Here is a 244779-nt window from a genome sequence, read left to right on the forward strand (position 1 = left end):
TCACTACTAGTATTATAGAGAGGTAATTAGTTATGGAGATTAAAAATTGAATATATTTCAGAGTCAAAGAATTGACCAATAATAATCTTCCGATAACTGTGCTAGTTTTAAATGGGTTGACTTTCGAATGCAAATTATTCAATGAATTTGCATAATTTCTTACAAACCTAATTTTCTAAGTACTCCATAAAGTCTAATATTATAGGTGATTAACTTTACATCAAGTGTCTCACAGTTCCTATCAGCATTTATACTGCCAATAAATCAACATAATTGTGATTAATTTGAAATCCCACTCGAACTACAAAAATTAGTAAACTTGGGGATCTAATTTGCTAAATTTATAAACATTAGTATTTTATTTTAGGAAGATACTTAGCAAACGTAGGCGACATTAGTTTTGTTTTAACGGGAAATGGACAGGTGACAATTTTACAATCTTACGATAAAAAAATATAGTATTATTTTCTGCCTGATGGATACATTGAGATTATGAAATTTTAGATCTAATTATTAGAAAATAGTGATGCTTGTAGTGATTAAGACATAGCTTCAAAATATAGCTAATGATGAGCCAAATTTATGTAATATGAAACTAAAAGTGCTCACTAGTCACTACTAATTTATTTAGATAGGAAAAATAGTTAAATTACTAAGTAAGTAAAATAATACTAGTACAATTTTCTCCAATGTCGACCGCGCTGCAAAATAAATGCTCCGACCTTAGGAATATCAATAATACTTGAATATGACAGAAATTAGTTATAACAATATGTATATTATATGGATTGTAATTTTATTTATTTATTGAAGTATATAAATAAGTTTATATACTTCTTAATTATACCAGTCATCGAGTGTTTATCTTATAGTAGTACTCCTATTATAATTTATCTTATAGTATTATTATTAATTTCCAATAATCCATTATTAAATATGAGTATTGTAATTCTATAGTAAATCATAAATACATTAACAACAATTGATTGCTAGAGTACTATTCATGTCAGAATTAATATTATATGTAGAAAAAAATATCCTGGTTGAGACATGCAAAAGAAAAAAACATTAGTATAAAACGACAAACATGCACAAATTAACAGGTAGTCATCTCTGATTAAATCCAGACCATAATATAATTAAGAAAACATGTTTATCTGTAATTTTTGAAATTACATAGGAGTATGGAGTAGTATAATACAGTAATTAATTAACCTTTTTCTCTGAGCTGAATTATTGGTCGGTTTGGATTGTGTCAGAATTATTTCAGAATGAACTCATTTGTTGGATTAGCTAGCTCCTTTTTCGAAATATACTATTACTATATTTATTTCCTCAGATAATTTTAAAATTAATTTATACTAGTATAATTTTATGTACGTATCTGTACTGTACATCTCTAATTTTGAAATGTATGTGATGATAATAAGACAATAATTGTACCTTGATATAGATAACTTAGAAAAAAAACTTCGCACATGGACATATGCCATCGATTTCGCTGGCAATATAGTTAGCAAAAATGTAAGATAATGTACATTATTTAATTTCTCATAAAATGAAATTAATATATATACTACTCATGTAGTAGAATTTATTATCAAATACCATTGATTTTTCGGCCGGGTAACTGGATTTGTCAAATTGACAAATTACATCAAAATCAGAGCTTTTCTTATTTTTATTTCCTTCAATTTCAAATAGATGATTAAAATAAACTAATTTAAACGATCGTTTCAAAATACATACTGACCCTTTGGCTTCATTTAATATTTCATCAATGTTATTGGTACTAGTTTACATCATACAGTAGATATATATACTTATAAATGATCTAATAATAGGTCTTTCACAAAGTGACTCGTTTATACAAGAACAATATGCAATTATAAATTTTATGGTAACTGACCCTCAATTTTCATTCTTGACCAAGCGAGAACTTTATTTTTTTTAATTTCAATAGGATTTTTCCAAATGATATGCAGAGAAATCATAAATTTTCTACGCAATAGAAGAATAGATATGTGCTTGTTTTTGGATAGTGAATGAAGTCCCTTCTTCCATTATATTCTATATTTAGTAAATTTGATGATCCTCATCACAATTAATATGTTATAAGGTAAAAAAAAGTTAATATATGAACTACATGTAGCAGTGAATTTAATTTATTTTTCTAAGAGAAATGTTATATATCGTGTTATTGTAATCATCATTCATATTGCTGAAAATGAAACCCTAGCTATCATCTTCATCATTATCGTAAATAAATAAATTACAATCAAATTGATAGATCAACAACACCAATATTAATTTGGAATATAAGGCACATATTCGCAATAATCTTATCGTATACTATGTTATTCGAGATAAATGGTGCCATATCTAGATTTAGAAAACAAAAATCGTGAAGTTGGCACAAAGAAAAAGTTTTCGTCTGACAAAAAAAAATAGAGGCGATATAGAGATCATCTGAATAATAGACAAAGAATAAAAGTGAATGAGATTGGGGCAAAGCTGTGTATCATATAATTAAAATCAATAGCAACTATGAAGATTGAATTTAATGAATCTTGATTCATGAGTGTTATCATTCCTCTTATAACAAAATTAATTACATGACAATTCAATAGCAATCACATAACAAATTAATATTGGGAAAACCTTCCTTTATTCACAATGAACACCAAAGCTTTTTCAACAATCTTCCAACTTAGTTGAAAAGAAAAAGGGAGTTGAACAAAAGCTCACACTTTATTGAGCCAGAATTTCACATGATTCTTTCCACCTTTATCCAACCTTCAATTTAAGGGTTTCTGAAAAGTGTAAATTGGATTTTTTTTTAAAGATATTTTTGTTCTGGTGGTACAATTTTGGGACCAATTTGTTCCTGCATATATCTAAATTTAATCAAGCCAGTATTAAAACTTGATTGTGTTGTTTAATTATATATTCTGAAATGCTTGTTCATCAACTGTTTTTCAGACACAGTTATTTTTTGCTTATGTTTTAAACGACGCTTATACCTAAGTATTATAGTATTTCCTTTGTACCATAAAAAATCAACTATTTCTTGAGTATTATTTGGCTTGATAAGACATATAACACTCGTTTCGAAAATGATTCACTATTTAAAATCTAAACAAAACATTGATTCATATTCTCACATCTTGTATCACTACTTTAACTTTTTATTAATTGGTTATATTTAAAAGAAATAAATTTTTTCAATATCTTAAAAAAGAAAATCTTGATACAATATTCATTATGTATCATACCTAACATAAAATAGAAAAAACAAAATCAATATGTAACAGTGTACATCAAAATGATCGAGTGCCACAAGAGATGGGCATATAGGGTCATTTATTTACTAGTACTAATACATAATGAATCACAAACTTAGATCTATACCATGAATTCATGTCGGTGCTATCAACAACTATTGATCAAATTATCAAGAATCATGTGATTAAAGTATGGTGGTTTAGATCACCATTTTTTGTGGACCATTGACCTAAGATCATGTGATGCAGCAGCAAAGATGGGTGACACCTACAAGCAAACAAAAATTGATTTAAAACATAATTTCATTTTTGGTATACTTTTTTAGTCAGCCAATCATGTAATTGTTCAAAGAAAAATAATACTAGTGGTTAAATCAAAACTATTCTAAAAGTCAGCTCTTTTATTAAAACTTTTTTTCATTTTAATTTGCTATTCAGAAAGGAATTCCTCATTTCGAATAAAAACACTCAATCACAAAATAAGTACATATTCAATTTATTCGGTTACTTCCCTAATGAAGGAGATAACTTAAAAAATGTCGACAAAGATAACATAAAAGTACAATAACTTACTCTGGTGGGAACTTTCATGGAGATTACAATATCATGGAAACTATATTTGGGATAAATAAAATCAATTTCAATCCTACGACTTGAAATGAGTAAATGGAATAATAAAATTAACAATTTATTTTGTGCTAAAATCTCTTTGCATTTTACCCATTTTTACTTATTTGACTTCAGTGACATTTATAATAATTAGGAAAAATAATTTTTTGATAAATTAAATATTTTACTAAATTATTAACAAATGAATCGAATTACCTTTATATAAAAAACTATGGGAAGTCACGTTGTGGCTCAATGCGCATCACATTATGGCCCATAGTATCACTGTAATAAATATTGCAAATCTATTTTATTTTGTTTTCCCAAAAAATTGAATGCTATGGGGACAAGATAACACCTACTACCAGAGAGTTAGCTAAAATTAAAAATAATATATAATCAAATGCTAAATAATTCACATTCATCGACAAAAAAAAGTTACATATAGGAAGCTGTTGGAAAGAAATCACACCATCAATGTGATTGATTCCAAATTGATTACATTCCTTAACTAGAATAGAATCACCAATGATCTAGTTACCATATGTAGCATTTGTATATTCTATAAACATGTAACCCTAGCACATATTGGATCAATCAATGAGAATTACCTCCTCTAGATTCCCTTAAACGTTTCTTCATGGCATCAAGAGCAGGATGATCCTTTGGCTCAGAAAAAAAATTCATCATAGCCGTGTAATACCCTTCTCGGCCTTTACCTAAAACCAAAACCAAAACCAAAACCAAAACCCAAATCTCATCGAAAATGTCAGACACAGACGAGGAAAAACCAACAATCGAATCCTCAAAATTGAGGACAAGCAAGAGCGTCACAGTGGCGTTCAAATTAAACGGGAAGAACTACCCGTTGTGGTCGCGATTGATGAAGGTCGCGATAGGAAGCAGGAGGGGATATTCGCATATCCAAGACGCACCCCCCGAACCAGGCAGTAAAGGATACCGAGAATGGGAGGAGACTGATCTCGTCGTCTTTTCGTGGATAATAGACAATATCGAGCACGATATTCTCTCCGACTTCGCTCACCATCAAACGTCCAAGGCATTGTGGGACAACCTTGCGATCACTTTCGAAGGAAAAGCCGATCCATACCTGATTTATGACCTGGAAGACAAAATAATGTACATGAAACAGGGAAGTCTCGACCTTGAAACATATTACCGTTGTCTCCACGGATTGTGGGTGAATATCGATCGAACTCAGAAGCAACCGGTCACGTGTTGTGACAAGGGAGTCGGGCAGTACCGACAGCACGCGAGTGACAAGCGGCTTATCAAGTTTCTCACGGGTCTGAACCAGGAGTACGACCACATCCGACGGGAAATCCTTAAAGAACAGCCATACCCCTCAGTCGAAGAAGCCTACGGATGGGTGAAGAAGGAGGCGGCTCGACAGAAGATCATGCCACCGGCATCCTCTCCACCCACCGGAGACTCATCTGGCGTAGGAAGCGCCGATGCATCATCGGGGGAGATAGGCTACGGATTTGGAGCACAGAGGGACAGACTGAACCATCGGGAAAGCCAACAACCCCCGCCACCAGCCAGAAACACATACCAGACCGCCGGAACTGGAGGGAGAACGGACAAAAGCAAGTTGTGGTGCTCCCACTGCGGGAAGAACAAGCATACAAGGGAGACGTGTTTCCTCCGAGTAGGGTTCCCGGAATGGTGGGACGAGAAACAAAAGGCACGAGCGCAGGGAAAGCTCGCCGCGGTCGGAATTGCGAAGAACAATCCGCGACAGAACCCATCGAACCAGAACAGAGACGGGGCAATTGGAGGAGGGAATCACACCAACAACCCTCCCCAGCCAGAAATCAACGGCGGTAGTGGTGGCGGCGGCGGAGGGGGCATCCGAATCGGGAATTTCGTGGAGCGGACTGGAGCGACGACGGAGGGTCAACCATGGAACAGCGTCGCCATTACAGGAGGTAATGGGTTTGGTCGATTTCGATCAAACCCTAACAAACCCTTCACCTTGCATTTTAACCCTCCAACTTTCCCGAAATATCGTAAAATACCCCATGCTATTAAAAAAGGAACCCCAGACTCCTCATATTTTAAAATGCCGCCCATACCTGTTAGAAATTGCAGTTTGACCCCAAAAGTTGACCCAATTGATACTAAAAACCGTTTTGCACCTCTGATAAATATTTCCGCTGCATTAAACGTGCAAAATAGTGATAGAATTGATAAAAGGGGGGGTGGATTTTTTATTGTGGAGCCACAGATACCATGACTCCCGAACGGACAGATTTTAGTGATTTTAGTGAAGTCACCAAAACCTATATTAGAACTGCAAATGGGGAATTAATTAAAGTAGCAGGGGCGGGAACCATAGAAATTTCTCCAACCCTTCGATTATCAAACTGTTTATTTGTACCAAGCCTGTCTCAAAGATTGATGTCAGTTAGCCATGTCACACGAGAACTAAATTGTACTCTCCTGATGCACCAAAATTGTTGTGTTCTACAGGATATTCGGACAAGGAAGATCGTTGGGCGTGGCACTGAGAACCAAGGACTCTACTACGTGGATGGGGTAGCTCAACATAGCAGTGCAATGCTAGCTCATGGATCTGCGAGAGAAGAGGCTTGGCTGTGGCACAGAAGATTAGGGCATCCTTCCTATGGTTATTTTCAACTTTTGTTTCCAAACTTTAAAATTCCTAAAGATTTTTCTTGTGAGACATGCGTTTTGGCCAAGAGCCACAGACAATCTTTTAAACCTTCCAATACCCGTGTGAAATTTATGTTTGAACTTGTGCATGCTGATGTGTGGGGTCCTGCGCCCGTTATTGGGGGAAAGAGATTTAGATATTTTGTTACTTTCATTGATGACTGCACTAGGATGACTTGGGTTTATTTTTTGAAACACAAATCTGAAGTTGCCGATAAATTTGCCCTTTTCTTCCAAATGATTCAAACCCAGTTTCACACCACCATAAAAGTCCTTCGGTCAGATAATGGGAGGGAATTTGTCAATAGTGATATGTCGGTATTTTTTAAGAAAAATGGTCTAATTCACCAAACCTCGTGTGCCTATACACCGGAACAAAATGGGGTCGCTGAGAGAAAGAATAGAACAATCCTAGAAGTAACCCGAGCCATTATGATTGACTCCAAGATCCCAACCTTCCTTTGGCCAGAAGCCGTGGCAACCTCCATCTATCTCATAAACCGATTGCCCACAAAAATCCTCAACAAAAGAACACCCCTTGATATCCTCTCCCAACAAGCCAAAATACCCGAATCTCATAGCATGTTACCTAAAGTGTTCGGATGTACAGTCTATGTCCATATTCCCAAGCATGAAAGAACAAAATTTTCTCCGTGTGCTACTAAATGTGTTTTTGTGGGATATGGGATAAACCAGAAAGGTTACCGATGCTTTGACCCAAGCACCAAAAAGATTATCACCACTATAAACTGTACCTTCTCTGAAAATGAGTTCTTCTACCCTCACCACCTTGGCAGCCATGGGGAGCAAAATCCTAAAACTAATCATGGGGACTGCCTAAGTTGGTTTGTGTCACCTCCAAGTCCTTCAATTGCAGAACCTCCAGAGACTATAGCGGTCGCTGCCGCCGAGCACGCCTCTCCACCAGGGTCTCCTCAACCACCTCAAGATCAACCTCAACCGATATCCCAGGTATCTCCTATACCAATGTCTGAAGGAAAAACTGTAGTTGATACTAACACCGCAGAAGAATAAGAGGAGGAGGAAGAAGATAATACTATTGATAGTGACACTGGGAAGTATGTCCTTCCCAATCGGAGTACTCGTGGCATACCTCCAAAACGATACTCTCCCGAGAAGATCGGTACAAAAAGCAGATATGGAGTTGCAAATTTTGTTCAAGGAAATTTGAGCAAGATGGCACGTGCATTTGAAGCGGCGCTATATGAGGAAGAGGAAATTCTCCAAACTGCCGAAGAGGCAATGAAACACAGGCACTATAGAGAGGCCATGTTGATAGGCTAGTTTTCGTCACTCGAAAACGATCACTTTTCGCACTTATTAGTTGAATATTTGCATGAAAAAAGATGTTTTTTGGCAGGGTATGGATCATTAAGTTCGGAAGCTGCTTAATGAAGGCGTGAAAAGGAAAACATGCAAGAAAGAGGGGAAAATGTGAAAAAATGGAAGAAAGTGTAGGAAGAAGGCAAAGAGACTCAAACTGCCCAAGCTGTTGGACTGGCCAGTTTGAACCTGACGGGAAAATGACTAAAGCCACTTCCACACACTTATGAAGGATGTATCCCACTTGCTACACACGCCCATTTCTTCCCTTGGAAAGTAAAAAAGAAAGGAAATATCTTTTATTGGATATATGTATTAAAAATACTTAACTTTCCAAGGACAAGAAACACTTAACCACTTGACCACTTAGCTTTAGTTTAGATTTAGTTTATTCTCTCTCTAGGAAACTTTCCTCTCTTCCTTAAGAAGAGAGATTTCAACTTCAAGGCTGCCAAGATCTTTGTTCACCATGGGTTGAAGTAGTAGTAATTTAGTTGTAGTGTTTATTTTCTCTAGTTGCTTGTTCTTAACTTTTGGAGTTCTTTTGCATCAATCTCACTCTTAGTTATTGTTGTTGTTCTTGTTTTAAAAGCTCATTTCAAGTAGTAATTTCTTTAAGTGTTTGTGTTTAATGTGCTTTAAGTTTAGCTCTTGTTTGAATTTCGGTTTTAGCTTGTTGTTTAGTTTTAGTGTTGGTTATGCTCTTGTTTAGTTAAAACTTCTTTCAAGCTTTTAAAATCAGTTTCTCAAGCATTTTCTTTTCACCATGTTTAAGTGTTCTTGAAGCTTCTTTCATCATGTTTAAGTGCTTTAGTTTTCAGCTTTTCATTTGATGTTTTCAATGCATGTTTAGGTAGTTTAATTGATGATTTGGTGTTTCTCTTGCTTGGTTAGTTGTGTAGCAGCCATTTAGTCTTTTATTTACTCTTATTTTCGTGCCTTTAGTGTAGGATTAGTAGTTAAAATCAGCTTTTAGAAGTCAAGTGAAAGAACCATTAGTTGTAGGCTTTTATCCAATGGTTTTACACTTTTGGGTAATAGGAGTTAGGAGACAAGATGTACACCTTTTCCATCACTTAGCTTTCACTTTAGAAAGCCTTTTAGCTTAGTTTATCACTGCACTCAACCACCATTTAAATCTAATTTAGTTTAGCTTGCTTTAGACAACATTTTGCATGTCACTATCTTAGTTTCTAGATTTCTTTAGTAGTTAACACTTAGTTTATTTTCCTTAGCCTTTTAACTTAGTTTCTTTTGCTTTCTAATCTTAGGAATGTTCATGCATGTAGCTGCTCTGTTTTTATTTCCGAATGGTCTTATTTTCGCTAAGTGTTGTAATTTTCTAGCTACTGCTTTTATTTTCTCTGCCAAACTGCCCAGTTTATCAACTTGCCCAGTCCGCGTTCCAGTTTAAATGCTTTCTTTTACTTGCATGTTATTTTCACTTTTAGTTCCCAATCTTTGCTTAAGTTTTATTTACATTTCGTAGTTTAGTTCCCACCCCCAATTTAGAGCGTGGCGGCATCGCCAAAACCTTTCTAAGTGTGGAAATACATAATGGATGCTACCGTTCCTCGTGGGTTCGACACCCTAACTTACCATATGCTAATTAATAGTATTTTGGAAAGTGGGAACTTATAAATCTTGTTGAATAGGAAGGGACACGTGCCTACGACACGCGTGCAAAATCCCGTCCTCTCAAATGGCGCCGTTGCCGGGGAACGGTGTTGTTATCTTGTTATGTTTTTCTATACTTATTGTATATAGTTTTTGACATGTTTTCTTTTTGTTTGTTGTTTTTGTTTTCTTTCTTTTTATTTTTAGTTTATGAGTAGGTCCTCTTCACCAAGGCTGCTGTTCGATATTGAGATCGAGAAGAGGGCGAAGAGGCTGCGCAAGGAAACACGTTTGAGAAAACAAGCTGAAGGTAGTCTTTCTGGCCTGGGCAGTCCATGTACTTGCCCAGTTCACCAGACTGTCCAGTTTGAAGAGTCAGAAGGTTCGGAGTGAACCGAAGAGGAAACCAATTCAAGCGGCAATGACAAGAGCGGTGCGCCATTAAAGGGAAATCATGGATCATTTCACAGATCCTTACGATCATGGATGGGATGATTACTCCTATTTTGAATGGACCAACCCGAACCAACAATATCAAGGTCCACCACCACAAGGATATCATCAAGCTCTCCAAGAGTCAAATGAAAATCATGTTTATTGGCCTCCCGATCAAGAAGAATTCCCTCCGTGTTTCCAGCCACAAGAATTCGGCCAATATCAATCAAATCATTCGTCAATGCCGCCCATGTGCTTAGAAGATATGATGGAGGATCTAATCACTTCCCAACAACTCATGCAAAACAATTTGCAAGCCAATTACAATGTGGTGCATGAGATGCATGACGAACAATATGAGCAAATGATTAGTCTTGATCATCTTGCACGCCAAATGACACAATTGGCGACTTGCATCAATGATATGCGTGGGAATGGTGGAGGAATTCCGGCTCAAGTGCAACCACCAAGAGAGGAGAATCTTGGTCAGATTACCCTTAGGTCCGGGAAAGAGTTGAAAGCTTCATTCGACAATAACTCAAACAACGGACAGGGGGAAACATTGGATCATTGGCCTAGACTGCCCAGTGCAACACACTGCCCAAGTCAGGTGATTGCTTGGTTTGAAGATGAAGAGGATAGCGATGAAGAGATTGAAGAGAATGTCATCATTCAACCTGATGGGCCTACACCCATACCTTTGAGACCAGAAGATGTGGCCATCATGAAGGGGTGCAACAAATTGGAGCATGCAAAGTCTGCCAGCAAGCTGCCCAATCTAGGCGAACTGCCCAGTCTGAGGGCAGAGGAGAAATTGGTGCCATCGGAAGTCCAACTACTAAAATTGGAGTTGAAGCCACACGACAACCTCAAGTATGTCTACTTAGGAGAAAATGACACTCTTCCAATCATCATTAATAGTGATATGGAAGATGGCCAAGGTGAAAAGTTGATCAAAGAGTTGAAAGGTCCCGACTTTCTTGATGCCGAGTTTTTGCAAGATATGTATCCATTGCCTTCCATTGAAGAAAAAGTTGAGCTCAAAGAATTTAGTGAATGCAAGTTGTTCAATACTCAAGGGCTTGGTGATGAGGAGATAGAGGCTGAAATAATGACTTGGTGCAAAATGAGGGATCACACAAACCCACCCGAGAGATGTAAACTCTTCGATCCTAAGGAACTGCCTAGTCAGAATGAACTGCCCAGTCCAAGAGTGGAAGAAGAGTTGCTAACGTTGGAGATGCATCCACCTAAATTGGAGCCAAACGTATTTCCTTCCAAACTCACATATTTGGATGAAAATGAAACCATTACCACGATCAGTAGCCTAGACAAGAGTCGAGAAGGCAAGACAATCAAAGCTTTGAAGAGGTATAAGGAGGTGATCGGTTGGACTTCGGCCGACGACATCGTGAGTATAATCCCCGATGTTTGCATGTTTTACATGAGTTCAGAGAAGGGTTCCAAACTCTACAGGGATCCTAAAAGGAAGTTGAATGCTTCTACTTGGAAGGATTGGAAAGCAAGATTTGATGACAATTTTTTGGAAGAACACATGTATCCTGCCCAGTTTGTTGAACAGGGCAGTCTGAATGCCCTAGTGGATAAAGTGGCCAAAACTGGAGGAGCCGTGAAGCCGACACATGAGCTTGGAATCGAAACCCAAGGAGGCAGTTGCGACACCTCCACCACCACCTGCCACATCAGCCCATACCCCCCACTTTGTGCGGGGGAGGTGATTTCTATCCCCTCTCTTTTAGTTGTTGTATATATGTGTGATGTATGTGTTTGCTTTGCAATTTTTGTAATTGTGGCCTTGCCGGCCTTTGTGAATGTTTTGTGTTGTTAGTAATCTCTCTCTAAACACTTGGTCTACTTGCTCTCGAGCAAACAATGCCCAAGTGTGAGGAGGCGGGATTCTTGTGTGTTGTTCTTGGTTTTCTAAGTTTTATGTGATGTTTCCTTTTCCAACATTTTAACCAAACTTGCTTGAGGGCAAGCAAGGTCTAAGTGTGAGGAGGGGGTTTATTTTGTTGTTCGGTCGTGTTGGTGTTGTGTCGTTTTTGTAAAGAGTTGTGTTTTATCTTTTTTCCAAGCCTTGATGCATGATTTGGTAATGATCCCCCTATTGAATCGTAGCAAAAAAAATCATGACTTGCTTTGTTTTGAAAAATCTATTCAAGAACTTGTGGTTTTGATTGAATGAAGTTGAGTACGATGGAAATGTGAAGCACTATCACTTGCATAAAAACCCATAAATGGTAAGGTTCAAAGCCTCAAAGTAGAACACTTTCTACTTGTTTTCGAGCGTGGAATGACATTGCATTGCATGATAGTTGATATCGCTTGGTCACTATGGCATAGATAGAGGGCACTAGGAAAAGCCAATTTGAGCCTTATTCTTTGTGATTACATCAACCAAAAAGAGCTACCCCTAGTTGCCACTTTGAAACTTTGAGCATATATTTCTTTTCAAGTTAGAAAATGGTTTCCCTCTTGTGCAAAATAAATGTGCTTAGTTGCTCCTACATGATCACCACATTTTGGTAAAGAGATGTTGATTGTAAAAATTCAAAAAAAAAATCTACCGCCTCCCACCAAGAAAAAAAAAGAAAAAGATACAGTGGCTACCAAAAAAAAAGAAGAAAAAGGAAAAAAAAGAGAAGAAAAAGAAAAAAAAAAAAAGAACAGAAAACAGAAAAAGAAGGAAAAAGATGAAGGAAGCCAAAACAAAGATAAAATGACAAGGAATGTGTGGGAAGGTAGATGTTGATCGAAGAAGAAAAAGAAAAAATAAGAAAAAGAAGAAGAAGAAGAAGAAGAAGAAGAAAGTGAAGTGCATCTCTAGTTTTGGTTTGATTGTAGGTGATTGTGTTTTGGTGTTTCTAAGTATCCCTTTGGAGAAAAAGCACATGTTTTTTGTTGTACTACACTCACTAGCTTAGGACCCCTAGGATCTAACCGACAATATTTAAATGGTCCCAAGCCCCATTACATCCCGTGCAAGACCCTCTTGAGCTACATGTGATAAAGTGATATCTCCTTGATTGCATCTTCGTCATTATTATTGAGAGAATGGTCCTTACATTTTGAGAGGGATAGGGAGTGAATCTTTTTCTTGTGATATATGCTTAACTATCTTGATGAGACCGACGGTTGGAACCACATTGTTCGATGAAAAAAATTATGTTTTAAAAATCTGTTTTGAGCTTGGTCCTTGGGGGATCATTACGCTTTTCATACAACTTGCTTGTTTTGTCTATCATGTGTTTCTCGAGTCGTAGTGTTTGTTTGTGTTTAGTAAATGTCTTTGTGTTATATTTTGTTTTAGTTAGTGTGTGTGTGTGTTTGTCTAGAAAGTAGAGGGAAGTGACTTAAACTAGCAATTGAGTAAAATGTCCAACTACATACTTGGGACAAGTATGATCCAAGTGTGAGGAGGTTTGATAGGCTAGTTTTCGTCACTCGAAAACGATCACTTTTCGCACTTATTAGTTGAATATTTGCATGAAAAAAGATGTTTTTTGGCAGGGTATGGATCATTAAGTTCGGAAGCTGCTTAATGAAGGCGTGAAAAGGAAAACATGCAAGAAAGAGGGAAAAATGTGAAAAAATGGAAGAAAGTGTAGGAAGAAGGCAAAGAGACTCAAACTGCCCAAGCTGTTGGACTGGCCAGTTTGAACCTGACGGGAAAATGACTAAAGCCACTTCCACACACTTATGAAGGATGTATCCCACTTGCTACACACGCCCATTTCTTCCCTTGGAAAGTAAAAAAGAAAGGAAATATCTTTTATTGGATATATGTATTAAAAATACTTAACTTTCCAAGGACAAGAAACACTTAACCACTTGACCACTTAGCTTTAGTTTAGATTTAGTTTATTCTCTCTCTAGGAAACTTTCCTCTCTTCCTTAAGAAGAGAGATTTCAACTTCAAGGCTGCCAAGATCTTTGTTCACCATGGGTTGAAGTAGTAGTAATTTAGTTGTAGTGTTTATTTTCTCTAGTTGCTTGTTCTTAACTTTTGGAGTTCTTTTGCATCAATCTCACTCTTAGTTATTGTTGTTGTTCTTGTTTTAAAAGCTCATTTCAAGTAGTAATTTCTTTAAGTGTTTGTGTTTAATGTGCTTTAAGTTTAGCTCTTGTTTGAATTTCGGTTTTAGCTTGTTGTTTAGTTTTAGTGTTGGTTATGCTCTTGTTTAGTTAAAACTTCTTTCAAGCTTTTAAAATCAGTTTCTCAAGCATTTTCTTTTCACCATGTTTAAGTGTTCTTGAAGCTTCTTTCATCATGTTTAAGTGCTTTAGTTTTCAGCTTTTCATTTGATGTTTTCAATGCATGTTTAGGTAGTTTAATTGATGATTTGGTGTTTCTCTTGCTTGGTTAGTTGTGTAGCAGCCATTTAGTCTTTTATTTACTCTTATTTTCATGCCTTTAGTGTAGGATTAGTAGTTAAAATCAGCTTTTAGAAGTCAAGTGAAAGAACCATTAGTTGTAGGCTTTTATCCAATGGTTTTACACTTTTGGGTAATAGGAGTTAGGAGACAAGATGTACACCTTTTCCATCACTTAGCTTTCACTTTAGAAAGCCTTTTAGCTTAGTTTATCACTGCACTCAACCACCATTTAAATCTAATTTAGTTTAGCTTGCTTTAGACAACATTTTGCATGTCACTATCTTAGTTTCTAGATTTCTTTAGTAGTTAACACTTAGTTTATTTTCCTTAGCCTTTTAACTTAGTTTCTTTTGCTTTCTAATCTTAGGAATGTTCATGCATGTAGCTGCTCTGTTTTTATTTCCGAATGGTCTTATTTTCGCTAAGTGTTGTAATTTTCTAGCTACTGCTTTTATTTTCTCTGCCAAACTGCCCAGTTTATCAACTTGCCCAGTCCGCGTTCCAGTTTAAATGCTTTCTTTTACTTGCATGTTATTTTCACTTTTAGTTCCCAATCTTTGCTTAAGTTTTATTTACATTTCGTAGTTTAGTTCCCACCCCCAATTTAGAGCGTGGCGGCATCGCCAAAACCTTTCTAAGTGTGGAAATACATAATGGATGCTACCGTTCCTCGTGGGTTCGACACCCTAACTTACCATATGCTAATTAATAGTATTTTGGAAAGTGAGAACTTATAAATCTTGTTGAATAGGAAGGGACACGTGCCTACGACACGCGTGCAAAATCCCATCCTTTCACATGTTTACAAAGATGAAGGCATTGACGAAAAACAACACATGGGTGAAAGGAAAACTGCCAGAAGGAGTCAAGACTGTAGGGTGCAGATGGGTGTTCACTATCAAGCGAAGACCAGATGGTTCAGTCGAGAGGTATAAGGCACGACTGGTAGCAAAGGGATACACTCAAACATACGGAGTTGATTACGCCGAGACTTTCTCCCCAGTAGCAAAGATCAACACAGTCAGGGTACTATTCTCAATCGCGGTAAACAGAGACTGGCCACTCCACCAGTTCGACGTGACGAACGCTTTTCTACATGGTGAACTGCCTAAACCAATCTTCATGATTCCTCCCCCAGGATTCGGAAATGAATTTCAGCCTGGAGAAGTGTGCAAGCTCCAGAAGACGTTGTATGGACTCAAGCAATCTCCAAGGGCTTGGTTTAGTCGATTCACCGAGGTGATGAAGAAATATGACTACAAGCAGAGCAACTCAGATCACACATTATTCATCAAGAAGAAGAACGGGAAAATCACGTGTCTCATCGTATATGTTGACGACATGATCATCACAGGAGACGATGAAGAGGAGATCGGTGAATTGAGGAAGAACTTGTTCAAAGAATTTGAGATGAAGGATTTAGGTCCTCTTAAGTATTTTTTGGGGATTGAAGTTCTGAGGTCAAAAAGGGGGATCTTCATTAATCAGAGAAATTATATCCTCGATCTTTTAGCAGAAATAGGAATGGTAGACTGTAGACCGGCAGACACTCCAATGGTACAGAATCACGGACTACAGATAGTGGAAGGAGCAAAGCTCACAGACATGGGGAGATATCAGAGGCTGGTAGGGAAGCTTATTTACCTGTCTCACACTAGACCTGACATAGCATATGCTGTGGGAGTAGTAAGCCAGTTCATGCACTCACCACAAGAAGATCATTGGGAGTCAGCTATCCGAATTGTGCGATACTTGAAGGGTACTGCGGAGCATGGAGTGTTATTCGAGAAACATGGGCACTTGGAAATCAACGGCTTCACTGATGCAGATTGGGCAGGAAACCCAAATGACAGAAAATCCACGGCAGGGTACTTTACGTTGGTAGGAGGAAATCTGGTCACTTGGAAGAGCAAGAAGCAAAAAGTGGTCGCACTCTCAAGTGCAGAAGCTGAATTCCGTGGAATCAAAAGTGGCCTCACTGAGATACTGTGGCTAAGGAAACTCATGATAGAACTTGACCTATATGTACCAAGACCGTGTAGACTGTTCTGCGACAACAAGGCTACGATTAGCATCTCCGAAAATCCAGTTCAGCACGATAGAACTAAACATGTGAAAGTAGATAGACACTTCATCAAATAGAAGATTGAAGCCCAGATTGTTGAATTTCAATATGTGAAGTCGTAAGATCAGTTGGCCGACATTCTGACCAAGGCAGTAAGTTCCAGATCATTCAAGGAAGTATTAAGCAAGTTGAGTATCGGAAACCCCGTTACTTAACTTGAGGGGGAGTGTTGGAAAGAAATCACACAATCAATGTGATTGATTCCAAATTGATTACATTCCTTAACTAGAATAGAATCACCAATGATCTAGTTACCATATGTAGCATTTGTATATTCTATAAACATGTAACCCTAGCACATATCGGATCAATCAATGAGAATTACCTCCTCTAGATTCCCTTAAACGTTTCTTCAGAAGCAAATTTTTAATCTTATTATAAACATACTCCGTATTCTATCATGTATCATCAAACTTGATCACAAATATTTACCTCTCCTCGGAAGTCAACCTTAGGAGGTGGCGTTGACCAACACAATACTTCCAAAAAATTACTCAGAAATCCTTTATCATATGGATTTTGTGACGACGCATAATACTGATGAAAATTCTCATACGCTGTCTGTATAAAATAATAAAACATATCAGAAATTAAAATCATGTGATTTATAAGAATATCGAAAATTAAAACGTGATTTTAATGAATTGTTAGTACTATTAGTTACCTGATTTAATGCAACAAAGTACAAATTGTAGCAGGTAAGGACACCAAGTAACAAAGCAGCGGCAAACGTGAATGATGCCAACGCCAAAGTCTCGGGGCAATTTCTCAATAAGTCGATCAAAACGACGTTGTTTTGAGACATTCTGTGTCGAATGGTTTGGAAGGAGAATGCAAATATGTACGCAAAGAGAGCTAACGCGACGAAGAGAAAGATGATATAGAGTCTGTAGTTTCTCTACAAAATCAAATTAAAGTCATCAATCAGTTATACATATTAAAATTTCGAAGAAATTATATAGTCCACATATATGTGGTCGATAAATGCAAGTCTAATAGTATAATGCAATCCTTAAATGATTTTAATTGATTTACGTACTAAGAGAAACTATATTGAAAAACAGGTGCAATCAATTCATTTAACTTAATCAAATTTGTACAACTGAGAATCCAAATATATAGGCCTAGCAACATTAGATGCATTCAGTTGAAGAGTCATGAAACATTTAACTTCTAAAGAGTTACGAATTAAATGTTGAACACTTCATTATCCTTTGGAGACTCTTTGGTATCCTCAACTCCTTGAATGCTCAAGCATGGAATGCTAACACGTACCAAACCAATACATTGGCCTATCCAAGGGCAATGGTGATCAAATTTCTCAACACAATTGTCGCAAACATCACAATGCCGACTTCGCGGTGGTCCATATATATTGCAAATCGCACAATACTTAACCCTCGCTTCATCTCCTTCTACTCCTCTTTCGACTAGGAGCGATAATCGCTCCGGGAAAGAATCCCCGGGTCGGTCGTACTAACCATTCCCAAATTGACAATAGCCTATACAAACACTTTCCTTAGAAAAAGTAATTCCATTTTCAACAAATCGTATTTCATATTCTATTTCAATTATGATGTCGAATTAATTTGACCTCGCATAATTTATTTTATAAAAAATTCCAAATAAGTTGTACTTACAATAGAGGTCAAGATTAAAGAACCTATGACCTTAGGAGCATAGGCGAACGAAACAACGTCGTTCGCAGCATAAGCAGCGAAACTCCAACTCGACATAGCAATCGCCATTGTTGTCAGCACCAGTCCTCTCGGTCCGGGCAACAGAGGAGGCGGCGCCGCAGAAAAACACCTGCATTGAGTATAAGTGAATAAACACAATTTAATCTTAAAATTTAACCAAAAATATGATCCATTTTTTAAAAACTAGGGATAGTAAGGGCATGTGCATTATTGAGTTGTACGTTGTTTCCGGGCCAAACATGGTACAATCTTGTGGTCCGATCGCCATGAAAGGACTTGGGCAACCGACGGCTGAGAATCCTTTTAGCAGAAGCTAGTTTTTGTCGTAAAACGATGAGATTTGGTTTCGTTTCTGCGTTTTCAACCGTTGCTTCTGCTTTGGCGGAGGATTCGGATAGGGTTATCTCCGGCTGATCAAAGTGTGCTGATTCTGCTGTCTCCGGCAATGTGTTTGAAACGGTGTCGTTTGGTTTGTTTTTACCGTCTGTTGAAGCCATTTTTTTGTTGATGTATTGGTTTTGAGAGTTCAAAATGCAGATAAAGGCGCCATGAAAATTATTCAACTGACTTGCAGTTATGGATTTAAAATATTACTCCACTATGAATTAATAAGAATCATTTGATTTGTTTTTATTTGAGTTTATTTTATAACACATTATATTGTATTATACTTAAACACGTGTAAGTATATTTTGTAAGTTGATCAAGCTAGTTGGGCTGAGCAAAATATTCCTTTTCATGCATGTTTTTTAGTTTCTCATATATTTTTAATCTGTTTAAGTATTCCAAATTGAAATAGTAACAAAGGATGGCTAAAGTTATAATCATGTGAGCTAAGTTTATTCTATTGCAGTTATTTTTGTAATCATATAGTAATGTTTAGTTTAATGAAATTGTTATTTTTTTTGTTTAATAGTAGATCAATTTAATTGAAATTGATATATAAGTAAGAATTTACAAAGAAATGGGAAAATTAAGTGTACGATATACGAATACCAAGTGAAGTGCTTCTTAGTGATAATGGGTTGTAAATGTTAAGTGAAGTGCTTAAAAATAATTGCCAAATCTATGAATAATATGAGTGAAGTGAGCATGGTTATAGGTTGTTGATGCCCTCATAGATAACAATGATGGCAGCCTCTATCTATTCACGAGCTCGTGGACGACTCAAGCGCCAAAAAATCGCACCTCGGATCTACCAGTAGTCTTCGTCTCTAAGATACTTCTGTAGCTCCAACTGAACCGTCGAATTGAACTCCTCCTCAATCTTGCTTTATCTGCATACCTGAATAAACACGAACAGGCGGAGGGAAACTCAGTAATTCGGAACACGGTGTTGAAGAGCCAGTGACAAATGCATGGGTACAGAGGTACATATATTGAGGTGAAAGGTATTCGAAGTAGCAATAAAGTTTTCAAGCACAAACCTTAAGCTTCCTAGCATTTTTGCAAAAACATTTTATGGCTGCTTTCGAGATGCTTTCTGGATCTAAACCGAGCTTCATCAGTATTTTTCTTGACGAGCTTCTCCATGACAAGAAAATCAGCCTCGGCCTTAGCCTGATAGATCTTCTGCAGGGAGACACACAGATAGATCTTCTGCAGGGAGACACACAACCTACAAGAAAATCAGTATAAAGACTTGTATGGTTGTGTGTGCTGTTTTGCTCGACAAAGCAGTAGTCACTAACTCAGTTGAAGATGTCATATCCGGAATAGCTCCCTCCAGAGGCTCCTCTCCGCCTCCTTCATTAGCTATGAATTCCTGAATAGTGAAGCAAAACATGAAATAATACAAAAGCAGACTTTTTATCTGGAAAAGTATATCTTTCAACAACCATTCAGTTTGTAATATTTGTACTTAAAGCTAAATAGTGGAACATCAAGATGATTTATTCAGATTCATCAATTTCAGTACTACAAAGTGCATTTCAAGACTATACTCGTTTAGGCTGTCGGCTAATAACATACATATCTGTCATGAATCGAAACAAACTAATTCCTTGAGGAGTGGACTTTGAAAGAAGCTTTCATGGCTTCTTTGTAATTGTCTTCATCAGATGCAATCTTCATTGCCTTGATTAAATCCTTTAGCATTGATCGAGAGACCAACCAAGAGCAATTATAACTAAACAACATGCAGCTTACATGAATCACACCTATCCATCTTGCACAAATTACAACAAATACTACTCCGGCTTCAATCTACACAATTACAAGGAGCATCAGATATTTCGCTGCGAAAACATGAATCAGACACATCTAACCATCTCAAAAAAAACTAGTACTATTATTCAAAAGCCACAATAACACCAAAAGGGCAATGAATGAACAATGCACATAGCAAAGTAACATGAAGAGTGATCATGATCCACACCTGTGTGGCAACAACCAAGGTAAATTGTGAAAAGAAGGATGGATTGGATAATCAACTTCTCAGGATACTCTTCAATAAACTTAGCCTTCACTGCACCATTCAACTCCTGCAGAAATGAGCAAACGGTTTTCGCCTTTGACTGCCCAAAATTCATGTGAACAAAGAAGAGACTCACATAAAAGTTATAAAAGCAATGAAAATTAGGGCTAGCAAAGAAAAAGAGTATTAAAATTTGTACCCATTAAGTTATTTCCGAGGTGCCCGGGCTCAACTTTGGAGCCATCAACAACAGTAATGCTTCCAACTCCACCAAGAACTAAATTTTTAAGGTCTCTGAACCGGTGGGCCCACATTTCAGCAAACATATGCTTGATTTCTCGAGGGATTCTTGTCCTTGCTCGCCCCCAAATTCTTTAAACAAAAGAAAAGGAGTTATAAAGAACGAAATTGTGCAGTGGGAAAATAGTGGGAATTGAAGAGAGGGAAATATGTTAAAGCTGACGATCGTATTTGGTTTTGGGTTCCACCATTGATGATCAGCTTGGTTAATGCGCAGAGAGATTTTAGCAGAGGTTTTTCTTAGAGATGGAGTGTCACTGTGAAAGGCCTGTTTGGTTTAGCGCATATAGGAAACAAATGTTAAAAGTTCTCATAGAATTACTATATAAATAATTCTTTTTTCTGAGCAAATTGAATAAGAATATCCTAAATTATAAGAAATTTATTTTAATGCATCCACAAAATTAATATTTTTATATTTATAAAAACTGTCACATTATATACGTTTCTTAATATATAAATTCATTTATATTTTTGATACTGTATTAAATTACCTAATAATTTCTTTACTCACACTATATTTATTAATTATTCTTAAAACTACATAAATACATTTCTTAATTATTATTACACATTAAAATACGTGTTGCACATTATGGTTATTTGGGGAAGAGGGAGTAATACATTTTTTTTAAGCTAGTACTATGATTTAAACTAACTATGATCCAATCATATGGTTTGATTGAATCTTAATTAAATCTATAGGATTTAGTGGTGTCCAAATTTATTTGGTGCCTTTTTTTTAGGTTTTATGTGGTCCAATTGATTGAATCGTAATTAGGTCTATAGGATCTAGGGCAAGTCTATTTTTATTTAGGGGCGTTTTCCTAAGTGGTCCAATCCATTACACAATACTACTACTATGATTTAACCATTAATTTTCCAAAGTTGTTAATTCTTATCATATTCTAATTAAACCAAACTACTTTATTGCTAATTTAGATTTGTATTTTATTAAAACAAAATTATTGTCATAAATGCAATACTTTTCATTAAGTAGCAGGAGTACTCCTTTTCATTAAGCCAAGTGGCATACAATTGAATCAACTCCAAACAAATCATTGCTCTATGTGCCAAATTTCAATTTTAATAACTGTGTGGCTAATTTCTAAATTTGAGGGAATTACATGGAGTAATCTGTAATAAACAGTGCCCACCGAATTGGATTCGATTTATGATGAACTTGAATACACTGATTCACAGTTCACACTCGCACATCACGTAGTGGAGTTAGATTGATTTCGAAGCGCATGTAGCTTTGCTGAATCCCATTTAGAGAGATAAATATATATAGCGAGGAGGAGGAGGAGGAGGAGGAGGAAAAGGAGAAAAAATGGCGGTGAGAACTGGGGTTGTGAAGGCAGTTATCGGTTTAATGGCGATTTGCTTGGCAGCATATATAGTAGGGCCGCCTCTGTATTGGCACTTGATGGAGGGATTGGCATCTGCTTCAGCTACTTGCCCTTCTTGTAACTGCGATTGTGATGATTTGCCCGTTCTCTCAATACCTCAAGGTATGTCTACTTGGTTCGATTTTTGTGCTAGATCTATCGCGATCTCTGTGTTTGAATAGTAAATTGTGAATTAAAGTTGTCTAGGGTCTGATTTCTTAGAATTGGAGCTCGAATTTGGATGCATTGATCTGTGATTGTTTGATTGCTGCTCGAGCTTTTTTTTTTTGTTTAGGTTTGTTGAAATTGGTCGGATTTTTAGGGTTTAGATTATTGTATGTTGGTGTGAGTTTTATAAAGATGAGGACTTGGCTCTGTTAGATAGCTTGTTTCAGCTATCGAGTGTTGGCTTTTGCCCATAAGTGGCTAAAATCTTGATCTGAGATTGGGCCATTTTGTGGGAGTTGTAATTGAAATCATCGTGTGATTTTGATGACTTGATGTTCTTGTGTGTGGAGTGGAGACGGTTCTGTTTGCTACGATATGAGCTGGAAGGTTCTGTTGGATGATCGGATCCTTAAAAGACTATGGCTTCTGTCACCTGACTATGTAGTTGACAGGATGTTGAAATCTAGGGCTGTTGTCATACTGATAGACCATCATTTAGTGGCTTAATCGCTTAGATATTATGGTGCTGATTCAGGGTTATAATGGGTGGTATAGTATGGGAGGATTATACATTTAGGAGATGGCTGAGTTCTTAATTGAATTCCTGTCAGACACTCGAGAAGATTAGAATATACGATAGGTGTCATAAATATTGATATTAGAGCAATGTAGATCTCAGTAAGATGATAGCCACTGATAGTGATCTGGGATTGAGTCATTTTGTGGGTGTTGTAAATAAAATCATTGTTTGATTTGATGAATTGATGTTCATTTGTGTTGAGACGGCCTCTGTTTGCTACGAATTGAGTTTGGAGTATATGTTGGATGATTGGATGCTTGAAAGACTATTGCTGCTGTCACCTGAATATGTAATTGATAGGATATAGGAATCTAGGCCTATTGTTGTGCTGATAGACCATTGTCGTGTAAGAATCTTGGGCTGGCAGTTTCTGTTGGATTATTTAGTGGCTTGATCATGCTGATCCAGATCTATAATGGGTAGTGAGGACTGTACGTTCAGGAGATGACCGAGTTCTTGATTGAACACCAGTCGACACACCAGAACACCGAAAAATACAATAGGTTTTAGAAATGCTGATATTAGAGTAATGCGGCTCTCAGTAAAATGCTAGTCGCTGATATTTTTTTCGTACTTGAGTATGTTGCAACTTGCAAGGCTCGTATGTGTGTTATGTCATTTTGTCATATGGCATAGATAGTGATTTTCTAAGTGTCACTTTCTTTACTTGAATCTGTTGTTATAATTTTCTTGTTTGGATTTTGTGTTATTTTTTGCTCAAAAATAACATTTGCTCATTACTTTGGCTCTTGCAGGACTTCATAATGCTTCCTTTGCAGGTAACCACAGTATTCTTTGTTTTAATTACCTTACAATAACATGTTTACTATTCCTTTGGTTCCGGTATCTTGATTTTTTCATTGGTTGGATTCATAAAGAATCAAGATACAAGCGTCACAGAATAATATCCTTATTTTTCTCGATCCGTCCTTACACGACTTTCTCTTGCTAGAGTATTTTCACCCTTTTACCCTTAGCTCAGTGTATTCACATAGTGCTATTTTTGGACCTTAATTTTTATGTGGATGCAGCTGAAAACATTAAATAACGTGTATTTTCAGCAGCTACCTACTTGTTTTTACTGTCTCTATAGAGTATGTCTATAGATCATCTTTACATCACATTAATTACATTTGGAATTATGATGCCGGTACTCATTGATTTATGTTCTACACTTTGAGGTGGTCCCCAATTCCCTATTAATTAGTATTCAGTTTTCGGGATCATTAATTTATGTTTTACATTGACCATCTTTTGTACGTGGAAGAATATTTTTGCATTTATTCATGTCACATTATTAATGGAAAACTGATAGCAACCTAATTTAGATTTGAAGTGTCCATCTTTTATATTCCTTCTGTGTAATTTAGTTTGTTTTCGAGCACATATGATTGATGCTCTCAAACTATCTGCTGCCTTTACTTTCCCTTCACATCTCGCAGATTGCGCGAAGCACGATCCAGATGTGAGTGAGGACACACAGAAGAATTTTGCAGAGCTACTATCGGAGGAGTTAAAGTTGCGAGAAACAGAAGCTCAGGAGAATCAGCAGCATGCTGACATGGCACTGCTTGAAGCGAAGAAGATGACGTCCCAGTACCAGAAAGAGGCCGACAAGTGCAACTCTGGAATGGAGACGTGCGAGGAGGCAAGGGAAAAGGCTGAAGCAGCTTTATTAGCGCAGAAACAGGTGACAGCAATGTGGGAGCAAAGGGCACGCCAAAAAGGTTGGAAGGAAGGAAACGGCAGGGCTCAGTCCTAGCTGTATTATCTCACGCAGTCTGTAAGAAATACCCAAACATTGTCATATATAGTTTCTTCCAGTCAGTTAAGCGGGCATGGTTCTCTGCTTGAAGGGCATCACAAGCTCCGAATACCTGGTGTTTTTTGCTGAAAGCAAGCATCAGCTCTTTCAAGTCTGAAAAATATTATATCTTCTTCATGTAGAGGTAACATTGTCACCATTATTGTTGTTACTATTATTTATCAAACTTCCTTCTTCGCAATATTTCATAATGTTACATACATAGTTCTGTCGAGGGGAACAGTTTGCTTTAGGTTGAAGCAGATATGGTTCTTATATTGTTTATTGATTGATCTTAGAAATCCAAGAAATGTTTCAGAGCTTAGTGATTGTGTACTGTTAATACTTTATATTGAGTATTGAGAATATTAATCATTGTGTTCTTTTAAGGTTTAGAAGTTCAATTTTTGTGTTATATTCTTGATTTGAACTGGTAAACATATTATTTTGCCGTGTCTCTTTCATACATTGACAAAAGTTGACGTAAATAGACGTCGTACTGTGTGACGATACATCATCATATACAGCGTAGCCGCTGTCACTTTGCCTTTTTGAGAGCAGTGACTGAACCAGAAGAAATGGAGATCTCATCATATCTCTGAAACAGGTAAGCAAGAAACACAGCCGCAGTTTGAGGCACGGCGTCCTTGGCCGCACACTGCTTGTTGGAGGCCGATGGGCCCGGAGTCCCCATCTGCGGCCCGTTCGACCAGAACAGGTATTCAAGTAACTCCTCTCCGCCTCTTTTCTTTGAGAATCTGTTGTACACAAATTCCTCTGGGTTCTCAAATATTTTAGGATCCCTCATCACTAGTGGCTGGAAGCCACACAGCAGCTCGCCTTTCTTGATCTCGTACACTGTGGTGTGCGAGCTGAGGTCGAAGTTCTTTCGAGCTCGGCCGAACTGCTGTGGGACAGGTGGATTCAAACGCAGTGTCTCGTACACGAACGAATTCACCAGGTCCATCTCCCTCACTGTCTCGAAGCTAAGGATGTTGTTCGAGAGCTTCTCCCGCACCTCCTTCCTCAGCTCCTCCTGCACGCCCGGCTTCTGCTCGCTGAGGCTGCTGAGGAGCGAAAGGAAGAAGAGGGAGAACCCTCCGAACGCGTTGAACCCGAGCATGAAGATGAGGTTGTGGATGGCTTCCTCCTTGGTGAGCTTGAACTCGGTTTGCGCCCTCGCCAGTGTTTCCCCGGCTCCGTTTTCGACAAAATTCGCGAGCTTTTGGTAATCGGATTTGACGAGCCAGAAAGGGTAGGAGAATGAGTGGAGGAAGATCTCCTCGAGGGGTTGCACGACATTGATGCTTATTGTGGGGAGGAGCTGCACGGCTAGCCATTTGTCGATCATTATGTGGCCGGATTTCTTGATCTCCGGGAAGGCGGATGTGTCGGCACCGAGGAGGGTGAGGCTGAGGAAGGAGAATAGGAATTCTTGGAGAGGGAAGATGTAGCTGGCGGAGCCTCCGTCTCCGGCAGCGGCGAGTTGGGATTCGAGGGAATCCCACATCGCGTCGAGGGTGGTGGTCATGGACGAAACCCATGTGCTCGCGCTTCGTCTTAAGATGTCTTTGGCAAAATCTTTGATCTGCAATTAATTTAAAAGATGAGATAAAGGAATATACTATTATACTAAGTAGTTCCGAACTATCAATTTTTATTAGTTATGATAACAATTGTTAAAAAATTTATAAGTAATGCAACAAACTAATAATTTATGCTTCCTTGCCTAAGAAATAGTAGTCCATCCAAAACAAATTTCGTGGTTATGAAAGTATGGGTATTGGGTAAGATAAGAAGATAGGATAATTCAGATTATAGAAAAAATATAATTCATTTTTTAAGCATGGACCACAATGAGCTAGATGCACATGCACAAATCAGTCGAGATTATTTGCATCCATTACGTGGAAATGATTAATAAAAATTACGTTAAATTTTAACTCATAAAATACTCAAAGCTTACCAACAAAATTATAGAACATGCTATCTATTACTACTACTATGAATTTAATCTGGATATAAATACTGCAAGGTAAAACAAGCTTAATATTTTTAGATATTAGTATAGAAATAAAGTCATGAGAGAAATATTTAAATTTCTATGTTAAATTATTGAATTATCGGGAATTCCATAAAATAAAGGATATGGGTTGATATCTAACAAATACTCTCTCCATTTCATTATATACGAAACATTATATGACGCGGATATTTAAGAGATCTGAAATTATATGTGTTATAAATAATAGAAACATGAATAGTTGTAAATAAGTGTGGTGTTCGTCTTTTTCAGTGAATGTTTTATGTTCCACTTTACCCACTCTGGTTAAATTAAACAAGTCAAACTATCTAATGCATGTTTCAAATCTGATCTCTTCAACATTCATGTTATTTGTATTTGATATATATACATAATTTAAAATAACAAACTAAGTAGGAGTATAATTCAATGAAAGCACTACACATTTTGATACATGATGCTTGAAAAAGAGTAAAATCGCAGGAACTAAGCAGATGTATCTGGTTTGGACAATAGGGTGATATATCAAGAAAGTACTTATGAGATGCGAACCTATAACACATTATATAAATACTCCATGTATGTAATTGTGGAAATATTAACGGAAATGCATCAGGATTCTATATTATTGTCTCACTTTTTGGAGTCTCGTTATATTTCAATTTCATTTTCCTATAAGTTTGAAATTTATAAGTATTAGTAATTGTGATTTTAATAAATATATCATTTTAAAAAGGGTAATTGTAGAAATATCATAAAACGTGGTCAAATTCTATTTTGTACTGCAATTTTAAAAATTAATCAAAAAAATAATGAAGTTTTGATTTGTTCGTCGTTATCTTATGGCGATTTTTTTTCATAAAATTATATCTAATGTCGTAGCTGAACAATATTATACGGACATCAACACCGATGAGTCCAAGGATGTCATTTATTCTTACAAAATACACATCGTTTAGTTAAAAACGACATCAATATATTATATGCAAACGGCTTTTGCCTAGAAATAATTACGAAAAACATTCAAATTTGAAGATATTTTTAGCTGATTATGAAAATTCAACGAACCATAATTTGACTAAACTCCATGATTTTCCGAAGATGTAACCCTTAAAATAAATACTAGGACTAGGAGTAGTATACAAATTAAACTGGTGACAGATCTGCAAAAAATCTTAAGATTCTCTCTTCTTCATAAAATAAAGTTTTACCTCATTAAATGTCTATCTTCTTAAACAATGGCAATGCTTATCTGTGTGCAGTGTGTGTGAGAGAGAGATGAACGTACTTGTCCATGCTTGGTTTCTGCAGTATCCAGATAAGCACAAACCCTGATTCCGCCGGTGTAATTGACGCTAGGCATGAAATCGCCGACGAGGACGTTCGATTTATCGACGAGCTCCGCGTCGAACAGGTGGCTGAACGACTTCACGTCGAGCAGCGCCACCACGTTCGGATTCACGCCGGCGAAGAACGGGAACGCCGGCGGCACGTTCGTGCGGAACACCGTGCTCTCGTACTTCTCCATCCTCTTCGCGAAGAAATTCTGCGGTCCTTGCAGCCAGAAATACTGCAGCCGGTCCGACAGCGGCCCGATCACCGGCCACCCGTAGCTGCCGGGGATCGCCGCCCTCTGAGGCGCGGCAGACGGCGACAGCGGCGCCACTGAGAGGGATGCATTCAGCATTTCTGCGGGAGAGAGATGGCCCTAATTTGGGGGGGAAATTGAGGGTTTTTAGAATGTGGAATTTGAGTTTGGAGTGAAATTGAACTTCAATTTTGGATGAAGAGATTTTTTTTAGAGGAGAAAAAAGGTTATGCTATAATACAAGTGTTTGAGCTACATTATTGAGGACGCTGTAGATTTTTTTCTTTCTAGCTTGTTGAACACATTATTTAATATATGATGAGTAAATAAATATGTCGTGTATTGAGATAAATAATTAAATAAAATATCTTTTGATGTGGATCGAAAATCAGAATAGGGTTCGGATTCTAATGTAGAAAATATAATGTCGATAAGCTTGGTTCACGTGAAATATATTGCTTGTTCCCATTATTTTTCCTTTTTTGATTACATCTCAATTATTATTGTACTTGGCAAATAAAATCTGTTTGTTCTTACCAATGATAAAAATGGACAAAAATAAACCAATTAGTGACCATATTAATTAGTTTCGTAAACTAAAATTAAAGATATATGCTGCTATTACTCCAATAATAACACTAATATATTAGTCTAGTTGACTGTTTGGGCAGATTAACATTAGTAATTAAGACTACAATAAAATAATGTAATATGCGTAATCATGCTTAAGTAAATAAACATTTGAGTTCAGCAGTTGCTTTCTTAGACAGATCAGTTTATTTCCGAAATCTCGTGATATATTGGGTATCTAATTTTGATTGAACTTACATTATAATCCCATTTTTGGATGTTATAGTTCAATATTAAAATAATAATCAATACTTTGATAACTGCAATGAAGTCCACAAATTGTTAATATCATCATGATTGGAGAGTTACATCTAGAAAAAAAATTCCCAAAAGTTGTCATGAAAATAAGTTAATTTGACGACAGGCCAATAATTGTAGGTGAGTGACGACAGATGTAGCGAAACAGATATATTGTACTCCCCCGTCCTGCACTACTTGCACTTATTTCCTTTCTGGGCGTCCCAAGTTATTTACACCCTTTCCATTTTTAGTAACAATTTATACTTACAGTCGTAATTGTTGACTTTGTCTATCACTCATTCTTTAATCTCCGTGCCCAAAAGGAAATGTGCGAGTATGCGGGACGGAAGGAGTATTGAATTTTGATGCTTGGCTGTCACATTTTTCAGGTTTGGGGACTTGAGCTACAGCATGTATCTTGTCAATATTTGACGTATGCATTAAAATTAAAAATAGGAGTATGCATTTTCCTTGTCCATAAGAATAAGCTACTCAAATTTTAATACTCGGTCAGCTTGTTTGAGGGAACATTGGGCCTCTAAGAATAAGGGGATGGGATCCCCTGCTCAGGAGAGCACAGTAGGGGCTGTTGTCCTCTCACATACAAATTTTTTAATAATAAATTTGAATTATTAAAAATAATTAATATAAAATTTTTGTTGTGAGGGGCAGCAGCCCCTGCTGTGCTCCCACCACAGCAGGGGATCTCATCCCAAGAATAAGCTACTCAAATTTACCATTTTGAGAATTGAAAATCGTCAATGTGTGTGTGTTTTGCAAGCTAAGAATTTGGAACACATTCTCTTCAGTTAGTGGTATTATTATTGCGATCGATGGAATATCTCTATGTTCTTATCCAAGAAAATAATGACATGTTTTTTAGTACACTGGTTGGGCATCCTACACGCCATTCGGCAAGTTTGACATAATGTTGTAGATCTCTTTGTTTTATTTTTATCTCATGATCGATTTGAAATACTTTAAAATAGAATGATCTTTTAGTAATTTGGATTAAATTGGAACTGAAGGAGAAAAAAAATTAATTTCACATGTTTGTTCGTGGATTAGAAGTCAGTGCCCTAATTTTCAACTCTCGGTTACTTCATCGATAGAGGAATTAACTACTACTCTCTCTGTCTCAAGTTACTTGAGTCGTATTCCATTTTGGGCTGTTCCAAGTTACTTGAGTCATTTCTCTTTTTCGCTAAAAACAAAACATCTAATCACATCTACTTTATTCCTTATTTTACTTTACTCTCTCTTCTCTCTCTTACTTTATTATCTCATCTATTTTATTCAACCCACTAAACACAATTTTCTTAAATCTCGTGCTAAAAAGAAGCTCCTCAAGTGACGTGGGGACTGAGGGAGTATTAGAGATGAAATCGACACAATCACCATGAGTTGGGGATCGAACTTCCCCCTCCAACAGATCTGATGATGAATAACTTGACGGAAGGAATGGTAGAGACTAGATTTTTTCTTCTATCTTACTTTTTGTGTTGCTTATTATGTCATTTTTTACTAGATAGTACTTCCTCGGTCCCAACTAAATTGAGTTATATTCTTTTTTGGAATGTCCCAACTAAGTTGAGGCATTTTCTCTTTCGACAAAAAACAAAATATCCAGTCACTCTTACTTTATTCCAATACCTATTTTATTCTCTCTTTATCTTTCTTATTTTATTCTTCTCTTCTACTTTTTAATACTCCCTCCGTCCCACTAAAGATAACTCACTTTCCATTTTTAGTTTGTCCCAACCAAAATGACTCATTACTATAAATGGAAACACTTTATCTCTACTTCATTCCCTCTCTGTTACTTTACTTTCTTCACTTAACACACAAAATAGAACTGCATAAAACTCTGTGCCACCTAAGGAATGGGTCATCTTACTTGGGACGGAGGGAGAACAATTTTTTAATCTTTGTGCCCAAAATTTTTGACTCAACTTAGTTGGGACAGAGAGAGTACTGGGCGAACCTTATGTGCAAGTCTAGCTGTTTTGAAGGTGCTATGTTTTTTTTTGGGCTTATGTAATACTCCATGTTATTAATGTGGTGTTTGGTAGTACTAGCTTTTTGGGCTTAGGCTTTTGTCCAAAGCTTTGGTTCAAGCATTTTATTTATTTCAAATAAATTAATAGTATACTAAGAAAACCATCATATATAACCTGAAATGGTGCTAAATAAGAGCCTCCACAATGGTGGCGAGCGGACCGGCTAGCAGATTTCTGGCGCTGGCCGGTTCGCTCGCCGAACCATTGCAGGCGGCGAGCGGCAATTCGGCGAGAAAATCGGCGAGCGCACGCCGATTTTCGGGCGCTGGCCTATCCGCTCGCCGGTAGGCTGGCCGCCATTGCAGGCTCCCGATCGGCGAGCGATCGGCCAGTCCATTTTTTTATTTAATTTTCGAAACACTATATATACGCGATTTGCACGTCATTTTCATTCGCACCACTTGTTTTAACGAGTTTTCTCTCTATCTTAATTTCTGTACAAGATCAATAACGCAAAATGAGTAACGCGGGTGGTAGTAGTGGTGGGGATGTTGAGGAGTAAGAACGGCAAATGAATGAAGAGTTGGAGGCCTATACGACCAGTGAGATGAACCGACTGATACAAAGGGCCTTGCAGCCGGCGGTACCTCGACCTCGACCCTTTGTCCACCGCCGAGCAGTGATTGAACGGGATCACGTAGCTACACATCAGCGGCTATATGAAGACTACTTCGCACAGGAGCCGCGGTTTAACGCCAACCTTTTCAGGCGGCGTTTTAGGATGAGCAGGACCCTGTTAATGCGTATTGTTGACGCTTTGGAGCATCGATATCTGTGTTTCCGCTTCAGGCACGATGCGGTTGGCAGACCCGACCACACACCTATTCAAAAGTGCACTGCGGCAATCAGGCAGTTGGCCTACGGAGGCGCGGCATACATGTGGGACGAGTACCTCCACACCGGTGAGACGACTGCCCTTGAATGTATGAAGTATTTCTGTCAGGGCGTGGTTGAAATATTCCGTGATCAGTACCTTCGAAGCCCTACCCCCAAAGACTGCCAGGAGCTGATGCAGATGCACGGGGAGAAGCATGGGTTCCCGGGTATGTTAGGCAGCATAGATTGTATGCATTGGGAGTGGAAGAACTGTCCCGCTGCCTGGAAGGGGTTCTACACGACCGGCTACAAGGGAAATAATCCCATGATGATCCTCGAGGCCGTAGCTGATTACCGACTGTGGATTTGGCATGCGTATTTTGGGGTAGCCGGGTCGAACAACGACCTCAACTCGTCGTCCCTTTTCAACGAGCAGTGCCAGGGCGTCGGTCCGACCATCAGTTTTGTCGCCAACGACAACCGGGATGATATGGGTTACTACTTGGCGGGTGAGATATACCCTAGGTCGCTTGTCTTTGTAGAGACGATCAGATGCGCATCAGATGAGATGAAGACCTACTTTGCGGAACGGCAGGAGTCGGCGAGCAAGGACGTGGAACGCGCATTTGGTGTGCTCCAGTCTCGATGGGCGGCATCGCAATTAGGGGTCCAACGCGTTTGTGGCATGTCGACTGCATTGTTGATATAATGTACGCATGTATTATCATGCACAACATGATTGTCTAATATGAAGGTGTACAACTGACTAGTTGGGCCAACGACGATAATGAAGCCGGTCCAAGCCACGGCGTGGCCGCCCCCAACGTACGAAGCGGAGTACCTCACGATAAAGCCGGCCGCCTCCAAGCACATGCCGACATGCGCCAAGTGGATGCTCATATTCGACTCCAAATGGATTTAATCGAAGAGTTGTGGCGCAAAGGACTGCACGGCGTTAGTTTTTTTTAATTATGTAATTTTTTTAATCTACTTTTTTTAATTATGTAATTTTTTTAAATTAATGTAATTTTTTTTAAATTAAATATTATTATTGAATTTTCTCGTATTTGTGTCGTAAATTTAATTCCGTATTTTGTGTGAGTGTTAATTATTTGTTTTTTATAATTTTGTTTATTGTGGCTTATAGCTAGCCTATTGCTTGCCCAGTTGTTTGTCCTGATGATGTGGCAGGAGGAGTTTTTAGTGATAATGAGAGTTTTTAGTGATAATGATATGGCAGAAGGAGTTTGTGGATAGACTATGACTGACCTATTGCTATTGTAGATGCTCTAAATAATTCATTTATTCGAAAGAATCTTGTTCACAGCACGCCACCGGACGCGCCTCGACTGGCACACGCTAATCGCAGCCGTCCGTGTCTAGACGCGCCGCCTAAAAAAAGAACATAAAAATGTTTAAACTTTGTAGTATCCACCAACACTAAAGCAGCTACACAGATACTCCACTGCCGCCGCTCCACGCCTTCACCTCCACCTCCACCTCCACCTCCGGTGAGAATCTATCACTCTCTCACTTCATTTAACTATGAATTTCTTCTCCGTATTCGTTTTTTCTTATGTTTAATCGTAAGCGCTTCTGCTAGAATTGATAGGATTTTATCTGTTAAGCTCGTTTTGTTTAGGCGATAAGGTTCTTTGTAATACCAGGTTTATAATCGTTAGTTAGGAAAGCGCTGATTTGATTTCTGTTGTTCTGGCATGTTGAATTAGTTGTGAAGTCAATTCTTCACTGGATTCTGATTATGTTTTTTGTTTTATTTTTGTCTAGTAAATCTGAGCTTCCTTCAACTGGAATTAGATATTAGTGTAGAGAAAATTTCTGGTTTGGTGATTTTATGGTATTGAGTTGAACTATGGTGATGATGATTTATTGATTTATGTTGATGGATTCGAATTTTAGCATGTAACAAGAGGTGTTCACCTCTTTCCTGACTGTTGAAGATAATTTTGCACTTAGGAACTAGAATGAAATATTCTTTAGGAGTGGAAATGTATAACATGAATCAATCGAGATAGTCCAATCTGTGCGAGGGTATAAGGATTTTTGTGCTGTAATTGTGGTACGGACAGCACGAGGTCTGCTGCCTTTGCAAAATGTATAATTGAAGGCCTTTTTCCGTCTATTCCCTTCATTGTGGATGCACTGGTTTGGTAGAATTTATTGGTAGTGAGCTGAAGAACGTTTGCAGAAGAATGTGAATTTAGATGTTTCGTCGCGAAGGATTGGCTTGATGAAAGGATGTGTATCTTGCTTTTTTACTGTAAAAATTGTTGTCAGTGCTATTTGCTATGATATGTGTGAGGTGATGTTAATAAAAATGTTTTTTGTAGCATATGTGCATCCTGCTGCATTATGATCTTTAATTATTCAATTGATAATTATGTTCAGGTGAATGAAAATATTAGGGGAAGTACTGATGTTTCGATATTTTGTCATTTTCAGTTTTGAGACAGTTGAGAAGATGATTGGAGCAAGTCACCACTGCCAATCCCTTCATTATTTAGCCTTTCTAGTGGCAGGGTTGTTGATATCGTTACCTACTGGGACAATAACTGCGAAAGCTGAAGATTCTTCATCAATCATATCGAGATTTCAGGAATACCTCAGAATTAATACTGCCCAACCCAACCCTAGCTACTATGAAGCGGCTGATTTCATCAGCTCGCAAGCCAAGTCTCTGTCCTTGGATCTCCAAATCTTGGAGTTTGTAAAGGGAAAGCCGCTGTTGCTCCTCAAATGGGCTGGCACGAACCCTGCTCTCTCGTCCATCCTGCTCAATTCCCACACAGATGTGGTACCTGCAGAGCACCACAAGTGGAATCATCCACCCTTTGACGCACACCTTGACCCCTCCACTGGCCACATCTATGCTCGGGGTTCCCAAGATATGAAGTGCGTGGGAATCCAATATTTGGAAGCCATCCGCAAACTCCAGGCGTCAGGCTTCCAGCCACTGCGCACTGTGTACCTCACCTTTGTGCCCGATGAAGAAATTGGTGGGCATGACGGTGTTGAGAAGCTTGCGGATTCTGACACGTTCAAGAAGATGAATGTAGGAATTGTGCTGGATGAGGGGTTGGCATCTCCTACTGAGAGTTACCGGATTTTTTATGGGGAGAGGTCCCCCTGGTGGCTGGTGATTAAGGCTACAGGTGCACCTGGTCATGGGGCTAAACTCTATGATAACACTGCTATGGAGAATTTATTGAAGAGCATAGAGAGCATAAGGAGATTCAGAGCCTCTCAGTTTGATTTGATCAAGTCTGGGCATTTTGCTGAAGGAGAGGTCACTTCTGTCAATATGGTCTTCTTGAAAGCTGGAACGCCGTCTCCTACTGTGAGTATCTTTTTGTTGCAAAAGCTACTTGAGTTATTAGTGATGGCAATTTTCCACCCTTCTATGCTTGGTTCTATTTTCTTGATGAAGCTGCATATAATAGCTGGAAATAAGATCTCAGCCTTACTTCCAAATTTGACAAGTACTATACAAAATAAAGAAACTGAAAAGATAAAAAAGCATTTTATGTTATTCCATTATTCTCTGCTATTTTGTGCATATGAAACAAGCTAAGAACTAAAGCAATATTAAAGTTTGTTGTCTTTAATCTTTTCACAATGACAGGGCTTTGTCATGAATTTGCAACCATCTGAAGCTTCAGCCGGTTTTGATATCCGAGTCCCGCCAACTGCTGATGAAGCAGCCCTGGAGCGGCGAATTCTAGAGGAATGGGCACCTGCTTCGCGTAATATGACGTTTGAGGTCGGAAAAAAAACTTATATTGCTGTCTCATATTATCGGACATGACATGATACAATCCTTTTTGTTGAGTTTCGATGATTAGTCATCGTTCTAACGTATTCTGTAGCTGGGTCAGTTCAAGCAGAGGGCAACTATGCACGACAAGTACGGGAAGCCACTGATCACCTCTTCCGAGAGTTCAAACCCATGGTGGCGACTCTTGGAAAAGGCTGTCAGTGATGCCAACGGGAAACTCGCAAAGCCGGAGATCTTTCCTGCCGCAACAGATTCCCGCTACTTCAGGGAGCTTGGCTTGCCTGCGATTGGCTTCTCTCCCATGGCCAACACACCCATTCTCCTTCACGACCACAATGAGGTTACCTTTTTCCTTCTCATACGTTCTTTTCCTTCGAGTTTGCTTGATAAAACGTGCAACAAATTTGGTCTCTTCCTTTATCTTGTGCAGTTCTTGAACAAGGACGAATATCTGCAAGGAATCTCCATTTACGAATCGATCATCAAAGCATACGCGTCTTATGATGAAGCCTCGAGAGATGAGCTGTAACGATGCATCCAGCCGGTGGTAGCATTCCTCTCCCTCGACGAGCCTGCAGTCTTCTGCACGCCGTCGTGAAGAACTCCCGTCTGTATCGAACAAAGGTAGAGTTTAATAAAATGAATCGACTTTCAGCACTTTGGATATGAATAGTATGGTTGGAACAGATTTGATCAAACTCTCTTTATTATACGGGAAAATATTAAATAAATTTGTCTCATCTTATTTTATTTCAGGCTGGAACTATTCACTCGATGTGTTACGAATAATTAACCTAAAAAACGAGAACGATCAAATATATCCCAAAAAATGGGTAGAAAATAAAATTCATGATTGGAATAATTACTAGTTTATGAAATCATTAGGCGTGATAATTGGGCTCCACACGTTCAATTTACCTAATGTTCAAAACCCTAGACACGTAAGAGCAACAATTATTCAAAATTAGTTAGTTGAACTTTAACCAATAATAAGATGAAGCATGACTCCCTGATAATAATTTTCCTCTTCAATCAACAAGATTCAAGTTTCTTATAAATGAAGAATTATTTATTATTATCTTTATTATTATTGAAATTCATATTTATCCTTATTTTACTGCTGTGCTAATACTTATCATCAAATTATTGGCTTTTATTTTCAACTCGATTAAAACCTATAATTGGCGATTGCATATCTAAATAGGTTTTTTTTGCTGATAGTGGGCTCAATATGTATATAATATATATAATCGATTTTCAAGATCAAAATGAAAATCCCTTAATTAACCATTCATAAATTATGACGCGCGTAAGATATTATAGGAGCTTAAATACAATTATTGGTTAATCATTACGCACTTTATATTTACATACACAAAATACATAGATCTAAAAAGAAGGAATCTTAAATTATTCTAAAAATGTTTACTAAGATGCAATGATAAATCTAGCTGGAAAAATTCCATTAAATTGATTTTTGGGTTATCATCAACATCGTCAATTTAAAGTCTTTTTATTCATGCCAGCTACGTCCCGGCAATTACGACCTTCTTCACTGTTTACTTATGTCCGACAACTACGACCTTCTTCACTGTTTACTTATGTTTCTTGTCTCCACCTTAATGGAAGTATACAAAATTAATTTGAAATGATCCATCTTATCAATTTCCTTTTCCAAAAAATTTCTTTTCTAAAAATTTTAGTAGTATATGCTAAAAAAGGGTATATACACATATAAATACATTTTGTGTGTGAGAGAGAGGGGGGGAGAGAGAAGGGTGGTAACTGTATCAGCGCCTACAAATCATGTAAGTAGTTACTCTTCAAATTTGCTTGCAGAAACAGAGCGTTGACCGCATTGATGGCGGCGCCTACATGCAAATCAATTTGACGGCGATCGACTCTTTGATTCGATTACGATCCTACAGAATCCAACTGAAAGCGGAATTGAACGACCGCGAGGTTGCGGCGAGAGGATCACCACAGCGTGGCGGCGGTGTTCTGTTGGCTGGCATTTTTCCGCTGAATTTCTCCAGCTCGCCTCCAAATATTTGCGGAGAAACCACTTCTATATGATCGATTGCAGAGAATTGAATTGGTCAGATTTTGGCGGGACGGCGGGTTTCCTGTTTGGCAGATTTTCTTCATCATTTTACGAGATTGCAGGTACTGTTAAATTAGGAAATTCAGCTTACTTGATGATATGCGATTGTTTGATTGAAGTAATCCGATGCGAAATCTATGTTGTTATTTCATTAGGATTTTTTTACTTTCTTTCTTTTCGTTGGGAAGCTGAGAGTTGATTACATCTTGATTTTATGTGATCACTGTGTGAGTGTGCTGGTTTTTGGTAGGGTTCTAATTTTAGGCTAATTGACTAAAGCAGATTATATAGAACTAGATGAAGGATTACCAAGAGAGATGGAAATCAGGCTGCAGAAACAGTGTGATTGCTTCGCTAATGGGTTTTGATGAGCACCCTCATCCGCCCTTCCATGAAAACCGGAGAGGTTTATCTGAAAGATATGTCCGAGCCTCTGCTTCCATAGGCCTACGGCCGTGTAGGTTAGTTTCTGTTGGTCGTTTGTGTAGGCAAGATAATGAGAGTGAAAGTGATAATGCTTCTGATAGATTTGTGCACTCGGGAGGTAGCAGTATAAGGAAGGGTATAAGATATTCAGGAAATGCTGGTGCTCCAGTCCCAAGTTCATTAGTTGGAGCTGGTCATGGAAGCAGGAAATCAATCGATGAGCATTGTGCGAAAAATGTCCTGAGATGTGAGCAGAAACTTGAGTTTAGTATTGATTCCACAGGGATCAAACCAATCTCCAAGAATGTAGTGTATGATCTCAAAGATGATGAGTTAGATGTGCATAGCAGTCGAGGCTATAGAAAACAGCGGGAGTCTTTAAAGCCTGTAATTAGAAATCTTCCCAATGAGTTGATACATGAAGAGCTACCTGTGAACAGTAATGTGTCTCCAGGACGTAGGTGCAATGCTTGTTCCCGAGCTATGAACAGAATCTCTCAACAAGAAAGGTTCAGAAGCAGATTTGAAGCAGTACTTAGATATGGAAGTGACAGCCATCATCCACATAGTTTACTTCATCGGCCATCTTTGGTCAATGGATCCAAGAAGCAAAATCTTCGAAGGTGGAAGATGGCAAATAAGTTTCAAGAATTTGGAGATTCTCAGAGGAATGGAACTCTTAATCAAATTCTAGCTTTGGCTGATCGGATATCAAAGACAAGAAATTTGGACGGGGAATGTGGTAAAACTGGTTTGTGCAATCCAACCAGTAGCAGTTCTTCACTTCCTAGCAGCACAGATGTTGGGGATGATGAGACTTTGAAAAGCCTACCAGTTTCTGAATTTGAAGAAGTGAAAGATATCCTTTCAACTGGATGGAGCTCGACAGAAAATGAACTTATTGCAACAGAGAACATGTCTGAGGAGCAAACAACTTCTCGGAATGATGATTTAGAATCTAAAAATGGGAAGGGCAAGGATCAGTTTCAGATTTACCTTGGTGTGGATGAAACCATATCACCGGGTTCTAAAGTCTCAGAGCTGTCTAGCTGCTCCTTTTCTTGCTTTGCCTCAGCATTCAACAACCCAGAAGCATACATCCTAGGTATGCGTGACGAAATGGATAACAATCTGGAAAACAAGTTCGGTAAAGAACTGAGTGCAACTGTTGGGGTTTCTTCTCAAACCAATGGTGACCTTGAGTCAGAATCAAATCTGTGTAGCAAATTGGAGGAATGTGGGAAATCTTCTGCTGTTGAAGAAGTTTTGAGCAGAGAGGTTTGCTCTCTCTCTTTCCTGCACTGCTTACCTACACGAAACTGTTCTAGTTCTGTAATTCTGTTTCCATTAAATGTTATGCATCTGGAGTAAACTGATTTAAGTAATTTGATGGCACTGAAACCTACTCTAAATGGCATAATATATACGAAGTAATGGCACTAGTTGAAAAGCCAATAGGATCTGTCAATTGAAGTTTATGTAATTATTAGCTTGATATATCCGTAAGCAAATGCCTCACTAATGGAATTGGATGACCATATGCACTTATTATTCAATCTCTAATTTTACTTACCATTACTGGAAAGAGTAGTAAATGTGCCTAGAATCTTTAATTAAAGTAATGAGTTTTGGATTTGTTATCATGAGTCTACTTACTCTACTTTTATGCGTAATTTGACAAACTTCTTCAGATAAATAATTAGTAATGTCAAATCTTTCCATCACCACTCCAATTAGTATCTGATTCAGGCTGAACGCATTATTTCATAAACTTTTGTTATTAAAGCAAAGCCCACCAATAGCCATAACTAGCTCATCCTTTACTGTTTGACGGTGCGCTAATACTTCTTCCGCGTTCTTGTTTTAACAATGACATATGAAATGCAGGGATCGTTAAACGAATATTTCAAGGAAGAATCAGCTTATTCAAACTTCTCTGCAATAGTTCCTCTAGAGTCCCTGGAGAACTTGAAGAGAATCAATCAGCATAGTCCTGACTCGGTTTTGGAATCACTTGATGTAAAGAGTTCCTCTTTCGAATGGCTCGACAGTGCAGGTACTGATATCTGATGCAACTTAACTTATACTTCTCCCAGAGATATGTGATTTTTGTATTAGTATTGATTTATTTAAATATTTGCAATTGGTATTTCCAGGACTGCGGTTGCAGCTCGAATCTCTAAACTTTGATTCTGGAGAAACTTACTCTGACGGATCTGTCATGGTTGTCTCTGGTGAAGATGACTTCGAGGAGGAGTTTGGTATTCTCCACCATGATAGCAGAAAGGTTAAGTGGTGGCTTGGAGATGGCGATAGCAGGAACTTCTCTTACATGGTTGACGTTCTGGACGAAGCTGGGTTTTTTGGGAAGAACTCTTTCATGGATTTCAAGATGTGGTATTGCCTTGAATGCCCAATAAACCCCTTGGTGTTTGAGACATTAGAGAAAAAATATGGCAAACAGGCATATTGGAAAAGCTCTGAAAGGCAGCTTCTGTTTGACCGTATAAATTCAGGGGTTTTAGAAATCTTCAATCCCATAATAAACTTTCATTCTGTCACAACATCTATACGGAAAAAACTCTGTGCCTCGCTCAGACTTGATGAGGTTGTAGATGAGTTATGGACAAAGCTCATTAGCCAGGAAAAGGAGGTGAGCAAAGAGTTGTCGGAAAAGGCTATGGCCGAATGGTTGGAGTTGGAGGAAGGTATTGATATTATCTGTAGAGAACTGGAGGGCTCATTATTTGATGAACTGGCCATGGAGTGCACTAGTTTGTGGGATTGATAAACCGAGCTTTTCTCTCTCGCCTCACGTTTCCTTTTCCATGCCTAGTTCTGGATGCTTGTACCTCTTTTGTTTACAGTACGGCGCACTTAGGCAAAATCCATGAGAAACACAGAGATGGCCAGATGGGTGTTTCTATCTTGGACAAAGTTTTGGGTATGATATGTAATGCATTCGTGTTCAGTAGATGCGCTCTCCAACGGAACTTGGACTATTGGGAGTGCGGATTTCTTCTCAATTTGCATGTCGATAGATTGTTCTTCCATTCAACAAAGGATCATCTCCTACAGAGTGTTGAAGGTATATAGCTACAAAGGTTTTGTCATACGATTGTTGTATTTGTTGCATCAATGCATTTGTGTGAAAGTTTTCGGCTTTCGACTGAAGTACTGATGGTCAGAGCAGCTAAGATGCTAAGATGTGCTGCTTTATCAATTTTGTGTCTTCTTTGATTCATTGATTGTATTAGAATTTTTTTGCATATAGTTGAGATCTTTTCTTCTTTTTTTGGTTGGAATTCAATATTTTGTCACACATCAACCCGACCTATAATTCATTTACTGGAATTTATTGATGACTACTCTTATAAAACTTCCAAAATATTTTGCTCAGAGGCTGTTCGTACTTGTAGGTTGTAATATCGAATAGTTGGGTTCTCTTTCGATTTAGAAAATATGTAGTGTTTTGATTTAGAAGATATTGGTGAAATTCGAATGATAACGAAATTAATTTTGTAAATACTTTATATGTACCGGCAACTATTAGATAAGATGTGGGCATTATGGGATTTTAGGTTAATGCCTGTATCACTCACCCTACTAACTATCATTGTTTTTCTCAAATATATGTGGATACAATTATATGTCAAACACAAAAATTCTTATGGGCTAAGAACATCTCCAATGGCGGACGTCCGGTCGGACATCCGCGACGGGCAACCGGGACGTCCGCCATTGTGGCGTTTCAACTCGGATACGGACGTCCCGTAAGGACGTCGGATGTCCTCGGACGTGGGGGCGACGGGCGGGCGGATGCCCGGGTCGGACGCCGGTATTTAATTTTTTTTAAGCTCTATATATACGGCTCGTTGAACTTCATTTCATTCGCAGCGTGCAAGGATGTGGAGCAGGCATTTGGTGTAGGGCTGGCAAATCGTGCGGATTGGGTCGTTATCGGGTCAACCTGATAATGACCCAACCCAATAAGGCCTAACCTGAACCCGACCTGTTAAGGAAACTGTAAATCCGAACACGAACCCGACCTGCTACCTTCAAATCCGAACACGACCCGCACCCGACACGAACCCGTTATCGACACGATATAATATGGGTTGACACGACACGATAACAACCTGAACCTGATATTACACGATTAAAGCTTAATTTTTAACCTAATTTACACAATTAAAATTCATTTTATACTATTTAAACCTAATTTATAAGAAATTAAAAAATTAAAGTAATATTTTTTTTAAATAATAATAAAAATAATAATATTATTTCTTAATGGGTTACCCGTATCCGACCCGCATCCGACCCGAACCCAACCCGAAATTATCGGGTTCTTAATGGGTCAACCCGATAAGGACACAGATCCAATAAGACTTGACCCCAACCCAATAATTTCGTGCGGATTCGTATCAGATTATCATGTCGTGTCGAAAATTGCCAGCCCTAATTTGGTGTGTTCCAGAGTCGATGGGCGGTAGTAAAGGGTCCTGCACAGCAGTGGTATATTCCCAACATCGGCGATGTCATGTACGCATGTATAGGGCTGACAATTTTTGACACGACACGAACCGGCACGAAAATAATGGGTTTGGGTCAGAGCTTATTGGGTTCGTGTCCTTATCGGGTCGACCCGTTAAGGACACGAAAATTTCGTGTCGTGTTCGTGTCGTGTTCGTGTCGGGTTCGTGTTATCCGTTAACAATACGTGTCCGTGTCGTGTTCGTGTCGTGTTCGTGTTATCCGTTAACAAATAATATTTTAATATTATTAATTCTTATTATTTTCATTTTTAATAGGTTTAACCGTTATCAGGTCGTGTTGTTATCGAGTCGTTATCGTGTCATCTCATGTACGTGTTGTTATCGTGTCGTGTTGACCCGAATTGGTTCGTGTCGTTAATGGGTTCGTGTCGTGTTCGTGTCGTGTTCGTGTCTGAGGGTTTCGTGTCGTGTTCGTGTTCGTGTTTGAGGTTTTCTTAACGGGTCGTGTTCGTGTTTGTTGTTATCGTGTTCGTGTCGTTATCGTGTCGACACGATAACGACCCGACACGCACGATTTGCCACCCCTACGCATGTATCATAATGCACAACATGATTGTCGAAAATGAAGCTGCGGAACTGACTCAGTGGACCAATGAAGATGATACGGGTGCAGGTCCAAGTCACGGCGTGGCCACCGCGAATGTGAATATGAGGGTACCTCATGGAGAGGTCGAGCGGATGCGTGCATTTGCCGACATGCGGCAAACAGATGCCCATGTTCGACTTCAGCACGATATTATCGAAGAGGTTTGGACGCGGAGGGGTTGACGTTGATGTTATTACTTTTTTTGTTTTATTACTATGTAATTTTTTTTTTCAAATCATGTATGTTTTTTTTAATGAAGTTGATAATTTTTTCCGTTCGTATTCGTGTTGAAATTTTATTTCCGTAAACGTAAATTGCTTTATTTGTGAATTTGTGATTTTTTTTTATTGCGAGAAGTCCTAGTGGGAAGGGCGATGGGAAGGGCAGATTGTGAAGGGGATGTCCTAGTGACGTGGCAGTGGGATGAGAAGTCCTAGTAACGTGGCAGGAGGTGTTTTTGGGAAGTCCTAGTGGATGTCCGAGTGGGAAATCCGCCCACTGGAGATGCTTCGTCTCAAAATTCATGTTTCAGTTACACATTTAATTTATTTTATTTGATTTGTAACTTGCAAGTACAAATAGTCAAATATGAGCTTGGGTTCAAAATTGGATCTGTATATATAAAATTCTCAGAATATAATTAAATAAAAATGATTAGAGAAGGTAGAATTTTAAAACTGGAAAAAGTAGTGTTACACTTTAGAAAAGTTCAATAGTGGTGGAATACATCATTTAAAATCTACCATATATTGACTTGATAGCATAGCAACATAGTTAAAAATAATCAACCAAGCAATAATTTGTTGCCCATATTTCAACTCTTATTTGCCCACAAAGCCAAGAAAACCAAAGTGGAGTTGTAATAACTCCACAAGCACTTAAACACTGTTCCTAGTATTATGTATGTTCTTTAAATAAATAAAATCTATAATCTCTCTATTATTATTATTATTATTATTATTATTATTATTATTATTTCTATATAAGACTCGTTATATACACACACACATGTAAAGACTACTTATTTCAACGGTCATGAATTTAAACAAATGAACATAATTCCAGAAGAATCGAAAATGTAATGTCTCTAAACTTTAAATTAATATTCGAGAATGAAATGAGTAATGAGTCTTTAAATTATATTTATTTATTTACCACTCAGCCTAAGGCATTTTCCATTATTTAATTGTGTGTGAATGCAATTATAAGGAAATGAATCATGGAACAACATGTATCCATTATGAAAGTGCTTGGTGGTTGTATGAAATATTGCCTATTTACTCTCCACATTAAAATTTTGGGTCCCCATGGTATGATTTTTCTAGTAATATGTCAATTAGTACATTTAATATCTTGTTTAGTTTTTGGACCTAAATTCAATGCAGAATTTCAAAGCAAATATTTTAGTTAGGTAGGTAACTATATATATAAGTTAATCAAGCTTTTTTTTTCGTTTAATTAAACTCCTTTTTGTTCTTGGTACACATATAACTATATACTACTAGAAAATCATGAACTACATCCACATGTAGTATATATTGGTAGACTACCTGAAAATTCATTAAATTTGGTCAAATTTTGGTCCATACTGAGACTGATACGAGTATTAGGATTAGTATTAATTAGTTTAGATATATTAGGATTTGCATATCTTTGTCGAACGATGTTGATCGATGATTCATATTTGGATCATCACCGACATTCAAATCCACATTGACACAAGCAATTACGGGCAAATCGGTATAAGCACTATCTCCTTTCTTGCCCCAACAATTTCCAACGACATTTTTGGATGACACTTGAACAACATTGAGTGAGGCGATTATCTTCTCCACTTCACCAATAGAACCATCATCCTCTTTATCTTCTAGCAATGTCTCCTCCTTTTCACCAATCTTCTCATCATATACCCCAACGAGCACTTGTGGTGGCTCATTGTCGTTCTTGACAATCCCTTTGTTCTTGATGAACTCTCCAGGGGACTCGTTGTTTGGAACATCAGGAGGAGCGCCATCATTGTGAACATCGGTAATGTCATTGGGAACCTCAACACCGAATACTATCGTGGGAGTATTATCAGTTTTCTCTTCGGCTAAATTCTCATCTTGAATGTTCTTCTCAAACGACCCGTTCAAACTGGCGAGCAAAGCGGCTTGCTCTAACCTATAAATACGTAATTTCTCATTGTAATCGTCTAAGGCCGCTTGTTGGACAGGAGTGAGTGATTGAACCATGAGATTGGGAGTATTGGGTAGACCACACTGCTTCCCCGAATCAATAAACTTGCTGGACTGTTGTGGCCGATGCGTGACGCCGGACCGTGGCGGGGCAACGACAGTCAACGGAGCTGTGCCGTGACTCAGAAATCGGTCGGACCGCGGTGACCGGTATGTAGGCTGCTCGGCGCGGCCATTATGAAGATGTTGGTGTCGCCTCGGATACTCCTCAAGATTCTCGAAGCGGTGATCTGTATCGTCGCTCCAAGCCTCGAATTTGTCCAATATGTCCAAAACGCGATCTAGTTTACTGGAAACGGGTTCCTGCCTGTACTTGGGTGGCGGCTGATCATACACCGAGACCTCGTTGAAGGGGCGTTGCCTTGGTGTCTCTCGATAGACAGGTGTGTCCCAACAGGTAGGTCGGCGCTTGGGCGGTGATGGCGAGTACATATCTAGCTCGTAGGATGAAGAATGTTGATATGCAGTGGTCCGACGGGTGCATGGTGGGTCCCAGCAAGTGGGCTGTCTCCGACGGGTGCATGGTGGGTCCCAGCAAGTGGGCTGTCGGGTGTGGCAGGGGTAAAACGGCTGCACGGGTTGAGGGAAATTGTATTTACGATGGCAATAGCCGGCGTAGTCGTATGACATGTCGACGGACTGAATCGTGGTTGTGGTAGAAATGGTGGTGATGATCGTCTGACTTCGACGCGGCACGCGGGAATCCTTCACGTCGGGCGTTGCAGAAGTAGAGTTGTCCGGCGGCTAGAGCTCGGCGGACAGGCGGGACTCGACAACCAAAGCAGTTACTGTCGCGGAATGTTTTCCGTCGGGCAGCGGTGTAGCTTCGGTTCGAGATGGTGGGAGGGTGAGATCACGATGAAAGCACCAGTTGTTAAGGACCGTCCTCCTTAACGTCGATTTCCACACAAAATCAAGAAACGAGATGTCGTCGTTGTCGAGCGCCCAACGTTGGGTCGTGACTTGGACGGCAAAAAGGGGCGGTTGAGCGCGAGATCAGCCTCGTCGGCAACCTTAGGAGATGTTTCTTGTTTGCTACTCAATTGAGCCAAAAGAATGATAATTTCATATATTGATGGAATGAATAAAACGATAACAACCTAGCCATATTTATAATACTAGAATACTAGCTTAGGGAACAAGAAACAAATATAAGAAAAGATATGCAAATCCTAATATATCTAAACTAATTAATACTAATCCTAATACTCGTATCAGAGACTTTAAAATTTAGACACAATTAATAACCATGAAGTGATGATTTGCTCGCAAATGACAATTTTTTTGTGAAATTATATTCGATATAGCAGCCGTAAATTCATACATTGATGTCAGTACCATTGGTTGGTTTAAAAGTATCAACAATATATTGCACATCGACAAAGGTTATTTCACCATGAGATAATTGGGAACAAATAAAAACTTCATTGTTTTTTCAACCGATTCTAAAGTTGTAGGAACAGGACGAAACTGAATTAGACTAAATTTCAATGATTCCGGCAACTCACCCTAATGTTTTTACGAACTCATCATAAAATTTAAAAATAGTCAAGCAAATAAAAATGGCTATTTAACCTATTTTATATCTCAAACCCTACTATTCTTCCTAATTTATTTCATAAAAATAATGCAAGAACAACAATAATAGCTCCAATTAATCTACAAAAAGTTAGCTTTACATGTAGCCATTTCCACACAATGAATATTCTTCATAATTATATACCTCTAACCATCAATTTTGTTTTAACTATTCTAACATAAAATTACAACAAAACATGAAAAACTTGTATTACAAAAATTAAGGTTGAATGAAACACCTTAATATTCGCAAACACTAACTAACCTTTACTTTCTGTAAAACATCGATCATCTGAGAAATGTGAACTAATGTACCTTAGAGCTCAATTAGAAGAAAAAATGGCAGTTGAAGATTTTCAAGCTCTATCGCTTGTTATGAAGAGGGTTAGATCCTGTGGGAACTCGCCTCTTCGACTCGAGTTCCTTGCCTACTGGAGCATGGTTTCTGTGATTTCTAGGGTGGAATTCGAACTCGTGACCTTTGTTTCTCGTGGAAGGGCGGCCGTGGAGGAGGTGGCCGGAGACGGGCGCCACGGTGGCGGAGAGGAGGAGGAGGGTGGTGGAGAGGATCAAGACAAGGTGGAAGAGAATTGACATCATGGGAAGGTTGTATTAAAATGTGGTCACACAAGAATTGGTTTGGTACTATATTTGAGAATGATTATATATATAGGGTGTGTAATGTGTTTGTGTGTGAAAAAGTAGTAGTACTACTACTAGTCTTTCATATGAAAAAGTTTATGTGTTTTGTGGTGTGTGTAGTTGTGTTGGTTGACTTTGTTGCCTCTTTTTGGATCTCATGATGGGGAGTGATATTGAGACCATTTTTGGTCTTTCTATGTTTTATTTTGAGGCATTATGTGAGCTAGTTAATTTATAGTAGTACTAATAATCATCTATTATGATACTGTATATAATATTATTATCCATTAGAACCCTCTTTGAATCTTTCTTTGTTCGGTATGTTGGTTGTGTCTTTTGTTAAAATTTTGTCCAGCTTTGACATTTTACTTTTTGAGGAATTGATCTTTTATTTAGGTTTTATGAATAATCTTTTATTGTGTCATATGCTACTTGGATTTTGCTCATGTTTTGGACTCAACTCACCTCACCTCATGTGGGTTTAACGTTTAAGTTTTTCATTCTAATAAAGAAAATACAGAACAACGAGATTTTTAAGTATGCTAGGTAGGGTGTATTGTTGGAACAAGATAAAACAAAATGTAGAATGATGGTATTTTATTTCATAGTACTTATTTAGTAAAATTATGAAATAAAACTATGCATCACAATATATCATTAATGTATCAACTCTATAGTACTTACAATTCACACAGATATACTTTAAGGGATTATGTACATAGAAGGAAATTTATGTTATCAACTAAGTTACGATATAAGAATATTAACTTTTAATTTGACAAATACCATGATTTAAAATTTGAAATATTGGGGCGTGAAATGAGAACCGCTATTTATAAGTAATTAAATGATGATGGGCTAAATGGGCACACTTTATTCTAACTAGAGCCCATTTCTTTATTGCCGAGACCCAACCCAACATGAAGCTCCAATGACATTCTACAATCTAACATACATCATTTGTATTTAAGGAGTATATTTTGTGTTCTACTTATTACTTATTCCTTTTTATTTTGTTTTAGATAATCCACAACTCACCCTAAAATTTTGGCATGAAATCTATTACTCACCTTTTACGTTCGCATTTAACCTATTTTGTTAATTGTGAATCAACTAATAATTACATTTATTCATCTATTTTTTATTAATCTCCAATTAGATGCATATATTTAAATGATGATATTCTAAATTAATAAATAAATAAAATAATAATAATAAAAAAGGAAAAGCATGGCCGTCGCTCGCCACCTAGGCCTCAACCCAACTGCAACGATGCGACTTAAGCGAGCAGAACGCAGCGTCCCACCCGATCATGCAACGCAGCGGTTTGCAGAGCCTGGAGTGGAGTAGATAATAATAATAATAATAATAATAATAATAATAATAATAATAATAATAATAATAATAATAATAATAATAATATATAGATGTGGTGTACAATAATAGATTAATAGTAGTAGTTGTTTATATCAAAGCATATGAAAATAGAGAGGTTGCATATGTCATTATCCTCTTTGGGGTATTTAGTACGTGGGAAATGAGTAAAATGTGACAATGGCCATAGAATTGTTCTCATCTTAGGTAATCTGTACACCATGCAACATCTTGTGGCTTAGCTAGGATTTTCGATAAAAATTCTTATTTTTACAGTATGGGACTATAGGCTAGCTAGTCCCTATAAAATCTAGCTATGTTGAAATTCACTTTTACAATTTGAGACTATTCAATTAATTTGGTCATTAACTTATGAGTCTTGTCGTGCATTTTGAGTTTAGGTACGGAACTCTCTGAGAGGATTTGCGTGATGGGGATATCGATGAACATAGTGACATCTCTCGACCGCGAAATCAGCAAACATCGTGACGAATTTCATGGGAACTCTCAATCTACTACGCCTTGTTGGTGGCTTCGTCGCTGACGCCAAACTCGGCTTGGTAAGAAAAATCGAACGTCCCAAACTACTATATGTCCTAATTTGTTGCTTACTAGTACAATTTATAACTTCATTAATGTGACATTAAATTGTTTTATTTAAATCATGTATTGTTAGGGAGTGACATTGTTGACACTAGCCACCACCATTCCCAGCATGAGGCCTCCTCCCTGCACGGATCCGAGGAGGCATCCGTGCGTGGAGGCCAACGGGCGGCAGCTGGCCATGCTCTACACGGCCCTCTACACAATCGCGTTGGGGGGAGGAGGCATCAAGTCTAATGTCTCCGGCTTCGGATCGGACCAGTTCGACTCGTCTGATCCGAAGGAGGAGAAGGCGATGATATACTTTTTCAATAGATTCTATTTTTGCATTAGCCTCGGGTCCCTTTTTGCAGTCACGGTTTTGGTCTACATTCAAGACAATGTGGGGAGGGGTTGGGGATACGGGATTTCAGCGGGCACGATGATCATCGCGGTTGGGGTGTTGCTGGCAGGGACGGCTTTGTACCGGTTAAAGCGGCCCCAGGGAAGCCCCCTGACCGTGATATGGCGCGTTGCCTCCTCTGCGTGGAGCCGTCTCCTCCTCAACCTGACATGTTGAATGAGTACTACAATGCCACGGTTCCTCATTCGAATAAACTTAGGTAAATAATTTACTATGTTATTGTTTGATTCCCCTGTTTTACCAAACCCTGACATCACTGAACTGCTTAATAAAAATGTTCAGTGGTGTCAGTACTTAGTAAAACAGGGGTATAGAAATGGAAGTGGAATTCAATTTGTGAAAAGTGTGATTTGTTATGTAAATTGTTGCAATTTTAGGTGCTTGGACAAGGCGTTGAGGGCGACACACCGGCAGACGTGGCCAAAGGCATCGCTACAGCGAAACCGGCCTGTAATTGAGGGCGACACACCGGCAGACGTGGCCAAAGGCGTCGCTATAGCGAAACCGGCAACCGTTACTCAAGTTGAGGAAGTGAAGATGGTGTTAATGCTTCTACCAATATGGTCCACTTGCATACTCTTTTGGACAGTCTACTCCCAAATGAACATATTCACCATTGAGCAAGCCACATTCATGAACCGGAATCTCGGCGGATTCGAGATCCCAGCCGGAAGCTTCTCCTTCTTCCTCTTCATCACGATCCTCCTCTTCAGGGTCCTCGTCCCCCTAGCCCGACGCATGACCCACACAAAACAAGGCCTATCCTCCCTCCAGAGGGTCGGGATAGGCCTTGTCTTCTCCATATTCGGCATGGAGATGAGGAGGAGGGACGCCTTCATCAGCGACGGCACCAGAATCCGTGCCTTCTGGCTCGTGCCCCAGTTCTTCCTAGTGGGGGCTGGCGAGGCCTTCGCCTACGTGGGCCAGCTCGAATTCTTCATTCGAGAGGTCCCAGAGAGGATGAAGTCCATGAGCACGGGGCTAGCTACTTCGTCAGTAGCGTGCTCGTCACGCTGGTTGACAGCGCGACGAACAAGAAGTGGCTGATGAGTGACCTCAATAGAGGGAAGTTGGATAGCTTCTATTGGATGCTCGGGGTCTTGAATTTTATGGTGTTTCTTGTGTTTGCAACGAGGCATAGGTACAAGGTGCAGAACTATGTTGTACCTCAGCAGGAGAGTACAAGCACTGATGCAGGCAATATTGCTGCTGAGGTTGCATCACAAGGAGTTTTGTTTGATCTTTCATTTTGAAGATTGAGTTGGTAAAGATATACACATCATGGAAAATAATTGTTTTTTCTTATGTAATACGCACACTTCTATTTTGGGATGTGTTTGTGTATTGTAGTGCAAATGTTGCATTTGGATCTTGATTTTACTAATAGTATCTGATTTGAGTATGGTTTTTTTAGTTTCTTTTGTTTTTTCGTTTGCCATATCAATCACATTTTTTTTATTTTCACCTATATCCAACTTCACAAAACAATTACGAAAATAATAATGACTAACTCTTTAAATTTGCATTTGTTATAATTTATCAATAGTGCCACAAAATATTTGAGCAAATATTGTTTTACTCAAAAGAGGGTGAAAACTTGAGTACTTGCGTAACGTGGCACCACACCAAGGTCGTAGCTCTTAGCTCTACTCATTTTATTGATGACATTAATTATGAAATTAAGTATGAATTTGATGGATTAAGCATTAGTTATAAGCTTATTTTCGTGCTGCGCGTATTATTGTTGGCGCGCATAAAAAAATGTTTCACTTATTGTGTATGTAATTACCAATGTGCCCTTCTAACTTAGAGCATCCACAATGCGGACCGGCTACTAGCCGATTCCCGGGGCTGGCCGGTCCGCTCGCCGAACCATTGCAGCCGGCGAGCGGCAAATCGGCGTGAAAAATGGCGAGCGCACGCCGATTTTTCGGGCGCTGGCCGATGCCCTCGCCGATTGGCTGGCCGCCATTGCAGGCTCTCGATCGGCCAGCTGATTTTTTTTTTATATTTAAAATTAATGTAATTTTTTTAATTAATGTACTTTTTTTAAAATTTAAATGTTATTATTGAATTTTCTCGTATCTGTGTCGTAAATTTAATTCCGTATTTTGTGTGATTGATAATTATTTATTTTTTATAATTTTGTTTATTGTGGCTAGCCTATTGCTTGTCCAGTTGTTTGTCCTCATGATGTGGCAGGAGGAGTTTTTAAGTATTGATGATGTGGCAGGAAGAGTTGTGGCTAGCTTATGGCTTGTCTAGAACCACCGGAGATGCTCCAAATCCCAAAATTCGAAATTGGAGTTCGGAGGGAAAAAAGAGAATTTCGAAAACCACTTGCAATTGCAAACACTCTATCTCCCAAATCTCTGGGAATTCTGGCAGCCGTCTGCAACCTCAGATGGGGGAAACCTTAAGCCCAATTTCGAAACAAAGAGCTCCATTTTCTCCGATTAAGAGCCCTCTCTTCTCCAACGACGACAAGCTGGAGCGAGCTCAGGCGCGTGCAGCACGCGCCGCCGCCATCCGCCGCAAGCCCACCGTCGTTTCCTCCTCCATCTCTCCTGACAACGACTCCTGCCTCGGGAAAGACCAGATCCTCGACTTGTTCCATAACTGCATCAAACTCGCCAGCGAAAATGTTCGCTCTTTCTATTTTTTATTTTTCTTCCCTTTTTAGACCATTTTATCATTTATGTGTCCGTGGCGTGCAGAAAATCAATCAGAAGAATACGTGGGAGCTTAAATTGATAGATCATCTCTGCGAGATTATTACGGTCGAAGACGATGATGGTGATACTGAAACCAATTTTCAGAAGGTATTTCGTATCCCCCTTTCTGCCCTAGGTAGTAATCTAGTTAGAAGTTTGTATTTTGTCTTAAATTTGAATTAATCACTTTTTTGAGCTGATTATGTAGGAATATATCTTGATAGTGCATTTCATTTTGGGTAATTCATTACACAAGCCTTCAATAACCGGCAGAAGTGAAACGTTTTTTGAACATTTTGAGAGCTGAAATTTTGTTTAACCAGGTGTTCTGGATTAAAACTTCACCTAATTAACTTTGTAAACAGGAATAAAAGAGGCATTATTAAGAAAAAGCAAGTCTTTGTCTTGATGGTAGAATGTGCATCACTTTTCATTGTAACAAGATTATGCTTACTAAATTGAACTGGTGAAAAGCACGGAATATGCATCATTTTGGAATTGATTTGGTATCACCTATGTCATGCATATGACGAATTAGCCTTGGAGTAATTGCATGATTGTTGGTTGCGGGTGGATATTCCTCATCCATATTATTTAGGAAGCGAAAACCACTTTTTCATGAATGTGGGAATGATGGGCGTTTGGATTCTTTTTCTTAAGATTATTTGTAAATTTACATGTAGTAACCCTGCTGTAGGCTAGTTGTACACTTGAAGCTGGGGTTAAGATTTATTCAATGAGAGTAGATTCTGTACATTCTGAGGCATATAAAGTTCTTGGAGGAATTAATCGAGTTGGGCTAGAAGATGAAAAAGGTCAGGTTTCACATACCTTCATGATTGGTTTGTTATTTATCTATGAATTTTTGTCCTCTTTCAGGTTTTACTACAGTTTATGGGTGACATGTAGTAGAAAACAACATTTGATACCAAATTTGCATCATTTGGTATATTCTGATTGTGTATGTTTCCTAATATTTATTCATACAGATGGTGCTGTTGAGGATGGCAATGTCACTGCTGGAAAAGGGGAAGATGATGAGAAGAAAGAGCAAGGGAGAAAGGTTAAGTGTCTGTCTTGTATTTTATACTCCTGCAAAGACAGTCCATTTTCCTTTCCTCACCTATTAAGAAATGTATTTAAAGTATTTTTGAAAGGTTTAAGTGGCAAAAACTTTCCAGACTACACAATTACCTACTAATCGAAAAGAAAATTTTCAACTTCAATTATCATTAAGTAGGGCTATATTTAAAGACTATTTAATGTACCATTAATAAGAAATGGACTATGATTCTGTAATACAGATGAAAAAGGGAATATAAGTATTTAGTACTACCTCCGTCCCGCATTAACTGTCTCATTTACTTTTCTACACTTGTTTTGTAAAAATGATAATAAATAGTTACAGTGAAAAAATAGTAAAGTAAGAGAAAGAATATTGTAAAGAAGACTCTTCCCTACCTTATTCTCTCTCTTATATTACTATTTCTCGATTTTAACTATTTATTATCATTTTTATAAAAAGAGTGCAGAAAAACAAATGTGACAGTTAATGCGGGACGGAGTTAGTATTTGATCAAATATGTTGTAAATTTAGTAACCTGTGTAGTTGATATTTAAATGTCAATGCAGTTGTCACCTTTGTCAACACTGGAGCCATCTTTTGCCTCCATAAATGTAAAGAAATTTGATGGTAAGTTGTATCTCGTGGCATGGTATCTAATAAACTATCAAATATTAATATCTGGTGCTATTACTATCTCTTTTTTGAATGGTATTTGGCGTGTGTTAGTTGCATTTGCGGTGGATCCTCTCTACCACCAAACATCAGCACAATTCGATGAAGGTGGAGCAAAGGGTCTGTTGCTGAACAATCTTGGAGTTTATGGTAACTGCCAGGTCCTTTTTGATTCATTGGAAGTACCTGGAAAGTGTTCATCTCCCGTGGCTCGAGATGCGGGTGCTGAGATAATTGATTTGTCTTTTGCTAGTGGTAGGTAATACTGCAGTCTGGTCATTCCTGCAAGGATATATTTGACCTTTTGTGTTTCTTTGAATGCAAATGATTGGTTTGAACTTGATGCTTGTTGATTATGTTATTTTGAATTTGTTCAGAATGCATTGAGCAGATGGTGTCGGATATGCTCAAGAGTTCTGAAATATCTCCCAGCCTTGGGGCTATAGTAAATCAATTGGAAACAGATGACCCAAGACATTCTCAATCATTTTCTCCTGGGCAAGTTAATGAAAGTCCCGACAGGGATGATGATGTACCTGCCGACACATTTGGGGACTACGGAGCTTGGGATGATGATCATGATGATCAATCAAGTGTGATAGATGAGGAGGCTATTCATAATCACGATACAACGTTCCCAAGCCAGCATGAAGTTCCTTATGTGGTAGATATTTCATTGCTTCAATCTCATCATCGGACTTTTTCATGTTTCAACATGTCAGAATGAAAGTTATGTGACAGCATGAATCACTTTGCAGGGTGACAAACAGTCATATGTTTATGACCCCGATGAGGATGACAGAACTGAGGAAGTTGATAGCTATTTGTTTTTAAGTTTGGGGTTTTCAACCAAGCAAAATGCTTGGGCAGGTCCAAATCATTGGAAATTCCGGAAATCAAAAGGTCAAATTTAGGCTTCACCATGCACATGAACTGGTTTCTCTTTTTGGCTCGTCTCTTTCTTTGAAACGAAATGGTGACTTCTTCTGCAGAACCTGAGGTTCCAGCTGAGGAAAGTGGATCACCAAAGGCGAAGAAAACGAAAACCAAGAAAGCAGATCTGGATATTGATTTTTCAAACAGTATTGACACTGATATTTCGCAATTAATTGCTCCTCCAAAGAATCCAAAATCCCTATTACTTCCAGCAAATAGAGCACCTTGCAACACCAGACTTCCTGAAGACTGTCACTACCAACCAGAGGATCTCGTGAAGCTGTTTTTGCTACCCCATGTTTTGGTAAACTTACAACATCTCTCATAGTGCGCTTACCTTTTCCATTAGTAGGGAAGATACAGTAATATCTGTTTTGTTGTATTTGGCTGCAGTGCCTTGGAAAGAATAGAAAGAAGAAAACTGGTAAGTTTACAGTTATGCTTTGTTGTGTATTGTTATTTAATGCCTTGTTTACTTATTTCTAACAAGGATACAAAAGTATTGATACAGATAAGAATGAGATAGACCGTTGGACTATGTATATCAACCATAAAACGAATTATCTGCTTGTTTGTTTCTCTCATCACATGCGGAGGTAGTAAGATACTAATTCTTGTGGTCAGATAATGAAAATCAACAAAGAGATGGGTTTGGAGCAATGCCATCTTGGGATGATGGAGATGATTTTGGTGGTGGCATGGATGATGGACATGGTTATAGTGATGCTGAAGAGCCAACAAGCACCCTTGTTTCTCAACCTCGACAGGTTTGTTGGTCTATCAACATGTCTTAGTCTGTCTTACCTCTCTCTCATATACTTGAATCAAGGTGACTTGATTGTACTCAGGTGAGCAAGGTTGAGGTCCAGTATGATAAGACTTCGAAACAAGTAGATGTTCATGCGCTAAAGGAAACGCTATGGGGCCATATACAACTGAATCAAAGCCCAGTTGAGGTAACTAATTTAGACTTTATAGACTCTTATTCCACCACAGCTGCAGTAACACAAACTTGTATAACAAACTTGCCTTTTCAGGAAGAGGCACGGAGTGAAGAGTCTATCTCCTTCAAGCGAGTCTTGGCCGATTTCCCAGATAGCTGCAGAGCAGCAGCATCTGTTAATGACATCTCAACACATTTGTGCTTCATATGCCTTTTACATCTAGCAAACGAGCATGAGCTGCAGATCCTCGGCTCCCCCACCTTGGACGACCTCAGCATACACCTCAAACCCCAAAACTAGCCAACACGATTTGACTTTTAAGGTAACCTCGAAGCTCCACCTAGTTAGCATTGCTGCATTTTTTGTGCGGGTTGTGTAGAGTTCTCGTCGTGGGAAATCGACGTAACCTCCCGCATAACAAGACAAGGGTAGTTTTAGTCTTGTATTATTGTCCATCGAAGGCATTATAATTGATCAGGAGCAAGAGTGTTTGCCTCTGATGTTTATTGTGTTTTGTTGTGTTATCTTAAAAAAAACTTTTTTATGTAAGTATAATTTGTGAATTATGCTTCGTTTCAAATTTAAATTATCTTTCCACTTTTCTTGATTATTTTAAATAAAGTTATACAATAAATACGTAGTAATATCAACTCATTTAAATCCTAATCCTTTCTTAAAAAAGGATTTTGTTAATTAATTCACTACATAGAAAATCCAATCGAACACAAAATCAAATATTTACCTTATTTATCATTATCCAAACAAACTAAGTACTTTATCTAATCTATTAACAAGGGTGCGCAAGTCCTAAATTCTATTCCAAATAGAATAAGAAATACATTTAATTTCGCATGTATATATTAATTAGTGATGATAACATGAAACATAAGTCCAAGTTAGCGATGGATCCACTCCTTTCCCAAGCTCTCCGACTGGTCCGTGAAGTAAAGTCTGCCTCCGCCGCAGACGGCCGCGACACCTACGGCGAATTCCTCCGTATCCTGGAACAATACCGCGGAAGAACCATCGATCCTTCCATGGTTGTTTACTCCGTCCAAACCCTCCTCTCCGACCACCCAGACCTACTCGCCGGCTTCAGCCATTTCACGCCGCGCCTCCATTCCCCCCCGGCCGGGATCACATGCTCGGAGTTCCTGAACCGGGTTAATCTCCGGGCCAGCGTGGATTTCATAAACCGGGTCAAAAACCGGTTCGACGGCGGGCAGCGCTACCTCGAGTTCCTCGACTGCATGCAAGCATGCTCACGCGGCGAAATCGACGCGGAGGCCGTCCGCGAGAAGACAGCCGGGATGTTCGGGAGGAAAAGCAGCGACCTCCACCGCGAGCTCGAGAGATTCCTCCTGCGGCCCCGCCTAGCCGGTTGGTCGAGGAAGAGGAAGGCCGAGCAAATCCAACGAGCGGAGGAGGAGGAGGAGAGGGAGGATTTAGAGATTGAAAAGAGGATGGAGAGTTTGGAGGGGGCGCGGAGGAATGCGGGGAAGCTGTACGTGGCCGTGTGTGTGGGGAGGGTGGCGGCAGGGAGGGTTCAGGTGAAGAAGCATTTTACGGAGGGGGATTTGATGTGCCTGGGGAGAGAGGGAATGGGGGAGGACTTTCTAGATGGTCTTAGCCGTGGTCGTCATCTTTTGGGGAAGTTGTCGGAGATGGAGAATCGTCTGATTCAGAGGAAGGAGGCGTTGGAGAAGTGTTTGATTCAGAAGAAGGCGTTGGAGAAAGTGGATATACAAGGTGTTGGTGATATCCAATAAATTTATTTCGACATTTCTAAGAATTCTTTGTTTGTGATTAGTATGATGTATGTAGTTTGATTCCATTTGTTACCATTGTAGTTAGTATGTTATGCTATGTAAGTTTTTATTTTCTTTATTAAGATTTCCTATGTTGTTTATATTTGGTTTGGTTTTAAGGTTTTAATTTTATAAATTATATATAAAAAAAATAGTGCTCAATTGGATTACTTATTTATTTCTTAGAAGTAGCAATAGATAAAATAGTAAATTTGGGTGTTAGTATTATGTAATTTTAAATAACATCCAAATTTACTATTTTATCAATAATAAGGAAATTTGATACTGCTAAAAACTGTAATGCACAAACAACTAGATTTTGCAATTATCAACAACAAACTAAGATAACTCAAGTAAATTAAGGGTTCAAAATCTAACATCTGCAGCAAAATAACACGGGACCCCAAACAGACATCATCTCGACACATTTTCCATTTGGTAATGAATAAACACCCTCTGCATCCTAATACATACAATGATGTGTGTGTTCTCCGCGCTACATTCATGGTCGTGCACGACACAAGGAGGCGGATAGTTAAGTATCTTAGTCAGTGCAGACGCGGGAAACAATTAACAGAAGTAGCCATAGATAGTGAAAGAAAGCCTCTGGCTTTTTTTTCATGGTTCAGCATCTCTCTGCACTGTACATTTCCATGGTACAACAATAATGCTAGAGCTACTATGTGCTGCTATGCAAGAAAAGCGAACAACCTCGTGATGATGCATCCCCACCAATGTGTCACCTCTTCCTGCGCTTTGGCTCCACCTAGTAATGAAAATCGAAAAAACAAGTGTGGTTAAACTTCAGAAACAAGAATTTTAAAGGCTAATTTGAATTGTGCACAAATTGCAAACGAGCTGTTTTTGTCGTTGACAGCGAATGGCACAATCGAGATGGGGTAACCGTAAGCAGAAAGATTCATATTTTGCTATGTAAGGAGGCACGGGATCAACTTCATTTGCTAAGAATAACGGAATATTTATGAAAAAACGTTACAGGCTCTTATCATGCGAGCCAATAGTAAAAGTGGTTTAACTTTTCATGTAAGGAACATTCCAAGAGGCCCGTGTTAAGTATCGTACTAGCAAGTCTGATCTCTGAAAGTAGTCAAAATGGTTTTCGAAACATACTATCACTTCTTCAACTGTTGCCTTTTTCAACCTTTCTAGTTAAATACAGTACCCCACTAGTCTATTTTTCAGCAATATTCAGCATTGAGAAATGAATCCGGGTTATCACATGACCATTGTTATATTATAAACGTGTTCGAAAGCCACAATTACATAACTTAAACAGAGAAGCATCTGTTACCTTTCCCTCATCATCAGATGAGACCAGGGAAGAGTTCAATGACCTTTTGGCGTCATTATCTGATGAACAATCAGAGCATAAGAAATGGTCCAATTTCTTCGCTTCTTCAATGGCCATGCCCATACATGAAGGATGAAACCTTCAAAAGAAGATTCGTTAAAAACTTTAAATTGTCTTCGGTTACAATATTACAAAAGGCAAACTCATAGTTCACCACCCAACACTCAGTAACCGTTTATAGCTCATGTCCTCGACATAGGAAGTGTAAACAGCTAAACCAAACAATTACACATCTATATCATCTCCAAATTTAAGTGCTATAAGTTAAATCTAACTGCAAAACTTGGATAGCTGCCGAAAAGAAACCTTCTAGCTCTTCTACTAGGCACCCTGAAAATCTTTAAAGATAATAAAGGATCAAATATATGATTAAAAAAATACTATGAATTACAGTGCTCTAACAAATGGCTTTTTTCTACAGAAATGTGTGATTCATTTTAATTACTGCATATGCAGAAGTGCAATGATCACTTTCATCCACACATCTATTGTTATGATAAAATGCAATAATTTTGCTTCATTCTGCAACTCACATTTTAGAACTTTCACTTCCTATTACAATAGCTTGTCTTTGTATTTATCTAGTGTGGTTCAATTTTAATTAATTTTTGGATTACAAGTTTAAATTTTGAATTATGAACACATAAAAAGCCCTTTAAATAACAAAATTTTCAGATCTCGAGACACAATGCTATTCTAATAATTAATATAATATTTGTAAACATTTGATTTATAAAAGGTGTATTTCTAATCAAACAATATACTATCAACAATCAACATTATACATCTAAGTTCCTCCTAATAACCAATAGAAAACGAGAAACAAAGTACGATTAACATGAATGAGTTAATTCTTTTAGTTTCAGTAATTCCTAAATCCTAATATACATTCCCTATAATTTTCTCTTTCAAAATTTCAGACATTGTTTCATTCGCTTTAGAATTTTAGTTTTATTTGCTTTTAGTCATGATGTCTTATTTGAACTTTGTAGATGGTAAAGGGAACATTTTTAATCTTTCTAAAGCGATTAAAACTAAAAGCATCAACTATTAGAATTAAGGAAGAAACTAAAGCGATTAAAACTAAAAGCATCTACAAAGTCCAACATAAAATAAGTTATAAAAACTAAAACAAAAATAAGACATCATGACTAAAAGCAAGTAAACTAAAATTCTAAACTCTAAAGCGACTTGAACGTTCTAAAACGTGAGTTGCAGAAACCAAGGAAATTTATGCATTATTTATCATTACTATAAAGGTGTGGATGAGAATGATCATTGCACTTTCTGCATATGCATTAAATAAAATGAATCATGCATTTCTGTAAGGTGTATCCAAACACACATTTAATTAACGCGTTTTTAAACACACACCATATTTTTAAGTCCAAAAAGAAGTTTCCCCTTCCAAGAATCTATATCCTATTTTTACCTTAAAGTAGAAAAAAACCCTAAGAAATCCAAAATTCTTAATTCACACAATCCAGGCACCGAGAATGTTGTCAACAGTAAAACAACTATTTACACAATGCTATTTTAGTGAACTATTAGAATTTTCATAAGAATTGTAGAAAGAAGCAAACATCTAGCACTTCACTTGCTCATAGAATATAGAAGGAAGCTTGCTCATAGAATACAGAAGTATCGTACCAGTCCTTGCATCCCTCACACTGCACCATGAGATCATCGGGGTTATAAGGCATCTCACATTTGCAATACCTACAAATATGACACAAGCTAATAAGTTGCTTGAATTATTAGAAAAGCTAACATTCACTTCTTTATTTTAATACTGATCCACTGAATCTTCAAATTTTTATCACTCACACAGCCACACGGTCGGGAGTAAACCCTCCAGTTGCAGCCTTGTACTCAAACCTACAAAAGTAATCCTCTGTGCCAACATTCTCAAGCTTCGTGTAGTTCTTGAAGGTATGTACAATGCACTTTCCTTCGATCGTGTGAGCACTCTGCACATCGAAGTGGTCGGACAAGAAGAGCTCCTTCGCACCATGGAACTGCCTGCGACCCCCGATGGATTCCTCAGGGCGGTAGTACCACCTGACTCGTACTTTCACATTGTTCCGATGATCAGCTTCGATGTTCTCCACTTTGGCCACGTATGGAGCCTTGTCTGAGTCAGATGGCCTCATCAACACACAATCTCCCGCTACAACAACACCCCACATTCTTTAGTCCAACAACTTCAAGATTTTATCTCGAATGATGCAAGATATGCACACAATGCGCATGTGTAAACATATATATATCATTATAGGCATGTTGTACCCGGAAATTAACACGACCCAGGAGTTGAAACACAAAAGGACTAGTTTTTCACAAGAAACACGAGTCCAGCAAACAGACAATGAGCACAAATTCAAACTAAACTCGAGGCATACACATGTTAGCTGCACGCCCGCCACCTACAGCGCAATGCAATAGCTAAGAAAGCACCAAACACACCCCACCACTTCAAGACCAAACCAGCATCCACATAAACAACTGAAATGAAGGTAACACAAACATCTACAAATAAATAAAACTACCAACCAACTCCAACAATAAATTACTACTTTCACATTCTTAAATAATCAAGGTGGAGCTAAATTACTACTTTCACATTCTTAAATAACCAAGGTGGAGCAAAAAATTGACTCTAAATCGTGCGCCACATAACATAAGTCACACACATGAAAACAAACTGCGCAATAATCACAGCCCAAGATCAAATTTTTATGACCGATAGCAGCATAAAATGAACTGGGCAGTTAGCATTGAGCCCCAAAATTCCCCAAAAAAACAGTTACTAAAAAAATAGCAGCAAGAGTAAAAAATCAATACGTCTAACGACTTTGTTGGTGCCCTTGATATTGTATGAATCAAGATCCTTTTTTCCAGGCTTCGTCTTCGCCATCCCTTCTTTCTCTCAGCTGAGCAGCTCGATTGAGTGACTTCTTTATCTATTGAGAAATTGACCCAATTAAAAGATGTGCGGGATTTAGTTTTCACCCCCGAGGTGCAGGTGAATTTGGCTTGATTATGCAGAAATTGAGATTGAGAAGCAGAAACCCTAGAAACCAGATTCGAAGAGAGAGAAAGAAGGGTTGGGGTGGAGGAATTTGGTGGAAGAACACTGGTTTGGAGTTCAGTCTGCCCCTGGCCGTCCCTTCTTGTTTTTTTCCTTTTTTTTTCTCATTTTAATTTTTTATTATGACTTTTTTTGTGTGGAATTTCACAAAGGAACTGAAATATTTAAGTTTATACTACTAATCCACTTAGCATTCAAAGTGATAAATAATCCTCAACTCATCTAGTAAAATATTGTCCTGTCACATCAGCATTTTATCATCCAATCTATAATCCTCAACTCATCTAGTAAAATATTCTCCTGCCACCTCAGCATTTTATCATCCAATCTATCACCAATCATCCTTAACCCATCTCAATTTCTATATCATTATCTCTATAATTATTTTAATTTTTGATGAATTATCAAATACTATAAAATAACAAAAATGAACAAAGTTTAAGGCAATTAACATAGAAAATAGGCAAACATATTTCATTAAAAAAAAATTCTACAACCTCGTTCTGTCAGTCATCCCCATTGTCACTCAAACCTCAATTCTTGCTCCAGTTGTCGGATGAGAGCCTTGTACTTCTCTTGACTCTCGGGTTGGTTTTGGCGGCCGATGCCTTGATTATCTCGAACATCATTTTCTGCCGTTAGATCTTGACACTTTTTGCCAAATCTTCTGACCCCTCCATCGATTAGGCTTCCCATGACCCATTGGCCGCTTTAACGCTCCTTGGACCCCTCGCCTGGAATTTGGGACCTCCTTCAGGATCCACCAGCTCTCCCAGTGCTTGAACTGAGGAAAAACGACGTCTTGGGAGAAGTGCGACAGCACAGTTCTTTCACGTCGTTTAAATTCTAGCCCGCTGGTCATCGTTCGGAGGTTGTTCTTGTAGATGCCATGGAATATAGTGATGTCAGCCTTTATCCGATCCCAATGTTTGCGGAGCTGGTCCCCGTTGTGGGCCTTTGCCCAGTCAGACTCCACTGAGGTTTGCCAAAATGTTAGAGGGGTGTATAATCGGATTGTGGGTGTTGGACCTAAGCTGGTCTGAATGAATGGGTAACTTAGCATGGAAAAAGTTAATTGGGCCTATGAAATGACCACAGAAAGCCCAAATACTGATTATAGTTGAATACAAGTAGTGGTATAAGTCAATAGTTTGTTTGAAATATCCTCAACATGGCATGGTAGAAACCTTCTTATATCAAGTCTGATTAGATTTTCAGACTTGATATTTAGTAATTTTATAAACAATAGAAGTACATAATGATTTGTCTACAATCCATATAATTCAAAACCGACATTATGAGTAGTCATACCTTAATGGATTGCATGTGAAAATGAAAATGTTTTAGACGTTCGGAGTTATCACACACAGTAAAATTGGTGAAAACTCCAAAGATCAAATATACTGGCTCGGCAACATGGTCGGTCAACCTTCTTACCCTGCCACGGTGTGTTTTGAAGGATAATTATAAAAAATAACTACCACAAAATTGAAAAGGGCTTCAATAAATACTTTAGAATGAAACTTTATACTTTCACAATTCAACACGTCTTTATTGTGTAAAACTTGATTTTTTTTCCAAAGTCAAAACAATATTCTCCCCTTTTATATATTGATATAAATATAAATAGTAATAAAGATATAAAGCAGAAAAGCATAGTATAAAGCTAATATACCAATATACTGAGCGGAAAAGAGTAAACCTACCAAACTTTATTAATCTTCTGAAATATAAAATTCCCATAGATTACACAAAACAAAGCTCTATTTCTTATTTTATTTAAAATTATATATTAAACTTTGATTATTAAATAATTTTGATATATTAGAATTAAAAATTAATGTACAAAATGATTAATGCTAATACAGGCTAACTGATATCATTGCACATAAATAGTGCTATCATATAGTACTATACTTAGTATGTAGTGTAGTAAACTAATGACCAAAGATTAATTTATGTTACAAAATGGAGAGAAATTACTGTAGTATTAGTAATAAAATACAATCTGCTCACTCAAAATACATACGAAACAAAACGTTATATGTATTACAAGAGGGAAAAAAAACAAGGATACTACTAAAAAACCGCATCCATGCTACTATAGAACATAAATTACACCAAACTTCTGTTTTTTCTTTCACAATCAACTTTCCTATAATAAACAGTATTGCACTACCACGAGCTAAGAGTTTCAGGTTTATACCAACCCGCTGCTGGGTTTCCAATCCTTCCTTTTAGGCAGCTCGTCGACATCAAGCCGTTTGTCGACTAACGTCCTGCCAAAACCACGACGGACGGAGAGACTCGGGGGTCACATGATTTATTCACACAAGACGGGGAGAAGAAGAAAATGTGATGGAGAATCCCTTTTGGACCATTCTGTCTGGCAGGGAAACACCTACCAAGAAACACATCCATTATGATCAAATTGATTATCTTCTACCAAACGAAACAAGATTTGATTCATACAGTTGGAATTTGGACTGTTTCAGTCCTCTCCACATGACATTAATACAGTATGATTTTCAATGGTGGCCCATCTCTTACAACTAATGTGTGGATGTATTTATTGTTAATAAAGAACAACTAGTTGCTGCTTTCTTACTATCAATGAAATCACATTTGCCTATGTAAAGTATAGTGCCCCCTTTCCCTTTAAGCCCTATAGAGATGTGAGATGTTTTTTTTCCAAGTTCGACTCTCAGCAACGCCCTACCTCGCCTCGTGAAAGGTAAAGTTGATATGCAAATCACATTTTCATACATATAGTGTACAGCCCTTTTATCCCTTTTGAGATGTGAGGTACTTTTTACCTAGTTCGACTCTCAATAATGCCCTACCACACCTCATGAAGGATAAAGATGGCATGTGGTGCTGTTGACAAACAAAGAGCCAGCCCTTGGCTAGGAGGGGTAAATCCCCCACCCCACCCAGTCTACATATATTCACTTAATGCTGGTTCTCAAATTATCAAAATTACAAGATACATATATTTTTGCCCCCACCAAGATATTTTGTGACTGGATGATTATTGAGGGAGAATTAGGTGGCAAGTTGATGCTATACCTAATAATCTCTTAGCCCTCTTGAGATGTGGGGTGTTTTTTACCAAGTTCGACTCTCACATACGCCCTACCACGCCTCGTGTAAGATAAAGATGGTACAGTACGCGGTGTTGTATGACACACAATAGACAATCGCAGGGGCAGTGCCAGCCTTTGGTTAGGACCAGCGAATGCCCCCCTCACCCCCAACTCTAGATTTGCACCCAAATTTCCCCCAATATATATATATATATATATATATATAAATTCACTAAATGCTCCTTCTCAAATTATCAAATTGATGACGGAGAATTAGGTGGCAAGTTGATTCTATACCTAATCATCTCTTATCTGTATTCATATTCTTCTACACAACCAATTCTTGCTATGGACTATAAACAATCATATTCATCCATACCTAATAAAACAGTTATTCAAATAGGGACTAATCTACAGTTCAACATATTTGATATACCAATGATTGATTACACTCTCTAATCCAGAAAAGATAATTCTTTAAACTCATAGAACAAAAAAAACAAGCAAATCAAGAAGGAATCATTACCTAATTAGTCCCTCCACGTTCTTGAAAACAAACTAGTTAGCCTGTTCCCAGAGAGTCTCTGCAGCGCCTTTTTAGCACCAACTACATCCATCTCAACCAACCTCTGCAAATGGCCGTGGACACCAGCTGCCACAAGCCTCTTCCGACAACCATGGCTCCCTCCAGCCATTATAGCTGCCACCACCGACACTGGGGACTTCTTTGAAACCACCTCAAACCTAGAATCCAGCATCTGTGCCAGCCTCATTAGACTCTTCTCATCTCTCACCAACTCCTTCCTATTCGATTTCACAGATAACAACGATGTCAGGGCCTTGGCCGCGACCTCCTGCACTCCATCAGGTTTCACGGCCTCCATTAACCGCACTAATGAACCCATACAACCAGCAATCACAATCTTGTTACGATCACTAATCGATAGTTTAGCAAGCAATGAAGCTGCAATGTGCTGCAACCTAATGTTTTTCCCGAGCTTAATCAGATCAGCTAGCTGTACTATGAACATAGTTGATTCAGATAATATGCGATTGCTCATCTCATCATCAGAAAACGAGTAAATCGCGCGTAGAACGTGTTCTACAGTTTCAGCAACAGGACATTCGTGAAATAACTGGACCAATTTCTGCAAACCTTTCTCCTGCAGCAGTGAATTCCGGATTTTCACGCTTGTGGAAGCGAGAATTGATATGCAATTCGCTGTTTTTCCTTGCGCAGATGCGTTTCCTGAAACAAGCAAGTCGATTAGAACAGGAACAGCGCCTTCTTCCGCTAACGCAGTTCGAATATCTTCAACCACGGAAACATTCCTGATCGCGCCAACGGCGTACGATTGAGCGATGAGAGAACCAGATTTGCAGAGTTCGATCAGTACAGGAACGCCGCCGTAGGCGGAAATCGCCCATGCGTTGTCGTGGTCGGCTGTGATGAATTCGACGGCCATCGCCGCCCTCTCCTTCACCTGCACCGAGCTGCACTCGATTATCCTGAGTAGAGGACCTAAAGCCCCTTCCTCGAACACGCATTTCCGCGGCAAATCGCCGGCGGCGACGAGCAGCGACACGGCGTGGACCGCCAGCTCTCTGACGGAGTCGTCGCCGCTCGAATCGAGCAGTGATGTCAGGCATCTCATGTCTCCTTCTCTCGCGACGATCATCGCTGACTTGCTATCTTCAATCAGCAGCTGAATCAGCGAATCCAACGCCTTCAGCTTGAATTCCAGGCCTCCGATCTGGAGCCGCGCGAAGAGGTCTCTTACAAAAAACGTGAGCTCCTCCTTCGAGGAGGCGGAATTAGGGCGGGAGAGGACAATGGCGGTGGAGTGATGGAGGACGCCGGAGCGGAGGAGGAGCTCCAGGTCGTTGATTTGCTTGGACAGCCACCCCGTCGCCATGTCGAGGTCGGATTGCATCAGCAGCTTGCCACGGCCGGCGGCCTCGCCGCGGCAGTGGTGGCAGAGGATCTCGGTGCGGCGGAGGGTGGAGAGGAGCGCGGGGAGGAGCGTCGGGAGGAGCGGATTGTCCGACCAGTGCGGAGAGTCGTTGATTTCAGCGGTGAGGGTTTGGACGGCGGCGAGCTTCGAGCGGAGCACTTGCCATCGCGCGGCGAAGGAGGTGACGGAGAGAGTGGAGGGGAGGAGGTCGGCGAGGAGCAATGAGATTTGGTGGAGAGTCTCCGTGGTTGGCGGTGGCGCCGCCGTGGATTGCGGTGGCGGGACGGTGGCGGGAGGCATTTCTTTTCCTTTTTTGCTATTTATTTATTGCTTATTTTCTGCTTTTGTGATGTTTACGAGTGTGATTCAGTATTATATTATGCTCGAAAAAGTCAGGAAATGCATGTGAAATAATAGAAGAGGGAAGGGTGGTGGGCGCCGCCGTAGTGTGTGAAGTGTGTGTGAAAGAGGAGAAATGGTCAAAAGAGGAAGAGGAATTTGTCACATTAAATCAAATTTACATATAAATTGTATTGGTGTATAGTTTAATGTAAAATACGAATATAGTTTTATTTAAGTGCTAATTTATAGCGATACTTACTGCAAGGATTAGATGCGCCAATCTATACAGCTGTTTCTTGTTAATTATACTACCATTAAATAAATTTGTGTACGAATTATAATAAATAAAATATTGTGTGAATTGCGTAAAATACAAATAAAGTTATACATCTAATTTATAGCGATACTAACTGCAAGGAGCTTAAATACACCAATCTATACAGCTGTTTTTAGTTACGAGTTTGTGTATAAAATTATATACTTTTAAATAAACTTGTGATACAAATTTTAATTAAAAAAATATTACTTTAATTGCGTAAAATACAATAGAGTTATATTTTAAGTGCTAATTTGTAGTGATACTAGTCGAAGGAGATTAGATACGCCATCTATACAGCTATATATGACACCATCAAACAAATCTGTCATGTGAATTTTCATAAAAGAGATTGGTATTTAGTTACAAGTAAGGAAATTATCTCTAATTTAATTGTAATATTAGTAATGATTGAAACATATATTGTGAGTAGAGAAAGTAGTCATAATAAAACTGGGTAATACTGTATAAATAAAAATGGATTAAAATTCTTTTACATATGTTATCCATTTTTTTCTTAAAACTTTGTTCACAAACATTTTTATCATTCATATGGTATGGGGAGTATATGTTTTACCATGAATAAGTGACTGGTTTGAGGATCAATCGAAGTTTCAATAAATATTTGTTTTATGTAATTGTACTCGAAGGTAGAAAGACAGTCCTAATGATTTTCGAATGAAATTCTTTGTCAGAAAATTAGAAGATAACCTATTATTTGTTTCTAAGAATAAGCTATATTCAAGAATAATACTTACAGTAATATTTTTCTTTAATTTACAAAATTTTAAAAATTATAGTATCAGCATAGATTGATAAAATTTGTACACTAGTTAGTAGCATTAGAATAAAATTGAAAGGTGGAAAGTTTCAAAGAGCGAAATATTTAATTTGATACAATCTAATAAATGGAGATAGATACAATCATTAACTTTTTTGTTCTAAAAATCCTCATTAAATTTTTAACAACATTCCAAACTCTAATCTTTACCAGCGATGTTCCTATTGAGCATATTATTATTATTACTATTATAGATCTTTTATTATTGATTAAAATAGTAGAATGTAGATTAAATGAGTTGAAATGTTAAATGAGAAAATTCTAAGCACATGGCCTACCACATCTTATTCATTGGTCTTTTTCAATTCAATTTATAAACTTGACTTTGAGGTCATCCTATGACTTAGGTGAAAACAACATTTGGGTTGAAATATCATTATTTTTCAACTATGACCCTAACTATATTAACTATATTTCATACTACATTCAATTTTATGTCACATTATTACTGTTTCTGAACCCTATGCTTGTCCTATCAAAATAAACTATATCTATATGTACTTTTTACATAGTTCCTTTTGTCAATGTGACTCTTTCACATTCCCTATTGCTTCATGTGTCTGTTTGTTATGGATATTTGTCCACAAATTCTAAAGTTTTTCCAAATTTTATATAATTATCTATTTTTTTGGCATAATAACAAATCTTGTGCCATTTTTTTTTGTTACAAAACGCTCAAACTAAAAAGATGACATATAGACAAATGAGAAATTGACGAATAAACAAAAATAAAAGTTCTATTCAGAATATCTAAACAAAAAAAAAACCAATGGACAATCACTAGAAAACAGAAGTAACACAAGAAGTTTTTTTTCAAATGAACTTGAGAAACAATGAACATGCACTAAAACAAGAAATAGAAAAGCTAAAACTCAACTCTTTGACAATCCTAAAATGAAGAGAGACAAAAAAAACAACTAAGAGAGGAGGCCAAGAAACAAAAGACCTTCAAAAAAATGGTTGATTGAACCAAAATTAGCACATTTCTTCAAAAAAGGAAGCTATGCCTCAATAATGAATCCAACTAATCTATGTAGGTGGGAAGAATCTGTTAAGATTGAATGGCAATGTGTAGAACTCCTCGTTTCGATTATCGCCCTTGAACGTCCGGAAGTTCACCCACCATGGCATGCCACGGTCCTTCTTGGACATCTCAACGTCCAGTGTGTTGTCAAGGAACACGGCCACAATCAGCGCGATGGTGGCAGGCGACATGAAGAAGGTGTTGAAGAAGCCGTCGAACTGCATCAAAGAGAAAGCGTTGAAATGCATCTACAGATGACTGTCACGAGTCAATGAAATTCAAAACCACGAGATGAACTTACCCATCCAGCATGTGTGTGGACGAGCCCGTGATCTTTGGTCCAATAGTTGTTGAAAAACTCAGGGATCGAGATGCCAAGGAACATCGAGAGGCCGGTGATCATGAGGTTCCTCATGGAATTCATGTTGGTGAACTGAAGAAACGACAAGCCAACCGAACCTGCAGGGGAAGGGAGAAATACGTGAAGCCTTAGGAGAGTGAACGACGACATCTTAGGAAAGAAAGATCCACGACGCTATCTTACCAACGAGGCCAAACAGAACACAATGTAGTGCAGCAAAGATTGGTAATGGTATGGATGCAAAAACAGCTCCAAATTTCCCTGCATCCACGATTAGTTGAAGTAGAGTTTTTAGCTCTAAAAACATGTACCACGATTTAATCACGATTGCAACATACTAAAAAAGAATGATACGAACCTAATATGGAAAAGAATATCATGAATGCGGCTGAAAGTTGAATGATTCTACGGCTTCCAACTCGAGTCAGTCCAAGAAGGCCCACGTTTTCTCTGAAATGCGCAGTAAGGCTTAGTTTTGTATAGCAGCAACAAACGAAATCAGTAGCATTTCTAGGGTACTTACACTGATACGGTTGAGCCACTGCAGGTGCCAAACAGCCCATCAAGCATTACACTTATGCCCTGCAGAAACGACATAGTTATGAAAAATCGAGATGCCAATTTCAAGATTGTGTCAAATTATAGTACTATATACTTTGAAAATCGACTGTGCATAATGTGTATAGATTGCAAGAAAATGCAAAATAAGCTTTAATTATCACCGTGTAGCATAATTTAAGACGATTTCAGACATTTGAACTTTTGTAGAAGCGTGTGAAATGATTGCATTGTGCAATTATGTGATACTATTTAATCAGTAAATATGGTAAAGATAAGCTTGAGTGTAGAATGGAAGACCTGCCAACCAATGCCCCGACTGAGTACGTAGGCAGGAGGCGGGGTGGCAATTGCGAGACGAGCTGCTGCCTTGTATGCTCCAGTTGACTGTAGATCAAAAGATAATGGATTCACCAAAACCACAATGTAACATTTTCTTATGTTGAAGTTTAACTGAACATAATAAAAATTTGAGCATGAACTAGACGGTATAACGTGGCTTTAACTCGAAAAAATTATTCAAAATTTACCTCAACTATTGAGACAAGAACAGCTGCCACCATGGCAAATGAATAGCCTGCTGAAAAAGTAGGCGCGCCCCACTGCAGAGGATACGGGAACTTAAACCTTAGCAAACCAAACGTCGTTGGTTAGATTCACATCCAAAAAAGGGGGAGAAATATCAAAGTTCACTCAGTCACAACCATGGGGCATTGGTTATAAGACCGGATCTGTCAGTACGACAACTTTTTTGTGTAAGCTCTGGTCTGTCATTGTAAGCTCCACTAACCGTTAACACGAGAGAGTATACCCAAATAATCGAAACACAAATCAATACGGGAAACCTCTGGAAGATTGGGAAGTCCCTCACTATCCTGACATGCTTCATATACTGCAATTCACAAACAGTTAGTTGCGTGAATGTAAGAATGCTAGTTAAGACGAGTCATCTCTAAATGCCTAAAGGTTCAATCACCTGTGACAAGCCAATAACTAGTAAAAGCATCGGCAAACCAATCTCGACACAGTTCCCTAGCTGCAATACAGAATACAAGTGGTGTTAGGAACCGAAGATTAGTGTGCTTATTGCGTGAAATGTGGTGTTTCCGTGAAGAGGGAGTGAAATTACCTCAGGAAATCCTCGTTGGAATAAGCCCAATCCGACTAAGCCAATGACAGGAGCCATTCCGAGAGGACTGAAAAATCTGAAAAGAGACACCCTAACAGTCACAAATGCTTATAAATGCAGATGATTGTTAATTAGTTTTGGACTTCTCGATGAGTATACCGTGAAAATAGGCCCCATAACTGGCTGTAGCCAATAATTATTTGTACGGACGAGGCGATAATTAAAGCTCCCTGTATGGCTTTCATGGTGTGTATAAATTGCTGCAATACATGCGGACATTAGTGCAAGCTTAAATGCCTCAAAAAAAGACTAATCGAGTCAGTTTACATAGCAAAACATGGTTCAAGATAAGAGAGAAAGGATTAGACTGCCTTGAGTGAAAACAAGAAACACGTGGCAGCTTACATCATGAGGCTTATCGAACGGTTTCAGTGACACGTCATTAATAATATACGCTATGGGAACGATATAAGTGAAGGAGCCTCCAACAATGGCAGGTAATCTGGTCCCGAATAGTGACTGAAGAAGTGTATTGATGCCAGATACGAAAAGCAAAGTTTGCACGACAAGTGCTTTATCAGCCTGTTTCAACATCAAAAGCCTTTAATTAGCAAAAGGGATTTAATCAAAGACAAGAATAAGAAACACATTAAGTGTCATAGATGGATCTTTGCCATCTATAAAGCAGGATCGTGATAGAACGACAAAAACCACATGAGTTTTGTTATAGTAAACTGCAATAATACAATCGAGTGTATTGATTCCAGATACAACAAGCAAAGTTTGCACGACACGTGTTTTATCACCCTGTTCGAACATCAAAAGTATTTAATTTCGCAAAAGGGGACTGAAGTGAAGATCAATAAATACATTACGTGCCATAAATGGATCTTTCCCATCTATAAAGCAGAAATCGTGATAGAACAATTACAAGCACACGAGTTTTATTATACACTAAAGTCACCAAACATATTAAACTGCAATATTACAAACAATTTTAAAAAATTCCTAACTTGAAAAACAGTGAGAATTGGCTTACATCTGATCCGCCCATCAATGGGACGAGAAATGATGGTATCATCACACTTCTTCCGACCACTAGTATGTAATTTTGAAACGCTAGCAGGACCGTCTCAGCTGCATACAGTAAACAAGAGTGAGAGAAAGAATAAAGAAACTCTCAGCCAAATAAGATCGAGTGAGTAAGAGTTGATTCGGTTCCTCTTATGCTACATGTAGCCCTCACATTCACTTAATCATGGTGGCTTGAAGAGGACTTGTTCTAAGTCCCAACATCTAAACAGACACCAAGCATACTAAATGCAGTATCATTCAACAAGTAACCAGGAAAACAGAAGCACCAATAAACAAATGCTTGATATCAAAATCTTCAGGTAGGCAAAAGATGTCTTAAACTCCATAACATTTAAAGCATAATTTCATTAACTGGTTTTGCATAAAACAGGAAATCCAGTTTCTGAATGAGAAATGAGCATGAATTTTTTAAAAAGAATTCCAATTCCACACTTAAAATCTGCTGTAATTATAAACCTAGTTCCTCACCATACGATGACTATATGAAAAATGTTTTCAGCACAATAGAAATGTGGGATCTTTCTTGGTAAATCCAGATATGGAAATCATGCCAACATAGAAATAATAACAATGGCAATTAATTAAAAACACCACAACCACCAAAAAGCAAAAAAAAATACAACTCTTAAGAGAAACGCACACAAACACAGATGAAGTAGTAAAACTCATACAAGCCAAAAACTCAACAAAATTAATCCCATTTAGACACTACAATTCCTGTTTTTCCAAGACAAACAATTGAATGAACACCACTTCAATAAAAAAATCCATTCTTTTTACCCCACTACCACATGCTATGACAACCAAATGCAGAAGCAAAACCCACAAAATATTTACAAGGCATAAACTAAAAAGATCACATTTTTAGACCAATACAGTCATGCTACTCAGTGTGTGAGCTGTGTGAAGAAAAACGGTACGACACATACGCCATGGGGGATTGGAATCAATGCAGTACTCAAGGTCCTGCAGCTGGTCCATGGGAGGGTGAGTGATGTCACCCATTAGTGTGTGTGACTGTGTGCGGGAGTGATAGAGCAACACAGAGAGAAGTAGGAAAATCTATGGAGCAATTAAGAAGCGGCGAGTAAGAGAAGAGAATAAAAGTTGAGTAAAATATTGGTACAAACACCTAAATTTATAGTAGTATATGAGTACAGGTGTGCATATTTTAATGTAAGTACTTTATTTTATTTTTGAGAGAGAGAAGAATAAATGTTAATGAAGGTGAAGATGCAGCATTTGCTCGTACACATCAGCGGTGAATAAAGGTTGCATCTTTATTTATTTTTTGGGGAAAAGATTACATTTTTTAAATTTTGTTCAAACAATTTGTTCGTTGTTTTGTTTGTTTTTGCCCATTATTCATAGTCTTATTTATAATTTTTGCCATGTATGTATGCAAAATATTGCAATGACGTCTTACATTGAATGCAATTTTTTGAGCATTCATTTCGATATAATTTTCTCTTTAGATGGGAAACCAATCTGTGGTGGTGCGGTGGTGGCAAAGTTGGCGCATTAGCCTAGCTGTTGATGGCTGAATTGGCATGTATTTGAATTTCAATGATATGAAGATTGAATTTGGATGATTCTTTAATTTTGCGCAATTTATGAAATCGACACATGTGTTTGAGATCTACGATGTAATTTGTCGTATATGGTTTATAAATATTGGTACGTAATCGCAAAGCTTCTTATTCGAATTTCAACGATACTTTTAGGTGGAGAGATCAAGATTAAGTTTGAATGATACTTTAGTTTTGCGCGAATTTGTGAAATCAGCGCACATTGTGTCTAGGAATCTGCGTTGTGATTTGTCCTATATGGTTTATAGACATTGGTACGGAATCGCAAAGCTTCTTGTTTGAAGTTTTCCATGTGTGGTTTTTCGTGTATGGTTTACGGACTTTGGTACAGAAAATATTTATTTATAGTTGATTTAATTAAATATTTGTCGCATACGACTCAATTTTGGTATTATTTATTTATTTATTTATTATCTCAACTATAAATTTATTTAATTTTGTCTTACATCGAGTTTTGTCGAGAAACATGTTTTACGAGGAGTCTAGTCAGATTTTCGATGCCTCATATATTTAAACAAGAACTCAATATATCTCCAAAGTTGAAAACATTTTTAAAATAAATTAAAATTAAGGCAATGAACTGAAATTGAAATCATAAACTACCAAATTTAATAAAATTACCAAAACTATTAATTTTTAAAAAGTATTAAAACACTTTTTATTATACATCATACTTAACAAATGTTATTTAATATCCATGATGAAAATAAAATTATAGATTAAGTACAGCATTCTATTCAAATTTTGCTCGATTTAGAAATGTACTCCTTGGTAGATATTGGAAGCTGATGGTATTTAAGTGTGAAATGAATCCATGAAATTATTTGATTTAAGGTTTTTCAAATGGTATTCAAAGTGCTTAACTGTACAGATATACTCATTCAGTTATACACACTCATCTTTTTATTAAAGTTATTATAAACACGACAAATAGTTATATATAGAAAATTGCATTTACATTATAGAAAATTGCATTTACATTACATTCCAAAGTAGGAAAAAACATTTAAAATCCCTGCATAAAAGGCCAAACGGATAGATAAAAAGAGTGATGCTAATCACATGTTCGATTTTCATTGTTATGATTAGAGTGATGCTAATCACATGTTTGATTTTCACTATTGCTCATAAAAAGATAGTATAATTATTTATTCTTATCTCTTATTTGGTTTTTTCCAAAAAATACTTGGTACAATACATCTCACGCTGTTAAATGGTGAAAAAATTATAACTGTCCATTCCACATTCAATTACTTCCCTCCACCCCCACAATAATTATCACTCGTATTGTGGGCGCTAGTTTAAGAAATATAAAGAATAATTGGTTAGAAAAGTTAGTGGAATATGAGACCCACTTTTTTATATTGTTTTATAATAAAACGTGAGTGAAGTGAGTTAGTGGAATGTGAGACCTACTTACTATTTATGGTAAAAATGAAGTGTGACAATTATTGTGGGATGAACCGAAATGGAAAAGAGTGACAATTATTATGGGACGGAGGGAATATATGATTAATTTAATTCTAGATAAAGTTTATATTAGCTATATTGTATCTTAATATTATTTTACCTAACGAACCGAACACCTTCTGAATGGTTGTTTTAGCGCTATCCGCATAAAAGAATTTTAGATTATTTTTCTTAGATATTAATTTCATTTATAAAATTTAAATTTTAGATTTTAAACTATTGATAAATTAATAGATAGAATAATTAAAACTTTCTTTGTTTTAGTGAATTTTTAAACTCAATAGTAGAACATTTTAACGAATAAAATGAAGGTATATTTTGTCCATAATATAAATAGAATATAAAGTATTTTTTATTGAAACAAATCGAAAAGGAAATATGAAAATCTTGTGGATTGTGTACTGTGTATAGCGTGTGTTGTGTTTATTGTAAAATTAATTCGTAAGGAACCGATTTAAAAATAAAATTTATGCCTTCAGCTCTTTTTTAAAACAATTTAGTGAAATTAGTGAATATTTCATTTGTAGAATAACATCCAACATTACCCCAAAACTAGATTTAGAAAAAGGCAAAAGGCCGACGATTCTGACGGGCCCTCTCCACAATATTGGCCCAAATGATTCTCTGTCTGTCGCCACTTATAAGTTCAACAAAATACTCCAACCATATATAAATGCTATCTTTTTTTTAAATTGTTAACTTACTAACTCATCAACGTAGTTTATTAAAAATATACACGATAGTATTAAAATATTAACATATATTTGTGTTGACATTTTAATAAACCGTAATGATATTTAAATATCAATATCAACATAATGTATTAAAATATTAAACTTAAGTTTATATTGATATTTCAGTATCATCGTGTTGACATATTTAATATATTGCATTGATGAGTTAGCAAGTTAGCAACTTAAGAAAATTTAGCAACGGATCACACCACACTCCCTTTGTTCCTAAAAAATATAAATATTTAATTCAACCCAAATTTTAATATACTATAATTGATAAAGTATAAAAGAGAAAAATAAATACTAGTAGTGTAAGTGTATTAGAGGAGAATGAGCTCTAGATCATTAGTAGTATAGTGTAACGGTATAAAATGATATGTAGGGATAATATGTTGTTTAACTATTTCAAAGTTAGAAAGTTCATATTATTTAGGAAGAGACTAATAAGGAAATAGTTCATATTTTCCAGGAAGAGAAAGAATAATAGTAAGCTAACATGTTATTTAATACTCACTTCGTCTAATAAAAGCATGCACACTTTCTATTTTCGTTCGTCCCATAAAAGTATGGATATTTTCATTTACGAAAGTTGTCTCTAACTCATTACCTATATACATCAATTTATTTACAACTTATACCACTATGACTCACCATTACAACTCATTAAACACTTAGGGCTCGTTTGCTAAGAAAGATGGGATATAAGAAGATTTGCAAAGTAAGATAAGAAATGCGAGCTTCGTGTCAAGATAAGCTTAAATGAGGGTTTTTTCGTTGTTGTTTGGTAGACAAAAAATGAGGTAGAAATGCTATCCGACCAAATTTGTGAGATACATATCTTTATATTTTAATGAAAAAACTACGGGCTTGGATGGTCATAGAGGATAACACAGGCTTACATGATAGGTTAACTATGATACCAAGCATCTGGAAATAGTCATATACGTATCTATATCTAGGCATTACTAACTTATCAAACAGGTCCTTAATAATAATGTAGATTCTAATTATACACTAATAAACACCAATAATAATGTAGATTCTAATTATACACTAATTCACCTGCTATTTCAGCTGCACATAAAATATAGAATGGAGGGAGTAATCATTATCATTATTTTTATTTTATTTTGGGTAACGAATCAAACAACCAAATACCCCAACAATGTCTTTCTTCAAACATACTAGTACTACTAAACTAACATAACATGATATTTTAATCATCAGCAACACTATCGTAATTTGTGAACACGATTGGGACATAATGTTCTAATTATTTTTGAAATTAAATCATCCGTGAATATGAGTTGTTATTTATGAAATACTCCATATCTTAATGAAATACTAATATTTTTCACTACAAAAAAGGCATATGATCCGATTTATAAGACATATAATTCGGATTTATTCAATGCTACACTTGTTCGTACATCCTAAACTCAAGGAAATAACTCAACTTTCTTCAGTCAACATCTCTCATATCATCAATCTTCTTACATATCTCTTCCCCTATCGTTCTCTCTCTTATCCACAATGCCAAGCAAGCTCAAGAAGGCCATTGCTGTCGTGAAAGACCAAACCAGCATCAGCCTCGCCAAGGTCTCAAGCAAGGACTCCGCCAACCTCGAGGTCGCGATACTCAAGGCCACGAGCCATGAGGATGTCCCCATCAACGACAAGTACGCCTATGAGGTCCTTCGGCTCGTGTCCTCCAACAAGATCCACGCGGCAGCCTGTGCACGTGCCATCGGCAAGCGCATAGGCCGCACGCGCAACTGGATCGTCGCCCTGAAATCCCTGATGCTTGTCCTCAGGATCTTCCAGGACGGCGACCCTTATTTCCCGCGCGAGGTCCTCCATGCGATGAGGCGCGGTGCTAAGATCCTCAACCTCTCGAGCTTCCGCGACGACTCCAACTCGAGCCCGTGGGACTACACCTCCTTCGTCCGCACCTTCGCCCTCTACCTCGACGAGCGCCTCGAGTGCTTCCTCACGGGGAAGCTCCAGTGCCGCCAGGCGCTAGATGGGGCCGCTGAGGCCTCCTCGGTCTTCCAGCGGAGCCGGAGCAAGATCATCAGCGCGGCCGAGCCGGTCCGGGACATGAAGCCCGCGATGCTCCTCGACAAGATGTCGTATTGGCAGCGACTTCTTGATCGAGCCCTGGCTACACGGCCGACAGGGTGCGCTAAAGAGAACCGGCTCGTCCACGTGGCGCTCTACGCCGTGCTTAAGGAAAGTTTCGATCTTTACAAAGATATATCCGAAGGGCTTTCCCTCATTCTTGATAGCTTCTTCCATTTGCAATACCAAAATTGTGTCTTAGCATTCCAAACATGTATCAAAGCTGTGAAGCAATTTGAAGAAGTCTCTTCTTTCTTCAGCCTTTGCAAAAGCTTAGGCATCGGAAGAACCTCCGAGTATCCGATCATACAAGCGATCTCTGACGAATTGATTGAATCTCTTCAAGAATTCATGAAAGATAAATCCTCGTTCACCAACAAGCCGATGGTCCCTAACCATATGGCCGCCCCAGCGCCTCCGGCACCCGCGCCGTTGCGGACTAGGTCGGCCCGGGGCCAGAGCTACGGCGCGCAGTCGGACTTCTCGGTAACGACGGACGGCTTCTCGGACGAGGGCTCCGAGGCCGGGTCACACGCACCGAGCGCCTCAATTGATGACCTAATCCGGGGGGCCGGGACGTGGAAGAGCCGTGGAATCTCGATTGATCTCGAGGCGTATTCGTCGTTCAAGCCAGACGATGCGTTTGGGGTGAGCGACTCTGGCTCTAGCCGATCGCTGCCGGTGACGAGCTCCGGCCTCGATATGATGTCGGTCGACGACTGGTCAACGGAGGACGAGGACGAAGACGAGGACCGGAATAAGGGCCGCCGGCGGAGGGAGAAATTGGGGACATTGCTATCGAAGAACTGGGAAACTGTGCTAGCTGAATCAGCACAAGCACCACCGGCGGGGATGACGCCGATGCCTCTTATCGACATTAACTCAAACACCTTCTGTGCATATTCTGAAAACTCGCCGTTAGCGACGGGGGTCGAGCAGGATTTCGTCCTATTTGAGGTGGCGGGGTCGGAACCGCAAACGCCGGCTAGTCAGCACTACAATCCGTTTCTAGAGGACATGACGGAAATGGCGGAAGCGGCGGCGACTCCGACGTTTCAAGCGACGCCGACGTTTTCTGCGGAGAATCCGAATGTGGGTTTGATTGAAGATGATCCTTTTGATTCTTGGGCTGATTTTCCCGGCGCTCAAGGTGCCGGCGCCGGTGACGGCGGGGATGAGCAGAATTTGAAGGAGCAGCAAGAGCTGTGGCTGCAAAATCAGAACAAGATTTTAGATAAGAATTGTTAGGTTAGTTATTATGTAGTGTGGATTATTTGTCATATGTAATTTCCGTTTTACAAAATTTTAGTCTCAGACTTACAATTTTCTTTTTTTGACTGTAGATTGTAGTGACTAAGGAATTGCATTCTTTTAAATTCCAGAAATGTATAGTAGTACTGGTAGTTATTAAGGTGTTATGTAAAAAGTGCATTCTTTCAGAAAATTTTACAAAAGCAAACAAATTACTACTATTATTATTAAATACTTATAATTGGTGTTTTCATCTTGAGATACTAATAAATAAGAAAATCAAAACCTCATTTTTATAAGAGACCAAGACTCTTAACCAAAAACATTATCACTATATCTATCTAAACGATTAATTTTCATTCGACTCAATCATATTTCAATACAATATTATACTAGACACATAAGTTATTAACATTTCTCAATAATCATTGATCAACAAATGCATTACTTCGTTTACAAATTACGGATGAAACATCATGAGACTAGTGGATGAAACATCATGAGACTAGTGGGGACGAACACAATGAAAAAACCATCGTCGACTTCGAAGACAAAGGCCGCTGGCAATAGACAACAAATAGAAAATTAAAGTAAACTCAACCAAAAAATGTAATTTTAAAGTTGAATTTACTAAAAAATTATTAACACTCATAGGCCAACAATGAGATCGATCCACCATCCGAATTTCGACCAGATCCACCATTGGATAAAGACATTATTTGTCTATATATATAGGTAGAAGATATATATTTCTGAACTTAGCTTGAATACATCAAACATAGAAGATCTCAACGGGTAACAATATTTATAGTAGTGTGTATAAGTGTATAACTGATAATTTCCGATATTATCCACAGATTTCTCCATATAATAATCGCGCGGGAGAGTAAGACAAAATCCCATATTTGCCCTTAACTGAAACCGGTTCAGTTGAGCAACGACTTCCCTCCTCTCTCTCTTAAATAACAGCGCAATATACTTTCCCTGATTTTCCGACGATCCACAATCGAATTTACTTCTCTCTCTACAAAAATTTGCAATCTTCATCTCCTATATTTTCTCTCCACACACATTAATGGCAGGCCTTCAATACCTCCTGAAGCTAAGAAGCTCGATTCTCACCATCTAATTCAGCTCTAACCGTAAAAACAGATATCTGATTTAAGGTTGATGAAGCTTGTAATCGGTGTTTGCTGTTCCGATCGTTCGTGCCGAGCAATACTCTTATGGAATTCTCCTGAAATCGAGCTGCCTTTCGTTTATTCAGGTAATTTTGATTCGAGAAAGTTCTCCTTAGGTTATTTTCTTTGTTTTAAATAGATATGTGGTTGAACTTGTGGTGATAGGAGGAACTTTGAAAGAGAAGCGGGGATTTAGGGATCGTTTTTCGAGTAATGGCGAAAGGGGAAGAGGAACGCTGCGTCTTTCCCTTGACGAGTTTGCAGATCGGGTAAATGATTAGCTTTGTTTAATTAGTTGCAGCTGAATTTGGATTTTGGAAACTGTTTTGTTGATTTTTCCTTGAATCCAGACGTTTCAATCATGAACTCGCTATTTTAGCTACTTGTGAATGTTCATGTTTAGCATGATGATGAATTTCGTGCATGATTGTAGAATGTTAATTTTTGAGGAAAAAATGGTTTCTGGTCTTTTTAAGGAAAATATTATGTAGGGAGGAAAAGTTTGAGAAAACAGATTACAAAGATCTAAATATTTAGAAATCATTTTCCTTCAAAAAACAATACTATTAGGGTGTGTATGATTATATGCATTCAACAATAATCATGGCAGCATATTTCTCAAAATTTCTGAAAATTGAATATGCAAATCATGAAAATCTCACATTCACTGCTATGGAAACTTTTTTCTGTTTGAATTCCATTTCCTGGATACATTGTGTATGTGTGTGTGTGTTCATCCTAGCTCAGTATTCTGAGTAATTTCTCTAGACAATTCTGTAAACTGTAAAATATGAGGGTCCATATGTTTTGTGCAGGGATTTGCAGTCCTACCTTTCACATCTCCACCTATTTCTAGCCAATGAAAGTGGGAATTTCTACATCTTGGTGGATAATAGGCCATGGTTGAAAGATCTCGCATCTCTGTCTACTCATTGGTGGCAATTGATGGTCACTAAGGTTGCCAAAATAATTATGTTTCATTGTAATAAGCGCGATCAAGTAACATAAGTTCAATCAAGACCTGTTTTTCTCTAATGAACTTCTCATAATTCTACAGTCCAGGTTGTCCCCATTTGCGAACACAAGGGGCATAAAGGAAAGCAAGTTGGCTGAAGAACTTCCAGAGTTGCAGGCTTCTTCCCCACCACCTACCAGAAGACAAAGAGTCCTACAAGAGTGGTTTCATGTCATCGATGCTATGGTTGTATCTAGGAAGGATGCTTTGCTTCCTGTAAAGAAGCTTACAAACACATTGATTTCAAATGGCCTGATACAGAGAACTATGTACGGATTCATTGTGTTTGAGGTTGCATTGATTAATGTTCGTGGAATCAACTATTATAATGAGCTTCAGGTAGTGATTGCAGAGACTCACTTTAGTTACTAAGGGCTTGCCTGAAATCTGTTTTTTCACTTCTTGTTTGTCATCTTCAGACAGACACATCACTTGCTATAGAGGCTAAGACTATGCGGAGATGGGAATTTGACAGTATAGCACAAGCTGACAGGAGCATTGCCTCGTGGTTTCCAGGGACAATTAAAGAACAGATTCTTTTGAAGGAGCATCTGGATGCCACACTAGGTATTTGTTACAACCAGAAACAGCAACTGCATTCGATATTCTTGCATGATTTCTTTCTTTCATTTCAATATGATTTTTGGTGTCTAAAAATCTCTTAGGTATATATTGACTCATGTCCAATTCTCTTTCCATCATTTGTTTTTCAGCAAATCTTCAGGGCATTTTTTTGTTTCTTGGTAATCACTAATATCTTTATTTCTTCCAAATTCAGAACTCCTTAACATGCTTCTTGATAGTCCAAGGCCTTCATCCATTTTCTACTACCGCCCAACTTGTTTAGAATTAGCAGAACAAAATATATGAATGTGATAACACTTTATAATATTTGTCTCATGTTACATCACTGATTGGGGTTGTTCCAGGAGAGGTTTACTATGATGCTCAAGAAAGTTTCCTGAAGGATTTTGATCCAAATGGGAACGAAACTTCCAGTGATGTAACATCTGCTGGGTGTGATACTCCCTGCTCTCCTGATAATACTCCTAGTGTGTGTCCAGATAAGACTGAGATTATCAAGGAGACACACCATATGTCCCCTACCCCTGACGAGCCTCCCAAAAGGTGGAAACTTTTCCCCTCTATTCACTATCAAGCTGAGAGCATTAATAGCTCTGGAGAGGCAGACCGTGACCTGAATGGAGTCTGTTCGAAGACCTCTGATGTAAGTGACTGTGAAGAAAAAATCGAGGTCACAATCTATCGTGATGTTTTGATTCTATTCAAGTTCAGTGATCCCTATCTCCCCTTCAAGTTAAAGGACATAATAATGTCAAAACTAAGGCTACTTACCCTACTTGAAGCTGGACTTCCATCTTGGGTCATTTTCCTGCAGTCTTACCCAGGATTTTGCCGGATATATAGGCCGTGGATGTGCCCATTGGCACGAGGTCTATACGTTTTTATCTCAGTTGTCACTGTCCTCATTGGATTTTATGACTTGTACAAGAATGTACCTATGCTTAAGGCGACCGTTTCTAGAATGTTCGGACCCCTTTTCGACTGGATAGACGCGTGGGAAATGACTTCAAGGATCCAATATTTAGGAACCATGCTGTTTCTTCATAACTTCCAAAAGGCCATGAACTGTTTCCTTACAGCAACAAGGACCCTTCTCTCCATCCTCACTTTCTTTTTTGCACCATTGGCTCGACCCTTTGCTGAGCTCTTGGAACTCTTCTCCCCCCTTTGGAATCTGTTCTTACCATTAGCACAGGATTTCTTCTCGGTGATTTGGACAGTGGTAGAGTCTTCCTTCACGATGATAGGTGACATTTTGGAGATGTTCCTGCTGCCTGTGTGGTACTTATTCAATGTAGCTTGGAATGTTGGTAAGAACAGAAGCTTCTTTACAATCAATTCATCCTTTTCTACATAACGGACACATTCTTAAATCTTTTCGATTTGTTGCTTGCAGCAATGAAATTCGTTTATCCTGTAGCATGGATATTTATCTACGCTCCACTTAAGCTGCTGTTCGGATTCTGCCGCATTCTCTCATCGTCTTGTATGGTCTTATACGCCTTGTTTAGAGACATGTGGATGTCTACAAGAAGCATATTTAGGGTGACGAAGAGTGTCCACTCAACAGTGAGCACAGTTGAGATTTCAATGTGGCGTTCTCTTTGGCATGACCTTTTCTCTCAGGTGGTTTACCATAGCACTGAAATGTGTAAATACTGCAGTGTTTGCATATTTGATCTGCTTTGCAGCTTTTGACCTTTTATTTTGTACTATTTCCTTTGATCAGATTTTTCGTGCTCTCCGCAGTATTCTCCGCGGTTTAGTGGCTATCCTCGCTGCCTGCAATAGGCACCGGCTCAGGTACAACTTATATAGGTATATCAGTTGATTCTAGGGCTGCAAACGAGCCAGGCCCACCTGAACACTAGCAAACTCAAGCTCAATCTCACCATGTTTGGCTTTTACTTAGGCTTGACCTTGATAGAGATTAAGTTTCAGTTTGTCTTGGATAAAGATAAATAGGTTTGAGCTGGATTAGTAATGACTCGTTTATCATCTTAATCGAGTTTTTAGCTTGAGAGGTGTACAAGTAACTTTAAGGTCAAGCTGTCAAGTGTATTGTTAAATGGCAAGTTTTGATCTCATTAGGCACATAACATTGGATAAAAATTTGAATTCGAGCTTGTGAACATGAATAAAAATTGGGCTGATCTTGAGCTCGGTAAAAAAAATATATCGATGTTAGCCATCACAAAATTTTCAAGCACAAAGCCTATCCAGTCTTACGGATGCAGTCTGTTAGCTCTTCGGACGAACACTAGCCTCATTGTTCTGACTATTTTTTTTGCAAATGCAGTATCTATAATCATGTGAGTGAGTTCACAAAAAGATCATTAAGAGCCACAAGGAGTGCGTGGCCTCAAGAAAAAGCTGAGATAAGTGTAAGTCCCCTAAAGCCCTTCCGTATAAGATTGTGCAGAAGTATATTCTGATTTATGCATATCATGTGGCAGTTGTTGACCCAAGATTCGAATGACAGTGCTCTTCCCTGGAAAGAGTCCTCCTATATAGTGAAGAAGTCCGAGAAGGACTTGTAACATTTCTATCAAAGGTAAACACATAAAGCTATCTTCGATTGCTAACTGTGGCCAAAACTAGTACACAAACTTATGGTCCAAGTAGAACTAAGATTCCATAACTAACTAGGAGTTGTTACGTTGCATTTAAATTACCTTCTCTAGGTAGACTTCTACGCACTAAAAATAAGCAGATTTATCCTTTTTCGACATTAGAGAAAGGTGCATTGTGAATAACACAAAAGAGAATGCACATGGAAAGATGAGGGAGTGCATAGTGAAAAGTAACCTGTCATTATCTTCTCCTTTTCTTATCACCCATTAACCAGTTGAGTTCTGCAGTCAATATAAAGTTTCATCCAAGACGAAGACCCGTTCAGCAGAATTATCAGTAAAGAATGTATGTGCATTTGGTGATTATTCATAACTAAGAAAGGTATCATCCTCTGAACTACAGAAGCACTATATTAGAACAAGTTATCATTTGTTCATTACTATGCACATAGAAAAACTGGATAGAGCTTATGAGCATTGCTGAAAGAGTACTGACAGTAGCGTTGAGAGAGAAGCCTTCTTGAACTAATAGATTTTCTACAGATCCCAAACAATCATTTTACTTTACAGTACAGAGACAGATCAGCTTAGAGAAGGAAGCGAAAACTTTGCTCTGGAAACGTCGTGCTTGGTGCTCAATAAATTTCGATAGCGATGTTTGTGCACTAGTTGAAGAAATGAAACAACTTTTTACACCTCTTGGAAACTGAGAATGACTTAGGCAAGTTCTTGAAGGACGATGCTGTCGAACGTCTCCATAAACCTGTGCTCCGAAACTCTTGGGTTGGCTGCTACGAACCGCTGGTACTTATAAACACAGGAGTCAGGCACCATCTCTGTGATTTTCTCAATTTAGTACTAATATCTGCAACTGAGTAGGTAGCTAGTTATTCTATGTATAGATCATGTATAATCATGTATAGATGATTCTTGACATCTAAAATTCTGAAAACTGAAGTAAACAGTATTTACCTGAATTGGGCCTGAAATCTCAAGTTTACTAAATTGGACTTTTTAATGAAATGGCCCATGTGATATCACTAGTTGTATATTTATGCAGATGACAAATACTAAACGTTGGTACTACTTTATAATCAATTAACATTAATTAGAATTATTTTATATAATTGTCATAAACTTAGTTTTGAATAATACTCCTAAAAAACTAGTAAATTTTAATTATGATTCTTTATATTATAACAATTTGAGTTAATTGGTACAACAACTACAATGTACTCTTACTTTCAGTTTAAGCACACATAAAATATATTTATCGCATTGTAGCTTCATTCATTTGACGTTCCACCTAAAAAACAAGTATTACGTGCTATCCTAGGCAGACTCGATACATCAACTGTTCAATTAAACGAATTTGCAATGTACGAAACTTTAATAAATCAAAGTACTAAGGTCGGATCAATGCATACCATATTTTTTTTGACACGAGTCATAAAACTCACCATATTTTTTTTGACACGATCCATAAAACTCACAAGGTCTATTATGAATCAGAGTACTAAAGCACGGATCAACTTAATTGAGTACAGTTAAATAAGTTTACAATATAAATAAACTACTCCTGTGTAAAATATGTAAAACAACCCTAAAATTTCAACTTTTTTATTTTATTAGAATTTTTTTAATCAAAATTATAAATAGTGACCTACTATTTCTCATTTCCCTCCATTTTCTCTCTCTTCATAGGGAGTGAAAGAGTACTGACAGTAGCGTTGAGAGAGAAAATCAGTCGGAGCAGCAAACGCGGCCCCAAAAGCACACTCTCCCTTCGCCGCCGCGTGTCTACTTTCGCTCTCGCGCTCGGAATTTCAGCTCGGTGTCCTCTGATTTCGTCTCTCCGGTGAATCTCTCTCTCTAGTTTGTTCAATCGCTTGATTTTTCCGCCGAGCTTTGATTGTTTGTGGCATTACTTTAATCGTGAGCTAAGTACATACATCTACATATGCTTATCCATGTAATGATTTTGTAAATGTGCACACATGATTTTGTGTTGGATTGCATGTTGCTTAGTCGAATTTACTGCTGCTCGTGTTTTTGAATTTTTTGCCCCTCAAATTTTGTTTCTGTTTCCATCTACGTGTTGCTGTTTTTTTGACCTACATTTGATTACTGTGTGAGCATGTTTTGGTCCCTCTAGAAGTTTCCCCCCTTTTTTTGCGATGGAGAAAATTTCGATAAATCGGTGCTTTAGATTGATTCTGCTCGCTCGTTGTAGCCTGCAAAGTGCAAACCACGTAAGAGAGTTAAAGCCCGACCTAGGTTTTATAAATTTTCTTTTTATTCATGAGAGGCATTTCTTTGAAAGTCGTGTGCTTGTGTATTAGTGGTTAGGTACTTAGGTTATGCTAATTTGCATAGATATTAAATGTGTTTCTTTTTTCCATAATTGAGATTATGTGAAATTTTTCGGATTGACACCATGCTTATTAATATGCTGCATTTGGTTTGTTTGATGAGCAATTTCGGTCTATGTTAATGAGTTCCCATATATTGTAGCTGCAGAATATACTATATGTTCATTAGAATTCTGTTTAAACATCTTTGAGGACTTAGACTTGGTTAATTGGGTTGGGTAAAGTGGGTCAGGTATTTTTGTTGGTCAGGCTGCTTGCGATGCATATGGTAATTTGTAACCTTAACTGCTAGCTGAATGTTTGAATAATTCTGTTATCTTGTACCTTTTCTTCTGTCTCTGTTATTTATTTCCACAAATGTACCGTTCACTGATTATTCTGTTTATCTTAGTCCATTCGTTCAAGATAGAAATGGAAAAGGAACTACCACTGCCAACTATACAGCAAAGTTTGACGGTAGAAATGGAAAAGGAACTACCATTGCCAACTATACAGCAAAGTTTGACAGTAGAAATGGAAAAGGATCTACAAATGCCAACTATACAACAAAGTATGAAGGTAGAAGGTGCAGAGCTTCCCAAGAGGTCCATCATGACACGGCCTGGATTTGGAACTTCTGGAAGACGTGTCTCTTTGCTTGCAAATCATTTCAAAGTTTCCATCAAAAATCCAAATGAGATTTTTTACCAATACAGTGTACAGTCAATGCCCTTTCTTTCTTTCAAATTTATTGCAACATATAGTATGCATATAACATATTTTTCCTACTTCAGGTTTCCATAAGTTATGAGGATAATATGACTGTTGACAACAAGATAATTGGGCGGAAAGTCATTGATAAACTTTACCAAACATACTCTTCTGAACTTGCTGAAAAGAGATTTGCATACGATGGGGAAAAGAGTTTGTTTACAGTGGGGCCCTTACCACAGAACAAGTTGGAATTTACAGTCATTCTTGAGGAATCTACCGCTAAGGGGTAACATCATTATCAGAAATCATATTGCTTGTGGCTCGTCTTTTTCATTTATCTTTTATTGGTATTGCCTGAACTAGTGAGATTCATCAACTGTGTAGTAGTGGTAGCCATTCCAATAATGGGTGCTCGACTGAGCCTAGCAAAAGGTCTAAGCACACTCTACAGTCAAAAACATTCAAGGTAGAGATCAGCTATGCTGCTAAGATACCCTTGAAATCCTTATCACTTGCCCTTAAAGGAGCTGAAACAGAATATGTCCAAGATGCTCTGAGAGTTTTGGACATCATTCTAAGGCAACAAGCAGCTAAACGGTAAACCACACCACCTCATGGATTGCATTCATTTGGTTGTTAGCAGCTTGCTAAATGGGAAAAATTGGATGCAGCGGCTGTCTTTTGGTTCGACAATCATTTTTTCATGATGACTCGCGGATGTTCACTGATGTTGGAGGGGGTGTGACAGGCATACGTGGACTCTATTCCAGCTTTCGTCCAACTCTTGATGGTTTATCTCTAAACATGGGTACCAATCCACCTGCTTTTTCTTTGCACAGTTGTATGTTTGGCATGCAATGCTTCTTGAAGAAATAATGCCTCAAAATCTCTTGTTCAGATGTATCAACAACCATGATCTTGAAACCAGGACCTGTTGTGGATTTCCTTCTTGCCAACCAAAATGTGAAGGATCTTCGCTATATTGACTGGGTAAAGGTATAAATATTCCAATGCATATTGTAGCTATATTGTTACCGTTTTTATATGCTTGTTTATGGTTTGGAAATTGAAGCACAGGCAAAAAAGATGCTCAAGAATATGAGGATCAAAGCAATTCATAGTAATAAGGAGTTCAAGATTATAGGTTTGAGTGAGAAACCATGCAATCAGCAGTTGTAAGTTTGTAAATATTTACCTTAGCCGTTTTTCTTTTCCCCCTTTCCTGACTCATTTGACATATATTTACATTTTTAGTTTTTCCTTGAAAGTAAAAAATGGTAGCAATGCTGGAGGCAGTGACGAGGCCCTTGAAATTACTGTTTATGAGTATTTTGTTAAACACCGAAATATTGAAATTAAATCTTCAGCATACATGCCATGCCTTGATGTTGGGAAACCAAAACGACCAAACTATCTGCCATTAGAGGTGCAAATTTTTATCTCTTTGTTCTCTTCGGAATTCAGAATGTGATCATCAAGAAACTTAATTATGTTTTCTCTCTGAATTTTCTAGCTCTGTTCTCTAGTCTCACTTCAGAGATACACAAAAGCGTTATCAGTGATCCAGAGATCATCCCTAGTTGAAAAATCAAGACAAAAGCCACCTGAGAGAATTCAAGTTGTAACTGATGTAAATTCTTCTGCTTATGTATTATTATTTTTTTCTTCTTTTATTGTGATGCAGGGTGATTCATTTTTTTGAATCTTTCCAGGCTATGACAAAATACAAGTATGACGAAGATCCGCTCCTTGCCTCTGGTGGAATATCAATTGAAAAGCAGCTTACTCGAATAGATGGACGGGTCCTTGAAGCACCAAAGGTAATTCTTTTGTTATACCGATGAATCATGTAACTATAACACCTTGTATCTCTTTCACCTACAGTTGAAGTTTGGAAGTAATGAAGATTTCTTACCTCGAAATGGTCGGTGGAACTTCAATAATAAGGTATAATCTTGGGCATTACTTTTGATAACCTGCCTTATGAATAGGAAAGCACTGACTGAACAGAAATTAGATTTTGTATTGTTAAAACACACAAATACATTCTCTGAACTTTCAACTAATTCTCTGGCTTTGATATCTGAAGAAACTTCTGAAGGCCCAGCATATTCAAGAATGGGCACTTGTTAATTTCTCTGGACGCTGTGAAACTAGTCATCTTTCACGTGAGCTGATCAACTGTGGGAGGAACAAAGGCATTGTATGGTGTATTATCTGCTTCTCTATTATTGTCTTCTTAGTTTTTATATATGCATTCTTATATCTCCTTGGTTTTGGTTATATAGGAAATTGAACGCCCATATACGATTATTGAAGAAGATCCCCAGTGCAGAAGATTTAGCCCTGTCGTACGTGTAGAGAAGATGTTCGAGCATATTATGGCTAAGCTACCTGGTCCTCCTGAATTTTTGCTTTGCGTTTTGCCAGAACGGAAAAATTGTGATATTTATGGTAGTAACTATGCAGTTCCCATTTCCAGGATAAACAGTTTCTAACTAAGTTATTAGCTATTTAGTTTATAATCTTGTTTAAACACATAGGACCTTGGAAGAAAAAATGTCTGAGCGACATGGGTATTGTAACCCAATGCATTTCTCCTATCAAGATCACTGACCAGTACCTAACAAACGTACTTCTCAAAATAAATTCCAAGGTATCAAGCCAATAAAACCTCAAAAAATAACTCTTTTTTTTGGCCTTATCTTATGCCATGTGACTTTGTTATGATTTTTTTCCCCATCTCATTTATAGCTAGGAGGAACCAACTCATTGTTAGCAATAGAGCATTCCAATCGCATTCCACTAATTACAGATCAGCCAACCATGATACTGGGAATGGATGTTTCACATGGTTCTCCTGGTCGATCTGATGTTCCATCCGTTGCTGCTGTAATATTCTGCCTGTTCACCTTGTTATAGTATTGTGCATGGGATATGATTTACTTTATACCTAACACTTTGATGCATTTTGCTTTTCCATCACTATAAGGTGGTTGGATCACGAAGCTGGCCATTGATATCAAAATACAGAGCAGCTGTTCGAACTCAATCTGCAAAGATGGAGATGATTGAATCTTTGTTCAAGCCACTAGCAAATGGGCTGGATGATGATGGTATCATGAGGTGCATTATGCAAAAGAAGTTTTCAAATTTTCATCCGTTTTATGTACTAGTAGTTATAAAAAATGCTGAAGCAACGGCATTGCTATTTTCTTCAGAGAACTACTTTTGGATTTCTATAAAACCAGTAATGGACGCAAACCAACTCAAATTATTGTTTTCAGGTAAGAATACTTGTGGTGGAAGTTTTATTTTCCTTTTAGTGATGCAGGACCGTGTTAGATTTGGTTAAAAAGATGCAATATATTATCACATGACCAATCATTTAGAGTCATTAATCTTATTGCATCTCTGCCATAATCTCTGTTTTGATCGCTAATATATATCCACTTTCCCTCAGGGATGGTGTCAGCGAGTCCCAGTTTGCTCAGGTTATAAACATCGAGCTTGATCAAATAATCAAGGTAGATTTTCTTCTCAGATTTCCAGCAAGAGCATATTGAGCTTCTGCAGTTGTCGTTGCTTTTATTTATTGTAGACATTATGGACTTTCAGTTTCAATTTGAACAGTCACATCCTGTAGGGTTTTTGATGGCTAGAGCGCTGATTTTAGTTTTCTGCTTCAACATATGTGAATCATGAAGAGAACAGAAAATCATTCTGCAGAAAACTTAGGAAAATAAAGATAAGAAGTGCTTTCCTGCAAGCAAAGAAGGGAACTACTGTAGTGTTGTCCTCGACAAACTTTAGGTAGCCCAAGGCACCTTAAGGAAAAGTATTTAGCCAAAAAACTATACTTACACCATAGTTTAGCATACACGTCTTTGAAGGAATACCACAAATCTTTCATTTTGTCGAGTTATCTTAATTTCTATTGCATTTGAATTTCAAGCTCTTGAATCATGATGTGCCTGGCATACTATTTTGGTTGCTTGCAATCCTTAACGTTTTCTATTTCAGGCATATCAGCATCTTGGCGAGTCTGATATCCCAAAATTCACTGTGATAGTGGCACAAAAGAATCACCACACCAAGCTATTCCAAGCTTCAGCTCCAGAGAATGTGCCATGTGGTCCGTTTTTTTGGTTTATGCACTCTGATTCTCGTTCATAATTGCAAACAATAGAATGCATAAGCTCTCTCATTCCATCTTTCCTGCAGGTACTGTTGTGGATACTAAGATTGTTCACCCTAGATATTATGATTTTTACATGTGTGCTCAGGCGGGTCTGATAGTAAGATATTACCACACCTCCATTTTCTTTTGTTTTGTTTTTCCTTTTCCCTTTAACTCTCTTTTGCTATTAGTTGTTTGGATAATAATGATCGTGTCTAATCCTGCCATCATTCATAACATATGGTTATAAATGACAGGGAACTTCTCGACCTGCCCATTATCATGTCTTGCTTGATGATATTGGCTTCTCCCCTGATCAACTGCAGAATCTGATCCATTCACTATCATACGTGTAAGATTTCAGGCTCTTCAACGTTTTCTCCCTTAGTAAAGACGGGTTTAGTAATGTACCGCTAACATTTTCCCCGTTTTTTCTTCTAATACTCTCTAGTTACCAGAGAAGTACCACTGCTATCTCCATAGGTATTCAACTCTCTTGCCATAATGTTTCATCTAGCAAATATATTTTGAAAATGTCAATTGATCACTGTCTGCATTTTACAGTGGCACCGGTATGTTATGCACATCTTGCAGCTCAGCAGATGGGTCAGTTCATGAAGTTTGAGGATTTGTCTGAGACATCGTCTGGACAGAATAGCGTGGCAGAAACTGGAAGCATCCCCGTTCCTGAGATGCCCAGGCTCCACAAGGATGTTGCTGGATCCATGTTCTTCTGTTGATGCAATGGATTGGCTTTTTTGGTAGTGTTTATGGATGAACAACTCTGAAAACAGGTGTAAATAGCTGGTGACTTCGATGTTCGGGTAAATAGGGAGGCTAACCCTGAACTAGGTGAAAATTTTGATACAAGAAAGGCTGAATCATTGTCATTTAACTTGATTTGTACACCTTTTGCTTCACCTCTTCATTGTTTCCATTTTGAAAAGTTATTTATCAGTACTTGGTATGTTAGTTACATTTTGTTCATAATGTAGCACCTTCTTTTTGGGTCTTAGTATTTGGTGAATTGGTTTAACATGGTGTATTGTTACATATATTATCCATGTTAAATTTACAAATTCATAAAAATTTGATAATTTTTAAAAGTTAGTATGTAAACACAATCTGGTCATCATTGTCAAAAAATTGTGTTAATATAACAAACATAATGTTCATGAAATAAGGATATACTAATAAACAACAATGAATAAACTTATCTATTTCTATCTTTTATCATAAAAATGTCACAATTTTCTGGTTATGCATCAGATAAACAATTGTGTTCAACTAAAATTCATTTGGCTCTAAAAGAACCAAGTCCAAATGATAACATATGAAAGCTCTAATCAATTCTCTGTGAAAACATCAGAAATAATATTTAACCATTACCTATGATTTCAAGAATTTAGCCATTTATAAACAAAATCCAGAATCTTGCTCTCATTCTTCTAATTTTGATCCTAAAACTTGGAATCCTTAGTGCTGAATTACAATTCAAGATTTTATATAATGATCCAAAATGGTAGCTGTGGAAAATGGCCAAATCATAGAAAAACATGAACCCATTAATCTGCATTTTTCTTGTGTTCATTTCATGTTTCTCTTCTGTTAAAAGCAGACCTCACCACACCATACATAATGTTGGCTTACACGCATCGTCAGCCGCTGCCGAGGGCCTTTGCACCACACTTGTGGAGCCACAGAACTACCCTTGCCATGAGCATAAGGTAACATTACATTTAGTTTTGTAATAACTTTTTTTTTGCGCTGACATAAAAAATTGCATGACTATTTTAGGTGAAAACTAAGGATGGCTACATTCTTAGCTTGCAAAATATCCCATATGGAAGATCAGGCAAGACAGCAGGAGAGAGGCCACCAGTCTTCTTACAGCATGGACTACTCATGGTTTGTTTGAATCATACTAAATATTTTTCATCATCATTGCAAGAATTTGGAAATAAGCTGAATTGTGTTAGTTAGTTTGTGAGTAAAATGATGACAAAATATGGTGCAGGATGCGGTGTCGTGGCTGCTTTGCCCACCTGACCAGTCTCTGGCTCTGGTCTTGTCTGATGGAGGGTTCGACGTCTGGCTCGTGAGCACACGTGGCACGAAGTACAGCCTTGGACACACTTCCCTTTGCCCTGATGATGCAGTATCATTCTTGCACCTTTTCCTTTCTTTTTCGTTTTAGCTGTAGTTTTTTTTAATATGGATAATAGTAATTTATATCGTGAACTTTTGTCAAATTCTGATGCTCAAAACAATGTCAATTTGTTAAAATAAGAAATGCAAGAAGAAAAGAAAGAAAATGAAAAAGAAGAAATACTTTATTTTAATGAAACATATCGTTTTGAAAATCACTAAAAGACAGCGTTTTGTGTACTGATGGGACGATTCAAGAAAATTGGAACTTCGCTTTTATTTTTCAAAATCTTATGTGGCTGGCCAAGATTTCACCAAACTTCGTGATTCTAACATATGGAGAGTTTGATACTTGCTAGGTCTACTGGGATTGGTCGTGGGACGAGCTCGTTGCACATGATCTTCCTGCAACTTTTGAGTATGTTCATAATCAGACAGGGCAGAAGCTTCACTATGTTGGTCATTCACAGGTAACCTTGCTAGGAACACACATGCATTTATGTTCTGTGAGGATATATACTCCCTCCGTCTCTTTCCTTTTTGGGACGTCCCACTTTGTTAGACACATTTCCTCACTGTAACACTGCTCTCTCTTCCTTTAATCTCTCTCCACTTGACTCACAAAACATCACTGCATAAAATCTCGTTGGTTTGTAGGGAACTTTGATGGCTCTTGCTGCAGTTTCTAATGGAGATTTAGTGAGCATGATGAGATCAGCTGCATTGCTAAGCCCTATTGCTTACCTAGGTGAAGTCACTTCACCTCTAGCAAGAATTGGGGCAGAAACTCTTCTTGCATAGGTAGCTAACTAATTGAAATATATCCTTCAAATTTTTATTTTTTTTGTTGGGATTTCTCAGTATAACATGTACTTATGTTTTTTTTTTGACAGACTTTGCATTGGTTGAAGATCAATGAATTCAACCCTATGGGGTAAGACAAGATCCCGAGTGATCTGCCTCTCCTCCTTGCCTATGGAGGGGTGGATGCCCTCTCGGTGCCAAGGGACATGGAGCTTCTGCTCGACGTCCTGCGCAGCCGTGGGGGAGATAAGCTTGTTGTGGAGTATAGAGAGGAGTATGCTCATGCTAGACAAGTTGTGTATGATCCTCTCATAGCCTTCTTTAGGCTTCATTAATGATAAAATGTTTTGTGTGTTTTTGTTGTTTGTTTTTTACACATGTATACCCACGTGGATCGTGTTTGTGAGTGGTCGAACGATGATCGGACGGTCTGATGAGATTTTGTGTTGAAAGTTGGTAAGAAGAGTTTGAATTTGAATGGATTATTTCTAGTTTTTGTATTCTTGATGCGAAACAAATAGTTAATGCATGTTCTGGGACGGACGCATAAATTTTTTTTCGATAAATGCTGTATTTTACTTTTGTGTATTTTTTAAAATCTAAAATCTAGGAATTTTATTGGCTTGATTGACCCAAACCTTGATCAAAAGATCATACCTATGCAATATAGTCTATGAATCAAATGAGACAATATTAAGATAATAACTGGCCGGTTAATTGAACCAGAAAACACTTCATCCTTGGTTAAATCACCAAACAAAAAAAATCTTGCTATTCAGTTATTAAAAATATATACTTGGTTAATACTCCCTCCGTCCCGGGCTACTCGCCCCTTTCCTTTTCGTCACGGAGATTAAGGAATGAGTGTATAGGAAAGTAAAAAATTACGGCTGTAGGTGAAATTTTTTACTAAAAATGGAAAGAGTGCAAGTAACTTGGGACGCCCAAAAAGGAAATAAGTGCGAGTAGTGCGGGACGGGGGGAGTATATTGTTAGTGTCGTCACCTCGTTTTCAATAAGAAACAAGAAGAAAAGAAAATAAAACAAGAAGGTAAAGGTGACGAAAGAAGATGATATTCGAAAGGAAATCAACATCCTTCTTTTATCGGATGGAAAGTTGTTATTTGTGTCGACTTTTGCTATCTAATTAGGACTAAGGTTAAACACTTTTTTTTATTTGAGCAACTGAATTAGACTAAAATAGGAATAATGAAAGGTGTAAGTGGGGAAGAATGACATGCAAGCAACTTTTTCTTATCAAGGGGAGAAATAGGAAATTAAATAGAGGGATCAACCTCTCATTGTTTGCTCTTCTGCCAAGGATGTGTATTCAGGATTTTTGTCTAATACTTACAATATTCGAATTTTGTGAGCATATAAATTTGAACTAATCAAAATTATCCAAAAACCTAATTGTTAAGAATTAAATCCGACCAAATTTAAAAAGCAAAAATATCCCAAAATATATTTTTAATTATATATTAAGTTATAAATATTTTCATAAAATATTATTTGAATTTTAATTAAATATATTATATAATTAAAATTATATATTAAATATAATTCACATTTTGGATATTTTTTTGTTTTAAAATATTAATCGAACCGAATTGAAAATATGAATTTCGGAAGAAAAAGAAATCAAGATCCGATATGATCTGAAATTTCTAAAAAATCTAAATTGAATTTAGTTTTGTTTTCGATTAAATCGGTTTTGTTTTCTGTTCGGTCGATTTCGGCGTATCAGGTCATGATGACGATCCGATCCACATGATTTACGAGGTCTAGTTTTGACAACTCGGCCTAAAAAGGGTTGGATTTGAATTTGTAATTTTCTACATTGATACTTATGCTAAAAAGAGAAATCATGACCTTTCAGCCACATGATTATTATTCTCCCAACAAAAAGGGATAATAATATAACATCATTTGTATTTACTATTTAAACGTAATCTCTCTATTGTAAGATTATTATTTCACAAACAAGGCTGTGCAAAAAGTTAGTAAAAATATTGTATTTATAACTATTTAAACATAATATCTTCGGCCCCTTTTTATTAAAGAAACGTAAAGCAACTTAATAGTTTGATGCAACGTAAAAGCTAATAAGGACGTCGATGATGTTTGTTAACAAAGTAGTTTAATTTTCGTTTTCTATATTATCATTAATTGATGATATATGTGTATGGTTATAACAACTTATTTTAAATAAGTTTTTAAAGCAAAGCACAAATTGATTTATGAAGCAAAGAAAATGTGTTTAATACCCTAAAGAGTAAAGTTATTCCATAGGGGAACTTCGAGAGTATCAATTCATTATTAATACTTAAATATTGAGTACTTGTCTATCGATTTTTTATGTTGTTCGTTTCAATAAGTACTACAGTATTACTCCATAAACAAGCTTGTACATTATTCTAAATTTCATAAAATTGAAAAAAAGCAATATTTTGAAGTGAGTAAATAATTAATGAGAAAATAACCAATGAATTAAAGAGCAATTACTCAAGCTAAATCCTAAGCATGGTACATTTTTACCAAACCTGATAATTTAGTATTATTAATATTAGTTTGGTATGGCTCAATTTGCTTAGACCACAGCGCACACTCTAGCCCCATAGTTAGGTGTAACAATTAAAGAGAAGCAAAAAAAATGATAGAAAAAAATAGAAGCAAATAAAAACTAAAAGTGCAATTTAGATTTGAGAGAGAAAGAAAAAAAGATTTGCTTTTTATCATTTTTTCCATTTAAAGAGAAAAAACAACAATTATTACACTTCTGATGCTAGTAAAGTTTAGTTATATACCTCAAAATTATGACAATTTTATAAAAGTATAAATATATAGTACTTTAGGGTAAGTTTACTTACATGGTTGTCACGACAAAAACTATTAATTATTTATATTTAATTGCAAAAAATTTCCATATATTTGTATATATATGACCAAAATATGTAGATGTATATGCAAGGTGTAACCACATTTTGTTATACAAAAAATAAGATAGGAATAATATTTTTGGCATCTCTCTTTTTATCACTAAAATGAGCTATTAAACAAACTCTGTTGTAGTAGAGCCAATCAAATTATGCGAATCATGGTCCCAAAATATATATTGGAGGAGGAATCAAATTCTTATTAATTTAATTCTGGATATAACTAATAGGGCAAATTGTCAGAAACCATGAATTCTAATCAAATTCTTGTTCATCTATAATTTTTAAAAAATTGACCGTAAAAATTATGAATTTAACACTTTTCTCATGGATCTAGTAATATGTGGAGTATTTGGTTGAAATTATATCTAATATGACATCCGGAAAATTTTATGAGAACGGAATCACTTGTAAATATTATCATTTTCTCAACACATTTAGCAAATAACTCAACACATTAGCAAATTAAGACACATGTCCGTGAAAGCAACAACATATTATAAGTAAGAAATCGGAATGTTTTTACATAAAAAAATTGAGAAAAATGTTAATATGATTTTTATGGCTAATATTTTAAAATTACGGGACATGCCAAAATTGGACTAATATTCATTTTTTTCCACAAATTTCCCTAATTAATACTCATATCCAACTGTAGAGTTTGGCACGTATCAATATGTGTGAGCACATGGAATCCTGGATTTAATAACATAAACTTCTTTATTCAAAAAGATATTGAGTTTTGACTCCCTATAAAAGGCAGCAACTCCATTAATTAATCACCAAAAAATTGTAGGAGAAAGGAGAGAAGATATTTAGTGTGACAAAAAATGGTGATGACGTCAGCAACATCCTTAATTTTGTTGCTACTTATGTTTGCTGCCTTAGCAGCTGGTGGAAGAACAAAGATGTTAAGGGAATTGGAATCCAATAATCATGGAGATGGAATGTGCAAGCTTGTGATAGAAACACAAGGATATAGTTGTGAAGATCATAAGGTAAGAAATTAAGTTTTTTTTGCGTGTGTCTGTGTGTGTGTGTGTTTTATTTTTTAAATTAAAGGAGAGTGTTTTTTCATTATGTTTTCGTGTGATTGTATTAATTTTATATCAATCTTTGAAAGATGAGCTAGTATTATTTTTCTTTCCAAAATAAATTGTACTTATACGAATATTTTTATTTTTTAAAAACAATTTTTGGAAAATGATTGGTTAAATTAACAAATATTTAGATAAGATTGACAGGTTATAAAACTTAAGATATAGTTTCTATAATTACTAAAAACTGGGGATAAAATTGATAAATTTCAAATTTTAGATAAAACGAATAAAATCATTAACTGATGGGATAGATTCCATCACCAGCCTATTTTCTAGTTAATACAGAGGTATAAAATCATTAAATGATGGGATAAGATATTATTTTCAAGAATTCAACAATGTGTACACTTAATTTCAAAATAATTAGCCTCTTTTTATCCTCCCTTTTTAAAACTTACTTAATTAGAAAATGGAATCGAAATTACAAACAATGAGTCAAAAATTGTGTTTTTTTTCATCAATAAATCATACTATTACAAACTCTAGTGTTGAATAAAATAGTGTATGTCTGATGAAGGTGACAACAGAAGATGGATACATCCTTAGCATGCAGCGGATTCCGGCTGGGCGGTGGGGACCCGGGAAGAAGAGTGGGCCGAAGCCCCCGGTTCTACTTCAACACGGCCTACTGACGGTTACTACTTCCAACTCCTTCACCTTTTCATCTTTTATGCAAACAATATCATTACACTTAATTCAAACTTATTCATTTTGTTAATGTTTAAAATAGGATGCCTTGATATGGTTGGATATGCCTCCTGATGAAGCTCTAGGGTTCATCTTGGCGGACAACGGGTTTGATGTTTGGTTGGCCAACGTGCGAGGCACGACCCACAGTAGTAGCCATACCTCGCTTAGCCCTAATGATCCGGTACTGGTTAACCGCCTTTATCATCAGTGTTATAGTATACTCCATGAAAAGCTTCAAATAAGAACATTTCTTATTAAAGTGATAACTAATTGCACTGATTAATCCATATTACTTTACCACATGCCTAACAATTTTCCTTTTTTTCTTTCTTTTATGAATCCATATTACATCTTGTCTCATTCCTTTCTTATAGTTCTTCCTTTTTTCTTTTGTTAATCCATGTTACATCTTATCACATTCATTCTTTTCTTAATCCACATTGCTTCTCATGGCTAAAAATTTTGTTTGTTTTCTTTCCGTTATTAATTCATATTATATCTTACTATTTCATATGTTTTATTTATCTTAAAATACTTAATTTTGGATCCACATTGCATCTTATTTTATGAGTACCAAATGAACATTTAAAATACTTTAAGATAATAGTACTATTTTATTTTACTTATCTTAAAATGAACATTTAAAATAGATAGTTAGAAGATAGACAGATAGATAGATATGTCTAATTCATTTCGATTTTGGAAACATAGGAATACTGGGAATGGTCGTGGGACGAGCTAGCAGCATACGACCTCCCAGCCATGGCCGAGCACGTCTACCACCAAACAGGGCAGAAGATCCACTACGTCGCTCATTCATTGGTACGTAATATCCTAAACCCTAAACCCTAAACCTTCAACACTTTTTGTTTTTATTTCTTCTTAATTTTGTGACGATGATTGTAGGGAACCTTGATGGGATTTGCTGCGTTTTCGAGGCACAGGCTTTTGGAGATGGTTAGATCAGCTGCTATGCTTAGCCCCATAGCTTATGTGGGGCAATTGCCATCTCCCGTTGCTAGAGCTGGTGCTGATATATTCTTGGGTGATGTAAGAATTTTTTTTAAAATATGTTCCTTCCGTCGCAACTTAATTGATTCGTATTAATTTTTTTATTTAAATGAATCACTTTTCTTTTTTTTTTTCCTTTTGATAAAAAAATCAATCACTATAATCTCAATTACTTTATCTGTCTTTTTTTTTCTTGACTTGGTATATATGTATATGAGTGATGAATGTATATGTACCCTTTTGTTGCAGGCGTTTTATTGGTTGGGAGTCAGAAAATTCAACCCACACGAGTAAGAAATTAACTAGCAACGTTAACAGTTTTAGAGGTGACATGATTAATAGATTAACAGTCAAATTGATCATTTATTTTGATAAATTGATGAATTTTAAACTTGTTTGATAGTCTCATCTTTAATTTTAAACACGTAGAAGTGCGAATAGATCTTTATATATAGAGAGGTGTGTTACGTTACATATTTTGTGCTCAAATGTGAGCACCGTTCTATTTTAATAGATGTTGACATTAGTATTTTTGTTTTATCCATTTGATTAATATATGATTTTTGGAACATTAATTTCTTATGGATTTTGGGTAGGAAACAAGGTCCTCCTTCCAAACTCGCTGCTGATATCTGCACCAAAATGAGCTGTTTTAATATACAGGATCTTATATCAGGTAAATCAAAGTTTCATTAACCAAATGATTGAAAGATATATACATACTACTACTATAAATGAATATTTTTCGTCACATTTAATTTAGGCCCTAATTGTTGTATGAACACTTCAAGACCAAATTTTGATAAGCAAGAACCAACGTCAACAAAGAACGTGATTCATCTATCTCAGAGTAAGATCAAAATTAGCTCCGAGCCTTTTTTTTAAAATTTTTATTTATTTATTATATTTATCTCGAGTAGCAGTTGCTATTTACTTCTGAGTCCTGACTAGAAGTTTCGCAACTATTTTATTGTTATTGTTATTGTTATTATTATTATTGTTATTGTTATTTCTTATTTACCTCGAATAGCAACTGGTGTTTAATTCAGTGATTAGGAAAAAGAACATAGCGATGTACGACTATGGCATCATAGCGGGGAACCGCAAGCACTATGGACAGGCGATGCCTCCCGAGTATGACATGACTAGAATCCCGAGAGATCTTCCTCTCCTCCTGAGCTACGGAGGGAAGGATCTTCTCTCGGATGTGAAGGACGTGCACACGCTCATTGAGGCGTTATCGAATCATGACCCGGATAAGCTTGTGGTGCAGTATGTAGAAAAGTATGCTCACATGGATTTTGTTTATGGTGTGAATGCTAAGCAAGTTGTGTACAACCCTGTGATGGACTTCTTTAAATCGAACTAGAATTTGTGTACATTGTAAGTGAATAACCGATCTAAGAAAAGAAAATGGAAGAAAATGTTATCATTGTAAAATTTATGTTGTAATTTACGACTACAGAATTTGTGGTTGTTCGATTACATGGATAGACGTTTAAATTTATTTTGGTATGAATTATATATTCACAAATTTAAGTTCATAATTCTGAAATATAACGTTGTGATGATGATGACTTTTTAACTTGGTATAGGCTTAAGCCGCTTCGTAGCTGTTTGTAGGTTTACCGTTGTAATTGTATAGAGTACTTATTTTTATTTATACAGTATTTTGTTGCTTTTTTTTTATTTATTTCTATTCTAACATTTTTCGGTTTGAACATTTTATTTAATAGTGACAAGGAGGACCTTGTTTCGCAATGCAAATATGTTTCGTACATTAATTTGAAAGATTATATCTCATTATTGAATATGATTATGGTAGATTTATGAGATTGAATCTCACAACTTATAGCCATCTCCTTTAACTAAAAATCTGGATAATCAAATAATAATGAGTCATAACAACTGAACAACGCTTAAATAAACTAATTACACCTAGTAGGATTAACAACATTCTTAATAATCTATCGACACAAAAAAAGAAATAAAAGTAAAAATGGATATTAATTTGGCGGATAAAATTTAAATTGGTAATACTCAGATCTTATTAAGAATAAATTGGATAAATGGATTAAAATGGTAGTAATATTCTCCAAATAAAAGTTAAAATGGATTAACAACACATTCTTAATAATCTATCGAGTCGTCGACACAAAAAAAAAACCATGAATTGTGATCAATTGAGATGACGTTGGCCCTTATACAATGGTAATATCCGGATCTTATTAATTTGACCGATAAATCATTTCCATATCAACATCAGTCAAATAATTTGATAAATTTCTTAGATATTGACCTAAAACTTCACTAATAATAAATAAATAAATCTTGGCATTTTATGCCTGCATTACATTCTTGTTTTCTTCCTTTACCTATTTGGCTTTCTATATTGGAGAACACAAATCCACATTTATGTCCCATTAAAAACCAAATTAAATTATTGAGTGTCTCTCACTAGACTTAATTCTATCATGTGCGTACACAATTTAATTTGAGATTGGTTTCCTAGATATAGCAAATTAGTGACTTTACATAATTCTAATGTTCATCAAATTTGTAATATCCAGTTTGATTTTAAATTTAAACTCATTATATGTTGAAATTCAAGGTTTTGGGTTTACTTCAAATTTGTCTAGTTATTCACAACGTTTTGGTATCATGCTCCTAAAATATGGAAAGAAGAATCAAGTTGTTTAAAAATAAAATCTTCTCGATATATAATACATGTCCAATCGTGGAGTCTTTAGCTTAGTATGAACACATGGAACCGTGTCATTAACGATGTCTGAACTTTATCTTGTAATGACAATAACATAAATTCTTATTCAATCAAATTTTGAGCTTCACTCCCTATAAAAAGGAATGAAATTAAGCAATTGATCAATCACCAATATCTTTTAGAATACACACAATCACATATTTACATAGATTGAATTACAAAAATGGCGATGAAGACAGTGACATCCTTAACTTTGTTGCTACTTCTGTTTGCTGTCCTAGCTGCAGGTAGAGGAACAAAGATTTCAAGAGAATTGGAATCCAGTAATGATGAAGATGGAATTTGTCAGCTAATAGTGAAGACAAAAGGCTATAGCTGTGAAGAACATAAGGTAAGACTTAGTATGTCTATGTGTGTGTGTCTTTTTATCCATTTAGTAGTTTTGAAAAATATTTCAATAGTAATCTTCCTTTCCATCGACAAATTTTACTTGAGAAAAAAATTTAGTAGTTGAAATTGGTAATGATTAATCGGTGTCGTAAATAGTCTTTCGTATTGGACAAAATGAAACTAACAAATGTATCACATCGGTGTAACCAGAAAACTGAAAACAATATATATTTCTTTTGGTACTATTAACTAACTAAACAATACATAAGTTTTATCGACAATTTCAGTTATTAGCAATTGATTTTAAGATGAAGCTATGGATTTCTATCTCTCCATGCATTCAAACTTTCCTTATAACCAAAATCAAAATTCAAAATGAGTCATTATGGTGACTTATTTGGGAATTATTAACTCTATCATACACAGATATCATTATAAGAGTATGTCTGATCAGGTGACTACAAAAGATGGATTCATCCTGAGCATGCAAAGGATTCCAACGGGGCGATCGGGGACGAAGGGGGGGCCCAAGCCCCCCGTTCTACTCCAACATGGCCTAATAAGTGTTGCTACTTCAAACCCTTTAAGTTTTCATCTTTCAGATTAATTAGTGTCCCTACACTTGCTAACAATAATTATTTATTTTCATAAAATGAACTAAACAGGATGCCTCGACATGGCTGGCTCTGTCTCCTGATGAATCTCTAGGGTTCATCTTGGCGGACAATGGATTCGACGTATGGTTGGGCAACGTGCGAGGTACGAACTACAGCAGTGGCCATACCTCGCTCGGCCCTAATGATCCGGTGAGAATCACATTAAACTGCAAAATGAGGATACATGCATGGGAACAAATTAAGTACTACTAATTCTCTAACTTACCTAATTAAATTATACATCTAACATAAAATCCATGAACTCAAGGCAAATAAATAAATGTAACACATACAAATAAATAAGTATATTCCCATTTCTCACCAATATTTGGAAATTTTAGGAATACTGGGACTGGTCTTGGGACGAGCTAGTAGCTTACGACCTCCCAGCCATGTTCGACTACGTCCACACCCAAACCGGCCAGAAGTTGCACTATGTTGGCCATTCCTTGGTAGCTACTAAACACTTTTTCTTTCTTTTCATCTCATTTTATCTCTTCCTTTTGTGATTATTTTAATTTTTTTGTGTGATGATTGTAGGGTACTTTGATGGCATTTGGTGCATTTTCGAGACACGAGGTTTTGAGCATGGTGAGATCAGCTGCACTGCTTAGCCCCATAGCTTATATGGGGCAAATGCCATCTCCTCTTGCTAGAGCTGCTGCTGATATCTTCACAGCTGAAGTAAGTTAAATACTAGTTTATTCTTTCATATTATGTTCTTGTGTTTGATCTTTATAAACGCAATCTTGTGACGTTTGACAGGTGATTTACTGGTTGGGAGTCAAAGAATTCGCTCCGGGAGGGTGAGACGCGTTAAAAATTATCTAAGCTAATATGCCGTTTGCTTCAATGGATTGATTGATTAATTTTGAACGTCGTATCATATGTTTTATCATTCTATCTTGTCACTCAACGTAAACTAGCTAGTGTTTACTGAATATGAGATCTTTCTTTCATGTAGAAATGGAAATAGGACTTTTTGAGAGAAATGTAGTTCTTTGGCTTTTGTGTGAAAATCATGCATTTTTTATGATTTATATGGAATTTTGAGATTTATTTGTTTTTAATTTGGATATGACAGAGGTCCTGTTTCCAAGCTTGTTGCTGATATATGCAGCCACATTGATTGTTCCAATTTTGAAAATGTTATTACAGGTAATACAAGAGTGAAATAAAAATTGTTTCATTGAATTACATCCTCACAAATTCTCAATTTTGTCACCTTCAATTTAGGCCCTAATTGTTGCATGAACTCTTCAACACCAAGCCTTTCTCACCAACAACCAACGGCTACAAAGAACATGATCCATCTAGCCCAGAGTAAGATCAAAAGTTTCGCGCCTTTTTTTTATTTTGAATTATTTACCTCGAATAGTAGCTGAGAGTTACTGGTGTCTTTCCAGTGATAAGGAAAGGGACCATAGCAATGTACGACTACGGAAGCGATGGGGACAACAACAAGCACTATGGGCAGGCGACGCCTCCGGACTACAACATCACTAGCATCCCAAATGACCTTCCTCTCTTCCTCAGCTACGGAGGGAAGGATCTTCTCTCAGATGTTAAAGACGTGCAGACGCTCATTGGGGTGCTGTCGGATCATGACCCGAATAAGCTTGTGGTGCAGTATAGAGATGACTATGCTCACTTGGATTTTGTCTATGCTGTGAATGCTAAGCAACTTGTGTATAGCCCTCTCATGGCCTTCTTTAGTTCCAACTAGAATTTGTGTACATTGAATTCCACATTAATTTTAGATGTTATTGTGAATATAGCAACATTCATCACAATTAAGATTTTAGCATTTCACACTTGGTCTCACTAAAATTTGCTTGTGGCATAATGAAGCTTTTATGGCCATTCGCCACACTAAAAAGTGAGTCGTTCGTCTCAAAGAACGAAGCTTTTCTCGCACGAAAATAGTTTCTCAAGTCTGTGGATCATATTACTTTCGCCATGCTCTCGCTCTCTCAAAAGTTGGTCATTCGAATAGAGAGAAAGGGTCGAGGGGTCGGCTTACCTCGAGAGTGGGTTAGTGGAGTAAGTGAGTTCGTGACAGAAAAATTACAGGTTTAAATTACACCAACACCTCCTGATCGAGCTGATTTCCTTCGTTGTGCATCAGCATGATGCAGAGTCGACATTTTTATGATGAAAAGAAACACCAAATCAAAGACATAACTCTCTTTTTTCAGTTAGAACACAAAATCACTTGATCACCAACACATGAAACTGATCAAAAGGATAACCTTTTTTATATCATAGTACGATTTTCTATTTCTGTATCACTGCATATACTCAAAATTGTTTTCTTTTGAAAAAACCTAAATCACAAAATGAGCTAAATCAGAAATGTGGAGTAACTCTTGGACAAGCCTCTTCTAGACGCTGCTGTCACATTTTCCATCATTTTGTAGAGAGCTCGTTTCGCCTCCCAACTCCCACAGGTTATGAGGTCGTTGATTCACTTCAAGTCTTTATCTGTTCGGCCCGTGAATCCAAATTAAGTCGCCTTTCTTCTTTCATCTTAAGTTTGTGTTTTCTATTCTGAACAAGCATTCTTTTCTCAGAGGTGAATCTGTAAAGATTGCTCGAATGAAATCTTCGACCTGCAATGGAAGAGGCAGTGATTAATAGCATTCCTTTCCGTTTAGGATGTACACGGATTTTATTACCTCTGATGCTTTGAAGTTGCAATCAGCGAGTTCACAACTTTCCCAGGCATCGGTAATGGACTTCAGAGGCATATCCAAGAGTTCTAAGGGAGTATGCAGGAAAAAGTGTAAGAAAATGGTAGTACTGTATGTTATAATGGAAACATGGTACAATAATCGATAAAAAATTATCACCGGCCAACTTTCTCAGCTTCCGAATGGATAATATAAGATTATCCATGTCCTTTTGAGCCTCTTGTGACTTCTCTCTCTCGTCCCCAGCCAACATGGGCTCGAGTAAAGAGGATAGATGCTCGAACAGCAGCTGAATCAGTCTTTGTAGCTGCATTCGGAAAGCCAGTGAGAAAGATTCTTCAGGTTAATATTTATACATTTGTGAACTATATATATACAGTATATATCAGGTTCTGCACTGCACCTGCAATGTTTCTTCGGCAGCCATGTCATCTATAAGAAGTATCTCTTTTGCAAGTCTTGTGAAAACTGACTCTAGAATCACGGTCATACTCTTCTCATAAGTGGAAGGAAGTAACAAAGGTTCCCAGATGATGTGCACTTTCTCAATTACGAACGCAATCTAACACAAAACCCAATCAACATCTCAAACAGGAGAAATGATGAAAACAAGGGGAAGGCATCAAAGCTTTTCTTTTAAAAGAGGTGCTGAATACCTGATCGATGCAAAATTTGGCAGATTCGAATTGTTTTATTTGGTGGGTATTTTGGAATCCGTTGGCTCCATCGATAGCCTAGTCAACAGCATATTATATCATAATCAGACCCCAAAAGATTTGGCTTGTAAAAGAAAATACCATTATAAAGCCCATATACATAACAAGAAAGTGTACCTGTTTTAAGTTGGACATAACAAGCTGAATTTGACGCTGCAAAACATCTTCAGCCAGAAGTTGAAATTTGGGAGCCAAATCAATAAATACAGCAAGCTCTTTAACAGAACTAGGAAAGTATGGACGATACTGCAATATCAAAGTAAGGGGAAACATTACGGAAAAGTAGTTAAAAAAATTTATTATAGTGGTTGACAACAGCTTGGGTGATCATAGATAGGGGATACACAAAAAAATTCAATTTGGGTTGATCACTACTTATTTCAGAGCTGAAATAAATTCGACAATTCGAAATGAACTACAATCAGTTAGCTGCAGAAAATCAGTGATCAATAGCATCAGCATATTTTCAGACAGTATTATAATTTTCAGATGATGGCAAGAAAAATAATCAATTTGCAGGCCAAGCATTCCTGCTTACCTGAAACGCAAGCCCAAGAATCTCCTGAGATAGGTAAAGACAGTCATTGTGCATGAGAACAGCCGCCTGGTTAATGGTATCAAGCTGCCTTTGAAGCTTTACAAATCAAGAAGAGATGTCATAACATTATATATTATCATAATCGTTGAATTTTTATAAATATGATCATATGCAAAATCTTCACCGCAGAACAAAAGAATTTAGCTAAATAGAGCAAGATAGCATAGTATTTTGAATATCGACAGCTTTTTATCTACAAGCTCTATGCACTAACCTTCACGGGGATGATCGCTTCGTAAAGTACTAGAGCATTTCTAGCAGCATGGTAGAATTCCAATGCCACTTTTGGAGGTGACATACATACATCCTGCAATAACCACTCCAATCAGAACAAATTCTGAATATGTGTGGGCACAACGAATAGAAAGTATAGGGATTACATCGATTACATCATTATACTCAACTAACCTTCAAGGTTTGGAGCACAAGCTCCATTAGTTCTTTAGCTGATACAGACACCACACATTCTTCAGATGAAAAAAGCAAAATAACACGATTGGAATCAGCACTCTCTTCTTTATTGGCCCGTGATGTTCTCGTAGCATAGTCCTGCAGGCAAATACACCACAGCTGAATCAGACAGACGAGCAGAAAACACTTACAAGATTACAGATATGTACTCACCTGAGGAAGGCTGAAATCAGATTGCAGAAGCATATTTCTGGCCCTAGCCAATATTTGAACTTTCTTTCTCGATGCAAAGTGCACTTCAACATTGTCAGCAAAATTACTCAGCTTATGATCTTTATCGTTCGAGGAAGATATGAACTTGAGTTCCTTCAAAGCGATCTCAAAATCAATTGTTAGTTTCCTGATTTGCTGAAACTCGGCAAGCTTGGAAGCATCGTCGGGAACAACCTGAAACCAGATGAACGGATTTCATGAGTAAGATACGGTGGGACAAGAATCGACACTTTGAGATCCTCCGACTTCTTACCAAAGGAATGAGCATTTTTACGACATCACATATATTCTCAACAATTTCTTTAGATATGAACCAATGTTGAATATAAGACAACTAAAACATGAACCTTGGCCAGGAAATTTGAAATAATCATATCTGACATCCTCGGCCAAGTCAATCTTCCAAAACAGCACATCCAAGAGCCATTGTTGAAGCATAAAAATTTGCTGAAAAAATCAATGATCCGAACGATGTTGGAGTACATAAGTTCACCGTCTACCTTGTTTCCCTGTGTATAATTGTTACAAAGTTTTAAGCATTGGTTTAATTCACAGAAAGGAATGCGTAAAATGATAACTATATAAACACATAACACATGCAAGCTAATTCTACTTGCCAGATTTCAAATTTGTACCTCGGGCTCAACGGATGGAACCATCTTAAGAACTGCTTCTCTGACATCGCCCGACTCCTGGCTGTTTTCTTCTTCAACAACAGGATTTGCTTTGCAACTCACTACCGGTGTAAAAACGTATTTCGTGATCAGATCTGCAATTTTAGCAAGCCCATAATCAAGGACCCCAGCAACCTACATAAACATCACGGATTATTAGGTATTGCAGAGAAAGGTATCACTGAAAAACGAATCTGGGAATATTCGCCAAATGAAGGATGAAGCACCGTTTGGACTAAGTAAATTTCTTACTCACATCCATAGCATTCATAATAGTGGATAGCTCTAGACCATTAATTCCATCTACGCTTATCTGATGCTTTACATGAACCGCATTTGTATCCTGGTCAAACCGCACACCGTTCTCCATAAACCTCAGAAGTAGCTCTTGAATCTACATCCAAATTGAATGGCTCTAAAAACAAATCATAAAATTGGATAAAATCACCATTTCGTTACTCACAGTCAATCGGAAATGTAAGGTTGAATGTCAATTGCACCACATGCAGCGAAAAAGCAACATATACCAGTCGATTCTCAGTAGGAGCAAATCATAAAAAGAGCACAAATAACAACCTTTTCTAAAATGAAATGAAGAATTCTTACTGCAGAAGCTACTAGCTCAAGATCACACCTTTCAAATGTTATACATTCGTTTTCAATCTAACTAAGGCAAAACCATACATATATAACAAAAAAAAAGCATTTGATTTTCAATGTAGATGGACATTAGCGAAAATTCAATTACTTTCCCCAATTCCTCAAATCACAGAAATCAAAGCAAAATTCCAATTCACCTCCTCGAAACAATCCGCCCACTGCTTTCTGAGAATCGCATAAACAGCCGGCTCACCTTCCGCCGCCGTCTGAGCATCGCCACCGCCCTTCACTCCAAGAGCTTCCTTCAGCTCCCTAAGCCCCTCCGCCGCCTCCACCACTCTCCCACGCTTCACATCCTCCCTAACCACCACCAATTTCCGATCCAATTCCAAAATTACCCCCAAAAACTCCAGAATCTCCCTCTTCTCCCGCGCCTCTCGCCTCTTCTCCACAATCTCCTTCACGATCCTCCCCACATCCGCCTCCACCGGCTGATCGCACACGAGGCTCAGCATCGCGGCGAAATCTTCGGCGAGATTCTCCGACTTGGAAACGACGTCGGCGCAGCTCGAGAAGAGGGTGGAGAAGTCGGAATGGTGGGACAGGAGGTACGATTGGACGGTGGATTTGATCCGGAGGGAGTGGGCATCGAGGCGGGAGATGAGGAGGCGGAGATCCGGCGCTGACAGAGGTGAGGAAGGGGATTCCGGCGAGGAGAGAAGTTCCCGGACGTTGATTGAGTTGATTAGAACGTCCATAGCGAGAGAGTCCACTGTATCGACTGTAGGGAAGTCCGCAGCGGATAATATAACAGTATGGTTTTATTTCACTTTTTCACCCCGAGAGTTTGATAAATTTCAGTTTCGCCCTTAATTCAAGAGTAATACTACTAGCAACTTTATATAAATATTTTCCACCCAAATTCGGGTTTATCCCACAATTTAAGAAATCAAAGGGAGAAATCATTAGGTTTGGATTTGTTCACAATTTTTCTTAATAAATTTTTGGTAAAATTGGATTTAGTATAGCAGTCGGAAATTATACATGAAAGTCACTGTCAATGAATTTAACCATGTCACATATGTTGCTATGCATAGTCGTTTAATTGAAAAACATCAACAATATACTACATGTAGGTTATCATATTTTTTCATGAATAATTGCGAGTATATCTAAATTTCATGATTTTGTGACAGATTTTTTAAGTTGTGAAATATTCCAAAATTCAACCAACCTTCATAACATTTCAAGCAATTTATCCAGTAGAAAATTAATTATTTTATATTATTTTTTCAATGTACTCCTATTTACTAATTTTCAAGTTGCATGCCCTAATACGTAGAATTTCATAGGGGATGATAATTTACTAACCTCTTATCTTATAATTAGCCATAATTGATAAGAAACTATATTAGTCATTCATTAGTATTTAATAATTATAATGTACTCTGTTATTAGACACATGCGTCGGAACTATAGCGTGAATTTTAATAATAATAACAAAAATGAAACTTGAAATAGTTATATGATTCACGATAATGACGAAGTTCACAATAATCTTTTATTCGCGTTGTAGTATGAATGATCATCAAATTACAACATTAATGAAAGGTGTCAAATCAAATCCAAACCTTTTGAAATTTTCAAACTCCGTACATAAAGAAAATAACTGAAGAAGACACAAATTTTATACAAATAAAGAACATTATACCACCTCTCATATCCATATGTGTCATTAACAATTAGAAAATAGACCGAGTCCCCACGAGATAAAAGATATGTACGTGCACATGTACATACATATCTTAATTAATGTCCTAAAACAGTAACTTCTGGTACATCGTCATCAGAATCTTCGTCGCCAAACTTCTTCATGTTGCCTATGATGTGACCGTCATGGCTATCGTCGTCGTCCTCGTTAGCAAGATCGCGATAAACATGGATACTGTGGCCTGGTTGATCCACAGCATGAACTTGTTTTACTAGGATCAAGCAAACCAAAATTCCCACCAAAAAAATCATTGAAACTTTTTGTCTTAATGCCGCCATTGCTAATTTTTTGTAGTTGTTTTATTTTATTACCTCAAAATTTTGTTTGATTTTATTTGAATTCTATGAGCAAGAAATGGGAATGAATTGGATAATTTTGAGAAGATGTGGAATTTATATATAGGATATTTTAGGTGAAGTTAGTTTAGTTAGTTGAAAGTTTATGTGGTTATAAATTGAAAACTTTCTATTTTTGTGCAAGTTGGTTATCTTTAGTAATATGAGAGAATTTCCCAAAGATTTTAAAATATAACTAACTAATCAATGGATCATACCACCGTAATTCCTTTTACAAAATAAAATCTTAAATAACTAAAATCCCCTCTAAAATTCTTATCCCCACATAAGCATAAGAAGAACCACAAATACAAAGAGGGGACAATATTTTTTTACAACTAACTGAATCTATTAAGAGAATCATCTTAGGAAGTTGAAGGGGGATTCGCAAGAAATATATATTAAAAACAACAGAAACGATGTACCAAAAATAAAACAAAAAATGGCGACAAAGGTGGTGAAGTTGTTGTTGATGATGATTTTTGTATGTCAAATTCTTGCAAATCCGGCGGAGGGCGAAATCCTTAGTTATGAAGCAATGATGCCCGATATTATCCCTCGTCAAACGTCACCACCCCAACCGGTAAACAACTACACCAGCGGTCCCCTAAGGGTTAGCCCGCCACCCTCGAGGGATGTTTAGGCTAGTACAATTTCTAATGAGATGTAACACAAAATTGTAAACAAAAAGGCTGTGAGCATTGTTTTAATTGTATGGATTGTACCTGCTCGACTCTGCTCACATAATGGATCACCTTTTCAAAAAGGCTTCGGCTGTTGGCTTTTATCAAAAAATTATAATATTATCAATATATTTATCAATTACCAATAAACTACCAATTATGAATCAATATTCTATTACTAACACGTTTCTCCTTTAACAAGTAAGCTGGAGATTCGAGTCACCTCGAAAAGGAATGAAGAACCATTTTCGAGTATGCTTAAAATATAAAAAATAGTACTAGTAGTAAACAAATAAAAATTGAAATACTTTTATAGTGAATGAATACAATGAAATACTATCTTTAATTTGTGGAAATTCACCATTGTACAGAAAACTATAAATGTACTTCACAAACTGCACTACATGTAAAATTGGCTTGAACCGGGTGTACAACACAGAGGACGGGAAGTTAACCCTTTTTAAAAAACATATCCATAAAAAATAAAAATGTCACCGAAGTAGTCATTTTTTTTACGGTTCCGTCAAAAAACTAATGGTCAATGCTAATTGCACAGTGGCATGACCGTTAGTTTTTTACGGAACCATAAAAAAAGGACCACTATGACAATGATTTCATTTGTTATAGACATGTTTTCAAAAAGTGAATGTTTTGGACCATATTCATATTTTGGTCATATGTTTAGGACCAAAATTGACATTTACTCATTTATTTATTTATCTTTCCTATCAAACTATATCTGAGAGTATATATATATATGGTAATGATAAAATGCAAACTCTAAATATTGTATAAACTCCAAACTATGATCTGTACCGTTTGAAAATGTCAACAGATGACAAAATAATAGCAACAAAAAATGTTAACACAACATCAACCGTTGACATTGTGTTAATATTTTTTGTTTCTATTAATTTTGTCATCTTTTGACATTTTCTAACTGTCCAGATCATAGTTTGAAGTTTGTACAATATTTAAAATTTGTATTTGATCATATGAGTCTATAACATCAATCAGTACGATTTTAGTAAATTAAGTGAAACAATTGCCATAAAGTATATTGTGCCTAAAAATATTATAATATCAACATATAATATTAATCTGAAATATCAATACATTGATTTTTGAATTTTTGAATGACTTAGACGGATATTATTATGATATTTTTATCATTAAAGAAATTTTCATACTGCATTGGGCAATAGAAACATGCACAAAATAAAGAAAAGATATACTCCTGATCTGTTTAATTTAAAATGATTTTTCTTCATACTTTTAAATGAAAGTATCATCATTTATACATAATTTTGTTTATTCTCATCAAACAAAATAATATTGCATAAAATTTATATATAAAAAAGAAAATCCTTCACTTTATGATGATAAAAGAAGTACTAGTTTTTATTTGAAGATATACTATTCAATACTAATATTTATTTTACAATAAAAATTATTATTATTTCTATTTTAGTATAGAGTGAACTACATCAAAAGTCCCTAATTTTTTGGTCTGTGACACTGTAGGTCCCTAACAAAAAAAAATATCGTCAGATGACCCTAACGTTAAACATAATCACGAATCATGTTTTTTAGCCACTTTTCGGACGAAAATGCCCAAATGGCTTGAAGTGCATTTTTGGCAATCCCTAAATTCGCTGACTATGAATTCTGTCACATTTATGTCAGCAACTTCTTATGTGATATCCTAATAAGTTATGATACTTCATACGTGATTAAAGTTTTGTCAATATTTGTACACAAAAAAAAACTTCTTATATTCCTCTATTTCTAGTTAGTGGTAACAATATACTAGGTATATCATATAGGAAATTCACTGAGAAACAACCAAAATATGGAAAAGTGAAGTTATTTATGAAATAAAATCTGAATCAATAATACACAGAATAAAAAATATTTCATATTTTATTAAATGATACAGTATTATTTTTTTGAAACACTGACATTAAAAATATTTTTTCATTATATATCATCGATCTAATTTGTTAATGTAAGCCTAACTTTAAGACGATTTTATATTTATTAATATTTTATTAAGAATTATAATTTAGCTTAAACTGAAATTTTTGACATCATATGAATATTCAATCTTTATATATAAATTTGCATAGTTTCTTGTCATTCATGATAAAATTGAAACATGAGTAATATTTTGAAAATATTCAAACATGTGACATTAGCTATTTAATCCTTGTAGATTTTTTTATTAATAATAGTATCTGAAATTAAGACAATGTAAATTTATAAATTAATACTGCAAAATTGGGATACTATCATAATAAATAAAATCGATCGATAAATCAAGGTAAAAAATAAATAAAAATTAGTGGAAATAGAAAACATCGAAAAATACCTAAAAGTGAGTTTTATAAGGAAGAAAGAGTCTCATTTTATTATTTTCATATTAATTAATGCAGATAATGATAAATATGTATATTATAAAAAAATTAGAAAGTGTAAATAATGACAAAGTTTTAATTTAGTATGAAGTACTAGAATTTATTAGAAAATTACATAAGAAGTTGCTGACAAAAATGTGGCAGAAATCACATGTCAACAATATAATGAAGTGACAAAAATGCCCTTTTAGGGCCTAAGGGTATTTTGGTTCGAAAAAATATGATTCGTGATTATATTTAACATTCGGGTCATCTAACGCTATTTTTTTGTTAGGGACCTGCAGTGTCACAAATTGAAAAGTTAGGGACTTTGAGGTAGTTCACTCTTTATTATATCTATAATATACTCCCTCCGTTCCAAGATAATTAGAATATTTTTTTTGGCACGAGAATAAGAAATTGATATGTTAAAAGTTAAAATGGAGAGAATAAAATAAAAGAGAAAATAAAGTAAAAGAAATGAACAAAGAGTAAAGTAGGAGAGATGATAAAGTTTTTACCAAAAAAATGAAATAATTCAACTATCGAGATTCAACTACATTGATATTTGATATAGAGGAAATACAAAATAACAAAGACACCAAATTATGGTATGCTGAAACAAAATATTTAGCTTTATTTTGATTCGGATAAAGAAATAATATCAGTAGTAATTTAATTTTGAAATTCACAAATGAGGAATAAAAAAAAAATTAAATACAGCCCATTCTACTGTCATGGAAAAGGAAAATTAACAAAAATACACAAATTCTAAATTAGCCCCAAATTTTCTCTAAATCACCATTCGCCGCCGTAATCTTGGCCCCACCGCCGATTAAGCTCCAGCGCCGACGTAGCCGGCTCCTTTGGCATTCTACAGCTTTGCGTATTTATCTATTCGTTCAAGATCCTTGCGTGACGCTTTCTATTTATGCGCGCATTCTGGATTGCCCTGTTAGTGTGTTCATCTTCTTGTTTTGTTGTTTGATTTGATTTCTCGCTGCAATCAATATTAGCCCCAATTGAAAATTCAGCGTTGGTTTGCTCAGAATTTATGAACTAATTTGATTTCCCCCAATTTGGTGAAGCCCTAGCAATTTCGAATATTATTGATTTTCAGCCAATTTTGACTTTATCAGTTGTATGAAGCTGATAATAGCCTATATATTTGCGACGATTGCAATCTGAATGCGTTTTATGCACGCGATCACTTCTGAGAAATTTAATGCTGTAAACTTGCTTTAGCTTGTCTGGTGTGGGAACTGGAATTCTGAATGAAAGAACTCGAACCTTTTGTGATTCTGCTTAGATTAACTAAGAAATTAAACCCAATGCTGTTTGTTTCATTCTGTTCATTGTATGCGTCTTTGTACTCTGTATGTGTTTGTGCTTGTAATCATTCTTCTGGAAAATGCATAGTACTATAAAATGGGTTTTTTGTGCATGATTTGGGTTATCGATGACCTTAGTTTTCTCAAAGAGCTTGCTTTTTGGAAATTTTGGGTATCCTTTCTCTCTCATGAGCCCCTTGTTGTTTTGGGTTGTCATCTTCACAGAAGTGATCTTGCAGCTCTGACTGCTCCTTTCACTGTTTTTACTGTGTATCTCTTCTATACAGGTGGTGAAGAGTTAGTTTATGAATTTATGCATATATATTAGTATTCAATAAGAAAATAAATGAGACTTCTTAGCAAACAATTTAACTATCAGTTTAGCTGTGCTTTTGAATTTTTATATGATGATCTATGCTTGATTGTTAATGCCTTCAAGCTTACATGTTGTTCTTTTAAGTATTTTCTAAATCTTCATCCACTCGCTTCTCTTACTCATCCATTTTTCTCACACTATTGGGATTTGATTTACAGGTATTCGTGTCTGGCTTGGAATTGTGTGGTTTGAACATTACTAGATTAAACTTTGTTTTGACTCCCTTGTTGTGGTCTTTGGCTCTAGTTGGGGATAGAACTTCATGCTACAAAGGACATATTTATTGGTCTAAGATAAAGATGAATTTACAGACACATACAGGGCAGATCTCAGGCCAGATACCCAACCAAGCTGGTACTATGTTGCCTGGGCTACCACAGCAAAATGGGAACCCTATGGTCAGCCAAATGCAGAATTCTAATGTTCATCGAAATGTCCCCAATATGGATCCAGAAACTATTAAAAGACGCAAATACATGCAAGAAAAAATGTAAGGATATTGTTCATCAAGTAAATAGCAAATTTCCGTGGATATATATGTTCGTTTACATCCTTTGTAATTCTTATGATATGTTTACTTGTATTTGGTTTCTTGAAAATACATGCAACTGAGTGCTTGGAGGACCATCAAGCATCAACAAGTTGAAGTGTGTTTTGCATAGTATTGCTTAGTTGTCAGACATTTGATTCTTACATGGACTACGAATATAGAGCTGTTCTATTTCTTGATTTGATGATTAGATTCAAATTGAATCATTCAATGACTTTTGATTCCTGATAGTGATATGTGGATCCAGTAAAAGTCATCGTTCTTGAAAGTTATTTAGGAAGCTTTGCTAGGCAGCAGATAATTGTTGCTTTATCTGTCTCTATAATTTCTGGCCCATTTTAATTTTCTGCTTATATTTTACGTTTAAAATGATCAATTGGGTTGGTTGATAGCATTGTTACATCCATCAGCTCTAAAATTTTTGGCATCACGTCACATCAATGAAATGACATGCTTTTGCTTATCTGCTATTCTGGTTGGACTGTTGGATCATTTCTACTTGTGCTATTTTTTGGGTTTCTGGTTATTGTGTAGGAATAGGTGAAAGTTACTTCTAAGTTCTGAAAAAATGCTATAAGAATTGCTTGCTTGATTAATGATGCTAAAGGTTTAGTCTCTTTGTTCTGCAGCTGGAACTTTCTAATGCAGCGGCGACAGCAATCTCCTGAGGTTCCCAACAGGAGAATGGTTGATATAGTGAAACGTCTAGAAGATGGTTTATTCAGAAATGCCACGACAATGGTGTGTTACTTTTTATTCCACTTCATCATGCAATCATCCTCCTTGTGTAGCTAATCTTTTTGTGCATAACATTGTATATGAATTTTCATGTTGACATTGAAGTTATATACGCATAAATTTTCAAGAACCTTAAATATGTATTTGTATGTGTGTTGGAAAATTGTTAGCATAACTACTTATGTGATTGGTTAGTTTTCATATGTCCTCTGCGTTTATATTTCTTATTATGTCATCTATGTCAGGAGGAGTACCTAAACCTGGAAACTTTGGAAAGGCGTTTGCATATTCTGATTAAGCGCTTCCCTACAAGTAATCACAATCAGCAATTGTCACATGCCAATTCTTCCCCTTCCGTTGGTACAATGATACCCACACCCGGGTTTCAACAAACTGGGAACTCAAGCTTCGTTGGAACTTCATTAGTGGATAATTCTTTTGGGAATAGTAGTTCCAACACAATTGCATCATCCACCGTCTATCCGGGAAGCTTTTTTCCAACTCAAAATGGGTCTTCTGGAATTGTGCATGGTAGCTCATTTAGTTCATCAGATATTTATTAGCTATTTCATCAACATAGCACATCTGGTTGTCTTTTCACTCAACTAAAGGAATAGTTTTCTGCAGGAGCTTTGGCTGGTGGGTATCAGCAGTCACCTAATGCTTTCTTGGTCAATCCTGGGGGAAATAACATGATGGTGTCCATGGCTGTGCAAAGAATGACAAGTCAAATGATCTCAACTACTGGAATTAATAACTCCAATTCTAATGATATGATTGCTAACACTAGCAATAACAAGTCATTGAAAATTGAGCCATCAGACGTTGGAGCATGTTCTGATGTTGACTCTACAACTGCATCACAGCCTACTTTGCAAAAACAGCATGTTGGTGGTCAGAATTCTCGTGTTCTACACAATATTGGTGGGCAAATGGTTAGTGGAGGCAGTTCTATGTTGCAGCAGAAAAACTTTGGAATAACTCATGGGCCCCTAAGTGGAGGGTTTGGAATGATGGGAAAGAATACACCTGTCATGAATAGTCCAGGAACCACTGAGGGACATTTATCTGGAACTATACATTTAAATTCCACCAAGCCCTTGTCTCAGCATCTTGACCAGCATCAACAAAGACTAGTAACACAAGGTATTTTATTCGATCTACACCACTATAGCCATGCTTATGTGTCTTACGTGTTTTCCGATATCCTTAATGTAATGAGAGTTAGTTGAGGATTCCCCTGAAACTTCTAGTATGTATTCCTTTTGACACTATTCTGTTTGACAGGTGATGCCTACGGAATTGGTGCTACTGGGTCCGGAAACATGTACATTCCTGCAACAACTGTTGGGTCCACGATCAGCAACCCGAGCTTGAATTCCATATCCATGCAATCAATGCACACGACAGATTCTCATTTGATGACCAATAACCAGTCAAATGTATGTTCTTCTCAACAGGCAACTGTGGATCCCCACTCAAGAGATCAATCACAAAAGGTGAATTTTCAATCTCAGTACTCAGTGAAAGAAAATCTTGTGCAACCTCACCAACAGCAGCTGTTTCAACAGCCATCCCAGCAGCTTCAGGAGCGAAAACCATCTCAGAATCAATTGCAACAAAAAAGCCAAATGCCGAACCAGTATTTGATGAGAAATGATTCTTTCGGTCAATCCCATCTGTCGCCCAGTATAATATTTGAGGTAAAGCAGGAGATTGGAACAGAGCATCATAATGAAGGTCTACAGTCAAAAGCCACCCACTCCTTCCATTCTGATTTGCAGAATCAGTTCCAGTCAAATTCTGTAGACGACCATCCAGGAGCTGCTAAGCCTTTTTCTCATTCATCTGTGCCGCATAATGCCCCATCCTTGCACCCGCAGCAATTTGTGTGTAACACTAGTGATTGTACTAGTCCTTGTGGTGGTGTTCAACCAGATGTAGCTTTGGGCAGTCAGCGGTATTCTAAGCCTCCAGATGTGGACGCATCAGGAAGACTCCCAATTGATCAGACTATTCAAAATGAAAAATATCAGAGACTAATGAGGCAAGATGGAGCTCAACTAAATAATTTATCCTCAGAAGAATCTGTTATTGACTACTCTGGAAATTCTAGATCAACAGAACCAGTGAACACAAGTGACCCAGCATCTCGAACCTATAGCATTATTCGCGAAAAACAGTTCAAGAACCAACAGAGGTGGTTGCTGTTTTTGCGGCATGCTCGTCGATGTCATTTCCTAGAAGGTAAATGCCCCGAGCCTAACTGCTTAACTGCTCAGAAGCTGTTGAAGCATATTGGAAGTTGCAACAATTTCTCTTGTTCATACCCTCGTTGCCGTGTTACATGGGATTTAGTCAATCATCATAGGCGCTGTCAGGATTCAAATTGCCCTGTATGTATTCCTGTTAAGAATTTTATGCAGACCCACTTCAAGACATTTGCTCGTTCTAATTTGAAGTCTGGGTTGCCTACGGTAGTCAATGAATCTTCAAATGCCCATGATATTGCTGGAACTTTGGGAAGGTCTACTCCAAAGATGGACCCAGTGATGGCTGAAACTCCTGAAGATGTACAACCTCCTATTAAACGCGTGAAAGTCGAGCAAAGCCTGCAGTCTCTTGTCCCTAGCAGTGTATGCTCTGTGGCGTTGGCATCTGCTATAAGTGATGGTCATATCCATAATGTACAGCATAGTGAAAAGGATCACGATTACCATATTCCAGTAAAACCTGAAATTAGTGATCTGAAAGTAGCAGTGAAAGCCCCCGTAAACGTTGCACAGGAATGTCCCAATATTGAGATAACAAAGGGTAACGTGGATGATTCCTACATAGAAACTCTGAAAGGTGATGGTGCCACACTTAGTGATTCTGTTGGATGTGGTGCTCAGCAGCTCATTAAGACAGAAAAGGATACAGCGCAAGCTAAGCTGGAAAACACTTCATTACCTCCTGAGGGTTCATCCAAGTCCGGGAAGCCAAAAATAAAGGGAGTATCAATGATAGAATTATTTACCCCTGAAATGGTCCGCCAACATATTATGGGTCTCCGGCAGTGGGTAGGACAGGTCAGTCTTGTTCATTTTCTCAATGATGCTTACTGTATTCCTTTTGAAGGCTTGCTAGTGTTACTTTTAGAAATTTGAAGAATCTTATGAAATTTCATCACTGTTGTAATATTTAAATTTGCTTTCAGTTATCTAATCACACAGTTAGGAAATCATTTGTGTTCTTTTGCTTTAGTTTGTTGTATTTGATATAGACTAAGATTACTTCAATGACCCGTTCTTGCTCTGAGACTTTGATGATTTCTTGCCCTTGGCAAGCTTGCATAGATACCTTAAACAGCTGGAGGCAACTTTATCAGTTTGCTCGCCTTTTTGATAGCTATTCTAGATGAGGATCCTTAAATTCATTCTTCAATATTAAAGTTGATTTATGAGGCCATCCTTTTTTATTATTATTTTTTTCTTCTTAGATATTTCTTTGCTTCATATCCCATGTTTTTGTATTTGGAAGAGGGATGGGACAAAAACTTGTCATTTTGCTGGATTAGATCTCACTCAGTTATGCCTTCACCTTCCTCCTAATGAAGCATCATATATCATATATGCTCTACAAATGTGTCATTCACCTTCCTCTATGAAATTTGTAATTACTCTTTTTGATCCACAGAGCAAAGCAAAGGCAGAAAGAAATCAGGCAATGGAGCATTCAATGAGTGAAAATTCTTGTCAGCTCTGTGCAGTTGAGAGGCTTAGCTTTGAACCTCCTCCTGTGTATTGTACTCTCTGTAGTATTCGTATTAAAAGAAATGGAATGTATTACTCCTTCGGGTCTGGGGAAACCCGTCATTGCTTCTGCAATCACTGCTATACCATTTCTCATGGAGACACTATTGCAGTAGATGGCACGACTATTCCAAAGGGAAGGATGGAGAAAAAGAAAAATGACGAGGAAACTGAAGAATGGGTAATGCCTTTTCTACTTTCGTTGTTGTTCTATTTTGATACATGGTGTTCGATTACACTAAGTATTTGTTTCTTGCAGTGGGTTCAATGTGACAAGTGTGAAGCTTGGCAGCATCAAATCTGCGCATTGTTTAATGGTAGAAGGAATAATGGTGGAGAAGCGGAGTATACTTGTCCAAATTGTTATATGGCAGAAGTTGAAATGGGAGAACGTGCACCATTGCCACAGAGTGCTGTTCTTGGTGCAAAAGATTTGCCTAGATCACATCTAAGTGATCACTTGGAGCAGCGTTTAATTGTAAAATTGAAGCAAGAGAGGCTGGACAGATCTAGGCATCAAGGCAAAAGTTATGATGAGGTGATTAGCTTTTACTTTTGTGCAGCGTGGGATGTTTTGTTTGCTCACACACACACACAAATATATTATCAAGAATGTGGTTTATATTGCGAAGTCGTTTATGCATTTATTAGCTTTTTGTTTAATGGTCACTGTCTATGTCACGATTAAAGCCCCTGGAATATTTAAAGTAAATCTGTGAACTTTTGCTAAACTGTCCAGGTCCCAGGAGCAGAAGAACTTGTTGTAAGAGTGGTATCATCAGTGGACAAAAAGTTGGATGTCAAGCCTCGCTTCCTGGAGATTTTTCAAGAGGAAAACTATCCAACAGAGTATCCTTATAAATCTAAGGTCATCCATACTACTCGATATTACTGCTTTTAAATTTTTTCTATATAAGCTCTATCAAAATATTGTCAGTACGAATCTACTCTAATCTCTGTGCTTTTAGAAGTCAATTGATATTGAACACTAAGAATTGCATTAAGCCATTCAATGATACAAATGGATATGAAGATGTTCTATATGTTAACCTTATAATGAGTTTGGAAATATTCAATGATTTTTTTTGCCATTATGTGAAAGACTTGGAACTTATAGAGGTGAAATCTGGTTGTTGCTATTTTTTCCTTTTTTATGGGTGGGGAGAGCAGATTGAGATGTAAGTGGAGATTTGTTTCTTGATATGCGTCCTTACTTAAATTAGTGCCTTTTTTGTTTGCAAATACTGGAAGCCAAGTTAAGCAAGGTGTTTCAATTGCTATTACGAATTTGCTGCTCCATCAATTTGCTGTAACTGTATTTTATATGCTACAGGCGGTACTGTTATTTCAGAGAATTGAGGGTGTTGAAGTATGCTTGTTTGGCATGTATGTTCAAGAATTTGGATCTGAATGCCAGCAGCCAAACAATCGAAGAGTCTACATCTCTTACCTGGACTCTGTTAAGTATTTTAGACCAGAAGTCAAAACAGTCTCAGGAGAGGCTCTAAGGACATTTGTGTACCATGAAATTTTGGTATGTTATCATACTATTCTATTTCCCTTACAGTTTACAAAAGAATGTTACAATTATATTCTTAGTAATTTTTATATATATCTAATTCAGATTGGATATCTGGACTACTGCAAAATGTGTGGTTTTACAAGCTGCTACATCTGGGCATGCCCTCCGCTGAAGGGTGAGGACTACATTTTGTATTGTCACCCAGAAATTCAAAAGACGCCCAAATCTGATAAACTTCGAGAGTGGTAGGTACCATTACTTTCTAAATGTGAGCGCTAATGCACAGCAGTGTTTCACCGTTCTCTCTTTCAGGTACTTGGCCATGCTACGAAAAGCCACAAGGGAAAACATCGTCGTGGAGCTTACTAATATGTATGAACATTTCTTTGTTTCAACTGGTGAATGTAAAGCAAAGGTAACTGCATCTCGGTTGCCATACTTTGAAGGAGATTATTGGCCTGGTGCTGCGGAGGACTTCATCTATCAATTTCAACAAGAAGAAGATGGGAGAAAACATTCTAAGAAGGGAACTTTGAAAAAGAGCATTACAAAAAGAGCTTTAAGGGCATCTGGACAAACTGATCTTTCTAGCAATGCATTAAAGGATCTGATGTTAATGCATAAGGTAAGATCTTTCTCATAATTTTACTTTGATTGTTTCCTTTTCGTACTTACAAGACTAAGTAATTACTGCTTCTATTTTCTTTTAGTGTTACCAAAAAAAACTTCTTTGTTTCCCTAGCTTGGTGACTCCATAACTACATGTAAGGAGGATTTCATCATGGTTCACTTACAGCATTCATGTTCTCATTGCTGCATCCTAATGTTTTCTGGAAAACGGTGGGTCTGCAAGCAGTGCAAAAAGTTTCATCTTTGTGATAAGTAAGGATTCTATTCACTTCCTGCCTCAGTTATCATAAATCTTCTTGTTGATTTCATTTCCAAGCTGTGGTATTTACTCTTTAATATCCTTGAGATAGGCCTCACCAATTAGATACTTGCGCTAGCTACATAATCATTGTTGACATACCAACATTTCTTGGCAAATTTGAGAGTTCTCCAAATTTTTGTCCGTTGCATCCTGGAATTCCATCATGATGCATGTTATATCTGTAGAGCAGTGTACTAATCCCCTCTTTTCTACTCTTATAGGTGCTATGATGCTGAGCGGAAACGTGATGATAGGGAGAGGCATCCTGTAAACTACAAGGATGTGCATGCACTTTATCCTGTACGTCTGTAGGATCAAAATGATTAAATGAATTTGAGCTTAGCATTTGGACTAAGAAATTTAAGAATCTGCAGGTTGACATTGCTGAAGTCCCCGATGATACTAAAGATAATGAGAATCTTGAAAGTGAGTTTTTTGACACAAGGCAAGCATTTCTCAGTCTTTGTCAAGGAAACTATTATCAATATGATACTCTTCGCCGAGCTAAGCATTCTTCTATGATGGTCTTGTATCATCTGCACAATCCGACTGCACCTGCTTTTGTCATAACATGCACAAAATGCAACCTTGATATTGAGAGTGGGCAAGGTTGGCGCTGTGAGACATGCCCCGAATATGATATATGCAACGCTTGCTATCAGAAGGATGGAGGAAAGGATCATCCTCATAAATTAACTAAAAATCAGTCCATTGACCCCAATGCACAAAACAAAGAAGCCAAGCAATTACGACTCTCACAGGTATATTTATCACATACAATCCACCACCCACCGATGTTGTATTCTAGTGCCCGGCTCGTGACATGGATTTCTTTGACTTGTTTTGCAGGTGAGGAAAATGCTCGATCTCCTGGTGCACGCTTCTCAGTGCCGGTCAACCCTTTGCCAGTATCCAAACTGTCGCAAGGTCAAGGGACTTTTCCGCCATGGCATCCTGTGCAAAAGGCGTGCGGCAGGAGGCTGCCATATGTGTACAAAAATGTGGCAGCTTCTCCAGCTTCACGCCCGAGCATGCAAAGAATCTGACTGCAATGTACCACGTTGCAGGTTTGTTCACAAAACTCCTCATATCAACCAAGTACTCCTCTCTCTTGTCATCATAAACACACGTATATGAATCCCCTCATGCTCAATGCAGGGACTTGAGGGAACACCTGAGAAGGCTGCAGCACCAAGCAGATTCGCGACGAAGGGCTGCTGTAATAGAAATGATGAGGCAACGTGCAGCAGAGGTCGCAGGCAGTTCTTGATCACCCAAGCTGTATATATCAATAGCGAGCCAGAAAATTCCTTGGTTATTGCGAAACTAAATATCTGTTTTTTTGTGTCTCTGCTGCAAATGAAACCCACAGGAGTTCAGGTTCGTTCACCCCTCAACGATATTTTTCATTCATACGTCGTCATATGAACTAGCTTCTAGTATAATTTAGATGGGAAAAAAGGGTACAGAAATCAGTCTTGATTCTTTGTATTTTGTTTACATAGTATTTCTCCCCTGTCATCATTCGATGGCTGAGTGTATCATAACTTTTACTTGCTTAGTTTTAATGGAGAAGCGCATTTTTCCTATCTTTACTACTACAAAATTTGACGAAGCAGTACATTTGTAACAAACCTCGTACTACTTATTTGTTCCTTGTGTTGGGAGGAGTACTTCTTAGCTTACCACTTAAGTAAATTAGGAAGCAAAACATATGTGAATTTCACTACTTTTCTTTTTTTTTGTATAAATTTTTGCTTCTGTTGGGAGCAAGCACATGTTCTTCACAAACTAATCCATTTAAATTGCCCCCATGTACCCAAATTGTATTCACACATAATTCCCAATCTCAATGATGAATCCAAGAACTATTTCTCTCATCAATCTCTATATTTTAGCCATTTCCACACCATTAGCCTTCACCAATTGCATATCAAGCTATGGTAACACTTCTTTTCCACTATACACAATCAATCAGTGGCGGAACTAGAAAAAATTTCTGAGAGCTCCATTTTCTCAAAATTTGTCTTTTTCCGCCAATGCGCACACACATATAGAGAAAGAAAATGTTATGTTACATTCCTTATCTCAAAATTAACTAATTGGCTTCGATTTTTACGCCATTTGTTAAATTAACGACGTTAATAATGATTTTAATGTCGTTTCTATTTATATATATCTATTTTTTTCTAAATTCAATTTAACAAATATTTTTTTAGATCAAAGCATAGACTCAATCAAGAATGCAGCTACAACACAAAGTGCTCAACTCCAACCTACTTCACCATATCAAACTCCTCAAAACTACCCTCCATTGTGCTCGTATCCACCGCCGTCGTCGTCGTCGACGCCCTCTTCAACGACCCTCCCGCCACCCACGCGCCCTCCAACTCCGCCATCCCTAACACCTCCGTCGCCCTCCGCGAAACCCGGCCACGGGTCGTGGTGCGTGGCGAAGCCCTCGGTGCCCGTCCCGACGATCCAGCAGGCGTTGGACTACGCCTGCGGGTCGGGGGCGGACTGCGGGCCGACGCAGCCGGGAGGCGCGTGCTCCCAACCGGACACGGTGGTTGCGCATGCTTCCTTTGCTTTCAATAGTTATTGGCAAAAGACTAAATCTAGTGGTGGAACTTGTGACTTTGGAGGCTCGGCTATGGTTGTCAATGTTGATCCAAGTAAGTTTTTTTTTTCGAAATTAAACAACACAACAATTGCTATCGCTTGCGATTTGGTTATACAATATCTTCACAATCAATAATTTTTTTCTTCTATTTTTCATCCGTTCACCAAAATTCATTGCTTTAATTTCTTCTCTAATTTTTCTTCATCTTAAACTAACAATATTTCAATTATTTAATCTCTATGGTATTTTATTAATTTTATGTTAAATATGCTATCAAGATTAATTAGTAATAGACGGAGAGAATAGTTGTTAAAATGTATTAATTACGATATGCTTAATATAGTGATAAGGTATGTTACGAATCTAAATATCATAGCAAATTGAAAAAAAAGAAAGAAAGACAAGAGGTAAAACGTTGCTTAAACACATGTATAAAGCATAAATCAAGAATTTTATGCTTTGTGTGTGAGTTAGAGTTACATATAAACGATCATATATATATTTAATTAATATACTCGGCATTAAGGTACCTAAAATTTTATTTGGGATATATTTTAGAGCATTTCAAAATTTAGGTTCGAATATCAAAATTTATTAAATAGGATACAATTCAATAAATATTGATATTGTAGAGTATATTTGATTTTTGAGCCTATGTATATATAGAAACAGAAACAATTGTATAAACTGGTCTACCAAATAAACTATTCAATTGTTAAAATAACACAAGGCCCAGTAAGACTAAATCCAATTTGAGCCCAATAAGGATTTACTTTGGGACCAACTTGGAGAAAGTTCCGTTAACAAACTGCAACTTAGTTGGTAAGATGAATATCTTAAACAGTAGGTCGAATGTTCGAGTTATTAGGATTGAGCTGAATGAGCCTAGTATCATATTTTGATATAACACTAATGTAAGATCAAGTTATACTTATACATGTACCTTTTCATCGTACTACTACAATTTTTTTGAAACAAATGTGAAATCCCATCCAATATAAAAGTTTGGGTTGAAAAGTTTTATCATAATTAAAATAAATAAATTATTCAGCTCTCGATGATGAAACTTTTACATTTTGCGCAGGTTATGATCAGTGCCATTTCCTCTCCACTTGAAGAATATTACAAGGCACAATAAAATTAAACAAATTTGCTGGTAATTGTTGTATGCAATTAAAGAAATGCACATTTGTTTAAGCTCTACAATAATTTGTAGTTTAGGTAAGGATTTATGTTATTTCTAGTTTTATAATATATCTTTCCCAAAAAGCTCTATGCTGCTATATAATTTTATTTATTTGAATCGAATAATATGTTGATTAGTGTTTTATATCGTTGTAAAAAATCCACAATTAATATGTTGATAAGGGTTTTGTAATCTGGAACCATGGATTTTTATCAAGTTTCTATAGACCGTTATCGCAATTTTAGCGATTATAGTTTTACATAGAGTTAATGGTAATAATGTATCTACCAATTTATTTTATAACAAATTAACAATGCTTCATAGTTTTTTATTCCAAAAATAGAGATGAAATAGTAATACATATCAGCAATAATTATAAGAAGTATTACTCCCTCCGTTCCTGATAAGAGTATGTTTTGCTATTTCCTACATCATTAAATAAGAGTTTTATTTCACTTTTATCATAAATGATAAATATGCTTCACATTTGATCGATTTATTTCGCTTACATTTTATTATAAAACTAATATATATAAGTGAAATTTATATTCCATTAACTATTTTTTAAAACTCATTCTATAAGACTATAACCAAATATGACTCTTGTTTAGAAAGGAGAAAGTATTAATTTTAAAAAAATAGTGGGAGACGTTTGTAGATAACTCCTCAAAATAGGTTACTCTAGTATTTTTGTAATCAATATCATAAAAATAGTGGATGTGTTTAATTTATCAATCGTATTGAAACATAAATATTTTTTGAAGTGGACCCAAATCAAAATAAGAGAAAATCCATAATTTTAGAAAAAATATCGAGTATTAATTAATTTACAAAAGTCTCACTATATTCGATTTTTCCCAGCTGCCGACAAGTCGAAACAAATCTAGATTTTATGTCAGAGCATCTCCAATGGTCGGCGGACAAGCAATAGCCCAGCCATAGCTCAGCCATGCCACATCAGCAGCACTAAATTCCTCCTGCCACATCAGCTGGACAAGCAACTGGACAAGCAATAGCATTGCCACATCATCAGCACTAAAAACAAATAATTAAACAATCATACAAAATACAGAATTAAATTTACGACACATATACGGGAAAATTCTCTAATAATATTAAATTTTTAAAAATACATTAATTAAAAAAAAAGTAAAAAAAATTTACATTACTTAAAAAAAATCCTAATCCACGCACGGGCCCACCCCTTCCGGCGCCGCCTCACTCCTCGCCGTCGTCGCCGCTATCCGGGACCCCCAAATTCTCTAATAATATTAAATTTTTAAAAATTGGCTCGCCGGTTCCTCGCCAATCGGGAGGCTGCAATAGCGGCGAGCGCCCGGGAATCGGCATGCCCTCGCCGAAATTCTCGCCGATTTGGCGCTCGCCGACTGCAATAGTTCGGCGAGCGCCAAAAATCGGCGAGCCGCTCGCTCGCCGACCACTGGAGATGCTCTTAGTGGTACAATTCATTGAGTGAGATGTTTCATTGAAAATAGTGTACAGTATTTTGTCCTTTGAGTAAAGATTGAAAATGAATTAAAATAAAAGGTAGTAAACCGAACTTGTTTTTATTTGCATGACTGGGTAAGTCACGGGCGAAATAGTCATAAAATCCATTCCCTCTTTCCTCTAAACTATGAAAAATTGGAACCAATTAGCCATAAGCTACCCTACCTTGTTTGGACCTTAATATAAGTGTGTACCCAAAGTCATTGAATGTAGTGAATAATGGCCAAGAATTGTGTTTACCATTTTTTGTGTTCAAGTTTTATTCAGCTAATTTTGAGAGATTGATGAGTTGGATATTCGGAAACCAGTCCTCACTCTAGATGAGATAATGCTGAGAAGTTGAGATGGTGCTTATGATTTAGTTATAATCTTTCAAATTCTAGATGGGATGATACTTAGAATTCAATAAAGTAGAAAGATCTTTTAAGATCTTCATGTTAGCACTTAGATGATATCACTATGCTCCTAATTTAATTATTGTCTTTCAAGTTTGAAACAAAATGACGCTCAAAATTTCGATGTGTTTGTTACACGCTAACTTATCTACAACGATTACATCAATCTTCAAGGGATAAAATTCTAGATTTTGTATAAAATCTAGTGGTCCAGATATTAAATCAAGGGAATCAATCCCCTCGTCTATGAAACATGACATATGTATTAAATATTGATTCGATAAATTATAGACCCCACTGGTTTTGACTCTCTTCTCCTGCTTCTTATTTTTTCTCTTTTTCATTGATTTTAAAATAGACCTCACGATTTGTGGTCAATTCCTAAACCAGTAAAATCACAATAAAGATGTAACCAATTAAAGAATTATGAATTTATGATTATATAATTATTATTAGTTAATTAGTTGACATTTTCCTGCCAAAATCAATACTACTATGTTGGATTACTCCAATAATAGCATACAACAAATTTAGCACCAATTACAATCACGATTATATATTTAGAATGGATGCTATCAAATTCAAGCTCTATGCCTTTCAAAAAATACTCCTATAAAACAAAATTAGATTAAAAAAAAAGTTAGAAGGCCAATTTCTCTCAATTACTTTACGATAAAAAGTTAAAATGGTAAAAATTATTTTACTATTTCTCCACTTTAACTATTTATTATCATTTTTATAAAATGGATGCAGAAGAGTCAAAGTGACTCCTAATGTGGGACAGGGGAGTAATATACTAAAACAATTTAATTTATACTATATAAATTTAGTGGAAAATTATTGAGTCCTTATTAAGTAGGTGGATCATCTCTCAATGTCTATAAGTAGCATGAAGCAACACATCATCATAGGCAACACCTTCAACATGGACAACCACAAAATTGCTCAAATCATAATATTTCTCAATTTAGGAACTCTTCTTGTTACTATAGCATGTCCATATTGTGAGATCCCTACTCCACCAAAGGTAAAACCACCACACCCCCCTAAGCCTCCGGCACCGACGCCAACGCCAACACCCCACGTCCCCAAACCACCGACACACCCGCCACATGTAAAACCTCCGTACCACCCCAAGCCAACACCCACCGTCCCGCCAAAGGTGAAACCGCCTCCGGTGGTCAAGCCACCACCCCATGTACCCAAACCTCCCGTAGTCGAGCCACCAGTCGTACCAAAACCACCCGTTGTCACTCCCACACCGCCTGTCGCGCCCAAACCTCCAGTCGTACCAAAACCACCTGTTGTCACTCCCACACCACCTGTCGTGCCCAAACCTCCAGTCGAACCAAAACCACCCGTTGTCACTCCCACACCGCCTGTCGCGCCCAAACCTCCAGTCGTACCAAAACCACCTGTTGTCACTCCCACACCGCCTGTCGTGCCCAAACCTCCAGTCGAACCAAAACCACCCGTTGTCACTCCGCCTGTCGCGCCCAAACCTCCAGTCGTACCAAAACCACCTGTTGTCACTCCCACACCGCCTGTTGTGCCCAAACCTCCAGTCGAACCAAAACCACCCGTTGTCACTCCCACACCGCCTGTCGCGCCCAAACCTCCAGTCGTACCAAAACCACCTGTTGTCACTCCCACACCGCCTGTTGTGCCCAAACCTCCAGTCGAACCAAAACCACCCGTTGTCACTCCTCCGGTCACTCCCACGCCTCCCGTTGTCAAACCCCCACCACCATCAGAAATGCCGTGTCCACCACCACCACCAACGATACCGCCACCACCACCAAAGGCAACCGACACGTGCCCAATCGACACCTTGAAACTAGGTGCGTGTGTCGACCTATTGGGTGGCCTGGTGCACATAGGGGTCGGGCCAAGCGCCAAGGAAAAGTGCTGCCCGGTGCTCGAGGGGCTAGTGGGGCTGGACGCTGCCCTCTGCCTATGCACCACCATCAAAGCCAAGCTTCTCAATGTCAACATTATCCTCCCCATTGCCCTAGAAGTTCTTGTTGGATGTGGCAAAAATCCACCTCCTGGATTCCAATGCCATGCTTAGTTATTAAGTTGTTACAAGTTCTTTTCTGTTACAAAATTTCCTAATACTTTGTTTCAAATGTTATTGTTGTGTCTTGATACCATTACATGGGATCTTATTCAGTTTTGAAATCAATATTGAATAAGAGACTACCTAGATTGTAGACACACAAGTGTATGCCTATGTATTTTTTCAATTTCAGAATGTATGCTAGTGTATACAGAAATTTCAATTTCAGTTTCGACAACTCGAATACTTGCAAGCTAGCACAAATTACTTGCCAATGTGTGACATGCACAAGTGGTGAATAGTATTAAAATTTAGTGGGTTTAATTTCCAGTTTTTTAATATGTGGATCAATCGAAGAGCCATTCAATTTTAAAAATAATAAAAGGTCGATATACTAGATCAATTTTAAATAATTAGAATAAAAACTTTGTAATGATGTACATTAGCTCACTTAATGTTTTATTCGAATGACATCTATATTATACATATATAAAAGGCAATTTTGGTCAACATTTTGAATATTTGTAAATTTTGGGCAAAACGTTGAATATTTATTAGTTATGGATGTTTTGAATATTTGTGGACGTGGCTGTTCCAATTTTCATTATCGAGTAAATTAACGGTTATACTCCAGTAATGACGTTTAATTTAGAAAGTTATATTGAATAACTGAAATTATTTTGCAACTACGCAGCCGTTTTTAATCATACAACAAATAGGAATATGAAACGTATGTGTATTTGAATCGGAGAGACATTAAATACATTTATATCACCATTCAATTTTATACAGTACTATATAAATGGGCATGTATATACACATTCTCGCCCTATATATAATCCAATCCAAAATTGAACCTTCAATTCCCTCGGCAGCCTATTCATTCTCAGACCAAAATTCCCGAAGATCCGACAGCGAAAATTCCATAGAGCATTGCTTGAAGACAATGAATATGGACGCTACACCGGAGAAGATGGAGGACTTACCGGAAATTTCAAAAGATGAAGCATGAAGAAGAGGATGGCATAGTCCTAACCAACTACGGCGCATTAGGGTTTTTAATATTAGTAGTAATACGTTGTTTATTTAATACAGTACTTAAAATTGAGCCACCTTAATAATTAGAGTGCAAGTTTTTAGTTATTTTTCATTTTATTTTATTTTATTTTATGAAATCAATAGTTAGCAAAAACATAACAAGATTTTAATTGATGATTTGTTGATTGATTGATCATTAATTAATATCAATTCAATTCTTAATTTATGGGATTGGTGAGATTATTGACAATTTAGAATCAAGTTTTGAAATTCAGAGATTAGGCTGAATGGCTGATTAATTAGTAAATTTTTGATTGATTGGTGATGAGAGATTAATGGGGATATCGAATTGTCAATTCATTCTTAAAATATAGGATTAATGGCAAAAGGTATTTAATGCTATCTTCTTAATAAAAAAAGCTTAATCGCAATTGTCTTTGCTAACTGAATAGTGCCTTGATTTTTCGCAGCATACAAAACAAAATTTAAATCAAGCCATTTTACAAATAGTTAATTATATAAATAAATGACTAATTAATTTTGCTATTTATAAGCCTATAATTCATCCTTAATTATGAATTGAGTTTTTATATATATAGAAGATTAGTTTGGGAAGAAATAGGATGAATTCCATGAATTACATCATAACAATTTTAAAATTATGCCATAATTTAAGTTTCGCTTTTAATGCATAAAGTTAAAAGTATTGTTTCACTTTTTCTCATCTTAATTATGAATTGAATGTATGTATAAAATTCTAATAAATGTTGGGGTACATCAATATGTATAAAGTATACCAATTTACAAAAAGTTAATTATAAATGACTCACAATTTTTCTATTTATAAACCTATAACCCATCTTAATTATGAATCGGGTGTTTATATGCATATAGAATGAATTTTGGAAGAAATTACATGAATTTCATTATAATAATTTTAAAATTATGCCATAACTTTTGTTTCGATTTTTTATGCATAAAGTTAAAAGTTTCTTTTCGGTTTTTCTCATCTTAATTATGAATTAAATGTACATAACAAATTCTAATAAAAGTTAGGTATAACAATATGCATAAATTACAAATTGCTATTGTTTCACTTATGATTGAAACTCAGGTCATTTTAAAATTATGCTAATTGTGAGGTTATTTGTTGAAATAAATTAAATTCTCATCTTAATTAGGAGTACGAGTTAAATGCATATTTATTAATATTATCATTATATAATCAAATTATTTTATCTCAAATTTTGTATACAAATTATACTAAATTCATAATTTTGTACATCACGCCTATGTTTTGGTAAAATTAACGACTTTTATCAAATGTAATATTGTTTGTATACATTTATTAAATACGATGATATTGTTTCTTATTCCAAATAAAACCGATGATATTGTTTCTTATTCCAAATAAATATTCCATACTTTGATAAATAAATAAAATGGACCGTGCAGAACAGGTGTGATACTAGTAAGAATAAAATCAAAACAAATGGTGAAATGTAAAATTCTACGTTAGCGCAAAAATTCGACATCAGAAAAGAGAATAATATAAACGAAAACAAAAACAAATCCCTAAATCCCCAAATCGTCCACGGCGGCTGTTGCGTCTTCATCCTCCGCCACGACCACCGGAATAGGGCGGCTCGTGATAAGGGAAAGACCCTTATCAAGTGAAAAAGATAAAGAAAGCCGCAGAGAAACCGTGCTCTGTCGACAATCGGAAATTATAAACGGAAAAACTAAATAAATATAAAAGACAATAATTATGATTTCATTGATTGAATAATGAGAATAACAATAGTCCTATTTATAATACTCCTATGGATAACCTAACTTGGTGAATAAGATAACAATTATATGGAAAAGATATGATAATATAATAATAAAGATATGGGAGATATTTCCAAAGATATACTCGTATCAACTCCCCCGCGGTTAAAATCTACCTTGTCCTCAAGGTGGTACCCACAACACAATGAAAAGCATCGCGAACATACGCTTTGGCGGGCTATTCCCTCCTGGATCAAATGCACACCAAACAGTTGAGCATCTCAGTCGTCGTGGACAATAAATCATAAGTGCATTGACATCAGAAATGTAGGTTGTCGCCCAGTAATCCAGTCCAGTTGGCATGCACTCTAGCGCTACTGTCAAAATTCCAACCTTCTCTTCATCATCTAAAAATACCCCTTCCGCTCCAACGTGAACTCGGTCAAGTAGTTGATCAATTGCAATTATTGGGCAAGGTTTTTTTGATGCATCAGTAACATCAGCAATTAGTTATAGGGAATCATAACTGAATTTAGGGTTGCTAGGTGCTGAGTAGAGGCTCGGTGGATGCCCGTCGGAGGCAGCAACGGGCTGCTGGTTGAGGAAGGGTGGAGCTGTCAGTAGAGCGGGGTTCAGCGGCCACGGCCTTGACTCTGCGAGCGGCATCTCACATGCCTCGTCTTGAGATCCTTCACTCTGTTCAATTTCATCACTCACATCTACCCCGACAGCAGTGTTGATGCCAACATCGGTGATGATGTTGGGAACATCGTGAATGTCTTTGGGAACATCCACACTCAATACCATCGTGAAAGTGTTATCAATGTTATCCTCAGTTATATTCTCATCATCAGTGTTCTCCTCAAACCGAGCGGTCAAACGGGCGAGCAAGGCGGCTTGGTCCAATCTATACACACGTAATTTCTCGTTGTAATTGTTTACGGCGGCCAGTTGGGCATGGGAGAACGATCGAGCCATAAGGTCAGGATTATTGGGGTCAGAACCCTGGTATGTCGCTTCACCATAGGCGAGGTATGGGCCGTGAGGCGGGGATTGATCATAGGTCGAAGAACTCTGTTGCATGCGCACCCATGGGTCCCAACAAGTGGGCTGTCGGGCCTGGTAAGGATGATATTGTGGGTGGAAGTGCCTATCCTGTGGATAGGATTGTTGCAGATCTAATGATCCAATCGGATGGTGTGGCGGCTGATATATGGGTTGCGATGGGTGGTGGGCGAATTGCGGCTGACGGTAGTCGAATTGGTGATGGTAATAGGCAGCATAGGTGGATGACATGATGGAGGTAATTCGGAGGATGAGAACCGAATGAAAGCACCAATTGATAAGGGAAAGACCCTTATCAAGTGAAAAAGATAAAGAAAGTCGCAGAGAAACCGTGCTCTGTCGACAATCGGAAATTATAAACGGAAAAACTAAATAAATATAAAAGACAATAATTATGATTTCATTGATTGAATAATGAGAATAACAATAGTCCTATTTATAATACTCCTATGGATAATCTAACTTGGTGAATAAGATAACAATTATATGGAAAAGATATGATAATATAATAATAAAGATATGGGAGATATTTCCAAAGATATACTAGTATCAGCTCGCCGCCGATCCTTCATTTTGATTCGTGTTTCTGTGCCCGTGGTACTAATTTTACATTTCCAGCTCTCGCTCTTTTATGCTGATGTTTGCTCTCTGATTTCGATTTTGCGTCAATTTTGAGCTGAATTAAATTCTTATATGGCCATCTGATTTGATTCTGGAATTTTCCATCTATTCTGTAGTGTAATGTCAATTTTTGTTTTTCCGATTAGCCAGAAAAAAGAGAAATTATGTTGATATCGAATTTTGAGCTGAATTGAATCAATCACTGATTTTATTTCCTGAAATTTCCGTTGCGTTGAATCAATCACTGATGTGAATGAATCAGTTCAGTCTTTTCGATTACGATGTCGAATTATTGATGAAAAAGGAAAGAATTACTAGTATGTAGTATTTCTCTAACGTGATTTTGATTTGGAATTCTTTATCTCTGTTAATTTTAAACAATGAAACATATCTTCTGTAATACTCCTCATTCAGATTTCCATCTCTACAGTTGAACTCTATTTAATCAAAACTCTAAAAAAGGGCATTTCTTTGTAGAAGAAAATCTAGAGATATGGAATGAGTGAATGCAGCTTCCTTGAGTAAGACAATGGCCGGAGCTCTATCGTCGTCGTGCATCTTCTGCCAAATCACCCGTGCCTCGACCCCAGCCCCCATCCTCCACCAGGACGACAAGGTGGTTGCGTTTCAGGACATCAGTCCATCCGCGTTAAAGCATTATCTTGTCATCCCAGTCGAGCACATACCGACTGTCAAGCAACTCCGGAGGAGGGCCGAGGACTTTGCTCTGGTCAGCAACATGCTGGATGTTGGCAGGGCTCTGTTGGAGAGAGACGCGCCTCATGCTGAGCAGTATAGGTTCGGATTCCACCAACCCCCTTTCAATAGTGTCAACCACCTCCATCTGCATTGCTTTGCACTTCCATATACGCCCCGATGGAGAGCTATGAAGTACTTGTCCCTAGGGCCGTTTGTTGGATTCATCGAAGCAGAGAAGCTGTTGGAGAGGATAAAGCCGGTGTCTTCTCTCTGAGGCGCCCGGTTACGGCTTCTGTGGATGCTATACTCAGTGAACTGATTCATGTACTGTGTTTTTCTATTCATAGTATACTGGAATTGCTCTATAATATGCTGGTTTTCTTGAATTGAATTGTTGTAGTCTTGATTTTAGCATATGTACACAGATTACAACTATTTTTGTCAATTAGGACAAATATTTGACATTTTATTATGCAAAAAGAAATGATATCTCATTGATATTCTTGGAAGTTAAACAACACAACTCACTAAAATCTTGCCCTCCACTACTATTTGTTCATCTCACGTTTAATTTGATGGTTAAATATGATCAAATGATTCTTTCAAGCTCTCTCCTCGATTATGAATGATACTGATATAAAGATTAAACCAAAAGTTACGTTTATGAACGATGGTCAAATAAAGTACATGTCATACTAACATGGTAAAATTTTTCTATTCATATAATTTTCATACATAAGAAGTAATCTTCTAATTATATCATGAATGAGCACATGAATGTATCTTGGAATATACAAATGATGTAAAATACAAGATTTTACAACTTTCCGTGTTACTATATGCGATTATAGGAGATACGCTGGATATCAGAATATGATTCCTCAACGTGTATATATATCTTCCCTAATTTAAAAATAAAGTTTAATATATTATATATGAAGAAATACTAAGTTTTGTGAATTCCTGAGCTAGAAAAATACACGTGCATTTCAATTAAAAATGCGAATAATATTTTAATACCGGAATGATGTGTAAGAGAATACATCTCTTCTTGTAAAAGCAGTTACTATATTAGTTGTTTACATTTTTTAAGAAAAAGAATGAGTTGTCGTATCAAAAAGACAGCACATGATTTATAAATTATTTATGACAAATTGCTTACATAATCTCCTATATAATCTTTGGGTACTTTAGATCTTAAATTTAAAATTCACGCCTATTTATTTTTTCTGTTGATATTCAAACATTCAAGCAGAGTGAGAGGTATAGATCTATATTGATTTACATTTTTTTAATGTGTAATTAAGCTTTTCAATAACTTATCATTATAATGGGTTTTGTGCACTAGCTAGGAAAAGTATAATTTTTTGTGTAATTGCATCTGAGATTTTATTGCATGTATTTTCGCATTTACCATATGTGATAATGTCACAAATACAATCTTGATTGATGATTACGTTAGAATTCATATGGAAAGTGATGATTTTATACATGTAACGTATGAATAAATGTATTAACATTAAAAATAATTATGCTCCAACCATGCTTCTCTATATATATTTGACTTTTTATGCAGAAGACATCAGAATCTACAAATCCTCCAGAAAATGGCTAATCTTGTTAGAGCTCTCTGGTTGATTCTTGTTGCATGCTTCATGATTTCAATTGGTATAATTTCTATACTATTGTTTATTTATCATATATTTCTTATTACATGTAGTTTAGTATGACATTTGAAATTTTGGAAAATAATATTTTTGCAGTTATGCAAACCCCAAACATTGTTGAAGGTAGAGAGGTGCTGCAAGTGAGGAAATTACAAGATTGCCCCTCTCGTTGCACGAGCGATGCGGAGTGCGTTAGTTTGAAATGTGGAGTGAGATGTTTGAGAGTTTCAGCTCTTAAGAGAATTTGCTCTGAGATTTAGGTTGAACTTTATTTTATCCTGCAATTAGAGAATAATATTAGAGAATAATATTACTACTATTGTTCTTATAGTAGTTGTAAAGTTATCATTGTTATGGATACTTGAATGAAGCTAATTTGGTAATGAGAAATCATTCATATGAATTCTCTATTTTATCTTAAAAAGTGAATTCTCTATTTTATCTGATTGGTGATTCTATTTATCCTGATAAAGGATTAATGCAACATTTCGAAAATAAAGAATGATTAAAATGAATTCGGATAAAATAGAGAATCCATTTTGCCTCAGATTGCAGGATAAATATTTTGCCTCAAATTAAATAATTTCATTAAGAATTTAAAGAAATTATCATTTTGAAAAATAAAGAATAAAAATTCAAAATTCTTAAAATGAAAACAGCAAACTCAATTAGTATTTAGTAGTATGTCAAATTTTAATTTTTTTAAATTCTTAATTTTTCGAACGTTACATGGAACCTCTGTAGATATTCCCATTACTATCCCTTTTCACCATTTATAATTATTTCGATATTTGATCAAATGAATCACCATGAAATTATTGCTATACTTATTTGATAAAATAAATCTACATGAAATTATTGCTATACTTATATAATTACTAAATTAAACTATCAATTTTTGCTATATATTTTGCACTAATTTTGCAGAAGCTTTCAAAATCCACCAAAACTCAACTATGGCCAATATTAAAATCCTCCAGTTTATTTTATTTGCAGTTTTCGTGGTTTCAGCAGGCATTTCCATTCAATAAAAAATTCCATTATATGGCATCCAGTTATGTTAATTTATTTTTAATGATTTATATTGAAGGAGGTATAGAAGTATATATTTTAAGTAAAATATGTTATTTATTGTTTTAAAATATTAATTTATTTTTCATATAATGTTTTGCAGTGATACCATCCTCTAATTTTAATATGGTTGAAGCTAGAGATTTTCAGCGAGGTGTGAATTTAAAAGGATGCCCTTCCAACTGCACCACTAATAATGAGTGTTTACAAGCAAACTGTGGAGTTAGATGTGCCAAAATATTTCCTTCTTAAAATAGGAGCTTTTTTATAGATACATGATTATATGATAATCTTGAAGACTATAAAATATTGTCCTTTTTATAACTCTATATTTTTAAATGTGACGAAAGTTTAATTTGCCAAAAGTCATATATTTGAGGTTCTTATCAAATTGTTTTCTCGTTGTGTGAATGGGAACAATTGAAATGTTGTGAATTTGTATTACTTGTCATTCTGTTAAAAATATGAGGTAATGTTCAAAATTGATCATGAATAATAATATTACTATAATAATAACTAAAATGATCATTGTGTACAAGAAACTAGCTCAATATTAAAAACATAGAGCGAGGTGTAAATGTGGATATAAACAAAAGTCTTGAAAAAAATAAATTACATTCAGTTATTTTTGAAATGCCGAAAAATATTGATAATTGTAATTCACGTTTTTTTAATATGAATAAGCTTTGCATGCTTATTAACGATTGCAAGCCTATTTATACAAATAAAATCTAATGATCCCATGTGATTCGACTCTCTTGATACGACTCGGGAAAGAAGAAAAAAAAATCCTAGATGGAGCTTATGATATGCTCGACACGATTGTAATTACAAAAGAATAATATATTAAACTAATAAAGCTTATAATATGCTTGGCACGATTTTCTTGATACGACTCTAATTTCGACATACAGCCGCCGACGGTAATCTGCACTTCATGCTCGCCAGTGATATTTTTACCACGACGGCGTATTTCCTGACCCCTTTATTCCTCTCCAAGAACCCTCCCGCAATTTTTTTTTATTCCGGCGCCGATAAGAAAAAAAAAAGACAAAACAGGAAAGTGATATTGCAATATAACATCATCTCTAAATGCACGATAATAAAAAGTATGAAAAAACACTTCAAATTTGACAATAATAAGATCACACAATATTGTATTATCGCAAAGTAAATTACATGACCAACATATTGATGAAATGTGGGACATCAAAGCAAGGTACAAAGACTATTCATAAGCAATAGTTATCGTCAATTCTTCTTGTACCATCTCTGTCCACCTCTATTCACAAACAAAAGAAATTATATATTCCATTATCAAATCATAGTAGCAGTACTATTTAACCATGGTTTCTGCATGGCTATAAACATAACCCAGACGAACCAAATCAGCTGGCGTACTATTTTGAGCCATTGAAGTAAAATCATTGAAGCAATCGGGGATTTTTCCAGACAGGTTGTTTCTAGACAAGTCTATAATTCTAATATACGTATAATTGCATATCTCGTCAGGAATACTGCCGTGCAATTAGTTTGCACCAAGGTTTAGAAATGTCATTTGATTCATTTCACCAAACCAAGTAGGGATGTCTCCTGTTAACTCATTCTCTGCAACATCCACTAAATTCATGTTTCGGCAACGTCTCAAAGTGGAAGGAAACACTCCCGATAAACTATTACCACGCAACTGCAGTGCAGTGAGGTCATGCAAAGATCCCAAAGAACTAGGAATTTCACCCCATAACCTGTTGTTAGCTAAACTGAGAGAGAACAAGTATGGCAATTTCTCCCAACAGTTGGGAATCTCTCCAGCCAACTGATTATTGGCGAGGTCAAGTATCCAAAACCGACCATAAGATACAGCATAAAATAATGGAATGGGACCTGAGATCCTATCGTTACCATGATCTATGCTGTTGATGAAAGTCAGAAAGTGGATGAGAGATTCGGGATAATACCGGTAATTTGATTATCAGAAAGGCATAAGTAGGTTAATGAAGGGGATACACTCCACAGCCATACTGGGATTTCATCTGTTATATTAGCTCTAGAAAGATCAAGGACATTGAAACTTCTCTGAGTTTGAATCCATTTTGGGAAAGATGGGCCCACATTGCATTTTGCTAAAAGCTGGACTCCAATCAGCCAAAATGCAATATCAATGAATTGAATGATAAATCTAGTTCCTTTAACTTGTTGAGCTTGATGAGATGGGATTCAGAGACTACACCTTCCAACAAATTTTTAGAAAGATCTAGAACACGAAGCTCAGAGAGTTGGCGGATACTTAGAGGAATAATAAAGCCAGTCAAGTTGTTTCCCCCAAAGTATACTTCTGTCAGTGCAGAAAATGCTCTCAGGTCTGGCAGTGTTCCATTTAGTTTATTATGAGCCAAGTCTAGAATTTGGAGTGATTCCAATATTCCTTTCCCGGTCCCGGATATATTTCCAAACAACTCATCAATGTTTCCCCTTAAGTCATTTTCGTAAAGGACTAAGGTGCGTAAACGACTCACTCCAAATTCAGCTAATAGGATTCATTCAATCTCTAATGAAGAAATAGATGAATAAAATATGCATTAAATTTAATATTTTAGGTTAAAACACTATGTGGCATTTCATCGAACAGTTGGAGTACTTCTCCGTATACCTCTTAGTTGGCTGCATTGCGTAAGAATTTCACGTCCCTGCTGAAGCTCCATTGGTCTTATACTCGTATCAACCAATCATAACATGACTCAAATTTTGCTAAGCCTAAGAGCCCCAAATCGTTGGCCTCAATTTGACTATATGTGTGTAGATGGAAGTTGGGATGTAGTGTAGATGCGTGGTAGGATCTCAATCAGAAGTTATTTAATGCGGAATGATTCGTGCGAAAGAGTGGATGGTAAGTTGGGCTATGGTACACATGCTAGGGTATTGATCGGAAATGATCGAAGACGGAAAAGATCTGTACAAAAGACAAAGGACCGAAATAAATAGGCCAATTAGGATAACTCATTTATAAAGATAAGCTTGTCATAAGAGCGATTTCAATTGATCTATAAAACCTCACACTAGTAGCCTTACACAATCGATATGAGACATTACAACACAATACGTAACAATCAACCCCTTTAAGAACCAACGTCATTGTTGCTCACAACAAACTTCTTTTCGAAACCATGACTCTGAGTTACTCCCATACACTCTTGTTGGCTATAGTTGCCTCCTTTAGCAGGCCACACCACGCTGGATGTTGGCTCATCATGACTAGCTCCTTTCGAGGCAGTAATTTTATGGGCGACCATTCTTAGTCACGGTCCAATACAAAACTAAAACTTTAAATGGATTTCAAATTCAACTCACTTTCTCTTTTATTTTAAAAAAAATCTTTAAATGGTGAACCGACAAAGTAATAAACTAATTCATTAATACCAAAATTAAAAGTAAATGCGGACCGGCACAAGTAGGTTTCACAATCAATACAATCAAAGTCTAAAAAAACATTAATACCTAAATTAAAATCGATCTAAACTCTCAACCACTCGAATTATCAATAATGTCACGAACCAACTTAGCCAAAAAAATTCTAGAAGAACCACCATCCGCGACGGCACCGGAGCTCTTCTCTCTCATCTCCTCCGCCCTCTCCCTCACTCCCTTCTCCCCCTCCATCAGCCGCCCTATCGCCGCCGCTATCTCATCCGCTCCCACCACAACCCCACTCCCCCCCCTATAATCCACCCTAACCTCCACCGCAACTCCCACCTCCTCCACCACCTGAAACGCATTAATCTGCTGCTCCGCGTAGAGCGGCCACGCCGCCATCGGAACCCCGCACCACATGCTCTCCAGAATCGAGTTCCATCCACAGTGTGACACGAATCCCCTCACCGCAGGATGCGCCAGCACCGCCGCCTGCGGGGCCCACCCGACCATCACTCTCCCCACCCCTTTAGTCCTTTCCAAAAATCCCTCCGGGAGAATTGATTCCACCGCCGCATTCGATGACTCGCTCTGATTCCCGCGCCGGAGAGACCACAGGAATCTCCTTCCGGTCGACTCCAGCGCCGCGGCCAGCTCTCTGATCTGTGCATCTGAGAATCTCCCCTCGCTGCCGAAGCAGAGGAACACTACTGATTTTCGCGGTTGATGATCAAGAAATTCAATCGCGTCGGAATATTTCGAGTCCGGCGAGGTTTGAAAGTTGACTATAGGTCCCACGGCGTAGACCGGTGGCAATTTATCCTCATTTGAAATTGAAAGAGATTGGAATAGGTTCGGCTCAAGTTCTTGGAATGTGTTGATGAAGATCCCTCTGACTTTCCGAATATGTCGGGCCGACGACATGACGGCGACGGAGCCGCCGTCTTTGTCGAGCATCGCCGACGGCAAAACCCTCGCCGGAACAGGGTTGACGAATCCCGGGACGGAGAACTTTTCGTCGGAGTCTCTAAATTCCGTTATATCGGCGCCGTGCTCGTCGGTCAACCGGCGCATGTACACCATGAGGGAGAGGAAGCCGGCGCCGGAGGCGAAGAATAAGTAGGCCGGAATCGAGAATTCGTCGGCGACGTCGGTCATGGTCAGGCAAAACATGTCGACTACGAGACCGGCGACTCGGGTTTCCGTAGCCATGATGCCGACAACGGCCTCTCTGACAAGAGGCTTTTGTCGGTCAACCCGTCCTACGGACTTGATCTCGGGCAGCTTTGACTTTGTTTGAAAGTCAGAGCTGACCTCAGCGAGTTCGGGGAGGTTGAGGAGGCGGAGGCGGGGGTGGACTTGCCTTGAGTTCGTGTATTCGCGAACGGCGGGGTCGTTGATGAGGAGGTACGTGATGGAAAGCCGCGTATCTTCGTTGACTATGAGTTTCCCGACCTCGATTGCGGAGACGATGTGGCCGATCCCTGGTCCGGGGACGAAGATTAGCTCAAGGGCTTCTTCCATTGATATCAAAATATTAAAAAAAAAGGGTTTTGAGGATTTTGGTAAGACACTAAATTGTGTTGTGACAATGAAAGTAGTACTCCAATGTCAATAGAGTTGAAGTAAAACAAATACATTATGAACTTTTAAATTAAAGTAAAAGAAGGAAAAGAGACTAAAAACGTAAGAGAAAGATAATTAGATGACCAAGATAAAGTTATTACTCTGTAAAAGATGAGAAAAATAAAGTTGAATAGAGATAAGAAGATGAAGATGTGGACGGAAATGTCAATTCCTACCATAAATACGTATGTCGGTATTTGATTCTGTAAATCAGTGAAATCAGTCATAAATACGTGAATGAATGAAGAGCAGGTAGTGATCTTCATATGATTTCTTAGTCTGGCTCTTTATTTCACGTTTGAAAATCCTTTCATTTCTTGTCCCACATTAGTATCCACTTGAGTAGAAGGGTTCAAGGGTGGAAGTCCGATGTACATCTATTTAGCTACAAAAGAGGTATATTTTTACACCCAAATATGATAGTATTCATTTTATTTTAATGAAATGATCCTTTCTTTGGACGACACTAAGTTTTATGCAGTGTTAAGTAAAGATAAAAATATTTTTGTTTTCAGTAACGAATTATCTTGACCGAGACAAATCAAAAACAGAAGGTGAATTATCTTCGTTAGGACAGAGATAATAATTTTATATTGGAGTTCACTTAAAAACTAACATAATTGGAAAATTAGTGGTAAAAAACTCTCTTGACCTTATTGAAATCACTGGTTCATTCTTTAATTTCATTTCTCAATTCCCCTTTTAAGACCATCCGCAGCGGTGAGCAGCATGCTCACCGCCGTCCTTGCCGCTGGCAAGGACGGAGCTCGTCCGTTGATGCGCCCTGCCGCTGGCAGGGTGGTGCTCTTAGCTAAGAGCACGTCCGTGCCAGCGGCAAGAGCACGAGGTGGCGACGTGGCAGCTTCTGATTGGCCCGTTGATTTATCATTTTTTATTATTATTTTTTTAATAAAATCGAAAAAATCTGAAAAATTCAAAATTAATAAAAAAAATATTTTCTCATTTCCTAATAAAATATATCCATTTTTTTCACACTTTTAATTTATTTTTTTTCATTATTTTTACCCCAAAATTCATACTTTCATCTATAAATACTCTCATTTCAAACACAAAAAATGACACTATACTAAACAACTCTCTAAATCTCAATTTTTATGAGTTTAATTATGTAATTTTTAATTTTAGGAGTTTAATTATGTAATTTTTAATTTTTAGGATTTTAATTATGTAATTTTTAATTTTTAGGATTTTAATTATGTAATTTTTAATTTTATTTGTAATTTGTAATATTTATTGTGATTTTTAAATGAATTTTAATATTATGGAAATGTTTTTGTTTAATTGAATTTTATATTAATTGTGCTCGTCCTTGCGGAAGAGCACAGTTGTGAGTATTGTGCTCTTGCCAGAGAGCAGACATGAATAGTACCGCCCGGGCCCACAACCGTGCCGCTGGCAAGAGCACGGTTGTGGATGCTCTAAGCATTTTGAATTTCTTCTAATGCCTTTAATTTTCTTTATCTTTTATATTTTCTATTGCATTTATTCTTTTTTTCTATTTTTTTATAAAAAGAAATTCTTGTTTAAATCATAAGTTTTTATTAATTGTTGATAAATATAATATCTTTCAAAACTAACTAATTAAACCATAACTTTTGTATCTTTCCCAAGTCTCTCATACAATTAAATTCCAACAAAATTTGTTATTTATATCTTTTGGTTGATTTCTACATAAATTTGGCATTTTTCTATATTATGATGGTCGATTTTTAGATGAATATTATGTATGTGGTGATGATTTAACGACAAAGGTTACAAAATTCCCAAATATTTCATCATAATTTCATTTGTATGGGACAATTACAAAAGATACAAAAATTATACTCCCATCTGTCCCACTATAAGTGATCAAATTTTCAATTCGGGTTGTCCCATCGGTTCTCCTTTTTTTTTTTGCAAAAAACAACACATTTATCTCTCTTACTTTATTTTCTACCCCTACTTTGTTTTCTTTTTCTTACTTTATTGTTTTTTTTATCTTTAGTACTTTTTTCTTCTCCTATACTTTATTTACTTATAATTTAAATGGCAATTTCTCCTCTTTTCTTAAATAAATCAAAAAATGATTTCTTAATAAAAACAACACATCCATCAAAAGCTAGAATAAATTAACCATAACATACTATGATTCTACATTTTAAATATAGGAAGTCATCCAAGTACTATTCCATTTATTCCATTGGTGGTTCAATTAGTAACTTTGTTTTGGTTCGTTCCATTATAATTGAGTCGTTTTTTTGCTAAGCATATTCGTTTAATGGACTTTATTTTTGTTCTGTCTTGTGTATTTTTTTTCTCTGCTTTGCTACTATATACTCTCTCCACCCATCCTCTAAACACTCATATTTTAAGATTCATACTGAAAAGAAATAGCCTAACTAAGCTAGGATGGAAGGAGGTAGCATTTTCTAAATATAATGAAGTTTTTTAATGAAAAATGATAAACTTGTGATTGAGAAAACATATTAAAAAATAAAAATAAAAGATCAATCCAATTTTACAACTTCAAAATTCGATATTATTATTAATCATATCTAAAGAAGAAAATCCTGGATTCAACAGTAGATGGTGAGTTGGCCGTGACCCATATGACTCTGAATAGATTGTGCCAAAACTTGCAGCAGAGAAAGATGATACCAAAAGGTATCAACACAAGCGTTGAATGGGAGAAGGAGAGAGAAAAGGGATACAGATTTATGAATTTAATCATATCATGATGAAAATACTAAGAAGATACTGATATTTATAGAGTTATTTAGACCTTAAAATTGTAATTTGTAATTGCATGCTTCATGAGGCCGCAAATTTCTTATTAATAAATTAAAATTGTTCTCAATTCTCAAGCACTCGCATTATCCATAATGTCACGAACCAACCTAGCCAAAAACTTCCTTAAAGAACCACCATCCACGACGGCGCCGGAGCTCTTCTCTCTCATCTCCTCCGCCCTCTCCCTCACTCCCTTCTCCCCCTCCATCAGCCTCTCTATCGCCGCCGCTATCTCCTCCGACCTCACCACAACCCCACTTTCCTCCCTATAATCCACCTTAACCTCCACCGCAACTCCCACCTCCGCAACCATCTGAAACGCATTAATCTGTTGCTCCGCATAGAGCGGCCACGCCGCCATCGGAACTCCGCACCACATGCTCTCCAGAATCGAGTTCCATCCACAGTGCGACACAAACCCTCCCACCGCAGGATGCGCCAGCACGGCCGCCTGCGGAGCCCACCCGACTATCACCTTCCCTACACCTTTAGTCCTCTCCAAGAACCCCTCCGGCAGAATTGATTCCACCGGAGTGGAGAAATAGCGCTGTTTCCCGCGCCGGAGAGACCACAGGAATCTCCCGCCGGTCGACTCCAGCGCCGCGGCCTGCTCTTTGATCTGCGCCTCAGTGAAACTCCCCAGGCTCCCGAAGCAGAGGAACACTACTGATTTTCGCGGTTGCTGATCCAGAAATTCAATCACGTCGGAAAATTAGAACTCTATTTCACTCAAATTTTATTATAAAACCAATATATAAAAGTAGGTCTCACTTTCCACTAACTTTTCTACCCACTTTACTACATGAAGCCAAATAATCTCTTAAAACTCGTGCCGATCAAATATGAGACATTTAATCATGGACAGATGGAGTATATGTAACAACCCAAAACTTTGAAAGGATTTTATGACATTAAATAAAAGCACGTTGCAGCTCATGCTGGATATTTAAGAGCTGGAAGAATTGTTACACATCAGGAAGCTGATTGCAGATGGCAAGGCGGGAGGCCATTTGTCGTACGTCGATGGCTTGATCTATTGGGATCGACGTCTCTATGTGGGCGAGCACTCGGCCGTGAAGAAGCCTTTACTTTAGGAACATCACTCGACTCCATTGGCTGGCCACCCGGGTGTGGAACGGACATTTCGTCGGATGGCGGCTCAATTTTATTGGAAGAATATGAGGCGAGATGTGCAAAAATTTGTTGAAGCTTGTATGGAGTGCCAGACGACAAAATACTCGACGCAAAAACCTGCCGGGTTGTTGCAGCCTTTGCCTATTTCTTCTCAGGTTTGGGAGGATGTCTCTATGGACTTTGTGACGAGTCTCCCACAGTCTAGAGGTTTCACGACAATTATGGTGGTCGTCGATCGATTGTCCAAGTACGCGCACTTTGCGCCATTACCGCCATCCTTTAATGCTCTGCGGGTGGCGAATCTTTTTATTGAGTCTGTGGTAAAGCATCATGGTTTTCCAAAGACCTTGGTGTTTGACCGAGATTCGGTCTTCTTGAATGATGTTTGGGAGGAGATGCTACGTTTAAGCGGCACTAAGCTGCACTTCACAACCGTGTACCACCCACAATCGGATGGGCAGACGGAGGTGAGGAACCGTGGGTTGGAGCAGTATTTACGAGCGTTTGTTGCAGATAAACCCAACAAATGGGTGAATTTTTTACCATGGGCTGAATTATCTTTAAATTGTTTCTTTAATGAGAGTTTGGGGACTTCTCCCTTGAAGGCCTTACATGGGCGTGACCCCCCTCCGCTCGTCGCAGTTGAGCCATCACGTTTCACGCCTCCGGATGTGGCGACTTTGATCAGACAAAGGGGAGAATTAATTGTGGCGTTGCGGACAAATTTGGAGAGGGCGCAACAGCGAATGCGAGCTTCCGCGGATAAACATCGTCGTCATGTCGAGTTTCAGGTGGGGGATATGGTTTTGCTAAAGTTGCAGCAGTACCGGCAATACTCTGTCGCCAAGCCGCTGTCCTCAAAACTGGTGCGCAGGTTTTTTGGTTCTTTTGAAGTGTTGGAACGTATCGGTCAGGTGGCTTATCGCCTTCGTTTGCCGGAAGGTAGTCGGGTGCATAATGTCTTTCATGTTAGTTTGCTTCGATCATTTGTGCAGGAGGTGTCGCCTGAGGGTTTGGAGTTACCTCCGCTGTTCGCGCGGGGTCGCCCGGTGTCAAGACCGTTGAAGTGGGTCACCAACCGTACGGTGTGGCGGGATGGAGCGCCAGTTGAAGAAGCTTTGATTCAGTGGGAAGATGATGGAGGTGAGAGCCCCACGTGGGAGCCAGTGACGCTGGTGCGCTGGCGTTTCCCCGATCTGATCCTTGTGGACAAGGATGTTTCTATCCCGGGGGGAGTTGATACAGGTACGTCGGCAGCTCAGGCTGGACAGCAGCCTTCTCCACTCGTGGACGAAGAACCGGAGGGAATAATGGTGCCGGAGTTGAATTGTGAGACAGTGGAACGAGGTAGAGCATCACCAAGGGAGACGAACAAGCGTGAGAGGCCAAGAAGGAAGGCGGGGCCACCGGCCAGATTTGGTGACTTCGTCCCCAAATAAGGCGGCACGTAGAATAGATGATTTAATTGTATTTTTGGGATTTATTGTTTTGTTTCTTATTATTATTTTGAACAATTGGGTCGAGCAATTTATAAGCTCCGTTCCGGGTTTTCTTAGTTGGTTCTTTCCCGGGCCGTAAGTCGAACCAACCTAGGGTCCTTAGAATTATAAATAGGCGCTGAAATCATGAATAAGATTATCGAAGATTTCGCCTACTTTTGTTCTTTTTCGTTCTCTTTGCAAACCCTAGCGGTCGACGGGATTTCACCTCACGGGACTTCTACAATCTAGCGTCCAATCTCACGTTGAGAGGATTACTCTTAACAGATCTACTGAAGAGTATATTTATGATTAGGATTTCCGTATCAAATAAAATCTTAAGGAAATAGATATAATATTTGCAAGTGGGAACATATGCATTTACTGCATCTAAATTTTCCATATCTATCATCTACTCCCTCCGTCCACTCTATGTAGTAGAGGAGTTTCATTTTGAGCACTTATTTTAAAAAAATGATAATAAATAGTTAAAGTGTAGAGAGAGTAAAATAAAAGAGAGAACAATATAGATATGAATCTTCTCTATATTATTCTATCTCTTACGTTATATTTTCTATATTTTAACTATTTATTATTATTTTTCTAAAACGGATGCTGAAAATGAAACGTCTCTACTGCAGAGGGACGGAGGGAGTATTTTATTAGAGGTGCCCACTGTTCCGGAACCGGCAGTTACGGTCGGAATCGTCGGTTCCGATTTTAGAAATTGCCGAACCGGAACCAAACCGCGAGGGTGTTTCGCGTTTACGGTTCCGATTATAAAACCGCCGGTTTTGGTTTCGGTTCGAACCGGCGGTTTGCGAGCGATTTTTTTACTGTTTTTCACAGTTCTGAACTGCTGGTTTTTGCGGTTCCGGTTTGGTTTCACGGTTTTTCCGGCTGTTTTTCACTGTTCTGGCACGATTTCGATTCGAAGATTTTTGAACCTGAACCGAACCACGGTTCAAAAATCGACGATTTCGGTTCAGGTAAATTCTCAAGGTTTCGGTTCAGAACCGTAACCGGCTGCTACAGTTTTGGTTTTAACCACCGATTCGGTAAACCTTGGGCAGGTCTATATCTTATACAGTATTTGCATTCAATAACGAATCCAATTTCAGAGATTTATAGGAAGAATGCAACATAATATATTTTAGCCTATATCCACACTAAATAGAAACAAAATTCTTTCTTCCTCTCGATCACCTTCACATACTCCTACAAAGTTACCTTGAAACTTAGTATTCACAAACAAAATTAGCCTTGTTGTGGGCACTTGAAAGGTATGGAATTCATGTCCTCTCTTTTTTTATCACATCAAAGCATGCATAGCATTCACTTTAAGATTTAGAATCTGCCCAAAACCCTCAAGCAAAACTTAGTCTATCAAGTGTTCCAAAAATGTGAATATGCAAAGTGCATCAAACTCATAATAATTGAAAGTAAGGAAGCTTATCTCGTTGGCATGATGTTTTTGTCGTCGACGATGGCAGCCCCACACCCCGATTCGTCACTGATTTCATCACCTTCACAAATCTACAAGTTTGAAACACCTAAATTTTTAAATCAAAGAATTAGGGAGGGATACGCCGTCAATAATTAGTGATGGCCTAATCTGTGACTAATATGGGCTTATGGCCACAACCACCAATAAGTTTTCTGACGGCATATTCATCAGTATTGATGTTTGTAATTTTAATGACGTGCAAATCTGCCACTAAACTTTTTATTGACAAGCTTTTTAATTACAACTTGTATCCGACTGTATTATGTCACTAACACTGTTTAGTGTCAGAAATTTGATGATTAGTGACTGATTATTCTGGGAAGTTTTTGTAGTGAGTCTTATAGCCACGTCGCTCGTTGACCCGGCCCTATCGCTCGACGCTTTGCTCATGATGATTCATACAAAAATAAAAAAAATTTACTCCAACTTCTAATAGAGACGAAAGGAATGGAGTATCTTGCACAACACTTTTATTTTCGAATACATGCAACGTAAGTGACTCCAACACATAAAAAGCACAACAAAATTAAAGAAACTAACTAACCCACATTTCTTATCACATCCTCAATAAACATAGCCTGAGCTTTATAAGAAGATCCACCAATCTCCAAAGCTGCCCTTCCCTTCCTCCCCATCTCCTCCACCTTCACCCTCACCCCACCCCCCTCGGCCGTCATCAATCTTCGTATCGCCCCCTCGATCTCCCCTGCCCCGACGATCTCCACCTCATCCTCCTCCCCCCTAAAATCCGTCTTATAATCCAACCTAATCATCTCCGCCATCCCCAACTCCTTCACCAGATAAAACGCATTCAGCTGTTGCTCTGCATAGAGCGGGAAAGTAGCCATCGGCACCCCAAACCACACGCTCTCCAAAGTCGAGTTCCATCCACAGTGCGACACAAATCCCCCAACCGCCCTATGAGACAACACCCCGACCTGCCCCACCCACCCGATCACTCTCCCGACCCCCTTAGTCCTCTCCAAGAACCCCTCAGGCAACACCTCACCAAAATCTTCATACTCCACCACCATCTTCTTCCCCTCCACCGACATCGGCTTCCTCAACGACCATAAAAACCGACATCCGCTATTTTCAAGAGCTAGAGCGATCTCTTTCACTTGCTCTCCGCTGAAACTCCCATTAGTGCCAAAGCACAAAAAGACCACCGACTTTTCCGGCTGATCGTCGAGCCATCTCTTCACATCATCCTCCTTCGACACGCCGGTCAAGTCCAAAATCGGCCCCACCGGATAAATTCTAGGGTTTTTTCCCGCCATCGAATCGATCGCATAAGATTCAAATTCGTGGAACGTATTCACCACAACTCCGTCCATCTCCGGAATTCTCCTAAGAAGGTTCAGAAAGTGGTCGGCGATCGGGCCGCCGGCGACGAACGCCGCCGGCAGGACCTTCGCCGGAACAGGGAGAGAAAAGCACGGCACGGGAAGCTCTTCGTCGGAGTTTATAAACTCCGACAGCTCCTTTTTCTCGTTGAACTTCAACGAGAGCACGTATTGAAACAGACCTAACGTGGAGGCGCCGGAGGTGAAGAAACAGTAGGCCGGAAAGCAGAACTCCAGAGCAACGTCGACGAATTTGAGGCAGAACATGTCGACCACGATCCCGGCGATCCGGTGGTCGCGGCGGCGTTGGTCGATTGCGTCTCTGACGTTTGTGATCTGGCTGTCGATGAGATAAAAAATGGAGGCTTTGGAGTGCGGGGGAAGGGCGGGGAGGGCGGAGAAGGTGAGGCGCGGGGAGGCGGAGAAGTTGGTGGTGTAGGCGTCGACGGCGGTGTCGTTGGGGAGCTGCATGGTGAGGACGGTGACGGAGAGGCGGGGGTCGCGGTCGAGGAGGAGCTTGGTGGCTTCCACGGTGGCGATGAGGTGGCTCAGCCCCGGAGACGGGATGAATATTAGCTCGAATTTGTCCATTTTCCGGCGGTGGTTGGTTTTGATTAGCTGCGGCTTTTTGTTTTGATAAGGTAGGATGAGGAAGGAGATATTTTATAGAGATATTTCTATAATTACGTTTAAATTAAATACTATTCCATTTCTTTTGTTTTTTTGTATGATAATGATAGCATTATATAATAAAAACTGGTTATTTACGTTAATGCACTGAAGGGGGCCAGACAAGATCATTATTGGAGCATTTAGATTTTTGATCAAAATTCTACTTAATCTGAACTAATCCAGAAATTGGAATCGATCCAACTATAACTCAAATTGGAAAATCTTAACGTGAATAAAATTGTTAGTATTTCGATTTGATTATAGCATTCAATTATTTTGATGACTGAATTTCTCTTTCAATGTCTTAATAGAGAAGATATATGGTACTCTAAACATATGTACAAAAAAAGGATAACTACCAACTTAGAACTATATTAAATTGTTTATTTCTCATGAATCATGTATGCTTCTAATTTTCACTCAACCATTTCTCTAAAGTGGTAGGTTGGTCGCAAAATGATGACTAGGTAAATACATAGAAAACCAACATAAGAAAAAGTAGCATTTTCTATAATTAAAAAAGGAACTCCATATAAAGAGGAAAGACAAAAAAAATTGAAAACCTAACGTATGTAATCAAAAGAAGCTTCTAAAGTATATTACATAGTCTGCACAATCTCAACCAATTATACCAATTAAATTACGTTAAACATGATCTCAGACGAAATCGTTTATTTATTAAAACCCTAATTAATCTTATACATTTGAGACAATCTGACGGTTCAAAATGCATTGATGGAGTACGTACTAAACAAGCCCAACAGCAGCAAAGCCCATCAGCCTAAAGCCCAAGAAAGAGTATCAGTTCGGCATGACTAAAGAGTTCAGTTCGGCACAACCAAAGAGTTCGGCCCCAGCCTACAGCTCGGTAAAAGCCAACCAATCAAACTCTGCTCTCAGGTCGGCATCAAGCTCTACTCTCAGATCGGCAAAAGCTGCTCGGCAATAATTCAGCAGTTCGGTCTCAGTATTCGACCGAACTGGGAGATAGTGGGCTCATGCAGGATTTCCACCTCCACTACACCCACGATCTATTTAGTGGTGTCAAGCAGTCATTAACTCATGCAGGATAGTGGACCCATGCAAGATCGCCACGATCTCCACGACATCCACTACCTAGTAAATGGCTGCATGCCACGATCTAGGTCAATGTATAAATAGAACCTAGATCAGATAGATAGGGGAGGTTCTAAGACTCTCTCGCTTTCTAGAGATCAAATACAAAATAGCAAGTCTGTATTGTAAGCTGTAAGAAAACAGATCAAGCAATACAACTCTGCCCTCATTTCTTCCCGTGGACGTAGATTTACCTCAGTAAATCGAACCACGTAAAATCTCTGTGTCGTGATCTGCATCTTCCTGCATTCATCACCATCAAAAATTCGCCGATTCATCACTGGCGCCGTCTGTGGGAAACAGAGAACCAAATTTGTGATAAAGCGAATTTTTGACCCTTTTTCCACCCCAAAAAAATGCATACCAGATCACATACCACCCGTAATACCGTTCGTGATCACCGTGAGGAAGCTAGTCCAGCTCGCAGGTCTGAAAAACGGCCTCGGGAGACTTCTACCTCCGGTTCTCACGAAGGAGGAACAAGCCACTCCAGGAGTCATCGCACCGAGTCTTCCCAGCAGCCCGATTTAAATGAAGCTGTCAAGCTGTTCTTGGCCGAGAAGCAGGAGGAGTTCTTAACCTTCCTGCAGAAGAGCCAACAGCCGGAGAAGACAACGGCGGATTCTCCCTCCTCATCCAGACATGAAAGTCACTACCGCAGTAGTGACGTGTCTTCCAGGAGAAAGAATCCTCAACCCCGACATGTTCCTGTTCCTCCTCGGTACCGGAACCACAGGAGAACTCCATCTCCTCCGTACCGAAGAGATGTCGGGTTCGCCATGTACGGAGCATTAAAGACTCCGTTCTCGGACGATATCACCCGAACTCCTTTGCCGCGGAACTACCGGACACCGTCAATGACTTATGACGGGCTAGTGGATCCTCATGACTTCTTGGGACGCTATCAGTATAATATGGCGAACCAGGGTCTCAATGAGGTCCATATGTGCAAGCTGTTCCCCGAGCTGCTCATCGGGAACGCCAGAAGGTGGTTCGACAGCCTTCCTCAAGGCAGCATTAGATCCTACCGAGATCTAATGGATGCTTTCCACAGGAGGTTCTTTCAGAAAGCGGAAGCCCGAATTACTTCGGCTCAGCTGCTTTCTATACGTCAAGGTCGCGACGAAAAGATCAGCGACTTCCTGACGAGATTCCACAAGGAATGCCTACAAGTAGATGATCTCAACGATCTACTTGTCATTTCGGCATTCCAAAATGGAATCCTGCCCGGAGCTCTCTACAGAAAGCTCGTGGAGTGCGGTCCGCAAACAGCTCAAGAAATGTGGGACATTGCGGACCAGTTTTCCCGTGCGGATGAGGCAGACCGTCGAAAACGGTCTTTAGACAGCTCATCCCGAGAAGAGAAAAAGAAGCCCGATCAAAGCGGCCAGGTGCTTCCTCGCCGAACTCCTTTTGAGAGAATTCAAAGGGCACCGGTACAAGGCAGATTGGGGCCACGTCTCAATCCTGAGAAGCCGCCCGCTCAGTTCGTACCCTTAAACAAGTCAAGAGCGGAAATTTTCGAACTACATTCCGATATGTTCGAAAAACCAAGGCGGATGACGAAATCGGCCGCGCGCCGACCTCAGGATCAATATTGCTCCTTCCATCAAGCCCACGGACACGATACCGAGGAGTGCCGAGATTTGGCTACAGGTATTGATGTTCTTGTGAAAACAGGAACGTTAAAAAAATACCAAAGCAAGCAGCCGAAAAAGAACAAAAGACAGAGAGGTGCGAACTGCAATCCTCAGGATCCGAAAAGGCATGAGGATCCCGAAGACGACGACGAGCCGCAATATGATGGAGTAATCCTGACTATTGATGCTCTCCCTGCCGGGAAGACTAAGTCGTCCCTAAAAGCAGAACGCAGAGGTTCCAATCAAGAGGAGCCAACACATAAAAGGCTGAAGAAAGACGAAGTGATTACATTTTCAGATGCCGATCCCGTCCCAGCCATCTCTCCTCACCAAGACGCTATTGTCATTCAAGCCGGAGTGGCAAACAAACTGATCCACAGAGTATTTGTGGATACAGGAGCGTCAGTCAGCATTCTTTTTAAAGAATGTTTCGATAAAATGGAAGTGGATCCAGCTCGGCTCAGTCCGGCTCCGCTTCCTCTGAAAAGTTTCGCCCAGGAGGACACCCGCCCTGAAGGTATTATCAGCCTTCCAATCACGGTGGGAAAAGCGCCTACAAGCTCCAATACGATGATCGAGTTCTTTGTGGTGAAAGCTCGGTCCCCGTACAACATCATCCTGGGGAGAGACTGGCTCAACACAGTTCGGGCCGTTTGCTCTACTTATCACCTCACCATCAAGATCCCCACTAAAGGTGGGATAGCGGTCATCCGAGGTGATCAAAAGAGAGCAAAAGAATGTCTGCAGATTGCGCTTAAAAGTGCCGAACAATCAGTTCGACACCATCAAGCATAGCAATCACAGCAACCGGAGTCAGAGGCAAGCAAGATGACCGAAGTCACTTCAGAGCCGAACTCAATGACCGTTCAGTTATACGAAGATGATCCATCCAGAACGGTCAAGATCGGCTTCGCAGGAACGCCTCTACTCCGGGAAAAGACCATTCAGCTCCTCAAGGAGTACAAAGATGTCTTTGCATGGTCTCCGTTGGACATGACCGGAGTGCCCCCCGAGGTAATCACTCATCGGTTAAATATTGATCCTTCAATCCGGCCAGTAAAACAGAAGCAAAGACTCTTTGCGGCAGAAAGAAGCCAAGTCATCCATGACGAAGTCCGCCAATTGCTAAAAGCGGATGTACTATTCGAGGTGAAATATCCTTCTTGGGTGGCCAATCCTGTGATGATCAAGAAAAAAGAAGGAGGATGGCGGATGTGCATAGATTTTACCGATCTAAACAAGCACTGTCCTAAAGATTGCTATCCCCTTCCGAATATAGATAAAAAAGTAGAAGCTTTGATCGGCTTCGAAATTTTCTGTTTTCTTGATTTATACAAAGGATATCACCAAGTGTTGATGGATGAGAGTGACGCTCCGAAAACAGCTTTCATTACCGATTTCGGCATTTTCGCTTATAAAAAGATGCCATTCGGTTTAAAGAATGCTGGAGCCACTTATCAAAGGATGGTAGACAAGCTTTTTCGGCACCTAATCGGAAAACAGGTTGAAGTGTATGTCGACGACATAGTTGTCAAAAGCAAAAGCACTTCGGAGTACGAGCACAACCTCAAGTCCACTCTCAACGTGCTCAAGAAAGCCAACCTCAAACTTAATCCCCAAAAGTGTACCTTTTTGGTAGATTCGGGAAAGTTTCTGGGTTGTTGGGTTTCAAAGGACGGACTCAAGGCAAACCCCTCAAAAGTTCAAGTCGTTCAGAACATGGCAATGCCGAAGTCCATACATGACGTGCAAAGGCTAACTGGATGTCTAGCCGCACTGAATCGATTCCTTTCCCAAGCAGCCGAAAAGCAACTGCCGTTCTTCAAGGTGTTGAAAAAGGCACCTAAGTTCGAGTGGGGAGCCGAGCAGAAAAAGGCCTTTGACGAGCTCAAAAGTTATCTAGCCGAGCTTCCTATTCTCTCTGCTCCAACCGAAGCCGAAGTAATTTTCTTATACTTAGCGGCATCCGATCAAACCATTAGCGCGGTGCTTGTACGAGAAGAAGGCCTAAAGCAGTTTCCCATCTACTTTACAAGCCGAGCATTAAGAGGTCCAGAAACAAGGTATCAACCTCTGGAGAAAATTGCTCTGGCGTTAGTAAATGCAGCAAGGAGACTGCGGCCATACTTCTATGCTCACAAGGTATGCGTCTTAACCGATCTGCCTCTTCGGCAAGTTTTGACCAAGCCAGAAGCATCAGGCAGAATCGCCAAATGGGCCATAGAGCTGGGAGAACACTCAGTCGAGTATCTACCTCGGAAAGCCATCAAGGGACAAGCCTTGGCAGATTTTCTTACAGAAGCAAAGTTCGATCAAGCAATTCCTGTTATTGCCGAACAGAAGAATTCTGCCAATGCCGAACTAGCACAGCCCTTGGAATCCGAAGTAGAGCCGCCGGACTGCTGGAGCGGATTCGTAGATGGAGCTTCAAACAAGATGGGAAGTGGAGCTGGTATTTTACTTGTCGCTCCCGACGGACACGAGGTAACCTACTCACTTCGGTTCCTATTCCCCACTACTAATAATGAAGCCGAGTACGAAGCCCTCCTGGCCGGACTCCAGTTAGCGCAAAGTCTGCTCATCAAATCTCTCAAAGTCCATTGTGATTCACAAGTCATAGTAAATCACATGTTGGGTACAAGTGAAGCTCGTGACGAGAGAATGAAGAAGTATTTGGACAAAGCGCAAAGCATCAGCCGAAGTTTCTCCTATTTTCGGATAATCCGCATTCCCAGAGCGGAAAATAGCCGAGCAGATACCTTAAGTAAGTTGGCCTCAGATCCGAGCTCAAAGGCGGAAGAATTAATGCATCGAAGCATTGATGAAGCTGAGGTACATTCAGTATCCAGCTCGCCGAACTGGATGACGCCGATCTTGCAGTATCTGGATCAAGGACAATTGCCCGAGGATAAGAGAGAAGCTCGGAAGATCACGTGTCAAGCACTTCGGTACGAACTTCATGAAGGAGTCCTCTTTAGAAAGTCTTACCTCCAGCCGTTATTGCGGTGCGTAGGACCAGAAGAGACGGACTACATTCTCAGAGAAGTTCATGAAGGATCGTGCGGCAGCCACATCGGAGCTAGAGCTTTAGCTAAAAAAGTTCTAAGATGGGGATATTATTGGCCAACCTTGGTACAAGAAGCAGTGCAGCTCGTCAAGACCTGCCCGAAGTGCCAAATCCATGCAAATATCCCAAGGATGCCGCAGACCGATCTATCCACTATGCAGAGCCCTTGGCCTTTCATGCAATGGGGCATAGACATAGTGGGACCACTTCCTCAAGCTCCTCGGCAAATGAAATTCCTAATCGTTGCCGTGGACTACTTTACGAAGTGGGTGGAAGCTGAACCATTAGCTACGATAACGAGCTCGAAGGCATTGGATTTCGTCTGGAAGAACATAGTGTGCCGATTTGGCATACCCCACATCCTCATCTCGGATAACGGGACTCAGTTCACCGACAAGACGTTCAAGAATTGGTGCCAAGAGCTGAATATTCAACAGCGATTCACTTCAGTCTCTCATCCACAAGCAAACGGACAAACGGAGGTAACAAATCGTATCCTGGTGAAAGGGTTAAAAGCTCGGTTAGAACAAGCCAAAGGACAATGGGTAGAAAATCTCCCTCAAGTCCTATGGTCATACCGAACTACACCCACAACCTCCAACGGTGAAACTCCGTACAGTCTTGTGTACGGCACTGAAGCCGTGATTCCGGTGGAGATCGGCATACCCAGTCCCCGAACTCTAAACTTCTCAGCAGAAATGAATGACGACGGACTGAGAGCCGAGCTAGATCTTGCCGAAGAAAGAAGAGAATTGGCATGCATAAAAGCAGCCAAGTACAAGGAGCAAGTAGCCCGGTATTACAACCAAAGGGTGAAGAAGCTGCAATTTCAAGTGGGAGATCTCGTCTTGAGAAACAACGAAGTAAGCCGAGCAGAAAAGCTGGGCAAGCTCGAACCCACATGGGAAGGTCCGTATCGGGTGTCAGAAGTCCTCGGCAAAGGGTCTTACAAATTGGCTCACATGTCAGGAGAACAGGTACCCCGAACATGGCACATTTCCAACCTCAAAAAGTTCCATTTGTAAGAGACAGTCCGGTCAGTCAGTCTTGAGTCCTGTTCAGTCAATGTGCTTTATTTGGTTTACTTGGTCTTTATTTGTCTCTGTGCGTTTTGTCTGTGTGTTTTGTCTGTCTCTGTGCGTGTCGTCTCTTACAAATGTTACTGAGGTATCTTGTTCTTCGAAGGCTGATCCCCTTCTTAGAACATATGCAAGCCCACGATTGTGAGTCAAAGCTTCTACAGAAGATACAAGACCACAATTCAGCTTAAACAAGCAGTTCGTCTGAAACGAGCTGCAACAAGCCAACGATTGTGAGTCAAAGCTTCTACAGAAGATACAAGACCACAATTCAGCTTAAAAATCAAGCACTTCGTCTGAAACGAACTGCAATAAGCTAACGATTGTGAAGTCCAAGCTTCTAAAGAGGATACAAGACCACAATTCGGCTTAAAAATCAAGCACTTCGTCTGAAACGAACTGCAACAAAAGTCCGATTCTCGCGATAAAACTTGCCTGAATTAGGACAAGGGAAAGTCCGATCCACGCGATAAAACTCGCCGAATTAGGACAAGGGAAAGTCCGATCCCCAAATTAGGACAACGGAAAGTCCGATCCGAGCGATAAAACTCGCCAAATTAGGACCAAAGACGAGTCCGGTCAAAGATGTTTATTTCATCAGCCCAAAGACGAGTCCGGTCAAAGATGTTTATTTCATCAGACCAAAGCCAAGTCCGGTCAAAGAAGAGTTCACTTCATCAGACCGAGGACAAACATCAACTTACCCCGTACCTTTATCCAGAATGTCGAAGTGATTCACTTCACTTTTCGGGGGGGGTAGTGATGGAGTACGTACTAAACAAGCCCAACAGCAGCAAAGCCCATCAGCCTAAAGCCCAAGAAAGAGTATCAGTTCGGCATGACTAAAGAGTTCAGTTCGGCACAACCAAAGAGTTCGGCCCCAGCCTACAGCTCGGTAAAAGCCAACCAATCAAACTCTGCTCTCAGGTCGGCATCAAGCTCTACTCTCAGATCGGCAAAAGCTGCTCGGCAATAATTCAGCAGTTCGGTCTCAGTATTCGACCGAACTGGGAGATAGTGGACTCATGCAGGATTTCCACCTCCACTACACCCACGATCTATTTAGTGGTGTCAAGCAGTCATTAACTCATGCAGGATAGTGGACCCATGCAAGATCGCCACGATCTCCACGACATCCACTACCTAGTAAATGGCTGCATGCCACGATCTAGGTCAATGTATAAATAGAACCTAGATCAGATAGATAGGGGAGGTTCTAAGACTCTCTCGCTTTCTAGAGATCAAATACAAAATAGCAAGTCTGTATTGTAAGCTGTAAGAAAACAGATCAAGCAATACAACTCTGCCCTCATTTCTTCCCGTGGACGTAGATTTACCTCAGTAAATCGAACCACGTAAAATCTCTGTGTCGTGATCTGCATCTTCCTGCATTCATCATGCATCATACATACTTGAAAAATATAGCCAAACATCGACAGAAAATGAAATAATACCCTGTACTATATATGAAATTAATAATCGATAGCCACAGGCCCAAAATTGTCACATTTTGGTGACCAAAAAGTTAATTGAAACCCAAATTTCTTTACTTTTTGACTTATATAAACGCTTTGGCTAGAGTGAAAACTTATATTGTGATCAATTATTTCTCTCCAAATCAAACTAAAGTGTAAAAGAAAAATGGGTGAAGAGGGAAAGGCGAGCCTAGTGTTCATCCCATTCCCCGTGGTGAGCCACCTGGTCGCGGCGGTGAAGACGGGCGAGCTCCTCGCCTCCCGCGACAGCCGCCTCTCCATCACGGTCCTCGTCATGAGCATGCCGACCGACACCAAGATCAGCTCCTACATCACGAATCCGCAGATCAACTTCGTGCGCCTCGAACAAGTCCATGAATCCAGCGCAGGAGAGGAAGCCATGAAGCCTCCGAAAAGCATGATGCATTTCGCCGGCCGCCATAAGGCCTCAGTCCACGGTGTCGTGTCGCAGATGATGAAATTCCGTAGAGTTGCCGCGATTTTCGTCGACATTATGTGCGTCGACATGATCGATGTGGCGAAGGAGCTCGGCATCTCGAGCTACGTCTTCTTCGCTAGTGGTGCTGCGATTCTCGGGCTCATGTTCGATCTGCAGAGCCTTGGGGATTTGGCGGAGTTTGATGGGTCAGATGAGGTGATTTCGATCTCATCGTATGTCAACCCTGTTCCGGCTAGGGTTTGGCCGGATCCGGTGTTTGACCAGGAGAGCGGCTTCCTCGAGCTGTCGAGGAAGGCGCGGGAAGCCGATGGGATCGCGATCAACACTTTTCTCGAGCTGGAGCCTCGTGCGATTAGCTCCAACTCTGGTGATGAGCGGATCCCGAGGTTTTTCCCTATCGGGCCAATCATCGGGGGTGAGGGAGAGGAGAGTGATGAGAGTAGGCGGAAGCGCGACGAAATCGTAAGGTGGCTAGACGACCAACCTGATTCGTCGGTCGTCTTTCTCTGCTTCGGAAGCTTTGGTGCTTTCGAGGCAGAGCAGGTGGTGGAGATCGCGGAAGCATTGGAGCAGAGTGGGAAACGGTTTTTATGGTCGCTGAGGAAGCCGGCTCCCGAAAAGGGGATTGTTTTCCCGGGGGAGTACGAGAATCCCGGAGAAGTGCTGCCGGAAGGGTTCCTTGACCGCACGGCGGGGGTGGGTAAGGTGATCGGGTGGGCCCCTCAGATAGCGGTGTTGTCTCACCCTTCAGTGGGAGGATTTGTGTCCCACTGTGGGTGGAACTCGACTCTAGAAAGTGTCTGTTGCGGGGTTTCCATGGCTGCATGGCCATTGGGGGCCGAGCAGCAGGCCAATGCATTCTTATTGGTCAAGGACATTGGAATTGCTGTCGAGATTAAAATGGATTATCGGAAGAATAGTGGTGAGATAGTGGCAAAAGACATTATCGGGAAGGCAATCGAGCAGCTGATGGACCCCACAAATGAGATTCGAGCTAGGGTTAAAGAGTTGGAGGAGAAGAGCACAATGGCGCTCATGGAAGGAGGATCATCGTATAATTATTTAGATTGTCTAATTCAAGATTTCTTCCAAAGTTGTTGAATGTTGCTGCGATCAGCAATTGTAACCATGGATATTATATATCGTCAATAATACAAATGATTTAAATTTACTTAAACGACACTCTTAAGAAGTGGACGACAAATTCAACCATTAGATATTGACAAAGCTTAATTATTTCTTCATGCATTATTTATTATTTTTCTCGAAAGTCCAAATCTTATCAACTACTACAATTCATCGACTTTTTATCACGCATTAATTTACCCCTCCCTCTACGCACGGCTGAAATTGTTTCCATACCCTATTTCCTAGTACTGTAGATAAAAGTAGAATTGGCATAGGCAATTATTGTAGAGGAAAGTTGAAAAAAATTGTAGAGGAAAAAATCAAAATCGAATCAAACATATGACGACGAAACTAATGCTATAAAATATGAGTAAATTGTAACATAAAAATAAAGTTTGAATCACATATAAAAGTGAAATTCCGAAATTGGTATTCTTCTAACTTCCTCAAAAACAATTTCAACTCTAATTATAAATTAAGTGTGCATAATATGAAATGCCAAAGACGCATAGAAATAAATATTAGACAAACTCGTGAATTAAGCCCATTTAGCCAAAAGAGACATACACCCTGCCCCAAGAAGAAGTGCTAAATTTGCCCCTAGTTGAAGTTTTCCATTGTTTTGGAGCCGAGGGCTCATGAAATCCGCGGAGAGAAGATCGACCAATGCCATATATATTAGTATGCCGGCCGATGCTGAATTGAAGACACCTTCAACGATGATGGCTGTCGAGCTCGTCTCGCTGTAAATGTTGGCTATTCCAATACCTATTGCAATACCTACAGGCGTTGTGAGGGAGAAGAAAACCGCCATTATTGCTACGGCACGTACATTGAACTTTGCCTACAAATAACAATTAAGGTTGGATAAATATATAATATATGTTTCTTGATTAAACATGTTGGGAAATACTAATAATTGTGTACCTGACTTATGCATCCACCAAGACCAATGCCTTCAAAAAATTGATGAAAAGTCAGTGCAGCTATCAAAGGCTTTATTGTTGATGGACTTTGGGAAGCGCCTAATGCAATTCCAATAATTACAGAATGTACAACAATCCCCAACTCCAACACCTATTGGAAAACAAAAATATTTATCAGAAGATGATACCTAATTAGCAGATTATGGAAAATGAACTCTAACAATGTAAATTACATACAAATAATAATAATAACACCTAATCGGACTACCGTAATTAATCAATGTAAAAAGAAACTAAAGCACTAGATATTGATATTATACAATGTCAAAACGGCAAAATGATTCCACGGAAAAATAAATGGAACGGAGGGAGTAGTATTTTCGTTATTTTGAATCATGGTAAAATTAAACTAAATAGAAAAAAAAAATAACCTGAGAGATGACACGGTGGCGAAGAAGCTCGGAGTCGTCAGAATCCGAGTCTGACGACACCAGCCCGCCGCGGTGTGCATGACCATGCGTACCATGGTCATGCACAGCAGCCAACATCTCCTGGTCACCGCCTCCGTCGGCCGCCTTCTCATTAGCCCGGCGCCTATAATACGACGTCGCGTACGTATCCACCATGAGCGTCCCGATCGACGCCACCATGGCAATAAACCCGGTGAACGGAAAATCCCCCCACGGGTGCTCGGGGATGCACGGAGACGTCAGGCTCTCGAAGGCGTCGGGCAGCACGTGGATGAACCCGGTGGAGAGGATCACGCCGGCCGCGAACGCCTTCACCACGAAGAAAAGGTTGTTTTTAGGGCTCAGCGCCGGAAACCACTTCGCCGCCACGGGGAGGCACACGCCGGCGGCGCTGGCCACCAGAATCGAGGCCAGAGCCGCTACCTTGTACCGGAGCGCTAGGGCTTTGTCGCGGTATTCGTCCTCCGCCTCGCACGTGCAGTCGGCGAGGACCGCCGCCGGCAGCAATATTATGATAATGATGGCGGCGAGGAGATGAGTCTTCATTGGGGAAAAAATAGAATTGTTTGAGATGTATTGAATTGGGAATTTGATTATCTATATTTATTGAGGTTATTAAAGATTGAATCAAATTTGTTGAGATATATATGAGAATTAGGTTTATGTTAGATTCTAAATTTTGAATAGAATTATGAAAGCTAAAAAGGTGGACATGAATATTAATATTGTATGATAAATATCGAAACCTACGTACATGATTATCATATATATTGCCCTAAACTTCAAAATAATGGAAAGCTTTAACTAGAGTGTGTCGCCTCAATTGAGACGGTTTAACTATGTTGTGATAATTGTCGATAAAATTACTAACTTTTGGTTAATTATAGTTTGTCGCATAGTACTTTATTTTAATTTGAATGATAAGTCATTATATTAACTATATCGATAGAGATCGTTTAGAATTGATCTTAAAATGACACCGGAAATCCAATAGTGTTAATTAGATATATCAAGATTTAAGAGTTCGTATGCCGTCACTAGTCATTTTTCATTTAATTTTGATTTAACTTAAATTATAAATGGTATTTTTGTCAATTACAATCACAGTATCAATTGTTAAAACAAAAACGGCTAGGGAAATTTCAAATCGATGTATAGAGATAAAGTTTGGGATTTGAAACTGAATTTGATGAAATGTGAAACAGCAAGCAGAGATCTTATTGATCCCACAAATGTTTCGGATACAACTCTCAAAGGCATCGAAAAAGCAAAGAAGGCTTCGAACCGAAGGTGTCACTAACAAAAGAGGCGCATAGATGCAGTTCCATCAGTCGACGCCGACGACACCACCAAAAATTTCAATATATTTTGTCCCAGTAACTTGAAAGTCGCACAAGATGGCAACTTAGGTGGTAAGATAATTCTCCTTCATCCAATAGGTTGAGGTTAGAGTTATCGCGAGTTAGATGAGGAACCATCCCTTTTGCCATGACGTACTATGAATTTTGGCTATCTGACATCGTTTAAGGGGTCAAGTTGTCATTTCATTATTTTTCCGATAATTTTTTTATTCACAATTTTGGTTCATTTCTTTTTGAGTTCCTAGGATTTCTAAAGCAATTAATAATAATGACTTTCATTGCTTGGTAATCAGTTATTTGTATCATTAATAAATTAAGAATTCAAGAAATAGGGAAAAGAAACCGGAATGCTTGAAAAAAATTGTTTCACTTGGATGAGAAGGCACGTTGAGAATCAAGATGAACACGACGTCTTAATGTATTGTGGTAATTGTTGCTAAAACCACTAAGTTTTAAGTTAATTGCGTTTTGTCACGTACCTTTTACAATTTGAATGATAATTCACAAAATTTTAATTTCTTAATTTTCCCATACTGAACTTATTTTTTTAAATCGAAATTTCAGTGCATTAATATTGATGAGCATGATCCACAAAGAAAATAATTTGTCAAAAACTTAAAAATTAGATGCGCGGATTTGAGTGTGCTAATGAAAAATGCCCAAGCCTTGATGCCGTTTAATATAATTTGTCAACCGGTGTTTTATCCATATTGGCATTTAGACTTCGAGCTTAACTTTGATTTCACTAGAATTATTGGTTGTGCAAAAAAAAATGTAAAAAATTAAAACAACTGTAATTCTTATTTAAGATTTAAACATCTCAGCGATAGATTAGTGTGTGCATATATAGCATAAAGTACGGAGTAGTACGTGTTTATTGCTTGCATATCTATTAGTACACAAATTAAAATGTATAATCCATCTACATATATAATGAATAAAATTCGATCAAAATACACTAATACATCTCTCCATTCACACAAATTTTCAAGCCACGCAATCCTCATTTTTCACACAATATTACCAACCGTAAAATTGGATAGTATTTTTCTCAAATTGAACAAAATGTCAAAAATTGAATAATACTACTAATATTACTTACAAATAATTCTGAATTAAGCCCATTTGGCCAAAAGGGACATACACCCTGCCCCAATGAGAAGTGACAAATTTGCCCCTAGTTGAAGCTTTCCATTATTTTGGAGCTTAGGGCTCATGAAATCAGCCGAGAGAAGATCAACCAATGCCATGTATATTAGTATGCCGGCCGATGCCGAATTGAAGACCCCTTCAACGATGAGGGCTGTCGGGCTCGTCTCACTATAGATGTTGGTTATTCCAATGCCTATAGCGATGCCCACTGGCGTCGTGAGAGAGAAGAAAACTGCCATTATTGCCACTGCACGAGCGTTAAACTTTGCCTATAAACAACAACAATAAAGGTTAGATAAGTATACTTTTTCAAATCAAACATGTAGCGCGCACATACCTGAGCAATGCATCCTCCAAGTCCAATGCCTTCGAAAAATTGATGAAATGCCAAAGCAGCAATCAAGGGCTTTATTGTCTTTGGACTTTCCGAAGCCCCTAATGCTATTCCAATAATGACTGAGTGTACAATAATACCTAATTCCAACACCTTGAAATGGAAAATATAATTCAAAAGTAAGTATTGATATTAAAGGGTAAAAATAGAGAGAAGTAACTTATGAACTTATTTGATAATTTGATTTCTTTCACTTTCAATCAACAATTTTGGTCGTATTTTAATTATAAATGTTTGAATTTTGTGGCAATTTTGAATATAGTGCCGACGTGAGGACATCTATAGTTATAGGACCATGAGATACATATTTATTAGGCTTAGATAAAAAAACTAGTAATAAATCAAATTAAATAACCAAAGTCGAATTGATGAGTGCCGTATCATATACGATGAATTATGAAATCCAAGTAACAAATTTGATTTATAAAAAAAAATTAATGACAATTTATTGAAAAGTGTATGTATATGAATGATCTAATGACTGAAAATGATTTAAAATCGATAACATATGTACTACCTGTGAGATGACACGGTGGCGGAGTAGTTCGGTGTCTCCGGAACCGGCATTGAGCGACACCGGCCCATGTGCATGCCCGTGCACAGCGTGCGTGTGAGCCTCCACCGCCCTCTCCTCGTCCCCGCCCTCCGACTTCACCCTCGATCGGCGGCTATAGTACGACGTGGCGTAGGTATCGACCATGAGAGTCCCGATCGCTGCCAACATAGCGACAAAGCCCGTGAAGGGGAAATCCCCCCACGGGTGCTCGGGGATGCACGGTGACGTCAGGCTCTCGAAGGCGTCGGGCAGCACGTGGATGAACCCGGTGGAGAGGATCACCCCGGCCGCGAACGCCTTCACCACGAAGAAGAGGCTCCGCTCCGGGCTAAGCGCCGGAATCCACTTCGCCAGCACCGGGAGGCACACGCCCGCGGCTCCCGCTGCTAAAATCGACGCCAGCGCCGCTAATTTGTATTTTAGCGCCAGCGTCTTGTCGCGATCCCCCTCGTCGGCCTCGCACGTGCACTCCGCAAGGGCCGTGGCGGGAAACAGTATGATCGCGGCGACGAATGCATTTTTAATCGATGAAAATGTCGATTTCGTCATGATAAAACAAAAACGGCTAGGGAAATTTTTCAAATTGATGTATAGAGATGAAAGAAGTTTGTGATTTGAAACGGAATTTTGATATGTGGTGTATATGTAGGCATATAGCTGAGGTTGAAGACATTGTGACAACATGAATTGAATAAAATTGGTGAATTTAGTGTTGAGGATTATTGAAGAGAGGAAATCTAGTGAGGGAGTAGAGTAAGAATGTCGACATATTTAAGAGTTTGACTTAGCTACGAAATACATTTATGACAATAAATTAAAGCGTGACAATAAATTAAAGCGTGTATTTATTAACTGATTATCAATATTTCTTGTGTTTTTTTTTTGTTTTGTTCGAATCAAAGTCAATAATAACGATACCATGTGACAATGTTTCACCCTGCACATTTTGTTAATTATTTGAGAATAATGCAAACCCCAAAATGACAAAATGGAAATAGTAAGGAAATAATGATGATAAATGGCTATATATATAGTCGTATCTACTCACAAGTGAAGATGATAATTTCATCTTTGAGTAAATGATTGATTACTAACGTGGATCTTTAAATTTGTAGCAAGCAACCACCTCGAGTTTACTTCGGGTACTTTAAATTAAAGTCGATATATCGAGTGTAGTGCTGACTGAAAATATTGAAATAACGCAGCCGCGTAACAAATTGAAAGGCGAGGCATTGCCACATCTAATTTTCGATTGATTGGAATAAATTGGAAATGTTAATTTTGCATTATTGGATTGTGGCCTTAAGTTTACTTTGGATAATTTAGATCGACATATAAGTGTGGTGCTAACAGAGTTGGAAATATTGAAATCATGCAACCGCTTAACAAATTAAAAGGCTGTGGCATGCCACATCCAATTTTAGAAATGTTAATTTTGCAAAAAATTGGAATGTGGTAACATTATCTCAGCGTTTCAAATATATCGCATTAATGTCACAACATATCTATTTTATTTATTTTAAAACGATTTAAAAATAAGAACCAACAAGTTTCACATTTGAAACTTTGAATAATAAGCAAATGGGGCCAATTCACTTCTAATAAATTAATTTAGTGGTTATGAATTGCATAAAAGAAGATTATCCATTCGAATTGACTCTTAATAATTATAAGATGATTAGTGGCTGTGAATTGTTATTCAATAATAATAATTATTATTATTGTGGTGAAAGTGTAAGAATGTTTATCTTCCTCTGTCCCCTAAATATTGTCACAGTTTGACAGAGCACACGTTTTAAAAAATGTAATGGAAATTGAGTTTTAAAAGTTGGTAGAATGTGGGTCATACTTTGTCCTAATTTTAAAGTATTAGTTTTACAATAAAATGGGAGAGAGAATAAGTTGGTAGAATGTGGGGTTCACTACCAAAGATAGTATAAAGTGAAATGTGACAAATTTTATGCGACGGACAAAAATGGCAAAATGTGACAAAATTTCAAAGACGGGGGAGTACTATTTTTATCTTTAGTCCACTTAGTTTATATACGTTAACTGGCCATGAATGCGACTTTGTTGATACCTTCAATTTTAAATTAGAATTCGAGTTATCACAGCCATTACCACATTTTTACTTGCATAGATTTGTTGATTGACGATTAACTGCGGCTTCGTTAGTAAAACTAAATTAGGATTCGAGTTACCACAGCCACTAATATATTTTCACAAGCTTACATAACTAAGAAACATGAAACGATTGTCCATTCAAATACACCAAACAGCACGTTTGTAAATTATTGTTTTTGGGACACCACCGGAAATTGATATATAAACGTTTACTTTTTTCTTCTTTTTTTTAGGAGTAATATTCATAAGTCGTCTATCACTATTAAATGTCAAATCTAAAATAATTGAAATTTCATATTGACAAACAAATAGTTTGGTTGGCGTCCACCTCAAAGGCTAATGAGCATATAATTTCATTCGAAATCAGAGGGTCACAAAATAAGCACACCTAATTAATTCTATTTGCCACGTCTGAGAAATTAAGATGATTAAATTGCATACTTAGTTTTGTAAGCATTTGGTTTTAATATTTACTTAAGTTACAAGTCCATTATGTCAACATCATGTGGAAATTTTAGCTGGCGTTATTTATTATGGGGATCAATTTCAGTTTAATTGGTATTTTGATTTGAAAATCTATTAATTAAGTATGCTATTTAATTTGCTAACGATTTTTTCTTGGAGATTTTATCGGATTATAGTTGGCATAAAGATTTTATTTATACACTCCATATCTGCATTTAGAGATATCCTTTCCCTTTTTTCTGAGGAGAGGCAAGAACCATCCTTTCCCTTAAAATATGCTACTACAAGATTGAAAAATATCTAGATATTTTTCAAATATATTTTTCCATTTTTATTAATTCATTGTCTTTCCCTTAGTTATTGTCATGAAACTCAAAAAACTAAAAAACATATATGATTTATTCATTTTTTTTATTACTTAAAATACATGGATAAAATTTACAATTCATTTTGCATTACTTACAACAGAGTTTTTATCATATATGTTGACATGGTTGACTGTGTAAAACAAATCATTTACTAATTACAAAAGTAGTGTGTTATACGTCTCAATTGAATTTAGGTTTGCATGATTGGACAACGTGCATAAAGATAAAGTAGCGATAAATGTGCATTTATATATGATGAATTTTTAGTTATTTTACATTTAAAATTTGATTATAAATATTAAGTAATTTACTACTCCATGAATCAACATATCACATATTTACTTTACCTTCCTACCGCAATTAAGACAAAAATTATCTTTTTCAAATTAATTATCTGAAGAAGAAATTATTAATTTTTTATTAAAATCTACATCTCTTCGAATCATATTAGCTGGCCTTTTTAGTTATATCTTTTAAAATATCTTAATAAGAAATAATAAAATTAATAATACCTCGAATTTGGATAATCAGGCAAAATTCTATAAATGGGGATTCTGAGAAAATCTCTTCCATAAATGGACCGCTTTTTTATTTTTTATTTTTTATTTTTGTTTCTGTCTTTGGGTGTTATGTTACTCATTCTGAGGTTATGTACGGACTTTACCATAGAATTATTAGAGGAAATATTTCATGATAATGGAAAAGAGAGAAATATTCTTTCACAATGTAAGCAACTTGGTACATTTGGACTCAATACTGCTGTAATCGCCAGTGGTAAACTATACAGTATATACTGGAAACTATAACAACATGAAACACACCAAGAAAAAATAAAATCTAAAGGAAAATCAATCAACAAACCAAAATCTCTAACTTCCAGCAACAGATGATACTTTATCGAACAGATTATTATCTAAGTCGAACACAAACAAGCAGCACGCGGTACAATTACTCACAGCTTAATGTACAAGGCAGTCATTTCTCATCACTGTCATAGTATCCATCATCGTCGTAGTACTCTTCCTCGGAATCATAGTAGTACTCTTCGTCATCACCTTCTTCGCCATAGTCCAATAAGCCCCTCCCGTTCTGTCCCCTTAAACTCTCTTGAATCCGATCCCTGATGGCTGTTCCCTGAGAGAGAAGCAAACAAAATTAAGAATGGTGGGAAGGAATATAATACGCATTCAGTGACTGAAGCTCACCATTTTGTGACAACGTTCCTCAAACATCTCGAGGAATCCAGCAACCATTCTATCAGCATTTTCAACCCACATGTTGCGGTGAATGGTAGCAGTTTTTGCAACTGTTTGTATCTGTGAGAGAGGAAATTGACAATGAAGTTGTGCATGACACAAATAAAGTTATAACCCAATGCTAGTCGGTAAATCATAACAAGGTGATTGGTATGAAACAACAAAATATGGACATGGGAGTGGATAAATTAAGACAAAAACAATAAAGTTTCAGGAGGAATGGAATATGCAATAGCATGCTGTGTAGTTGGAATGGGTGATCCATACTTCCACGAATAAGAATTCCTAAGCTAAAGGCAGTTCCCAATGGTAACAAATATACAAATCATGGAAATTAGAACGAAGACAGTAATGGTCACCCCGTTCCTACTTCATCCAACATACCAATCACCTAACACTCATGAATGGCCACATAAACTCCCAGAGAGCCAAATAGCAGTTCCCAAATTATTTTCTGAACTAAAAAGAGGAGAAGAAAAGGTTCCACAGCTAAACAAACAAAACTGCTCTACTTTCTCCCAATTTTTGTATCATGTTCTTCTTAAGTGTACAAAGATCAATCATTTGTACAAAATGGTTTGTTTTACCTATGAGTTTTGTTCAGTCAAACAATGCACTAAAATGGATTGCAGAAGAAAAAAACTATACCTTCTCGCCAACCTTTTCTTGATGCTCCTTAACTTTCTCTTGCAGCTTCCTTAGTCGCATATTTACCCGTAGTCGCTTTTCCTGCAAAAATTAAACAAGCTTTCATTATTACAGTTTAAAGAAAGAACTAAGTATTTCAGATCAATTCACAGAAGGAATGGGGGGCATCATGCCTTGACATAGCTAAGATTAAGCTCCTTTCTCGAATATCCACGGTCCAAATTGCGCATCACATATTGGTTATAGTCCTTTACTATCCTCATAATGATATCAGAAGTTGAAATCCCATCAGTCCTTTTGGTCTCTTTAAATCTCCCCACAGCTTTGACCTACACCAGAAGTAGTTAAGTATGATAACCAAGTCTCAACTAAGTGGAAAATAATCATCACCAATTAACTATGTAAAATAAGATCGTAATATTGTGAAAAAAAAATCTTTATACAGAATCAATCTTACAAATTCATAAACATCGTTACCAGCTCCACTTGCATCAGCATAACTGCAAGAAAAGATTACATCCATTTAAGGGTGTAAAGTCAAAGTTATGAAATTGAATATACCAGATCTGATCTCATCATTGTCAGGTTATTTAGGGATCTGGGATCATGATAGTTTAGAAATAAGCTTTGAATAAATTAACTTCAAATATAAAAGCATTGACTTTCTCTAATTCAAGAATCAACAGATGCGCATAACTGACCCTAGACTAGCAAATCACATTAGCCAAAGCCACTAATAACCAACACCCTCTGGGAAGCTTATATAGGCACAGCATAGCGAAATGGAACGAGAAAAATAAAATTTAGTAGGCAAAAGGTCATTGTCATGGAATCAAGGGATGACCAACTCCTCGGTTCTCACATGTCTTTATTTCTCGACACAAGTGTTGACTCTAATCCAAGATTCTGTTAAAAAAGGATCACTTGATAAGCAACACTTACGGGAGAGAATCATGAGCAACGTAATCTATATTGTGCTTGTCCAAGAACTCTTGATCAATCACCCATGGGGCATCAGGAATAACTTCATCAACCCACCTGCCAGAGGAAATAAGAGAAATGGAAGTTCAACAAGACTTAATCAACTTCACAACAAAATTAACCACATTTAACATCCTAATAACACTAAAATGCATAAGTATGTATACTACAGAATCACAGATCACAGACTTTCCAGCTAACAACTAATAGAGGCTAAATCAACATTAGGCAATCATGAACATAGTAAAACCATAAAACACAAAGGAGCACAGCAAGAAACAAACTTGCAATGGCGAAGGGATTCATAACGCTCCGATTCAGTCATAACAGTCTTGCCTTTGAACTTGTGTGTAACCTCATCATTGCAGCATCCAACAAGCAAGTAAGTATTCGGAAACCTAAAAAGATACATGACATAATTTAATCATTTATTTATTAAAAAAATCGATAAATCAAGCACAAAGTCGAACTAGACAAACTGCAGATCAACACAATTCTCACGGCAAAGTTAAGTTGACTAAGGAGTAAAATTACAAAGAAAAACAGAAAATCACAACCACGAACTCTCAGAACTCCACCAAAAGCACTAACTCACAGCTTACGAAACCCTAACTCGACGCTAACCTCGCAATCGACCAAAAAATAGCAGTACTAAACCGAATCAAACAGAGCAACACAGTAAAGATCAGATCAAAGCACGAAATCATACGATTTTTTGGCTTGCTCGAGGGAGCGAGCGTGTCCGAAGTGAAATAGATCGTAGATCCCGTCGGCGTAGACACGAATTGGGCGGTCAGACGAGGAAGGAGCGTTCACGGCATCGCCCTTGGCGCTCTCAGTTGTGTTCACGGTAGTGGACTGTGTCTGCTGCTCCTCCGCCGCCGCAGCAGCAGCAACGCCGCTCTCGACCATCGCTGCCGTCGGCGGTTTCGATTTCAGCCAAACACTTCTATTCAAAAGGAAAACACCGAATACACTCTGCCACCGCTCGAACTGAATTTTATTTTGATCATTTATGAATTTATATAATGCTCATAGTCATATGTAAAAAGGAAGGACTGAAGGAGTACTTTTTATTTTCTAATTTGATAAGATTGACAAAATTAATTTAATTATATGTCATACGATAACGGAATAAGATTATTCCATTATTTGGACTGTTAATACCTTTCAAATTTGGAATTTTTCTCACTATGAAGATTTATAGATAAATTAAAATGTATGACATAAAGTAAAATAGTTTATTTTAAGGTTTGGAAATCATAAAAATCACATCTTAATACCTTGTAATTATTTAAATTTTGGAACGTCTGAGATTAGTAAAATTGTTTATTTTGAGAGTGGGAAATCACAAAAATCAAATTATAATAGCTCGTAATTTATAATATAACATGTTTGAGATAAACTAAAATTGTTTAGGTAGGGGTGTAGTGGAGCTTAGATATTGGGTTCCATAGATATTTCATTTTATAAATGATAATAGACCTCACGTTCTATTAACAACATTCCATTCACATTTTATTACATTTATAAAATTGGGATCCATATTTCATTACATTTTTCCATCAATTTTTATTTACATTTTTTGAATCAGTGTCGGACTCAACTAAGACTCATGAATTACGATGGTCGGAGTTTTATCTAATTCTACAAGTATTCTAGAAGCTAGATATAAATTAATATATATGCATTCTTTTGTTATGCACATTTAATAATCAATATATATAGACGTGTTCGCTATTATTAATAAAACTAGTATCTCTCCCGTGCTATGCACGGCCAATTATATTTTTTTCCAGAATATATATAATACCAAATAATTATGTGGCATAAATATTAAATGAAAAATAATTTATCATAATTAATCCATAATAGAGATAGAAATTATAAATTATTGAGTTTCATTTCATTGCAATATAGTGATCCTATACACTAAAAACCCAAACCTCGAAACCTAAATCCTGAACCCTTAACTTTAGTAGAAATTATAAATTATCGAGCTTCATTTCATTGCAATAATATTGTGATCCTATACACCCCTAACCTCGAAACCTAAATCCTAAACCCTTAACTTTAAAATATACTCATCATGACCAACAATGAGCCAAATATCAATAAAATTCTCCCTCCGTCACAGTTCAATTTTAATTTGTTGATCACTTATTCTATTTTGAGGGTTTTAGATATGTATTCGATATCTTACACTGGGTTGGCCTACTTGATAATTCTTACTGTAGTGGAGGTTTTTTATCTGAATCTTGTCTGTAAATCTGTTTATATGATCATATCAAGAAAGTGCTTTACAATAGGCCTATGTGAACGGTAAACAAAAAAAATCTTGCTTGCAGTCATCCAAGGATTAAAATGAAAAGGTTTTTAAATCAAATAACATAAATGTCAATTGAAATATCAAACGTTAAATATTAGAAGTGGTATAACATTGATGTAGATTTAACTCATATTTAATCACGATGGAAATCATCATCTAATTATATCATATAATTTATTTCAAAAAATGCTTACAATGGAAGCTTTGAATCCTAATAGGAGATGAATGATCATTACAGCCGTAGATAGTGGATAATTATGTCAATTAATTCATAATCAATTTTTATATTTGAAGATAGAAACTACCGGGTGAATTTCAAATTGTGCTTCCAAAATTTAATGAGTTCAAAGTGGAAGATATAATTTTTTAAAATTGCATTTACATCCCTGGCATAAAATTGCATTTACAACCCTTTGCGCGACTTAAAATATTTTTATTTTATTAATACATTGTGAATAAACTAAATAAAATAAGAAACAACATCGTTACATAAGATTTAAAAAATAAAATAAAATGTACTATACACAACATGTTAAATAATTTTAAAACTAAATCAACATGGAACATTTGTTAATTAGAACATTTACATAGATCTCTACAACAAAGAAAAATATCACCCTTAACAACACACACACTTCAATACTAAAACACTATTTAATATGAAATCAATATAAATATTTAATATACAACTTAAAATATTATAAGGACAATAATATTGTGATAAAAGACAAAATGATGGACCACAAAGCATATAAACAACACACATATATAAATATTAATAGTAAAACTTAACATTAGAACAACAAAACAATAATTCAAAAATTATGAAAAAACTTATTTGTAAACAACTTTAACAGTTTCCTCTTTTCACACCTAAATTGATGATTTATACATGTGGGCTAAAAAAATGTGATACTTCATGTACTTTGTCGTCTTTTATGCTCTTCTTCTTCTTTGTTTCCTTTTGCCATTTCATTGACTTTTGGTGTTTTCTTTGCACGAAAAACTACGTAAGAAACAACATCAATAAAGAAAGGAGGATGGATAAGAGACTGATGGAGCAACACGCTAGCATTCTCCATCATTGTGTACGTTGATGCACATAAGTTAAGCCTGAATTTATTCACTATTTTTTACTAATGGAGTTTGTACATTGTTTTTGACTGAGCTAATGTGTTCGAATTAGTACTATTTATAGACAAAATTGGGTGTAACCATCCAACATATAAATGGATTTAATTATATAATGTAACCGTTGTTAATTGTTATATCTAATAATTAGGTTTGTAACTCATGTATTTGGAAGAAATTCCATTATTGGGAATGAAACTCCTCCTATCATTAAAGAAAATGTAACGTGCTTATTATGGGACGCATATCATTGGTTCCACCATTCATTCAAATAATTTGAAATTATATAGTAATAAATGGATGAAATTATAATGTAACCGCTACGAATTTAAAAATTAGTTCCAAAGTTATTTAAGACAATGCTTAAATTAGTTGCTCAAATTGATAAGAAACGTCCACTAAACACTAAATGTTTAAAATCTCACCCAAAAATTTCACTATAGTAAATTCATGTTGTGAATTAATTACATAATAGAGGCTCTGAGCCCTAATAGGAGATGAACTATCATTACAATCCAAGAGAGTGGATACTTATGACAATTAATTCGTAATTTATATTTGAAGATAGAAACTACCGGATGAATTTAAAATTGGGCTTACCGAAATTTAATGAGTTCAAGTGAAAGATTTAATAGTTTTTCTTAATTGCATTTACCTCCATTCCACAAAATTTTTATTCAAAAGGTCCCAAAACTCAACTTTTATATATGTATAGATAATAGCCTATTAGTATTAATGTCTCTTTATTGATTTCAACTTTTGCACCTTTTATTGGCTAGAGTGCCAAAGCTAGACGTAGAACTTACAAGAGTGTGTGAACTGCTATAATTAAATAATTCATCATCGAATTTTGGGGACAATTATAATTATTAATCATAAACTTTATACATTGTATAGAATCAACCATAGGCTATTATATGATTTCGTCAATTACTGCGATGTAGTAGTACTAAAATTTATGTCATGTTATAAATTTTACCCTTATAATTTTATAATTATAAATAAAAGACAAACAAAAGGGTATAAAATTAATTTTCCGGTAAAATATTAAATATCCAACAATATTCTTCAATTTCAGTGTATGGATTTTTCAGTCTCGTCTCGTGTGCATTGAATTTAATTTATGTAATTTAAAGAAAAAAATAGAATGGAAAGTGAAATTAATAGGGATATATCTAAGTTAATATTTTTGTTCTGTTTTGTTTTGAACAATTTCAGTCACTCTCATGTGAAAGCCTTTGCATCGTTAATTTTATTACTCCGTAGTAATTTTTATTTGCTTTATTACATGGAAACTTGTGACCATTATTTATAGATGGGTTTTAAATTATTTTTCTAATAGCCGATAAATTAATTGTTAAAAAAATTATTCTCCAATTCACACTGGTCTATAATTGAAGAACTATAGTATAAAAGTCTCAAATGTGGGGAAAGGGAAAGACGAGGTTGGTAGAAAGGAACCACGGTTGTTGCGGCGGTGGCGCCGCCTCCGCTGCGACGGACAATTAGTTTATATAAGTTAAACTTCCTACTTTCTAATTATTTTATGTTTTCTAATTACTAATCAAATGCGATCTCAAGCTTTTACTCATGTACTCTTTGAATTTAAATAGTGAGCAAAGTAAGTATATATACAGTATAGATGTTGTAACATTTGGTTTCTTCAATGAATTATTGCATGACCTACTCGTTGAGCATATACGAAAGTAGGCCTTTGTGATCTGATGATATCCGAGTGGAAGAGTCGTAGCTCAACAATTACTTTCCCATTCTAAAAATAAAGTTTTGTTAAAATTTTACAATATTATTTTGAATTTATACAAAAATGAGAATATGTACTCCCTCAATCCCATCGCAAATTATCAACTTCTTTTTAGGATGAGATTTAGAAAAAATGATAGTATTAAATTAAATTGAGATAATAAGTAAGATATATAAAAGAATAATAAAGTAAAAGGTAGTAAAATGTTATTTTTTTCTAAAAATAAATTTAATCATTTGAGTTTAAGGTGAGACAATAAAAAATAGAAATTGATTATGTATAATGACATATAAGGATTAATGAGTACTTACTATATATCACCCGTAGTATAGGTGGGGGATGGGGTATGTTGAGATCCAAGGGTATGTTCACATGTGAAGAAAACAGTCCACTTGATTAAACATTAATTATATAAAGAATATTCCACATGAGTTGTGGTTTAAGGGTATAACAATTGGTTTTCTAAAACATAATTCAAAGATTAGGGTGTGTTGTTATTATATTTTTTAAGGACAATCATATATTGCACAAATGAAAAGATAGTATGCGTGTAATTTATTAAGTATACAAAACCTTCACTCCTTAATTAATTCACTAATTAAAAGGTTGTATTCCTAATCCTATTTAGTGTAACAACCAAATTTACAAATCCATCAACTTTGAGTACATTACACACATCACATCATTAAAAAAAGCTAAAATAACAATGATTTTACCGATCGACAGATTTTGTCGGAAATTACCAACAACTTATATCATGTTATAAAACAGTAGGATTATCGACAAATTTACGAATATTTGAATATGAATTCACAAACAATTCCAAAATAAAAATTTTAATATTATATTATATTATAATGTCCTAAAATAACATACAATATTCTTTTCATAACAAAAGGAGCCAAAGGTCCAATAAGGAATGCTACATTTTAATCAACAAAACCAAACCCCCCAAAAAAAAAGGGCAAAAAAAAAAAAACACAGTACACCTACTATGATTCATAGATTTCCATATAGTCAAGAGTGAAAAAAAAAGAAGAAGAATTTACAACGAAAAGTCAGCAAAGATGATCACCTAATTTCCCCATAAATCAAACCATAAAGTTTTCATAATTAATCCTATTCCCGCTCCCCGCCGCCGCCTGCGGTGGCACACCGACGCCGCCGCCATGCACGCCGTCCATCACAAACATATTCTGCTGCTGCTGCGGATACTGCACGTGGAAACCGCCGCCGGCCGCCACACGATCCATGTAGCTCGCGGCGGCGCCTCCACGGCTGGGAATCAGGAGCTGCCTGGCGGCGGGCCCCCCGGTAAAGTGCTGCACCATGGCCCTGAAGTTGGCCGTGTCCGTGTTGAGGAGGGTGGTGGGGGTCCGCCTTGAGGCCCTCGACCGCCTCCTCGCTGGCTTGGCCACACGGCCTTGCTCAGGGATCAGGTTGTTGTTGTTGTTGCTGTTGTTGTTATTGTTATTGTTATTGTTGTTGCTGCTGCTGGAGCCGTTAGCGGCGAAGAAGGTGGTGGTGGGAGAATTAGTTTGGAAGGTTTGGTTGATTTGAGAGAAATCATGTTGGTAGGGTTGGAAAAGCCAATCACTAGGGTTTGACATGGTTTGGCTAATGGCCATAGACAAAATTTGAGAGCTATGGTTTAATTAAACTCTCTCTATCTCTTCATATTTTTGAGAGAGAGAATATGAAGAATGGGAATGAGAGAGTGGGATAAAAGGTGTTTAGAGTAATTGGATTGAAGTATTTATATAGAGTTAGCAAGTCTTGGTCTTTAAAGTCTTCATTTTATGTTTTTTAATCGTTTAATGTAGTATATATGGATGACTATTGATGAAATTAAGTGTTTTTGTACGTTATTTCTAGATATATTAGAGATTGGGAGACACCAATTATTACCAACAAATGAACCCACGATTTGTTAAATAGGATACTAAAGAATCGTCAATATGTACTTGATTATGTGATTAAAAAATATTATCATTTTTGACCTATTGATCTAATTAGAATATGGTTCTCTTTTTATAAATTTTAGAATATTAGTACAACGTTTGCTCTCGGGTAGATCTTTAGTCTCCAACCTTACATAATATTTAGAATAATTATAAAATTTTATAATATTTAGAGAAAATTGCAAATTCAGGTAGGATCAGGAGATTAACCGACTTTATTTTCGGCCTATAAAAACCAAAAAACTCTTAAATTTTTAGGCTTCCATATATGTATTTTTAGGCTCAATTGGATTTATATTGGTATTGGGATTACGGCTCACTTTATAGTTGTGGTTTGACATCACCCTAACCATATCGAATTAGACAAATTATTTAAGTGTTTATTATCTTTTATTCGTATTATTTATGTGTTCCTTTCCTAACATTTTCAGCATATCTGACCTACAAATTTCGTTTCTTAAATCTGTGGCTATCTAAAATGGTTGAACATAAAACAAGTCAAAGAAAGACCTAAAACACAAAGGAAATGTTTGGTGGGGTTTCTCGAAGCTAAAGGTGGGGTGTTGCTTCCACGAAGCAAGTAATCGAATTGAGTATGAAAGCAATGACATCACCATTCTTTCTTTGGAATAGTATATATTCAACCATTGACTTCACAACCTTAACTTCAATTTCATTCATATACTTCCATTTTATATATAAATAAATGTAAAACTTATAGACGGTTCAAAATATATTGGTAGTTATATTTGTAATTTTATTGTTGTTTTCTCTATTTGATTTTAAGCATGAATATATTATTTCGTCTTATCTTGATTATTTACTTATGTATATCTCTTTATATACCATTTGATTTAAATTATTTTTCTTAATACTATATGATATCCTTTATATTCCATATTTAATATTTTATCATTGTTTTCTTTGGTGTTAAAAGTGAATCCGGTTATCCCTAATTAACGTGTAGTACCATTTTCCAACTAAAGTAATTTAGAATTTTGTTATGTTTGATCAATTTATTTTTAGGTAAAATTCTTATTTTGACCCTACGAATTCTTAACTAGAAAATTAGTTTTTTATTTCTATATAACGGTAATTTTTAGCTACATCATTTGTCTTTCAAAGATTTAGACGTGGCTGACTAATTATATACATCACCACTCGTCCTAAATTATGTATTCCACTACTAGTATTTCTATTAGTACCATTTATATTAAAATTGTTGATTTGATTGAGTGGCATTTAGATTTTTCCTTTTTTGCAAAAATGTTTTTCATTTCACTTCTTAATTTATACACATCGATTAATTTCATGAAATCGACTTATATTAATTCATCATTAATCCCTATATATTCTGGTCACGAAAACCATGCCATGCAGTTTGATCAAATTCTGATCAAATTCCGTAACTTTAAGAAACACTTATGTACTATGATAACTTATATTCTATATTTCATACTAAACCCAATTCATTTCGTAAATAATATATACATTTGCAAAAAAAATCAGCTTTCATTTTATGCATAATTTCCTCTAAATACAAATAAATGAGACGATCAAGAACATATCAAAGTTTTTGCTATAGTTGATTACTTTTTAAAATAATGGGATTGATGACCAATAATTATTAGAGCAATTTGCTCAAAGATCAAATAGTGAACATGTATATATGTGTGTGAGAGAGAGACATAGGAAGATACCTAGAAACTCCCTTTGTGAGCACGATGAGAATGTTGAGTCCTTTGTCATGTAATAATATTGGTCAAAAATGTGTGTGAATATTTTTCAAACCTTGTTACGTCACATTCACATTAAACAATTTGAAATAAACCTTTATCAACGGCGTGACCAAAATCAAATCAAATCAATTCAATTCGATTAAAGTATGCATTAAAAGAGGTTGCTTTGAAATATTAATAAGCTTTATTATATTGTGTATCCAGCTTTATTTAGTCGATTAAATAAGCATAAAGTGACAAAGTTATAAAATTTTCTTAAATTCAATGACCTTTGGATAGAAAAAAGGTCGAATTAATTGAAATTCCGTACATCGGTAAATGTGTGTGCATATCATATGGGTTACAAGTAATGATTTAATTGACATAGCAGCTATTGTAGTACTTATTTGATATATATGTTGGGAGCATGCGGCTATTTTTTAATGAGAATGTCAAAATTAACTGCCGAAGTAACACTTGTACCGATAAATCCTTTTATATATTTGTGTGAGTGTGTTGCAATTGCTTCATTTACATTATTTTACATTATTGTATATGTAGATCTGATGCAATGTAATTGACAGTCTTCATATTGACAACATATTAGAGAAATAAGAAAGTGACATTAAAAATCCGAGAGAAGGCCTTTAATCTACTTTATGACTTGATTAAAAGATTACATAACACCTAGAAATATAAGCGATCGTAATATAAATTAATCCTTATCTCCAAACATAACCTTTCCATTTGGTGGGAAGCAGTGGCGGATCGGGTGTACGACTAATTTCCTTTCATCTGGACGTAAAATTACCATGTCTGCCCTCTCCATTTGCTTCAGACTTCACCCCAAAAACCGAAAAAACAGTCATTCCGCTCCAAACCAATCTATTAAGTCAGGCCGAATGAGGCCCAAATCTTTAATAAAACTCCAAATAACATTAGGTGCATCATAGCTGTCTAAATAGTGAGTATAAAACAATTGAGGGATCTTTGATATATATCGGTACTAACATTAGTAACTAAGGTGCATAGGTGTCTATATCTAAGATAAATAACAATCCATTATAAATATGCAAAAATGATATCCGCCGTTATAATAGAGTTTCTGACAAGTAACCACTTCTTTTATGTGATGATGGTGTAAAGATTGAGTCTGTCTTGATGTTAGAGTATGTTTGGCTGAATTCTTGGTGTTGTGTGTTTTTTTGTTAGTTGTTTATAGAAATGAATATTTTTTTGAGTTTGGAGATTTTGGCAAGTGCCCACTTGTTACTTTGGTATGTTGAAGTGTGATGCTAATATAAAGATTGAGTCTTTCTTGATGTTTGAGTGTGTTTTTAGCTGGATTCTTGGTGTTGGGTTTATGTGGCAGCTGTAGAGTTTTATGGAGATGTTTCTGTTAAGTGTTTGTAGGAAAGTTATATTATAAACATTTCAATTCCAGTCTTTTGTTGAATTAATGAAAATGAATTCTTAGAGATCTATATATTCGAATCGAATTCTTGTAGTTCTGGTTTGATGAGATTAATGGAGTTGGTTTAATGGTGACACATTCATCGAGGTAGATTTTAGGTTGCTGTTGAGCTGTATAGGTTTAAACTGTCTGATCAATGGCTTGCCTACTTCAAATGTACGCGCTTAACTGCAGCAACGCGACTACTCAAATATCAAGGATGCTAGCCTCTTGCGTTTTCTAGTCGACACGAGAGGAGTAGATGCTAGCCTCTTGCGTTTTCAATATCATTTGTGGGTATATCTCAAGCCAGAAAACAAATCAAGACACCTTCACCATACCTTCACCATCTCCCATGCCTAGAACTAGTCGACGTTTTCGTCTTCATCCTCTTCACTTAAAACGCCTTCATCGTCGTCACCCTCTTCACTTAAAACGTCTTCATCGTCTTCACTTAAAACGTCTTCATCGTCCTCATCCTCTTCACTTGAAAAATAATCTTCCCCATCTTGATAATAGTTGTATTCATAATCATCGAAATAGGCGTCTGGACCAAACGGATCACGGCCATCCCAGTTAGGCCATGGAACATCACTGACTGAGTCATGGGGGAGTTTAAGACGTTTCATCCTCTGGCGGCATCTCTTCCCTAAATCCCCTTCAAGATGGAGATCAAAGCATCGCCGGACATCAAGTGATTCCAGGCGCCGGACATCACTTAAAAAATAGCCGCATGCCCCCAGCCTCTGGAGTGGAGAATATCCGCCGTTATATCTCGAGGCAGCTCTATCCACGGCGGTGAGGATGGAGCACCAGCCACCGCCTGCGTCTGGTATTTGCATTTCCTTCCTTCCATTGCGATTCAAAACAGTGGGTTCAAGTGAATATGGAACTGACAAGTTGTTTCTAGTTTGTAGCTTCACGTAAATCTTGTGTTCGCAAACGACGCCGTATCATTTGAGAGTAATTCGCGCTTGCTAAGTTGTGCCGAATTTGTACCGCTAAGGCCATCCACTGCGCTGTCTCTATACCGTCCCTTAAATACTATTTGACCACTATTTGAGGGTCCCACTGTCCTTTTTTCCTCCATCCCTTAACTAAGGGACGGAACTTGCAACGCTCCGTCCCTTAACCGTCTCTTATTACGTCCCTTAATTACTATTCATTCAATTTCATTTTTTATTTTTTTTCTCAACCCAATTCAATTAAAACAAACACACTTTATTAAAAACACACTTTATTAAAAAACACACAACATAAAAAACTGTGTCCGAGCCTCCCCGCGAGCCCGATCCCGAGGCCGGCCGGCTTGATTCGCCTCGGCCCTTCCTTGCTCTAGCCGCTTTCGCCGCCTTCGTCCCTTGCGGCCGACGGCGCCCACTCGCGGATCCTCCAGCATCGCCGACCGTACCCGCAAACTCCTGGGATTCAGCTTCAGGTTGGCTGATGCCCTCAGCGGTGTTACCACCAGACGAGTATTGGCCACTCGCCGTATGCTTCGTGCCCTTCGAGGTTGAGCCCGAGCTGGAGCGAAAACCGCCGGCCCACCGTTCCTCGTCCTTGACGGCCTGCCAAACATCAACAAATCTGAATTGATGACGTTCGTCCTGGTAGTAGGCGCGCAAAGCGGACGTCAAAATGTCGGTTGTCGTTGCGCCGCTTTGGTAGCGCGCCTCTTCGGCCGAGTAGATGCCGCAGAATTTTTTGACCTGTCGGTCGACTCGGTTAAAGTGAGAGCGGAGCATTTTAAATTTGCGCTTGCGAGAGCCTTTCGGCTTTATCTGGTGGTAGACCTCGCAGACCTTTTCCCAGAAACACTTCCGAGATTGTTGATTCCCGACGATGGGATCGTACGAGACGGTGATTCAGACGTTGTACACCGCCAGCGTTTCGAGGTTGTTGTACGGATGCCGGCCTAGATCCTCTTCCTCCTCGTCCTCGCCCGCCTGGGGTTGTACACCGCCTCGGCCACCTCCACCGCCTCGGCCACCTCCACTGCCTCGGCCTACTCCCGGCGTGGGATCAACGGGAAAATCCTCCCGGATCTGGGATAATCCCTGCGAATACCGCGGGGCGGAGGGACGGACATATGCATCAAGGTCAAAATTGGGTGGTTGGTACTCCCCTGGCGTCGCCGAACCCTGGGTCCCCAGCGTTGACGAACCGGAACCGCCCAATGTGTTGATCATGGTCTCCCAATCGCCGAACGCGTTGAGATCCCACCCGCCGGAGCCGGAACCGTCGTAGTTGCCGTCGCCGTCGCCGTCGCCGGACATCTTGAGTTGTTATATGAAAATTTGAGAGAAAATTTGAGAGAAAATTTAGATGATAGGAAGAATAGATGTGTAGTTGTGTGTGAAATGAGGATGAGTTTAGGAGTATTTATAGAGTAAAAAAATTAATTAAAAATAAAAAAAATTAAAAACAAAAAACAAAAAAACAGTATTATTACCGTTACAATTTTTTTTTTCTTTTATTTTTTTTTATTTTTTTAAAAATTCGAATTTTAAAAAAAAATATTTATTGCGTCAGCACGTGACGACGCCCACTCGCGGGCCGGCGAGTGGGCGTCACGCACGACTCCGGGTCACGCCACGTCGCTTAGGCACGTGGCGAGACAGCCCGTCTCGTGGCTCGACGGGACGCGACGCGGGACGAGACGCGGGACGGCGCGGGACGGGACGGTGAGCTGCAACGCGTCACGCCGGGGTCCCGTCTCTCCGGGACGGGACGCGAGACGCCGACGAGACGCGTAGTGGATGGTCTAATTATTTTTAAATTATACGCATTCATTCAAATAAATATGTCTATTTTGGCTGACCATATTAGTCTTATGATAATTCATTACTCACTCCCACCCTTATATCTGTCATTTATTTCTATTTTTATATATTCCAAAAAATTTGTCTATCTTTATTTTTTTTATCATTTTTAATAGTGAACCATATATTCCATTAAATTATTTTTATTGACATTTTATTATAAAATTAATACTTCATAGTATAAAAATAGGATTCCCGTTCCATTAACTTTTTTAACTCATTTTCTATTTCATTTCTTAAAACTCGTGTCAGCTCAAATGGTGACAAATTATTGGAGACGGAGGGAGTATATTATCTAAAAATAATGATTTATTTTCAGGCAATACACATTCATAAATCCCTATACTTTGATTGTTTATTTGGACTACACTTAAATCGAAAGTTTTGCCCTTACATGAACTGAATCGATTATAAAGGACCTTCGAATTTGGTTATTTTATTTTAGATATGAAATATAGATAGATATTTAGTGTTTATCACAACAAACATAACCATAAAACTAAGCAAATACCAACTCAACAACGCTCTCTTCTTCACATGAATCCTAGATTTACCGGAAATTAACTAAAAATACAGCTTGCTACTATCGCTACAACACGGCGCAGCACTCATTGCGGCGAGCGACCGTTTACAGCGACGAGACAACGAAACTGAACGCTGCTGCACAGTCTATGCTCACTTACTATACATTTAAATCAAGAGACGCTCCCATTTGGCACACATACAACAAGCAGTCTGAAAGGTAAAGCTGGCTGTGCTTCTGTACGAAGGTGTTTATGTATCAGACGATACCAATGCTTGAGTATGAAGGGTAAAGCTCGAGCTACGAAACATCATTACCTACCAATACCATTAACGGAGAGAAAAAGAACTTCTCAAGCGTGTCTTGGTGCGTTGTCGTGCAGCTGTGTTGATCTCACATTCGGATCATCCTGCTATGGACAACAATATATAAGTAAGCCCTGGATTGGTGAAATTACAGAAACATTTGAAGTAAACCTAACAATCCCATGAACTAACCCGGATGCCATAGCCGAAATTTGTAGGGCGGAAAAACTCCATATGCCCCTTCAAGGATGACCACAAAATCAGAACGAATTATCGAAGCAATGGGAAAAGGAAAAAGCTACACGACAAAGAAAGTTACCATTCCAGGCATTGTGGGCTGAGTGCCATAGTAGCCATCGTGGGTAGGTGCAATGGAGTTCAGCTGGCCCTAAAGAAGGTAATAACTTCAGATTCCATTATTACTAGAAAGAGTTAATAGATGTGATTAGAGGACGTACTAGTCCCTGAATGGCTGGTTGGTTCCCAAAGTAACTATCACGTGTGGGACCCATTAAGTTCAGCTGTGCCATTCAAATAGAGGGAAACCAAGTTACAGTGAGACAATTAGAACTTGTGTACTTTTTCATGTATAATTGAAGGTATGTTTCTTACCATTCCCGGAGCACCTTGATGATGACCAAAAAATCCATCCAGATTTACAGGTCGAGAACTCAGTTTTTCCTAAGCATTAAAACAATGACTGATTTAGGCTTACAGGTCGAGAACTCGGTTTTTCCTAAGCATTAACAAGAAGCAACAATACAAAATCTCATGTTTGCACAAGATTTATTTTAGGCATATCTCAAGTAAGAAACATTTCTACAGAAAAAATGAGCACGCAACAACATTGACGTACAATTTGTTGTAAGCTATCTGCCGTGCCAGCTGTAATAACATCTGGCTCCATGTTAACCTGCAATGCAGATAATGCATGACTTAAAGATATAGAAAACATAAAAGAATATGTATTTGATTCAAGACAAACCTTTCTCTTCTTAGTTGTATTCTTCTTCTTATTTGTCTTGCCCAAACTCCCACTTTGAGTGCCATCTTCTATGCACAAAATACCCGGGGAAGCAGAAGGTCCAGCTTCTAGAAGATTCTTACTGGAGTAGTTGGCATTCAAACAGTTCTCAAAAGCTTCATCAAGTGCACGAAGAGACAGATTGTAACTCTCTTGTGATAATGATCCTTCTTCACCAAATTTCATAGCCCTTTGACAAAGATCATTATATTGCTGCAGCCTTGAGTGCACCTGCTCAGACCCTTCCCCCATCGAGTATCTGCTCTTGGCGTCTTTGGTCCACCGTTTCAAAATATATTGTGAAGGTATTGTCGAGATGCCACAGATTTGAAGAACTATCATTGCATGTCTACAAAGGAAACCTTTCAGTTCAAATAAGCGGCATATGCAGGACACTTCAGATTTCAACTCGTTCAATGTGACAATAAATTCTTGATTCCTCTCATAATCTTGTACTTTGAAAGTGACCACTGCATCAACCTGTTCCTCTTTCTTAGGTATACATGCTACAGCACCCAATACCTCAACTTGAAATTTCCTCAATACAGAAAGAGTATAAAGGCTAGCTACATGCTTCTCGAATGGTGAAGGGGACTTCAAAGCAGGCTGCTTATTCCATGTATCAGAAGAGGCCTTTGCTTCCTCTTCATACCTATCTTGCAGAATGGCATCATATTGTTTTACGAACTCTTGCACAGTTGTTTTCTTATGTACATACTTGTCAAAGAAAGAATTCACACTATCTGACCGTTGACCTGTTGACATACCAGCAAAAAATCCATCTTTAGTAAAGTTAGGCACCCACATTTTGTGATCTTCATACAATGACTGGATCAACTCATTGTCTTTTAGTTCAAATCTATCCACCAGCTTGAGCCACCTCTTTTCAAACTCCTCCTCTGTCCAAGACCTATAAATGCATTTTTCGAATTTAGATATGAAGTTTTCGTTCTGTTTGATTACACTATTCAATGTTTCTGAAATCTTTCCCACTACATGCCACAAGGAGAAAAAATGAAGAGTGGATGGAAAAACATCTGAAATAACAGACTTGAAAACCAGTTCTTGCTCAGTGAGTATAATTTTCGGAGCCTGGCCACCCATAGCCTTCAACCACATTCTCATGACCCATGAATATGTCGCCATGTTTTCTTCAGAAAGCAAAGCACATCCGAGTAGCATGAACTGATAGTGCTGATTGACCCCAACAAAAAGAGCTAAAGGCATTTTATACTTGTTTCGGATATAGCTGGTATCAAAAGACACGACATCACTGAAATTAGGATAATCATGCCTGCTTTTGGCATCAATCCAAAATAGACTCTTCAGGCGTTGATCGTCACCAACATCCACTGCATAAAAGAAGTTTGAATTTAGAGTCTGCATATGGACAAAAAACTCAAGCATAGCACTCGCCTCCACTGCATCCATTGCCATACTCCTGCCCTTTTCAAATTGGCCTCTGGATTCATGTTTAAGACCGACTGCACTTTTATATTCAGCGAACTGTCTAGCCATTGCAGCATACATCCTTCTGGTCTGTTCACTTACAGCTTGGGCAGGTAAAAGTTCGTGGTTATGCTCTTTCTCAAATCTATGGATTATCCATTTCCCGTCGGACCTTCTCTTAACATGCATACTTGCTTTACAATCTGTCTTGGAACATGCTCGACGACCTGTAGCATTCTCTGAATCCTGATTGGTTCCTTGTCTACTGCGTGGACGGTTCAAAGATTTCTCATACTCACGCTTTGTTCCATATCTAGAACATGCATATTTTGCATCGATGAATTCCCTTGATGTTTTTGAACGGCGGCTATTCTGAATTGCAGTATTAAATCCCACGGATCTAGCATATTCCTGATAGAAAGCATAGGCGTCCCCGTGAGACTCAAATTCCATACCAGGAAGTGGCTCAAGAATCGTCAGATCTTTAAAATCTATATCGGGTAAGGGAGAGTTCACATCATCAACATCTTCAATGTGCAACTTGTCCTCCTCTCCCATACTCTCACCCACTCCATCTACATTAAGGGGCTTCTCTTCCCCATCTAGCATATTAACAATTCCATTAGGCTCTTCTAAATCCTTATCATGCTCTCCAGAAGGCAACCTAAGATCTATATCCATAAAAACAACCTGTTTTCCTGCAATAAGCTGTTGTCTAGTGACCTGTAAAATTAAACATGATTTTGAGCTATGTAGAGCATTATAAGAGCTTTGATAATGTTCTGCATTTATTTTTCAGTTCACTGCCACAAGAAAAAAAGAAAAGGAGCAATATATATCAGATAAGAAGTTAGATTGTGCTTTATTCGATGATTTCTCATGCTCCCCTTTGTCACTGGACGCAAGAAATAGCCACCACATTCACCGTTATGCACACGGGCATATACAAGGCGGTAAGTAGAAGGTGGAAAAGCACGTACCAGAGTACATCTTTTACAAGGGCAGAAACTTAAAGAAGATAGTATGTTAAAATTTACAGAAGAGGATAGATTACAGTAAGTGATTTAGCTCAGTATCAAGAATGTCACTGCAATTCAATTCAGCACATCATGATACACCAATGACTCAAAAACACAGGAATTCCATACAGAAACTGCATAAATCTAAATAACTGAATCCCATTAACTCATTCTTAGCCTTCTCCTCATACAATTTGCCTTCCTCTGTAAACCCTAAGGCCCCTACCCTCACCACTTCCACGTCCGAACAAACCAGCTCTGTATTGATAATAGTGCTATCACTACCAACATAACCATCACCGACCAACACTAACATCGGGTAGCTAGCTATTGACAACATGTTAAAAATAGGCAGCTTTTAGCTCCAAGCACAAAAGAAGCAAGAGCCAACAAGCCTAGATAGTACATTATAAAATTTTCACCACATTTTGCGAAAAGAAACAGCACAAGAGAATGAACAAACGAGAAAAACACTACGTTCAGGCAAAATCAATTTTCGAAAAAAGAAAAAGTAAGACAAGGAGATAAAGCTAAAAGGCGGCATGAATTTGAGCTGGAAATCAGGGGAAGTTTTTGCGGTTTTTTAGATTGATCATTAAGCAAGAAAAGGCAACGAATTGTCGAATTGTTTGAGCTGAAGAGAAAGGGAGGGAGAAATAGAGGGAGGGTGGAGGGAAAAAGTCGTTATGGAGGTGGAGAGTGGTGATTACCTGCGATTTTTATAGTAGAAATCTTCAGAGCTGCAAATCCACGCGAGGGTTTGGGCGAGTCGACGATGTTTTTCCCCAAATTTGGAGATTAGGGTTCTCTCGATTTGTGATTGCCACTCGCTCTCCTTCAACACTCTCTCTCACTCGCTCTGCCCTTTTCTCTCTCTAGCGCGTGCCTCTCTTCTCCATGCCACAGCACACTTTTATTACTCCACATATTGCAATTATTTATTTGGGATAATTAAACATACATACAAAATATTTTATTCTAATTTTAATTTTATATAAAACATTTAAGTTTATACAATAATTAATATAATAATTAAAGAAGAAATGTTTACTTGAAACACTAATAAAAGATTTTGTATCATTTATACGAACTTAAAACTTATTTTACTAGTAATTTAAAACATCAGTGAAATATTTTGTGCGTAAGTGTAATTAAGCCACTAGAAACGTTTCGTGCTTTTATACTATGCAATCTACGGAGTGTAAGCATGTCATTTTAATGATCTGCGATGCCATATGTGAGTGTTTAAGTATGACAAACAAAATGTGTAATTGTTCGGAAAAATTAATAATAAGACCCTTAATTCTATGGAAACATATACATATAGTAGTTTTTTCTTGAGAACTAAAAATAATTGTGTTGAAGGTACGAAGCTGTAAGAATCACTTAATCCACTAATGGGCTATTGCTCCCATGTAATCATTATATTTTGTAGAGTAGATAAAATCAATATAAAAAGAAATGAAATATTTTTGAGTGTATCTCATGTAAATTTCATTTTATTTGCTACTAACCCATTGAAAATACAAGAAGCTATAACTGTATCCAAGTAAAGTTTCATTAATACTACATTATTTCATAAAACAGATTCATAACTATTTAACCACATCAAAAATCTAAAATGTTAGAGTGACGTCAAAATAGATTAGACCTAATTTGAACTGGACGTGTCTCCACTCAAGAAAAAGGAGATGTCATATTATTTGATGTAAGCTTTATTGTTACTTTCAATAATTATTTGTGGAAATAATATCCTTAAATACATACCCCACATTAATCAATTATATGTGGAAATAATTTCCTTAAAGAAAAAAAATAGAACTAGAGGCTTGATACCCATCCATATATTTTGGGAATTTATTGCTTCTCTTATGAAAATTATTTGCAGAATCTTTTTCTAACGGAGCAAAAGTATATCTTTTACATATTCCCTCCATCCCCGTGTCCTAATTTTTCATTTTGGTTTGTCTCATATTAATTGTCATACTTCTGTTTTACCAGTAACCATCTCACATTCCACTAACTCATTTTTACTCATATTTTTCAACTCATTTTTATTACATTTCTTAAAACTCGTGTCGGGTCAAAGTGTGACGCATATTGGGGACGAAGGAAGTACTATTTTTCAATTACGTGGTATACATTTAATTACCCATGTATAATTATGGATGACTCCATAAATATGGAATACCGTAACTATACATCTAATTAATTTAATTTCGTAGAAATTCAAAAGTAACATTATCCAAACTCACAACTCTGACCTCTATCTCCAAAAAAGAATAGAATGACAACATTATCTAGCATAGTTAAATGGTATGTGACCTCATGTTTATAGCATACGATATAAGATAAATAAATACAATAGAAAAGGACCATGTATATTTCGACTATCCCAGATTAATTGAGTCATTTAGTGACAAAAAAACGTTTCAATTACAATTAATAAGAGAAGAATAGAGTATACTATCACAATCCCTAGAACATGGAATTTCAAGTACTAATGGAATTAAATAAATGAAAAAATTATCTAAAGGAAGCAAGAGAAAATTCCACACGATTTCAGCCAATACTGAATCTGGACGTGATACCATTGTGATAGCATTTTTATGTGGAACTTCTGTACTTGTCATTGTCCATATCAAGATCACCCATTTTAATAAAACACCACCTCTCCCTCTCTCTCACACACACTCTTCCTAGTGCTCTCTTTTGTCTGCATGCTTTGCCCAACCTCATAGTATTAATTTTTGCCTAAGAAATGTATCGCCTACTTCAAACAACTCTAAGAAACGCCACCCAGGTTCCAATCCCACTTCAAGATTGATTTTTTCTTGTATGTAGAGGTGTATCTATCTACATGTATTGCATGCTAATTTGTATTTAGTCTTTCTGTTTTCAATTTTTTTGTCTTTTCATGTTGATTCTTGATGTATTTTACTGTATTTGAATTTTGTTTCTTCCCGCTCCATGGAGACAGATTCTTTGCTGGAGGTGTCTAATTTAACTTATTTTTTCATTAATTAGGGTGCTAAAATATCATAATTTTTGGGTGGGGTGGGGTGGGGTGGGGGTGGTTGGGGGTAAGATTGACTTCTATGGTGGATAAAAAATTCAATCTTTTTTACTTTCTTGATTGATTTGGTGAATACCTTAATGTTATGCAGTAAGAAGTGGTGAATGAATAGATTTTACATTTTTCTTGTTTCTTGGAAAACTTTTTACTTATCAGATTTCATACTAATGAAATATGTTTTGGGATTGAAGATTCTGTTGTGGTATTCTGTTTTATTTTGATCTTAGTTTGTGTATTTGTAGCTCATTCAATGTCTCAAATGATACATTGGTCAAGATTCAAGACGAAACGAAACAATAAAATCAACTAATTCGTAACTAGTAGTGCTTGTATATTGACAATGAGAGACTGAGTTTATGTGGATTGAGTGTAGCCCGAAGTTCTAGTGCTTGGATGGGCGGCTACTCTTAAAAACGACCTTAATGTCAATTGTTCTTAGTTCATATAGTAGTTCATTTGTGTCAGGCTTGCTGCATCCTTGGAATGTTTCCTAAATTGGATGTTTAATACTGTTTCCCTGTCTTTGAAGCCTCGTTTTGCTCTCTATGTCTAAGTTCGAGAAGAGTTGCGTCTTTTTTTTCCTAAGGCCAACAAGTAAAAGCTTGAGTGACTCGGTTTACTTTCTAGTTAATGCATTGAGTGAGTTGTGGACCTATTTTGGTGAATGATTTGGGCTCTAACAGTCCCAATTAACAATAACAGCACGCCCGAGATTGCAATTTACATCTCTGAGTTGATGTTTTGTGTGGTATAATATGATTTTTTTACCTTCGGAAACTAAAAATGCACCATAGATTGGGATTTTTGGAATTGGACCAGAAAATTCATTGCCTTGATGGCTTTAAACTTGGTTTCTAACGTTTAACCTGGATTAAAACAGGCTGGCTGCAATGTAAAAGATGTTTCAGCACGTAAAATCTTGCAGAATGATTTGGTTCGGGCTTTCACAGCTGCGAAATCATATGGTTCAGAAGCATCTGCTCAGGAGGATCTTCCATCACCTAATGAGAAAGAGTATGCGCCCTTTTCTTTTCTTTACTAGTTTCTTTGCATTTACCCCTTCGTTTTTTTCTATTCATAGCCATAAAGAATAGCCATGGCATGAAGATGATTCTTCATGAAATTGCCAGTTAAAATTATTAACTCTTTCCATTCTTAGCTTTAAGGGGCATGATATGCTAGCTCCCTTTACGGCTGGATGGCAGTCTGCAGACGTGAACCCTCTAGTAATCGCAAAGTCAGAGGTACTGAAGCTCTCTCGACATTTCAGTTTCATTCATAAGATTTCCAACTTTTAGTTATGATTATTTTTCTTTTTTGATTTAGGGGTCCTACGTGTATGATGTTAACGGAAAAAAGTATCTTGATGCTCTTGCTGGTCTATGGTCCACTTGTCTTGGTACTCACACACTCCCATTTCATACCCGACTATTTAAACTATTTTGTAGCTGCTACTCGATTATTGTTCTGTATTAAAACTTTTTGTGCACTTGAAATCCATTATGTTATATATCAGCAATCGTCGTGAATTTCACTGTATGCATGCTCTGGTGTTCTTGTAGGTGGCAACGAGCCTCGTCTTGTTGAAGCTGCAGTGAAACAACTAAACACCTTGCCGTTTTATCACTCCTTTTGGAACCGTACCACAAAACCCGCTTTGGTAAGACGACTTCCTCCCTTTCTGGAAGCCGGAAGCATAGATTCAGGACACCATCATTTGGATTTCTCTATGAATGCAGGATCTAGCGAGTGAGCTATTGGAGATATTCACGGCTAGAAAAATGGCTAAGGCCTTCTTCACGAACAGTGGATCGGAAGCCAACGATACCCAGGTTTTGATCTTCTTGGGCTCGACTTTCGTGTCCATCTTTCTTGATAGTTTACTATACTTTTATGCTTTTCCTGGTCTTGCAGGTGAAGTTGGTTTGGTATTACAATAATGCCCTCGGGAGACTGGACAAGAAGAAGTTCATTGCTCGATCAAAATCGTAAGGATTCCATTTCAATCATTGCTATGATACACTCACTATGAGCTTTCTTTTCCATTGACACCTCCTTCTCTAATGGCAGATACCATGGTTCGACGCTTATAGCAGCCAGTCTCTCCGGGTATGTTTGTTTCCCTCGAGCTTTCACAAATATAACCATCATTTGTATGCAGTGAGAACCGTTAACTGAACAAGGTAACCGTGTCTGACAGTTTGCCTGCTCTGCACCAGAAATTTGATCTACCGGCTCCGTTTATTTTACATACCGACTGCCCTCATTATTGGCGCTTCCACCAACAAGGTCGGGAAACTCTACTATACTAATTACCATATAATATGCCATTTCGTACGCCACGTTATCTGAAGAACCGAAGAATGCTTTCCAGGTGAATCGGAGGAGGAATTCTCGACCAGGTTGGCCAAGAATTTGGAAAACCTTATCCTCAAAGAAGGACCCGACACGGTAACTCATAGTATTAGATATCAACATCATATCACTGATTTTCCATTTTCTGCCATAATTTACTACAACAAAGTTTGACTAATTTATTTTCTTCAGATTGCTGCATTCATAGCAGAACCGATTCTGGGTGCTGGCGGAGTTATACTTCCTCCTGCAACGTACTTCGAAAAGGTGAGATTTTTTTTTTCACAAAATTGTGGCCCGGGATACATGCTATGTTATACTTGAATCTACCATAAATATGTAAGCAATGATGTCTACTTGTTTTGCAAATTTGCAGGTTCAAGCAGTCTTAAAGAAGTACGATATTCTTTTGATTGCTGATGAGGTAATATGTGCATTTGGAAGGCTCGGGACGATGTTTGGCTGTGATAAGTACGGAATCAAACCTGATCTGGTCTCCATAGCAAAGGTTCGTGTCATGACAAAATTGTGTTAGAAGTATTTCCTAGTTCTGTATTCGCTTATTATGGCTGGCTCTCGATATTGTACAGGCTCTCTCTTCTGCATACCTACCTATTGGAGCTATTCTTGTCAGCCCCTGATGGATCCGCGAATTTCTGACGTTAGTAAATGCTGGTAGAGAATGAAGATTATGACACAAAGAATTTACGTGGTTCGATTTACTGAAGTAAATCTACGTCCACGGGAAAAAGGGAGGGCAAGATTTTATTGCTTGATCTGTTTTCCACAGCTTACAAATACCAACTTGCTATTTGCTATATGGTGTTTTATCTCTAGAGAGCTTAACCCTCTTCTATCTGATCTAAGTTCTATTTATATCTTGAACTAAGATCGTGGCTTGCATCACCACCCTAAGTCGTGGATGTCGTGTAGGTCATGGCCTAAGATCGTGGATGTAGCGTAGGTCATGGCCTACGATCGTGGCCTGAGTTGACACCACGTGGTAGTGGGTGTGTTGGACATCCTGTATGGGTCCACTAACTCCTTGTTCGGTCGAATACTGAGACCGAACTGCTTTGGTTGCCGATCTGAGAGTAGAGCTTGATGCCGACCTGAGAGCAGAGCTTGATTGGATGGCTTTTACCGAGCTGTAGGCTGAGGCCGAACTCTTTGGTAATGCCGAACTCATACTCCTGCTTTGGTTGCCGATCTGAGAGTAGAGCTTGATGCCGACCTGAGAGCAGAGCTTGATAGGTTGGCTTTTACCGAGCTGTAGGCTGAGGCCGAACTCTTTGGTAATGCCGAACTCATACTCTTCCTTGGGCTTTGGGCTGATGGGCCGTCATTGCTGTTGGGCTTGTTTAGTACGCACCCCATCACTACCCCCCCCGAAAAGCGAAGTGAATCACTTCGGCGAAGCGAGTCACTTCGGCATTCTGGAAAAGGGTAAGGGGAAGGCTGAAGTCAGGGGACGTGCCCTGCGCGTGACTGCATTAAATGCGGCATTAAATGCGACAGTAAAATCCGGCCGTCGAATCCTGAAAAGGTGGGATATGAAACGGTGCGATGATTTGAAATCTTTTCCAAATCTGATAAATTCCGCCTTTCTTCATCATTTGAACACCTTTGCTATTGGCTTCTTCTGCACTCTCTATCTTTTGCGTGAAAAATTTCCTTCCGCTTTCAAAAATTTCCTCAGGATTTCTTCAAACTTTCAAAGAGTAAGAACCATGTCTGCTTCTTCTTCGTCTGAGTCTGGTAGCGGTAGAATAGGGGGTAAGGGGTCTTCTAGCCGGAAAGAATCCGGGGAGAAGACCGTAGAGTATTTTCACAGTATCTTGAGTAAGGATACTGTGATATCCCTTTACGAAAAATACTCTTTTCCTGGGGGGAAGGCGGTGGTTCCCGACGATGATCATAGGGCTAACGACCCGCCGGAGGGTTATGCCACCGTTTACGAAGCCTGCTTAGAATGCGGGCTTCGTTTCCCTCTTCCCCCACCTTTTGTAGAGCTTCTTGATTTTTTTCAACTCCCTTTAGGTCAGGTGACTCCGAATTCTTGGAGGCACTTGTCGGCTTTTGCTGCCGAACTCCGTAGGTTAGATAAGGATCTGTCTCTGCGGGCAATCCTTAATTTTTTCCAATTTAAAAGGAAGGGATCTTGGTTTTACTTGATCCCCTTACAGCCTTTTAGGGCATTCTGCAAAACCAAGTGGCCGAAATGGCAAAACCGCTTCTTTTTTTATAATAGGACAGCGGCTCCGGGCTTCCCCTGGAGAGGGCCGAAGTCCGTGATTCCTCACCCTCGGTTAGAACCATTGGCCGAGCTCGATGACGAGCTCAACAAGATTCCCATAGTTAGGAAACAATACACGGAGTCTGAGCTCGTCAAGGGCGACGTCGTGTTCGACATCTCGTCTTCGGACGAAGAGGCCGAGGGTGAGGATTTCTCTTTACCTTTATGTTCTACTGCTTTAACGAAGAAAACTAACCTTGCTTTCTTGCTTTTTGGCAGTGTTCATGCTGAACAAGGCTACCCGAAAATCTTCGGAGTCCAAGGAGCCGGAGAGGCCGAAAACCACCAGCTCGGCGTCTGATGCCGAGAGGACTCCGAAAAGGCAAAAAACCTCTTCGGATTCGAAGAAGCCGGAGTCAACTTCGGCAAAGGGGAGGGGGAAGGCCCAGAAGCCCCCGAGAGCGCCAGAGAAAGACGTGGTCTTGGCGCCTCCTTCGGAACATATCTGTGAGCCGTTTTTATGGCCCACGGACTTCGCCGAGGTGAATTCTCTTCTTGATTTTCTGGCCTTGCTTTTTTCCTGTATTTTTTGTGGTCCCTTTGTTGACTTTTTTCTTTATTCATTTTCAGAGGAACGATATGCTCTCCAAGCTCGTTGCCGTCGAACTCTCCAAAGCGTCCAATGACTATGCTGAGATGCAGAGGAAGTTGGCGGCTGCTTGTCATCGGGCCGAACAGGCTGAGGCTAACTTTGAGAAGGCCAGAGCTGCTAGGATTTCGGCCCAGGATGAAGCTCAGTTTGCCAAAAACCAGCTCGTCATCCAGCGGGAGCAGACGAAACGGAGGGACGCTGCTGCCGTGGTTGCCCAAGGGGAGGCTCTCCGTGTTTACACGGAGAAACTCTTTTTGAGCAGCCAGTTCTCGGCCTTTGTCGGTAGCCTGGTAAGGCTAATTGCCGATAAGGGCGAGCAGGGGGCCGACGTCGTGCTGCCTCTGTACAGCCGAGAGATAGCAGCTCGGCTTCAGAATCTGCCGCTCCTTGAGGAGCTCGCTTCATCCTCGGTCCTGCTTTCTGCAGACCGAGTCCGGAGTTGTCGAGCTGATCGGGACGAGAACCTGGAGGCTATCTTTGCCTCCGTGGGACCCGTTTCACCCGCTTCGACTTACAACGGAGAGGGTGAGGCCGAGCCGCTGGAGCTGGAGGCCGAAGTCGAGCGGGCCGGGCATCCGGAGAAGGAGGCCGATCAGGAGGCGGAGGCGAGGCCGGCAGGATGCGAGGCCGAGGCTGAGGTAGTTCAGGAGAAAGAAGCTGAACCAGACCAAGGAGCCGGAGACGAAGCTGGCGGAGTATGATTTCGTCTCCCTTCTCTTAGTCTAGTTTCTTCCTTGTAAAATGGCCTTGATGCCCTCCTAGTGTAAAATTTTCCTTGTGAATGAAAAATTCTCTACACTTGTCTTCGTATAGCTTTTCGTACTCGCCTTTATTCCTGTTGTATTTTACTATCTGCTCGGTACAGCTGCCGAACTAATATAGCTGCTTTGTACCCAAGGAGATGGAGATACTTCACTGGAAACGGCTGTACTCTTCGGCTTTGGACGAAGCTGAGAGAAGAGCTATAGCCGATCAGACGAAGAATGACGAGCTTCTGGCTCGTTTAGTGAAGCTGGAGGCCGATATCAAGGACTTAGAGTCCGATAAGAAAGATCTGGAGGCCGAGCTGAATACGGCCATTGCTGAGAGGACTGCGTATGAGGATTACATCCGTGTGCGCGGGGGAATGACCATATCAGATGTTCAGAGTCGAGTTGACGAACTGTGGGAGGAATATCATGTACTCCGTATGAACAATGTGCTGGAGAGCCCGGCTTGCCAACAAGTTGTGACATCACTGCGGCGTTGGGCTTCTCGGTACAACATTGTTCTTTCTCGGCGCCCCTCCATAGAAAGATTCCTTCGGCATATCGCGCCAACAGATGCTCGCACTCCAGATCAAACCTCTGGTTCCCTTGTTCAAAATCCTACTCCCAGTCAACAACGAACTCCGGAACAGCCGGAAACGTCAAGACGAGAACGGGCTCAGGAGCAACCGGAATCGTCAAGGCAGGGACGGACTGAAATTCGCCGAGGAGTTGTGACTATGAGCGAGCAAGATCAGCAGATGATTATTGCAGAGACTCTTCATCGCCGAGGTGTTAGGACTTCTCGGGCTCGGGGAAGAGGCGTTGGGTCGAGGATAGCATCTCGTCGACCTGCTTATTCTTCATCTGCTCGGAACAACCGAACTCGGCTTCCAGAGGATTTTGCAGATAGGTGGCTTAACTTCAGCAACCCTGGACAGTAGAATAGTCCTTTGTAATAGCGTAACGCCATTTTGTAGGGTAGCGGAGTTGTATGCCGAACAAGATTTGAAAAATGAAATTTTGTTTTCGCTTCTAACACTGTATTTACAGCTTAGCGAAAAAATTTCATCGTACTTGTCCTCGGTCTTATGAAGTAAACTTCTTTGACCGGACTTGGTCCTTGGTCTTATGAAGTAAACTTCTTTGACCGGACTCGTCTTTGGTCTGATGAAATAAACATCTTTGACCGGACTCGTCTTTGGTCTGATGAAATAAACATCTTTGACCGGACTTGGTTTGTGTTCTAATTTGGCGATTTGTCGCCGGGATCGAACTTTCCCTTGTCCTAATTCGGCGAGTTTTATCGCGTGGATCGGACTTTCCCAGTTAACCGAAGTGGTCTTATGCAGTAAACCTCTTTGACTAGACGTGGTCGTCCCCGGTCTTATGAGGTAAACTTCTTTGACCGAACTTGGTCGTCCTAATTCGGCGAGGTTTATCGCGTGGATCGGACTTTCCCTTATTGCAGTTCGTTTCAGACGAAGTGCTTGTTAAGCTGAATTGCGGTCTTGTATCCTCCTTGGAAGCTTGGACTCACAATCGTTTGCTTATTGCAGTTCGTTTCAGACGGACTGCTTGTTAAGCTGAATTGTGGTCTTATATCCTCCTTAGAAGCTTGGACTCACAATAGTCTTTAATAATCGATCTAAAAAGGGGATCAGTCTTTAAAGAACGATATACCTTGGTACCATTTGTAAGAGACGACAAGCACATAGAGACAAAACACATAGAGAAAAAATGAAAAAGACGAAGGAAAAAAACTTTAAACCTTTTTTTAAAACGACAAGTAAACGGTACAAGTAAAAAACAAACAAATAAAAACACATACCCCTATGACCGAACTAGACACGAGACGGACTGACCGGACTTTGTCTCTTACAAGTGGAACTTCTTGAGGTTGGAGACGTGCCATGTTCGGGGTACTTGTTCTCCTGACATGTGAGTCAATTTATAAGACCCTTTGCCGAGGACTTCTGACACCCGATATGGACCCTCCCATGTGGGTTCGAGTTTGCCCAGCTTTTCTGCTCGGCTTACCTCGTTGTTTCTCAAGACGAGATCTCCCACTTGAAATTGAAGCTTTTTCACCCTTTGGTTATAATACCGGGCTACTTGCTCCTTATACTTGGCTGCTTTTATGCACGCCAATTCTCTTCTTTCTTCGGCGAGATCCAGTTCTGCTCTCAGTCCGTCGTCATTCATTTCTGAGGAGAAATTTAGAGTTCGGGGACTGGGTACGCCGATCTCCACCGGAATTACGGCTTCAGTGCCGTACACCAGACTATACGGAGTTTCACCGTTGGAGGTTTTGGGCGTAGTTCGGTAGGACCATAGGACTTGAGGGAGATTTTCTACCCATTGTCCTTTGGCTTGTTCTAACCGAGCTTTTAACCCTTTCACCAGAATCCGGTTCGTTACTTCCGTTTGTCCGTTTGCTTGGGGATGGGAGACCGAAGTGAACCGCTGTTGAATGTTCAGCTCTTGGCACCAATTCTTGAACGTCTTGTCGGTGAACTGAGTCCCATTATCCGAGATGAGGATGTGGGGTATGCCAAATCGGCACACTATGTTCTTCCAGACGAAGTCCAATGCCTTTGAGCTCGTTATCGTAGCTAATGGTTCAGCCTCCACCCACTTCGTGAAGTAGTCTACGGCAACGATAAGGAATTTCATTTGCCGAGGAGCTTGAGGAAGTGGTCCCACTATGTCTATGCCCCATTGCATGAAAGGCCAAGGGCTTTGCATAGTGTATAGATCGGTCTGCGGCATCCTTGGGACATTTGCATGAATTTGGCACTTCGTACACTTCTTGACGAGCTGCACTGCCTCTTGTACCATGGTTGGCCAATAATATCCCCATCTCAGAACTTTTTTAGCTAAAGCTCTGGCTCCGATGTGGCTACCGCACGATCCTTCATGAACTTCTCTGAGGATGTAGTCCGTCTCTTCTGGTCCTACGCACCGCAATAACGGCTGGAGGTAAGACTTTCTAAAGAGGACTCCTTCATGAAGTTCGTACCGAAGTGCTCGGCACGTGATCTTCCGAGCTTCTCTCTTATCCTCGGGCAATTGTCCTTGATCCAGATACTGCAAGATCGGCGTCATCCAGTTCGGCGAGCTGGATACTGAATGTACCTCGGCTTCATCAATGCTTCGATGCATTAATTCTTCCGCCTTTGAGCTCGGATCTGAGGCCAACTTACTTAAGGTATCTGCTCGGCTATTTTCCGCTCTAGGAATGCGGATTATCCGAAAATAGGAGAAACTTCGGCTGATGCTTCGCGCTTTGTCCAAATACTTCTTCATTCTCTCGTCACGAGCTTCACTTGTACCCAACATGTGATTTACTATGACTTGTGAATCACAATGGACTTTGAGAGATTTGACGAGCAGACTTTGCGCTAACTGGAGTCCGGCCAGGAGGGCTTCGTACTCGGCTTCATTATTAGTAGTGGGGAATAGGAAACGAAGTGAGTAGGTTACCTCGTGTCCGTCGGGAGCGACAAGTAAAATACCAGCTCCACTTCCCATCTTGTTTGAAGCTCCATCTACGAATCCGCTCCAGCAGTCCGGCGGCTCTACTTCGGATTCCAAGGGCTGTGCTAGTTCGGCATTGGCAGAATTCTTCTGTTCGGCAATAATAGGAATTGCTCGATCGAACTTCGCTTCTGCAAGAAAATCTGCCAAGGCTTGTCCCTTGATGGCTTTCCGAGGTAGATATTCAATTGTGTGCTCTCCCAACTCTATAGCCCACTTGGCGATTCTGCCTGATGCTTCTGGTTTGGTCAACACTTGCCGAAGTGGCAGATCAGTTAAGACGCATACCTTGTGAGCATAGAAGTATGGCCGCAGTCTCCTTGCTGCATTTACTAATGCCAGAGCAATCTTTTCCAGTGGTTGATACCTGGTTTCTGGACCTCTTAATGCTCGGCTTGTAAAGTAGATGGGAAGCTGCTTTAGGCCTTCTTCTCGAACAAGTACCGCGCTGATGGTTTGATCCGATGCCGCTAAGTATAAGAATATTACTTCGGCTTCGGTTGGAGCAGAGAGAATAGGAAGCTCGGCTAGATAACTTTTGAGCTCGTCAAAGGCCTTTTTCTGCTCGGCTCCCCACTCGAACTTTGGTGCCTTTTTCAACACCTTGAAGAACGGCAGTTGCTTTTCGGCTGCTTGGGAAAGGAATCGACTCAGTGCGGCTAGACATCCGGTTAGCCTTTGCACGTCATGTATGGACTTCGGCATTGCCATGTTCTGAACGACTTGAACTTTTGAGGGGTTTGCCTTGAGTCCGTCTTTTGAAACCCAACAACCCAGAAACTTTCCCGAATCTACCAAAAAGGTACACTTTTGGGGATTAAGTTTGAGGTTGGCTTTCTTGAGCACGTTGAGAGTGGACTTGAGGTTGTGCTCGTACTCCGAGGTGCTTTTGCTCTTGACGACTATATCGTCAACATACACTTCGACCTCCTTTCCAATCAGGTGCCGAAAAAGCTTGTCTACCATCCTTTGATAAGTGGCTCCGGCATTCTTTAAACCGAATGGCATCTTTTTATAAGCGAAAATGCCGAAATCAGTAATGAAGGCCGTTTTTGAAGCGTCAATCTCATCCATTAAAACCTGATGGTATCCTTTGTATAGATCAAGAAAACAAAAAATTTCAAAGCCTATCAGAGCTTCTACTTTTTTATCTATGTTCGGAAGGGGATAGCAATCTTTGGGACAGTGCTTATTTAGATCGGTGAAATCTATGCACATCCGCCATCCTCCTTCCTTTTTCTTGATCATGACAGGATTGGCCACCCACGAAGGATACTTCACTTCGAATAACACATCCGCCTTCAATAATTGACGGACTTCGTCATGGATGACTTGACTTCGTTCTGCTGCAAAGAGTCTTTGCTTCTGTTTTATCGGCCGGACCGAAGGATCAATATTTAAACGATGAGTGATTACCTCGGGGGGCACTCCGGTCATGTCCAACGGAGACCATGCAAAGACGTCTTTGTACTCCTTGAGGAGCTGGATGGTTTTTTCCCGAAGTAGAGGCGTTCCCGCGAAGCCGATCTTAACCGTTCTGGATGGATCGTCTTCGTACAGCTGAACTGTCATCGAATTCGGCTCCGGTATGACTTCGGTCATTGCCTCTGACTCCGGCTGCTGTGATTGCTATGCTTGGTGGTGCCGATCTGACTGCTCGGCACTTCTAAGCGCAATTTGCAGACATTCCTTTGCTCTCTTTTGGTCACCTCGGATGACCGCTATCCCTCCTTTAGTAGGGATCTTGATGGTGAGGTGATAAGTGGAGCAAATGGCCCGAACTGTGTTGAGCCAGTCTCTTCCCAGGATGACGTTGTACGGGGACCGAGCTTTCACCACGAAAAACTCAATCATCGTACTGGAGCTAGTAGGCGCTTTCCCCACCGTGATCGGAAGGCTGATAATACCTTCAGGGCGGGTGTCCTCCTGGGCGAAGCTCTTCAGGGGAAGCGGAGCCGGGCTGAGCCGAGCTGGGTCCACTTCTAGTTTGTCGAAGCACTCTTTAAAAAGAATGCTGACTGACGCTCCTGTATCCACAAACACCCTGTGGATCAGTTTGTTTGCCACTCCGGCTTGGATGACAATGGCGTCTTGGTGAGGAGAGATGGCCGGGACGGGATCAGCATCCGAGAACGTAATCACTTCGTCCTGCTTCAGCCTTTTATGCGTTGGCTCTTCTCGATTGGAGCCTCTGCGCTCTGACTTCAGGGACGACTTGGTCTTCCCGGCAGGGAGAGCGTCAATAGTCAGGATTACTCCATCATATTGCGGCTCGTCATCGTCTTCGGGATCCGGCTGCCTTTTCGGATCCTGAGGAGCGCAGTTCGCACCTCTCTGCTTCTTATTCTTCTTTGACTGCTTGCTTTGGTATTTTTTCAATGTCCCTGCCCTCACAAGAACATCGATACCTGCAGCCAAGTTTCTGCACTCCTCGGTATCGTGACCGTGGTCTTGATGGTAGGAGCAGTAGTTATCCTGGGGTCGGCGCGCGGCAGATTTCGTCATCCGCTTTGGCTTTTCGAACAGGTCAGAGTGTAGTTCGAAAATTTCCGCTCTCGGCTTGTTCAGCGGTACGAACTGAGCGGGCGGCTTCTCGGGATTGAGACGGGGTCCCAATCTGTCTTGCACCGGAGTCCTTTGAATCCTTTCAAAAGGAGTTCGGCGAGGATGTCCCTGATCGCCAAAAGGAGTTCGGCGAGGATGTCCCTGATCGCTATGATCGGGCTTCCTCCTGTCTCCTCGGGACGATGAGCTGTCTAACGACCGTTTACGACGGTCTGCCTCATCGGCCCGGGAGTACTGGTCCGCAATGTCCCACATTTCCTGAGCTGTCTGCGGACCGCACTCAACGAGCTTCCTATAGAGAGCTCCGGGCAGGATTCCATTTTGGAATGCCGAGATGACAAGCAGATCGTTGAGATCGTCTACTTGCAGGCATTCCTTGTGGAATCTTGTCATAAAGTCGCTGATTTTTTCGTCGCGACCTTGACGAATGGAAAGCAGCTGAGCCGAAGTGATTCGGGCTTCCGCTTTCTGAAAGAACCTCCTGTGGAAGGCATCCATTAGATCTCGGTAAGATCTGATGCTGCCCTGGGGGAGGCTATCGAACCACCTTCTTGCGTTCCCGATGAGCAGCTCGGGAAACAGCTTGCACATGTGGACCTCGTTGAGACCCTGGTTCGCCATGTTATACTGATAGCGCCCCAAGAAATCGTGAGGGTCCACGAGCCCGTCGTAAGTCATCGACGGAGTTCGGTAGTTCTGTGGTAGGGGAGTTCGGGTGATGTCGTCCGAGAACGGAGTCTTCAGTGCTCCGTACACGGCGAATCCGATATCTCGTCGGTATGGAGGAGATTGAGTTCTCCTGTGATTCCGGTACCGAGGAAGAGCAGGAATATGTCGGGGTTGAGGATTCTTCTTCCTGGAAGACACGGCACTACTGCGGTAGTGACTTTCATGTCTGGATGAGGAAGGAGAATCCTCCGCTTTCGTCTTCGGCTCTTGGCTCTTTTGCAGGAAGGCTAAGAACTCATCCTGCTTCTCAGCCAAGAACAGCTTGACAGCCTCATTCAAATCAGGCTGCTGGGAAGACTCAGTGGGACGATTTTTGGAGCGGCCTGTTCCTTCGCCATGAGAACTGGTGGTGGATTTATCCCTAGGCTGTTTTCCAGACCTATGGGATGGATTGGCTTCCTCCTGGTTCTCACGGGCAGGAATACGGGTACTCTGCGATCTGGTATGCATTTTTTGGGTGGAAAAAAATGGATCAAAAATTCGCTTTATCACAAATTTTGTTCTCTGCTTCCCACAGACGGCGCCAGTGATGGATCCGCGAATTTCTGACGTTAGTAAATGCTGGTAGAGAATGAAGATTATGACACAAAGAATTTACGTGGTTCGATTTACTGAAGTAAATCTACGTCCACGGGAAAAAGGGAGGGCAAGATTTTATTGCTTGATCTGTTTTCCACAGCTTACAAATACCAACTTGCTATTTGCTATATGGTGTTTTATCTCTAGAGAGCTTAACCCTCTTCTATCTGATCTAAGTTCTATTTATATCTTGAACTAAGATCGTGGCTTGCATCACCACCCTAAGTCGTGGATGTCGTGTAGGTCATGGCCTAAGATCGTGGATGTAGCGTAGGTCATGGCCTACGATCGTGGCCTGAGTTGACACCACGTGGTAGTGGGTGTGTTGGACATCCTGTATGGGTCCACTAACTCCTTGTTCGGTCGAATACTGAGACCGAACTGCTTTGGTTGCCGATCTGAGAGTAGAGCTTGATGCCGACCTGAGAGCAGAGCTTGATTGGATGGCTTTTACCGAGCTGTAGGCTGAGGCCGAACTCTTTGGTAATGCCGAACTCATACTCCTGCTTTGGTTGCCGATCTGAGAGTAGAGCTTGATGCCGACCTGAGAGCAGAGCTTGATAGGTTGGCTTTTACCGAGCTGTAGGCTGAGGCCGAACTCTTTGGTAATGCCGAACTCATACTCTTCCTTGGGCTTTGGGCTGATGGGCCGTCATTGCTGTTGGGCTTGTTTAGTACGCACCCCATCAGCCCCGAAATCTCCGATGTCATACATTCTCAGAGCAGTAAACTTGGTTCGTTAAAATTTACTTGATCGTTCGAAAATATTCATATACTCGAACTTAATGCATTGACCTGGTTCTCTATTTGAAGGTTCTTTCTCCCATGGATTTACTTACTCCGGACATCCCGTAGCATGTGCTGTTGCATTGGAAACACTCAAGATCTATAAGTATGTTCTTCATCTTCTCCACTTAAAACCGATTTTCATTTATACAAATGCTCAACCGTTTCAGGGCCACTTTATTTCCAATTGCAACATCTGTAAATTTTGTTTGTGTGTACCCTAATATGCCATTCTACATATGAAGCGATGTACGTTAGGTAATTGCAAAAAGAAAGTATAGTATATTACCACATTCTAAAATTCGTGCGAAAGATTGAGGCAAAACGATTTTTTTGAAATCTTTTCGTAGACAACTTGTTAATGTTATTTGTCAAAATGCTGCAGGGAGAGAAATATAGTTGAGCAAGTAAACAAAATAGCCCCTAGATTTCAAGAAGGTGTGAAAGCGTTTTCGGATAGTCCCATTATTGGTGAGGTAAGATTACACATTTCTGTTTGTTTACTCGATATTTATGTATGTCATGGCATCTGCTTGCTCATCACTGACGTACGTCCCTTATCCTGAAGATACGTGGGACGGGACTGATTCTTGGGGTGGAATTCACGGATAACAAATCACCCAACGATCCTTTTCCTGCCGAGTGGGGTATACTATCTCATGTTTTTCGTTTTGTAACTGTTATCTTATGTCTATTTTGCAGTACTACGTTCTCACCTCGTATATTAAATCTCAGGTGTCGCGGCTTATTTTTCAGCACAGTGTGAGAAACGGGGAATGTTAATACGTGTTGCTGGAGACAATATCATGATGTCTCCTCCATATATCATCACGCCTCAAGAAGTTGACAAGGTCTTTCTCTACCTTTCCCTTCTCTCTTGATACACACCTATGTGCTTCATTTGTGCTATAAAACGCGCTTTAGTAACGAACTGCTACTTTTCGGAAGCTTATGCTCGTGCTTGTGGTGCAATTTTTCCGAAAACTTATCATGATATGATCGTTCTTTGTTTCGTGCTATAAAATGCGCCTTTGTGATGAACTGCTTCTTTTCGGAAGCTTACACTCGTTTAAATTGCATTTTTTTCTAAATAATGTCATGATAGACATTTTTTGCATATATGAAATATGCAGTTTTTGAAGCAATCTGCAATTTATATTTTGTTCCAAATTTTATAGTAAAGATTGGAATTTTGCTTCATTTTTGCAGCTGGTAGAGATATTTGGGGAAGCTCTCAAAGCGACAGAAGAAAGGGTGGAAGAGCTGAAATCTCAGAGGAAATAACTAGTTGATGGTTGAAATGAAATGTTGATAATGGTGAAAGCTTTGAAAATTGAATATGGTGTTTGGAAATAATAAGCAGATTTATGTGATGCTATGGAATTTCAGTTAGTCCTTTAATTGCTAATTTTTGAGCTTCTACTAATTATGTGAAATATAAATAAATGAGTTGTGCTTAATTTTGTTACTACTATTTGTTCATACAACAGAATTATACTTCAAAATAAATGAAAAGGGTAATTCTTATAAATTTCTTAATTTTCGTTCAATATTGATTTTCATATCAGCTTTAAAATCTAATTAAAATTTACTAAATTATTAATTTTTCCTTATTTTTCGAACTTTAAGATTGGAGCTGGTATGGATTAATTTACTTATCAAAATGATGTCGCTTTAATTTGTAAGTGGAGGAACACGTCGTATTATATTAAATTTATGATTTCATTTTTGGTCAATAATAATAGAGTGAACTGCATAAAATAACCCTGACCTTTTCAAAAGTTTCACTCCAGACCTCTGACTAAAAAAAATATCGCCACATGCCTTTGACCTAAACCATAATCACAAATAAGGTTTTTTCGGACCAAAATGCCCTTCAGCCCTAAAAGGGCTTTATTGTCATATCAGGTCTGCATTGGCGGCCCTGTATCCCACCTGCCACACTGCCTGATTTGACGGGCCGCACGTCAGATGTGTCTCAGTAATGATGGTGCTACAGTGGCAGTTCAAACGACCATTCCACACGATGGCGGCCACGTATTCAGGACACCTTGTGTGAATTATGAAATAAGTTTCAAAAATTTCACATACCATTTTTTCGGCCTTCCATCGTCTACCCGCCTAAAAGTCTAACAAAATAGCAAGTTTTCCCACTCCCGCCTAAAATTATAACCATTGTGAAACCCAACAATTCTCAACATTGTTTTCATCTTCATTGTATCTGCACTCTCCCCGCTCTGAAAACTATCTTGCATGAATGGCGCCTAAACGGAAGCGCGGTGAATCGTCGTCACGCCGTCGAAGCAAACCCACACCCCCGCCACCGCCACCATACCGCCGACCACCACCAGTGATCATAGATGTGGAAGAAGAAACCTGGGATATCCGAGATCCTGACCTGGAGTTTTTCGTCCCAGAGGATGAATACAGTAAGTGAACTTTTAATACTCTGGTTGTGATTTACTCTTACAAAATCGATTTTGTGTGAATATATTTTTGCTCATCCGGATACTGATTTTGTTATTCAGGCTCCACAAATGTATTTTCGTTGTGTATTTATTTTTGAGTGATTTGTTCTGTGCGCTTATTGTCCGCCTTAATAGGGGATGCACCTGGAAGATTTTCAATTGCTTTCCATCATGGAGGTTCATTCTTCAGTATGAATGATGCGAAAAAGTATGTTGGTGGGCAATTGACGTACTTCGATCTCTGTAACATAGAAAAATTCCAGCTTATAGACCTCTCGAGCATGGTACTAAAGCTGAAGTATGATAGGAAGATTATATGTGAGTTCTATTACTGTGATCCGAAGTACAGTCATGAGTGCATAGGGGTTTTAATCGGAGGCCCGTTGTTTCCCATTGTCGAGGAAACACATCTGCAGGATTTCCTCAAAGTGGCGTCTACAACGACAAAGTTAGTTCACATCTACGTTGTGGAGATAACCCGGGCTCAAGCCATACTGAAAAAAATGAAGGATGAGGCGCAAGAGCTTCTTAATTTAAGGGCTTGTAAACCCCCCAGAGTCATCATTGAAGAGATTGAGGAAGCCACACCGAATGTGCAAAGGCAAAAGCCTATACCGAAGAGGAGGCAACGGTCTCAGTTTCAAGGGCAACGGCATGAGCCTTTAATGATTTGCTGGTATGCTAGGGATGTTGAGTTCGAGGAATATCTGACGAAAAGTTTAGAAGATGATCGTGCTCAGAGAAAGATGGCCGACGAGGTAGCCAGGCAAAATTTGGCGAAAGCATTTGAAGCCGTATCCCTTGAAGCACCGGTTTCTGAGGTTGGAGAAGTATCAATATACGACATGGAATTTGTTGCAGAAAAAATATGTCTAGTTGGCTCTGTCGGAGAAGCAGAAGTTGGAGGTGGAGACTCTCATGCACACGTACAAGAGGTATTGACATGTGTGATTTACATAATGATTTAGTACCTCGTTTGTGATTTTTATTGTCGTTTGTAATTTAGTCATGCATTTGTGATAATGCACTTTGCAGGATGTAGTTAGATCTCCACCTACTGACCATTCCAATCCGATTGTCGACGTCGCTGAACCGACGACTGAGACTGAGGATGTAGTTAGATCTCCACCTGCTGACCCTTCCAATCCGACTGTCGATGTCGCTGGACCGACGACTGAGGCTGAATATGTAGTACACCAACCAGATTCGGCCGGGCCAGGATCATTTGCAAATGAAGATGTGTACCGACCAGTTTTGGACCGTGGTAGTCAGCCACAGCCAGACATACGGGTAGACAATGATTTCATGCCAATCATTGAGGACATTACTCATGAATTGTTCATGGCCGCCGCTGACACCGACACCCAATTGCAAGAGTCAGCTCCAGCTTCAGCTCCAGATCCAGTTCCAGACCCAGCTCCAGCTCAAGCTCCAGATGAGGCTTGTGCAGAACCCATACCCGCGGCAGGAGATGTACCCGATGTGTATTGTCCGTTGTTCGATTATGTTCCTGATGGATGTCATCTTCATAACGAGGGAATTAATGACGATGATGATGCTGATGAGGTTGACCATTTTATCTCTTTGGCCAACATGTGTCGTGATGAACAAATGTTTACTTCATACTACGAGTCGTTATGTCAGCAACAACAAGGAAGTGCAGAGCCACACACCGAAGCACACGGCTCTGCCCAGCAGTCTGGTGAAGGCAGCGGAGGGTCTAGGAAAAAGCGAAAGTTCTCCCCTGTTGTTGAGAAAGGGAACTTGTCATATACAAACCCCCTATACGAGCCAGATACAGTAGATGAGCTACAAGATATCCAAGATCTAGAGGACTTGGAAGGCTTGCGTAAAAAAGGTATCAAGTACACCCCCTTCAAGCTGACAAATGAGGTTCCAAATTGGAAGCCCGGTGATTTCTTTAAGGATAGAGATTATTTCTATCAGGTCATTCGCCAGTACGCGATAATGACCAGACGACCTGTACACGTAGCGAAGAATGATGGCAAAAGGCTTCGTGCCATTTGTAAGGGAAAGTCATGTGAGTGGTATGTTTATGCAAGGAAGATCGAAGCCCACAACAATACTGATTTTGTGGTAGTGAATATGCAGAGAGACCATGCTCACACATGCTCTCAAGTGTTGGATCAGCGATGGCTGACGTCCAAGTGGCTAGCCGAGCGATACATGGAGAAAATCAAGGCAAATCCCCACATCCCGTTGGCGGCTATACGGCAGTGTGTTGATGAGGAATTCGGACTCAAAGTTGGCAGGATGAAGGCGTACCGCGCAAGAGATAGTGCACTGGAAGGCATTTTTGGCAAGGCAGGACTACAGTATCGGAGACTATTTGACTACAAAGCAGAATTGGAACGGACACACGCTGACTCTAGTGTGCATATACACTACGAGAACTTCAGGGATCCTGAAGTTGTGGGCCCGCGATTCTTGAGATTTTATTGTTGTCTTGGACCGCTGAAAAAAGGTTGGATGCGTTTTTGTCGTCCAATTATATTCTTGGATGCCTGTTTCTTGCGAGGCATGTACAGAGGGCAACTTATGACGGCTATGGGAATTTATCCAAATAACGGTTGGTGGCCTATTGCGTGGGCTGTGACGGAGGCTGAGAGCTACGAACAGTGGAAATGGTTCCTCACCTATCTGGCAGATGACCTCCAAATACACGAGAATGCCCCAAGATTTGTATTCATGTCTGACCAGCAGAAGGTATGACTAATGTGATTTCATTAAAACGTGTATACTTCAAATGTGATTTCAAAGTAATAGTATTATAGTTGTGATTTGGCCTATGCAGTAGTAGTTTGAGTGTGATAAAGCGATTTTCTAGGGCTTGTACTAATTTGTTGGAAGCCACATTTGATAGGGTCTTGCAAAAGCAATCCTCGAGGATTTCCCACAGAGTGAGCATCGCTTCTGTGTACAGCACATATACAACAACTTCAAGAAGAGATTCATTGGGGAGAATTTTAAGGAGATGCTGTGGGAGCTTGCGTCGAGTACAACCCCCGAAGAGTATGTGGAGCGAATGGATGCACTGCGGATTATATATCCCCAGGCACATCAATACCTACTCGGTGTTGCTCCTAAAGAAAAATGGGTGAAGGCTTTTTTCTCGCCGCATGTTTGTTGTGATATAATCCTGAACAATATATGTGAAACCTTTAATTCAAAGATAGCAATTGCTCGGGAGCTGGCCATTGTGACCATGCTGGAGGAGATCCGGACAAGTCAGATGGAGAGGATACAGATTAGAGGCCAATGGATCAACACATACGATCACCCACTGCCGCCCGTTATCAAAGAGATAGTGGATAAGTATTTGACGAGGGCTTCTTCTTGGAGATCAACTTGGAACGGAGAGGCTTCGTACCAAGTGTCGGGACCGTCAGGTCAGTATGTAGTCAACATGCGTGACTTTACTTGCTCTTGCAGATTATGGCAGCTGACTGGGATCCCATGCACTCACGCCATCGCAACAATCAATAAGAATGGGAAGGATGTAGCAGACTATATATCCCGCTACTATTTACGGTCCACTATGACGCTTCTGTACGAGAATGTCCTCTACCCAATCAATGGGATGGGCAATTGGCCGAAGTCTTCAGATGTTGGATTTGAACTGGCACCCCCGAGGACAAAGCGACAACGTGGACGGCCAAAGAAACTGAGGCGTGAAGAACCCCAGGTTCGTCAACATGCGAATGGATCAGAGTCTCTGAGACAAATCTATGTAGTCAGGTGTCGTCGGTGCGGACAAGATGGGCATAACCGAAGAACATGCACTAATGATCCCCGCGTAGATGCCCGAACCGAGGTTGGCCAGAGTTCACAGCCCAGTGAGACCAATACGCCAACCACGACGGACGGCGGTGACAGGCCTGCGGCGTCCAACCTGGAGGTATTTGTCTAGATCTCTTTTCATTTCATAAACATTGCAAGTAGTATTCAAGAGCAACCTTACACTTTTAGAACCCTAAAATCAAGACAATTTGAACTGTTTGTTGTTTGTTGTAGACCAATACGACTGTTCCAAGGCCTAGCACACGCCGGACCAGGACACAACCGCAGCGCTGTGGCCGTCGAGGGGATCGGGATTGAATACGCGATCTTGTCTAGTTTGGGAACCTTAAAATGGGAGAAAATGGTGTTGGTTTTGTCGGTGTTTTGTAAACAATGGTATCTGGTATCTTGTATTTGCTACGCATGTGGTATCTTCAAGGCTTTTTTGTCAAACATTACTCAGATTTCACCTACGGTGGTTGTTATAGATCATCCACATAATGCACTTGTATTTGCTATGCATGTTATGGATCCAACATTATGACCGATTTTTTTGGGGATATGCTAAAGGAGTTGTACTGCATATGTCAACTATGTACGTATGGTGGTATTTCGGAGAAAGTTTTCAACGTGGTGTGTTATTTCAACTAAAGTGTTGTACGCATTGTGGTATTTCATCATAAGATGCGTACTTCATTGGTGATTAACTAAAACTATAACTAAAACTTGAAATGTTTAGCTACAAAATTCAAATGTTTAGTATCTACCTAGGCGGGAACCCCATTCGACTGTGTGAAACTTATTGTTGGGATATACTTACATTAGAAATTCAAATGTTTAGAACCAAAATTCCCATCATATTGGAAGAAAAAAGTGTTGCCATCACATTAGAAAAATAATTACAAAGCATAAAAACAATATTACAATTTTCAGCATTCGGGGCGTTTTTTTTTGTTCTAAAAATTTCTAAATGAAGACCTGCACACTCCTCGGTCTTCAAGCTCAATTTTCCCTTCAGATCTTCACATTCGTCACTTTTCAACCGGAGTTTGTCTTCAAGCTCACCATGAGCAACACTCTTGCATCGGAGCTGTTCTTCAAACCTGTCTCGTTCGAGCTTGATTCGTTGAAAGTAAGAGTCTTGGCTTGGCGATAGACCCGCATCAAACCAACGGAAGAAACGGCAATCATCGTCCTTCCAGAATGGACACCGATAGTAACGGCGGCCAGGATTGGTCGTCGTCCTTGACGTCACAAGCTCAGCCGCGACATCGTGACTACAGAGAACAACAGGTGGACAAGGCCATTCCCAATTCCAACTTGAGCCGAACGACTGCGAACTTGAAGACGACATTCAAACCCAAACAAAATGTCATTATTTATGAAATTACTTTCCACAAAAAATTGCACCCCAAAGCCGAACACACATAACCCTTAAATTGAAAATGAACTGACATAAGCCGAACACGCATCAGACGAAATAAAATGGGGGATGAATGAATTGAGGTCAGAGAATATAACATAATTTCATATCCTTAAAATGTAGAGGAAATTACAAACCTCGACCCAGCCAAACAACCAAAAACGACGAAGAAACTGAATGTCGACCTAATGTGAGAGAATGAAATGAAGTGAGAGAAATAAAGTGGGAGAAGTGAACAAGATAAATTCATTCAAACTATAATGAACACCGCAGTATGTGGAACATCACATTTGAGTTGTCACTTTTGCAGCCTATTGTCTGCAAAAGTGACCATGACGGCAGAGTAGGCCTGCAAATTGACTGAAATTGACTGAAATGCCCTTCAAGGCATAAGGGCCTTTTAGTCCGAAAAATGGCTACAAATATCTCATTTGTGATTATGGTTTAGGTCAGAGGCATGTGGCGATATTTTTTTTAGTCAGAGGTCTGGAGTGAAACTTTTGAAAAGGTCAGGGTTATTTTATGCGGTTCACTCATAATAATAATAATAATGTTGGATTTTGGGTCCAATATTAGGTCAACTCATATATACTTTATTGTGCCCACTTAATGCGAAAATTCGATGAATAATACAGTATTCCATATAATATGTGTATGTTTGAAGTCAAATATATGGAGCAACTGGCTGATCAATTTAGAATGTTTCAATTTTCAATTTCAAATTTATACAAATAAAATTGGTCAAATTCATACGGCCGGCCTAATGGATGGCTGTGGAAGAAAGACAGAGATGGTTAACCCATTAATATTAATACTATTCTTAAGAATAGTATTAATATTATGTGACTCTTTACTAGCTAGTGTCTAAGGAATAAATATATTTACTACTCCATTTATCATTTTCTGTTTTAATCAAAAGTCTATATGCTATCATGCATGATTGTATATCTATAATATCCATAGGGGTTTAAGCATGTGGATTTTAATATTTGTTGGTATAAATCAATTTAATCTTGTCACATTGTATCACCACTTCAACAAATTCCATTAATTTTTACGTATAATAGATTAAACCAATTTCTTTTTTGGGATTATTACTCACTGATGTGCTGGCATTTGATTTGAAATACTCATGTGATCTATTTAAAAATTGTATTATTGTGTATATAAGACATAGTATATATGTAGATATATTAAATAAATCGGACGGATCTAACTGTTAAGCATCTATATTTAATTATGATTAGCATATGAATTAATGTCTAATTAAACACGATCATGTGTGTGTTACTTTCCCTTTTCTTTTAGACAGTGAAAGACAAAATGGCAATAGCTATGCATGTTCTATAAATAAAGCATATTTCATGTGATAATTGTTTTCTCAAATAAATTTATTTGTAATCGTACTATACCAAGATTCATATTCACTGCACTGATTGAAACATGAATGCTAGGGATTAGTAGGCACTATGAATGTACATCCATCATTAACTCTTTTAATTTTTTCTCTAAACGCTCAAAGTTCATTAGAGTATCCACTATGGGATAGCCGTAGCTATAGCCCCCGCCGGGGCGATCTCGGGGCGGTCTCGGGGCTATTATAGTGGGGGCGACTTCCGCCCCGAGGCGGATGAAAAATTTGGGGCGGACGGTCATGCGGCGTCTTCGGGGCGAGGACGCGCCGGTCCGGGGTGGACGCAGCGATTAGGCGGGGCTATCCATAGTGGGGTGGCGGTCGGTGCGCCGGCCGCCCCCCTTGAATTTTTTTTTTATAAATTTTGACATTTTTTGAGAGAGGAAGGGAGAAGGAAGAAGGAATTTTTTTTAATACACGTTTTTTGTTATAATTGCTTATAATTAGTTATAAAATTTCGGGGCTATTGGAAGTGTCCGCCTATAGTGGCGGAAACCTTTTTTTTTGGCGCGGACAAAAAAACTGGGGTTGTGGACAAAAAAGGGGCGGGACTATTGGGGACGTCTGCCTTACAGTGGATACCCTTAACGAATATTAAAGAAAATCGAATATATATTATTATATTATATTATATTAATTATGTGCACTGCAAGATCATACGTATATTAGAATGTTAAGACTATTGTTGTCGTATATCAAATATGTGTATCAAATGGAAACTGTATCAGGAATCTTATCACCGATCCAGAAACATGCATCGAACTTAATTTATTACTACTACAACAATTAAAAATAACTTGAGCAAATATAGGTTTAACCCTTTTTCATTTTTATAATTTCATTAAATGGGAGAAATTTATAAGGGAAATAATAATTAATGTCTTTATCAAATGTGACAACCACAATAATAATGTGTGAGGCTTGCAACTATATATATATATGACTTGGCCGGTTTGGTCGGTCGATTGTGGACGCCACCACCATTACCTTTTCAACTTATACAAATTGAAATTTTATATTTTCATTCTTTCTTTCTTTTGATTTTTATATATAAATGAATAAATTCATTTGACGTGAGCAACTTCACTGTTTTCTCTTTTTATTGTTTTAAAAGACTTTAAAATGAAGGAAGTTTCTATTTTACAATGATATAAGTCTGATTTTTTATCACATCAAACTTATGTAATACACTATATTCTATTCACTATACTGTACTAATTTATAGTACTATATATCCAAATGCACGGCTATTTGTGTGATAACTTACAGCTAAAAACTTAAAAGTAACGAGGCAATTAAATTAAACGACAAGAAAGTAAAATAGCACTACGTACAATTGTAATTACTATATATTTAATAAATTACAAAAATAAAAATAAAAATGAAGCATTTTGGAAAAATAAAATGATTTTTGCATTACATATAGATGAGCAAATATATTTGCTAAATTAATAACTGACGCTATTAATAAAGCATTTAAAGACCCAAGTTCTTTTTTGTGGGGGGCTATTTTTCAAGAACATTGAATCCTTCAACATTCAACTTTTTTAGTTTTTTTTTTTTGGAATTTAGTACTAGTAATTCGACGTTTATATATTCAGTGGAGTCCTCCAATATTCGTTTCAGTATCAGTAAACACTTTTATTAATGTTGGAACTAGGCTTTGTTTTGCGACAACACAATTATTTGATTATACTATAAATATTTTTATTTTACAAATTTTCATTTTATTTATATATTTAGTTTAAAAACCGTCAATATCACAAAAGAGGTGTATGTTTATATAGTATAATTGCTCCTATATAGTAGCAATCTCATACTATTTTTTAATATATCACCGTTTATTATTTTATTAGAAAACTTTTTTTTTAGAATTACATGTTGTATATTAAGATTACGCCGCACACATATAGAATTAGTGCCAATAATTTTTGACACAGACGTGATAATCCAAAACGAATTCCGACGAAATTAATGAGTTTAGATCAAGTTTATTGGGTTCGTGTCTTTATCGAGTATAAAAGAGTATAAAATTTGTCATTAAATTTTATTTTATCTCAACTTAGCTACTTGACTTATATCATGTTGGCGTATCTTCACTTATTTTTAATTATTAAGGATGGCTACCTATAATTTTCACATATGTGACATAAATTCATAAATACAAAATGGCCAACTAAACTATGGCAAAATGAAATAAATACACACACTTAATAAAAGTTTCAAAAATAAAACTGTAGATTTGAAGTAGCTGCAGAGGGCCACACCCCTCACCCCCGCCGCACCCTCCTTTCTCACTATTAATTCCAAAACTTTCTTTAATCACCATTATCTCTCTAACTCCACTCTCCCTCTCCCTCTCTCTCCCCAAAAAATACAATCAACAAAGACAGCGCAACGAGATCAGCTCACCACCTCTCTCAGGCAAGCTCTTCTCCTTCCATTTCACCACTTGATCTGTTTATGCGCTTCGCTCGAGTTTGTTGACTGTTTGTATCTGCTCAATTCTTCTCTGTAATTTGCTGATCGATGCTTTGTGCTTATATGTGTGTGTATGCTTCGTTGCTGGTGTTGATCGCTTTGCTTTGATTTTGTCATTCTGATCTGCGCTATCTGAAATCTGTGTTAGCAATCGCCGATCGTATCGAATCATCGCGATTTCGATTGCGTTTTGCTTGATTATACACACACATCGATCGTTTATGTGTAGTTTTGAGCTTTGCCGTATTTCCGGCGATGGTCGGAGTATGTTTTTGCTGATTAAAGTTTCGACGATGAGGTTTTCTTAACTGTAAATTAGTAATGGAATTAAATTGTTAATGGAGAGAATATACAGCTTGGCCGTAACGTCAAATTGATATAAAAATGGCTTTACATGTACTCGGAAATGATGTGGAGGAATTGGCAAAGATGCCGTTTTGATGAAAAGCGGTTGTCGTTTACTCATTTTTCATTTTTTTTAAATTCATTTTTCTGCCCCACAAAAGTAATCTTATTTTCTGTTTCTAAATTAATGTAGTACTCCTATTCAATTAGTTTAATTTTTTACTTGAAAAGGAAAGTAATAATTGTCTTGTGAAATCGAAATTTATTAAAATATAAATTACAATATCAGTATTATTGTAATAAGTAATTATTACTACTACTATTATGCTCTCAATAATAATCTACTATATTAATATATAAATTTCTAGCTAATAATTTGACAGGAGTATTAATTATTATATCTAATTAACTGAATTGTAGTATTTGACAATTTTAACAATTTTCATTTTCGAGATAAATTATATATCAAAAATTATATTCTCATAACTCTTAGAAATCATATTATAAAATCATACTAATGTCTATAATCCTATATAGTATTCTCCAACTACATATATTCGCAAACTAAAATAGTGAGTCTGGATTTGAGTTTGTGGGTGACCTGAAATAATAATTTGAGATAATGCTCTATTTTTTTTTCTATTTTTGTTGAAGCTGGAGACGGTTGATTTTTGTAAAGATAAAACTATTGATATCTTTTAGGGGAAAAACTATTGATAATAGCAAAATATATTATTGCAAAAGCGCCCATTGTTTTGTCAGCAGCCAATTTAAGTTTCGTGTCGTGTGATCGTGTTTATCACCGAAGCCACATGTAAGTTGAGATATATATTTATTTAATATTTTTCTTTTTTTATCATATTTTATATTATAAAAACCTCAAAATAAAAAAAATGTTTCCGGCAAATATTTAGGAAAAATGTCATCATTTGGAAGGTAGGTGCGCTTGAATTTTCATTCATGATTTTGACCCTTGGTTGCTTTTTGTGGGTCATAATCTATGTGTAAAAATATAGTGACTATGTGGTTGATAACTTTCTTGTTTTTAAATGTTAAATCTCCCTCGTTTAACTTTAATACGTAACTAATAACACATGATAATATATTTTCAATCTCTTCTACTTCAAACTATTTTATGCTTGTTTATTTCTCTTATTCGACCAAGTATATTTTACTACAGTAGTATATCTTAATTGTAGTCAGCAAGAATCGGTTGTATTCTCACTCACTCACCAAGTTCATTTTTAATAATATATTTTCATAGATATGTGATTTTATATCGTCGGTTTGAGAGAAAAAAATGAAGCACGAAAGTTTTGGACATCTCTTCTTTTTATATATTGAAAGATGTGATTCATTGTCAATTAAATATGGAATATACGTAACAAAGAACATGAATAAGTTATACTAGTAGTGTCTTATAAAATTCCCTCAATCTTTTATGGTTTTTATAGATTAAGGTGCATTTCATCCAGTCATGGCAGAGGAGGCGCTTACAAGTCAGGAAATCCCAGCTGCAAAGTTGGTCGAGGAAGCTCAAAGCAATGGAGTCCCCATTAAGGTAAAACGGAACGATCATGGCAAATATCGATTATAAGCTCGGATTAATAATTTATGTTTTCCAATTCAACTTCAGATAATTGAAGAGAACACAGAGTGCAAAACAGAGGAAGGGAAAAAAGACGAAGGATTTGTCAAGGTAGAGAAGGATTCTGAGACAGATTCTGCTGCGGAGAAAAAACCGGAAGCATCTCGTGAGTTGGTTGAAGGTCAAGAGAGAGTCAAAGAGCTTGAAGAAGAACTGAAGAGAATCTCTGATGTGGTTAAGAGAGCCGGAGAGGAAAACATGGTCCTCAAAGACAAGCTCTTGCAGACAGAAGAGCATCTTCAGGTAACCAAGGAGAGTCATATTGAGATTGCACTTAACAACGAGAAACTGGTGGAGGCTGAGGAGAGGCACAAGGAGCAGCTCAAGGCATTGGAGGAGGAACTGAAAGGTCGCGAAGACGAGCAGAAGGAGCTGGCCGATGTGAAGGAGTCATTTGGTCGTGCCGGCCTTGAGCTCGAGGCCTCAAGCAAGAAGATTGAAGAGCTTCAGGTGCTGTTGGAGTTATCGTCCGGAGAAGCTAAAAAGTTTGAGGACTTGCATAATGAGAGTGGTTTACTTGCTGAGTCGGAGGCGAAGAAGGCGTTGGAGCTGGAGAGGCTGCTTGAGGCGGCAAAAGCTAGTGCTAAAGAGACGGAAGATGAGCTGAAAAGCTTGTCTGAGAAGGTCGATGAGGGTAAGAAAGTGGAGGAGGAACTCAAGAGATTGAGAGATGAGCTTGCCACTGTTCAGGGAGAATTGGAACTTTCAAAATCACAGGTGGAAGATGTGGAGAAGAGGCTAGCTTCGAAAGAGGCTCTCATTAGCGAAACGACACAAGAACTCGAGCTTGCAAAGGCTGCTGAATCTGCAGCCAAGCAACAGATTGCCTCACTTGAGACTTTGCAGGCTGAAAGCATGGAGAATCTCCAAGTGAAAGTATCCCAGCTTGAGGCTTCACAGTCAGAATTGAAGGAGGTTGTTAATGCGAAGCTCGAGGTTGAAGAGCTGCTGAAAGGCCAGGAAACAAAGATGGTTGCCCTACAGGAAGATCTAGAAAAACTGAGCAAAGAGAAACAAGCACTGGAAGATGCTGTCTCTGATCTCACTAGCAATTCTGTTCAGTTGAAGGAGCTATGTAACGACCTTGAGGCTAAGCTGCAGCAGTCGGACGATAATTTTTGCAAAGCGGATGCTCTTCTAGCAGAAGCAGTGGCGAACAGCAAAGAGCTCGAGGCAAAACTAAAAACCATTGAAGAGCTTCACACCGAGTCTGGTCATGCTGTCACAAGTGCTAAACAGAGACACGTAGAGCTCGAGAGCACGGGGGAGGCCTTGAGGGCGGAAGTTGAAGAAGCAAGATCGAAGCTCAGTGAATCTGAGACCAACCGCATTGCTGCAGAACAGAGGACGGTCGAGCTAGAGCAGCTACTAAATTTGGAAGAGTTGAAAAGCCACGACTATCAGAGGGAGTTGAGAGAGTTATCTGAGAAACTATCTGAACTTGACTCTGAGTTGAAGAAGGAAGTAGGAGAGAAGCAGCAATTAGGCATCCAGTTGCAAGAATTTCAGGCCAAGACAGCTCAACTGGAGTCTGAATTGAGCACGTCTACTGCTCGTACTTCTGAGCTCGAGTTAGAATTAAAGAATGTCGCAGACAAATGTGTCGAGCAGGAGGGGCGAGCAAGCACAATTGATCAGCGCCGCATCGAACTTGAGAGTTTAATCCAGGCATCTGATTTAAAAGCAGTGGAAGCTGCGAACAAGGTCAGTGAGTTCGAGTTACTTCTCGAAACAGAAAAGTATAGGATCAAGGAGCTAGAGGAGCAAATAGCCTTGCTGGAGAAGAAGTGTGAGGATGTGGAGGCAGAATCCTCGAAAGGCAATCAAAAGGCGTCTGAACTCGAATCCGAACTTGAGGCAGTCCGGTTGAAAGCATCAACCCTAGAGGAAGCACTTCAAGCATCCACAGAAAAGGAAAAGGAGTTGAGTGATTCCATTAACTTAACCACAGAAGAGAACAACAGCTTCAAAGATTCGTCAAGAGCCTTAAACGAAAAGCTATCCGAGGTTGAGAATCTGCTCAGCGTGTTGCAGGAAGAACTCAATACCTCACAACAGAAGCTGGAAAGCGTTGAGAAGGATCTAAAAGAAACTGAGTCGAGGAAGGCTGAGGTTATCGAGAAGCTTAAGCTGGCCGAGGAGCAGCTGGAGCAAGCGACTGCAAGAACCACGGAACTTGAGTCGTCTCATGAAACACTATCAAGGGATGCAGACCTGAAAATGCAGGAGGCAGTTGCTAATTTCTCAAGCAGAGATTCGGAGGCGAAAGCCTTGCATGAGAAGGTGCAGGATCTCGAAAATCAACTGAAAAGTTATCAAGTGCAGCTGGCAGAAGCAACGGAGAAATATGAAACTGCAAGTAAAGAGCTTGAACAGATTTTATCGAAGTTGGCTTCTTCCGAAGACATCAATGAAGGGCTGAAAGTGAAGATCCTTGAGGCGGAAGGGAAAGCTGAGTCGTACGTCTCAGAGAATGCAGTCTTATCCGAAAAGAATGCGCAGCTCAATGAGAAGGTTCAAGAACTTGAAGAAAAGCTAAATGTTACAGTTTCTGAGAAGGAAATCTCCTCACTGCAGCTTGCTTCGCACTTGAGCAGCATCACTGAACTGACTGAGCAGCACTCGAGGGTCTCTGAACTTCATTCTGCAGCTCAAGCTCAGTTGGAAGAAGCTCTACAAAAATGTAGTCTAAGAGAGTCGGAAGCAAAGGATTTGCACGAGAAGCTTCAGGCTTACGAAGAACAGGTGAAAACTTACGAAGCACAGGGTCAAGAAGCTTCAGCACTTGTGAAAAGCCGCGAACTAGAGCTGGAAAGTATCCTTTTGAAGTCCAAGGATTTGGATAGTGAACTGGAGAGAAGCTCTAGCCAGTTTAAGAAGGAGATTGAAGTGCTAACCGAAGCAAACTCAAAACTCACTCATGATCTGGCTTCCATCCGATCCGAGCTAGATGATTTACATACAAAATACTCTGTTGTTTCATCAGAGAAAGATGATACAGTTAAAGAACTAGATGCTGCTAGGAAAGAAATCGAAGAGCTGACTCAACAGCTTACTTCCGAAGGCCAAAAGCTGCAATCACAGGTTTGTTTGAACTAAATGACTGTAAATTTATTAAACTGATATTTCATTTAAATACTTATATGATTGAGCATCTCTTTTTTCAGATATCTTCTGTGATGGAAGAGAACAATTTCCTAAATCAGAAATTCCAAACCTCCAAGAAGGATCTTCAAGCAATCATAGTACAACTCGAAGAGCAACTGAAGGAACAGAAATCAAACGAGGGTGCATTGAATGCTAAGGTGGAAGCTCTCAGCTCTGAAGTTCTCCAGAAAGATGAGTTGCAGAATCGTCTGAAGGAGGTCGAAGAACAGTTGGCGACTGCAGAGGCGCGGTTAAAGGAAGAGGTGTGATACATCATACATCACTCCATCTCTCAACTTTTGTTTAAATCATTGAATTCTTATCCTTTTCCTTGTTTGATAACAGAACAAGCTGACTTCCGAAAACAACCTGAAACAAGAAGCTGCTTTGAAAAGTTCATGCGACGAACTTGAAGCCAAGAAAAAGGAATTAGAACTCCTACAGAGACAAGTGAAAGATCTTGAGCAGAAGTCTCAGCTTGCTGATGCCAAATCTAAAGAAAAGGTTAGCTTTTTTCATCACGATATCTTTCTACGTGCGTATTCTGTTTCATCTTTGTTTACCTCAGAAATCTTTACATTCTTACTAACTATGACTCAATGCAGGACGCTGGAGCAGCCTCGGAACACAAGGACGAAACCATAACATCGCGGGAAATAGACCTTTCCACAGCCACTCCTTCGAAGAGAAAGAGCAAGAAAAAAACTGAGACGGCTTCAGCTCCAGCTCCAGCTCCAGCTCCAGCATTGTCCTCAGATGCACACATTCAAACTGGTGAGGCATCTGCTGGATTGAACTTGAAGTTCGTTTTAGGTGTGGCTCTTGTCTCAATCATCTTTGGCATTATTCTTGGCAAAAGATATTGAAATGTGGAGTTTGAGTTTTGGATTGTTTCTGTATTAATTATATTTTTTTGGGTTTTTTTTTGGCTAGATTCATTTTTTACATTTGATTAGTTTGTTATTTGTAGAAAAGTAGTACTGGTTTTTGCTTCTAAATTTGGGAACTTTCTTGGTCTTGTAGTAGTCAGGATTATTGGTTTTTCTTGAATCCTGACTGTATTATGGCATGGGGAAAATGAACAAAATAAGTGTCGTCTCTTTTTCTTTTTACTTATGTTTTATTATATCTGTGTCCTGTTGAAATTGAGTGTGTTCCTTTTTTTTTGCCACTAAACAATTTACTTTCTGATTTATTATCTCGTTTTCTACTTAAATCAATAAACACGTACTCTATTATTCTGTGTCTAAAAATGCTTTGGAATACTGAATCACTGTTCTTTTAAATCTCAACTCATGTGATCTATTTTTCAATATTTGTACATTCATGTCACTTCAATTCACACATGGCACGAAATTTAATTTGAGAACATAATGTCAGGTTTGTGTACGATCACAACTTTGTCACTCTCAAATTCTGGAATTATAATTTTGGGATCTGTGATTTTAGATTCAAGAATAAAAATTTCACAAGCAACTTTTTCTCAAAAGTAAAAAAAAGAAAAATGAGATGCGAGTCATATGACTTGGTAAAGTGAATTACTATACCTTTGATCAATGATGTTCAAATTTTATGCTTTATATAGCCAATGGATGATAAAAAAAGGTACTGTACACATTTACACATTTCAAACAGTAATGATTTAAGCAAAATCAGGTCGTACCATAGCAATATAGCACGCAAATTGCAATATTCTCCTACGCATAGCTAAAAAAAATCATCTAAACATATTACACTTTTTGGTATTTTGGGGTAATTTGTTGCAATTATTAGACGCCAATAATAGGGTGTCACGAATTGGTTTTTGAGGATCACAAGTTGCAAACCCCTTTAAATGGGTAAAAATATGTGGCCAATAGAACTCAAAAATGGGTAGAAAATTGAGAGAGAACCATAAAAACGTGACCTGAGATATATACGTATAGACCATACAAATGAAGGAAACTAAATGATCATAATATGTGTTAATTAATCCACTTTATTTCATCATAAAGAATAGTACTCCACTTTCTAATTCTATCACAATATGAACAAATACAATGTATATATCATGAATACTATAACAAAAAAATAAAATAAAACCAAGCTAATTCACATCCAAACCCAATCACAGCCGTCCAATCGAGATCGAGCTAATCGGACGGCTGCCATGCGGACGCCGTCAACAATGACAAATCCTTCCACCCGAGCTTCAAGCACCCATTCTCCTCCATCATGGTGTACCCCTGCCACGGGAACATCCCGAGCAGGAGGTTCGCCTGGGTGGCCGGGTTCCCTACCAGGGAGACCGGCCGAAACCCTACCCGCACGAGCTCATCCCCCCACCGCTCCACCTTCACCTCCCCGGTCCTCTTCGGCCCACCGACGGCCACAATGTTCCTAATCTCACAGCCGAGCAGCTGCTGCTCGGCCGTGTGGCGCTCCAGGCTCTCCGCCTCTAGTCCGACGCCCAGCGCGTCGAACAGGGCGGAGTAGTAGTGGAGCGCCTCGACGAACCTTCCCAGGACGCTGCCCCGTGAGGTCCTGCTCCTGCTCCAAGACGGTGATCAGTTTGAGTCTGATCATCGTCCGGAGCTGGAGGGCCGTGACGTCACTTCCAGTGACGTCATAGAGGCAGTGGTGCATTCCAGTGCACCACTACCGTTTCGCCCGATTTGATGTCCAATTGGCTCAAGTCTTTTATGTTCCCGATTTTGTCTTCAAGTGGATTGAAGTGGAAGGGAATGTCGGCGGCGAATTCAGCTAGTCGTCGCCCTGTTGAATTTAGGAGGTCGGCGGAAGGGCCGAGGCCGGTGATGCGGAAGGATTTGATATTGTTGGGCTTGGAGGCGAGGATGTAGAAGAGGGCGGGCCATTGGAGGCCTTGCATTATGTTGAGGTCGATGAGGTGGACGTGGTGGGCGCCGTCGAGGGCGAGGTGGATGGCTTGGTTGGCGGTGAAGTGGGAGAATTTGATGAGAGGGGTGATGGAGTTGAAGATGTGGAGGGCGGAGAGGAGGTTGTGGAGGTGGGATAAGGAAGGGGGGTGGAGGGGGGAGGAGAGGGCGTCGGAGAAGTAGGCGGAGGAGCCGAAGGGGGAGGAGCTGGGCGGCGTCGTGGAGGTTGTCGACGGCGACGCATTCGGCGCATTGGAGGAGGAGGCTGAGGAGGTGGAGGCCGGAGGAGGAGGTGGAGGGGTGGAGCATGATGAGAGAGAGAGAACTTTATGTGATTGTTGTATTGTGCGAATATAAGTATATCAGGTTGTCTAGGTTTTTCAATTTAAACTTTACTCTCTCTGTCCCCGATTAATTGTCACTCTTTACTAGACACGGATTTTAAAAAAAGTAAAGAAAAATTGGTTAGAGTCCAGACACGAATTTTAAGAAATGTAAAGAAAAGTTGGTTGAAAAAGTTAGTGGAATGTGAGACCTACTTTTTTACATTAGTTTTATAATAAAATGCGAGTGAAGTGAGTTAGTGGAATGTGAGATCTACTTACCATTTATGGTAAAAATGAAGTATGACAATTATTGAGGGACGGACTGAAATGGAGAAAAAAGTGACAATTAATCGGGGATGGGGGAGTATTACAGTACATTGTGATAATACATCACTTTTTTGAATTGTTACAAAATTATCATCTTCTATCTATTCGTCCGATGTCTCATCGAAGCCATAGCCAAATTGTATTGTACGACTTCAATATTTTTTATTCGAATCTATATAACATTACACTTGATATATATGGGAAACTTTTCAATGACACAAAAGTTTGAGGTGTTAATAACATAAATTAAAATTGAAAAGTGGTGACATTATTGCACCGTCTCAATGAAAATGTCAGGATTGTAAAATTATTGAAAATTTGTGAATTAATTAACAAGTACCCCTAATAATTATCAATACTTGGGGCCCTAGCTAGGTTGATCGATAAAATCCTAGAAAAGAAATAATTGAGTGTAAAGAATTTCATTTTTGGTCAAGCAAACACATAATGAAGATGATGGAATATTTTTAGAATAAAACTTAATTGGTACAATCGAATAATTAATTTGATAGTTTTGAGTCTTTTGACATACTGTAAACCCCACCAACAATGCCTATGAAAAAGGAAAATAAAAATTAGGAAATCATCTTTGTGGTTATCAGTAATGTTGTCTTATTTGAATCTCATTGTATTTTCAAGGCTATGATTTGTTCTAATTTATATTACTATTTTATAAAATCGGATATTGATGCCACTCTTTATTCATATTCAACTTAGTACTAATACTTATTTTGCCTTTTCCTAAGCTCCAAATAAATTAAATACTACATAATTTTGGCCGTCTGATGTACGTCACTCCAAGTCGGCTACACTCGATTTATAAAATACTCCTTTGTGGATTCATCAAAGATTTTGGTTAGAAAATTGATCTATTATTTTACCATTTATATGTTTGAGCATGCAATGGACCTTTTTTGTATATAGAAATGAAATGGGTTCCTAATTCAATCATTACTCTTATCTCCTATCTCATTTTCCAAAAAATTAAATATTGTTCTTCAAATTTTCCTTGTAAATAATTACGCTAGCTACTTGGAATAAGAAAAACATTTATAGGTATCAAGAAGTTATTTTCTTTTGTTTGATAAAAGTGCCAATTCGTCGTATAGAAGTATTCTACCTACATCATTTTTTTATTGAAGTTGATTATATTATAAAACAACCTTAATTATAATAATCTTCATTCCAATAATAATAATACTAATGCATGGCCGTACTATTTTTAAAAATGTGCAATATAAGTTTGGGATAGAATATAACAATAAGATATGAATACATTTTTATGGCTCTACCTTGCATGACCCATAAATTTTGGGTTAGGTTGCCCATTATTAAATTTTTAATAAGTACTACAATTTTTAATATTTGTAAGTGGGAAGTAACATACTGACATATTTAAACGTTATTTTAAAAAAGCACTACAACAAAAAAAAAACCATTAAAATATTTTTAATGCAAATAAAGACAATAATTTGTGTTTCTAAATATATCACCAACGTTTTGAAAAGTGTCCTTATCGTTGGTGTCCCAACTGAAGTTAGAGGACGCAAATGAAAGCGTTCTAAAAAAATAATAAAAAATTAAGTTAATTTGTCATTAATTTAGAAATGCAGTACTTGTGTCTCAATTTTTATGCCTTAAAATTAAGATAAGTTTTTTTAAGTGGTACATGTCTGCTATAAAAAAAATAAAGCAGCTAAAATTTGGTAGCATAATCTTGTAAGAGCTCAAACTCTTTTGAATTCTCGAGAAATTAATATTAGCACTTGAAAAAAAGAAAATAATGGATTTTTTCCCTCAAACACATGGAATTTGATTTGAGTAAATACTGATTTTTAAAATTTTATTTTGCTAAATTGCCTCTAAAAATAGCTAAAGACACGTGAAAGCCCAAGGTTTGGCCCAATGGGCTGATTTCAAATAGTGTGTCGGGCCATTAAACCATCACCTAACCATCATAATTTGTCACGTGTTCATTGCTGCAATAAATTATCCGATATTAATGAATCTAAAGGATTATCCGATATTAATTTTATTACATGAAAAGCAAGTCTTATAAGCCGAGACTAATCATACATAACATTATCCTAAGATTAAGTAACGTATATACTTTATCAAGTTAATCGAACAATATTCACAAAACTCAACCATGTAAGGCTCCGGTGGGTATGAGGTGGCTGGTGGCGGGTACGCTGCAGCACAACGTAAACATAATTAACAAATAAATCTTACACAAATTAATATTGAAAATCAATTTGTAGAGAGAGAGAGATTGGTGACCTTGATTTTGGTTGCTCGTGATGATACGTAGAGAGAGAAGAAGTTTTCAAAAGGAAATGAAAATTGGATGTGAGGAATGAGTAATGAAGATTTTGATGTGTATGTAAAAATATGTGGAGCATAAAATAAATATATGGTATAAAAAATGTTGATTTGCATTTATTTGAATTAGGCTATAAATCCAAAACCTAACCAAGAAAAGAAAGGCCAAAAGAATTGCCTATCACAAAAACTTGTCTAAGTCTAACCATAAGCTGAAAATTTTGAGTAATAAAAAATTTATGAAAATTGAAGGCCCTTTGCTTTGAGATAGCGATAGCCACTTTGGGCCTGTGAAAGTGGAGCCCAGTTGATTTTTCTATTACATTTTGAGTAAATGAGGCCCAATACTATCAAGTGCAATGAATGAATCCATTGGCCCAACTTATACATACATTTTTGTTTTATTTTTCTTAGTTGAAATGGAATGTAACATAATCAAGAATGAACCATCATGTGAACTTCTTGATGCTCCAATGGGGAAAAAGGTAATAATGAACACCTTTGCATGATTTTCAAGGTAAATGGCGTGTATGTTTTATAATGCTCCATTCGTCCCTGAAAAATATGATCATTTTGCTCAGCACGAGTTTTAAAGCATAATTAAAAAAGTAAGAGAGAAATATAAAGAAAAGGTTAAAGTATTTTTAGCTGAAAATAAGTCTCGTCTCATTAGAAAGAAATGAGTTTTCAGAATTAGAAAGTTCATGCTGCTACAATATGACCCCTCGTAATTTTGTGTCGATCATTTTCAATGTAAAAATTAAATGAAGTATTATTAATATTTTATATGGGCACTATTGGTGAATATCAGTTTAGTTTAAACTTTAATTCATATGTTAGCATTACTTATTTTTTATTTATACTTCTGAAATTATTATTGATCTTACAAATTTTACAAATAATTTAAAAATCAAAGTTTGATTTAATTATTTTCTCTCTATAACTTAATATTAGTTGGACTTATTTACCAAATAATCAATTTGTCAAGCTAATTTCGTTGACCAAAGCCTTCAAAAAGTTCAAAAATGGAGGCAATTTTTTTGTCAACGTAGGTGCTCCACATTCTAAACCATCACACGTAAATTAAATATAATTAACCTCATGGTTAGGGAACCTAATTTCTAAATCAAGGTAAAGTGGACCCATAGCTAGATGATTAACCAAACCTAATTACGACTAATTCAATTATTTGTTCGTGTTACGTGCAAGTAATTAATTGGGTGTTAAATAAATATCTAATCCAAGATTAGTCCAAAAAAGATGCTTAATGATACATTTCAAACTTAAACTTGAATATAAATGGATCACACAAACATACTTTGGATAAATAATGCAAATCCTCCGTTCCAAAAATTGTTTTGTTTATTTGATAAACTTTCTATTTTTAACAATTTCATGGAAAATTAAATACTACTAGTTGCCATTTTCTTCTATCAAATATTTTTAAAATGATTAGAATCTTTAAATTTTAATATAATAATAATAATAAAAACAACAATCATAATAATAATAATAATAATAATAAATTGATTGATTGATTATAGAGCTGGATTCAAAGATTCATAAACCTTAAATTTTGGTGTGACTGTGTGAGACTCAGTTGAATCATACAAGTCAAGAACAAAAACTTTAGCAGACATGCTTTAAGGCGTTGTTTGTTCACAAAATCCCCCAAAAATCCCATCTTTTGACTTTCCCTTATCTTCACTCCTCAAACAAAAATTGAAGAAAAAGAGAAACAAGTAAACATCTGCCTTTTCAATCACGCTTTGTTTCTTTGGGTAAAGACTCCCTTCAATTTCTGTTTTTGTGCCTTTTCTTGGAATCAAAGTTCACTTCTTTGTTGCTTTCTCGCTCAAAATCGGCAAATTATTTTTTTGGGAGCTTCTGTTTATGTTTATTCTTGAATCTTAAATAAAGATTTGGTGAGGGTTTTTTATTTTGTTACTCATATCTGATGGGGGATTTGGGACTGATTTCTTGCAATTCTTGATCAAGAATTAGCATTTCATGATTTAAGGGCGAGTTTGTGAATGTGTGATTTGGGATTGGTACTAATTGATCAGCTATTTTGGTGTTTGTTGATGCTGTAGTTGGTTGCTGTGAAGATTGAGGTGTAAGTTAGAGTAGTAGTATGAGTGATGTGTATAGATTTGCAAGTGCTAGTGCGAGCTCGAGTTCGAGTTTAAATAGTAGCACAAATGATACAGAGGATGATCACACCATTGCTGAGATATTGGCTGAGGAGGAGAAAATAAGCTATGATAATCGCAAGCTTGGCAAGCGGCTCTCTCATTTGGACTCGATACCGGTGTGTATGATCACTGGTTTGGTTGTATAATATAAGTGTGTGTATCTAAATGCTTGAGTTGAAAATAATTCATCGGAATAAACCATGTGTGTGTGCTTCCTTTGATTGTCAACTCTTATGAGGTTATTGTATGGGCAGCACACTCCTCGGGTCATTGGTGATATACCCGATCCAAATGATGCGACCTTGGACCATGAGAGGCTAGCTCAAAGGTTTTACTTCATCTCGATACTTATATTTTTACTTAAGTGGTTTATACATTTGGTACCCAAGTGGTCTTGCCTGAAATTTCTTAAAGAAGACAGAATCTATTATTGCTCTTTACATTTCTATAGGTTTGGTTGATAGGAGTCTTTGAAGTTTATCATATGTGTAACTAACTCTGAAGATATTTGTCCCCTCTTTGAAGTACCCTGATATTCTAGTTTCTTGAAATTCTTCTATTTTCCAAATGAAGAAACCGAAAAAGTAAAATTTATGAATCTTGATATAATCATACCCTGATAGCTTGAACCCGAGGAGAAGCTTGTTAAATAAAATAATGTAACTACTTGGACTTCCTTGGTATCTTTTCGTTATCAGTTACCTTTCTCTTTTTATCGTTTCTATTTATACTAGGCATGCCATTCATACGTTTAGCTATCATCAGGCTGGCAACATATAGCTTAGCTGAAATGCAAATCGAGGGAGACGGGAATTGTCAGGTTGGTTGCTAATTGTCAGCCTAAATATCTGAGTTTCTTACTGTAGCTTATAAATTGTTTTTTTTTCATTTTTATCTTAGATGTGATTTTATCTTTAATTAGTCGCTATTTTCCAGTTTCGAGCCCTCGCTGATCAGTTATATCAGAATCCAGACTACCACAAGTTTGTCCGGAAGCAAGTTATCAAGCAGGCATGTTATATTCTTCATTAAAATTTCAAATTTTCTTTTTCAAAAGATGTATCTTGTCGACTTCCTCTTGTATTGTCAAGGTCGTGTTTTGTTCAAAAATGCAAAATTGCGTTTGTGTATTCATTGTTGAGTGGACTATGATACTTTTTTCTTGTCCTGAACTCTTACTTATGTTCAGCTTAAAAGGCACAAAAGACTATACGAAAGTTATGTTCCGATGAGGTACAAACACTATGTGAGGAAGATGAAAAGGTGTGACGCGTATTTCTTTCAAACCGATTTCCTTATACCATAAATTCATAATATTAAACTCATCGTGTGTACTAACATAGTGTTACTCGACGTGTAGGCTGGGCGAATGGGGAGATCATGTTACTCTACAAGCAGCTGCAGATCGAGTAAGTTAACTCACATCTCAACCATCGATGACTTAAACAATATCACTTCTTAGACTATAGGTGTTTGCTCGTAATATTCGTTATACTCATAACTTTCTTTGGTATTTCCGTAGTTTGAAGCCAAAATATGTTTGATCACCTCCTTCCGCGACACCGGCTACATTGAGATCCTCCCAAACAACAGAAGTCCATGTAGAGGTATGATAGTCTTAACATTTTCTCTCGTATGATCCTCTACTCTTCGATCATGAAGCTTTCATATCTATTCTAGTCGTAAGTTTTAGCTAAACCAAAAATCAAGAACTATAAATGTAGAGGTGTGAAAACCGGCCCAACCCAATTTGAAAAAGCTACACCCCAGAAAGTCGGCCTTAATTATCCCTTTTGACCCGATGGCAGTCTAATCCGGTAGTTTGACAGCTCTAATACTATATTTAGATGAATATTAAATTTTAATGGCTTATTTGTGCTCGTCTTTTTCTAGAGTCGTGGCTAAGCTTTTGGAGCGAAGTTCACTACAATTCATTGTATCAAGCAGGAGGTAACAAACTTCATTTTACTATCACATCTTTTTCTTTCTAGCTCTAGGTAGTCTGACCTAGGAGGCGGTGGTGGGATTCGAACTCATGACCTTTAAGTCATAAGATCGTCCGTTCCACTGACCAGACCACCTAATAGTCGCTTGCGACCAATATCTAACATAACTAAGTTGCTCGAATTTCAACAGAGGTTCCTGCAAGAACACACAGGAAAAAGCATTGGCTCTTCTAAGGCTCGTTGACTCGTAAATAGACATATTTCCCGACACATTTATACATATCCATATGCCATGTAACTAGAGGCCACACCAAATTATTTCATCTTTTATTTTCTATGTATCTCTCATAGTTACTCAAATTTGCCCATGAGTTAGTTATGGTTGTTTAGTTATATTTGAACTTGAGGTAAGTATTTGTGATTTGAGGCTTTTAGTGATCTCTTGCCAAAAAATGTGTTATTGCATCTAGGCCTTGTCGATTTAGGGTTAGAGCTGTCGAAAGTGGGCCTATACAAATTTTCACGGGTCTACGATTGGATAGCCCAATTGCCCTAAAATTTGGTTATGTCATGGTGGCCCGGCCCGGCCCGGCCCAAGATTCGCAGTTCTTGGGAAAATAAACAATAGTAGTACCAAAAAATATGGGTATTATTGACCACGGCAGCTCGTGTTACACTTGCAAAAGCTGTTTTGGTTGCTATACCCAATTATTGCATGCAGATTGGGATGGTCCCAGTTTCGATTTGCAAGGAGATTGAACGGTTAGTGAGAAGGTTTATTTGGGGAGGGTCTGATGAGCAGAGAAAAACCTCACTAGTGGGATGGAAGTCAGTGTGTCAACCGCTCACATCTGGGGGGCTTGGCTTGAGAAGATTAAAGAGGAACAATGAAGCATTCATGATAAAGCTCGGATTTAATCTAGTCGCAAAAAAGAATGAGTTCTGGGTGCGGATCCTGCGGGAAAAGTATAAAGTAGGAGTGGGTTGCCCATCTTCGATCTCGCGGCCTGGTAGCTCTTTTATATGGAGGTCGCTTATGAAAGTATGGGAAAAAATATATGATAGTGTTTGTTGGTCGTTGGGGGACGGCAAGAGAACAAAGTTTTGGCTAGATATTTGGTGTCCACAGTTAGGACCGCTTATTCGGCATAAAATTGACAACTCGGTGGTAGATTTGGAGTGCTTAGCTTGTGAAATGGTGGATGGCCATGGTGAGTGGAAGTGGGGAGCATTTAGGCATTTTATCTCGTCGGAAGCAGCTGCCGTAATTGCTGGTATTAGGCCTCCATATGAGGAAGTTGGGGCTGATATATGTATTTGGAGATGGGAGAAGAATGGAAAGTTATCATTGGCCAGTGCATATGAATCTATATGCAAACCATCCTGGGATAATATGGATAAGTCATGGGCATTGGCGTGGAATTATAAAGGGCCGCAACGGATAAGACATTTCTTGTGGTTAGTTTTACAAAAAAGTCTAATGACTAATGTGGAGAGGTGTCGACGACATTGCTCAAATGATGTTGCTTGCATCGCTTGTGGAGCTGCCCAAGAGAACTTAAATCACATTCTTAGAGGGTGCCCAAATGCGGTTAAAGTGTGGGAATCTATCGTCCCTCGAGGTAAATTAAATCAGTTTTTTACGATGAATTTGGATAACTGGTTGATGGATAACTTGAATTGCAATGATATTACTGGTGAGATATGTTGGAGCACTATTTTCGGTATGATTTGTTGGAGGTTATGGAAAAATAGAAATCAGCTAGTGTTCCAAGGAGAGATTGTGTCATCTTACGCCACAATTGCACAATGTAGAGCTTGGGCGAGATCTGTCCATGGTAATGAACTAAAGCTAGCTAAATCGATAAATAAGGTGTTGAAGCAGGTACAATGGCATGCTCCCCCGGATGGGTTTTGTAAATTAAACTGTGATGGGGCAGTGAAATATGATTCTGAACGTGCGGCTTCAGGAGGGGTATTGCGAGACTCAGCAGGAGAGTGGGTGTTGGGTTACACAAGGCACCTGGGAACATGCTCAGTAGTGCAAACTGAATTGTGGGCAGTATATGATGGGCTTAAGTTAGCGTGGCAACGAGGGATTAGAAATATACTTGTGGAAAGCGACAATATGGCAGTTGTCCATGTGCTTAATGACAGGAAATCGGATGTTAGCGTCTTATCACTCGCTAGAAGTATAAAAGGTATCATGCAAAGAGAGTGGAATGTGAAGATCGCTCATGTGTTTAGGGAAAGGAATCAAGTTGCAGACTTTATGGCAAATTTGGGTGTGAATATGCAGCCTGGGCTAGTGTTGTTTGACGAGGCGCCGATTGAGACGATGAATTTATTACTGAATGACCGGCTGGGTATAACCCATGGCCGTATGTGCCCAATGTAGGGGCGGTGTTTGAACTTTAGGGTGATTCCCTCTTCTTGTTATAAAAAAAAAAATATGGGTATTATTGAAAAGTTAAAAGTTGGTATTGTAGTTTTCTTAGTTAAAATTTGTTGTTTTATTGAAACAATGATAAATATGGAGTATAAAATATACATTGCTTTCCACGCAATATATATGATGGTTACAATTACAAATTGTGATTATTATTATTATTATTAATATAAAATGGCTTATGCATTTTAAAGTTGCTTTAGTTTTATAAATTTGTTGCTCTTATCATTATGAGGTTCGAGAAAATTATATTTTTTTATTGTTGGTTCAATAGATTGAACCAAATACTTAATTTTGTAAAATATCATTTCTTCTCATAAAATTGATAATTCAATTTCAAATAAATTAATTTTAAGCAACCAAAGTATTTATTTATATAGGCACGTGTTACATGTACATGAATTGCAATAACTGAGATATGTTTCCAAAAAGAATTCACTTTTTCAGCCTATTATGATTGATGTTATGCTAATACTATGGGCTATTTGCTTGTTTTTCGGTCTGATTTTTTTCCATTATCATATCTCATTTCACTATTTCAGTGTACATTTCTTCGATTGATAAATGCCAATTTTATTGCAAATTAATGTGTACATGCTATATATTAATGAGTATTAAGTAGTAGTACTATTTTATAAAATAATATACTTTCATAATTTTATGGGCCACTCTGTCTTAGTTTTTCTTCACATGATACACACTATAATTTTTATGTCTTTGGTTATTTTACTTGTCCTTTTCAATCATTTGATCTATGGATATTAATTCTTGTATCTTCACTGACATTTGATATATTTTGCTTGATAATTCTACGACAAGATATAACTATTAATGGATATTGAAATAACAAAAGGCACTCAAAACGTACATGCATATAGATATTTTTCCTTTGAAATTAATTATAAAATTGTCATATTTGGTTCTAAGACAATATAAAACTATTAATGGATTTAGAAATAACGAAAGACACACAAAACATACATGCATATAGATATTATTTCCTTTGAAATTAAATGTAAAAATATTACTCCATATTTGGTTCGTAGACTAAAACGACTTCAGATTTAAAAGGTTGTACAAAATTATTGAAAAAAATCACTGTAGTCTATAGATCTCTGGCCAATAGAAAATAATCAAATATCATAACAATTAATTTTCTTTTACTAGAGAAGTCGAATATTTTAGTCATTAAAACCACTCAACATCTCCAATCAATACAAACAATCATAGTTAGATTTTGACATTTTTGTAAAAATTATTTTGATATATTAAAAATACTAAGTACTAGTACATAGTAGTAGTTTTCATTACCCAAAATTAATATGGACATAGATCGGTCGACCACTCAACATCATCCCATGAATGGTCGGTAGTGCTACGTGTCGATTGAATTGAAAATACTCCATATATATTTGTATAATAACAAAAAACCTAACCCTGTTTGATTCATTAAAAAAGACATACACAAATCACAATCGTATCTAAAATCTCTTAATTAAACCTACTAATTTTAAACACGATCTGTCCAAAAACCAAATACAAAAATTAAAAAACATAACAGTGTCCTTATCACATTTGACGACGTGTTAGGATCGTCGACTGCAACATTAGTTTGATATTGTCCGCTTTGGGTCAAGCCCGCACGGATTTGTTTTTGGGTCACTCCCAAAAGGCCTCAAACTAATTGGGGTTGGACAGGAATTATATACACCTTCCAAATTCCCTTACTCATCCGATGTGGGACGGGTTTGTAACCCAACAAACCTCCCCTCAAACCGAGACCACATCGGGAACGCAGTTGACATGAACATGGGTTGTTCCAGCCCTCGCCCCTGGGTCATTCTGGGCCCGACTCTAACTTTGAGTCCTTCAGGGGCCGACCCTAACCGGGGCTCATCCAGGCACGTCCCATAGCCACCTGGGCTCTGATACCACTTGTTTGGATCGTCGACTGCAACATTAGTTTAATATTGTCCGCTTTGGGTCAAGCCCGCACGGATTTATTTTTGGGTCACTCCCAAAAGGCCTCAAACTAATTGGGGTTGGACAGGAATTATATACACCTTCCAACTTCCCCTACTCATCCGATGTGAGATGGGTTTGTACCCCAACAAACCTCACCTCAAACCGAGACCACATCGGGAACGCAGTCGACACGAACATGGGTTGTTCCAGTCGTGGCCCCTGGGTCATCCTGGGCCCAACTCTAACTTTTTGAGTCCTTCACGGCCCGACCCTAACCGGGGCTCATCCAGGCACAACCCATAGCCACTTGGGCTCTGATACCACTTGTTTGGATCGTCGACTGCAACATTAGTTTGATATTGTCCGCTTTGGGTCAAGCCCGCACGGATTTGTTTTTGGGTCACTCCCAAAAGGCCTCAAACTAATTGGGGTTGGACAGGAATTATATACACCTTCCAACTTCCCTTACTCATCCGATGTGGGACGGGTTTGTAACCCAACACGACGATCATTCATTTTTATAAAATTGGTGTTATACAAATATATACTCGGTACTATTAAACTTGATTTTGACGAGATACTCCAAACTCCAAAGTCTTTGTAGAATGTAGTTGTCGATTGTATCTATATTATTTTCTTACTACTACTATTATATTACTGTCTAAAACTTCAATGAGAATACATTTCGTTCTAGTATATATTTGAAAATCTAAAATCTATCACCCTCAAACAATTCGTGTTCTTCATATTTATTTTATTAAATTCCTTCTTTTTAATATAAACCATTACGAAAAAGACATAGAATTCTCATCTTCAGAGCATCCGCATCGGCGTCTCGATGCGGGCTCAATCTCATCCCGGCGAGACGAGACCGCATCGAGACGCCGATGTGGAGGCTCCGTCTCGTCGCTTAGCCCGGGGGTGGCGGGCTGTCTCGCCACGCGCCACGTGGCGAGCACAGCGCGCGGCGTGACGCCCACTCGCCAGTATTCAAGTGGGCATTGTCATGCATACGCAATAATTATTTTTTTAAATCGATTTTCTGAAATTTTTTTAAAAAAAATTAAAAATTTTCAACGTTAATATTACCGTTTCAAACGGTAATATTTTATTTATTTTTTCTTTTTTTATTCTATAAATACTCATATTAACCTCTTTCATTTTACACACAAACACACTATCTCTCATCATTTTTTCTTCTCATCACTATCATATCATCTCTCTTTCCTCTCCAATTCTTCTCCCAAATTTAATCCATTCATGGATCCATTTGAGCAAATGCGTCGAATGATGGAAGAATAGCTAGAAGAAGATCGACTTAGGGAGGAAGAGGAAGTCGCGGCGCGTCAAAAGCGACCCCGGAAATACATCCATCGTGACCGGGAGGAAGCCGCCGCAAGGTTGGTACGAGATTACTTTTGTGAGAACCCGGTATGGGGAGATACCTACTTCTGTCGCCGTTTCCGCATGCGGCGGGAGCTATTTATGCATATCGCAAATATATTGGCGGCCCGGGAAGAGTACTTCCAAGAAGGGTTCGACGCTACTGGCCATCCCAGTCTCACGACACTCCAGAAATGTACTGCATCAATCCGTCAGCTTGCTACTGGACAAACGACGGACTTGTTCGACTAGTACCTGCATATTGGGGAAAGCACTGAGAGACTGTGTTTGATGAACTTCTGCAAAGGCATCCGGGCAGCCTTCACCGATGAATTTCTCCGGAAGCCAAGCACCACAGATTGTCAGTTTCTGCTCCGACTTCACGAACAAGTGCACAGATTCCCCGGGATGATTGACAGCGTCGATTGCATGCATTGGCAATGGAATAATTGCCATGTGGCATGGAAGGGATCATACACGAGCGGCAACAAAGGCACCTACCCCACCGTTATACTCGAGGTTGTTGCCAACTACTGGCTATGGATTTGGCATGCGTTTTTCGGGGTCCTCGGATCGAACAACGACATCAACATGCTCAACCAATCTGTCATCTTCACCGAAGTTTTGAATGGTAAAGCGTCGGCCATCAACTTCACCGCTAACAACTGCCAGTTTAAAATGGGGTACTATCTCGTCGACGGTATCTATCCG

The 244779-nt window shown here is 38.2% G+C and overlaps 30 protein-coding genes, 2 long non-coding RNA genes and 3 pseudogenes across 51 annotated transcripts; 20 read left to right on the forward strand and 15 right to left on the reverse strand.

Moving 5' to 3' along the window:
- Positions 1–16692: 16692 nt before the first annotated feature.
- LOC121746147 (probable protein S-acyltransferase 7) lies at positions 16693–18709 on the reverse strand. Its single transcript, XM_042140061.1, has 5 exons — positions 18459–18709; positions 18153–18321; positions 17177–17410; positions 16945–17073; positions 16693–16737 (listed from the first exon to the last, which is right to left on the reverse strand). Exons 1-5 carry the CDS (start codon positions 18707–18709, stop codon positions 16693–16695), a joined length of 828 nt encoding a protein of 275 aa, XP_041995995.1.
- A 490-nt stretch (positions 18710–19199) lies between these two features.
- Positions 19200–21052, reverse strand: LOC121743518. 2 transcript variants are annotated; one of them, XR_006038289.1, is made up of 5 exons: positions 20828–21052; positions 20590–20695; positions 19904–19977; positions 19640–19830; positions 19200–19497 (listed from the first exon to the last, which is right to left on the reverse strand). It is a non-coding gene; the product is annotated as an uncharacterized LOC121743518 (long non-coding RNA). The 2 variants fall into 2 exon arrangements; XR_006038288.1 differs by having other exon boundaries at positions 20590–21052.
- A 1032-nt stretch (positions 21053–22084) lies between these two features.
- On the forward strand, positions 22085–25260 carry LOC121744557. The gene is made up of 3 exons (XM_042138142.1): positions 22085–22442; positions 23823–23846; positions 24510–25260. Exons 1-3 carry the CDS (start codon positions 22262–22264, stop codon positions 24827–24829), a joined length of 525 nt encoding a protein of 174 aa, XP_041994076.1. The 5' UTR covers positions 22085–22261; the 3' UTR covers positions 24830–25260.
- A 31-nt stretch (positions 25261–25291) lies between these two features.
- Positions 25292–28796, reverse strand: LOC121744556 (fatty acid hydroperoxide lyase, chloroplastic-like). Its single transcript, XM_042138141.1, has 2 exons — positions 28183–28796; positions 25292–26459 (listed from the first exon to the last, which is right to left on the reverse strand). The coding sequence occupies exons 1-2, from the start codon at positions 28579–28581 to the stop codon at positions 25410–25412; spliced, it is 1449 nt and encodes a 482-aa protein (XP_041994075.1). The 5' UTR covers positions 28582–28796; the 3' UTR covers positions 25292–25409.
- A 4787-nt stretch (positions 28797–33583) lies between these two features.
- Positions 33584–36779, forward strand: LOC121745000 (aminoacylase-1-like). Of its 2 annotated transcripts, none has more exons than XM_042138736.1 (5): positions 33584–33739; positions 34692–35586; positions 35872–36009; positions 36116–36364; positions 36455–36779. In XM_042138736.1, the coding sequence occupies exons 2-5, from the start codon at positions 34711–34713 to the stop codon at positions 36551–36553; spliced, it is 1362 nt and encodes a 453-aa protein (XP_041994670.1). In that variant the 5' UTR covers positions 33584–33739; positions 34692–34710; the 3' UTR covers positions 36554–36779. The 2 variants fall into 2 exon arrangements, with proteins under 2 accessions (XP_041994670.1, XP_041994671.1); XM_042138737.1 differs by having other exon boundaries at positions 36125–36364.
- Positions 36780–37806: 1027 nt separating this feature from the next.
- LOC121743751 lies at positions 37807–41953 on the forward strand. The gene is made up of 4 exons (XM_042137111.1): positions 37807–38190; positions 38411–39832; positions 40442–40610; positions 40711–41953. The coding sequence occupies exons 2-4, from the start codon at positions 38426–38428 to the stop codon at positions 41340–41342; spliced, it is 2208 nt and encodes a 735-aa protein (XP_041993045.1). The 5' UTR covers positions 37807–38190; positions 38411–38425; the 3' UTR covers positions 41343–41953.
- Positions 41954–47853: 5900 nt separating this feature from the next.
- Positions 47854–51789, forward strand: LOC121746148 (annotated as a pseudogene).
- A 1030-nt stretch (positions 51790–52819) lies between these two features.
- On the forward strand, positions 52820–57478 carry LOC121746166 (condensin complex subunit 2-like). Its single transcript, XM_042140074.1, has 13 exons — positions 52820–53180; positions 53254–53358; positions 53948–54065; positions 54240–54313; positions 54883–54943; positions 55043–55243; positions 55366–55652; positions 55747–55891; positions 55981–56228; positions 56318–56348; positions 56549–56691; positions 56773–56880; positions 56962–57478. The coding sequence occupies exons 1-13, from the start codon at positions 52941–52943 to the stop codon at positions 57166–57168; spliced, it is 1968 nt and encodes a 655-aa protein (XP_041996008.1). The 5' UTR covers positions 52820–52940; the 3' UTR covers positions 57169–57478.
- Positions 57479–59001: 1523 nt separating this feature from the next.
- LOC121743503 (chromatin remodeling protein EBS-like) lies at positions 59002–63267 on the reverse strand. Its single transcript, XM_042136811.1, has 5 exons — positions 62893–63267; positions 61876–62218; positions 61699–61767; positions 59989–60127; positions 59002–59442 (listed from the first exon to the last, which is right to left on the reverse strand). Exons 1-5 carry the CDS (start codon positions 62963–62965, stop codon positions 59416–59418), a joined length of 651 nt encoding a protein of 216 aa, XP_041992745.1. The 5' UTR covers positions 62966–63267; the 3' UTR covers positions 59002–59415.
- A 1851-nt stretch (positions 63268–65118) lies between these two features.
- On the reverse strand, positions 65119–68658 carry LOC121745467 (protein CELLULOSE SYNTHASE INTERACTIVE 1-like). Its single transcript, XM_042139393.1, has 2 exons — positions 66752–68658; positions 65119–65540 (listed from the first exon to the last, which is right to left on the reverse strand). Exon 1 carries the CDS (start codon positions 68478–68480, stop codon positions 66756–66758), a length of 1725 nt encoding a protein of 574 aa, XP_041995327.1. The 5' UTR covers positions 68481–68658; the 3' UTR covers positions 65119–65540; positions 66752–66755.
- A 1798-nt stretch (positions 68659–70456) lies between these two features.
- On the reverse strand, positions 70457–74934 carry LOC121743219 (nucleobase-ascorbate transporter 1-like). Its single transcript, XM_042136456.1, has 14 exons — positions 74776–74934; positions 73791–73888; positions 73157–73333; positions 72911–73011; positions 72752–72827; positions 72599–72658; positions 72327–72514; positions 72153–72249; positions 71923–72009; positions 71588–71646; positions 71423–71514; positions 71248–71325; positions 71005–71162; positions 70457–70921 (listed from the first exon to the last, which is right to left on the reverse strand). Exons 1-14 carry the CDS (start codon positions 74849–74851, stop codon positions 70709–70711), a joined length of 1560 nt encoding a protein of 519 aa, XP_041992390.1. The 5' UTR covers positions 74852–74934; the 3' UTR covers positions 70457–70708.
- A 4009-nt stretch (positions 74935–78943) lies between these two features.
- Positions 78944–81070, forward strand: LOC121743036 (clathrin coat assembly protein AP180-like). The gene has a single exon (XM_042136215.1). The coding sequence runs from the start codon at positions 79173–79175 to the stop codon at positions 81006–81008; it is 1836 nt and encodes a 611-aa protein (XP_041992149.1). The 5' UTR covers positions 78944–79172; the 3' UTR covers positions 81009–81070.
- An 885-nt stretch (positions 81071–81955) lies between these two features.
- On the forward strand, positions 81956–87388 carry LOC121745399. 8 transcript variants are annotated; one of them, XR_006038819.1, is made up of 12 exons: positions 81956–82278; positions 82358–82461; positions 83008–83149; positions 83250–83546; positions 83627–83774; positions 84137–85102; positions 85189–85418; positions 85522–85595; positions 86092–86176; positions 86249–86346; positions 86654–86747; positions 86909–87388. XR_006038819.1 is itself a non-coding variant. In XM_042139282.1 (11 exons), the coding sequence occupies exons 2-10, from the start codon at positions 82406–82408 to the stop codon at positions 86330–86332; spliced, it is 2082 nt and encodes a 693-aa protein (XP_041995216.1). In that variant the 5' UTR covers positions 81956–82278; positions 82358–82405; the 3' UTR covers positions 86333–86346; positions 86654–87388. The 8 variants fall into 8 exon arrangements, 4 of the variants coding, with proteins under 4 accessions (XP_041995216.1, XP_041995219.1, XP_041995220.1 ...); XR_006038820.1 differs by having other exon boundaries at positions 86275–86346; XR_006038817.1 differs by having other exon boundaries at positions 86249–86747.
- A 667-nt stretch (positions 87389–88055) lies between these two features.
- On the forward strand, positions 88056–94625 carry LOC121746167 (protein argonaute 16-like). The gene is made up of 23 exons (XM_042140075.1): positions 88056–88223; positions 89129–89433; positions 89511–89716; positions 89815–90027; positions 90102–90238; positions 90329–90426; positions 90508–90605; positions 90685–90856; positions 90944–91060; positions 91143–91250; positions 91315–91377; positions 91520–91633; positions 91719–91884; positions 91974–92086; positions 92185–92322; positions 92423–92556; positions 92652–92717; positions 92894–92957; positions 93454–93565; positions 93655–93728; positions 93868–93962; positions 94062–94093; positions 94175–94625. Exons 2-23 carry the CDS (start codon positions 89149–89151, stop codon positions 94348–94350), a joined length of 2781 nt encoding a protein of 926 aa, XP_041996009.1. The 5' UTR covers positions 88056–88223; positions 89129–89148; the 3' UTR covers positions 94351–94625.
- Positions 94626–95166: 541 nt separating this feature from the next.
- LOC121746149 lies at positions 95167–96897 on the forward strand (annotated as a pseudogene).
- A 3405-nt stretch (positions 96898–100302) lies between these two features.
- Positions 100303–103739, forward strand: LOC121743827 (triacylglycerol lipase 2-like). The gene is made up of 9 exons (XM_042137197.1): positions 100303–100496; positions 101116–101232; positions 101329–101469; positions 102000–102110; positions 102195–102338; positions 102549–102589; positions 102896–102975; positions 103063–103149; positions 103349–103739. The coding sequence occupies exons 1-9, from the start codon at positions 100329–100331 to the stop codon at positions 103666–103668; spliced, it is 1209 nt and encodes a 402-aa protein (XP_041993131.1). The 5' UTR covers positions 100303–100328; the 3' UTR covers positions 103669–103739.
- Positions 103740–105244: 1505 nt separating this feature from the next.
- Positions 105245–107793, forward strand: LOC121744282 (triacylglycerol lipase 2-like). The gene is made up of 9 exons (XM_042137766.1): positions 105245–105412; positions 105866–105976; positions 106077–106217; positions 106409–106519; positions 106608–106751; positions 106833–106873; positions 107152–107225; positions 107304–107390; positions 107474–107793. The coding sequence occupies exons 1-9, from the start codon at positions 105245–105247 to the stop codon at positions 107791–107793; spliced, it is 1197 nt and encodes a 398-aa protein (XP_041993700.1).
- A 510-nt stretch (positions 107794–108303) lies between these two features.
- On the reverse strand, positions 108304–112826 carry LOC121743283 (centromere/kinetochore protein zw10 homolog). Its single transcript, XM_042136539.1, has 14 exons — positions 112230–112826; positions 111689–111826; positions 111394–111567; positions 111106–111267; positions 110699–110932; positions 110483–110623; positions 110289–110381; positions 110015–110110; positions 109594–109722; positions 109417–109494; positions 109164–109322; positions 108920–109067; positions 108746–108828; positions 108304–108679 (listed from the first exon to the last, which is right to left on the reverse strand). Exons 1-14 carry the CDS (start codon positions 112788–112790, stop codon positions 108593–108595), a joined length of 2283 nt encoding a protein of 760 aa, XP_041992473.1. The 5' UTR covers positions 112791–112826; the 3' UTR covers positions 108304–108592.
- A 5144-nt stretch (positions 112827–117970) lies between these two features.
- Positions 117971–128046, forward strand: LOC121744014 (histone acetyltransferase HAC1-like). 2 transcript variants are annotated; one of them, XM_042137448.1, is made up of 18 exons: positions 117971–118171; positions 119083–119414; positions 120104–120215; positions 120458–120743; positions 120840–121358; positions 121500–121711; positions 121784–123283; positions 123891–124187; positions 124266–124544; positions 124746–124874; positions 125340–125540; positions 125631–125773; positions 125841–126153; positions 126271–126410; positions 126681–126759; positions 126834–127220; positions 127309–127526; positions 127618–128046. In XM_042137448.1, the coding sequence occupies exons 2-18, from the start codon at positions 119224–119226 to the stop codon at positions 127727–127729; spliced, it is 5118 nt and encodes a 1705-aa protein (XP_041993382.1). In that variant the 5' UTR covers positions 117971–118171; positions 119083–119223; the 3' UTR covers positions 127730–128046. The 2 variants fall into 2 exon arrangements, with proteins under 2 accessions (XP_041993382.1, XP_041993381.1); XM_042137447.1 differs by having other exon boundaries at positions 121500–123283.
- Positions 128047–128278: 232 nt separating this feature from the next.
- Positions 128279–130410, forward strand: LOC121743830 (major pollen allergen Ole e 10-like). Its single transcript, XM_042137201.1, has 3 exons — positions 128279–128402; positions 128679–129134; positions 130167–130410. The coding sequence occupies exons 1-3, from the start codon at positions 128312–128314 to the stop codon at positions 130196–130198; spliced, it is 579 nt and encodes a 192-aa protein (XP_041993135.1). The 5' UTR covers positions 128279–128311; the 3' UTR covers positions 130199–130410.
- A 2654-nt stretch (positions 130411–133064) lies between these two features.
- LOC121745211 (36.4 kDa proline-rich protein-like) lies at positions 133065–134469 on the forward strand. Its single transcript, XM_042139019.1, has one exon. The coding sequence runs from the start codon at positions 133098–133100 to the stop codon at positions 134241–134243; it is 1146 nt and encodes a 381-aa protein (XP_041994953.1). The 5' UTR covers positions 133065–133097; the 3' UTR covers positions 134244–134469.
- A 4171-nt stretch (positions 134470–138640) lies between these two features.
- Positions 138641–139796, forward strand: LOC121744153 (bifunctional adenosine 5'-phosphosulfate phosphorylase/adenylylsulfatase HINT4-like). Its single transcript, XM_042137599.1, has 2 exons — positions 138641–138704; positions 139206–139796. Exon 2 carries the CDS (start codon positions 139258–139260, stop codon positions 139699–139701), a length of 444 nt encoding a protein of 147 aa, XP_041993533.1. The 5' UTR covers positions 138641–138704; positions 139206–139257; the 3' UTR covers positions 139702–139796.
- A 3498-nt stretch (positions 139797–143294) lies between these two features.
- On the reverse strand, positions 143295–147514 carry LOC121744320 (anthocyanidin 3-O-glucosyltransferase 2-like). Its single transcript, XM_042137823.1, has one exon. It carries the CDS (start codon positions 147095–147097, stop codon positions 145685–145687), a length of 1413 nt encoding a protein of 470 aa, XP_041993757.1. The 5' UTR covers positions 147098–147514; the 3' UTR covers positions 143295–145684.
- Positions 147515–150059: 2545 nt separating this feature from the next.
- LOC121746150 (putative UDP-glucose flavonoid 3-O-glucosyltransferase 3) lies at positions 150060–156100 on the reverse strand. The gene is made up of 2 exons (XM_042140062.1): positions 154653–156100; positions 150060–150700 (listed from the first exon to the last, which is right to left on the reverse strand). The coding sequence occupies exons 1-2, from the start codon at positions 156043–156045 to the stop codon at positions 150060–150062; spliced, it is 2034 nt and encodes a 677-aa protein (XP_041995996.1). The 5' UTR covers positions 156046–156100.
- An 8539-nt stretch (positions 156101–164639) lies between these two features.
- Positions 164640–166140, forward strand: LOC121743647 (anthocyanidin 3-O-glucosyltransferase 2-like). Its single transcript, XM_042136975.1, has one exon. The coding sequence runs from the start codon at positions 164670–164672 to the stop codon at positions 166062–166064; it is 1395 nt and encodes a 464-aa protein (XP_041992909.1). The 5' UTR covers positions 164640–164669; the 3' UTR covers positions 166065–166140.
- A 378-nt stretch (positions 166141–166518) lies between these two features.
- Positions 166519–168037, reverse strand: LOC121743771 (zinc transporter 8-like). Its single transcript, XM_042137139.1, has 3 exons — positions 167449–168037; positions 167019–167168; positions 166519–166935 (listed from the first exon to the last, which is right to left on the reverse strand). Exons 1-3 carry the CDS (start codon positions 168031–168033, stop codon positions 166630–166632), a joined length of 1041 nt encoding a protein of 346 aa, XP_041993073.1. The 5' UTR covers positions 168034–168037; the 3' UTR covers positions 166519–166629.
- Positions 168038–169804: 1767 nt separating this feature from the next.
- Positions 169805–171711, reverse strand: LOC121746231 (zinc transporter 5-like). Its single transcript, XM_042140169.1, has 3 exons — positions 170912–171711; positions 170338–170487; positions 169805–170269 (listed from the first exon to the last, which is right to left on the reverse strand). The coding sequence occupies exons 1-3, from the start codon at positions 171632–171634 to the stop codon at positions 169964–169966; spliced, it is 1179 nt and encodes a 392-aa protein (XP_041996103.1). The 5' UTR covers positions 171635–171711; the 3' UTR covers positions 169805–169963.
- A 2882-nt stretch (positions 171712–174593) lies between these two features.
- LOC121746232 (choline-phosphate cytidylyltransferase 2-like) lies at positions 174594–177825 on the reverse strand. Its single transcript, XM_042140170.1, has 8 exons — positions 177502–177825; positions 177077–177190; positions 176754–176849; positions 176269–176311; positions 175985–176140; positions 175812–175892; positions 175113–175223; positions 174594–175041 (listed from the first exon to the last, which is right to left on the reverse strand). Exons 1-8 carry the CDS (start codon positions 177702–177704, stop codon positions 174883–174885), a joined length of 963 nt encoding a protein of 320 aa, XP_041996104.1. The 5' UTR covers positions 177705–177825; the 3' UTR covers positions 174594–174882.
- Positions 177826–182842: 5017 nt separating this feature from the next.
- Positions 182843–183753, reverse strand: LOC121743686 (VQ motif-containing protein 22-like). The gene has a single exon (XM_042137014.1). It carries the CDS (start codon positions 183640–183642, stop codon positions 183106–183108), a length of 537 nt encoding a protein of 178 aa, XP_041992948.1. The 5' UTR covers positions 183643–183753; the 3' UTR covers positions 182843–183105.
- Positions 183754–190358: 6605 nt separating this feature from the next.
- Positions 190359–195174, reverse strand: LOC121744443 (protein FAR-RED ELONGATED HYPOCOTYL 3-like). Of its 6 annotated transcripts, none has more exons than XM_042137982.1 (9): positions 194999–195174; positions 191782–193992; positions 191653–191709; positions 191409–191477; positions 191255–191317; positions 191116–191184; positions 190989–191036; positions 190813–190900; positions 190359–190728 (listed from the first exon to the last, which is right to left on the reverse strand). In XM_042137982.1, exons 2-8 carry the CDS (start codon positions 193948–193950, stop codon positions 190844–190846), a joined length of 2532 nt encoding a protein of 843 aa, XP_041993916.1. In that variant the 5' UTR covers positions 193951–193992; positions 194999–195174; the 3' UTR covers positions 190359–190728; positions 190813–190843. The 6 variants fall into 6 exon arrangements, with proteins under 6 accessions (XP_041993916.1, XP_041993917.1, XP_041993912.1 ...); XM_042137983.1 differs by having other exon boundaries at positions 190809–190900; XM_042137978.1 differs by having other exon boundaries at positions 190813–190903.
- Positions 195175–196938: 1764 nt separating this feature from the next.
- On the forward strand, positions 196939–202278 carry LOC121745393 (gamma aminobutyrate transaminase 3, chloroplastic). 3 transcript variants are annotated; one of them, XM_042139275.1, is made up of 14 exons: positions 196939–197091; positions 198245–198378; positions 198524–198608; positions 198691–198763; positions 198927–199024; positions 199104–199196; positions 199279–199352; positions 199435–199473; positions 199565–199653; positions 199739–199815; positions 199912–199986; positions 200096–200227; positions 200310–200380; positions 202235–202278. In XM_042139275.1, the coding sequence occupies exons 1-13, from the start codon at positions 197050–197052 to the stop codon at positions 200358–200360; spliced, it is 1062 nt and encodes a 353-aa protein (XP_041995209.1). In that variant the 5' UTR covers positions 196939–197049; the 3' UTR covers positions 200361–200380; positions 202235–202278. The 3 variants fall into 3 exon arrangements, with proteins under 3 accessions (XP_041995209.1, XP_041995208.1, XP_041995211.1); XM_042139274.1 differs by lacking the exon at positions 202235–202278 and having other exon boundaries at positions 200310–200481; XM_042139277.1 differs by lacking the exon at positions 202235–202278 and having other exon boundaries at positions 196991–197124; positions 200310–200481.
- Positions 202279–211328: 9050 nt separating this feature from the next.
- Positions 211329–213020, forward strand: LOC121745394. Its single transcript, XR_006038815.1, has 6 exons — positions 211329–211500; positions 211580–211658; positions 211938–212028; positions 212121–212199; positions 212288–212403; positions 212762–213020. It is a non-coding gene; the product is annotated as an uncharacterized LOC121745394 (long non-coding RNA).
- A 9909-nt stretch (positions 213021–222929) lies between these two features.
- On the forward strand, positions 222930–229424 carry LOC121744539 (myosin-10-like). The gene is made up of 6 exons (XM_042138115.1): positions 222930–223082; positions 224939–225045; positions 225121–228216; positions 228300–228542; positions 228625–228783; positions 228885–229424. The coding sequence occupies exons 2-6, from the start codon at positions 224962–224964 to the stop codon at positions 229143–229145; spliced, it is 3843 nt and encodes a 1280-aa protein (XP_041994049.1). The 5' UTR covers positions 222930–223082; positions 224939–224961; the 3' UTR covers positions 229146–229424.
- Positions 229425–230243: 819 nt separating this feature from the next.
- On the reverse strand, positions 230244–231478 carry LOC121743851 (annotated as a pseudogene).
- A 4210-nt stretch (positions 231479–235688) lies between these two features.
- On the forward strand, positions 235689–238696 carry LOC121743831 (OVARIAN TUMOR DOMAIN-containing deubiquitinating enzyme 11-like). 3 transcript variants are annotated; one of them, XM_042137204.1, is made up of 10 exons: positions 235689–235872; positions 236224–236441; positions 236580–236653; positions 237091–237145; positions 237262–237336; positions 237515–237588; positions 237686–237734; positions 237848–237932; positions 238219–238275; positions 238462–238696. In XM_042137204.1, exons 2-10 carry the CDS (start codon positions 236265–236267, stop codon positions 238503–238505), a joined length of 690 nt encoding a protein of 229 aa, XP_041993138.1. In that variant the 5' UTR covers positions 235689–235872; positions 236224–236264; the 3' UTR covers positions 238506–238696. The 3 variants fall into 3 exon arrangements, with proteins under 3 accessions (XP_041993138.1, XP_041993136.1, XP_041993137.1); XM_042137202.1 differs by having other exon boundaries at positions 235690–235911; XM_042137203.1 differs by lacking the exon at positions 235689–235872 and having other exon boundaries at positions 235919–236441.
- Positions 238697–244779: the final 6083 nt, after the last annotated feature.

This window comes from Salvia splendens, chromosome 8 (genome assembly GCF_004379255.2).
Source record: "Salvia splendens isolate huo1 chromosome 8, SspV2, whole genome shotgun sequence".
Classification (NCBI taxonomy): domain Eukaryota; kingdom Viridiplantae; phylum Streptophyta; class Magnoliopsida; order Lamiales; family Lamiaceae; genus Salvia; species Salvia splendens.

Coding starts and splice junctions, on each gene's coding strand:
- LOC121746147 (XM_042140061.1), bottom strand. CDS start 18,709: ATGGCTTCAACAGACGGTAAAAACAAACCAAACGACACCGTTTCAAAC. Junction 17,411..18,152: donor CTTTAATCTTGACCTCTATT/GTAAGTACAACT, acceptor TTGATTTTGTAG/AGAAACTACAGACTCTATAT. Junction 16,738..16,944: donor AGGTTGACTTCCGAGGAGAG/GTAAATATTTGT, acceptor ATTCTATTCTAG/TTAAGGAATGTAATCAATTT.
- LOC121744557 (XM_042138142.1), top strand. CDS start 22,262: ATGGCGGTGAGAACTGGGGTTGTGAAGGCAGTTATCGGTTTAATGGCG. Junction 22,443..23,822: donor CGTTCTCTCAATACCTCAAG/GTATGTCTACTT, acceptor TGGCTCTTGCAG/GACTTCATAATGCTTCCTTT. Junction 23,847..24,509: donor TCATAATGCTTCCTTTGCAG/GTAACCACAGTA, acceptor CACATCTCGCAG/ATTGCGCGAAGCACGATCCA.
- LOC121744556 (XM_042138141.1), bottom strand. CDS start 28,581: ATGCTGAATGCATCCCTCTCAGTGGCGCCGCTGTCGCCGTCTGCCGCG. Junction 26,460..28,182: donor CAGAAACCAAGCATGGACAA/GTACGTTCATCT, acceptor AATTAATTGCAG/ATCAAAGATTTTGCCAAAGA.
- LOC121745000 (XM_042138736.1), top strand. CDS start 34,711: ATGATTGGAGCAAGTCACCACTGCCAATCCCTTCATTATTTAGCCTTT. Junction 35,587..35,871: donor CTGGAACGCCGTCTCCTACT/GTGAGTATCTTT, acceptor TCACAATGACAG/GGCTTTGTCATGAATTTGCA. Junction 36,010..36,115: donor CGCGTAATATGACGTTTGAG/GTCGGAAAAAAA, acceptor CGTATTCTGTAG/CTGGGTCAGTTCAAGCAGAG.
- LOC121743751 (XM_042137111.1), top strand. CDS start 38,426: ATGAAGGATTACCAAGAGAGATGGAAATCAGGCTGCAGAAACAGTGTG. Junction 39,833..40,441: donor AAGAAGTTTTGAGCAGAGAG/GTTTGCTCTCTC, acceptor TATGAAATGCAG/GGATCGTTAAACGAATATTT. Junction 40,611..40,710: donor CGAATGGCTCGACAGTGCAG/GTACTGATATCT, acceptor TGGTATTTCCAG/GACTGCGGTTGCAGCTCGAA.
- LOC121746166 (XM_042140074.1), top strand. CDS start 52,941: ATGGGGGAAACCTTAAGCCCAATTTCGAAACAAAGAGCTCCATTTTCT. Junction 54,944..55,042: donor AAATGTAAAGAAATTTGATG/GTAAGTTGTATC, acceptor GGCGTGTGTTAG/TTGCATTTGCGGTGGATCCT. Junction 55,244..55,365: donor TGATTTGTCTTTTGCTAGTG/GTAGGTAATACT, acceptor GAATTTGTTCAG/AATGCATTGAGCAGATGGTG.
- LOC121743503 (XM_042136811.1), bottom strand. CDS start 62,965: ATGGCGAAGACGAAGCCTGGAAAAAAGGATCTTGATTCATACAATATC. Junction 61,768..61,875: donor ACTCCCGACCGTGTGGCTGT/GTGAGTGATAAA, acceptor TCATATTTGTAG/GTATTGCAAATGTGAGATGC. Junction 59,443..59,988: donor CATCTGATGATGAGGGAAAG/GTAACAGATGCT, acceptor TTTCATTACTAG/GTGGAGCCAAAGCGCAGGAA.
- LOC121745467 (XM_042139393.1), bottom strand. CDS start 68,480: ATGCCTCCCGCCACCGTCCCGCCACCGCAATCCACGGCGGCGCCACCG.
- LOC121743219 (XM_042136456.1), bottom strand. CDS start 74,851: ATGGGTGACATCACTCACCCTCCCATGGACCAGCTGCAGGACCTTGAG. Junction 73,012..73,156: donor CGTTCGATAAGCCTCATGAT/GTAAGCTGCCAC, acceptor CATGTATTGCAG/CAATTTATACACACCATGAA. Junction 70,922..71,004: donor TCCACACACATGCTGGATGG/GTAAGTTCATCT, acceptor TCTTTGATGCAG/TTCGACGGCTTCTTCAACAC.
- LOC121743036 (XM_042136215.1), top strand. CDS start 79,173: ATGCCAAGCAAGCTCAAGAAGGCCATTGCTGTCGTGAAAGACCAAACC.
- LOC121745399 (XM_042139286.1), top strand. CDS start 82,406: ATGGCGAAAGGGGAAGAGGAACGCTGCGTCTTTCCCTTGACGAGTTTG. Junction 83,775..84,136: donor GCATCTGGATGCCACACTAG/GTATTTGTTACA, acceptor GGGTTGTTCCAG/GAGAGGTTTACTATGATGCT. Junction 85,419..85,521: donor GGCATGACCTTTTCTCTCAG/GTGGTTTACCAT, acceptor TCCTTTGATCAG/ATTTTTCGTGCTCTCCGCAG.
- LOC121746167 (XM_042140075.1), top strand. CDS start 89,149: ATGGAAAAGGAACTACCACTGCCAACTATACAGCAAAGTTTGACGGTA. Junction 90,427..90,507: donor GCTATATTGACTGGGTAAAG/GTATAAATATTC, acceptor ATTGAAGCACAG/GCAAAAAAGATGCTCAAGAA. Junction 90,606..90,684: donor AAACCATGCAATCAGCAGTT/GTAAGTTTGTAA, acceptor TTACATTTTTAG/TTTTTCCTTGAAAGTAAAAA.
- LOC121743827 (XM_042137197.1), top strand. CDS start 100,329: ATGGTGATGACGTCAGCAACATCCTTAATTTTGTTGCTACTTATGTTT. Junction 101,233..101,328: donor TTCAACACGGCCTACTGACG/GTTACTACTTCC, acceptor TGTTTAAAATAG/GATGCCTTGATATGGTTGGA. Junction 102,111..102,194: donor ACTACGTCGCTCATTCATTG/GTACGTAATATC, acceptor CGATGATTGTAG/GGAACCTTGATGGGATTTGC.
- LOC121744282 (XM_042137766.1), top strand. CDS start 105,245: ATGGCGATGAAGACAGTGACATCCTTAACTTTGTTGCTACTTCTGTTT. Junction 105,977..106,076: donor TCCAACATGGCCTAATAAGT/GTTGCTACTTCA, acceptor TGAACTAAACAG/GATGCCTCGACATGGCTGGC. Junction 106,874..107,151: donor AAAGAATTCGCTCCGGGAGG/GTGAGACGCGTT, acceptor TGGATATGACAG/AGGTCCTGTTTCCAAGCTTG.
- LOC121743283 (XM_042136539.1), bottom strand. CDS start 112,790: ATGGACGTTCTAATCAACTCAATCAACGTCCGGGAACTTCTCTCCTCG. Junction 109,495..109,593: donor TTATGTCCAACTTAAAACAG/GTACACTTTCTT, acceptor GCTGTTGACTAG/GCTATCGATGGAGCCAACGG. Junction 109,068..109,163: donor CTGCCGAAGAAACATTGCAG/GTGCAGTGCAGA, acceptor TTCCGAATGCAG/CTACAAAGACTGATTCAGCT.
- LOC121744014 (XM_042137447.1), top strand. CDS start 119,224: ATGAATTTACAGACACATACAGGGCAGATCTCAGGCCAGATACCCAAC. Junction 120,216..120,457: donor TCAGAAATGCCACGACAATG/GTGTGTTACTTT, acceptor CATCTATGTCAG/GAGGAGTACCTAAACCTGGA. Junction 120,744..120,839: donor GTCTTCTGGAATTGTGCATG/GTAGCTCATTTA, acceptor AGTTTTCTGCAG/GAGCTTTGGCTGGTGGGTAT.
- LOC121743830 (XM_042137201.1), top strand. CDS start 128,312: ATGATGAATCCAAGAACTATTTCTCTCATCAATCTCTATATTTTAGCC. Junction 128,403..128,678: donor CAATTGCATATCAAGCTATG/GTAACACTTCTT, acceptor ATATTTTTTTAG/ATCAAAGCATAGACTCAATC. Junction 129,135..130,166: donor GGTTGTCAATGTTGATCCAA/GTAAGTTTTTTT, acceptor CATTTTGCGCAG/GTTATGATCAGTGCCATTTC.
- LOC121745211 (XM_042139019.1), top strand. CDS start 133,098: ATGGACAACCACAAAATTGCTCAAATCATAATATTTCTCAATTTAGGA.
- LOC121744153 (XM_042137599.1), top strand. CDS start 139,258: ATGGCCGGAGCTCTATCGTCGTCGTGCATCTTCTGCCAAATCACCCGT.
- LOC121744320 (XM_042137823.1), bottom strand. CDS start 147,097: ATGGAAGAAGCCCTTGAGCTAATCTTCGTCCCCGGACCAGGGATCGGC.
- LOC121746150 (XM_042140062.1), bottom strand. CDS start 156,045: ATGGACAAATTCGAGCTAATATTCATCCCGTCTCCGGGGCTGAGCCAC. Junction 150,701..154,652: donor GGATGTGATAAGAAATGTGG/GTTAGTTAGTTT, acceptor TAGAGTTCTAAT/TTTCCGACGTGATTGAATTT.
- LOC121743647 (XM_042136975.1), top strand. CDS start 164,670: ATGGGTGAAGAGGGAAAGGCGAGCCTAGTGTTCATCCCATTCCCCGTG.
- LOC121743771 (XM_042137139.1), bottom strand. CDS start 168,033: ATGAAGACTCATCTCCTCGCCGCCATCATTATCATAATATTGCTGCCG. Junction 167,169..167,448: donor GCCACCGTGTCATCTCTCAG/GTTATTTTTTTT, acceptor GTTTTCCAATAG/GTGTTGGAGTTGGGGATTGT. Junction 166,936..167,018: donor TTGGTGGATGCATAAGTCAG/GTACACAATTAT, acceptor TGTTATTTGTAG/GCAAAGTTCAATGTACGTGC.
- LOC121746231 (XM_042140169.1), bottom strand. CDS start 171,634: ATGTTGTCACAATGTCTTCAACCTCAGCTATATGCCTACATATACACC. Junction 170,488..170,911: donor GCCACCGTGTCATCTCACAG/GTAGTACATATG, acceptor TTCCATTTCAAG/GTGTTGGAATTAGGTATTAT. Junction 170,270..170,337: donor TTGGAGGATGCATTGCTCAG/GTATGTGCGCGC, acceptor TGTTGTTTATAG/GCAAAGTTTAACGCTCGTGC.
- LOC121746232 (XM_042140170.1), bottom strand. CDS start 177,704: ATGGTCGAGAGCGGCGTTGCTGCTGCTGCGGCGGCGGAGGAGCAGCAG. Junction 177,191..177,501: donor CTCGAGCAAGCCAAAAAATC/GTATGATTTCGT, acceptor GTATCTTTTTAG/GTTTCCGAATACTTACTTGC. Junction 176,312..176,753: donor GTTGCTCATGATTCTCTCCC/GTAAGTGTTGCT, acceptor CTTTTCTTGCAG/TTATGCTGATGCAAGTGGAG.
- LOC121743686 (XM_042137014.1), bottom strand. CDS start 183,642: ATGGCCATTAGCCAAACCATGTCAAACCCTAGTGATTGGCTTTTCCAA.
- LOC121744443 (XM_042137978.1), bottom strand. CDS start 193,950: ATGGATATAGATCTTAGGTTGCCTTCTGGAGAGCATGATAAGGATTTA. Junction 191,710..191,781: donor ATACAACTAAGAAGAGAAAG/GTTTGTCTTGAA, acceptor TCTGCATTGCAG/GTTAACATGGAGCCAGATGT. Junction 191,185..191,254: donor AACCAGCCATTCAGGGACTA/GTACGTCCTCTA, acceptor TACCTTCTTTAG/GGCCAGCTGAACTCCATTGC.
- LOC121745393 (XM_042139275.1), top strand. CDS start 197,050: ATGTATCGCCTACTTCAAACAACTCTAAGAAACGCCACCCAG. Junction 198,609..198,690: donor TAGTAATCGCAAAGTCAGAG/GTACTGAAGCTC, acceptor TTTTTGATTTAG/GGGTCCTACGTGTATGATGT. Junction 198,764..198,926: donor TCTATGGTCCACTTGTCTTG/GTACTCACACAC, acceptor GTGTTCTTGTAG/GTGGCAACGAGCCTCGTCTT.
- LOC121744539 (XM_042138115.1), top strand. CDS start 224,962: ATGGCAGAGGAGGCGCTTACAAGTCAGGAAATCCCAGCTGCAAAGTTG. Junction 228,217..228,299: donor GCCAAAAGCTGCAATCACAG/GTTTGTTTGAAC, acceptor CTCTTTTTTCAG/ATATCTTCTGTGATGGAAGA. Junction 228,543..228,624: donor AGGCGCGGTTAAAGGAAGAG/GTGTGATACATC, acceptor GTTTGATAACAG/AACAAGCTGACTTCCGAAAA.
- LOC121743831 (XM_042137204.1), top strand. CDS start 236,265: ATGAGTGATGTGTATAGATTTGCAAGTGCTAGTGCGAGCTCGAGTTCG. Junction 237,337..237,514: donor GGAAGCAAGTTATCAAGCAG/GCATGTTATATT, acceptor ACTTATGTTCAG/CTTAAAAGGCACAAAAGACT. Junction 237,933..238,218: donor CAACAGAAGTCCATGTAGAG/GTATGATAGTCT, acceptor GTCTTTTTCTAG/AGTCGTGGCTAAGCTTTTGG.